The 287981-nt window shown below is 40.4% G+C and overlaps 4 protein-coding genes, 2 long non-coding RNA genes and 1 pseudogene across 26 annotated transcripts in view; 2 read left to right on the plus strand and 5 right to left on the minus strand.

Moving 5' to 3' along the window:
• The window catches only part of NOM1 (nucleolar protein with MIF4G domain 1), a 16500-nt gene extending 13149 nt beyond the window's left edge, over window positions 1-3351 (minus strand). Inside the window, exons 1-2 of one of the 2 annotated variants that reach the window (XM_077849517.1) lie at window positions 2341-3351; window positions 794-918 (exon numbers count right to left, since the gene is read on the minus strand). In XM_077849517.1, coding sequence (XP_077705643.1) covers window positions 794-918; window positions 2341-3333 — 1118 coding nt within the window. In that variant the 5' untranslated portion in view covers window positions 3334-3351. Of the gene's footprint in view, window positions 1-793; window positions 922-2340 lie in introns of both variants that reach the window. The other variant, XM_077849516.1, reaches the window with a different exon arrangement.
• Window positions 3352-10179: 6828 nt separating this feature from the next.
• LOC144285154 (U4 spliceosomal RNA) lies at window positions 10180-10246 on the minus strand (annotated as a pseudogene).
• An 18463-nt stretch (window positions 10247-28709) lies between these two features.
• Window positions 28710-40233, minus strand: LOC144284672 (uncharacterized). Of its 4 annotated transcripts, XR_013353111.1 has the most exons (5): window positions 39372-40233; window positions 33759-33800; window positions 33405-33661; window positions 32406-32472; window positions 28710-31954 (listed from the first exon to the last, which is right to left on the minus strand). XR_013353111.1 is itself a non-coding variant. In XM_077849536.1 (3 exons), the coding sequence occupies exons 1-2, from the start codon at window positions 39688-39690 to the stop codon at window positions 33778-33780; spliced, it is 342 nt and encodes a 113-aa protein (XP_077705662.1). In that variant the 5' UTR covers window positions 39691-40233; the 3' UTR covers window positions 32489-33661; window positions 33759-33777. The 4 variants fall into 4 exon arrangements, 1 of the variants encoding a protein (XP_077705662.1); XR_013353112.1 differs by lacking the exon at window positions 32406-32472 and having other exon boundaries at window positions 28710-29667; XR_013353110.1 differs by lacking the exon at window positions 32406-32472 and having other exon boundaries at window positions 28710-29734; window positions 33401-33661.
• LMBR1 (limb development membrane protein 1) lies at window positions 38659-185081 on the plus strand. Of its 13 annotated transcripts, none has more exons than XR_013353109.1 (19): window positions 38659-38846; window positions 65570-65642; window positions 68364-68403; window positions 73853-73992; window positions 94873-94976; window positions 98088-98132; window positions 124795-124921; window positions 125338-125406; window positions 126596-126660; window positions 130360-130432; window positions 147770-147850; window positions 153378-153454; window positions 154101-154178; window positions 156631-156704; window positions 156933-157023; window positions 158288-158354; window positions 159431-159486; window positions 174007-174168; window positions 184157-185081. XR_013353109.1 is itself a non-coding variant. In XM_077849527.1 (18 exons), the coding sequence occupies exons 1-18, from the start codon at window positions 38781-38783 to the stop codon at window positions 160350-160352; spliced, it is 1401 nt and encodes a 466-aa protein (XP_077705653.1). In that variant the 5' UTR covers window positions 38659-38780; the 3' UTR covers window positions 160353-161645. The 13 variants fall into 13 exon arrangements, 11 of the variants coding, with proteins under 11 accessions (XP_077705653.1, XP_077705655.1, XP_077705652.1 ...); XR_013353108.1 differs by lacking the exon at window positions 184157-185081 and adding an exon at window positions 177493-180797 and having other exon boundaries at window positions 38662-38846; XM_077849527.1 differs by lacking the exons at window positions 174007-174168; window positions 184157-185081 and adding an exon at window positions 160278-161645.
• LOC144284674 (uncharacterized) lies at window positions 40104-54883 on the plus strand. Its single transcript, XR_013353114.1, has 3 exons — window positions 40104-40917; window positions 52715-52931; window positions 54023-54883. It is a non-coding gene; the product is annotated as an uncharacterized LOC144284674 (long non-coding RNA).
• Window positions 137385-146754, minus strand: LOC144284673 (uncharacterized). The gene is made up of 3 exons (XR_013353113.1): window positions 146548-146754; window positions 139918-140067; window positions 137385-137547 (listed from the first exon to the last, which is right to left on the minus strand). It is a non-coding gene; the product is annotated as an uncharacterized LOC144284673 (long non-coding RNA).
• A 13409-nt stretch (window positions 185082-198490) lies between the features above and the next one.
• Window positions 198491-243390, minus strand: RNF32 (ring finger protein 32). Of its 5 annotated transcripts, none has more exons than XM_077849520.1 (9): window positions 243234-243390; window positions 241395-241481; window positions 240448-240712; window positions 236598-236740; window positions 228415-228447; window positions 227751-227875; window positions 227478-227586; window positions 201006-201173; window positions 198491-198658 (listed from the first exon to the last, which is right to left on the minus strand). In XM_077849520.1, the coding sequence occupies exons 2-9, from the start codon at window positions 241407-241409 to the stop codon at window positions 198548-198550; spliced, it is 969 nt and encodes a 322-aa protein (XP_077705646.1). In that variant the 5' UTR covers window positions 241410-241481; window positions 243234-243390; the 3' UTR covers window positions 198491-198547. The 5 variants fall into 5 exon arrangements, with proteins under 5 accessions (XP_077705646.1, XP_077705644.1, XP_077705645.1 ...); XM_077849518.1 differs by lacking the exon at window positions 198491-198658 and adding an exon at window positions 199395-200277; XM_077849519.1 differs by lacking the exons at window positions 198491-198658; window positions 243234-243390 and adding exons at window positions 199395-200277; window positions 242573-243169.
• Between the last annotated feature and the right edge of the window lie 44591 nt (window positions 243391-287981).

Consider the following 287981-nt stretch of genomic DNA (forward strand, 5'->3'; position numbering starts at 1 on the left):
CTCCGTCTCCCTCTGTCCCTCCTCCTGCTTGTGAGCATGAGCAATCTCTCTCTCTCTCAAAAATAAAATAAAATAAAATCTTAAAAAAAATTTTTTTTTAAAGATTTATTTGAAAGACTGCAAGTGCATGCAGGAGTGAGTGTAGGGGCAGGGCAGAGGGCTAGGACGAAAGTATCTCAAGTAGACTCCCTGCTGAGCAGAAGCCTGACATGGGGCTAGATTTCATGATCATGACCTGAGCTAAAATCAAGAGTTGGATGTTTAACTGACTGGGCTGCCCCAGAAACAGCATTTTGTTTTAATTAAAAATTAAGCAATGGGTGTGAGTGGGGAAGAGGGTGGGGGAGGGCTGGGTGGGACCACAAAGGCTAGCAGGAGAGCCATGCGATGCCAGGGGGGTCCTGTGTTCATTGTGGGCAGGTACCCGCCACTTTTTGTGTGAAAACGCTGCAGAGAATGCACACACGTGTAACGAGCAAGGGGGCAGAAGACCGCACTCCTGACACAGTGTCCCTGCAAGAGTCGGTCCTGCCAGGCCTGTTCCTGGGACTTCTCAGAACAACCATGTGGGCAACCTGTATGGCTTTCAAACCCTGAAGCTTCAAAGTACCAAATGGTAAATGTGGGCATCCTGCTCTTCAAGCTGCAACAAGACAGGAACAGAAAGGAGCCAATCGAGTCCTACAATCCTTGCCACGCCTGTCACTTACGGTTTAATTCCTGGGAAAGTTTCTGTATTTTTGGAAAATAGGCTCTTGGCGCTGCATGGGATGACAATGTTGTGAGGTTTTACCTGTTAATGAGACCTTTGACGTGTTTCTTTAGTCTTTCCAGTCCCTCTTTTTTCTGACCACCCGCTGTCTCTTCAGCTTGCCTCACGTGAGGTGGGATGTACTTTCCTTCATTTTCACAAAAACTCTGCTTGGAAGGACAGAATCACAAAAATTTTGCATTGAACAAGTTCCAGTTTTCTCCTTGCTATGCTCACATTTATGTATTAAAGTCCCAAGGACTGGCAGAAGCTGTGACTACTGAGCACTGCTGCTTAATCACCATCAGAAATTTACTGAGTGCCTGGGGGAGTCCTGAGTAACCCTGCTGGGTGTCACCATGGACGTTACCGTCATCTTATCATCGTGTTTTTCCCTCTGTAACTCTTCAGAGCTGGCCGTGCCCTCTTCCACCTGCCCACCACAGCTCTACATCCTACACTTACCCAGGCTTAACTTATGGTGGGCCTGGCAGTACATAAGCACCACCAGATCTGGAGGGAGAGTGTCCTAAGACAACCTCAAACTTGTTCAAAACAAAATTCATATGTACACATATAGGACAAAATCCCAATCAATCCATTGCTGTTTCCTAAATCATCAACTGGGAAGGTCACACATCATTACCACTGACCAACACTCCCTGGGCACTTAAGTGAGGGCCTCAGGAGACAAACATTTTAAGTCCTGATCATGCTGTCAGGACGTTTAAACTTAGGTGGGTTGGAAAAATCACACGTATATAGAAACTGGTACTCTGGAAACACCCATTAGTTCAGACTGTATGTTAATTATACCTCAAGGAGCTGTGGAAGAAAAGTTAGGAATAGCCAAAAAATAAAGTTCTAGGAGAGGAACTGATGGCAGTTAAAGACTGCTCACAGAGCGCCAGTGCTAAGGCACCAGGACAAAAATGAAAGTTAATTTACTTATGATGGGGAAAGACTCCCAGAGATGAGTGACTTGAACAGATAAAGAGAGTGAGAAAATGAGGAAAGATGCTGCAGGTAGAAGGAATACATGTATTTAGGGGCAGAATGTTGTAGTGGTGAGACGCGGGAAGGAGTGCACGCTGATGGGAAACTATTTTCAAGGCCAGGGGCCAGCCCGTGAGGGCCTTGACTGCTCTGTTGTGGATTTTGAACTTGATCTTCAATGTATGAGTTTACTCAAGGCAGTGTTGTAGACTAGCTGTTGTTTCCAAGAATCACTGCAGGAGCAGCCGGACAGGAAAAGGACTAGGTGAGGGCAGAGCCAGTGAGGGGTGCTGCACACACCCCTTACCGCCCAACAGGGCTGAGGGGGAGGGGATTCAAAGTCGAGTTTGGACAGTCAAGAAAGAAGATGCCACCTCAGGACAACTGCTGGGAATGGCCCTGGGAATGGGGATAAAAAGATCTTCAGAGATGTCTTCTCCCTGAACTCCTTATTGAAATTAACACACATAATGGACCAAATAACCCGATTTACCCACACTCGACTCGACAATTAACAATACATCTGTCCCACCCTTGCCACCACTCCTTATTTCGAGAAAAGCCCCGGGGAATTTAGGTTGTTCACACAATACCTGCTCTGCTGTGTCAGAGTCCTCGGAGGAGGATGGTTCGCTCTTTTCTTCTACAAAGCGGACTCTCTTTTTGTCCCTTTGCCGCGTGGCTCCCCCCTCTTCTGCTTTCTTTTGCTTCTCCTCTTTCACATCCTCTTCCTCACTGTGTGTTCCCAGCTTGTTCTCGTCCTCTTCCACATCCTCCTGCGGCCCCTCGTCCTCCGTGTCACTCTCTAAGTCACTTTCGGGGAGAGTCGGTCCCGCATCCTCCTCGGTATCCTCCTCCTCCTCGCTGCTGCTGCTTTCATACAAGCCACTATTTTTTCCAGACTCCAGGGCTCCGAGGATGTAGTCGAGCCCATCGCGGGCAAAGCTCAGCGGCACGGAGCTGCCGTCGCCCTTCCTTTTGCGCTTGTTCAAGCCGAGGCACCGCTCCAGCTTTCGGATCTCCCGGTCCTCCTCCTCGTTGGCCGCCAGAAGAGCCCGTTTCCGAGCGGCGGCAGTGGCTGCGGCTGCGGCTGCGGGGGGCCTGGTCCCCGCGGGGGGGGCCTTGGCCTCGGGGCGCGCCCGGGGGTCCCGGGCCCGGGGCGGTCGCAGCCCCTTCGACGGAGGCGGGGCCTGAGCAGGGGGCGGCCAGGCGCCTTCCTCCGCCGCCTCCTCCACCCGCAGGTCCCCCGCGGCCCCGGCTCCTCCGCCGCCGCCGCCCACTGGGCCCGCAGACCTCTGCAGCCGCCGCGCCTTCTTCAGGTGCCGCTTCTCCTTCCTCAGCTCCCTGCGGCTTTTCCTCTCGCCCGGGCGCACGCGGCCCTCCGTCCGGGGCCCCGCGCGGCCGCCGGGGGTCTCCCCCTCGGAGGCCGCCTGCACAAACTCCTCCACGGCTAGCTTTAGCCGCTTCAGAGCTCCCTCGGTGCCGACCCCCGGCCCGCGGCGTACCCCGCGTCCGCGCTGCCTACAGGGTCCGCGCCCCCAGCGCCCGCGCCGGCGCGTCACTCCCGCGCTCGTGGACGCCGCCATGTTCCTGGATGCTCCGACTCCGACTTCCGGGAGGGGCGGGACTTCCGGGCGGAGCGGGCGCGGCGCGGGATGGGACGGCGCCCCCTGCTGGCGGGAGGGCGGCAGCGCGGGGAACCGCCCAGGAGCAAACAGCACCTGCTCTCGAGACACGTAAACTCCGGGTGACACAAATTCTTTTTTTCTTTTTTTTTATATAAATTTATTTTTTATTGGTGTTCAATTTGCCAACATAGAGCATAACACCCAGTGCTCATCCCGTCAAGCGCCCCCCTCAGGGCCCACCACCCAGTCACCCCACCCCCCGCCCACCTCCCCTTCCACCACCCCTAGTTCGTTTCCCAGAGTTAGGAGTCTCTCATGCTGTGTCTCCCTTTCTGATATTTCCCACTCATTTTTTCTCCTTTCCCTTTTATTCCCTTTCACTATTTTTTATATTCCCCAAATGAATGAGACCATATAATGTTTGTCACAAATTCGTGCACGTTTAAGGAGTGACGGTAAAGAGGCCTTGTGGGGGCCTGCACAGAAGGAAGCGAAGTTGTCTGGACAGCGTGACTCTTCAGGCGCATCATGCATCCAGAGGGAAAATATGAATGCTTTCTGTATTTCCAGGGGAGACTTCATCCAAGCTTAGTATTCTGAAAACTGCTAATTTCACTCAACCTCAGGCCTCAGATCTCTCCATGTACAGTTAGTGGCTCACCTCCGTACTTACTAGGGCTGCCTGGCGGGTCATGGGGTGGTGTCCCAGTCCTTCCATAGGAGTCGTGGTGTCCGGGGTCATGGCAATTATCTACCAGAGCCTGGGAAGGCGACCTTGTTTGGAAGTAGGGCCTTTGCAGCTGTGATCAGGTGAAGAGCAGGTGACATCTGAAAGGAATGTAACATCATGCTAATTATACCTTAATTTTTAAATTAAAGGGTGGGAGAAGGACTTCGTGGATTTCCCCGGAGGTTGGGGCTCATGGGAAGAGGCAGCATGAGGTGAGAGGCCAAGAGGTTTCTACAAGCCCCAGGAACTCCGAGAATTGCTGGCCACCACCAGCTGCCGGCAGAGGCTTGGGACACCACGTTCTCTCCCAGAGCCCCAGGAGGACGACCCTACCCAGCCTCACCATCCAATTCCAGCTCCAGGACCCAGACTATCCATTTCTGATGTGTTAGGCTGCCCGGTGTGTGGTCCTTTGTTATTGGTGATTCATATAGAAACTAGTATCACAGATTGAAGGAGGAAGGTGGAAGGAGACGGTGCTTGTAGCGTCCTGGGAACAGAAAGTCACACCTCGGGAAGGACGACAGTGATGACCAGACAAAAGTGCAGAACTCAGAGTTCAACAGCCAGGGCCCTGGGGCTTAGGTTCAAATCCTGACCTTGCCGCCTCCGGGCTGTGTGACCTTGGTTACCCTTGCTGAGTCTCAGTTTCTCTATCTGCAAAATGGGAGGATGAGCGTGCCTATCCCGGAGGGCTGATGTAACAATCAGTGAGGTTTTAAAAGCTAACTTCCTTGTTCCGTTCCGTAGCAGAGCTCGCACCGCTCCTCTCTTGCAGTCCCTCAGTGCCTCAGCCAGGCCGTCTCTGGGTTCTCGGTGTGTCACACCCTCATCCTGTCCCCTGGTGCTGGTTAGTTGTCTCCTTGATCATCTGTATTTGGGGCTGCACTGTTCTTCAGGTCCACCAAGCTTGTTTGCTTGGGCCACGAACGCTCTGGGGATGACTATTTCAAAGGCTGAAGGTAGGAGCCATGTCCGATAAGCCAACTCCAGTGTGGAGAGATCCAGGTGTTGTCTGCCTGTTTGGATCATGCTAAGTTCCTGGAGAGAAGTGTCAGGGGAGGGAGGGTCTCCCACCAGGGCAGCCCCCGGCCCTGGGGTTCTGGGGCTGAGGAGCAGGTGCCTGAGTGCTGGCCTACCGCCGCTTTCCTGGCCCCAGCTGTGTGCCAGAGCGAAGCCCGAGCAGGGATGAGAAAGCAGGTCTCTGCGTGTCCTCACCTCCAGCCTCTGCAGGGCCCACGCTTCTGCTGTTACGGCCTGGGCTCCATGCTTCCTTCTCCTTGAGTATTTTCTCTGATACTCACCAGGGAGAAGGGGCAGAGCCCCTTGTTTCTAGCCCCTTTTGATAGGAACCATATGAACTCAATGTATTCACTACTGCAAAGTTCTTAGAAGGGGTTTGGCACATAGCAACAGCTCTGCAAACATCTGCAACCCCCCAGGTCCTCTGGCATTTGTGGATCGTTCTGCTCCCTGGGCTGGCAGCACCCAGACCACTTGCACAGGTTCTGTCTTCCGTAGGGCAGAGTTTGCTGTGCTCTGAAGCCGCGACTTCGGTGAGGGGTTGATGTGGATAAATCTTGGGGGTATATTTCAGCCCTGAAATCCTAAAGTGATGGAGGCCTTTGACATGTATTCAGGCTACACCTCATCTGGATGCATCTCCAGCTTGCAAACTGCCAGAGCCGCCCTGGCCAGAGATTCAGGCAGGTGGTGAGGAGGAAGTTCTGTTTCCCTAGTGAGAGCAGCTGGGGCTGGAGAAATAAGAGACTTCATGTCCTGTTGCCAGGACAAGGGAGACAAGCATAAGACAGTCCATTAACAACCCAGGGGCTGATGCCACCAATGGTCCACAGCCTGCAGTAGAGTAAGGGCTGGTCTGTGTGCTCAGGGGTGTGCACATGCAGAATACCAGCTGGGGGGCGGGTGGGGGCCAGGTGTGGCAGGTTTGGCCACCCCGTGTTGCGGTCTAATCCTGGGAGTGAAGGAAACCAGTTTGTTGTGTTAGGTGGAGAAGTGGGTAAGAGCGTCGGGGGTGACCTAAACAGCTGGGGGGTACCTAAACAGATCAGCATTCTGGGAAGCTCACCCCACTGCCTGCGGGACTGGCAAAGGTGCGTCGGAATTGATGGGCAGACACAAGGCCGCTGCATCGCACACGTGTCCCCAGCCTGGAAAAAACTGCAGGTTGGGGCTTTGCCTGACAGCTTTTAAAATATAATAGCGTGAATGATCTATTAAGAGTAATATGATATACAATCTAAAGCGTAGCCTTGAGCTCAGTGTCTTAGTCTGACTGTAACAGCGGCACAGTTGGAGGCTGAACCAGCAGACCTTGATCTCTCACAGACGTAGAGGCTGGAGGGCCGAGGTGAGGGTGCTGCAGGTTCAGCACCTGGTCTGCAGCCGGCATCTTCTCGCCCGTCCTCACTTGGAGGAAGTGCGAGGGAGCTGGGGGTCCCTTCTGTGAAAGCGCTGATCCCACCGTGGGGCTCCACCCTCCTGCCCTACTCACCTCCCTGGGTCCCAGCTCCAGACACCATCACACTGGGAGTGAGGACTCGAACACATGAATTTGGGGGGCACACAAATATTCTGTCTATAACAACAAGGCTCACAAACTTTCTTTTGTTTCAATGCAGCAATTTCTTGATAAAATTTTTTTCCTGATGGAAAGTAATTCATGCTCACTATAAGAAATGTCACCATTATAGTTTCATATGTAATGTAAAAGGGGCAAGTCTGCCATATGCTCTTCTTGCAAGAAATGCATATCCTTCTGGATAGTTAATGTATATACTAACTTTCATTAGGATTATTATTTTATTTGTTTTACCAAAAGGATCTATTGTTTTGCAATAAATGATAGATACAGCTTAGGGTCCCCCCACCCCCCCGCCATGTCGGTGGCCTGGGGCCTGGCAGCAGCATTACCAGAGGCAGGTTGGGAATGTAGTGTCATGGGTTCTCCTCAGACCCACAGAGTCAGAATCTACGTTCAGCGGCCTCCAGGATGACTCCTGGCACATAAACATCCAAGAGTCCTGACTCTGGATCCCCCACTATTTGTAAGGGCTTGATGGGCATAGCTTTGGTAGCCAATCTACAAATGAGGAATATTTGATTGTTTCCTTTTAAAAACACTTTTTTTTTGTATTACTAAAAAATGCTACAGTAAACATCGTGTGTGTCTGCAGGAACAGGCACATGCTTTACAAGATTGTCATTCTAGGGCAGCCCCAGTGGCTTAGCGGTTTAGTGCTGCCTTCAGCCCAGGGTGTGATCCTGGAGACCTGGGATTGAGTCTCATGTCTCTCTCTGCCTGTGTCTCTGCCTCTCTCTCTCTCTCTAATAAATAAATAAAATCTTTAAAAACAAAAAACCCCCACAAGATTGTCATTCTAGAAATTGCTTAGAGAAAGTGTAGAAGTATATATTTTTAGGGACACCTGGGTGGCTCAGTTGGTGAAGCATCTGCCTTCGCCTCAGGTCATGATCCTGGGGTCCTGGGATTGAGCCCCACGTCAGGCTCCCTGCTCTGTGAGAGTCTGCTACTATCTCTCTGCTGCTCCTCTTGCTTGTGCTCTCTCTCTCTGTCACTTAAATAAATAAATAAAAAATATAAATACATATATTTTAAATACGAAGATGCCACGTTTGCAACCTTGCCCGTCTGTGCTGCTGTTGGGTGTGTGAGCATCTGTCCCCACAGCCTCTCCTTCACGGACCCCTGGGTGTTCCACGTTTGCCATCCGGTAGGTGAAGGGTCAGCATCCAGGGAGGCGCTGAGTGACCCCTGGCTGTAAAGTTGCACACACCTCCCTCCTTCTGCCTCCTTCAACCCCGGGCCTGAGGAACCGCAGCCCAGACGTCTTCCCCAGGATCCAAGCCTGTCCCCTGCTGGAGATCATTCAGCCAGCCCCCGAGTCCTCTCCTCTGCACACTGTAGCCCCTGCCTGGTGTGGGCCCCAGCATCTCCCGCCTCTGCCTCTCTCAGGTCCATGGACCGCCGGAGTGCTCACTCTCAACCTCAACCTCCCCTTGCCATCCTCTTGCTGAGGATCATTGATGGCTCCCATAAGAACCAAGTTCAAAGCCTGGCCTTTCAGCCCATTTGGGTCCCCGCCCCTGCCCCCCCCCCCCCCCACCAGGGGCCTCCCTTCCCCACTGGGTTTGGCCGAACAGTAGGTCTTGTACCTCCTTGAGTGCCCTCTGGCTGCAAGTGTCCCATCTGCTTGATCACCCCCTGCTTCCCCCAGGCCCGGCTTCCTGCTTCCCTTGACCACCTGCCTCTGTCTCCCAAACTGGAGAGCTCAGATTTGGTCGTCTTCCCCTTTCTACTGCCATGTGTCTACCCAAGACCTACTTCTATTCCCGGTGGGCAGTATGGGCTCAAATATTTATTGGGCAAGTGTGTGACTGAGTGGACTCCTTGGAATGGCCAAGTGCAACCACACTGGGGCGGAAGGACCTTTGAGAGCCCATGTCTTCAGTCTTTTCCTTGCTGCGGTAATTAGCTCCGCGGAGGGTGGGGGGGGAGGTTAGTCAGGAGCTGCAGGGTCCGGCTCCCCTCCTGATGGCACTCAGGTGGCACTCGACTGCAGTGACCGGGCCAGATTAGATGTGGCCAAGGACATTTCCAGGGGAGAGGTTTCCAGGGTCCCTTGGCTCTTGGCTGAGCATGTCCACGGGCCTTGGGTTCTGTGTTTAGTAGAGCTTAGCTGCAGGGTAGGCACCTTCGGCCACCACCCACCGGATGACTCAGGACTTGTTCCTGACTCATAGACCTGTGCTGACATCTCTCGTGCAGTAAAGAAAAGGAACAAAAGTCACAGTTATATGTTGTGATTTTCTGTATTTTTAGTTTACAAGCCAACTGTTTATCACATTAAGACACTGATCTATAAATAAATTTGAAAGCGGTGATACGTCTGGGCCTTTGCAGTCTTCAAGTTGAGGTGATGATCTGTACATATATTTCTCCGTGTCATTGATCCCTATATTATTAATGCCATGGCTTTCATTACAGTTATCCATCTCATTCCTGATTACCAAAGTCCTTACAAAACCTTTGTCCCCTGGTACGGGCCCTGAGGTCAGCTCTTTTGAGTTTGAGTAACATAAGGCTCTGTGGACTTCTGGCTGTATTTCAGATGTGCCATTAGTTTTCAGGAACTCTTTCTGTTCTTTCTGTGCCCTCCCCCCCCCCAAGTCCTCAGTGGCTCCTTCCCATCTAGAGGGATGCTACCCCGCTTTGCAGCACTTCCATTACTAATACCCTCGAATTAGGGGAGTTATAGTCTCTCCCCGGGGAATTACCCTATTTCACCAGGTGTGTAGGATTTCTCACTGCTTTTCATTACTCTCTTTGCTTTGTGCTTCTGTGCAAGACTTCACAGTCAGGCAGACTTGTGCCCGCATGGGGCAATCATGGGTGTGTGTGTTTCCTGCCAGTGTGCCCACCTGGGACCCTCCCTCCCGATGCGCTGTGTACACCGAGCTCTGGGCCAGTAGTAGTAAACGGAGGATGTCCGCATTTACACGTCCCTATAAAACTCTCAGTTTTCTACACTGCTGTTTGATCTTGCTTATACTGCATCTTGCTTACACGAGAGCAAGCTAATAATATAATTTGAGTTTTGCAATAAAAGTTTTCACTTAGGATAAAATTCTACTTGGGATCATCACTGGCTAAAGTCCCTGGCCCTTTAATGCTGCTCAGATCACAGACTAAATGTGACCATGGTCTCCTCCATCCAGAAACCCTGGCGACATAACAGGCATGCATATTTTGCTTTTCTCTGAATAGAAACAGTTTTTCAGTTTATTTTGGGAAGTTCAATGTAAAGTTTTAGAAAATATTGAAAAGTTTGAAACATAAGGTTGCAGAAGACATTTTTGTCAGTGCTCCCTTGTGTCCTCCACATAACATGTGCCTACGAGGTTGGAGCAAGGTCTTCTCTGGTCTGGCCAGGGGCAGGGTGAGGAGCTGCGGGCGGGGGGCATGTACTTCCGTGAGCCTTACGATCGTTGACTCAAGGTTTGCTTCTGGAAGAATCCAACTTCATGCAGGGGTTTAATTAGCAATAATCGCGCCTCGGATAAACCTCATTGGCTATGATACTGCCACTGCATAAAGCTTCATGCAGCCATTTAAAGAAAAGCAAAGCCTGGTAACAATACTGGAACAATTATTTAGAAGTAACCTGTGTAGAGAACTCTTCTCTTCTTTCTAAACCCAAAGATCTTTTTTGGCTTTCTGTTTTCCTGGCACAGAATGCTGTGAAGGTGATAGCTCACCGTGAGGCTCGCTGGAGAAGCAGAGGCTGGCGTCCCCAGAGCCCAGCTCGGCAGGCAGGTGGCATTGAGGTTTGTTCTCACCCTGCCATCCCCAGAACCAGCGATACTACACCCCAGCTTGCCAGTCACCCTGCCCTGCCCTTTCTCTGGGGAACATATCTTCCCGCAGCTGGCCCCAGCCACATATGACCTCTGTTTTGAGATTGACCTTGGGTTCTCTTGCTGCATTCCCAACAGTGGTTGAAGTGGTGGGTGCATGGTTTTTATGGTTTCATCCAATGGAGGGGACCTGGGTCACATGGTTTCGATTTCTCAGGGCCTGGTGTAAAGGTCTTTGGAAAGCAACAGTCTGTTGGTTGCTTGAGGTGCAGACATTTTAAATGTTTGCAACAGCAGAGCTGGGGCCCCTGGTCTGGTCATTTGGATTTTGAGGTTCGTACAGGAGATGGTGGGCTTGCTTTGGTTACTTTAGTTATTCACACTGCAACATACACAGTTCTGTGGAGAATTTTAACAGGTTCTTCAAAAACTATTTGTCGGTCTTACGTTAATAATAATGAGCTTGGATATAATTTAATATTTCTGTGTTAATAAGAATAGCTAACATTTATTGCATGTTTGCCGTGAGTCAGGTGCTCTTCCAAGATTTTTAGAAATATCAGTGTAGGACACCTGGATGGCTCAGTGGGTGAGCGTCTGCCTTCGGCTCAGGGCGTGATCCTGGGATCCAGGATTGAGTCCTGCATCGGGCTCCCGCAGGAAGCCTGCTTCTCCCTCTGCCTATGTCTCTGCTTCTCTCTCTGTGTCTCTCATGAATAAATAAATAAGATCTTTTAAAAACATATCAGTTCATAGTGTCTCTTAAAATCCCAGAGAGACGACAAGACAAGGGTGCAGAGTGGGTGGGAGGTGGACGGCTGGCCCCCTCACTGTGCTGGACGGGGTGGGCAGGCAGTGTCCTCATCAATAAGAGGAGGCTCTGACTGAAACAAGCCATTTGCAGCTGCTGGTCATGCCAGCAAGTTTTAAAAAACTTGCTGTTTATTCACCCAGAGCACTGCTGCTAGGAAGAATCTTTTTAATGTTGTGTCTGTAACATTTAAACTGTATTTTGGGGGGAAAAAGACAAAGAAATAGTAATTACCCAGAGGAAACCAATATCTATCACCTGACAAGTAATGTTTTTGGAGGTTGGATCTTGGTGTGGGAGAAATGGGAACCATGTAGACAGAATAATTTTCTTATTAGCCCGGAGTAAATCTTTAGCAACAATCAGATGGTGCCTAAACACTAGCTTTTAAATGAGCTGTGTTTTAAATAGCATGGTTTAAAAATACACAACTATAAATCAGAAGCCATTGTAAATCAAGGTCTCACATTACCGAACTTTGTATCTCCTTTGTGAAATGTATGATTAATCTTTCTGTTGCCAGGAAAATGGTCTTTTCTGTTGCAGGGATGGAGTGTGGCTCTAGAAGTCTCCTCACCTTGCTTGGTCATTCTGAGTGCCATTTTTACAGGATTTCAGGTGCGAACATCTACCCCAAGACACATGGGCTTATTTTACCTTCATCAATGGGTACCATCACTTTGCCATGATAAAGCCACTTTTATGATGACAAACTCTGTGCTGCCTCTAGAGTTTTAAGTTGTTTAACCCTAACAACTCTAGACCCAACATCCCCAGTGTCTACTGGGTGTGGAGAGGCTACCTACCCCAGTGTGGTGCAGACCAGTAGATACATCAGAATTTTGTCCTGAAAAATGAGGCAAGTCTGATATTTCATTTCTCAATTAATTTTTCTGAGAAAATAAGTGGAAAACAAATTCTTTTATTTGAGTAAATTGCATCTTTAATACTGGCATTATGGGCATGCTTTAGTGTTCAACCAGTGAGCTCACTGGTTGAGCCTTCTAGAGCAGCTGGCTGGGGATACTGCAGAACTTTTTGCAGCTTTTATTGATCTGTTTCTGGCATATGAATCCCTACACAGGAACTGTCTATGCGTGAGATTTTACGATCTCAGTATAGATCCAAAGCTTTTAATGCACCTTTTGCCTTTATCATAATGTCACTGAGAAAATCAGAGTGGGCTGGAATGGCCTTCCGACATAAAAGTCTATGTTTAATTAGGTTGAGATGGCTCTGTTTTACACAGCCCTCACATGTAAAGATTTTAGAATAGTTCTTAGCCCGTCTGGTCAGGTGGCTTCTGAAATTAAATAAACAGAAGACCCTTCTATGTTGCTAACACAGAACTACTGGCATGTCCCCCACCATCCGTGGGGAACAACTGAATCAATCCACTGGTCAGCTACAATTGAGAGAAACAACAAGATATCATCATGTCAACATCAAAGAGTAGTTCTGATCAGACTAACTCCAGCGTCTGATTTGGTAATACTAAGCCAGCTTATTTAACAGACTAACTTATGTAGTTATTTGGTGGGTCCACTGGTATACATTTCCAGAAGCCTTACTGAGTTCTTTTATGACAGAACGATGTCCTTAAAATATTCTTTAACAAAGCCTTAAATGAGATAAAAAAAAATACAAGGCTGAATGCTGGGCTCTATCCTCCTGCTCAGGGACTGCTGTCCAGGACTCTACCTAATGTGACAGAACAACAGCGTTACTGATACTTGCTGGGTATTTAAATAAACCTCTAGTTGCTTTTTGAAAACTAGTTTGTCTGGTACCTCAGCAGTCCTACTCCACAGGGAGACCTGGCTTTACTTCATGAGGGCAGCCACATAAATCAGGGCGGTTTTTTAATTTAATTTAATTTTTTTATGAGACAGAGAGAACGTGCATGCGCACGTTCAGGGGCAGAGGCAGAGGGAGAAGCAGACTCACTGCTGAGCAGGGATCCCGTTGTAGGGCTCGATCCCAGGACCCTGAGATCATGACCTGAGCTTAATCGACTGAGACACGCAGGCGCCCCCACATCAATCTCTTCTCAAAAAATAACATACAAAAAAACCCCATACAAATAACATATTAAAAATGAACCTATTTTAATACCAACATCACAACAAAGTAAAAACCTTATCTATCACCTCCAAAATTTTCCTCATGCCCCCCACGCCCCGCCCCTTCTCTGTTAAGAACACTTAATATGAGATCTACACTGTTTAATTTTAAGTACACAGTACAGAATTGTTAACTCTAGGCACTATGTTGGATAGAGATCTCTAGACACAATTTAACTTGCATAAGGAAAACTTTATGCTCACTAAACAACTCCACATTTCTCCCTTCCCCTGGCCCCTGAGCAACCATCATTCTACTCTTTGCTTCTGTGAGTTTGACTCTTTAGGGTTCCTCGTATAGGTGGGGTCATGCAGCACCTGTCCTTCTGTGTCTGGCTTATCACTAAGGATAGTGTCCCCCAGGTTCATCCGTGCTGTGGCAGGTGTCAGGATCAGCATATATTCTGTTGTAAGACTGAATAATGTCCGACTGGGATGTAGACTTACAGTCGGACAGTCTACATCCCATTTTCTTTAGTTGTTTATTTGTCATTGGTGGACATTTAGGTTGTTTCCATGTCTTGGCTATTGTGAAAACTGCTGCAGTGAACACAAGGGGCGCTGATATCTCTATGAAATCCTAATTAAACTTATCAATTTTATTTATTTATTTTTCTCTACTTTTAATTTACATGTTGTTAATGAACATAAAATGCTGTGTTGGTTTCTGGAGTAGAATTCAAGGATTCATCACTTCCATACGACACCCAGTGCTCATCACAACAGGTGCCTCCTTAATACCCATCCTCCACCCATCTCTCTCCAGCAGCCCTCACTGTGTTCTCTATTGTTAAGAGTCTCTTAATGATTTGTTTCTCTCTCCTTTATTTTTTCCCCCTTTCCCATATGTTCATCTGTTTTGTTTCTTAAATTCTACATATAGATGAGATCACATGGTATTTGTCTTTCTCAGACTGACATTTCATTTAGCACAATACTCTCTAGATCCATCCATGTTGCTGTGAATGGCAAGATTTCATTCTTTTTTTTTTTTTAAATCTTTATTTATTTATGATAGTCACACAGAGAGAGAGAGAGGCAGAGACACAGGCAGAGGGAGAAGCAGGCTCCATGCACCGGGAGCCCGATGTGGGATTCGATCCCGGGTCTCCAGGATCGCGCCCTGGGCCAAAGGCAGGCGCCAAACCGCTGCGCCACCCAGGGATCCCGATTTCATTCTTTTTTGATGGATGAGTAATATTCTATTTTAAGTACAGACTGCATCTTTATCCATTCATCAGTTGGTGGACATTTGAGCTCTCTCCATCATTTGGCTGTTGTTGATAATGCTGCTGTAAACATTGGGGTGCATGTACCCTCTTGAATCTGTATTTTTTCACCCTTTAGGGGAAATACTTGATAGTGCAATTTCTGGGTTGTAGGGTAGTTCTGTATTTAACTTTTTGTGGCATCTCCACACTGTCTTCCAGCATGGCTCCACCAGTGTGCATTCCCACCAACAGTGTAAGAGGGTCCCCCTTTCTCCATATCCTCACCAACACCTGTTGTTTCTAGTGTTGTTAATTTTAGCCCTTCTGACAGGTGTGAGGAGATATCTCATTGTGGTTTTGTAACCTTATCAATTTTAACTTTGAGTTGTCTATAATATAAATACTGTCAGAAGCTAATTGATTCAAGATGGATTCTAGATGTAAGGGTAAAAAACACAGCACTATGAAACTCCTGGAAGATGTCAGAGGGGACAGCCGAGATGAATCTGGGTGTGGTGATGCCTTTGTAGACCAGCACCAGCGACATGGTTCATGAAAGAAATGGTGGGTACACTGGAATCATGAGAAGTAAACTCCTGCTCTGAAAAAGACCGTATCAGAGAGTGAGAAGACAAACCACAGGCTGGGAGAAAATACTTGGAACAGGCATATCTGATAAAGGACTGCCACCCAAATATACAAAGAACCTTTACAACTCATTTAAGAAAATAACCCAATTAAGAAATGGGCAAAAGATCTGAACAGACACCTTCTTCAGAGAAGATACACAGATGGCAAATAAGCTCGTGAAAAGATGCTCCACATCATATGTCGTGAGGGAAACATAGTTAAAACGATGAAATATTGGGCAGCCCGGGTGGCTCAGGGGTTTAGTGCCTCCTTCAGTCCAGGGTGTGATCCTGGAGACCCGGGATCGAGTCCCACATTGGGCTCCCTGCATGGAGCCTGCTTCTCCCTCTGCCTGTGTCTCTGCCTCTCTCTCTCTCTCTCTGTGTGTGTCTCTCATGGATGAATAAATAAAATCTTTAAACCAAAAAAACAATGAAATACCACAGCACGCCCTTGTACTGCATAAATACACACAAAGATAAACACACATATGTTGATGTGTTTACAAACACACCTTGTATATATATATTTAAGTTTATTTATTTAAGTCACATCAACACCCAACGTGGGGCTCGGGCTCACGACCTAGAGACAGAGAGTCACACACTGTTCCAATGGATCCTGCCAGGCACCCCACACTGTGTGTTTAATCAATTTGGGACCACGGGAACATGTGGTGATTTCATGGTGCCCTTCTCCTGTTTTTCTTTCTCATTCATATTTCTGGCTTCCTGGAAATGTTCGGCTGCTCTCTGTTGACCTTTAAGCCAGGAAACAGGCAGCAGCATGTTAAGAGAGGGCTTCATACCTTTGTTGAGGTTGATCCCTGTCGGACTTTGCATTAGAGTGGTGGGTTGGCAGGCCCAGGGGTGCCAGAGCGCTTCGGTGGTTGCTTTGCAGCCATTCCCATTTCTTTAGAGAAGAGCCCACCAGGGGAGCCTGGTCCCTGTGCTGTGTGTAGAGGGGTGTGGGGGCGACATCATTTTACTCCCAACCCCAGTGCGGGGTTGCTGAGCTCTGAACCTCTCCTGGATCCTGTGCTGGACCGTATACTGCCCTTCCCACTTCTAGTTCCTTGGGATTCTTATTTAAAAAACATTTTTTCAGGATTTCTTTCTGGCACTAAGTCCTGGCCTTTGGCTTCTCTTGGAGATTTACTACTGCCCATAATCTGACATAACATCACAAAAAGAAAAAAATATATAATGGAATGAGGCCCCATAATGACTAAAGTTTCCCCCAAACTTTCTTGTCTTTTCTTGTTTATTTCCTGGAGAGTACAATTCATGCACGGATTCACTGAGTACTCACTATTACAGCTTAAATCGAACACCTCCAAAGAGCTGTGTTGAAGTCCTAAACCCGGGACCTGTGAATGCAACCTTATTTGGAAATAGGATCTTCCCACAAGTCATCAAGTTGAGGTCACGCTCAGGATGGGCCCTTGACGGGTGTCCTCATAAGGCCAGACATGGACACGGACATAGGGAGATGGCCGCGGGGGGTGGAGGCCAAGACTGGAGTGGCGTTTACAAGCAAAGGAACGCCAAGGGGTGTCCAAGATGTGCTGGACAAAGGCCGGGAGGCTGGTGGGGCTGCCACAACGATCTACCACCTGCTTTTGTGCCAGGAGCCAGCAGAGAGATGTGGGACAGTCTTTTCTAGAGTCTTCTGAGGGCCTGCAGCCCTGCTGAAGTGTTTATTTCAGTCCTCTGTCCCCCAGGCCCCTGAGAGAATGTGTTTCTATTGTTTTAATTCCTCAGTGTGCAGTGCTTTGTTCCGGCAGCCCCAGGACACTCACGCTTGCCATGCACCAGTATCGGTGGAAATCCAGCAGCGGACACAGCTGACCTCCCTTCTGTCACCTTACACATGCCCCCTGCCCTTTTTGTGCCCTGGAAGGCTGATTTGGCGGAGCCTCCACCCTCTGGTTTGTGGTTAGGGTGGGCCATGAGGAGCAGCTGTGGAGTTGGGGGAGGGCTTACAGGCCTCAGGCTCCCTGCTGTGGGGCCCTCAGCACTGGCTGACCTCCCCTGAACTGTGGGTCAGGTGGCACTCCCTCCTTCCCTGATCCTTCCCTGGAACATCCCCCTCCAGATGGAGGCCTGCCCTGGGTGGTTGCCTCATCAGCCTTCCCTATCTCTATCCAGATCTTGGGAAATGGCCCTTTTATTTTTTATTTTTTATTTTTTTTTATTTTTTATTTTTTATTTTTTATTTTTATTTATTTATGATAGTCACAGAGAGAGAGAGAGAGAGAGAGGCAGAGACACAGGCAGAGGGAGAAGCAGGCTCCATGCACCGGGAGCCCGACGTGGGATTCGATCCCGGGTCTCCAGGATCGCGCCCTGGGCCAAAGGCAGGCGCCAAACCGCTGCGCCACCCAGGGATCCCCCTTTTATTTTTTAAAAAAGATTTTATTTATTTATTCATGAGAGAGAGAGAGAGAGAGAGAGAGGCAGAGACACAGGCAGAGGTAGAAGCAGGCTCCATGCAGGGAGCCTGATGTGGGACTCGATCCCGGGTCTCCAGGATCATGCCCTGGGATAAAGGCAGCACCAAACTGCTGAGCCACCCGGGCTGCCCAAACGGCCCTTTTAATAAACAGTCCTCAGAGAATTCAATTCAAGGGTCCCCTCTGTTTCCTGCTTGGGCTGCAATGCATCCTCCGGCCCTTATGGAATTCAGCTTTTAGGGGAGAAAGATGAAAATCAGGGTAAGATCCCTTGCATGTAAATGACATACTGTGGCCCAAACCAAAGCCTAGATGGGGCAGTCCTGACTGGCGGGGGCCTCAGTGAGGCGATGTCTGGTCCTGATCTTTCTCCCACCAGGAAGTGCTGCCCGGGGAAGAGCAGGAAGTGGGGTCCAGGCAAAGGCCTGCGTGCTGGACAAAGGCCAGGAGGCTGGCAGGGATGCTGTAGAGCGGGCAGAGGCTGAGGCCAGGGAACCACAGGGATCTACCACCTGCTTTCTGAAGCTGCAAAGTGTGGCATTGTTGGGTTGCATCATATATGCTTTTTAAAAATTTTATTTATTTATTCATGAGAGGCACAGGCAGAGGGAGAGGCAGGCTCCCAGTGGGGAGCCCGATGTGTGACTCGATCCCGGGACCCTGGGGTCACGCCCTGAGCCAAAGGCAGAGGCTCACCTGCCGAGCCACCCAGGCATTCCTCATTGTGTATGTCTTAACTGGCCCTCCATCATGCACTGGGCGGCTTCGTGGGCCCGAGCTCTGCTGGCCTCTGCCTCGCTTGCAGGCTGGGCCTCCTCCCTCCCCAGCTGACATTGGGCTCATCCCCAAGGTCAGCGTTTCAGATGCTCGGTCTCTGCAAGCCCTGTGATATAAACCCGTCACAAGGAGTCCTCAGTTGGTTTACTGCAAGGCCTTTTTTAGCAATAGGTTAATATATTAATGAAGACTGTGGCTGTTGCCCCATGCTAAATAATGACTGTGAATGATTGGAAAAACAACATTTCCGCTCTCCTGCGCACGGCGAGATAGATTACCCTGCCAAGAGAACTCAAAAATATGACAACCTTTTATTCCTCTGCAGCCTGGACGAGTGTGTGTTCATTTCTACGCTATCACAAAAAAACTCATGATGATTCTGGGCTAAAAACATATTAAATCATCACGTTAATTATATCAAAACAGCACACTAAGATTCTGTTGCTAATCCAGTTTAAACTTGGCATCTCCAGCTCATCCAATATTTTATTTCTATTCAGGTCATATTAGTCAGTTGGGCAGAAGCAGCCATACTTATTTATCTTATTAGTTTATTTTGGTCAAGTAGCAAATTATGACGGAATTATAATAATTCCTCTATTTATATACATATATCTCACAGTTACAGGGAAACTTGACATTTGAAATGTGGTCTCAACGTGGTATAAATATTAACACTTTCACAATTGTCCCTTCCACTTTTCTGGAGGAGCTCACAGTATTCTGGATTCTAGTTTTTTCTCTGAATTCTCCCATTTTGTGCTTAATTGTGGCATTATGTCTATGCGCAGATGGGTACGGAGAGAGTCATGTATGCTACGACAATGTGCTTTCAAGCTGAAACACAGGTGCTGGCAGAGGGTGGGCGGGGTGACGGTGCCGGGTCTCTATTTCCAGCCTGTGGTCTTTGCACGGGAAGGTCCAGGCTGGGCAGCAGGGGCCCCGGCACCCTAGCCCCAGGCCATGTTTCCGTGTCCCCAGGATTTTCCAAGGGGAGGCACATGCAACCCAAGCGGAGTGCCTTCCTTTATTTGCTCCTGCTTATTCCTCTTCTAGCTTTCACATGACGGAGGGCCTGCTCCTGCAGGATGCTTGGGGGCTCTATCAAGGCTTGCCTCTCCAGGGAAGGGTCTCCCAGGGTCAGAGTCATAAACTCAGTAAAATTTTCATAGTTCGGGCTTTTGTCCTGAGCTTCCCAGGTTCAGAAAGTCAACTTCAGCAGAGGACCTAGCGCAAATGTTGTGAAAGACACAGGTGGCTCCCAGAGGGCACTGTGCTGTCGCATTGTTACCACAGTTGCCTGAGCCGGGTGGTGGGGGTGGGGTGGGGGCGGGGTGGAGGGTAAGGCCTGTCCCCCACTTAGGGGGCGGAAGGGGACCCCTGATGGCAGCAGAGCCTTCTGATGAGAAGGCCCGATGCCAGAGCTCAGGTGGCAGGGACTCTCCCAGACTCTGCTGAGCCGGGATCCCTAAGGAAGAGTCCGGACCAGAAGCAGGACCTGAGACTGATGCAGGTGAGGGACTGGGCTGATCAGGGGCATGTGGGTCACCCTGGAGTGAAACAGCTGTCGAGTTGGGGGGAACATGGCAGGTATGGGGCAAGTGTCAGCCACCCGCAGGGCCCAGAAACAAGTGGAGACCCATCCAGCCTCACCAGGACTACCCCCAGTCCGAGGCTGCCTCTCGGAGAAAGAGCCCTGAAACGGCCAGTCCATGGTCCGCAGGGGCGAGTGGGGAAGCTGCAGGACCACAGGCCCCCACGGGTGGGGCCGTCCCCTCTGGGGTCTGCCAGTGTCCCCTGTGTGCTCCCCCCATGTCGCATTCACTGTGGTGTCTCTGCTGCTTGGCTACCCGCTTAGCAGGACCCGCTCTCTTGTCTAATTGGGGCTTGCGCACCTATTGTTGGGACACAGAGCCGGTGACAGAGCGATGTTCCCACTCCAGGCCAAAGAGAAGACCACCTTCCACACAGAATAAGACCTTGTGCATGCGTGCCCTACGGGGTGATGGCTTGCCAGGTAATGGTTTTTAAAATCACGACTGTGAACAGAGGCGGTCATCATCTTCCAGGGCACCATCTTCGTTGTCACTTAGGATACATTTACACATTTGCAGGTTTGACTAAATCAAGGGGAAAATAAGCAAGAGGGAGTCCCCTGTGCACACATGGAAGCGCTCATACATTTTAAATACTGTTCACTCTTGTAGCGGGTCTTACTGATAGAGTGCTAACGACGCAAATTTCCATGTCCTTTTCCCAAATTAAGTATTAGCTTGTGGTGTCCTTGTTCATTGGGCCCCTCTGGATCAGGGTTCAGGGAGGTGTAGACTGCACAGCTGCCCACTCTCCCTCTTCAAGTGAAGTGGCCAAATCTGGTTCCATTTGGGCTCCTTTACTTTCCCTGCTCCTATATGTCATGGTCCTGAGTATCAGATGTGCCATAATTTTTGTTTTGGAAATGTGTTTTTTAAAGATTTTATTTATTTATTCATAAGAGACACAGTGAGAGAGGCAGAGACACAGGCAGAGGGAGAAGCAGGCTCCCTATGGGGAGCCCGATGCCAGACTTGATCCCAGGACCTGGGATCATGACCCGAGCCAAAAGCAGATGCTCACCCGCTGAGCCACCCAGGTGCCCATAATTATTGTTTCGCTTGGGCGCCTGTGTGGGTCAGTGGTTGAGCGTCTGCCTTCAGCTTGGGTTGTGATCCTGGGGTCCTGGGATCAGGTCTGGCATCAAGCTCCTCATAGGGAGCCTGGTTCTCCCTCTGTCTCTCTCATGAATAAATAAATTAATTAATTAAAAATTTTTTTGTTTTGCTTATCAAAGATGATTTAGAGAACTCACGAGGATAAGGGCAGCCTGGCTATCTGCCTGCTTCTGTTCTTGTCGTGGCCTTCCCGGTCTGCGTGCACAGGCCCCAGGCCTCACCATCCCCCGGGGTTCTCCGGGCACAGCTGTCCCCTGGCGGGAGGTCTGCAAGCACCTGAGGGTTCAGGTCTTCTTCTCAGAAAGTCTCTGTTCTCCCTTTGCTCCTCAGACACAGATTCACAGAGGATACAGAATTTGTGGCTCACAGTTCTTTAACCTCCAGGAGCTGAAAACATTATTGCTGCTTCCGATGGTTTCAGATGGGAAATCTGCCAGCTTTCCAGCTGCTGTCCTGGATTGGTGCAGTGTGCTTTCTCTCTGGCTGCCTCCAAGGTTTTTCCTTGGTCTTCAGTTTCCAGAAGTTTAATGTTGATGCATCTTTGATGGATTTGGGGTGTTTATCCAGTCTAAGGTGACTTAACTTCTTGAATCTGGGGATTTATGTATTTTACCAAACTCCCCAAGTTTTTAGCCACTGTTTCCTTAACTCTGCTTTCCGCACCACCCTCTTCCCTTTCCTCCCAGGACTCTGAGGGAATGATGTTGGATCTTGTGATTGTCCCACAGTCCCTGAAACTTGTGCATTTTTCCCTGTCATCTTCTCTCAGTTGTTGAGGTGGTGAGAATTCCACTGTCTGTCCTCAAGTGCACAGATTCTTGTCTGTCATTGGGATGGCACTGTCAAGTCTGTCCAGTGAGTTTTCTGTTTCAGTTACTGTATTTTTTCAGATCTATAATTTTCATCCTTTATTTACCATGATTACTTTTTAGGTGAAAACCACTCTGTGGCACTTATTGTCACCTCGTAACAACATAAAGCTAATCTACACAGTAGGAGCAAATGCTTTCAAACTATCTTTCCAACACACGACATCTCAAAAAACAAACTACCTGGCCTTCTCAAGAATTGCTTACTTCACTGGTCGTTTCTAGTTGGAGACACTTCGGAGCACGGTCACATTTTTTCCTGTTAGCATAATCTGACCCTGCTGTTTTCCTGAATTTTCGAGTGATCTGTTCTGCATCATTGGAGGCTCACATACTCATCAAGGATACAGCCCTGTGCCCACCTGTTCGCGGGCTCGTAACGCCACAGCTGAACCCGGAGCTGTTGTGCACGTCTCTGGGATGAGGCTGATGGCCCGCACTGTCCATCCTCTGCACTCTCTGGCTCAGGCCATGGTATGCCGCAGTGGGTGAGGCTCAGGACACTGCACACTGCCTTGGAAAGGAACTCCTGCAATAGAGAACTGGAAGTGGAAATCATGATTTTGATTTTTTTAAAAGATTTTATTTATTCATTCATGAGAGACACAAAGAGAGAGGCAGAGACACAGGCAGAGGAAGAAGCAGGCTCCCTGCAGGGAGCCTGATGTGGGACTCAATCCTGGGTCTTCAGGATCACACTCTGGGCTGAAGGCGGGTGCCAAACTGTAGAGCCATCCAGGTATCCCATGATTTTGATTTTTTTAAAAATTTTTACTTCTTTGCTGAAGTCTCTAACTTTTGTTTTCAGAGAATTTGTGATTACTTGCTGGGGCATTTTTATGGATGTCAACTTCAAAATCCTTGTCTGATAATTCCAACATCTGGCCTGATTTTGTTGTTGGCACCTGTTGTCTTTTCCCATTCGTTGTGACATTCCTAGCACTTGGTGTGACAGGTGATCTTCAACTGTCTCCAGACATTTCGGCTCTTGTACTAGAGACATTGAGTGACGCCCAAAGTTTTTATTTCAGCAGGCAGGTGGTCACCCTGATTACGTTCAGCCTACAGCTCCTGGCCTACTTTTGTGAGCCGTGGTTCTGATAAGAACTTAATGTTCAGAGACTCTGAGGTGCTGTTTTGCTCTGCTTCTTATCTGGTGCTGGTGGGGCTCCCACTGGTTCCTGCTAATGCCACATAAAAGGACCTAGGGACCTTCCTCAGGCCAGGCCACCTGGTTCTGTAGGAGGTCTGGAATGCTCGTGGGTCCAGATGGTGGATTCCTCCCTGCTGGAGCCCTAGGCCACGCCATTTCTCCAGGTGCAGGACGGCACATGTCCCCTGGTCACATCTTGTCCAAGGGTTCCGCCCTTTGTTGGTGCTGCTTGGTCACCTGGCCTTGGTGGTGGGCAGAAGTCCTGTCGGGTGTGGGGCAGGGGTGAGCCTTCCTGGGCCACCTACTTCTCAGGGTAGTGGGTCAGCGGACGTGTGGCTGAGGCCAGGGTTTGGAAGATGTCCTGCAGCTATGATTCCTCTGGTCCACTCCTCTGTTTCCACCTTTCAGAGCCCCGCACAAGATCCTATTTTAATTCTCTATTTAGCACTTATCAATCATTACCAGATATCTTAATTAATTCATTAAAATTATTAATTATATTTGTCTCCTAAAGTGTAAGCACAGGACAGCTGAGACATGGAAGCATCGTCCTGTATTTATGTAAGTGTTTATTTATAAACTCGGTTCTTAGAATGGTGCTGGGCACAGAGCATGTCAATACTGGTGAGCTGAAAGAACAGGAAGAGCATGATGGCAAGAGTCCTCCTCACCCATGCAGGGTATCGCTCACCCCACGTAGCCCATGGATACCGTCATTGTCATCCTAGGTTAGAGACGACTGTTGACATCGCCCATTTGCAAGCGGAATCTCTTTTGCTTACGATTGTTAACAAATGAAGAAAGTCCACTTTGACTCTCGAAATGCAACAAGGAGAGTTAGGGGTGTGCGTGTGTCTGTGAGATGCATGCCTGCCTCTGTCTGGCCCTGCTGAATGTGGGGGGCTTTGAGCAGACTGGGCAGGTAGCCATGTTCACAATGATGATGGCTGTCCTCTTGTTGGACCCCTTGTGCTTCAGGAGAGCAGAAAGAAGCTTTTTTTTTTTTTTTTTTAAAGATTTTATTCATTTATTTGACAGAGACTGAGAGAGAAAGAGAGAGAGAGAGAGAGAGAGAAAGAGAGAACAAGCAGGGGGAGGGGCAGAGGCAGAAGGAGAAGCAGGCTCCCTGCTCAGCAGGGAGCCCCACTCAGGACTGGATCCCAGGACCTGAGATTCATGACCTGAGCTGAAGGCAGATGCTTCACCAATTGAGCCCCCCAGGGGCCCCAAAGCTCTTCACCATGTCTCCGTGGCACCTCAGTGAACACGTTCCTGTCCCTACCCCTTGGCTGATGACCTGGCTGAGCAGAAGCAGAATTGTGAGAGCTGCTAATCTAATGATTTTCTTGCTATGCTTCTGGGAAGAGGAAAAACAGGTTGAATAAATGGTCAGCTAGCAGAGGCACCTCCTTTGGCGTGTCCTTGAACAATACTGAACTCCTGCTTTAGTATGTATGCCTAGCACAAGGCTATTTATTTTTGCCAGGGAGACAGAAGTAGAAGATTGGGATTTTTACAATGTTAGACATTATGCTTTATAAGCCAGCCAGTCTAATTATTTACAGGGATCAAGGATATTCACTGCCTCCTCTAGCCACACGCCAGTCTGCTATTTAATATTATAACATGCCTAAGAGGGATTAGCCGCATTTGAATTTAATTAAAAGAGAACATTCATGATTTCAGAATAAAGCTTATCCCTGCTAATTTTGAAAATTAATCTGATTTATTCCCGCTTGGATTTCTAATGCTTCTGAAACAAATTTTTCAGAAAAAGAATAGCGTATGGTTCCTTTCCAATGATCTAACCACAGGAAGTGATTGAGCGGCTTTCACAAATAATTCTTCATTTAATGCTACATGTTTATTTGCATGCTTTTTCTTATAAATATTATCCAAATAACAGGTTAGATCCCACTCCCAGGCACAGGCCAGGAGCTAAGCGAGGCAGACAGCGCTCTAAGAACTGAGTGTGCAATCTGAGGGTTCTGAGCCTCTTTACTTGTATTAATAAAGGCTGCTGACTCAGGAGCTTGGGCATTAGAACTGGTTATGGAGATAAATTGCAGCATCCCAGTTCCCTGGGATCTTCAACAGAGACACACGCTTGCTCAGAGGCAGCAGGCTGGGTAAGTTTTGAGATCCTAGACTTTAACTTTTATTTTTTTTTTTAAATATTTTATTTTTTTATTTATTCATGAGAGACACAGAGCAAGAGAGAGAGAGAGGCAGAGACACAGGCAGAGGGAGAAGCAGGCCCCATGCAGGGAGCCCGATGTGGAACTCAATCCCGGGTCTCCAGGATCACACCCCGGCCTGCAGGCGGCACTAAACCGCTGTGCCCCCAGGGCTGCCCTAGACTTTAACTTTTTTTTTTGTTTTTTTTTTTTGTTTTTTTTTTTTACACTTTAACTTTTAAAACAACCAAATGAATCAATCAAACCCCATATATATTTTAAAGATTTATTTTTGAGAGAGAGAGAGTCTCAAGCAGACTCTCCACTGAGTGTGGAGCTCAACATGGGACTCGATCCCACTGCCCTGAGATCATGACCTGAGTTGAAATCAAGAGTTGGATGCTTAACCAGGTGAGCCACCTAAGCGCCCCCTCAAGCCCCATATTTTCATGATAAAATGACAGTGAGGAGACTAGCAACTGAATGTAGGCAGTGTGTACAGTGTGTATCATTTAGCCCAAACACTTACTCTATCCTCAATCCACACAAAATTATTTTTTTCTGCATTGCAACCATGGCTGTACAGTCTCTGGACAATAGAACACCATATACCACAGGCAACATAATGCACAGCGCAAGAAGCAATGTAAAGTAACAGGTCATTGAATGCTACAGTGTCTGCAGTGGGACCTCTGCTGCCTGCCCTCTCCATGCTCCACCCGGACAGACCCAGCCCAGCAGACGTGCAGCAGTAGCCGGACATCGAGGCTTCAACAGATGCTGCTGGAAAAATCACCACCACAAAACAACCTGAGGCAGCATAATTGAGCTGTACAATTTTGATAATGTGAGTAATAAACATTAGAGGCAGGCAAACAAATGAGTACCAAAGTGTTTTTCCAGATCAGCAGTTTTCACAGTGCCCACAATAAACATTTATCAAGGCAGCCAAGGAAAATGAAAACACCTACATCTCTGTAGAATACCAAAGCATGTTCTGGGAGCATCTGAATTCATAAATTGCGGGATGAATGTTTTCCACAGGCTGGCCTAATATAATTCACACAGATATTATTTCTTGCCCTAAGAGCACTCTCTTGCACTGTGCATTATAGGAATGTCAGGCTGGATTTATATGAAGGAGGATTTCTGTAGGAGGCATTATTGATGGCAAATGGAAGATTCACCAGACATTGGAAATCGGAAGTATTTCTGAAAAACCCCTTTTTCACTTGAAAGGGCTATAAATCTAAAAATAATTTTGAATTCACAAGCAATCCTTTTATAGAATAAGTTGATAGCAAATATATTACTGAAGAGACACATAATTACCTTAAAATCTAGCACAGTTAGAAATGTATCGAAGCTTCTAAATTATAATTTAATTTTAGAATAGTAAAGCACATAACAAATATTTTTACTGTTATTTTTTTAAATTTCCCTTCTATCCTTGCATATGTAAAGACAAAAGTAGAACTATTTATAAACTGGTCTCCCACACTGTCCCAGGAAGCTCCCAAATTTTCTGACTATGTAGAAGGTTGATTTTGATGAGCAAGAGAAAGGGAAATTTTATCATGCTTCTCAGCGTACAGAACCAGCAATCCTGAACTCCATGCAATCCGTCCCTTCAAGAAGGAGGTCTGTGGACCTAAGGAAGCCAGGAGCCACCTCTCTCGACTTGGGCTTTGTAGTTGCATATTAGAATTTTAATTTGGTCTCAGCTCAAAGGGGCACTTTGTATCTGCCCCATCTCTTCAATGTCTATCTACAACTATTTATCTACCTCTGCTTCCGTCACCAGGGCCAGATTGATAGTCATAGCATATTAATGACCGTAACTAGGTTTATGATCTTGAGATCCATAGCCACAGCACAGTGGCATCTGTCTCTACAACCCTATCTGTATCCACCTACGTCCATGCACCCCCCACCCCCACCTCCCGTTCCCTCCTTTTCTCTTGGATTGGCCTAGGGTGGGGTGCTTCACTGAGGGCTCTGGGCTTGGGAACGAGAGGTCAGGAATTCAGAGCTGCCTCTAGGGCTCATGCCCTGCTCCAGCCTGGGTGTGCTATTCACCTTATACTTCAGATTCCTCATCTGTTGCAAAGGGATGATAACCCTAGTTTATTTTTTATTTTTAAAGATTTTATTTATTTATTTACTCATGAGAGACAGAGAGAGAGAGAGAGAGGCAGAGACACAGGCAGAGGGAGAAGCAGGCTCCATGCAGGAAGCCTGACGTGGGACTTGATCCTGGGTCTCCAGGATCACACCCTGGGCTGAAGGTGGCACTAAACTGCTGAGCCACCTGGGCTGCCCATTACCCTAGTTTATGTTGGGGGGCTACTGTGAATGTAAATAATGAGGAACATGTGCTTCGTGGGCTACGAAATACCACCTAAAGGCAGAGTGGTCTTAGTGCTGGGCAGTTCAGGCCCAGCTGGGAGGCAATCCCACAGCGAGACCTATTCCCCAGGGGCAGTTGGCTGGGCTTGGCTCACAGGCGGAGCCCATGGGGTGACTAGGAGGGCAGAGGGCCAGGCTGCCCAGCCTGTGCTGGGACAAGACCCCGTAGATGGTAGATAGTGTGTGCTGAGCCTTGATCCCTCCCAGCCTCAACTTCCTTCTCTGTAACATCAACTGCTGATTCCAGTATGAGATTTTGCCCTAAGATCTGCCACTAGTAAGGAACAATGAAGTATAAAGGTTAGCAGGATGGATAGCATCACCTTTGGTCCAAAATATGCCAGGACTCTGATTTGTGATAGGTTCCTGTGCTCAAAGCCTTGGGACCCCAGCGATGAAGGAAGACAGGGGGACTCTGGGCTCTGGAGGCCGCAAGTCTCAAGTTCCCAGGCGGCTGCAGGCTGAGGGTGCTGTGTCCAGAGCGGCTTGTGTAGCACGACTGCCCCCTAGCTCCACCCTGTCCCAGTGCCACAGGGCTGCTTCCTCAGAGTCCCAGCTCAGGACTAGTGGCAGGCAGGTGGGAGGTGGGGGAGTGAGGCTGCAGCCCAGGTGCCAGCCTTGGTCCCTGGGCGGATCCCCACCTCCCACCTCCCATTACTGTTTGTGACACTGTGACGCTGCAAGCCTAGAGGCACCCCACTCCCATTACACATCCAGCAGGCTAATAACGGTTTCCCACCAGCAGCATCTTCCAAACGAGGGCTTGGTGTGTGTGTGTGTTTCATGTTTTGAATTTCTCTTTTTACATTTTTTTAAATATTTTATTTTTTTATGACACACACACACACACACACACACACACACACACACACACAGAGGCAGAGGCAGGCTCCATGCAGGGAGCCAGATGTGGGACTGGATCCCAGGACTACAGGATCACACCTTGGGCCAAAGGCAGGTGCTAAGCCACTGAGCCACCCAGGGATCCCCCTTGAATTTCTAAGTGTACACCTTGGAGGGCATTTTGCCTCACTTGAAGATTTCTCTTTTTTATTTATTTAAAAGATTTTCTTTATTGATTCATGAGAGGCACAGAAAGGCAGAGACACAGGCAGAGGGAGAAGCAGGCTCCCTGCAGGGAGCCTGATGTAGGACTGGATCCCAGGACCCTGGAGTCACGCTCTGAGCTGAGGGCAGACACTCACCCACTGAGCACCCCCAAGGCATCTCTCACGAAGATTTCTTGATGAGGTGAGCAAGCCAGGCATTGGGAGGCGTCTGTGCCTCCTGTAACCGGTGAGCCATTGTCTACAACCAACCTCCCGACGCAGCCCAGGGTACCCTCAGCAGCGCCTGGGAGAGAATTACAGGGGCCCCTGCCCTTGGACAGCTGATGCTGCCGGAGACAAGACACACACACAGATACACAAACAACGACAGTGAGGACACTGGCTGCGCCACACATCAGGTTAAAGCAGACAGCAACGTGGGCTCTCAGGCACACGTGTTGTTTGTGCTCTTGTCTTGATGTTTTATGGTCAAAGAAACCTTTCCAGAAGGATGAGCAAGACTTGAGTGATGGAGTAATGCTTCTGTGTCCTGCAGAGTGCAGTTTCTCCCAAAACCTACGGTGTCCCCAACGACGATGGGCGAGTAGTCCCTTGGTTCGGCCGCCCGATGGCGACACTTGGGTCCAGGGCACTTGCTGTCAGCTCCGGGTCGAGCGCATGTGCGAGGATGCAGGGTGCTCCGACCGAAGTCTCTAGCTCGCCGTTGATGGTTATGCCATGGAGATTATCAAACTCACTTCCCCGGTAGAGTGATTATATGATGCTCACTCGAAAATCGGGTTAAAAAGACCGTAAAAGAGGAACATTAGCAGGATGTTTAGGCATGCCACAGCTCTGGAGCGTGAAAGGTAAGGAAGGTATTTTTGTCAGCATTTCAAGCTACCTAGATAAGCCTCTCTAGCTCCCTAAGCGACACTTGGCAGAGGTGCCCGCCTCATGCCTGTGATGTTATAGCTGACAGGGGGGCCTTGGTTCTTGTACCGGGATGAATGGCTGCGACTGTGAACCTGGATTGTACCCCTCCTGCTGCCACTTCTTCCTCCCAGGCCCAGTTCTCAAGCGGGTGGCCTGGGCTCTCAGGGGCTAAGTAGGTGTTTTCCAAAGCCATTGGAGTAGGCAAGAGAGAGAGAGAGAGAGAGAGACCCCACTGACCCCTCCTTCCTGGGCATTGTTGACTTAATTTACCCTCAGTGGGCTTGTCCCACGTGTGGCAGCCCTGAGGGGGCCTGGATGAGGTCTGCGTTCCCCTGGGTGAATTTCCCAAGGTCCCCCCAGTTAATCTCCCTCCCCAGGTCTGGTGGCAAGGGGAGACTCAAAATGTGATCCATTCCCTTCCCCGCCAGCAATGGCTCTGCCCCTCCCAGGTCCCCCTGGGGAGCCCCGGGCCCCTGTGGCCTCTTCTGACAGCACCTGGGCTGCTGTGGCTACATCCAGAGCAAACCGGGGCAATTCTCTCCAGTGGCCCGCTTGCCCCCGAAACTCCTAACAAGTGCGCAAAAATACATGTACAAGGGGTATACCATACAGCATAGTTTAGATAAGACTAGAAAATTAAAAAAAAAAAAACCAATCTGGATGTCTATCCACCTAAGACGAGATTGATCAATGTAAAAAGTACTAGTCAATGGAGTTAATGAAGCGGTGAGAAGTCTAAACAGAGTCTACATGCCAATGTGTTTCGATAGCCAAGATGTGTTGTCGAATAAAAGGACCCAGTGGCAAAATAGGTCTCGGCTGTGTAATGAACAGTTGCATGTGTGTGGGAGGAGCGGCTGGAGACGCTTACCCCCCTGGTGGTGCTCAGAGATCGGATCTGAGGGGCAGGTGAGAAAGGCAGACTTCTTAAGTATACTCTCCTCATCATTTCCTTCTTTTTCTGTAGGCAAAATAATCAAACAGCTATCATGAAATGTGTAAGGTCAGCAACCCTTCTCCTGAGCACTTCTAGAGCTGGCTCTGCAAGCCAACGATGTCTCCTCAGTTTCTGCACCTTGGTTTTGGGCCAGAGGAGGGCTTGCTTTCTCCTCTCCGCCCCCGCTGATGGGTCAGTTTCAGCGGGGCAGGGACGTGTTCATGCCAGCAGGTATTCTCCGCAGAACCCCGTCCAGGGTGAGTCCAAGAACCTGCCCGGTCCTGATTCATCCCCATCGGGCCTTGGTGTGTCCTGTCTCCTCCTTGTTTTCCTCCCATGTCGTCAGCCCAGGCGGTTGTCCCCATTGCTGTTTCGCTCTCTGCCCCTCGATGTACACCTAGCTGAGAATGTGTGCCTCCTCTGAGACAGAGATCAGATTGTGTGTGTGTGTGTGTGTGTGTGTGTGTGTGTGTGTGTGTGTGGGTGTATGGGGGGGATACAGGTGTGTACAGGTGTGTTGTCTTGGGATTTAGTGGGTCCCGCCTTCTTGTGGCATAGGGTAAGGAGCTGGGGACTCACACGACACCGAGCTGACAGTGCACTGGGTGAATAAGGCCCAATTCTTCCTGCACATGAATTCCTCACGTCCCTGTTCCCCTTTCCTGAGCCAGCAGCCTTGATCCTTTATTCACACTTCAGTGAGAGTTAGCGGGTGGATGAAAGCCGTGGGACTCACCTCAGACAGAATCTTGCCCAAATCAGAAGCTGACAGCAAGGGTTGACAGGCAGGTGGAGGAGGGGCTGTTTTTTTCTGTGGGCTTAGATTTCCCTGATTGCCAGTAATCACCGCCCCCACCCCACCGGGCACTCCAGGTCTGCATCCCTTCATCTCCTCTGGATGGTTCTCACCGGTTTCAATCCTTGGATGCTACAGCCATGCAATATCTTGGCAAATTCAAACTCCTCTCTTCCATTCTGAGCATCCTTTTCATCTTTGATCCCCTGAGAAGTTTGCCATGAATGTCCTTGAAATTTGTGACGATTTCATGGATACATAACCTAATATGCCGATGTCAGCACAATCCATGCTCAGTCCTGGTTTTTCAGGTGACGACGACGATGACAGCTAGCTGCCGGGTGCCTTTGCACTTTGTGGATGAGGCATTTCTGTGCAGTAACCATGCCTTTTTAGCCTTGTCGTTCTTTCCAGATTATTTCCAGGTGAGAAGACAGAGGGACAAAGCAGATCCGTAACTTGCCCCAAACCCTGCAACCAGGAGTGCTGAGGCTGGCATTCCAGCCCACTCCTCGGAGGTCTGACACTCTTTGTAAGCATTACCCCAGCTAGGTCTCAAAGGAGCGGTTCATCTACCGATGTTAACAAACACTGGCGAGCATTGAACACAAGAACTGGAAAGCAAGGCCCGGGGGCTCCCAGGCAGAGGGGGCAGGTGGATGCTGGGGTCTGCTGCCGGCACGGGGCTGAGATCCACGCCCAAGCTACAGCTTAGTGCTGCCCCAAATGATGTGGTTTTCCTCGTCCATCCTGCCTGCCCCCAGGGCCTCCATCCATCCCTGGTGACTCTGTCCACTACTCCCCACTCCCTGTGACTCTGTCCACCCCCCACCTGTCCCCTGGTGACTCTGTCATACCTTTTCTCTCTCAGGACCTCAAATACCACATTCTTCCCTCTGGAGGATGACCTTGCTGCTTGTTTCCCTGAGGAAAGCAGGCAGTCAGAAGAGAACTGAAACACACTCCCTTTTTGGGGTGGAATTGTGTCCCTCAAAATTCACATGTGAACATCCTGATCCCAGGACTTCAGAGAGTGACGCTATTTGGGAGGGGTCTTCAAACAGGTAAGTTGGAGCACCTGGGCGGCTCGATGGCTTGTGTCTGACTCTTGATTTCAGTTCAGGTCATGATATTAGGGTTATAAGATCGAGGCCCACATCGGGCTCTGCACTGGATGTGGAGCCTGCTTGGGATTCTCCTCTCTTTCTCCCTCTCTCCATCCCCTGGCTCCTCTCTCTGTCTCTCTCTCTCTCTCAACAAAACAAAACAAAACAAAACAAAACAAAAAAAACACCAAGAGATGATTTAGTTAAATGAGGTCATAGGGAGGGTTCCAAGTCAGTGTGGCCCATGTCCTCATAAGAGGAGATGAGACACAGACACACAGGGGATGGCCATGTGACCACACGGAGGAGATAGCTGTCCACATGTCAAGGAGAGAGCCTGAGGGGTCCACAGCCCTGCTGGCACCTTTGAGGCAGACCCCTAACCTCCAGGGCTATGAGGAATCAAGATTGTTAGTTCGCCCAGGCCGGGTGCTCTGTTATGGCAGCTCCCTGAGACTAAGAAACCTCCACGATGCCTGTCCCCTCTTGCACCTGTGCCTGTGCTTGCTGCCTCTCCTGGGAGAGGAACGATGCATCTATTTTGTGCATCCACACAAACCACTGGTGAACTCTACTCAGTATGAAGTAATGGATGTTTCTAAACCTGGCTGTCCTCTCATGGGTTCAGAATTTTTTTCCTGAGAAAATCCTATTTTCCCTGTAGGAGCCTTCCAGCTCTCCAGACACCTGGTATGATCAGCCACGGGGTGACCATCTCGTTCTCCTCAATTTCCCTTAAAGGATACTAACTTTGATCAGCTGGTTGGTTGACGTTAGCTCCCCAAATGGAAAATCTTCATTTAGGTGCTTTCCAAAACTTTGGCAGCTCTCATGGTTTGCTCCAGCTAATAACTGCTCTACAAGAGGGAGGGAAACCGGCCCTGATTTGTGTTGTTTTCTGATTTCCAAGGTGCAAATTCTTCCACCAGGACTGATGCCAGCTTCCAAAGTGAGGTCATTGAAGGAGTGGCACACTGCCGTACATTTCAGTAACTTTACGAGCACAGCTGATGGTAAAGTGCAATAAAATAATTAGGAAGGATGGATTTTGAATATTTGCTACCTTTCAAAAATATAATTTGAATGTATGTTTATATAACTTACCTTGAAATAACAGTTGTAGTTAACAATCAGCTTGCAAAATACCTAAAAATTAACAAGGGGTGTTTGAGAGCTGGTCTCTAGCACATCACTGCCTGCTTATCACTTAGCAAAACCCTAAAGTCCATTTGTCCCTTTAGAAAGTCTAAATTTTATACTTTGTGCATGCTTGTTCCCCAGAGGACTTTGTATTTGGACCACATAATTCCTTTTGGCTGAATCATATCAGAAACCCCTTTCTGCATCATGACAATTCCCTATACTGTGAGGCAGGGATTTCCTCCCACAAAAGAAGCTGAAAATATCACATTCCTTTGCAGCTCAGGTGTAGCCACATGGTCCAGGCTCCGCCAACTAGAGAGGCCCACTGCAGTGCTGTGATGGGAGTCCTGTGGGATCAGGGTCCAGGTTGTGGCAAGTCTTAGTAGTGAGCACAGTTACCTCTGCAGTCCCCACACACCGCCCACCCCCCACCATTCTGTGCTCTGCTCTTCCTTCCTGGAAGTTCATCCTCCTTTCCCTACAGTTCTACTGCATGTTTGTATCCCTATGTAATGATAGTTCTGTTTTGCATCTGTGTCCTACATAATACCTTGTTTTGTTTTGCATGGAGCTTCAGATGGAATCATACTGTATGCATTGTTCTGTCTTCCTTTTGCTCAACACTGTTTCACTGTTTCAGAGATTTGTCCATATTGTTGTTTGCAGCTGTAGTTCATTGATTTTTTTTTACCCCAGTGTCCATTGCATGAACACATCTCAGTTTATTTACCCATCTCACTGTGGATGGATAGCTGGGCTATCTCTAGACTTTTGCTTGTTCAGATATCTTGCTGTATTTGGCTAAGAGAAAAAGAAAAATTTCACCTCTGAAAGAGGCTGGAAGGATCACAGGTTATATCTGAATATTGCTTGGCTTAGTTTTGCATAGGGTATATAAAGAAGTTAATAAAATTGTCTCTGTCACCTTATATCTTAAAACTTTGATTTCATTGTGACCAAGAAAAGCAAAGCAAGGCCTAATGAAGCGGAGGGAATTTTCTGGAATTTTAGCAGTTTGAAAGACACGATGTGTACGAAACCAGAGAACAGAGTAACAAGCAGTGTCTTCAACCATGGACATCTGAACTGGAATCCTGGAAGCACTAGCAATGCCCACACAATTATTTACATTGGTATAGAAATTTTAAGCCATACTGAAGTGTGAAGAAGTCTGGGAAATTTCTCAGGGCAACCAACCTACTGACCAAGTAATATTTGCTGGGTGTCTACTTTGTGCAAGGCATTCTATGAGGTATTGCAGGAAGTACACGGATGCTTACAAGATGCAAGAAAAGTTGCTCTAGACCTTACGGAGCTTATACATTGACTACGGATAGACACAGATACAAGTATGTGTGTGCTGAGGGCCAAAGGAATGGCTAGGAGCGTAACCTCTGTAAGGTTTCTGTTTTACCCCTGGATTGTAAGCTCTGTGAGAGCAGAAACTGAAATAGTCTGCTTTCCTCCCTCCCTCCCTCCCTCCCTTCCTTCCTTCCTTCCTTCCTTCCTTCCTTCCTTCCTTCCTTCCTTCCGATTTTATTTATTTACTTGAAAGAGAGAGCATGAGCAAGGGGAGCAGCAGAGGGAGCGGGAGAAGCAGACTCCCTGCTGAGCAGGGAATCCTTCCCCCCACCCCGTGTGGGGCTCCATCCCACCACCCCAGGGTCATGACTTGAGCCAAAGGCAGATGCTCCACTGACAGAGCCCCCTCCCCCCAGGTGCCCCCTGAAGTCTTCTTTCCATCATGTCCCCACAGTTGAAGAGATGAACAAATGAAGAGACTGGAATCATCAGGAAAGACTTTGTGGAGAAGAAAGTTCTTTTAATTTAATTATTTAATTTAAATTCAATTAATTAACACATAGTGTATTACTGGTTTCAGAGTTGGAGGTCAGGGATTCATCAGTCTGATATAACACCCAGTGCTCATCCCATCATGTGTCCTCCTGCATACCCATACTCCAGTGACCCCACCTCCCAACCCCACCCCTCCAGTGACCCTGTTCCTAGAATTAAGTCTCTCATGGTTTGTTTCCCTCTCTGATTTCGTCTTGTTTTATTCTTCCCTCCCTTCCCCTATGATCCTGTTTTGTTTCTTTAATTCCACATATGAGTGAGATCATATAATTGTCTTTCTCTGACTTATTTCACTCAGCTCCAATACCCTCTAGCTCCATCCACGTTGATATAAATGGCACGATTTCATTCTTTTAGATGGCTGAATAATATTCCATTGTATATATACCAAATCTTCTTTATCGATTCATCAGTCAATGGAGCTCTGGGCTCCTTCCACAGTTTGGCTATTGTGGACATTGCTGCTGTGAATATTGGGGTACAGGGGCCTCTTTGGATCACTATGTTTGTATCCTTTGGATAAATACTCAGTAGTACAATTGCTGGGTTGTAGGGTAGCTCTGTGTTTAATTTTACGAGGAACCTCCACCCTATTCTCCAGAGTGGCTGCACCAGCCTGCATTCCCACCAGCAGCGCTCGAGGGATCCCCTTTCTGAGAAGGAAGATCCTGGTGTGAACACTGAGAGAGGTAGCACCGACTCTGAAAAGTAGGAATTGGTGAAGGGGCTGGGCCTCGGCATTTCAGGTTGGAGAGAGGAGGAAGCCAGGCTGTAGCAAAGGGCTCGGCAGGGAATGAAGTGGGGAGGACTCTGGAAGGGCGGGGTAGGGCCCCAAAGTCAAGGTCTTGAATGCGAAGTTAAGGAGTTTAATTTTCTTCTACAGTTAGAGAGAAGAACTGCATTGCAGTGTATTGAGCAGGGGAGAGAACCTATGTTTTGGGAAGATTTGTTTTAGAGGGATGCAGAAAAAGGAGTGTGTCAGCTTGGGTGACAGAGAAAACTGGGATCCCTGTCTCTAGACTATTGGGGCTTATTTGCGCAGTAGCAGTTGGAGGACGCCCAGGGTGGCAAGAAGGGACAAGCCCTGATGCACAACTTTTCCAAGCAGCTTCATATTTTCTACTTTTTTTTTTTTTTTTTTTTGGCCAAAGCAAGCTACCTGTTCAGGTCCAGATTCAAGGGGGTGGAAAATAAATACCACTTCTTGATGGAAGGAGAGGCAAAGCCATAAGTCATAGGGGAGAATATATAGGGAGGGGTGAGTTCTGGCCTTTGGGAAGTCTCCTACCCTGGGCTAAGGGCTAAAGGAAACAGAAAGGTCTAGATGCTTGGAGGTTGGGTTAGAAAGAGCAGAAATGCATGCATCCACTTTCTGGAACACATCTAAATGTCATACATCTTCAAATCTGCCTCTGATTTGGAGAGATGAACCCAGAAATTTTGCAGACCATTTTGGGCAAGTATTTAACCCAGCTCTCAGAACACGGGTGTCTAGAAAAACAGACTCAGATACTGTGTCTTTTCCTGGCTCTTTTGGGCTGAGTCATTTTATTATTTTTTAATATTTTATTTATTTATTCATGAGAGACACACAGAGAGAGGCAGAGACACAGGTAGACGGAGAAGCAGGCTCCATGCAGGGAGTCCAACGTGGGACTCGATCCCAGGACTCCAAGATCACGCCTTGGGCCAAAGGCAGGCGCCAAACCACTGAGCCACCCTGGGATCCCCATGGGTTGAGTCATTTTAAAAATAAAAGTGAACATTGAATTTAAGCAGTTGGAAGCATTCCTGGTTTCTTATCAGCTATGGCAGCAGGGGCACTCCCTCAAACCAAACCTCAAGTTCTGAGTCCTCCCACTACCAACAATCTACAGTGTAATGCATTGTAGGCATAGCATATGGGGTTGACGAGCTTTTTGGACACCATCAGAAAAAAGTTTTTTAGTCATGAAAAAATTTTTTAACTCAAAATTGCAAAAGATACCGAAGAATCTAAATTCACATATATTATTAAAATACTTTGAAAGCAATTTCTATTTTTCCTTACTTCTCAGAGATGACAAAGGTCACATAGACAATAGCAATTTAAATGACTTCTTTATAGCCAAATAAATCCAAAAGTAGAATAAATATTCCTTCCAACCCAGTTTCATGGCAAAAATCCAAAATAAGATACTTCATATACAAAGAGGATGAATTACTTTGTGTGTTTGGATGTACCTAATCTAAACGTGCTGTGCAGGGTCTCGGGAAGGTCATAGAACACCCCAAGGACAGGGAGGATGACTTTATGGATTTGGCAAGAGCCTCACCTTCAGGGCTATCTACATTTTCCAGGTAGGGAAACCACTTAGATCCGCAGAGGCCAGCTTTCCAGGGGTTCACTCAACACGTGTCCGAGGCGACTCCTCCTGGCCTTGGACTGGCTTTAGCAGAGCGCAGGTTTCCCTGGGAAACCTCCTGCGTGACTCTGCCCTGTGCTGAGCGCTGGGTGCCATCATCCAGGGACCAGGAGCTGGGCGCTGCGTGTCAGAGACTGGGTGCTGAGTGCTCCAGGCCAGGACCGGGTGCTGGGTGCACCCTGCCCGGAACCGGGTGATGAGTGCTCCGTGCCAGGGACCGGGTGCCGGGCCACGATGATTCCTTTCTGCGGGGAACGACTGCACCGAGACTGTGGCCGGCCGCCCGCCTGTTAGCCCTGAGGGAGGTACAAACCGCCGCCGCGTCCCCACCTGCGCCGCGTCCCCACCCGGATCGGGACTGGTCCTCACAGCCGAGCTCAGGCCTCCACTTCCTGGGGGCGTGGGGCGTGGCCCCGCCTCCCACCCCGGTAGGTCCCGCCCCTCGGCGGCTCCCGTTCGCAGACGCCGCGGCGCGCTCCTCTGACGTGAAGCGCCTTCCTCTGACGTCAGGTCCCGCCCCGGCCCCGCCCCGCGCCCGCCCTCCGCAGCCGGAGCGGCTTTGCCTGAGGCGGCGGCTGAGGCGGCGGCTGAGGCGGCGGCGGGGGTCGCGGTCGCCCACCCTGCGACGGCCCGCTGTCAGTCGGCTCCCGTCCCCGGCCGGCGGGCGATGGTGCGGCGGAGCGCGCGGACGCGGGCGGCGCGGCGGCGGGCATGAGGGAGGATGGAAGGGCAGGACGAGGTGTCGGCGCGGGAGCAGCACTTCCACAGCCAAGTGCGGGAGTCCACGGTGAGCCGGCCCCCGCCCCCGAGGCCCCGGGCCCTCCCCGCCTCCCGCGCCCCTGCCCGAGCGCGCTGGCGGCCCCCCACGCCCCGTGCCCAGGTCTCGCCCTCGCCCTCGCCCTCGCCCTCGGCCACGCCCCCGCCGCGCCCCTCCCCCTTCGTGCGGGCCACACGCCGCCCCCGCGGCCCGGGAGCTCGGGGGGCGCCGCGCCGTCCGGCGAGCTGACCTCCGCGCGGGGAGGAGCGCCCGAGGCGGTCGCCCGCGCCGTCCCCTCGGCGCCCGCGTCGGAGCGGGGGGCGGACGCCGGCCCCGCAGACCCGCGAGCCTGCGGGCCCTCCCGGCGCCCGGGTGCAGAGCCGAGCGTCGGCCGCCCGGCTGGTGGCCCCGGCGGCTCTCAGACCCCCCGCCCCGCGCCGTAGGGGTGGGGGGAGCGGCGGTGTGGGCCCGGGCCGCGGTGCTGCGGGGCGGCTGCTCCGGTTCCCCGTTGGGTCCTGCCGCCGGCCTCGGGGCCCCGCACCTGCCGAGGCTCACCTGCTCGTGCTCGTCGGCCGCAGCCTGGGGGCAGGTAGAGACGGTCGGCCGGACGGTCGCCTCTTGCCGCGGCCCCGGGTGTGGGGAGTGGAGGATCCCGCTGCCGAGCCGTCACCTGGAGGACGGAGCCGTCCTGGGGCGGCGCGTGCGTGGCTGTGGCGGGACGGGCGCCCTCGCTGGTTTGAGGCTCGGGCTGCGGCCGCTGTGGGCGTTTCCGGGGTGTGCGGGACCGCGCCGGGGAGCGGGGCGCTGGGGACGGCTGGGGACGGCTCCTCGGCGGCGGCGTCGCTCGCTTCTCTAACGTACGCACACCTGGCATTTCTGTGCTCTTCTAGACGCAAGCCGTTGTAGTCAGCGTGTCATCCTGTTTGTTGCCTAGGAAGAGCATTTGCGCTTCCCTGATGAATGAATTTGAGTACCTCGTCATAGACTTAGGGTCATTGGAACTCTGTTGTGAAGCGTCTTCAAATCTTTCCCCCATTTTTAAATTCTCCTAATCTCTTTAAATATTGACCTGCGCGATTTCTTTATATATTGAATATGATACCTTGGTCAGGTATATGTATTGAAAATGTTTTTGTGTTTTTTCCATTTTGTGGGTGCTTAAACTACTCGATATCCTCCGATGAGCAGAAATTCCTAATTTTTTTTCTCTTAATTTTTATATGGTTCACTTGATCAAAAAATTTTCTTATATGGTCAGTACTTTCCTATGTCCTGTTTAAGAAATCTGTGCCTACTCCAAGATTATGAAGATATTCTCTGATTTACTCTTCCCATTTAGAGCTGCAGTTCATTTGGAATTTATTTTGTGTGTGTTTTGAGGTAGGAGTCGTTTTTTTCCATCTGGATGTCCTGTCACTTTAGCACATACGACCTTTGTCATGAATTGGGTAACTATAATTGTCAGGTTAATTTTGTAATCCATGCTGTTCTATCGATCTGTTTGCTTTTTGGCTTTACTTTTTAGTTAATTAGATGTTCTGTCATTGGATTGAGAAAGGGACCCATGTTATAGTAGTCAGGTGCTTTGTTACCTCTGCTACTGTGAAAACAACATAGTTTTGGTGCTGATTTTAAAGTTCTTTAGTTCTGTCCCTTGTCATCCGGCTTCCTCTGAGCCAGCACCCCTGGGTGATGAATGTACTTCACCCTCTACAGAGGCTCTACAGACACTGAACAGGCTCATTAGGTTTCTAGTCTTTGGCATTCTGTTTTCAAATTATTCATATTCAGAGTGAATATAAATATTTGAGTTTTCTCTATGACTTGTTGCTGATTCTTTTAATTAACCTTTTTTTTTTTTGGTTTTACCATGTAATGCTAGAAGTTTTACCTTTTTTTTCCTGATAAAATATGCATAGCTTATGATTGACATTGTTAAGTGTATAGTCCAGTGGCTTAAGTACATTCACATCATTGTGCAACCGTCACCACTGCCCATCTCTGGAACTTTGCTGTCATTCCAAACGGAACTCCTTTCCTTTCTCCTTCCAGCTCTTGGTAACCATCATTCTTTCAATCTCTATGAATTTGACTATCCCAGGTATCTCATATAAGTAGGATTGTACAGTATTTGTCCTTTCATGTCTGGCTTATTTCACTCAGCATAATGTTTTCAAGGTTTCATGCATTTTGTAGCATGTGTCAGAATTTTTTTTCCTTTTTGGCATTGGATAATATTCACTTGTATGGACATATGACATTTTGTTTATCCATTCATTCATCAGTGGACATTTGGGTTGTTTCCTGGTCTTTGTAAATAGTGCTGCTGTGAACATGGGTGTAGAAATATCTCTTTGAGACTTTGCATTCAATTTTTTTTTGATATATGCATACTCAGAAGTGGAATTGTGAGATCACTTGGTAATTTTTTGTTTAATTTTTTGAAAAACTGCCATGCTGTTTTCCACAGTGGTTGTGTCATTTCACATTCCCATTAGCAGTGCTCCAGGATTCCAGTTTCTTCACCAACACAGGTTATTTTCTGTTGTTTTACAGAATAATAGTTATCCTAATGGATGTGTAATGGTATCTCATCTTGGCCTTTATGTGCATTTCCCATATGATTAGTGATGTTGAGCATTATTTTATGTGCTTTCTGATCATTTGTGTATCTTCTTTGGAGAAATATTTGTTTGAGTAGTTTGCCCTTTTTTTTGTTTTTTAAGTTTTTAAATTGGAGTTCAAGTTGCCAACATATAGCATAACACCCAGTGCTCATCCCACCAAGTGCCCCCCTCAGTGCCCATCACCCAGTCACCCCAACCCCCCGCCCACCTCCCCTTCCACTACCCCTTGTTCATTTCTCAGAGTTAGGTGTCTCTCATGTTTTGTCACCTTCACTGATATTTTCATTCATTTTCTCTCCTTTCCCTTTATTTCCTTTCACTAATTTTTATATACCCCAAATGAATGAGACCATATAATGTTTGTCCTTCTCCGATTGACTTACTTCACTCAGCATAATATCCTCCAGGTCCATCCACATCGAAGCAAATGGTGGGTATTTGTCGTTTCTAATGGCCGAGTAATATTCCATTGTATACATATACCACATCTTCTTTATCCATTCATCTTTCAATGGACACTGACTTTGCCTGTTTTTGAATTGACTTGTTGTTGACTTTCAGAAGTTCTTTATATATTCTGGATATTAGTCCCTCATTAAATGTCAGATTTTCAAATATTTCTTCCCATTCTGTGGGTTGTCTTTTTACTCTATTGATAGTGTTCTTTGATGCACAGAAATTGTTAATTTTGATGAAGTTCATTTTATGCATTTTTTCTTTTTTGCTTATGCTTTTGGTGTTATATTCAAGAAATCATCATCAAATCCAATGTCATGAAGATACCTACCTATGCTTTCTTCTTAGAGTTTTATAGTTTTAACTCTTAACATTTGGGGTCTTTGATCCATTCTTTTTTTTTTTTTTTTTTTTTTAAGATTTTGTTTATTCATGAGAGAGAGAGGGAGAGAGGTAGAGACAGGCAGAGGGAGAAGCAGGCTGCATGCAGGGAGCCTGATGTGGGACTCGATCCAGGGTCTCCAGGATCAGGCCCTGGGCTGAAGGCGGTGCTAAACCGCTAAGCCATCCGGGCTGCCCATCTCTCTCTTTTTTTAGGTAGGTTCCAGGCCTAGCACAGAGCCCAACATGGGGCTTGAACTCACAACCCTGAGTTCAGACCTGAGCTGAGATCAAGAGCCGGTCGCTTAACCAGCCCTGGTATATGTTTTTAAGGTGCATTTACTTAGTTGGTATCCTCCAAGTGGTTTTCTTACGTTGGTGCCACCGATAGAGCTATTACTTTAAAAGGGTCACAGATTAATATATAACTGTACCAAAAAATCCCTGTAATTCCGTCGCTAAATTAATAAATAACATTTATTGAGTGCTTCCTATGCTTACTAGGTATCTAACTTGAGTCTCCCAATAAGCACAGCATGTGGCCAAGGTGGCACAGTCAGCATGGATGGAACCAGACTTTAAATCCAGGCAGGCTGATTTCACAGCCTGTACTGTATTTACAGTCCTATAAAATTTAAATCTCTACCATAACAGGGTTATGTGGGATCCAACTAGGTTGGGTACATAAAATACTTGTGGTAAGGCTAATGAAAGGACCAAAGAGAACCTATGAAATTAGCTGGCAGGGAATTTTGAGGTCTAGCTGCACAATTTGAATTCTTCCTTTTTCTCGCTATGGTTTAAGCTCCCTAACTTGGCTGTAGTATGTTTGAGAACAGTTCTGGGATTCACTAGGACTTTTACAACAGTAGAGATTTTAGGGCCCTCTAATTTACTTTGCTTCCTTTTGGCCAAATAGAATGGGGAAATAATGGAGATGCCAGGAGTCATCCTCTCTCTACTGCTTCCCTGGGGTGGGGGTGGGGGGTTACCTGCCTTTTTCTACCAGGGTCTTGCCTTCATCTCCATGACTTACTCTTTGTGCTGCAGATAAAAACTTTAGCCCTTGCATCTTGAGAATAGGGGTTGGGCAGAAGATGGGAGCCAATCATTAATCTTGTACTGAAATTTGGAATGCAGTTGTCTGGAGGTCTGTAGACTTCTCTGGGCTTTGTCACTGCCCTCCAGCCAAAGACCACTGGGAATATACCTGTATATGTATGTGGTTGGACAAGTTGGGTTGATTGCATGTTGCAGTAAGAAAAAATGTGTACCATCGGGAACTATAGGGTGTTTCAATAAAAGAGCCTTAAAAGGAACTTCTAAAAATAGGATTTGGGCTTGTGTTGGGTGATTTGGAAAGGTTTAAGGAGATGGGGCTTTGATCTGTATTGGATGCTGTTAAGAAGCAGAGATAATTCTATGATTGAGTATCTTAATCTTATGTAGGAGGAGAGAAGTCAGGGTGGGGTGAAGTTAAAAGTAGTTGGTAAAGAAGCAAGTCATTCATATAAGCCATAGTGGGGAAATATTTGGTCAATTTTATGATTTGGAATTTTTTTTTTTTTTTTTTTTTGCTTTGTTCAGGCTTGATTACGGTGGTGTTGTTTATTGTTTGTCCATTATGGTCACAGAGTGCCCATCTCTGATGTTACTGTGCTCTGCACTTGTTTATTTTCAAGAGAAGAAACATCAAGGCCAGCCGTGAATGCCTCACTCTGAGCTGCTAGCCAGTTTATAGCAACAACAAGGCCCAGCTGATAGTAGCAGGCCAGCTTCCAGGTGTCAGGGCTGCTTTTCTTTTTCTCAGTGTGGTCCATGAAGTCTTAGAGTGGAATGGTGTAGTAGATACAAATCCAATAGCTGACATATATAGATTTTATAACATAAGTGAGTGGAAAGGAATGGGATAGAGGTATAGAGGATTCTTTGTATTTGATTTTGATAAACTGGGTTAAATGAATTTCCCCTGGTAGGTGGTACAGTAGCCCATTAAGATGTTCATGTGGTAATCTCTGGAACCCATTGTTATCATACGTGGCAGAAGGGACTTTGCAGATGTGATTACCTTAAGGGAGAGATTGTCCTAGAGTATCTGGGTGAGTGCAGTATAATCACAAGGATCCATATAAGACGGAGATGGGAGAGTCAGAGTTAGAGAAGATGTGAGAACCAGCAGAGGGTAGAGTGAAGCACTTTTAAGATAAGTCAAGGAAAGTGAATTGGCCTCCAGAAGCTGGAAAGTCAAGGAAATGGATTCTCCCTAGAGTCTCCAGAAGGAACTAGCCTTGCTAACATCTTGATTTTAGCCCAGTGATACCTATGTTGGATTTGTGACCTTTAGAACTATGAGCTAATAAATTTGTGTTAAGTCACTAAGTTTGTGGTAATTAGTTAGAGCAGCCAGCCACTCAGAATCCTTCATCAGGAGGCTTTGACCTTCACAGTTCTCCTTGTGAGTATATCTCACTTCTCTCTAGTTATGTGCTGAAGGCTGAAGGAGACTGAGGGATTTCTAATTGCATGCGAGATGTTTTTTCTTGTTATTTCCGTCTTAAGTGATAACTGGAAGTATATTTCCTAAGACGTATAGGCATCCAAAGAATTGTCATGTCATTTCAGCACGATTTCTAGTGTTAGTTTTCCTTTTATTTCCAAGCTAATGGCATACAGTAGGATAGAATATAAAATCTCTGAGAGCTGTGTACTTTGTTTTATTCTCTACAGTATTTGTAGAATTGTAGATATTCACTCATGATGTTAAGGTTTTGAAGATTATATCCAAATGTAGTAATATAGGTTGATTTTCTGAAAACCGTGGTGGTAATGTAATTCAAGGAACTTAAGGCATTGTAAGAAAAAAAACAGACACAAGGTGATAAAGTTCAGAATTTATCTTTGAAAGCCCTTGTGTTTTAACACTTAAGATGGAATAATTCAGAAAGGGCACGTAATAAAGACAATAAATTTTAATTTTACACTGTTGATATCTGTTATCTGGTGTGTTAGAATCTTTGGAATCTTGTTTCCTAGAATTTCAGTAGGATCCTTGTAATGCATTTTGGATTGTTTTGAATAATATGCATTATTATCTGTTCTTCTGTCCTTTTATCTGTCTGTTCTTCTATCCAGACATCCTTCTGATTTTTGGCTCAGGGTTGTTGACTCCTGGGACCCAGCTTCTCACTATCTTTCTACTGGCACAGAAGAACTTGTGTGCTGGAGGTGAGAGACGCTGTGGGTGTCCTTTCCCAGATGTTGGGGTGTAGAACCTTAGCTCTTTGCGTGATGAATCCATGTCAGAGCACCTGGTATCTTTTCTGTACCCGTTCTCCTACTGCCTCCACAGACAGTAGTGGGGTGCCTTCTGCAGCTTAAATTTGCCTTCCCAAGATGACATCATAAAAACTATTTCCCTGTCATCTCAGTTTGTTTTTTCATTGCTGACCCATCTCCACCAGGAATGACTTGAAATTTGAGGATGCCAGAATTTTTTGTTTTTTATATATTTATTTTTAAGGTTGTATTTATTTATTCATTAGAGACACAGAGAGAGAGGCAGAGATCCAGGGAGAGGGAGAAGCAGGCTCCTCGCAGGAAGCCCGATGTGGGACTCGATCCCAGGACCAGGATCATGCCCTGAGCTGAAGGCAGATGCTCACCCAACTGAGCCACCCAAGCATCCCAATTTTTTGTTTTATTTTTATTTAATTTTTTTTATTTTTTTGTTTTAAAAAAGCTTTGTGGAATTAAATTTGCAGGAACTGCGCAAATTGTGTGAGGGGAAATTGAAGTTGGAGAGGGAATACAATATCATTTTCTTTTCTTTTTTTTTTTTAAATTTTTATTTATTTATGATAGTCACACAGAGAGAGAGAGAGAGAGAGAGAGGCAGAGACACAGGCAGAGGGAGAAGCAGGCTCCATGCACCTGGAGCCCGACGTGGGATTCGATCCCGGGTCTCCAGGATCGCGCCCTGGGCCAAAGGCAGGCGCTAAACCGCTGCGCCACCCAGGGATCCCCATTTTCTTTTCTTTGTGGGTCTTTTGGTGGCAGGACTGATGATAAAACTTGTAGTGTTTTGGGGGCATCCGGGTGGCTCCGTGGGTTAAGTGTCTGCCTTTCAGCTCAGGTTATGGTCCCAGGGTCCTGAGATTGAGCTCTGCATTGGGCTGCCTGCTCAACAGGAAGCTTGCTTCTCCCTCTCCCTCTGCTTGCTGCTCCCCCTGCTTGTGTGCGCGCGCTCTCTCTCTCTCTCTCTCTCAAATAAACAAAATCTTAAAAAAGAAAAAAAGGCAAAAAGCTTGTAGTGTTTCAGTTGTGTAGGTCATAGATTTTCTAGATAGAATTGTTAGTTATTCTGATATTTAATTAATAAATCAATTTTTTGTATATCTTCGTCGGGGCTTAGGATTCAGGAATATTCTGCATACCCTATAATTAATTAATTTTTTAGAGTGAGGGAGAGGGTAAGAGTGAGCAGGGGGTTGGGGGCAGAGGAAGAGAAAAAAATCTTAAGCAGGCTCCCAGTAAAGAGCTTGATGAAGGGCTCGATCTCATGACCTGGAGATCATGCCTGGAGCCAAAACCAAGAGTCAGACACTTACTGAATGAGCTGCCCAGGTGCCTCTCCCATACCCTTTAAAGTACAGTTTTTGGCCTTTAGAAGTCATTCATCTAACATTGTTTTAATTTTCCTCCGATCTATGTCTATATCTTTCAAAGAGCACCATAACTAAATATGGAATTTGACAAAAAGCTGAGCATCTAAGACTGCAAGGAGGGTTGTTTCACTAGCATACTAATTCATGCTTCTATAGTGATTCTATGGGATTGATCTATGAGTTTGTTGATGTTATTTGAGTATCAGATGTATTAGGCCTGTACTGTTTTTATTCGTAGTTAATTCTTTTTTTCAAAACCCCAAATTTTAACCTTTATATTTTATTGACAACCTGAGCTTCTCTTTATTGCACAGCAGTACTGAAAGCTGAACAAGGAGGCAGATTTGTTGGGTTTGGAACAGGGCAGTGTAGGTTCCAGTCATATCTTTCCTATTTAGTAGCTGTGTGATACTGGGCAAGTTGCTTAATCTCTTGGAATCTTAATTTTCTTGTCCATGAAAATGGGAATTATAACATCACCTTAAAGATGTGAGAGTTAAGTGAGATAATGCTGGGAAAGTGCTTGGCATGGTACTAGAGATGTGATCATTACTTAGGACCTTGGGATTTATTATTTCTGTTGACTTTGATGTATTGAATTAAGTTTTTTTAAGAATAGATGATTTTTGAATGAGTTTCAGAGTTCTAGTTACCAAGAGCACTTGATGTAACTTTGTTAACTTGAAGGACATCTAGAAAATGAAAGAGCAAGGTGATGGGAAATTTTTTCTTCATGTTCATATTTTGCTTTTGCTTCTGTACTTACACTCCAGGAAGTTCCATGTAGTAGCTTTTAAATATGTTCCAGGGCTGGCTACATAATTTTGGAAGCCCAATTCAAAATGAAAATACAGATTCTTTATTCAAAAAGCAGGAAAAAAATGCTGTTAAAAGTATTTTAGTACTTGAGCACTTGGGTGGCTCAGTGGTTGAATGTCTGCTTTTGGTTCAGATTGTGATCTTGGGGTCCTGTCCTGGCATCAAGTCTAGCATTAGGCTCCCTGTGGGAAGCCTGCTTCTCTCTCTGCCTGTGTTTCTGCCTCTTTCTGTGTCTCTCATGAATAAAAAAAAACAAAAAACAAAAAACAAAAAAACAACAACAACACAAAAACCAAAACTAAAATATAAAGCTTTTTCTTTTATTATGTGTTTTTCCCCTAAATTGCTGTGGTGCTTTTTGTTTAGTGTTCAATGTTATCCTAAAAAAAAAAAAACAAAAAAAAAACTATTTTAATTCCAGTATAGTTACTGTGTTATATTAGTTTGGGGTATACAATATAATGATTCACCAATTCCATGTATTACCCAGTGCTCATCAAGTTAAGTGTGTTAATCCCCTCATGTATTTCACTCATCTCCTCCCTGGCAACCATCTGTTTGTTCTCTGTAGTTGAGTAGTTTCTTGATTTGTCTCTTTATTTCCTTTGTCCATTTGTTTTGTTTCTTAAATTCCATATGTGAGTGAACTCATGTGATATTTGTTTTCTTTGACTTATTTCCCTTAGCATTATACTCTCTAGATACATGCATGCTCTTGCAAATGGCAGAATTTCATGCTTTTTTATGGCTAAGTAATATTCCATTATGTCTGTCTCACATCTTTTTCCATTCGTCAGTCCATAGACATTTGGGCTGCTTTCATAGTTGACTATTGCAGACAATGCTGCAGTAAACATAGGGGTGCATATATCCCTTCAAATTAGTATTTTTATATTCTCTGGGTAATACCCAGATCGAAGGGTAGTTCTATTTTTATTATTTATTTATTTTATTTATTTATTCGAGAGAGAGAGAGAGGGAGAGAGAGAGAGGCAGAGACAGAGACACAGGCAGAGGGAGAAGCAGGCTCCATGCAGGGAGCCCTACATGGGACTCGATCCAGGGACTCCAGGATCATGCCCTGGGCTGAAGACAGGTGCTAAACTGCTAAGCCACTCAGACGTCCCTTATTTTTTATTTTTAAAGATTAAAAAAAATTATTCATTTGAGACAGAGAGATACAGAGGGAGAGAGAGTGCATGAACAGGGCAGAGACAGAGGCAGAGGGAGGAGTAGGCTCCCCACTGAGCCAGGAGCCTGACATGGGGCTTGATCTCAGGACCGAGAAATCACGATCTGAGCTGAAGGCAGATGCCTAACCATCTGAGCCACCCAGGCGCCCCGTCCCCTATTTTTATTTTTTTAAGGATCCTCCATAACTGTTTTCCACAATGGCTACACCAGTTTGCATTCCCACCACAGTGCCCAAGGGTTTTTTATTTTACTCCATATGCCAACACTTTTTGTTTCTCGTGTTTTTTATTTTAGCCATTCTGACAGGTGTGATGTGACATCTTAATGTGATTTTTGATTTGCATTTCCCTGATGAGCGATGTTGACCATCTTTTCAGGTCTGTTGGCCATCTGGATGTCTTCTTTGGAGAAATGTTTGTTCATGACTTCTGTCCATTTTTTAATTGGATTATTTGTTTTTTGGGTGTTGTATAAGGTTTTAAATAAAGACTTACCTTTATCAGATATATCATTTGCAAATATCTTCTATTACATAGATTGTCTTTTAGTTTTGTTGGTTGTTTCCTTTACTGTACAGAAACTTTTTATTTTGATGTAGTCCCAGTAGTTTATTTTTGCTTTTGCTTCCTTTGCCTCAGGAGACATATCTAGAAAAATGTTGCTATTGCCAATGCCATAGAAATTACTGCCTGTGTCCTCTTCTAGGTCTTTCAAGGTTTTGGGTCTCACATTTAGATCCTTAATCCATTTTGAGTTTATTTTTGTGTGTGGCCTAAGAAAGTGGTCCAGTTTTATTCTTATACATGTAGCTATCCAGTTTCCCAAGAGTACTTGTTGAAGAAACTGTGTTTTTCCCATTGCATATTCTTGCCTCCTTTGTTAAAAATTAATTGGCCATGTAGTTGTGGGTTTATTTCTGGGTTTTCTATTCAGTTCCTTTGATCTTTGTGTCTATTTTTGTGCCAGTACCATACAGTTTTGATTACTACAGCTCTGTAGTAAAACTTGGACGTGAATGTTCTCTTGAAATCTGGAATTGTGATACGTCCAGCTTTCTTTTTCTTTTTCAGGATTACTTTGTTTATTCAGGGTCTTTGGTGGTTTCATACACATTTTTAGGATTGTTCTGTGAAACATTATTTTTATAAGGATTGCATTATATCTGTAGATTGCTTTAATAATATAAAAATTTTAACAATATTTGTTCTTATAATCCATAAGCATAGAATGTCTTTCGATTTTTTGTGTTGTTTCAGTTTCTTTCATCAATGTTTTAGAGTTTTCAGAGTACAGGTCTTTCCCCTCCTTCATTAAGCGTATTCCTAGGTGTTATTTTTGTTGCACTTATAAATTGGATTTTCTTAATTTCTTTCTGCTGCTTCATTATTAGTATATAAAAATAATGCAATACTATTTTTATTTTTATTTATTTATTTAAAGATTTTATTTATTCATGAGAGACACAGAGAGAAAGAGAGAGAGAGACATAGACACAGGCAGAGGGAGAAGCAGGCTCCACGCAGAGAGCCGGATGTGGCACTTGATCCCGGGACCCAGGGACCACGCACCAGGCTGAAGGCAGGCGCCAAACCACTGAGCCACGCAGGGATCCCCTGCAATACTAGTTTTAAATGCAAATGTAAGAGCATTGAACCCATGTGGAATCACTGAAATTATGCAATTTATACTTAACAGTTCATATATGTATATGTATTTTGTGCTCACCAGAGCCATGGAAATGCCTCACAAAACAAACTCAACTGTTTTTTTTTAACTGTTTTTTTTTTTTTTTTTAAAGCTTTACTGAGATATGATTCACATGCTGTATAATTCACCCATTTCAGTGGCTTTTAGTGTATTCAGGAGTTGGGTTGCCATCACCACAATCTAATCCTGGAATATTTTTGTCTCTAGCAGAAACCTTATACCTATTAGTAGTCATTCTCCATTTACCCCTGAATTCTCTTCTCTACAGTCCTAGGGAACCACTAATCTTTGTGTCCGTATGAATTTGCCCATTTTGGATATTTTGTATAAATTGAATCATGCAATATATGTTTTTTGGTGTGTCTAGCTTCTTTCAATTAGCAGGATGTTTTCAGGATTCATCTATATTGTTGCATGCATCAATATTCCATTCTTTTTTGTGATCAAATAATATTTCATTATATGGATGTGCCACATTTTGTTTATTCATTCTTTAGTTGATGGACTTTTAGGTTTTTTCCACTTTTTGGCTCTTATGAAAAATGTTGCTGTGAACATTTATATACAAGTTTTTATGTGGATGTATGTTTTCATTTTTCTTGTGTGGAATTGCTGGGTTGTATGATGATACCTCTATGTTGAATATTTTGAGGAACTGTCAAACTATTTTCCAAAGTTGAGACACCATTTCACATTTTTACCACTAATGTATGAGAGTTTCAGTTTCTCAACATCCTCTTTAATACTTGTTATTAACTGTCATTTTGATTTTTAATTTTAGTCATCCTAGTGAGTATAAAGTGTTATTTCATTGTGTGTGTGTCTATGTTAAAGTTTTATTTATTTAAGTAATCTCTACACGCCAGCAGGGCTTGAACTTATAACCCCAAGATCAAGATTTGTACACTGAGTGAACCAGCCACACACCCTTTATTATGGTTTTGATTTTCATTTCCCTGATGACTAGTGATATTGAACATCTTCCATGTGCTTCTTGTTCATTTGTGTATCTTCTTTGGGGGGAGAGTGTTTATTCAGATTCTTTGTTCTTTTTCAAATTGGGTTTTTCTGTTATTTTCTTATTATTGATTTGTAAGAAATCCTTATATATTTTGGACATAATGCCCTTATCAAACACATGACTTGCATATATTTTCTTCTATGCTGTGGGTCATCTTTTCACTTTATTGATTGTACCACAAAGGTTTTTAATCTTGTTGAAATACAGTTTACCTAAAATATTTTTTTGATCATTTTTTAAAAAAGATTGTATTTATTTATTCATGGGAGACAGAGAGACAGAGACACAGGCAGAGAGAGAAGTGGGCTCCCTGCAGGGAGCCCAGTGTGGGACTCAATCCCAGGACCCTGGGATCATGACCTGAGCCAAAGGCAGATGCTCAACCACTGAGCCACCCAGGAACCCCCTTTTTGGTCACTTTTGTATTTATGTCATATTCTAGAAGGCCTTGCCAACCAAAGTCATAAAGACTCCTGTACTTTTTTCCAAGAATTTTATAATTTTAGGTGTCACATTTATATCTGTGATCTACTTTGAGTTAATTCTTGTGTATAGTAAGGAAAGGGGAATATATCTTTGGTGAGCTAATAACTCTTCTGATTTCTTTCTTTTTTAAAAAAATATTTTATTTATTTATTCATGAGAGACACAGAGAGAGAGCAAGGCAGAAGAGACACAGGCAGAGGGAGAAGCAGGCTCCATGCAGGGAGCCCGAAGTGGGATTCGATCCTGGGTCTCCGGGATCACGCCCTGGGCTGAAGGTGGCGCTAAACTGCTGAGCCACCCAGGCTGCTCAACTCTTCTGATTTCTAGCTCATTTTTAAATTCTTTTTATTTTTTTGAGTTTTAAGAGTTCTTTCTATATTTTAGACTCAACTTCTTTGTTGGTTGGTTGTGTGTTTTGTACAAATTTCCTACCAGCTTGTGGCTTGTCTTCTTCTCTTACTAGTATTTTTCACAGAGCAGAAGTTTTTAATTATAATCCTGTCCAATTTATCATTTTTTAAATTCATGTATTATGTTTTTCAGGTCATATCTAAAAAGTCCTTGGGTGGCTCAGTGGTTGAGCATCTGCCTTTGGCTAAGGGCATGATGATAAAATTAAGCAGCCATTTCTAACAAAAATGCTAAATAAGATGGAAGTTAATGACAATTACTTAAATATTTGTTAAACAAAAAAACAACAGGAAACATTATACTGTGGAAAAATCAAAAGCCATTTCCATTATCATGAGGAAAGAGACAGGTATGTCTGCTATTATTATTATTAGACATTATTTTCAACATCCTGGGAATTTTGGAGGCTAATAAGAAAATTAATATTGATTATAATTATTGGAAAAGAAGGTGATCTCTTTTAACTAGTGATATGATCACATAACTAGAAAACCATGAGATTCTGAAATTATGAGGGAGTTTGATAAATTGACCAGAAACAGTAACTATACCGAAGTCAAAAGCTTTTCTCTGTACTAGCAATCACCAGCCACAAGTCAAAATAAGAAAAATATTCACATTAACACAAAAACTAAAACAGAACTAAACACAGAAGGAATAAAGACTGTATGCAGAAAACCATTAAAATCTTATGAAGGGTATGAAACATGATGTAACAAATGAAAGGATAATCACATTTCTGGAGGGAAAAGACAAAAAAAATGCTAAAGTTAACTCTTCCAAAATTAATTTATATATTTAATGCAGTTGCAATTAGAGCCAGAATGTTTTTATTATTTTATTTTTGGAATTGAGTAAAAATGATCTTAAAATTTATATGGAAGATTGTTTAAATTTTTGCCTCAAAAAAAGAAAAAAAAACAAACCTGCAACGAGCCTAGGAAATTATGAAAAATGAAACTCCTAGAGAGAAATTTGCCCAGAGAGCAAATACACTATATGGTCATTATTATTAAAAAAAAAGTGCATGTTGTTGTTACAGAAATTGGCAGAGAACAAAGAATCATTTAAAAAAATTTTTTTTAATAATAAATTTATTTTCTATTGGTGCTCAATTTGCCAACATACAGAATAACACCCAGTACGCATCCTGTCAAGTGCCCCCCTTAGTGCCCGTCACCCATTCACCCCCACCCCTGCCCTCCTCCCCTTCCACCACCCCTAGTTCGTTTCCCAGAGTTAGGAGTCTTCGTGGAGAACAAAGAATCATAATGGAGAGTCAGAACTGTGTCCTAGCGTACTTGGTAATCAGTCTACAGCAAAAACAGTTACTGTCAGTGGGAAAAGATGGTTTATTTAATAAACTGTGTGGGCCTAATCACTCACCATTCAGAGACACAATGTGAAACTGAACTCCCATATCACATATATGAACATCAGTTTCAGGTGGATGAGGAGAACTAACCTTATACCTCTGATTGCACACGCTGGGAATAACTTGGAGCCAGCAGGGATGGAGAGCTATACACCAGGTGGTTTTTCCTGCAGGCTACCTGAGGAAATGGTAAAGTTGTCAGAGAGAGTGTGTAACAACAGTAGGACTATAAGCCAGAAATAATAGAGAAAAAATGTGAGATATTTCCACATAAAAATAGTAAGTATATAATCTGACTAAAATTATTTAAGATGTGTAGATATACATAGAGGTGTGGAAGAAGGTACTTATTTCAGAGTAGTGGAGTTTCATATTTTTACCCTTTTACCTTCTTCCTGAATATGCTGAATTTTTTAAAAGTTTTTTTTTTTTTTAAAGTAATCTCTATACCCAATGTGAGGCTCTGACTTATAACCCTGAGATCAAGAGTCTCATGCTCTACTGACTGAGCCAGCCAGGTGGCCCTGAATACATTGAATTTTTAATGATAAGGATTTTTATTTATATAATTGGGAAAAGTAACACAATTTTTTGTATGAATAAAATATATTCTAATAACCATGCTGGAAAGCAATATGACAGAGTATTTATATACTATGATTCAATAATCTTACTCCTGGGAATTTAAATTACGTTTGTTTCAAAAAAGTGGCTTGTATGCATTAAAATTTTCATTATCTCATTATCTTAAACCATGACAAACTAAAGAGAATCATTTCTCTATTGTTAAATAGGTTTTCTTTACTACTGATGATGATGTTAATAGTAACAACAATAATAGTAATAGCAACTTCTAGAGAATTTAAGAACAGGAAAGATCTTGTCAGCTCCACTTCTGGTAAAAAGCTGATAAAGCAAAAAGTAAAGATTTATTTATTTATTTTTTTTTTTTTAATTTTTTTTTTAAATTTTATTTATTTATGATAGTCACAGAGAGAGAGAGAGAGAGAGAGAGGCAGAGACACAGGCAGAGGGAGAAGCAGGCTCCATGCACCGGGAGCCCGACGTGGGATTCGACCCCGGGTCTCCAGGATCGCGCCCTGGGCCAAAGGCAGGCGCCAAACCGCTGCGCCACCCAGGGATCCCAAGATTTAAGTTCTTAGAGAGTTACCCAAGAGCGTAACAAGGAGTAGTAATATAATAAATGTCAGAAGTGGAAGTGGTAGTAGTGGTAATAGTCATTGTACTGGTATAAATTCTCAGTATCAGAAAGCTTAGTAGGTAAATTCTGAACTTCTGTATTGGGTAGTCAGTATATATTGTTAATGTTGGTAAATGAAACATTTCCTAGTATGGAAGTCACTTAGAAAAACAACAGATTGCCTATGGAGGAGAGTTGGATGGGAGTCCTTTTTTAAAAAAATTTTATTTATTTATGATAGTCACACAGAGAGAGAGAGGCAGAGACATAGGCAGAGGGAGAAGGAGGCTCCATGCACCGGGAGCCCAACGTGGGACTCAATCCCGGGTCTCCAGGATCACGCCCTGGGCCAAAGGCAGGCGCTAAACTGCTGCGCCACCCAGGGATCCCCCTTTTTTTTTTTTTTAAGATTATTTATTTATTTGAATGAGAGAGCGAGCATGTGAGTAGGAGGAGGGATAGAGGGAGAGAGAGAGATCTCAAGCAGACCCCATGCTGAGTGTGGAGCCAGATGTGGGGCTTGATCTCACGACCCCAAGATCATGACCTGAGCAGAAACCAAGAGGCGGCCACTTAACTGACTTAGCTACCTAGGCACCCCTGGGGTCTTAAGATCTGTATTACATCCATGTATATCTCTGACACAATTTTTAAGTCATCCCTTAGAGATTTAGATACAATACCTTGACTTGAACATTTACCTCATTTGTAAAAATTAACACCAAATAAATTTTTTACATTATTTCCTTTTTCCAAATACAACATTCATTTCTTAGACCGATGGTTCTTAACTGGGTCTCCAAAACATTATTTCCTTTTTCCACATACAACATTCATTTCTTAGACCGATGGTTCTTAACTGGGTCTCCAAAGGAAACATAGCACTATAACTGCTGGGGGGCGGATTATGTGTTGGTATCTAGTGGGTAGAGGACCAAAATGATGCTAAACTCCTACGTTGCAAAGGACTCCTGTGGCAACAAGGAATTATTTGGTCTGAAATGTTAACAGTGCCAGGGTGGAGGAAGTCTTTTTTTTTAAACTAACTGCCAAAAAATACATAAGATAAGCACAGAAATAGTTACATATACGACACAGTTTGAATAGCCTCTTACAAGTAATGCTTATTTTCTATTTTAAGTTGGCATAGTAGGGAATGTTTATATTAATTGGTACACTGTAATAACTGAATTCCTTTCTCTTTTAAAAAAAATTAGGCACTTTAAGAGATTAAAGGACAGATCATTCCAAACTACTTAGTATTAAAAAAGGGAGAGAAAGCACTTTCCATTGTGATCTTACACCTGTGTTTTTTTAAAAAAAGGATTAAAATAATTTTTACTATGTCAACCAAAAATTTATATTTGAAATTAAAAGTAAAACAATACACATTACAAAGAAGCCCTGGGATAACTCATCTGGATTAAATCTATGCAGAGACTGCATATTAGAGGGAGATTCCCAAGCACCTGCCAAATGAGAAATCCAAAGAGAGTTCCCCACAGAGACTAAACTATTTTTAAAACAGTATTTTACATCATATACACATATACACAAAAATAATTCCCAGGTAAATCAAAGACCTAAAAGTAAGAGATAAAATCATAAAACATAGATGACTTTTGGTTTCCAGTTCAACTTGAAAAGAGCTTGGAAATCATCCTTCCCATCCTCTAACAGCAAGAAAAGCTGAAGAATTTGAAAATCCGCACTCTTCTTAGAGTCATCAGAGAATTGAGATTATAGAGCACATTGCTGCCTTGAAATCTGGAAAGAGAGGTAGATACTGAGAACCACAGCTTACCCAGAACAAAAGCCTATATAGCAGAAACCTGCTAAGTAGCTAGTACTCGTAGGAACACTTAGCTATAATCAATTAATTGATGGAGGCTTAGTGTGGATTAGCTAGAGAATTTGAACCTCCAGAGGTCCAGTCTTCTTAAGGGATGCTCCCACACTTTAATGAGTTTTACTTTAGGAGCTCTGCTAGGTTCTCAGGGTAAACAAACAAAACAACCACAAAAAAACCCCTGTGCTTCTGGAGAGACAGGAGTGGGGGGGTGGTGGAGGGGAGGTGGAGGGGGGGAGGGAAAGTAACCATTCTAGAAAATGTCCAGAACATTTTTTTTAATAATAAATTTATTTTTTATTGGAGTTCAATTTGCCAACATACAGAATAACACCCAGTGCTCATCCCGTCAAATGCCCCCCCCTCAGTGCCTGCCACCCATTCACCCCCACCTCCCGCCCTCCTCCCCTTCCACCACCCCTAGTTCGTTTCCCAGAGTTAGGAGTCTTCATGTTCTGTCTGCCCAGAACATTTTGTTCACCTTTGACAAAAGGCTTGCCCTCAAGGGAAATTGTTTTTTTACCAGAACCACCCCTTTCCACTAGTCTGTCAGATTTCTATAGAACAGGGGATTACAGCTAAAACTGCAAGTCCCAGACTCTCTTTAAGAGGAAGTTCCTGGAGGAAACGAAAGGCAAAGGGAAGGACATTCTAGCCTCTGGTTCCTACAGCTACATCAAACAGTAAACAGCCTGACTCACAGCCAGAAATACCTCACTGAAGACCTATTTACCCCAATTCCTTTTATCCTATATATAATGTCTGACTTTTAACAAAAAATGACGACAAACTAAAAGGCAAAAAATACAGTTGGAAGAGACAAAGCAAGTACCAGAAGCAGACTTAGATATGACAGAGATTTGGCGATAACCACAATTTGAAATAACTAATAAATATGCCAAGAGCTGTAATGGAAACAGTGTACAACGTGGAAGAACAGATGGATAATGTAAGCAAAGAGATGGAAACTTTAGGTAAGAATCAAGGAGTGGTAGAAATAAACTGTATTAGAATGAGAGGGATGCTGGGTGACTCAGCCATTGAGCGTCTGCCTTCGACTCAAGGAGTTATCCTGGAGTCCCAGGGTTGAGTCCCACATTGGGCTCCCTGTGTGGAGTCTGCTTCTCCCTCTGCCTGTGTCTCTGCCTCTCTCTCTCTGTGTCTCTCATGAATAAATAAATAAAATCTTTAAAAAAAAAAAAAGAAACAATCTGGGTAGGCCTGTATCTTTTAAAGAAACTGAATCAGCAAATGACCTTTTTTTTTTTTTAAGATTTATTTATTTATTCATAGACACACACACACACACACACACACACACACACACAGAGACACAGGCAGAGGGAGAAGCAGGCACCATGCAGAGAGCCTGACGTGGGACTCGATCCAGGGTCTCCAGGATCACGCCCTTCGGCTGCAGGCGGCGCTAAACCACTGTGCCACCAGGGCTGCCCAGCAAATGACCTTCTAAACACCAGTCCTAGATGGTTTCTTTTTTCTTTTCTTTTTTTTTTTTTTTAAAAGATTTATTTATTTATTCATGAGACAGACACACACACACACACACACACACACACACACACACACACACACAGAGGCAGAGACACAGGCAGAGGGAGAAGCAGGCTCCATGCAGATAGCCTGATGCAGGACTTGATCCCGGGACTCCAGGACTACCACGACCTGGGCCGAAGGCAGGCGCTAAACTGCTGAGCCACCCAGGGATCCCCTCTTAGATGGTTTCATTGGTGAAATCTACCAGTCATTTAAAGAAGAAGTGATAGCAATTCTCTGTAATCTCTTACAGGACATTCTAGGAGGCTGGCATTACTTTAATACTGAAATTGGACGAAAAGTTTGCAATAAAGGAAAGCTATAGATCAGTTTTTGTTGAGTATAAATGCACATTTCTGCAAAAAAAAAATTTAGCAAACTAAATCCAACAGCATATCAAAAGAATTATTATACACCATGACCAAGTGGAATTTATTCCAAGCATTTAGGGCTGGTTCAACATTCAAAGATCACTTAGTATAATCCATCGTATCAACAGACTCAAGAAGGAACAACATATAATACTATCAGTATCGTATCAGAGAAAGCATTTGACAAAATCCAACACCCATTTTATGAAAAAAGCTCTCAATAAACCAAGAATAGAGGGGAACTTCCTCAGCTTGATAACATCCACAAAATATCTACAGCTAACTTCATACCTTAATGATGAGAAACCAGAAGCTTTCCCACTAGGATCAGGAACAAGGCATGGATATCCCCCCTCTTCTCACTGCTTTTCAACACTGCACTGGACGTCCTAGGTAATGCAGTGAGAAAAGGAAAGGAACTGATAAGTGTACAAATTGGGAAGAGAAAAAGCAGACTGTTTTCATTCTCAGATAACATGATAGTCTAGGTAGAAAATCCCAAAAAGTCAGTAACAACAACACAAAACTGGGATTAATAAGAATTTATAGCCGGATATTAAGATACCACATTAATACACAAAAGTCCATTACTGTCCTGTATACCAGGATGAAAAATTGAAATTTGAAATTAAAAATACAAGTCTATTAACATTACCATGAAGATGGGGCACCTGGGTGGCTCAGTGGTTGATCATCTGCCTTTGGTTCAGCGTGTGATCTCCAGGTCCTGACAGGGAGCCTGCTTCTCCCTCTGCCTATGTCTCTGTTTCTCTCTCTCGGTCTCTCATGAATAAATAAATAAAATCTGTAAAACAGCAACAACAAAAAAACCTCCAAAAAACCATTAGCATGAAGAAAAAAAGTGCTTAGATATAAAGCTAACAAAACGTTTACTTGATCTATATGAGGAAAACTATACTCTGATGAAATAAACATCCAAGAAGATCTGAATTAGTGGAGAGCTATTCCTCTCCTGGAAGGAAGACTTAATATCACTTAGATCTCAGTACTTAACTATTTATTGAGTGAGTAAACTTGGTAGGAAATAGTTATAAAGCAGTTTAATTGTCTCTCACTGATGCTTACAAGGATCATGTGTTGGATCTGTGTTCCCTTCCTTTGGTGACAACTTTGGCTTATCAATTGCCTTATGGTTACTCGCACATATTGAAAAATCAAGTCCAGTCTAATTTAAACTTCTACCATTCGTCCTATTCAAAATGTCTTCCCTGTGCCCTGATTGTGCCTGATGAAGGGAAGGAACCAGCACTGGGAAGGAGTCCAATTTACTCAGTTTATTTTAAAATTATTTATCTAGGCACTAAGGAAGATTTAAGAGATATATAAGATAGTTCCTGTTTGTATTAGTACCTTTAATGTGCCTAAACTATATATAATAAAAAGTTTAGGAGACAATTTACATGAAACGTTTAATGGAAATCTGTGGTTGTGCTAAAGTATTGTGAACTAGGAGTATTGTGGGGGTCCAAAAAGAGGCGGGCTTTGTGGGTAGAATAGTTGTGCTTGGGTGTAGAATACGAAGGACAGAATGAGTGACAACTGGTTCTGGTGCCAGCTTCTCAAATAAAGCTGTCTTTCCTTTACATTTTGCTGGAGTCTAGGTCTCAGAAGGGCTTTAGAGAAACTTTGTTGGTGATTTACAGTGTAAGAGTATACAGAATCTGAAGTCTCAGTAAGTAATAGAGTGTAATATTGTAGATGACATTAATGAACTTGATATTACTTCCTGTGATAATCTTGAAATATAGAATGTTTGCTCCTTGTTTATGAGGAAATTCTGTTTTACCCTTATTGAAACACAAGTTGATGGACACAAGGCCATTTATCATGATGGTGCTAATAACATAAAAGTGGATATCAGCTTGTGTTTCAAAGTCATGTTACTTGTTCTGGAGATAGAGCATTGGTATTTTGTTTTCTTACCTCTTTGAAAGGTGGTTTGTTGCAGTTATAAACAAACAATGAACATATGCAAATATATCTGAAAAGAATGCTTTGAGCTGCTGGCAAAGAAATATTTGGTGTATTTTTAATCAAATAGGGTTTTATTTTTCTTGTAAAAGTCTGGAAGAATGATATATGGTACATACTATAGATGGATGAACCTTGTAAATATCATGCTAAGGAAGGAAGCCGGACACAAAACAGCATGTTTTCAGTTGTATGAAATATCTGAAATAGGCAAATCCATAGAAACAGAAAGCAGATTACTAGTTGTGAGGGTCTGGGACATTGGGATGACAGAACATGGATGTATAGGGGTATACAGCATTGAGTATGATAAACCCACTTATTTACTAGAGTAATCTTGATACTTTTAAAGATTCATATTATTATGTATTTGGTTTACATTTATTTATTCTTTCACAGTGAATTGAAGACTCCCAACTAAAGTAGTAGTTACATTTTCCCTTGCATTTTCAAATTGTGGTCTAGGGATTTCTGGGGGTTGATGGTTAAAATCCTGGGAACGGATTAGTTTACCAGTGAAGAGATTGTGGATTGAGAATAGTTTTCTGGCTTGGCCTTGAAATCATAGAGTAATAGTATGTTTTGTTTTGTTTGTATTAGAAGAATATATTTAAAGGCTGGCAGGAAAAGGGAAGCTAGTGGTGGAGACTGGGTGAATAATCAGAGAAGGAGGACCATTGCTGAAATAGAAGGGGCTGCTCAGAGGTCAGGTGGAATTGTGAGAGTGAAATTTGGCTGTTAAGATCTTCACTGACCACTGCCAGAGCGCTTGGAGTTGGGCAGTGGACGTCAAGTCAGATCTGTGATTGGAGGAGTGAGTGAGTAATACCCAGTGCAAGTCTCCCAAGTAGAGGCTGTGGAGGAGGGGAGGAGAAAATAGGGCAGTTCTTAGAATCCTCAAGCCTCTGCTTTTACCTGCAGCTTCCTCAGCATCCGAGAACCAGGCTGTCATGTTGGGCATCAGCAGTGGGCCTCCTGTGTAGCTCTGAGGTTCGGCTTGGGCTTGCCTGGAACTGTGAAGTCCATTTCATCTTACTGTGGCTCTCACTTCTGTTCTCTGTTTATGGAGTCATCCTCCTGTGTGACTTCTGTCTCCACTCTACGTGTAACTCTTATTTAAGGAACTTGCTTCAAGTTCACTGAAAAATGGAAGCCATCAAAAGGGAGCATTTTTGTGCTTTACCACACGTTTGCTTACCTACTTGCTATGGAACATTAATGTTCCGTTCTCTCCTGCTTTTGCTCTTCTTCCTTCTGACTAGGGATACATTTATTTTTAGCTCCTCACCTTAAACACATTGCTTTAGCACTTCTCCTTTTTCTTTCTTGCATCAATAATTTTTCTCTCTACCTGATTATTATTGCAACTATGTGTAACTTTTCTCATCTTAAAAAAAAAAAAGCAAACTCTCTTAGCAGTTCCCATCACATTTCTTTTGCTTCCCTTTATCATAAAATTCCTAGAAAGAGATATATACATTTTGTTTCCAGTTCTTCTGTCTTAATTTACTTCAGTCAGGGTTTTGTATTCATTACTCCAGAAAAACAGCTCTTGTCAAGGTCACTGATAACCACCATGTTGCTAAATCCAGTTGTCAATTCTCAGTGCTCATCTTACTTGGCCTGTCAGCAGCATTTGACACGGCTGGTAATTCCCTTTTCCTACATGAGCTTTTTTCATTTGGCTTTTGGGACATCACAGTCTCTTGTTTGCCTCCTGTCTGCTGACTGCTGCTTCTCAGTTAGCTATTGCTTATTCCTTCCATCAAGTTGACTTGTAAATATTTGAGAGCTTGGGGCTTGGTTCTCCGACTTCTCTGGCAGTACTCACTCCCTAGGATAGAAATCTCATCTGGCCTAGGGCTTTGAATATCTATCTCCTTATGTCCCCTCTGCCCCTCACCTTAAAAAAAAAAAAAAAAATCCTAGTGAGGCTCCTTCCCTGGACCGTACAGATTTTTAAATCCAGCCCTTTCCACCTGAGTGAATAATAAGTATTTCACATTCAGCATTATAAACTGTATTTTTTACTTCCAATGCCAAATAATTTTACTCATAATCTTTCCTGACTCCGGAAATACCCACTATCTCTTTCCAGGTTCATAGGCCAAGCCTTATCCCTGCAAGCCCTGTCAAGTCTGTTTTCAAAACATACCCAGAACTTGATAATTTTTGATATTTCTGCTACACAGGTCCACGTGACATCTCTTCTAGATGATTGCAGTACACTCCTAACTGGTCTGTTTGCTTCAGTCCTTAACCCTTCTAAGTTATTTTCCACATTGTACCTGGAGTGAGTCTTTTGTACTCTGTCAGGTCCTATCACCCGTCTGCTCAGCATGCCAGTGGTTTCTCATATCACTCAGGGTAAAAACCAACACTTACTTCACTGTTTGTGAGAACTGACAGTTAATACGAACTACCTGACCTCATCTCTCACTTCTTTCCTCTCACTGTAGGAACACACCAGAGCTTTCCCGGTCTCAGACCCTTGCTGTGACTGTTTTCTGTGCCTTGAGTACGCTCCTTCCAGATTTCTGCATGTCTTGCTTTCTTTTCTCCCAAAGGCCTTCCTCAGATGTTACCTTATTAGTGAGATGTGTCCCTATTCCCCTAGACCTGCACCAATCGTCATTTGCCCTGCTGACACTCCCTGTTTGAATCCTGCACCCATCATCATGTGCCCCACTGACACTCCCTATTCCTCTAATCCTGCACCAGTTGTCATGTGCTCCGCTGACACTCCCTATTCCCTTAATCCTGCACCAATCATCATGTGCCCTGCTGACACTCACTATTCCCCTAAACCTGCACCAAGCAGCATTTGCCCTGTTGGCTATTGATTGGCTGTTTTCTTAGTTGAATATAAGCTCAGTGAGGGCGAGAACTTTGTTTTCTTTGCTCTTCTGTTCCCAGTTCTAAAAAGAGTGCCTGGTGAACGGTGAGCTCCCAGCAAGTAATTGTGGAATGAATTGAATTTCAGGTAGCTTCTGTCATAAATATTAATTCTGTTGGTCATATGATCCCTCTGACTTTAACCTCGTAAGTCAGTTTCTGCCCAGTAACCCTTCTTTCCAGTGCTCTTGCAGCCCTAATCAGACTTCACCATTCTGTTGTAAATTCCTCCCCCCACCCCAATCCTTAACATCTTCTTAGAAGACCCCTTCTGTTTACATTTCTTCACCAATAACTGGTTTCCATTTTGACCCATTTTCCACACCCTAAAGGATTTTGGGAGAAAGTAGTGATGGTGTTTACATTCTGTTATCCGTTTGGAGTTCTTGATGGGCTCCCAGCAGCAGGCCAATCTGATGCTTTCAATTCTTGGCTCCTTTTTTGGTCACTGTCAGTATTGGCTATCTCTTGTCACTCTCCCGCTTGTATTGGAAGAATTGTGACATGAGGCTCATGGTCATTTCCATTCTGAGTATGTCATTTCCTAGAAGACATTGTATAGTGGCTGTTCATACTTAGATCTAAGGTCATTTTTAGTCATGTGGCCAACAGCCCTTTTTCAGAAATCCACACATGGGGTGCTCCCTAAACTGTCATTACCTGGGATTGTTTCATTTGAGTTTTCAAACTCTTTTCACCCTGATCCATAGCTCTAATAAGACTTTATTTCTTGGTCTTTGACTGTAATGAGATCTCCTGTTCCTTGACCCCATCCTCTTTTTCCTGTCATCCCCATAAAATTAAATGGAATTTAATTGAATTTAAAAAGCTTCTTGTTCAACTGCTGTTTATTTTGATATGTGGTATATTTATTGAATGATTACTCCCCCCCGCATTGATTTGTGATGCCTCCTGTATGTAAAACCAAATTATATAAATTTTTATATAATAGGATGTTTCATTTATCTAAGTTTGAGCCATCCTTAAATGTTTTTGAAGCTTTATAGTACGTTTTGATATTTGGAAGGGATTGTAGTATCTCATTGACTTTAGTTATCAGAATTGTTGGTATTGGTCTAGCTTTTTACACTTCCATATGATTCTGAAGACAATTCAGTCAATGAAAAGAAAATCTTCATTGGACATATTTTCCCTGCAATGATATTAAAAACTGGGTTATTTGAATTAGTTTATATAAATTAGCATTTTATCAAAACTTTATTCTAGTAAAATATCTAAAAAGTTTTAATTTTTAATTTTTAATTTTTTTATTAAAGATTTTTTATTTATTCATGAGAGACACAGAGAGAAAGAGAAGCAGAGACACAGGCAGAGGGAGAAGCAGGCTCCATGCAGGGAGCCTGATGTAGGCCTTGATCCCAGGGCTCCAGGGTCACGCCGTGGGCCAAAGGCACCGCTGAGCCACCCAGAGATCCCATCTAGAAAGTTTTAAATAGATTGAATCTATTTTTTTTTTCAAGATTTTTATTTATTTATTTGACAGAGAGCACAAGCAAAGGGAGTGGCAGGCAGAGGGAGAGGGAGGCTCTCTGCTGAGCAGGGAGCTGGATGTGGGGCTCGATCTAGGACTGTGGGATCATTACCTGAGCCCAAGGCAGACACTTAACTGACTGAGCCACCCAATGCCCCAGATCAATCCTCTTTGCCTATAAGTACCAAAGATGTATCTTCTATAATTAAAAAAAAAGATATGCAACAAATGTAAATGATCTGTTAATTTTTTTTCCAGATATGTTTCCTTCTTTTTGCCATTCTCTACATTGTTTCCTACTTCATCATCACAAGATACAAGAGAAAATCAGGCAAGTAGAAACATTATAATTAAAAATACTTAGATCATCATGCCAGCTGGTCTGTGGTATATGGGCCATATCGTGCCTGTCAGTATGGTAGTATAATACATTCAGTATGGCAATGATTGAAGGATGTAATAGCCTGGTGCTAAGAGTAAACAGGAACCTCCAGGGAATCTGACTGCTTGTGGGGTCATCATTCTGTTTGACCTGAGCCCATGTTTACCACCATTCTTAGGTCTAACCAAGAATAGTGTGGGGCTGTTCAGTATCTGGGAAATTTCTAGAGTTTATGAGGATATATGGGTTTTGTGACTGGCTCTGAGTTTGAACATGCCTACCCCCCCATCCTTTCTCTGACTATTAGACTATCTTTTCTTTCTCTAAAGTGATATGGAATGTAGAGTCTCCATGATATCATTTAATATTCAGTTATATATTATATTGTCTTTTTATTATTTCATTATTATTTAGGGACCACTAAATCTGTATTCTTTTTTTATTTTTTAAATTTATTATTATTATTTATGATTTTATTTATTTATTTGAGGGAAAGAGAGTGCACACATGCACATGAGTGGGGGAGGGGAGCAGAGGGAGCAGGAGGGGGACAAACAGACTCTCCACTGAGCAGGTAGCCTGGCATGGGGCTCCATCCCAAGACCCTAGGATCATGACCTGAGTCAAAGTCAGGTGCATAACTGACTGAGCCATCTGGGTGCCCCTATTCTTTTTTTAAAAATGAACTTTGTGCTAATTAATTCACAGATTCTTGTGCCAAGGTTTTGTAAGGACCTAAACAGTTGCCTTACTGCCTTCTGTTAAACCTCAGCTATTTTCTGTAAATAACAAGAAAACAGAATTTTCTACCTGTATGCTGGGCTAACAGTAGTGCCATATGAATATTTATGGATTCTATATAATAGGAACTCTTTATATTATAATATCAAACTTATTAGACTTTTGAAAGCAATTAGGAAATAGTGCTTGCTCTAGTGTTTTAGTTTGGCTCTATGATTACATTAAAATATTTCTTGGAATCTATAATCTCTCAAAAATTTGAAGACCTACAGATTCAACACAGTATTTTAGCTATTTTTAAAGATGTTTTGGCATCAGGTGTTAATGGTTATTGACATAGAAGGAGGAGGAGGAGAGAGAATTAATATAAAATGCATCATTTTGGGGGATTTAGGGGATGATGAACAGGAAAATTGGAGATTTATTAGATGATTTAGATGATTTTTAAATACTTTATTTATTTATTTTGAGAGAGAGAGTATGAGTGGTGGCAGAGGGGGAGAGAGAGAGAGAGAGACCCAAGCTGACCTCCCTCCCCACACCTTTTGCTGAGCATGGAGCATGATGCAGGGCCTGATTCACAACCTTGAGACCATGACCTCAGTGGAAATCAAGAGCCCGATGCCCGACTGATTTAGCCACCCAGGTGCCTCTATTAGATGATTTTTAGAGTAATAGCAGAGAGGGGTGATGAGTACTCTGGACTTAGTACTGAGCGTTGGCGGGGGGGGGGGGGGGGGGGAGGGGAAGAGTTGAAATGTATATGAAGCTATTAAAATATTCTTCAGTAGTTGATGGTTGATAGAGAGTAGGCACAACAGTATACAAATTAATTGGGACTGTTATTTTATGGTCCTTTTGGTTGTAAAGCTATTTTGGGCAGCCTGTAATTAAGAATGGAGATTAGGGTTAAGAGGATGGCTCAAACGCACCATTGACATGGAAGCAAATGGATAGTCATAATTACAGAGACCTAGAGAGAGAGCCTTTGAGGACAACCTCAGTTAGGTATTGAGGAGAAGGAGGGGTCAGGGGGTGTTGTGCAATATTCTTGTAATTGGATTATATTTTCTTTAGCTGGTAAATTAATTAATTAATTAAGATTTTATTTATTTATTCATGACAGAGAGAGAGAGAGAGAGAGAGAGGGGCAGAGGGAGAAGCAGACTCCATGCAGGGAGCCCGATGCAGGACTCGATCCCAGGTGTCCAGGATCAGGCCCTGGGCTGAAGGTGGCTCTAAACCGCTGAGCCACCTGGGCTGCCCTAGCTGGTATATTTATGTAGGAAGACAAAGAGAAGGCTAGTAGCCACGAGAGAGAGAGAGCTGAGTGAGTATTGGAGCAGAGGCCATCTGCTACTTGTAAAAAATTCAAAACTTGGTATCTTTCTGTTTATAACTTGGACAATAATTGTGAAATAGTATGGAGGCAGTAGTATCTAATGGTTTAGAATGGTCCAAGAGAATCTTTGTTAGTATCATTAATAATGACAAACTTGAATTGTGGAAAAGTACATGAGTTTTAAGATTTTGAATTCTAACTTTATAATAAAGATTTTTGTTGGATAGTATCAACTAAAAGTTTTTGTTCATTAGCAATTACAATTTCACTTATGTTGTATGACAGTAAACTTGATTCTGGTCCTAAGGTTCTACTAAGTTTTATTTTCTGGAGCAATAAATATATGGAAGGTTTCAATTTGCATATGGTAGTTTTGTTAATTAGGATTTTGGTTAATCACAACACTCTACGTTCTGTCCCATGTGAGTTAATAAGATTTAAATTTAGATCGATGCTCAAATAAACAGAGCTTTTTGAAAGTTCTTTTCAGTAATTCATTGAGTTTCTGTTTTTGTTTGTATTTCCTGATAAATTAATGAAACATTTTATTGAAGATAAAAAAATTAATACTTTAACCATTTTTACAGATGAACAAGAAGATGAAGATGCCATAGTCAACAGGATTTCGTATGTATTTAAAAATTCATTTGTTCTGTTTCTAATTTTGAGGTTATAAATTCTTCAAATTTTATTCACACCTTAGGGCATAAATGTGTAAAAAATTCACCTAAAGTAATACACTGGTTTTATTAATATTAACTCTATCTTTGGGAGCACATATAAACAAATATAGGGTTGACTCTTGAACACTGTGGGGGTTAGGGACTTTGGCCCTGAGCAGTTGGAAATTGTGTATAACTTTTTACTTCCCCAAAATTTAACTACTAATAGCCTATTGATTGGAAGTCTTACTGATAACATAAACAGTTGACAAATACATATTTTGTATGTCATGTGTATTATGTATTCTTATAATAAAGCTAGAGAAAAGAAAAAAATTATTAAGAAAATCATAAGGGAGAGAAAATACATTTAAAGTACTGTATTATATTTATTTTAAAAATTCACTTATAAGTGGATCTGTGCATTTCTAAGTCATATTGTTCAAGAATCAACCATACATGGAAAAATGAGGATTGATTGTTTCCTGTTAAAATTTGCTTGTTTGAGGAGCTGACATTTTACCTTCAGACATTTTAACCAGGAAGTGGGCTTATTTATGGTTGGGAAAGTTGCCAGGCCGTAAGAAAGAAAACTCTTAACTGTTTAATGATCTGCTGAGAAGACTATGACAGTCTTGGAATAGGGAGGAGACATCTGTTCTAGTTAATTGAACATCTACCTGCTATGAGCATTGAGATGGACTCAGATGGTTCTTTAGTTTCCTGTAGCTCTCTTTCTGCATTTATTTATTTATTTATTTATTTATTTATTTATTTATTTATTTATTTATTTCTGCTTATATATGCTGGTGATATATGATTGATACACCCTTTAAATTTTTTTGAGGTATTAAACTGGATGGGAAGCAGTAAATTTGTTTCTATAAGATTTTGCTTGACTAAAATTTGAGATCACACAGTTGTAGCTACATTGGAGAGATTTTTATTCCAGGATTCTTTATTTTAATTGATACTTGAAAAGTTTTGTCATAGTCCTGAATTTATAGAAAAGTTAGAAATATAACAAAAAAGAGCTGTTTTGCCCCCAGAACTATTTGAAAATTTGGTGACCTGGTTCTCCATTTCCTCAGGATACTTTTGTATATAATGCCTATAAATGGTACATTCTTCTATTGTCTACCATACAACCATCAAAATAATAAAATTGTTGCTGTATCACTCATGCCCCATTCAGATTTACCAGTTTTTCCAGTAATGTCCTTGTTGCAGATGGACCCCGTTCAGGATCACACACTGCTTGTAGTTGTCATGTCCCTTTAGTTCCCTTTAAACTGAAACCCTTCTTCAATATTTACCTGATCTTGATACTTTTGAAGATTACAGGCTAGTTATTTGGATTGTTTCTTCATGATTAGTATCAGATTATTCATCTTTTGCCTGGGGCAAGAAGGAGGTGAGGGAAAGGTCAAAGAGAGAGAGAGAGAGAGAGAGAGAGAGGCTTCCTGTGCTAATGCACTCTTATGTACACTGGGATATTACTCAGCCATAACAAGGAATAAAGTACTGACACATGCTATAACATGTAGGAACCTCAAAAACATCATGCTAAGTGAAAGAAGTCAGACACAAGGCCACATAGTGTCTAACTCCATTTACTAGCAGTTTCCAGAATAGGTAAATTCATCAGTGTCATATTGATGGTTACTAGAGACGGAGGGGAGAGCAGCATGGGGAGCAACTGTTTAATGAATATGAGGTTTTATTTTGAGGTGATGAAATGTTCTGGAACTAGAAAGTGGTGGTGTTTGCACAACACTATGAATACACTTAAATACCACTAAATTGTTCATTTTAAAATGGTTAATTTTATGTTATGTGAGTTTCACTTCAATAAAAAAGTACTTTCAACTGATAAGTGACTTTAATAGGTCTGATTTAATTCATAACTGAACAGTGAATATAAATGGACCTTGCTTTATTAGATTTGGTAATTTAAATGATTTTAAATGCCCTAGGGAAAACATCTATAACTTTATACTGGGAATTCTTGCTCTGTGGGTTTAAAACTTAGGCCTATTATTTGATTTAAATTTATAGAATTAGGGGTCTTAGTTTTATTCCTAACACCTTGATATTTGAGAAAATCCTTAAGTGATTGATCATTTTTCTGTGTCTAAATTACTGTCTAAATAATTCACTTACCTCAAAAAGCTTCAGTGAATCTCAGACTGAGTAAAGGGCAGATACTAATTCTTTCCCAGTGAAATCCTCTAGGGATGAAGTGAGTACTGTGAGATGTGTGCCACTCTCCTCTCTGGTCTGTACTCCACTCTTGGTGGTAAATCTATATACATACATTTGTAGATTTGTCAACAGACCAGAGGACATCACTTAGGCATTACCCTGCAGTGTATTCTATGAAACAGTGGCTGTGCCTCGTTTCCTTTTTCTTTTTTTTTTTTTTACACATATTACAAATTCCAGATAACCTTTATTTAAATATTTCACAAACAACTTACAAGTTTCCTTGCAACTACATGGTAAATCAAATGTTAATGTATAGCTCAGGAACTGTAAACAATTCAGCAACTAGGGCCCAAAGGAACTGCATCCATAATAGAAATAAATATTTTAAAATGATCAACTTTTTGTGCCTTGTTTCCTTGTGAGGAGTCTCTGGAGCCCTGATCTCCCCTTCTGCTTTCAGCAGTTCTGCTTCCACCTCTGCTGTTGCTACTTGCTACCAAATGTCTGAAGGCTTTGTGTTCTCCTAGCAGGTGGTTCCTGCATCAGGTGACTGGAGGAGACTTCCGCTTCTTGCAGGCAGATGGGCATGCACATACAATAAAGACAGGAGAAGGAGCAGGGAGGAGGGCACCTGAGAGAGAATCAGGGCTCATCTGTTCCCTAGCCCCTCACACCAGTGATGACTTTGGCTTTCACTGCCTTTTTTCCCCTCTTGTGTGATAGAATGAGTGAGAATGGAAGAGTAAGGCAGATCTGGGTTCAAATTCTGAACTCAAGATTAACTTGAGGTCAGAAGAGATTGAGAAAGATTTATTTTCTCTCTGTGTGAAGGAGAACTGCCACTTACTTTGTTGTGCTGTTGTATGGATTAAATCACATCTGCTAAACATTCCTGGGTTGGTGCTTAGTGCATAGTATGTGGAAATTCAGAGTTGCTTCCCTTCTCTGCACCATATTTCCTTGCCTTGCTTCTTCCACTGAAGAGGAGGAAATGGAAGGAGAGGCCTGCTGAATGAGGAGAAAAAAAAGGGAATCCTCAGTCTTCTAGAAGAGCTCAAATTCTTAAGTGAAGTGGTTGGCAGCACTACCTGGCCACTTGAAACAGAGATCTCCAGTGCTGGCTCAACCCCGAGTCAAGATGGAAAGCCTTGTTCCTCGGCTTTTCTCACCTTCCATTAGGCCCATGTTTGCTCTCTCCTTTACTCCTTTGTTCTTTTCTCTGTTTGTATCTACTTGTGCCCCGAAATTAACTTTGCAATCAACAACTACATTTTCTGAGAGCTACTGTTGTCTAGTTAGTTGATTTTGATTAGGATTAAAGTTATTGATATAAAAACAACATGCGTAAGTGCTGAAATTTTTGTGAGCCTGTGCAGGTGAGAGGAGAGTTTCCAGGTAAGAGGTAGGCCTAGCATAAGGCCTAGCATAAGCTCAAGAGTGACCTGGTGTGTGCTTTCAGGTCTGGGAGAAGGGAGGGAGTTTCCCCTGCAGAGGGAAGTCCTGGCATGTAGTATTAGCTTGAGGGAGTGTTGAGGGGCACCCACAGTGTTCAGGGATGCTCTGCCACAGGGAGTCAGAAGTTGGGGAGGGCATCTGTGCAGGATGGCAGAGCCCAAGTAGGCTGAGAAGGGTGTCCCCAGAAGGACGGCTTGGCATGGGTGTCAGAGGTCAGTGGGGAAGGAGGTAGGACAGTCCAGAATGGGGAGTCACTGGAACAGGATGGACACCTCTGCATAGGGTGGGAGTGTCAGATCACATACAGGGGTGTTTAGTCCATTAAAGGTGACAGGAACCATTTGCAGTTAGGGAAAGGGAGAAAAATGAAAATGAACAAGGTTGTTGCATTGCAGTTGAACTGTCAGTGTGGACTCATGGTTTTTAATAAAGTTGGTGAACCAGATCTAGATGTAAAGGTGGATATGTGTTAAGTGTGCGTATGTACATACGCATATGCGTAGTGCATACTTGTATTCCTTGCCTGTCCATTGGGAGCATGACACCCCAGTAGCAATGAATATATTTAGCACCAGATCTTTGCTTCTAAATATAATTTTCCACTAATAGGAACCAGGATTTGGGGGAGAAGCTGTCCGCAGGGGTACAGGAGGGGAAGTTCCTGGCTCATTCTGTACATATGGTACTGCCAGAATGCAAGGAGGTGCTCCAAGAATGATGAGGTACATGTCAGAAAGACCCAGAATGTTCAAGGGCTTTCACATCAATCAGGGACAATTGGAGTGTCAGGAGAATGATTACATTGGATCCTACACAGCATAAAATAGAACAATCTGGAGTCCATACTGATAGGAATCCGTAAATGAATACATTTTTTAGCAAGGAACAGGTTATTTTTCCTGGTTTCCAGCTTAGCTTCCCACAAAATACTTAATTAAAAGGGAAAAGAGTGATGTTAGAGTGGAGACCAGTGGTCAGGCAGAGTGTGACTGGCAACAGGACAGACAGCTCGAGGCCACCTGATAGTGATTGGGAGAACTTCCTCACTTGATTTGCAAGGACAAATCCAAAGAAGCACACTGAAGGTCGCTGGCTGGTAGTTGCCAGAGTTGACAGTAGACCTGGGGTAGACATTTTTCCTAGTGCTTTTCCCAGGAAACATGCCCGCTCAGCAAAACAGTTTGTAAGACTTCTTCTGTCTGATTTGAGTTGTATTTTTGCTATGTATCATATAGTCTACATTTAAACATTATCAATGATTTACGGAACAAGGGTTTCATGGTTGTTTTGGCTTTAAGTAGGAAAACACTTCTGTTGGTTGCCACAAGATGGCATTGGGCTCAAAGTTACTCTAGTAGATGTGTATTTTGAGTGTTTAGAATGTTTTGTTTCTTATGTCTCCTTATATTTATTTTCATGTTCTTCCTATATTGATTTTAATGGTATGGATATTAAGGTTCCATCTCTAATGTTGGTGAGGGTTTTTTTTCCTTTGCCTGTTTAGTCTTTTAAAAAAATCTTAAAAAAATTTAGATATAACATTTAAAACATTTCAAACATGTAAAACAGAAAGTGAAAGCCCCTTTTAGTGTCATATATATATATCATTTGACTCCCAACTACACATATTTAATGAAAGTCTTATATAACTTTTTTGGATTAAAAGATTTACAAGTTTTTATCCTTTTTGAATTCCTACCATATTCCTTGCTTTTTCCAGTTGCTGGTAACAACAATCTCTTCTCTTCCAGGTTGTTTTTGAGCACGTTCACTCTGGCAGTGTCAGCTGGGGCTGTTTTGCTTTTGCCCTTTTCAATAATCAGCAATGAAATCCTGCTTTCTTTTCCTCAGAACTACTATATTCAATGGCTAAATGGCTCCCTAATTCATGGTTAGTATATATTGCTTAATATAATCACAATGAATGTTTTTGTTTTTTACTAAACTGTATCTTTAGATTTACTTTTTCTTAATTTCCTTCATAATTTGCATCTTCCTCCAATAAACCATGAGTCCTTCATAAAATCAGAAAACCAGATTTTACTTACTATTCCTATTAGTTGTGAAGGCTTTCCTATTTTACCTAAGAAACAGTTTTTATACTTAAAATGATTTTTTTTTGAGGGGGAGGGGGGAAAGGGGAGGGGGAGGGGGAGGGAGTATACTTAAAATGATTTTGATAAATTTTCACTTAAATGTTTAGCAAGAGAATTTTGGTTTATCTGGTTATCTTACCTCCATTTAAGACCTAAAAATACGAGTCATAGTTTTCTACTTTATTTGTTGCTAGTTACTTTTTTTATTTAAAAATGTGTAAGTAATAGGGACGCATGGGTGGCTCAGTGGTTGAGGGTTTGCTTTTGACTTGGGGCATGATCCTGGAGTCCCGGGATTGAATCCTGGGATCGAATCCCACATCGGGCTTCCTGCAGGGAGCCTGCTTCTCCAACTCTGCCTGTGTCTCTGCCTCTCTCATGAATAAATAAATAAAACCTTTAAAAAATGTATAATAGGGGAAAATTTCTTTTGTCAAGTACAAACTTTAAAATTAATGTGGTTAAAAAAGTAACTTATTTACTGTGGGCAACACGGTATATTGCTTGGAGGCCAAATAGACCTGCATGCCAATCTTGACTGCTATTTTCTAGAAATTTTTAGTGAGGTAGGACATTTTAATTTTAATTTATAAAATCTAATACATTGATTTTTAAAATGTTTCATTGTTTTTCCCTCTTATTCTTACTGAATTATGATTTCTTTATGTGTGAAATATACCAGTTTTTTGTTAGATTTTTGTAAATATATTCCAGTTATTTTTCTTCTTAACCCTGCTCGCTTTTTTGATTGGCAGATCAAAAAATATTGTCCAGTCTTTTTTCTTCCTTTGATATCTCTAATTGTTTTGTGTTTTTTAAATTAATTAATTGGTTATTCATCAGAGACACAGATTGAGAGAGAGGCAGAGACATAGGCAGAAGGAGAAGCAGGCTCCATGTAGGGAGCCCGATGTGGGACTCCATCCCGGGTCTCTAGGATCACACCCCCAGCCAAAGGTGGCGCTTTAAACCACTGAGCCACCCAGGCTGCCCTGTTTTGTGTTTGGAAGATCTTTTTCCTTCCTGAGATGCAACAAATCCTCTCCCACCCCGCCCCCGCTCATTTTCTAAAAATGATTTTGTTTGTGCATAACTGTTTAATTCATCTGGACTTTATACAGATACCTTTTCTCTCAACCCTTTGTGTTTATTAAAGAAATGCTATGTTTACTGTAGAGTATTTGGGAAACAATATACGGTGAAGAAAATTAATGTTACTTACAATCCCACAACCCACAGAGCTATTGTGGATACCTGGCCTGTAACCTTCGTAGCCTTCTTAGCCTTCCATAATGTGTGTTCATGTGGATACATACATAACCAGATGGGAAACTCTCATGGACTCACTGATAATTTGTATCTTCTCCCATCAAAGTGTAAGGGGAAGGTTTCCATGCCTGTAACTACTTTTGTGTGCAATTTACAGTAGTGCCTGGAGCTGTATTAAGCATGGATTGTTCCTAAATTTTTAACTAAAAAATCTAAAGTATACATCTTCACAAATAAATATTTGCCCTTAGGATAGATTTCTGCAATTCACTTTCCAGGTAAGCACACTTTAAAAGTTTTTGAGAAGATAATTCCTGATTCTGAAAAGCTGTGTGAATTCCACTAGTGGTTTCGCTTTCACTGATGGGATATGGGGGGTGGAGTGGGGAGGTGGGCCTCCTCTTCCTCTTCCCAGAATGCATCTTCACCAACTGTGGGCAGTACTTAAAACCTGGCAATTCAAGGGGCACCTGAGTGGCACAGTTGGTTGAGTGTCTGACTCTTGGTTTTGTCTCAGGTCATGATCTTAGGTTTGTGAGATTGATTCCTGCATCAGGTTCCATGCTTAGCAGAGTCTGCTTGGATTTTCTCCTCTGCCCCCACTCCCCAAAATAAATCTTAAAAGAAAAAACCCTTCCAATTAAAAAACATGAAACATTTCCCCTCTTAAACGTACATTTCTTCAGTTACTCGTAAGGATAGACATTTACAAAACATACTCAGAGGTCATTCATACTTATTTTTTAGTAAACTGCCTACCTGTTTTCTTGGCCCATTTTTAGTGCTTTTCCCCTCTTTTTTCAAAGATTTTATTTATTTATTAGAGAGAAAGCACAAGCAGAGAGAGCAGGAGAGGGAGAAGGAGGCTCCCCACTGAGCAGGGAGTCTGATGTGGGGCTCCATCCCAGAACCCTGAGATCATGATCTGAACTGAAGGCAGAGATTTCACCAGTTGAGCCACCCAGGCACCCCGTCTTTCTTTCTTTCTTTTTTTTTTTTTTAATTAAATTCTCAGTAGCTAACATACAGTGTAATATTAGTTTCAGGTGTACAATGTAGTGATTCATCACTTCCGTACAACACCTGGTGCTCCTCACGACAGGTGCCCTCCTCCATCCTCATCACTTACTTCACTCATCCACCCACCTCCCCTCTGGTGACCACCATTTGTTCTCTATAGTTAATAATCTCTTTCCTGGTTTGCCTCTCTCTCGTGTTTTCTTATTTGTTTTGTTTCTTAAATTCCACATATGAGTGAAATCATATGGTATTTGTCTTTCTCTGACTGACTTATTTCTCTTAACATTATACTCCCACTGCATCCATGTTGTTCCAAATGGCAAGATTTCATTCTTTTTTATGCTTGCAATGTTTTTTTAAGTAATTGATTGTCTATCAGAGGTTAATTGCAAACATTTTCCTCCCATTTGTCCTTTAATACTGCTTAAGCTGTTTTTTTGACATAAAAATTTTAACATTTTTGTTTAATCACATATTTGAATCTGGCCTTTGTGGTTTCTGTTGCGTTTGAAGGTAGAAACAAATGGATTCATGAAGCTCTGAAGACCAAATGAATTCAATAAAATTAGGACTAATTATTAACCAAATAAGCAATTACTCCTTTTTTTACTTAGCAATTGAAAAAAACTCAAATAAGCAAACTGAAATTGATACAAAAAATAAATCTTCTACTGAAAAGTCAGCTGTTATTATGAAAGGCAGGAAACAACCTGGAAAGTAATGGCTGTGCATGTTTTTGTGAGTTATTTTTAGATACGTTATTAGTTATTAAAAATATTTTGATAATATATAATTTAGAAAATGGTTTTTGCATGTGTTGTCTGAGATGTTTAAGGAACACTGTTTGGCGTGGTTTCCCTAGCTCTAGCTTTCTGTAAAGCTGTAGGTACTACGGCACATACATTTTGGGCTCCAGGTGTTTTTACCAGCGGTGCCGGTATTCTCAAGCTGGGCTAACCAGTATGACAGGTGAACTGGCCTTTGTTTCCAGTTTTACTAAATAGAAATTGCATGCTATATTTAATGACCTTTCATACTCTAAACCAAGGCCATTTTTTTTTTTTTTCTGTTTATGGACTGGAAATAAGAACTACTAACACATGACATGCCATACGATTTGGAGGCCTTAACTCTGGAAGTAAACATCTTTGGTTTTTTTAAGAGTCTTTCTCATTTAATGTAAGGTGTGTAAGCTCAAATATATTTTTATAAATTAGGGCTTGGAACAATGATTCCCACATAGTGATTGCCTAATAAACATGTTGAATGAATAAATTATGTAATAATTTTAATAATATAAATATATATAATATAGATAATAAGCCACATAAAATAAAATATAATAATAATAATTAAAAACTACATCAGCTGGAAGTTGGGGAACTAAAGGAAGAACCTTCTAAATGATGTCACTGCTTCTTTTTTTTTTCTTTTTTTTAAAGATTTTTATTTATTTATTCATGAGAACACAGAAAGAGAGGCAGGCTCCATGCAAGGAGCCCGATGCAGGACTTGATTCTGGGAATCCGGGAACCCACCCTGAGCCAAAGGCAGACGTCCAACTGCTGAGCCACCCAGGCGTCTCAGGTGTTACTGCTTCTAACTGTACTCTTAGGAATGGGTTTCAGGAGGCATGGGATGTCAGCCTCGGAAATTTTTCCCTAAGGGTTTTATGACCCCCAGCTTTGTTTCTGCTAAATCTTTGGTAGGTTTATATCCTTTACTGCAGGTAGTAAATTTCATAAATCTTTAAATTCATCTTTTTCTTCTAAATTCATAGCTTTCTTTAACCTTGTTGATGACATTTGAGGGAGTGTTTATTATTAGTCCTTTCAATTGTCTTGGGGTTAAAGATTTGTCAACCTTAGACATGCTTGCTTCTTGGCTTTTAAAAATTTGTTAATGGGGCCAAATTATGGTACTAGTAAGACATGACCTAAGGTATGCCTTGTGTTCTAGACACACTTTTCCTCACCTCCATTGTGCAGTAGTAGTTCAGTTTGTCGTTGGTAGTCAGAACACTCCCTTCCTTGCTGGTTGATTAAGACACATGAGGACCCCAGAGTTCTGGGCAGCAGTCTAAACTTCCAGTTCAGTGGAATAATTGTTATATCTCCTGGTGGAAACGTTCCTCCCTTTGGAGCTGGAGCCTCTAGATTAGCAGCACTAGTTCGCAAGGTTGTAGGAACAGGAGGCAAAAAGTTTGCTAGTGAGTCAGTAGGGATAATAGTGAGTGCCACCACTTCCAATTTCTACCCCTTGATTCCTGGACCTGTGAACCCTGACTGGGAGAAATACTACCATCTATTGAATATAGATTCAGGGCATATACAACCTCCTAGAGTACCTTTCTTCAGCCCTGCGAGGTATTGCCACCTAGCTGACACTGTAATTGAGTCTTTAGAAGGACATTCCACCATTCTGTTGAGCCAGCTGCTTCAGGATGCATGACCAGTGAATTCCAGGGCATGGGCCCATTGTTCTTTTGTTGTGAAGCCCTGCTGTGATGATGGTAGGCAAGACATTCTCAAAGTCCACAGATAGTAGTTTTGGCAGAAGCTTTGCTTTCAAGGCAAATCTGTATCCAGAGTAAGTGTCTATTCCAGTAAGGACAATATGCTGCCCTTTCCATGATGAGAGTGACCCATTTCAATCAACCCCCCACCAGGTAGTTGGCTAATCTTCCCTGGGTGTGGTGCCATATTCAGGTCTCAGTATTGGTTTTTGCTGCTGGCCAATTAGGCACTCTGGGAACCATAGCCCGGTGAGCCTAATGGGTAGAAGTGCACATTGCTGAGGCCATGCATCACCTCCACCCTAACATTTTGTTAATGAACCTATTGGATCATGACAAGGGTGGCTGGAGAAAGAGGCTGACTGGTATCCATGGAACAGGTAATCCTATCCACTTGATTGTTAAACTCCTCTGCCAGGATCCCCCTTTGTTGAGGAGTCACATGGGACACAAATATCTTCACATTTTTTTTTCTCCCATTCAGAGAGTACTATCTGTATACCTCTGCCTCAGATTCCCTTGTTATCAGTTTTCCAATCATGTTTCTTCCTGGCCATCTAGCCAAATCACTGGACACAACCCATGAATGTACAGTTACATGTCTGGCCTCCTCCTAAATAAGCAAGGTGAACAATTAGCTACATTGGGAGGATTTCCATTCACTGCTGTCCTTCGGGGATGTTTACAGCTGTCCACTCTGGGTGGTGTCTGCATATCATGTGGAATGATCTATAAACCAGGCCTGTGTCTTTTCTTCTCTCTGTCAGCTGATGGTAGGGAACTCCCTATGAGGCCATAGGTGCAAGTTGGGGGAGAGAAGTAGTGTGGCAGGGGTGGAGACCATGGGCATTTGGGCCACTTGTTCAGGTAATTTACTTGCACCTTCAGGGCCTGCTTGGGCCTGATCACGTATATACCACTTCCATTTGATGATAGAGTGTCACTATTGCATGTCCAGTGTTATAGCTTGGTGGGCCAGATAACACCCTGTTCATGATGGGCAGCTCCAGTCATGTGGTAACTTGGTGGCCCATGATCAAATGTTCAGTCTCTGCTAAGGTCCAGTAACAGGCCAAGATCTGTTACTTAAAAGAGAGTGCAGGGCTGTCCTTCAGGGATGTCCCAGGGGTGCTGTAGTGCTGCAAGGCTTTGCTCTAAAGCCCTCAGGCTCTGTGTTGTGATCCATCTGTAGTTCTTGCCAAAGGCTCCAAACAGCATCCCTACTTCCATGGACACCTTAGGCACCATTGGATTTATGGGGCAGAGGGCCTAAGTAGCAGAGCATCTTACACAGTAGCCTTTACTTGTGGCAGAACTTTCTTTTGTGGTTAACCCCACTGTAAACTGGCAGCTCTGAGGGTCACTTGGTAAATGGGTTAGAGTGGCACTCAAATGAGGAATATGATGAATATGTTACCTTCAAAATCGAAAGAAACCCATGGACTTTATGCCTCTCTTGGTTGTAGTAGGAGCCCAGATTCAGCAACTAATCCTTCACCCAAGAAGAGGTATGTCCACATGCCCCACACCACTGGACCCCTGGAAATTTCATTGACATAGAAGGTTATTGAATTATTCTTGGATTTATTCTCCACCCTCTGACATGAAAATGTCTTATCAATAAGTCTACAGTACCTGCTATGAGGCTTCTTGCTCACTAGATCTAGTCAGCAGTGTCATCATTAGAATGGTCCACTGTGATATTTTGTGGAAGGGAAAAGAGATCAAGATTCCCGTGAATTAAATTGTGCCATTAGGGCTGAAGAGTTGGAGTGCCCTTGAGGTAAGACAGTGAGGGTGCTCTGCTGGCCTTTCAGCTGAAAGCAAACTTCTTCTGGTGGGCCTTATGGACAGAGATGGCGATAAAAGCATTTGTCAGGAGTCACACACCAGGTACTGGGATATGTGTGAATTTATTCAAGCAGTGGCACCACATCTGGAACAGCAGCTGCAGTTGAAGTCACCACCTAGTTAGGCTTTAATAATCTGTTGTTTTGGGGCTATGGGAATCACCACTTCTGCATCTTTCAGATGATGGTGACACTTATCTCTGTATTTTTTTTTTCCTTCAGAGATGTGGCATGACTTTTGGTTTACTGTTTTCCTCGTTAGAGGCAATTCTGGGGGGCTTCATTTGGCATTGCCTACTGTCATAATCCTTACCACACAGATCAGGAGACCAGAGTAGCGATTCTTTTAGCTGCGAAGTATATCTAATCCCTTATGCATCCCAGCACGAGGGATATTACCATAGACTGGGTTTGGAGGCCCACTGTGACACATGTGATACTTGAGCTCACACTCCATTGACTGACCTCCATAAGCCCTTGCTTTGAATGGTGGGCCACAGCAATGTTTTGGGTCTCCTGGAATTAGTGTCAGTTCAGAGCCGGTGTCTAGTAGTCCCTGAAAAGTCTGATGACTTCCTTCCTCACCCCAGTGCAGTTGTAGCATCCACATTCATTTGTTAGTCATTAACTGTCTGATAACATTTATGAGATTTTCTTGAGTTGTTGTTTGTCTTTTTTTGTTAAGCCTTTGTGAATTTATGCCAAATTCTTTGAGGTCTCAGAATATGTCTGAAATTCTCTCGGTCTCCCATGGATCACTGCTCTAGTACTTTCACACTGGAATTGTTTAATAAAGATTCATTGTTGAGTGAATAAACGTTATTTGTTGTGTCATTAGAAATACTTGATAAGAAAGAGCTTAATTTGAAAAGAAATATAATGGCTTGTCCTATAAAATTGTCAGTGTGGATGGTTTTGATTGCTTGTGCCTTTAGTGTGTAAATTACATGTATTAGGCTAATGTATGTGTTAATAATGCTTTAATATGTATAAACATATTTAGTTTGAATTTAATGCAGTGTCTGGACTTTGGATATGTGGATTTGAGATATTGCATATTAACCAGATTACGTTGGAATGCCACTTGACTTTTCTGGGCCAGAACTTAGTAACATAAATAAATAAAATTATTAACCTTAGTTCTAAATCTCTATCGTGTAGCAGGATATATCTTTGTCTACAATGGGAAAATGATTAAAATAGCTTGAAAACTGTGATGTACAAAAATGGTATTGGAGCTGGACTGAGAAAGAATGGTAATCCTCTGGTCCTTGACAAGTTTTAGCCCAGTGTCCTTGTCACTTGTCAGCCAGATGCTGTGAGGTGTTCCCATTGTTCACTTAGTGTGGGCATGACCTGCTGGCAGCTATAGTTATTGTAGGATGGCACAAAAAGAGGGCAGAGCTGACAAATTAAAAAGGTAGCTAACATTTATATTGTCAATTTTATTGTTAAAATTGGAAAAAAGGGTAAAAAAATGGACAGAAAAAAAGGAGATATCTATTTGTATTCACTTTCTTTGTATCTTGTTAAAAACTTAGCAGAAAACTGTATGTTGGTAAATTGAACACCAATAAAAAATAAATTTATTATTTAAAAAAAAACTTAGCAGAAAAATATGAAACTCTTCAGTTCCATAAATTGAAAAAGTGATATAAATGCTTAATGGGTTTTCCTTTCGGGGTGATGGATATGTTTTGGAATGAGATGGAGGTAGGTAGTGGTAGCACAATATTGTGGATACACTAAATGCATTGAATTTTTACTTTAAGATGGTGATTTTATGTAATGTGAATTTAAAGTTAAAACTAAACAGGAATAAATCTTCGGAAGGCAGGAGATGATGGAGTTAAGTAGTAGCCTTAAATAAAGTCAGGAAATAATTCTTCGGTATTTGAGGTATCCCCCCACTGGGTACCAATTTGCTAAGCTGTCCATCCTCACTTATGAAACAGAGACACCAGTTCATAACATGATTGTCCAATTGACATTTAGCTTGTTAAAAGGTAACTGCAATGAACCTGACTAGTTTTTTCAAGGTATGGGTTTTTTATTTTGATTTTTTTCACAGAAATAGACAATATGCTATTAGTGGATATCATGAAGGGACAATACAAAATCCATCTTTATTTTATCCATTTTCAAGTCCTACAGAAGATTAAAAAAAATCTGACTTCTACATTATAAGCAATAAAACTTAAAGAAAAGAAAAATTAGTATCACATCTCCTTTTGTATAGGTATTAAATCAAAAGTCCTTAAGAAAGTTTAATATACCATTATTAATCATTACTAGTAGTTTCTGATTAATTGGTCTTAATAGTCATTTGTCACAATATGCATCACTATAGTTACTGGATATTAATGGAGGTTTATAGCATTAAAAATAAAACACAATCTAAGTGTTCAAAGTAAGAAATTTGCTTAATTAAATTTTGGTAGATCCTAACAGTGGAGTGCTTTTTTGGCCATTATAGATGATGATCTAGGAGAGTATTTGTTGATATAAAAAGTTTTGGGGTGCTTGTATAATATTTCTACAATGGACATCTATTGCTTTTTATAAGAAAAATGTATTAAGGTAAAAAGCTTCACAACTCATTGCTAAAGTTGTTTGTTTTTTGTTTTTCTTTTAATAGAATCTGTTCTAATTCTGAGGTTCATGTAGTGCTTGGTATTCAAAAACAAACTTGTGGTCTTTCTCTAAGACTTCTTCTTCGTGGAATTTTTTTATTACATAACGCACTTTTTGGCAATTGGATTAATAAGTCTTCAATTCCACCGAAATACTGACTTTAAAAAGATTTCTCATTTTGGAAATTATTGAAAATGGCTAAACTCTGATTAATTTTGTGTTTTAAATTCATGAAGCTTTGGTCTGTGTGATAAAAAGTGATAGATAATTTGCTTTATAGTATTGTATGTCAGATTTTGGAATGTTTTGTGACTCCAGCAGATGGAGCTAGAAGTTAATGCATCTTATGGGGATGTGGCAATATAGTTTGGTTTGGTTTTAAACTAAATATTCTAGAATTAGTAAAAAATCTTTGTTTAAGTTCAGATACATCTTTGGGGGATAGTCATAGGACATCTTTCAAAAAGGTTGTTACTAATTTCGACAAACTAGAAGGTTTTTGAATTTTTTGTGTTATATTGAAGGATGTAATCTTAGTCTTTTGAAGAAGAGAAATTTGATTAATATTTCTTTTAATTTTATAAGTTAGTATATAGTCATATGTCATATATAATACATTATATTATGTATATTATCCCTAATTTAAAATTCAGAAAGTTTCATCAAAATTATAGAATAATTCTTAATGGATATTTGTGTATGTATGTCTGATGTACATTTGTAAAATGCTGGAGACTAAGTCCTACAAAGTTGCCAAGAGTATAATTACTACTTAGGAATTCCTATTCTGGTAAATAAACTTAATTTTTAGATTATTTAGACTTTGAACAAAAACTGGTTATTTATATAGATGATTATCCTGTCAAGATAAGACCATCAACTCTCAAATTTTTTGTGTTAAGTGAATATTTCTTGGAAAAATAAATATAGTAGAGGTTCTGTATCACATTAGGTCCCTTTCTACAATTGTGATTGTCAAAACCATTAACAGTAATGTTGAGTCTCCTGGAAAGGGGCAGTCGGGGTGGGGGGAAACAATTTAAAACTGTATGTGTGTGTGTGTGTGTGTGTGTGTGTATAGGTGTTATATGTACCTACATATATATAACATAAACACACATATATTACATACATATAAAGTTCACTGTGTAAAAGTATAAGTAAGCATCTAATTCCATGTCACACTAAATGAATTGGTATTCAGAATCTTTGTGATCATATTCTTCATTTTCTTGTTCTGAGGACATTGCTTTTTGTTCATATCTGTTGATACAGATTTCTTTATTTAGCTTTTCATAACTATCTTCATTTTAAATGTGTAGGTTACTTAGTAGATACCTTTTCTGATTTGTGGGCTTTTGTCCAAGGCAGATTTTTTTAAAAAAGATTTTATTTATTCATGAGAGGCACAGAGAGAGAGAGAGAGGCAGAGACACAGGCAGAGGAAGAAGCAGGCTCCATGCAGGGAGCCTGATGTGGGACTTGATTCCGGGTCTCCAGGGTCATGCCCTGGGCTGAAGGCGGCGCTAAACCACTGGGCCACCAGGGCTTCCCCAGATTTTTATTTCTTTCGATTTTCAGAGAAAAATTTGTAACTTTCCTTGCATAAAAGGGACATATATGATTAGAAGGATGAATTCTGGAAGTATGTATATTTATGGCACAATAACAAAAAGTCCCCTCTGTGGTATGAATGATACATATTTCAAATTACAAAAACTAATAAAGTTTTCCCCCCATTATAAAAGTATAGTGGATTCTAAGCATTCAGGGGTTTATATTCATGGTTGCAACTACTTGGGAGCAAGCTTTGAGCTCCCTGCTAAGTGGGAATCTGTGATTTGGCTAAAGTTGGGATTTTAACTCTGTAGTCAGTGAGGTTGGTAAATAGAGTAAATGGTGTGGCTGATGGGAAGCCCAGCTAGTATCTGCATATCAGTTTAGCTGGATCACCACTGGAACACCTCTGCCCTTAGGCATTTTGTTAGGCAGTTACCTAACAGGGATTTGGAGAATTTGGAGTTTCACAATGAGATTTAAGTATGTTTTATTAGGGGATCCCTGGGTGGCTCAGTGGTTGTTTAGTGCCTGCCTTCAGCCCAGGGCGTGATCCTGGAGTCCCTGTATTGGGTCTGCATCGGGCTCCCTTCTTGGAGCCTGCTTTTCCCTCTGCCTGTATCTCTACCTCTCTCTCTCTCTCTGTGTCTCTCATGAATAAATAGATAAAATCTTTAAAAAAAAAATGTTTCATTATTTTTAAGGGTCTTTAGTTGCTCCTATAGAAAACTTACCATATGTAGAAAAGTAAGAATAAAATTTTAGTATATTCACATTGTTAGTAATTTGATGTATTTCTTTGTAGGTTACTTTATTTTTTGGTCATTGTAGTTTTCATATATTTTTAATGTGTGTATACAGGTTTTTGTTTTGTAAACTTTTTGGGGTGTAATTAATAAGACTAATTCTTTGGGAAAGGGTTGAGAGCTAATTTTAGCTGTAATTCACATTACTTTCTTGTCTTTATCTGGTCAAATTGTTGGTCCGCATTAGAATTTTTCAGTTGTTTGGAGCATTTGCATTATGTTAGATGGCTGGTGGGAGGCACTAACATTTGTTTAGTATTTGGTATGTTATTTCTCTTCTGTTCTTTATGAGAGCTTGATGAGTTAAGTTATAGCTTATTTTATACACGAGGAAGCAGAATTGAAGTTCCTTTTCTAGCTCACATGTAGTTGATCAATGCAAACTTAGGCTAGTAAGACATAAAATGTCACTCAGACATTTGCCATCAGGACTGGGAAGGCCTTTTAAGTCATGAATAGTGTGAATGCCTCGTTTTGTTAGAGGACATTATAGCACACAAAGTACATACAGTACATTCAGTGTTTTATTGAAGTTGGATTGGTTAAAACCTTTCCATACTTGGTGTTTTTTTTTTTTTTAAGATTTTATTTATTTATTCATGAGAGACACACAGAGAGAGGCAGAGACACAGGCAGAGGGAGAAGCAGGCTCCATGCAGGGAGCCTGACGTGGGACTTGATCCCGGGTCTCCAGGATCATGCCCTGCGCTGAAGGCGGCGCTAAACCGCTGAGCCACCCGGGCTGCCCCATACTTGGTGTTTTAAGAAGGCTTCGGATCTGTCTTAGTTTATATGTCCTTACATATAAACACATGTAGAAGTGCTTAATTCTGTTTATAGTGTCCTACAAACTGATCAGAAACTCAACTAATTTTGTTTTACACAGATGGATAGAATTAATAAGCTGTCATATTCTCAGTTTAAACATTTCCTTTAGTAAAATCTTATTAAACTGATTGCTTTTTTTCAGCAGATAATATTGACAAAATTCAAAATATACCTTTTTCATCTAGAATGTTAAGTGTAAGTAAGATCCATACAGTAATACACAAATAGCACAAGATCTTGGATCTAATCCCTTGTCTATCATTTGTAAGTTATGGAATTTGTGTGCATTTATTTAACTTCTTTTTTTAAAAAAGTTTGGTTTCTGAGTGAATTGAACAAGGGATCTCAAAGTTCTTTTCTGCTCCAAAATTCTGTTTTTATTCTTGGTGCATTAAAATAGTAAACTTTTGCTTATTTTGAACAAATCTTAATTTCAGAATCCTACAAATGTATGTCTGCCCTGCTTTAAGTATTTTGTTAAAATAAAGAGATCTTTATTTAGACCATTAGAAACAGGAAGAAAGGTCCTTTTAATTTAGAGCAATTCTTTGGGGGGCAGCCCCAGCGGCTCAGCGGTTTAGCGCCACCTTCAGTCCAGGGTGTGATCCTGGAGACCCAGGATGGAGTCCCACGTTGGGCTCCCTACAAGGAGCCTGCTCCTCCCTTTGCCTGTATCTCTGCCTCTCTCTCTCTGTGTCTCTCATGAATAAATAAAATAAAATCTTAAAAATAAATAAAGCAATTCTTTGGGAAGATTTAAAACTCGTACATTTTTTTCTAGATGGTTTTCTTTTTTTCTTTCAGAGTGTAAATTGAAAGTAGCAGGTATTGAATAGTGTAATAGGAGCTTAACAAAGTGAGGCTTTGCAAGGATTTCATAATTATGTTTAATATATTTTTAGGACACTTTTTAAAAAGATTTTATTTATCTGAAAGAGAGAGAGCACACCAAGCAGGGAAGAAGGGCAGAAGGAGAGGGAGAAGCAGAAGAGACTCCCTGCTGAGCAGGGAGCTGGACAGGGGGCTTGATGCTAGGACCCTGGGATCATGACCTGAGCTGAAGGTAGAAGCTTAACTAACTGAACCACCTACATGCCCCTAGGACACTATCATTTGATTAGAATGCACTTTCTAAATGTATCAAAGAATATAATGGGAGGGTATAGAAACGGGAGAAAAAAGAATAAGCTTGATGGTTTTGTAAAGTATCCTAGAGGCCCACTGTAGAATGTGTACTGGAGCAGTTATATTTTAGGAATTTAGGGCAAGAGAGTAAAGAGAATGGATATTTTACAATAGGGAACAATTTCTTCTAGTAAGAGAAAACAAAGACGTAGGAGTTGAGGTTTAGGCTTTATTTTGTTGTTGAGTTGTGTGTTGAAACAATTTAAGAAAGGGGCAAGGACACCAATAAGGATTTGGGGGACACCTGGGTGGCTCAGTGGTTGAGCGTCTGCCTTCAGCTCAGAGTGTGATCCCAGGGTCCTGGGATTGAGTCCCGCATCAGGCTCCCTCCAGGGAGCCTGCTTCTTCCTCTGCCTGTGTCTCTGCCTCTCTCTCTGTGTGTCTCATGAATAAATAAATAAAATCTTTAAAAAAATATTTGGGAAGTCAACTTCAAACAGTGGGTAACTACAGGTTGAAAACAGTTTTAAAGATTAACAAATCCATGAGTACAGGGAGGAAAGAATGAGTGCTCTGCCAATGGTGTTTTATGCCAAGAGCAGTCCCCGTATTGTTTCATCAAAAACAAAGGCTCAGATATGAAGTAAGAAAAATTAAGAAAATCAGTATTCAAGTGTTGGTAGAGGAACACTTTATTTATTTATTTAATTTATTTTTAAAGATTTTATTTATTCATGAGAGACACACACGGAGAGGCAGAGACACAGGCAGAGAGAGAGAAGCAGGCTCCATGCAGGGAGCCCAATGTGGGACTTGATCCCAGGACTCCAGGACCACTCCCTGGGCTGAAGGCAGGCGCTAAACTGCTGAGCCACCCAGGTGTCCCAGTAGAGGAACACTTTAAAAGCTACATGTAGTCTGGCCAAGATGAAGTAAGAGAGACTGTATATTATCCTCTCACCTAAAACAACTATGTTTTCATGAAAACATAGGCACTGAAGAATAGCAGTTCAGGTTATATGAGTCCTGCAACAGCTTGAGGGTGCTGCCGGGAGGATGGGGGTACAGGCTATAGTTGAGGGGGCCAGGTGGCTGGAGGTTCTGGGCAGAATGCTAGACAGAGAGTTGCACAGAGAAACATCTTGTTTTACAGCTGGATAGAATTAATGGGCTATCATAATCTCACTTTAAACATTTCTCTTAGTAGGATCCTATTGAACTGATGTTCTTTTTTGGGGGGAAAAAAAGCTGAAATGAAGGGTTTCATGAGGTTGCGTTCTTATTGGAGGCTCTGGGGAAGAATTTGCTTCCAGGCTTATTTTATTGGTTGAATTTGGTTCTTTGTGGTTGTAAGACTGAAGCCCTCCGTTGCCTTGCAGGTGCTGGTCTATGCCCTAGAGGCTGCCCACCTCTTATGTTTTTCAAGTGAGCCCCCTACCCCCAGCAAGAGTGGGTTGAGTTCCTCCCTGATTTATCCTTCCAGTGCTTCTCTCTGACTTCAACTGGAGAAAGTTCTCTGCTTTTAAAGGTTCATTGGGTAGGTTGTACCCACCTGGTTAATCTTAGATATCTGTCTTCCTATATTAAGGTCCATAACCTTATTAGTTATATCTGGGGTCTTTTTGGCATTAATACTGGGTTGAACAGTGGTCCTCTTTTTCGCCCAACCCTCTCCGTTCGGGTCCATCTAGAACCTCAGAATGTGGCTTTAATTTGGGAATAATATTTTTGTGGATGTAATTAGTTAAGATAAGGTCACACTGGATTAGGATGGGCCCTAATTTATACTAGTGTCCTTATAAGAGGATAAAACAGAGTCACAGACACACCTGAAGTAGGCTATGTGAAGACAAAGGTATAGATTGGAGAGATGCATCTATAAGACCAGAAATGCAGCTATTAGAAGAGACAAGGAAGGATTCTTCCCTAGAGCCTTCAGAAGGGATATGGCTCTACTAATACCTTGATTTTGGATTTATAGCCTCCAGAACTGTGAAGGAACAAATTTTTGTTGTTGGAAGACATCTAGTTTGTGGTATGTTGTTAGAGCAGCCCTAGAACACTAATAGACCATGTAACACTTTCACAGATTCCAGGGATTAAGATATGGACATCTTTAGGGGTACACTCTGCCTACCTTGAGTCTGCAGCTGAGTACAAAGGAAAGAAAAACCCATAATGAGAAGAAAAATAAGTTAAAACTGGCTTTGAATTGACACAAATTCAGAATTGATAGACAAGAATATTTTCATGAAGTTGCATTCCTTATTGGAGGCCCTGAGGAAGAATGTGCTTCCAGACTCATTCAGGTTATTGGCTGAATTTTGTGGTAAAATATAAAAGGTTTTATTATATAAGTCTTTTAAAAAGATATTGGCTGCTTAAAAAAATAGTAACAATGTACTGTGATTTTATAACATACACAGGTAAAATGCATGACAACAATGCTCAGAGGCAGAAGGAAAGATAGAAATACACTATTGGAAGGTTTTTATGCTGTACATGAAGTATTTCAAGTGATAACTTGAAAGCAGATTGTGATGAATTAAGGTGTATGTGATAAACCTGCAAATAACACTAAAGTAGCTCAACAAGGAGATATAATCAGTAAGCAACTATAAGAAAAATTTTTAAATGGAATCATAAAAAATAGTTAATCCAGAGGAGCACAGAAAAAAGAAGAAAAAGGGCAGATAAATGGGACAAATAGAAAACAAAGAGCAAATCAATAGACTTACACCTGACCATACCAGTAAACATTGGTGATCTAAACATTCCAAGTAAAAGACAGGGATTAGGGGCTCCTGCCTGGCTCAGTCAGAAGAGCATGTAACTCTTGATCTTAGGGTTGTGAGTTGGAGCCCCACATTGGGTTTAGAGATGACTTAAAAGTAAACTTCTAAAAAAGGACAGAGATTATCAGATTGAATGAAAAGACTCAAGTATATGCTGCCTATAGTAAATCCATTTTAAATATAAAGACACAAATAGGTTTAGAGCAATAGAAGAAAAAAGGCATAACATGCTGATTCTAATGAAAAGAAAACTGGAAAAGGTATATATTATTATTAGGAAAGGGTGTGGATTTTGCCAGGCATAAATAATGAAGGACTTAATTCATCAAAATATATAAGATATGTTCTTTAATGACCGTGAAATTAAATGGGAAATCACTAACAGAAACATAGTTAGAAAATTCCTCAGTTAGGGGCTCAGTGGTTGAGCATCTGCCTTTGGCTCAGGTTGTGGGGTCCCAGGATCGGGGCCTGCATCAGGCTCCCCCCGGGGAGCCTACTTCTTCCTCTGCCTGTGTCTCTGCCTCTCTCTGTGTCTCTCATGAATAAATAAGTAAAATCTAAAAAAAAGAAAATTCCTTAATTATTTGGTAACTAAATAGTAGGTCAAAGAAGAAATGAAAAGAGAAATTTGAAAATACTTTTAATTAAATGAAAACAAAAATAAAAGATTTGAAAATTTATAGCACTAAAATGCATGTTTTAGAAAATAAAAAAGGTCTCAAATCAGTGCCCACAGTTATATAACATACACAGGTAAAATGCATGACAACCAGGGAGAAGATAGCAAATGAATACCAAATTAAGAAGATTGGAAATAAAAAAAGATAGGAGAATCAGTGGAATAGAAAACAGAAAAAATACAGAGAAAGTGAGATGAATAAAACTGATAAAGGTGCAGCCAGGTTGATTAGCAAAAAAGAGAAGAGACAGCAATTACTAATATCAGGAATGAAAGAGATGACATCATTATGGATTTTACAGGTATTAAAAGGATAATTAGTGCACATTGTGAACATCTTTAGGCCAATATCACACTTTAGAGAAATGGAAAAAATTGAAAGGCAAAAACTACTAAAGTCTCTCAGATATTGTAGAAATGCTACAAACAAAACTGTAGGCCAAGAAGACTTGACTGTCAGTTCTACTAAATATTTAAGGAAGAAGCAATACCAATTCTATACAGGCTCTTTCAGAAAATTGGAAATGAAGGAATAATTCCTAATTCATGGTGCCCAGCATTACCCTGATTCCAGAACTAGACAGACATTACATGAAAAGAAAATTACAGACCAATATCTCTTATGAACATATTTTCATAAATTCTAAACAGAATTTAGAAAATCAAATATAACTATACAAAAAAGAATAATACAGTATGACTTTTGAAAAATCAGTGAATGTAATTTCAATATTCAAACACTAAAAAAGAAGTCACCAGAATACATGCAGAAAAAGCAGAAGAAAAACTGAATATTCATTCTTGATAAAATCTCTTCGCACAATATGCATGAAAGGGAATTTCTTCATCCTAATAAAAAGCATATATAAAAGCCCTACAGGTAACATTGTGCCTAACAGTGACAGACTGAATGCTTTTTATCTATGAATAGAAACAGGGCAAGGATGTCCCCTCTCATCACTTCTATTCAACTTTATTGTGGTGAATTTTAGAAAGTACAGGACATTGAGGTTGGAAAGGAAAAAGAGAAACTGTCTCTATTAACAGATGATATGGTTGTCTATATAGATATTGTGATGGGACCTATTATTAAAATGCTATTAGAAACAATAAATGAATTTGTAGGGTTGCAGGATACATGATAAATATACAAAAATCAATTGCCTTTCTCTAAACTAGCAACAAATAATTGGACATTGATTAAAAAAATGCCAATTGTATACAGTAGCATTAGAAATATGCTTAGGATGCTTAGGGATGTGTGAGACTATACACTATAAACATAAAACAGTGCTGACAGAAATAAAAGAATGCCACAATAAATGGAGAGATACACTGTGTTGATGGATTAGAAGACAATGTTAAGATGTCAATTCTCCCCAGATTGGTCTATTGATTCAGTGCAATCTCATTCAAAATCCTAGCAGGCCTCTTTTCTTTTCTTTTTTTTTTTTGATAGAAATTGAAAAGCTGACCTGAAATTCAGATTGGAATTCAAAGGACTTAGAATAGCCAAAACAACTTTGAAAGAGAACAAAATTGGAAAACTTACTACCCAACTTGAGGATTGTTTTAAGGCATAGTAGTCAAGATGGTGTGGTATCTGCCTAAAGATAAATAGATCAGGGATCCCTGGGTGGCGCAGCGATTTGGCGCCTGCCTTTGGCCCAGGGCGCAATCCTGGAGACCCGGGATCGAATCCCACGTCGGGCTCCCGGTGCATGGAGCCTGCTTCTCCCTCTGCCTGTGTCTCTGCCTCATTCTCTCTCTCTCTCTGTGACTATCACAAATAAAAAAAAAAAAAAAAAAGATAAATAGATCAACTTGATAGATTAGAGATCCCGGAATATATCTACACATATATTGTCAATTTACTTTAAGTGAAGGTGCAAAGGCAGTTTGGTGGAAAAAGGGTGTTCTCTTCTACAAATGGTGTTGGAGCAATTGGATAATCAAAGGGAGAATATGAACTTCAGTCCATACCTGGCACCATATTCAAAAGGTGACCCAGAGAGGTCATAGATGTAAATATAAAGCTTAAAATGTAATCCTTATAGAAGGAAACATAGGAGAAAGTCTTAGTGTTACTGGGCTAGACCATAATTTCTTGGGTAAGATGTCTAAAGCATGATCTATAAAAGAAAAAATTGATAAATCGGACTTTGTCAAAATTAAGAAATTTTGTTCTTTGAAAGATACTTATTAAAAGGATGAAAAGACAACCTACAGATGGAGAGAAAACATCTGCAAATTATATATTTAATAGAGGACTTGTATTCAGAGTATATAAAGAACTTGCCAAACTCAACAATAAGTAAACAATCTAATGACACTGGGCAACAGACTTGAAGAGACTCTTCACCAAAGAAAATATAAATGGGTGGCAGATAAGTTCATGAAAATGTTCATGTCATTCTTTATTGATCAGGGAAATGTAAATTAAGACAGTAAGGAAATGCCACTGTACACCTGTTAGAATGGCTGAAACTGATAAGACTGTTCATCCCATATTTATGGTGAACACAGAGGGTTTTGTATTTTGTTTCTCTAACTCCTGTCCTTGGAACAGCATCTTCTAAATAAGGGCAATGAAAGCACATCAGTTGCCTGTTTTCCAAAGCACTGAATGATAATTGCATATGATAGATTGAATTTATGCTTAACATGATTTTATCGTTAACTCTTGATTTTATAAATATTATAAGCATTAATTTAAAAATTGTCTTTAAATTTGCATGTTTTACCTCTAAAACTTGTAAGATGTTTGGCCAAATATAATCCCAAAGACAAACTTAAAGTCTTCTTTATCTAAATCTATTTTTATTATCATCCTAGTAGCTTTTTATTGTGATTTTATAAGAGTACGGAATGTGCCAGAAAGGGAAAAGGTGATATGAACTTGCCTGCCTCTCTTACATTTTCTTTCCAACTTAGAATCGCTTACTGAAACTTCTATGATATAGTGGCTTTTAAAAATCCTAGGAATTAACTCTGCCCCTGGCAGGTTCTGCAACCTTACCTAAGTTATATAACCAACCTCAGCCTCTGTCTTGTGGTGGGATTACTATGAGGCATTTGTATAACATTGGTAAGTCACTCAGAATAGTACTTGGCACAGAAGGACTCGATAAATGCTAATTGTTATCTTTAGTGTTTTTATTAGGCTTAAATGATATTATGCATGTAAAATGTCTAGTAGAATATCTGGCATTAAGTGCTCAATAAATGCTAGTGACTGATTTAAATATTCAGGTGCCATATGTCTAAAGAGACTGTGTTTTTGGATCTCTGCATTTGTCATATCTTTGGTGAATTTGTTTTAGAACATGAGGAAAAATATTTCTAGTTTCTATATTGGCATTTCCTAATAGGTACAACTTACAAAGTTACAGAAATTTGGATGTGTAATTATTTTCTCATTTCTAAGTTTAGGTGATTTGTTAGGTCACTCTCTTGAAGTTTATGTTTTTATTATGAAAAAGTCTAGATCTTTAAAAAAAAAAGTATAGATCTTTGACTAATAATTTAGTATAGTAATTTCTTTTGACATGGCCTGTCTCTGATCTTTCTTCTGTTTTTGTTACCTCTTTATAGGTTTGTGGAATCTTGCTTCTCTCTTTTCCAACCTTTGTTTATTTGTGTTGATGCCCTTTGCCTTTTTCTTTCTGGAATCTGAAGGTTTTGCTGGCCTGAAAAAGGTAAGTGAATCATATTTTGGAATTAAATTTGTTGAATTAAGAAGTCCATGTCAAAAAAAAAAAGTCCATGTCATTCATGTTGAGCTACTAAAAGCAGGCTTGAACAACCACTTGACTGGAGTATAAAAAGTTTAATTAGTAATAACAACATCTTATTAATACTAATCGTGTTAATAATATTAATAAAATTGCATATTGAATGATTTTGTGTGTCCACAGTGCAGAAATCATCTTCTGGCTTTTGAATGTTTTTATAGTACATACAAACTTGGTGGAGTATTTGTAGAGAATAAAGCTGATAAAATAGCTGTTTTTCCTTTCTTAGGGTCTCTCATTTAGTTTAAAGCAGGACATGAACTTCTCAAAATCTTAAAACATATCTTGATGTAAAAGTTATTTTACATCCAGTATTTTGGAGAGTGGCATTTATAAAATCAGATGTCCTCCTTTAGATAGTCATGTTCTCAAGATACTGTGAGTTACTGATCTTAGTAAATATGGGACGTTAGAAGTGAGCAAAATAGGAGACTTTGCAAGAGCATCTTAAACAATCAGTCCATATTGTATCAGTGGCAGTAGCTTCATCTGTCTTTGAATATAACATTTTAAAGTGAAATGAATGATGTTTAATGATGTTTTTGTTTTTAGCTTGTGGAGGTCTTTGCTGTAAACATTTGGAAAATAATACAAAGATTTAAGTAGTTAATACTTTTTGGCAAAATGAGTTCTTGGTGTTACAGTTTATTTATAGATACATTACATCTTTTTATTTTTATTTTTAAAAAATATTTATTTATTCATAAAAGACACACACACACACAGAGGCAGAGACACACAGGCAGAGTGAGAAGCAGGCTCCAAGCAGGGAGCCCAATGCAGGACTCAATGATCCCGGGACTTGATCCTGGGACTCCAGGATCACACCCTGGGCCGAAGGGAGGCGCTAAACCACTGAGCCATCCAGGGATCCCCTCATTACACCTTTTTAGTTGTTAGTTCTATTTGTATTGTGATATATGAAGTGAAAGGATGCCTTTGTATCTTATTCTTAAATAATACTGTAATGCCAATTCAATAAGTTTGGCAAGGGAAACTGTAAACTGTGAATTTTTATTACTTTTTATTTCATATAACTTTTTATAGGTACTTAGGAATGAAATTTTTCAGTCTCACATTTTGACAGGTCTTCTAATTTTAAACCTTAAGTACAGCATTTTTTAGATCTGTGCATTGAAGGATGCCAGGAAAGAGTCACTGAGAGGTGATAAAGTGTTGTTTTAGTTGATGCACCCTTTTACTTTCTAGATACTATTCCATACTTGAATAGTTTGAACTTGAAAATTCAGAGTTGATTTCACATATAGTAAATGTACTGAGATCAGAATGGATCATTGTGTTTGGCAGACAAATCTGACATTGAGAAAACTGGCTTTGATGTATTGGAATTGTTTTTTTTTTATCATGATGTATTTAAATTATTTAGGTCATCTGTATAGTGTGAAAGAATTATGTAGTTTCAGTTTAGAAACCTCTTTTGAGTGTTTATGAGTTCTTGAAAAAATTATAGGAGCTTTGCTGAAAGGGATTCAGTGCAAACCTTCCTTTTATAAGGAGAAAACTGAGGTCCAGATATATTAAATGTTATTAAGTTGTCTACGGACCACATATGTACAATTCCAGAACTGGTACTAAAACCCAGGGTCACTTTTAGCCTTCCCAAAGTGGTTGTGTTCTTCACATGTCAGCACTGTGGAGAGTTTATTGAGGCTGACCAAGTGGATGAAGTGGCCAAGGACAAATGGGGCTGGAGCAGGAAGGAGGACTCTATGGCCTCCTGGCAGAGGAAAGAAGCAAAGGAGACTGCTGAGCAGGCCCTGTCAGAAGGCAAGGGAACAAAAGGAGTGTGATCTTCTGGAAGACAGTTTCTAGAACAATGGAACTTAAAATATTATGTTAAAGAGGGCTAGAAAGAATGAACATCAAGAAGTGAGAGCATTGGAGACACTTGAGAAAGCGATTTTTTTGTATAATTTTAGAGCCAAAGCTTTTGATGGATATTCATTTAACAGAGTTTTACTAAGTACCTACTAGGAACTAAGTATTCTACTATAGGGCCTTGCTGGGGACAAAATTGAAAAGTCAGGACTCCTGCCTTCAAGGGATAGACAGAGGAAGAAAGAAGAGGTGCAGTCGAATAGGACACAGTATGATGAACTTTTATACAGCCAGCTGTGATGGGAGACACTGAAAGGAGTGGAGGTCTTGATTCGCCCAGGAGATTGGAGAGGGCTTTGTAGGAGGAGTCTGCCTGCACTTGAGCTGAGACTTGAAGGATGAGCAGGCTTTTTCTGGAGTGTGGAATTCCAAGCTTGAGCAAAGGTATAGATTCTGACTGGATTGAGGGAATGGCTGACACATAGCTATAGAATAGAGAATTAGTTGAGGGATCAGGGTACATGAAAGCTTGTTGGGGTCACATCCTGGAGGCCTCAAATGCTCTGCAAGTCAGTTTGGATTTTGTGTAATATATAACAGGGAGTTGACAAAGGATTTTTGAAAAAGATTTTTACGTATACTGATTTATTTAAGTATAGAGATAAATATACATGTCAGAGTTTAAACATATGTGAAACACTGTGTTTTGTAGAGATATCAGCATACTGAATCAATGATACACGTGGTCCTGTTAAACAGTGTGGCAACATATGTCACTAACATTGCTGTGTTGATGTTTGCTTTAAATATGCATATTGTTCTTTCATCCTATCTCAATCTCATGTGTAATCTTACCAAGTACAAAAACAATTGATAAAGCTCAGGGTTAAGTGTATTTTCATATTTGGTAGTATACATGTAGCTATCTAATTTATACTTTTTATAATTTATAAAATTCTAGTTATTAGTTATTATTAATTAAACAGGTTATTTTAAAAAACAGTGTGTGTTGTAGACTTGTCTCCAACTTGTTTTCTTCCATTGTTATGAACTAACCAACTAGAAGAGGGAATTGGCTACACTTAACTGGAGCAGAATTACCAACTATCTCTAGAATAAAAACAAACAGACAGAAACCCCAGTGACCTGTCACTGTTCTCTTGTTCCCCCTTGTAGACTAAAGTCCAAGGGGAGAAGCAGCTTGAGGAAGGACACAAGAAGGTAACTGAAGACATGTCACACCTACACCTGTATAGTAGTCTTTCTTAGTTTTTTACTTCTAGTCTCTTTATACACATTTATTATTATTTTTTAATAAATTTATTTTTATTGGTGTTCAATTTGTTAACATACAGAATAACACCCAGTGCTCGTCCCATCAAGTGCCCACCTCAGTGCCTGCCACCCAGTCACCCCCACCCCCTACCCACCTCCCTTTCCACCACCCCTAGTTCGTTTCTCAGAGTTAAGAGTCTTTCATGTTCTGTCTCCCTTTCTGATATTTCCCACTCATTTTTTCTCCTTTCCCCTTTATTCCCTTTCACTATTTTTTATATTCCCCAAATGAATGAGACCATACAATGTTTGTCCTCCGATTGACTTCTTTATACACATTTAAAAGAATATTCTTTTCTAAGCACATCTTTGACTATGTTAGTCTCCTCAGAATCCCTCAAGATCACCAGCTCCATTCCATGATCTCCGAGGGACTGATGTGTTGGAGGACTATAGGGTACAATGGATATAGCCAATCCAGGTGATTTCCAAACTCAGTAAAGGATGGAAATTTCTAGGAGGGCAAGGAGACAGAGCTCAGGATGGTTGATTGCCATTTATCTGACTTGTGTGGTTGGACAATGATTGGGAGTTGTAGGAACCAAATGAAAGAACTTGGTCTTTAAAGCTATTTAGAGGAGGCAAGGGAGATGGGGCTGTAGCCTGGAGGCAGAAGAGGCAGAATGATTCTGCTCTTTGTGCACTGAGGAGAAGGGGCCTGTGGCAGAGAGATGGTCAATGAGGGTGCTAGGGTGAGAAAATTTGCCTTAGAGTCTCATGGGCTAGGCTAGTTTTTTCATCTGGACCTCAGGTTCTTTTTCTGTAAAATGGTATAGTAATGATCGTTACCTTACTGTATTATTTAAAGGATTAAATGAGAGATTATTTTTGTAAAACACATGGCCCAGGAGATGTTAACTATTAGTACCATAATTCTAGAGCTTAATGCATTTCACTAATAAATGTTCTATGGGATTGTCAGAAAGCAACTGAACACGGCACAGTCAGTTCTTAATTATTCACATATTATCTTCAGCAATTTTTTTTTATCTTCAGCAATTTTAAGGTTACAAATTACTTTTCCCATTTTGAAATGGTATGGATTAAAGCAAAATCAAACCTGCTTGAAGATAAGGTACATTCTAGACCCTATTAGAATTGTCTAATTTTTTATTTTTTAAAAATTTTATTTATTTATTCATGAGAGACACAGAGGCAGTGACATAGGCTGAGGGAGAAGCAAGCTCCCTGTGGGGAGCCTGATGCGGGACTTGATCCCAGGACCCCGGGATCATGACCTGAGCCGAAGGCTGATGCTCAACCCCTGAGCCACCCAAGTGCCCCATAGAATTGTTTAGAAAGCTTTAAAATTAAGGTAATTGTGATGTATTTTAAATACTCAATTTTTCAGTTTTAAAATCAATTACATGAAAGTTCTAAGGGTTATTAGTATTGCATGGTTAAGTCTTAAATGGGTAAAGTATACGCTTAAGCCTTTCATTGTTATGCCTTTCTCTAATATAAGATCTTAGGAGATCTTATATTGGGCAGGTTTTACATAACATTTGTTAAGATCTACAGTACTGTACACAGTGTTGTAGACTGTATCCCAGACTTTAACTGCTGCCTCATTGAGGCAAATGTATCACAGACAGTCATTGACATGTTTAAAACTGACATGCTTAAAACAACTGGCTAGCACGGATTTCCTTTGTGTATATCCTTTAAAGCTCTTTGCTCATTGGTTACATTAGACACATCTAGTTCTGAAGGGATATTGAAGAGGGCTTAGAAAACCCTTCTAATTGGTAGATTCAGCACAATGATTTGAGTAATGACAAACTTGAAATATGGTTAAGTTAAATTTCTTTTTTATTCCTTTGGCCACCCTCCTGGTGCTGTTTTACTATGTCTAAGTCTGGTGGAGTCCCTAAGTGGCATATGGCTCCACCATACTCCCATTGATTCCCCTGGGCAATCGATTTTAAAACAGCCCCTTGCATATTGTGCCGAGACGCGGAAATTGGCCACTAGCCATGGGCGGATGCAGAGCTTGAATTGAAAATCAAATTAAGCAGAATTCTCTACTTAGTTTTTAATTAAACCACTATGTTAATTCAAACAGGACATTTTAGGCCTGGGGGGTTGACCATGCCCTTTTAAGGGCCTTAAATAAGCCTTTCTTCTCTCTCCTTACCATGGTGCATGTTTCTATTTTATTAGGACCATCTCCTCACTATTCCCATTCTTTATATACTCAAGGGTAGGAGAATGTAAATGGTTTTGATAAAACAAAAAGTTTTTTTTAGTAAGAAGGTGACTTTTATCTTGGAACTCTTACTTATTATTAGCACTTAAATGTTTATCAAATTTATCTTATTTCTCAATCACCTGTATGTATTGTGTCAAGCATTGTGTATATTCATGTGTGTTTGAACCAGATCCCATGCTTGCAGCTTAATGTTTGCTTCAATTCTGATAAAAAAGGTTGCATCTGCTGGGTTTTGTATTTTGTGATGGAGATGATTTCTCCAGTTTTTATCATGGTCACTCAATCAATACCAGAGTATGAGGATATTGGGGCCAGTGGCACTGTTGTTCCTGTCACACCTCAGATCAGTTGAGTGGTTTTCTCTTCCCATTCTGCCTCAAGAGAGACCTCTAGATTATGTGGGATGATGTCAGAAGATGTTAGCAGATTGCATCGTGAACTCTGAAGGTCTAACTGCTGGCCAGGGTTTAGATAGGAGTTAGGAATATATTTGTTTCATATTATATTTTAACATCTTACTTTGAGTTTAGATGTTATAAGGCAAAAATTCAACAATTTAATGAAAGTGAAAAAATATAATCAGTGACAGATTAATTTACAAACCAAAGATGTTTCTGGGAGTAATTTTATATTGTGACTCACCTTAATGCCTATCTTTTGATTTGAAGTCTTGGCATAAAATTTAATATAAACGACAGCAACATCCTGACCAATTATCCAAGCTATCCAGACATCCCCAAATGTCCAGAACATAGCACACAGTCTGTAGGATTAAGAGGTTAACTCCTATAACTTCAAACGAAGTGCTTGATAATAAAAGCAAAAAGTACAGAATTTGAGGTAACTTCCTTTCTTAATTAATTAGACTGACCAGGTGGAAGCGAAGAGCCCGGTGCTGGTGCTGGGAAGGCCTATAAAGCTGAGCACTGTGACAGCACAATGGAGGAGGAACAGAGATTGCTTTAATATGTTTCTATCCTGTGTCACAGTGTGAAATTGTCCTGGTTTATGTCCCTTTTGGCAAACTTACATAAAAGTGACCTTGTACTGTATTTTATGACCAGATGACTTTTTCCCCCCAGTGGCTAATTTGTATCAGGCCTCCATCTGAGAGAGACACAGAAATGAGTAGGAAGTCCAGCTTGGTCTCAGGGAGCTTTCATTGCATTCTTTCATTATTTTTGCTCGTTTTTGCCACTGATCATCCATAAATTGTTGGACATGAGTGAATAAGGAAGTGCTGCTTAGTGTTAGCGGCACATGCGCGTATTTGGCCTGGTTTTTGTGGGTGAGAGGAAATCACATACAAAAAGGAAGACTCCTGCTGGGAACCTTGCAAGGAAATTTACCTTGGGTGCGTTTTGATCTTGGGGTTTATTACAGAAATGGAGTCATATCTCACTAACTATTGTTATGTGTTAATTTGATTTTCCCAACACCTTCAAGAAAAAAAATCATTCAGTAATTTATTAATAGAATTCCTCTGCCCTCCCCCACTTGAGAGCACTCATTGTTTTACAGAGAAACAACATGGATAAGAATGGTTATTTTTAAAACATTTGATTCTGGTAGCTTTGTTATGCTCAGGGTTCCTTTTGGAATTGTTAATCTACTGTAAAAGGCGTGGTTGTAGTGATTTATTGAAGTTTGGCATATGAGATCTCAAAGATGTATTAATGCATTTGAGGAAAAAATACATTTATTTTATGTCAAATTATTTGAGTTTATAAAGATTTTGAATTAAAAATTATTTAGTTTTTGAAGTGGTCCTAATTTGGTCACTGTTCTTAGTACAGTTTGCGTATTGGAGGGGGAACTAAATTATAATTTCAGTAGCAGTAGCTGTTATTGTTTAATAACCGTGTTTAAAAGGTATCACTTGTTCATGTATACTTCATGATGATGTGATATGTTGAATTGGACTGTTATATAGCACTTCCGTCTTTCTGTCCATCTATCAAAAAATGAGAAATTTCTGCTCTAACGCTAGATTTTCTCTTTATTTGCATAATAATATAATGTACAAATTGTGAGCTTTGATATTTAGAATACCTGACTTAAGTCCTGACTCTTCCCCTTCCTGACATGGGACTCCAGGCGTGTTTCTGGCTATGTCTGTAAAACGGGCTGCGGTACTTCCTCTGGGGTTGCTTTGGGCCTTGTTTGCCTCACCTACTGTATGAGACACAGTAGGAGCAGCCATTCTAGTAGGTGCTTAAATGTATTGGCTGTGTGGAAGTTGAAATGAAACATCAGGAAAATTTGTGTAGGATTATTTTTTATGTATGATAGCAAAGCTACATATAAGAAATTATAATGGTATTGGGATAGCTTTATTTACTCTTTGAAACAGAAACGGCTCTATCTTGTAACAGTAGAAGTTGTAAAAAAAATAGTATGTTTAATAGGTAACTAAACTTCAAACTTTATTTTATATGATGATTAAATTATTAACTAAAGTCATATAATTCAGGGTTCTTTGTTAAAAGAGGAAAAGTTTTTGTATGGAGGAAATAAAAAATAATCAGGTTCAGATTTTAAAGTAATTATATTCTTAATTAAACTGGCCTCTACTACTTCAATATTCATGAAACGATTTTATGGAAATAATCATTGTCAATTAGAGTCTCTTTTCCAAAACTCTTTTTTGGGGGGAGACTTGAAAACTCTCTACCCTTGGTTGGAATGAACTTTATTTGAAAGTTAATTTAATGTCTGATTTCATGTGACTAGGGAGCTGCTTATAGTTATGGCTCATATGGCACATACACACAGGTCCACAGGATGGCTGGAGTTGGGACTATTAAAATCTTCTGTTTGTCATTTAAAATTATATTTATTTGTCTATAAAATAATTTATTCAGAATGTCACAATGTTAATCTTCTGATCTTTATTAAATATTTGCCAGTATATAGCTGAAACTTGGTATATTACTTTAGCAACCCATTTATTTGGCCTGTTTGTACCAGAAATAAAAGTTGCACAGTCAGATAAATCAAAGGCAATTAGATTGTTTGATAGTTTTGACATTAGGGAATATTTTAGTTTGTGATCTATCTACTTTTCTTTAAAAGCGGTTACATTACTTAAAACTTTATTGGTTTGCACTTTCTGGTAAGCAAAGTAAGTTCTCATCTAGAAAGACAAGTTCTTACTGTTCTAGAATGATTGAATTTTAAAGCACTGAATTGTCAGAAGTATATATATAAATGTATGCTCTTTTAGAGATTGAGAATAAGATTGGGCAAAAACTGAAAAAAAGAAGGCTCTATCAACAGAAGAAAAAGTTAGAATTAAATGTCCTGAAACGACCAGTTTATAGAAAACATTTCCTGTTATCTTTTTTAGAATACAAAGATGAAATTTGAAGTTGTTTAGGATGCTAGATTGAAATACTTGTATACTTTTGTATTTTGGTTGGGATTACTTGATATTTAATGTTTCTCTTTACACATTAATTAATGAGTATTTTTATTATAAGCAGTTGATTTTTAAAAGACTTGGAAGGGGCTTAATACTTTTAAAGCTTTTTGAGTTATCAGAAAGATTTATCTGACCTCTTGATGATTTTTGTTTCCTTCTTAAATGCCCAGAATCAAATTACATTCTGATTTTTTTTAGAAGAGGTGTAATGAAGTACCTTATCTTGTAATAAGAACTTAGTGTGTTAGATAACTTAAAGATACCTGATTTACTATTATGAATAACTTCTAAGTGTTTTTGAATGTTCCTCTTCTTTTTTTCCATTAACTTGAGGCTTCATCATTTTTTACTTGGATTACTTAAACCATTGTCCTACTATTTTTTCTGCTTCCAGTTTCCTTCCTATACAAAGTAATCTTCACATTGCCTTCCAGCATTGTTTTCATAGTGATATTTTGTAATTCACTTCCATGAAATCTTTTGATAGCTTTTAACTGTCAACAAAATGAAGTCTAAAATCTGTAATACTAAATCTACAACTCTGGAAATTTGGCTTCTTTGTCTTTTAGGCCTCGCTTTTCAGGAGGCTCCCCCATTCCCCAAGCTATTTCCCACTGAGCTCCTCACCTTGCCCAGCACATTCCAGGTGCTTTCACCACCTCCTGTCTTCATGTGGTATTCTGCTTGGGAATACCACTTCTCACTTCCAGGTGGGATCTTTCTACCTCCTGGTGCTCCTTAAGTCTTTCCGGTGGGCCTCCTAGTGACTTGCTTCCTCCCCCTGCGATAGGGATTATAATTATATTGTGATTATTTGTAGGTGTGTCTTTTTCTCTTATTTACCATGATATTCCCCAATGTGTATACTTAGCCTACTGCAGACAGAGCTTTTGTACAGGAAAAATGAAGTATAAAAGCCGAGTAGGTCTTAGGTCTCATTGATTTGTTAGAGGAAGGATCTAAAAATGCATCAGTGCTTCCCTTTCTGAAGGGGACTGATTATGAGTTCTTGCATGGTTATCTTTCAGGGTATGTTATTTTTAGAACCATTTTAGAACCTCAACACAAAAGAAGAAATTAGAATTTGCATTATTTTGGTATAGCTTAGGCTTTTAGTCCAGAGCCCCCAAGTTAAATTATAATGAGGGTCTTCACAAATGAAGTGAGTCTTTACAGAATCCTTACCATCCTTAGCTTGGTTTAGAAAATCATACCTCCCCCACCCTTGTCCTGGTTCTTTAGCCAGCTTCAGGAATGAGCCCCATAGCCACCACCGTGTTTGCCTGTTGGGTGAGACTGGTAGTGCCAGGTCTTTTGCTATGTTGGAGCTTAGCCTGACTGCAGCCTGCCTGGTAGGATGTTGACCACCTGCCAGGGTGTGAGCATCTTCCTTTTCCTGGCTACACCCTTCAAGGGCCACATGTTCAGCAGTCCAGCTTTCCTTGCTGGTAGTGCTCCGTTCCCAGCTTCCTTCTTTTCCGCTGGGCCTGTCAGAGAAAGACTAGTATACCTCCTGGGTTGGAGCACCTCAGAGGTGGGAAGAGAGCTGCTAGTGTTTAAATGTGATAGAAATTGATGAACAGTTAAACTTTGAGAATAGTGTTAATATTGTTAACCTAATATCTTATATGCCAAATTTAATTCTTACATAGGATACTAGCATCCTTTTTCCCTGCAGCCAGATATTATTGAAGATTCGTGCTTGTGTATTTTATTGTTTTTAAATTGCTTTCATATATTTCATTTGATCTGTTAAATATCTGAGAACCAAGGCAAGTTTTATTGCACATATCTTATAGATAATGTCTTGAAACCCAAGTTTTCTTGGGAAACTTCCAGGACATAGTCCTGGAAGAGCTAGTACTAGATTCTGAAGAGTGTTTTTTTCCCCCCATGTTAATATTTAATAATCAAATATTTCTCAAATATTTCTCAAAACCTTCTAGAGATTAGAGAAGGGTTACTACAGTGTAATTCTAAAAAGAGATCTCATACTGTTTATTTTTTCATTTAAGAAATATTTTTTGTTTCTATTTTTTAAAAAAAATCACTAAACATATATTTTTTTTCCTTAAAAGAAAGCATCTTGAGAGCTTGTGAGTGTGTATTTGGTGAGTTTGCCAGGTTTTAGTGGAGATCAAGGGAGAATGCTTATGGTTCTAGTACTCGATTGATTGATCACTCAGGTGCACCCTACAAGCCACAGTAGTAGTTTTGAGCATTATGTGTTTTCTTTTAAAAAAATTCTTAGTCATATGTTATTTAATGCTATAATGAGTGTCTAAATACCATGAATCTAAGGGGCACTGGGGTTTGAGTGCAATGTAGATACAGAACATACAACTAATAATGAGACAAATTATGATTCTGTAGACCCACCCAGTAAATCTTCACTGGGTTGTGCTGAAGGTATTTGCCTCATTAAAAATTCTATACTGCACATTAAGATGGCCCTGGAACTTCAAAATTAATGCTAACCAGAGAAAATTGAGTAATAATTGTATCTAATTTAGCTTGTTATATATCAAAAATACACAACTTGTGCCTAGAATGTTATTTATTGATAAACATTTGCAAATAACTTCTTGAAATCTTTTCTTACTTTAATATGTAGAAATAAAATATGAAGGTTATAAAAAATAATTTTTTTTTGAAGTTTGAAATGTTAGAGTTTAAAAAATACTATAAGTTATAATGCATGCAGAAATTTTGGTTTATATATTTTATACATAAAGCTTTGTTTGGGTCTGATTATATGATATTTGATGTCAACTCATGAATTTTCTTACGTAGTTACGTTAAAGGAAATTAAATAGAATTAAATAGCATCTATCATTGATAAATAGAGCCAAGTCAAAAATTTAACCGTATAACCAAATCCCTGTATTATTAAATGCATAGATAAGTTCCAGGAAAGCAAAAAAATATCCAAAGACCAAACCTGAGCAGGCACCATAAAACCCAAATAGTGAGTAAGTGATGCCTTGGCTGTGTTGGTCAGGATGTGAGTTGGTTACAAGGTGACATAGGATATAGGCACATGGAGATGAGGAGATGGAACTAAAGCCCCCACAGAGATCATTCAGCAAAAGGGCCTCCTCATCTAAAACACTCACACCTGCCTTGCCCACCAATAGGGGAAGACTGTACTGTCAACCTTAGTTTTGGGCGGAAAACTCCCCTGAGAGTTCATCCATAGACCTTTGTCTCCTAGGAGTTGGAGTTCATTATTTCATACTTGTTGGGAAACCCCAAGCCAAGAAATTAGCATAAAAGTTATTTTAAAGCATTATGTATCATTTTGTCATTTTAACCTAATGTATAATACTTTTAAGTAAATTTGAGTTAAAAATGGTTAATATAAATATATAATTAAAGTAGGTTTTAGAAAGTTGATTTAATATAATTTAAGATCCATAATCCATATACATTTTTGACCTGGTCTTATTTAACTATGACACGTGCTATTTAATTGCCTTTAAATTAATTGTGTGAGAAAACTCAGGACTTAACAATAAATATTACATAAGCAAGCCTAAATAAAACATGGTTTAATTTTATCCTAGCTTTTGTACATTTTATTTTATTTTATTTTTTAAAAGATTTTATTTGAGGGAGAAAGAGCATGAATGGGGGGGTGTAGGCAGAGGAAGAGGGAGAATCAGGCTCCCCACTGAGCAGGAGCCCTGACTTGGGGCTCCATTCCAGGACCCTGGGATCATGAGCTGATCTGAAAGCAAATGCTTAACTGCCTGAGCCACCCAGGCCCTTCACTTTTGTACATTTTAAACTTACACTCTTAGTAATTTGATACTGGTTTAGTTCTTTAAGTGTTATCATCCCTCAAAGCCAAGAATGAATAATGTAGTCTTTTTTATTTTAACGACTCTTTTCTGTGAGTTTTTACAAAGATCTAGTATTTTAATCTATATAGTTAATTTTGTGAGGTGATTAAAATGAATCTAAATTATTCTCTGTATTATTCAGTTCTAAGGCAATTTATATAAGAATATTACTCTTATCTATTATTTTTAAATATTTTATTATATTCTGATGTTTTCTATATTTCTTATCTATAATTTTTGGACTTTTTGACTAGAAGCTTATAGCTCTTAGAATCTTTTTCTATCCCCCCCCCCTTTTTTTAGTCTGTAATTTCTCCATAGATTTGATCTCATCTACTTTCTATCATTAGGGATTTTTTAGCATTGTTAGACTACTGCTGACACTCTGTCTTCTAGCATAATTCATTCAGTTAATTCCTCTTGGACATTTGTTATATGCTTGGTACTGTTGCAGCTCGATGGATGGTACAGATTAAATGATTGATTGATGATTATATATTTTTCCTGTCTTCTGTGATATTCCACCATGTTGAACCAATATCCCTGATTCCTCTTTTCTCTCTACTTGTTAGTTTTGCTGGTCCTTTATCTGGAATACAGTATTAATTTACTAATTGTTAATTTGGAGACATTCTTTGGCCTTTTTCCAAATTGGGGGGTTTTATGGTCTCTGCTTGAATTGGCTCTGATTTTGTCAGCAAATATCGGGGCCCAGTCTTTTCTTTTGGCCTCTCCTCTTTACCTTTGTAAGCTGTTTTGGCCTCTTATGGCCTTCCTGTTGAGAGAAGATCTTTTCCAATCTAATGTTCAGAAATCCTTGAGATTCCAAGATGATTTCTACAAATGTACAATTTGCTTGTACATTTGCTTGCTGAATGTGTCTGTATTGTACGATCCTTAATGTTTACTTTTCCTTTGTCATAATTAGGCTTGCCTGAAGCATACTTATGAGGCTGATGATTTTGCTTGGTTGTCCTGTGTATCTTGACTTCTGTTGTTTTTTCTTAATATTTTAATTTAAATGTAAACAATTTGATAGAAAGCCAATTAACCTGATATTATATTTTTTATATTTTTTTATATATTTTTTATTTTTTTATATTTTTAAAGATTTTATTTATTTATTCATAGAGACACAGCTAGAGAGAGAGGCAGAGGGAGAATCAGGCACCACGCAGGGAGCCCGATGCGGGACTCGATCCTGGGTCTCCAGGATCATGCTCTGGGCTGCAGGCGGCGCTAAACCGCTGCGCCACCAGGGCTGCCCTGATATTATATTTTATATGATTCCAAGTTACTTCAATATTTGTATTTGGATTATTGTGTAATTATAATTAGTGTGTACATATATTTATATCTTTTTTACTTTAATAATTTATTTTGTGTATATAATTTTCTGGTACCAGGGAGAGTTGTTTTAAGACTTGGAAATGGGCAGAGGAGATCCTGGGTGTTCTGTCAGTGGAGTCCTAGGCATTGTGTAGTGGACATTGGTGGTCATCTGATTTTGTAGGGGTGTGTACTGTACCTTTGGCCAATTTTCTGTTGACTTGGCTATTTTACATCTCTTTAGGGTTAGAGTTAACTTGTAGGAAAGTAAGAGCAATGAAGATGATTTTGTCTAATAGAATTGATTTCTTCTCTATACAAAAGAGAGCCCAAACATTTTATTTTGTTGTCTCATAGGATACTATCCAGTTTGCATCTATTAGCAAATTGATTTTAGCATTTCCAGTTATCTAAGTATATCTGTGTTTTTCACATTCTTCTTTGACCTGGTTTTAACAAAAATTAAAACCATCTGACTGTGCTGGTAAAGGATGTGAGGAACAAAAAGGATTAGAGTACTCAGAGGGGAGCTGCAGTTAGTAAGCAAGAGTAATACTTACTGTGGGCTGACCTAGAAAATGGAGGTTCTGGTGGTAGAGAGTCCAGTAAATACAAGTGTCCACCAAGCTACAAACTACTGAGACATGTCATTCATAAGTAGATCCTCCCTATCCAGATCTACTTTCCAGATCCAGTTACTAGTTTTCCAGTCACCAGAGTCAGGAGGTGATAAAGAGAACAGGCAAGACAGAAACTCTTAAATATAAAGATGAGTAGGGATGCAGAAAATGACCTGACACTGGGGAAAGCCAACACTATGAGAGGTACCAAACTCAATGTATTGTTCAGGATAAATAGACAAAGAGAAGATTTCAGAGAGAATTAAAAATATTTGATCAAGCATTTTAGCATTTTTTGGCAGAGGGAGTTAAGGGTGTCTTATTCTCAATATTACCAGCAATAAGAAAGTTCTGTAGTCATTCGGATGTAAAAAAAATCAAGTCCAGACAATGTGCAGGATACTTTTGCCAGACTTCAAAGAATAGGAAACTTCAGTTTCATTCAAATTTGTTTGGAGATTTGAAGATGAAACACTCACAGTTTTATGGGACTAGTATAATCTCAACACTGAAAGTAGACAAGGATAGTATGAGAAAATAGCATTCATAGGCCATTCTTATTTGTGAATACTTGTGGATCAGAAAATATTAATCCAGCCATATATACAAAAAAATCATCATCAAAGAAAATTTTGTTTTAGGTATGCAAGATTGGTGTCACATTAGGAAATCTATGGCTATAATTCGTGTTAGGGAAGTACAAAAAAAAAAATTAAGTGGGCACCTCTAAATAGACACAAAGCACATTCATGATTAAAAAGCAAACTAAGAACTTGAGGGAACTTTCTTAACCTAATAATGGATATCTACTCTCAGTCTGTGATGACATTGTACTTAATGGTAAAATGTTAAAAGTATTTACTTTAGACTTGGGATACCATTTTAAATCCTTTATTTCTAATAATAACACTGTAATAGAATTACTAGTAGTACAGTTAGACAAAAGGAAAAATTGAAAGGAACAAAATAATCATTATTAACAGATGATACTGTCTATTGAAAAATCCCATAGAGGGATGCCTGGGTGGCTCAGTTGTTGAGTGTCTGCCTTTGGCTCAGGGTGTGATCCCGGGGTTCCGGGATCAAGGTCCACAACAGGCTCCCTGCATGGAGCTTGCTTCTCCCTCTGCTTTTGTTTCTGTCTCTCTCTCTGTGTCTCTGATGAATAAATAAATAAAATCTTAAAAAAAAAAAAGAAAAATCCCTTAGAATTTAAAGACAAATTATTAATTCAAATCAGAAAATTTAGCAAGAAACCTGGATGTAGGATTAATATAGAAAAAATTAATATAGATTAAAATAGAAAATTAATATAGAAAATCAATAAATAACACCAACAAAGAGAAAATCTAATTAAAAATATTTTTATAATAGCAAGATATCCCAAGGTATGTTGAAGTAAATCAGACAAATCTTTATGGAAGTAATACATGAAAATATATGGAAATAAAAAATTTCATTGAAAGATACTAAAGGAGACTTAAATAAATGGATAGGTTATTTTGTGTTTGTGACTTTCAAAATAACTGTTTTAAAAATAACAGTTTTCAAATGATTTTTTAGAATTGTTGCAATTCTAAGAAAAATTCCTATAGATTGTCATAAGCAGATAGTAAAATTACTTATTGGAAGTATAGAGAACCAAGAATGGCCAAAGCAATTTTGGCAGTTTTGAAGAACATAGTGATGGGACTGGAATAATAATAAAGGAGCAGACGACTGGAATAGACATGTCTCCAAAGAAAACCTATACATGGCCAATAAGCACATGAAAGACCTCAACAGCGCTACTAGTCTTTGGGGAAATGCAAATTGAAACCACAGTAAGATACTTCTTCACATCCATTAGGATGGCTGCTAACAACAACTGCAAAAAACCCCAAAACAATAACAAGTATTGGTGTGGATGTAGAGAAATTGAGACTCTTGGGACGCCTGGGTAGCTCAGTGGTTGAGGTTGAGGATCAGGGTGTGATCCTGGAGTCCCAGGATCGAGTCCCATATTGGGCTCCTTGTATGGAGCCTGCTTCTCCTGTCTCTGCCTCTCTCTCTGCTCTCTCTGTGTCTCTCATGAATAAGTAAATTTTAAAAAATCTTTAAAAAAAATAAATAAGTGGGACTCTTGTACACTATTGGTGGGAATGTAAGATTGTGCAGATGGTAGGGAAAACAATATGGTGGTTGCTCAAAAGAATAGAATTACTATATATGATCCAGCAATTCCACTTCTGGATACATATACAAAAGAATTGAAAGCATGAACTCCACAGATATATACTTATTCATTTATAAAAGTTTTATTCAAATTCCTACTAGTTAACATACAGTGTAATGTTAGTTTCAGGTATACAATATAGTGAAACACTTTGATATACCACCTGGCACTCATCACAACAATTGTACTCCTAATCCCCATCACCTATTTCATCCGTCCACCCACCTACCTCTCCTCTGGTAACCAATAAGCCTAGGATCCTCCTCCTCCACTGCCATCTTCCTGTCTTTCCATCACAGATATTTATATGCTCATTTTCCTGGAAGCATTAGTTATGATGCCAGAAGTGGAAACAACCCAAGTATCCACCAATGGGGAATAGATAAATGTAGTATGCATCTACAATGGAATAATATTTCACCTTAAAAAGCGAAGTTCTTTTTTAAAAAATTTTTATTGGAGTTCAATTTGGCAACATATAGCATAACACCCAGCACTCATCCCACCAAGTGCCCCCCTCAGTGCCCATCACCCAGTCACCCCAATCCCCCGCCCACCTCCTTTCCACTACCCCTTGTTCATTTCCCAGAGTTAGGTGTCTCTTATGTTTTGTCACCCTCACTGATATTTTCACTCCTTTCCCTTTATTCCCTTTCATTAATTTTTATATTCCCCAAATGAATGAGACCACATAGTGTTTGTTCTTCTCCAATTGACTTATTTCGCTCAGCATAATACCCTCCACTTCCATCCACATCGAAACAAATGGTGGGTATTTGTCTTTTCTAATGGCTGAGTAATATTCCATTGTATACATATACCGCATCTTCTTTATCCATTCATCTTTCGATGGACACCGAGGCTCCTTCCACAGTTTGGCTGTTGTGGACATTGCTGCTATAAACATCAAAGTGCAGGTGTTCCGGCATTTCACTGCATCTGTATCTTTGGGGTAAATCCCTAGCAGTGCAATTGCTGGGTCATAGGACAGTTCTATTTTTAATTCTTTGAGGAACCTCCACACAGTTTTCCAGAGTGGCTGCACCAGTTCACATTCCCACCAACAGTGCAAGAGGGTTCCCCTTTCTCCACATCCTCTCCACCATTTGTTGTTTCCTGCCTTGTTAATTTTCCCCATTCTCACTGGGGTGAGGTGGTATCTCATTGTGGTTTTGATTTGTATTTCCCTGATGGCTAGTGATGCGGAGCATTTTCTCATGTGCTTGTTGGCCATGTCTATGTCTTCCTCTGTGAGATTTCTCTTCATGTCTTTTGCCCATTTCATGATTGGATTGTTTGTTTCTTGGGTGTTGAGTTTAATAAGTTCTTTGTAGATCTTGGATCCTAGCCCTTTATCTGATAGGTCATTTGCAAATATCTTCTCCCATTCTGTAGGTTGTCTTTTAGTTTTGTTGACTGTTTCTTTTGCTGTGCAGAAGCTTTTTATCTTGACGAAATCCCAATAGTTCATTTTTGCTTTTATTTCCCTTGCCTTCATGGATGTATCTTGCAAGAAGTTGGTGTGGCCAAGTTCAAAAAGGGTGTTGCCTGTGTTCTCCTCTAGGATTTTGATGGAATCTTGTCTCACATTGACATCTTTCATCCATTTTGAGTTTTATCTTTGAGTCTGGTGTAAGAGAATGGTCTAGTTTCATTCTTCTGCATGTGGATGTCCAATTTTCCCAGCAACATTTATTGAAGAGACTGTCTTTCTTCCAGTGGATAGTCTTTCCTGAAAAAGTGAAATTCTGACATGTGCTGCAACATGAATGAACTTTGAAAGCATTATGCTGAATGAAATAAGGCTGACATGATAAGATAAATACTGTGATGCCACTTATATGAGGTACCTAAAATGGCCAATTCATAAAGACAGAAAATAGGATGGTAGGTGGTAGGGGATGGGGCCAGGAGGAAGAAGGAATGGGAACTCATTATTAATGGGTGCAGAACTTCAGTTGGAGAATGTGACAACGTTCTGCGGGTGGATGGTGATGGTAATAGCAGAACAATGTGAATGAATATACTTAATGCTATACAACTGTACACTTTAAAATGGTCAAAATGATAAACTTTATATGTTTTTTACCACAATGAAAAATAAATCAATGACAAACATGGACAGGTCAAATTAGTGGTTACATTTGGCCAGGTTGATGTGGAAGTTTGGTGCAGTTGGGAGGGCCACATGGGTGCCACATTGGTTGTGATGATGTCTTTAAGTTGGGTGGTATATCCACAATATTTAATAGACATACACAGCTGAACAGTATACCGTCATTATTTAACAATACAAAGGAACAAAAGGCTATTATTTATTTCTTGCTAATGGGCTCACATTACCCAAATCGAAGCTGATATGTAAAACTAAAATGGCAATTTACTGGTTTTCAGTGGGAAACTGTAAAATACACATGTATGGACACCTACCCACCCAACGTAGCTGTTATTGGGAGCTGGAGGGAATGTAGAAATCATGGAGAGATGGCCCAACTCAGCTAATGGTGTGGGAGGACATAGCCCTAAGCTTTATGTGATATTTTGGAATTCCTAGTGCTTTTTGTGTGAATGTACCCTTTACCACATAAATGATGTGATGCTATCATCTAAATCATGTGGCAGTGCTTTCTGTTCTAGTCTACACTTTAAGATTTTGTACATTTTGCTGTAGTAATGTGATAAATAATAACACTAATCTTTATTTTGTGGTGTCTTTTTTTTTAAGATTTTATTTATTCATGAGAAACACAGAGAGGAGAGAGAGAGGCAGAGACACAGGCAGAGGGAGAAGCAGGCTGCAGGGAGCAGGGAGCCGGACGTGGGACTTGATCTTAGGTCTCCAGGATCACGCCCTGGGCTGAAGGCGGTGCTAAACCACTGAGCCACCCGGGCTGCCCTGCTGTGTCTTTATTGGAGTTTATGTGTGGGTGTTTTGTGAAACAAATAGTAAGGTATTGACTTCTATTGTATTAAAAGCTTCTTATAGGACTATTTGACCTCAGCATAAATTTGCTATTATGGAATTGAAAATTAATGTTCTAGTAAAAGAAACTTTTAGGTATTTTGCTTTATTTCCTTTACTTAATTAGAGGTTTGCTTAAGCATATTTTAAGCATTTTCCCCCTCCTCCCTATTTCCATGTCAGTTTACCTTTGGTGTCTTATTTCTATCGTGTGAGGAGGTGGAAAGCACAGGCTCTGAAAGCTGACAGACCTGAATTTAAAGTGAGCACTAGCAAGCCTTGAACAGGGTGATTGTAGGGAGATGATTTAACTTTTTGGGATATGAGCTTCCTCATTTATAATACAATTTACCTTCTAATATATTGTGAAGGTTAAGTGAACACGTATAAAGCAACTGATAGGAGCTTGGCAAATGTCAGTTTGCATCTCTTCTTTTCTGTGAAATTGATAATTAAAGATTATTGGAAAAGAAGGAAAGGTCCTTACTGGCTGACCATTAAGTTATTTTCATCTGATGTAGTATACTGAGAAATCTTTTTTCCCCCAAAATTGGATTTATATTTTAAAATTTCAATACAAAGTCCTTGAAGTCTTTTTTATGGTTCAGTCTTTTATTTACTTACTTCATTTACTTGCTGTATTTATTTACTTGCCATCTGAGGATTTTTATTTGTCTAACATCATGAGAAGTTTCTCATAAGTTTGGATATAGTGAACATCTTAGTTAAATGAACTGACGATAGTGTTTTTATTTTAACTTATCCTAAAATACATTCTTTTTGTCAAATTTTAATACCTTGGACATCTTATAGTTTTGATTTTTCCATCTTATATAGGCTACATTAAATGCAGAAAATGTTAATATTAAAAAATATTTCACTATTGCTTAACAAAGCTTTCTGTAAAGCTTTTTTGACTGGGGACCAATTTTTTTTTTTTTTGTCCAAACTCTTAATGATTACTTTGGGAGTAAAGCGGGGAACTGTTTGACACTCTACTGATGCTTATTTGTAGCTTTTTCATGATTTAAAATAATTAATACCTGCCCTTATTTTCTATTCTTTATTAGTGTTTCTATCGATCTTCCCCAGATGACTGTGTGTATGTTTGGCGCAGTCTTGATGGCTTGCTGAGCAAACCTTAGCTCAGTGTTACTAAGAGACTCTTTTTGTTAAATGAACAGTGGCTTGATATTTATTTTAAATGTTCTGTAAATGTAGAAATTTTTCCCAGGCTTTCCTGATGGGTGGAGCCATACTATATAACATGGTGTTTACATACCTTCTGAGAGGTCAGGATGTCCAGGCAAAATCTTGTTTAAATGTTCATCACCACAGAAACATGTTAGCTTATTGTTAGAGCTTTTGTATATACATTGTAATTGTCACTTTATTGATCTTTAGCACAAAGCAATTTAGTGTGTAATTGACCAGCAGGAAAAGTTCAAAAAACAATAACTATTTTAATGTTTTAGACTTTTAGCCATTCAGTGCTCATTTAAATCTAAAAAGAAATCTGTCTACATGTATTTAGTCTTTACTAGCTTACTTAATTTATAATGTTACAATATGATGGTTATAATTTCCAAAATAATATTGATATGATACTAATGTAATTATATAGCTTGCTTTTCTTAAAAATAATATAGTGTTTCATTAGCAGAAAGAAAGTACTTAGTTTCGATGCTGTTTTTAACTAGTACATTGAGTGTACATTGATGCTGCTTTTTTTTTCATTGATGATGCTTTTAACTAGTATATTGAACTATGATTTTAATAAAAAGGGTGGAATTTCATTAAAGTAACTTAGATTTATGGTTTTTAGGAAGCATTAAGATAAGTATTCATACTGGGGGTAAAAATATTACAAAGTTCCTGAAATCTTAGTAATATATGACATAGTATAAGCATTCAAAAGTACTTGAAAGAAGTACAACTGTTGATAAGTTCAAGTTCTCATAGTTTGTGATCTTATATTCAGGAGACCTTCCTTCTGAGATGAACAATGGAAACCTTTTTCCTCTCTGACAATATTTTGCCACTTTGTTATTTGCAGGGTATTTCAGTAAGTTATTCCGACATCTGGCACATCTTTTAGCTCAGCATATGCAAGAATAGAGTTGATAGGAACCTTTCCCCTTGGGGCTTCCAAGCTCCCGATTCTGACTCTTAATGGAAAAATGAGCAGTAGGCATATTTTTTGCTTATATGCTGTCCTGCTGGTGATTAATGGTAGTGATAAAAGCTCTCTCAATGCTTTCATTACTTTGCAGACAGAATCACACGCAAAAGTTTAAAAATCTCACATGTTACATGCAACAAACCTTGTGCTTTTTAGGCTTTGTGATACTTTTATGATCTCAAGAAAGGTAGTGACCATAGTTTATGTATTTTGGCACTTGTAGGAGCCAGTCAATTCTGCATTAACAGATGAAGTCTCTGATTATTTATAGCCCCGTTACCCCCTCTTCTTTCTGTCCTAAAGTTGTTAAGGATAAAAAAAGCTGCTACATTGCACTTAATGAAAACATTTGTTTCTCAATTGGTGTTGCTAAAGCTCATAAATGTGACACTTCACTGATTTCAAGTTGGGCTGATTTTTGTCTTGTTTAATCAGGAAAAGAGAATGAATACAATTAAAAGGAAAACGTGAAGTGTCCTGGCCTCCTAGTGGACTGAGTCAGAATAACGGTTATTTCTTCCTACAGTAGTTATCCTCAGTGTTTCGTAAACAAGCATAATCCTATCCAATGATTTCTATGACTTGCTCTGTGGCAGCCTTTTCTGTAAGTGTAATGTTGTAAACTCAGTCTTTTGTACTTGATTGATGAAAAAATGGGCAGCTTTCTTTTTTTGAGTTATTTCAAAAGAAATACTGATAGTAAATTTTGAACTGTTGATATGATTTGACTACAGAGGTCCTTTTTGTTAAATGATTCTTATTTGATTGCTTAAGTATATGAGTATCTTTTCTAGACATTTATTCATGATATTATTCACTATAATATAAAAGCATCTTAGAATTACATACCTTCTTCCTTCTTTTTTCTGTTTTCTTTATAGAAAAGCTGTTTCACATAATTTTTTTTAAAACACAGATTTATTTGAGGACTTAGTTTGTCAGTATATGGGAATGAGTGTGTGGGTCTTGAACCTTAGTATTATTGTCAGGTCATACGTAGGCTTCATTAAAAAAAAAAATTTTTTTAATAAGAGGATATAATTTTTCTTAATGTAAACAAAAGGGCAGTTTTTGAGTTTAGTAGTAGATTTCCTCTTTTTGACATGAATGCTAATGAAAACATTAAGTAGAGCAATAGCATGTTAAATGAGGTTACTTTATTATTATTATTTTTAAAATTTTTATTTATTTAATCATGAGAGACACAGAGAGAGAGACAGAGGCACAGGCAGAAAGTATGACGTGGGACTCGATCCTGGGCCTCCAGGATCATGCTCTGGGCTAAAGGCGGTGCTAAACCGCTTAGCCACCCGGGCTGCCCAAATGAGGTTACTATAACCAAGCTGTTTTCAAATAATTTTATATCAAAGTTAAATTTTAAAAAATAACCATAAAGTACTTGAGATTACAGAGAGTACTTATAGATTTTGTTAGCAACAGGCTGTTAATACTCTGCTCTGACCAGTATGGTAACCACTAGTCATGTGTGGTTATATAAATTTAAAAGAACTAAAATTACATAAAATTACAGTTCTTCATTCATAGTAATAACATTCTAAGTGCTACATAAACACATGTGTCTTGTTGCTATCTTATTGGATAACAAAAATAGAACATTTCCATCATCACAGAAGAGTCTATTGGGCTGCAACTTCTGTAGGTTATTAAATCATAAATATCTTGTTTCATCTATATTTATTTCATCTGTAATTATTTGGTACACTATCTGAATAGCAGAAGAAAGAGTAAGACTCAACTTTAAGGATATACATGTGTAGTACCTCATTTACCTAGAAGTGGTGCTAATGAGATTTGATACTTATTTGTTGTTGCACTAATGCACCTGTTACCTTGTTGCTGGCTTAGCAAGTTCTGACCAAGAGTGACATGATCAGAGTTGTTTTGTGAAGATTGCATTCCCACTGCAATGCAACAGGCTGGGCAGAGAGAGACAAGATTTGAATATTGGACTACTAGCTAGGAAAATAGAGAGCTGTCCAGGTGAGATGGATGTGGTGGCAGAAGGAGAAGTGGGATGGATTTAGTTATAATGACACAGAAGAATCAGAAGGGCTTGGTGTTTGAATCAGTCAGGGTCCAAGGCGTGTTGTGTGTGTGTGTGTGTGTGTGTGTGTGTGTGTGTGTGTTGAAGGGAGATGATAAGGATGTTTGCAGCATCTGGAAAAAACAACACAGTGGGTAATGGTGTCATGTTTTGGGGTATGTAGCACTGAAGGAGTAGGTTTAGGGGATAAAGTGATGAGTTTGGCTTTAGAATTAACTTTAAGTACTTGAGGGGAGGTGGCAGCTAAGATGTATGGATCTTGGTCCCAGTGGTGAGATTTGTACTAAAAATATAAACTTCAGAGTCATTGGTTGCATGAGGAGGCAAGATCACCTAGGGGAAGAACAGAGCAGTCTGTCTGGTGTCTTCAGCAGTTGAACTGCCTTCATCAGAATTGACTGAGGTGTCTTTGGGCTGGTTCTCAGGGATTGGCAAGCCCCTTGGTAATGCTGACATATGCCAAAGTTTGAGAAGCACCGATCTGGCATGTGAAAGGATGAACATCTATGCCTGAGCCCTGGGAGAAAAAGGATCTGAGGCATTTTCCTTTGTATAAAGAATGAAAGAAATAAGAACAGAGACCGAAAAACCAGAGGTAGAGGAAGGAAGCTGACAGGCTTCCCAGTTATGTCCTACTAAGGAAGAGGTAAGGGCAGCTGCAATTTGTAAGAAAGTAGGAGATGAAATTAGGTTCAAGGAGACATTTAAAAGATCATTGAGGAAATTGTTAGTCAACCAGAGATCAGCATGAGTATTGCCTGATAACAGCAAAGGCCCGGTTTGGAATATAGAGCACATGTTTCTTGAGATTTTGTAAGTTTCTTTCATAGGACTGAGAATTTAAGGAATGAGCCATCAATGGAATTAAGCTAGTCTGGTGGAAATCAAAGGGACCAGGAATAGTAGAATCTTACTGGTATTGAATTGTCTTTAAAATACCCAGTTCAAGGATCCCTGGGTGGTGCAGCGGTTTGGCGCCTGCCTTTGGCCCAGGGCGTGATCCTGGAGACCCGGGATCGAATCCCACATCGGGCTCCCAGTGCATGGAGCCTGCTTCTCCCTCTGCCTGTGTCTCTGCCTCTCTCTCTCTCTCTCTCTCTGTGTGACTATCATAAATAAATAAAAATTAAAAAAAAATAAAATACCCAGTTCAACATCGGGTTTAGGCAAGTGAAAATGAGACTGACTGGAGGAGTTGGGTGGTTTGAGGAAGTTCTAATGATGAAGACAGTGCTAGGTTAGAGGGCTGGAGGTATTGGAGAGATATTCAGGGCAGTCTCACTGTCTGAGATGAGGGCATCAGGCTGGTACATAAGTGGGGCTGTGGTGGAATGGAGGTTAAGTTCGTTCAGAGTGTACATGGTAATCATCATGGCAGGGAATGTCATAAGAGATGCTGGTGAACCTGGTATTCACATCATCAAGAAACACAGGATTATTTCTTATAGGTTTATGGCTGGTGAGTGACAGAGATGGGAGACAAGAAGGAGAGAAGCTGGCATTAGAAGGTGATATAAATTTAATTCGGAAACACAAATGATAAGTGAACTCCAAAGTCTTGGAGATTTTAAAGACAAAGGCAGTAGTAATTTGGGCCATTACCATTAATGCTTATATTGTGCTTACTAAGCACCCAGTTTAATGCTAAGCATGTTACTTACATTAATTCATTTGATCCTTATAATGACTCCATATGGTAGGGATGTTATTAATAAACCCATTTTACAAAGAAATAAACTGACAGAGAAATTTAGAAATTTGCCCAATGTTCCATAGTTGGTCAGTGATGGGACCAGACTTTGAACCCAAGCAGTCTGCTCCTGGAGTTGGGGTCCTGAATTAGCTCCCTATACTGTCTCATAAACTGAACTTGGATATTTTAAGTTATTTTTCTGGGTGCCAATCTCTTGAAAGTTAATTCTTTTAACAAAATTAAAAATTAAAACAAGGGGGCAACCCCGATGGCGCAGTGGTATAGCACCGCCTGCAGCCCAGGGCGTGATCCTGGAGACCCTGGATCAAGTCCCACGTCAGGCTCTCTGCATGGAGCCTGCTTCTCCCTTTGCCTGTGTCTCTGCCTCTCGTTCTCTCTCTGTGTCTCTATGAATAAATAAATAAAATCTTTAAAAAGAAATTAAAACATTAATTCTCGTATTACTTACATTTCAGATTTCACTATGAAATTTGGAAAATACACAAAAGCACAAAGTATACAAGAAAAATAGCTCCTTGTAACCATAGTCTTTTTACCTGGCCTTGTAGGGCTTGCTGTTACACGAACACAGTAACACCCCTCCTCTCTGGGAGAAAGGGCTATGACCAAGCTCCCCTGCAGCTTAGCCTCTGACAAGCATCCTTGGGGGACCCTCACTTCTCTCACCTGCCTACTGCTTGGCTAGGAGCATAAACTGCTGGATCTTGGGAGTCTTCTCATTGCCCTTAACCCAGCCTTGTGGGCCCTTACTGTTCTTCTCTAGAAAGTCATGTTAGCTGCCCACTCTTGTCACTCACAGCTGCCAGAACTGTGGAGGGTCTGAGAGTTTACTATACTTGTGAGCTGACAGTCTGCTAGATTTCTGTGTGGTGCTTGTAGACATGAGACTCCTGGATTAGACTCAAGGGACTTCATTACTCAGAACAAGGCAAGCCATGAGCTTCCTGTTTTCCAGCACAATCCCTCCCCACCCCCCACAGCCTCCTGGGGGCAGTGTGGCTCAGGTGGAGGTTGCTTCTATAGTGAGCTCAGGTCATAGCTGAGGAATCTCAAACTTAGGGGAAACCCATAAATGTGCTGCAAGCAAACCTGCTTGCCCTTTGTTCTGCAGACCTACTTCTGCTTCAGAAAGACACCTGCCTCTGTTTTCCAAGGCTGTTTGCTATCCAGACATCCTTAAAAAGATAGTCCAGGGGCACTTGGGTGTCTCAGTTGGTTAAACATCTAACTCTTGATTTTGGCTTAGGTTTTGATCACAGAATCATGGGATTGACCCCCATGTTGGGCTCCATACTCAGTGGTTAGTCTGCTTGGGATTCTCTCTCTCCCTTTCCCTCTTCCCTTCCCCACTGCATGTGCATGTGCTCTTTCTCTCCCCAAAATAAATAAATAAATCTTAAAAAAAATAGACTGTCCAGAACAAGGGCTGTCCCTGCCTCTCTTTGTGAGATGCACAAAAATGGGAAAGACCCATGGAGCATTGGCTTCCACTGCAGAATAACATATTTGAAGAAAAATACATTTAACTACCAAGAAATAGTTTTATTAGAGTATTGGAGGTAGTGTGTAAATCTTATTGTGGATTGATTCCCTAACATTTACTACCATAGTAATGGTTATATATTGCACTTCCTATTACATTGTTACAATTGTTTAATAATTATCACACATATTATTAAAACATTTTCTTGGACAGTGGGCCTCAGATGGTTCCAAGGATCACTACTGGTTAGCTCATATATTAGAACACTTTATTATTTTTTTTTAAATTTATTTATTCATGATAGTCACACGGAGAGAGAGAGAGAGGCAGAGACACAGGCAGAGGGAGAAGCAGGCTCCAAGCACCGGGAGCCCGATGTGGGATTCGATCCCGGGTCTCCAGGATCGCGTCCTGGGCCAAAGGCAGGCGCCAAACCGCTGCGCCACCCAGGGATCCCTATATTAGAACACTTTAAACAGTGTTTAGTGCATATGTCATAACACTTAAGGCATAGGTGTTAGGTGTTTTGGGAACCCTAATACTCCTAAGTATTTGGAGGCAGGCAGGATTTTGGCTTCGGTCAGAGACAGAAGGAGACAAGCTGAAAGGGTATAGTACGTACAAATCAGAGCAGCTATTCTTTTTATCCTTTATAAACTTTCCATATAATATTTCATGTGTAGTACTTAGAAAAAAAGACCATTGCTCAAAAAGAGAGAAGGAAGGAAAAAGAAATACCATTTAAAGGTGACAGCCCCGGGTGTCTGGCTGGCTCACTTGGTAGAGTATAAGATTCTTCATCTCAGGGTTGTAAGTTCAAGCCCCATACTGGGCGTGGAGCCTACTTAAAAGAAAAGAAAGGTGGTGGTCATGTTTTGATATCCTAAGTGGTTTGAAAGTTGTGAAGTGCAGGTTTGGAGAGTTCTTCAGGAAAGTTGGAGGGTGTTTTTTAGTAGTATGTTTGGGGACTATTCATATTTCATCTCATTCGAGTCATAATTACTGTTAGCTCTGATGTGTTAAAATTCAAGCGTCATTCACTCTGGTCCACCAGCCTCCCTTGCTGTGCAAACACTTAAGCTGTGCTGACTGCACGTTTGAGGACATCTTTGGACCTGCCCTGTTGTAACACTGGACAAGTAAGAAGAGCAGGCCTCTCCAACTTGGTGTCATGGCAGGGGGGTGGTGGTGCTGGGGTGTTCCCTGTCCTCTCCATCTGAGGACTGCATTCTGTGATTGAATCAGGAATTAACAAATAATTTAGGGCAAAATTGAAATAAGCATATGGTTTAGGTCTTTATCACTATTTTTAATGGGGAAGGAAAGATTACATGAGACATTTCTTGAGAGGCATGGATTTGCTTCTAATTTTCTTTGTTGTATTAGATGTACATTAGTGCATTACAGTATAAAACATCAATGTGAGTCTTTGAATTTAGGTACAGATTCAATCATTTGGTGGTTTTTTAAGAACATGAGAAAGTTGTTTTTTGTTCGTTTGCCTTGTCCATTAGATTTCAAGTTTAGAAGTCTGGCCTCTGGTTTGGCCCTGAGGTCTGAATTTGTTTTATATTTAAAACAAAATTGTGCATAAAGATGGTTTATTATATTCTAGGCACATGAAGCAATCATGGTTTTATCTAGTGTGAAGAAAGAAGTGGTACATAATTGATAGCCGGCACTGCGCCTGTCCTTGGTTTCTGCTGCGGGCATCGCAGGGAGGTGGCCCCTGTCATGATTTGTGCAGCAGGGGGCGCTGGTGGCTGCAGGAGCAGTGGGACACAGTGGGACGCTGGTGGCCACGGTGGGGGGAGGGGCAGTATGCTGGCAGCTGTGGGAGCTGGGGGTGCTGTTGAGAGCCGGAGAGGGAGCACTGGCAGCTGTGGGGGTGGGAGGGTGGGGGTTCTGCTGGCAGCGGCAGGGCCAGGGGACACTGACTGCTGTGGGAGCAGTGGAGGAGCAGTGGAGGAGCAGTGGAGGGCTGCTGAGAGCAAAGGAGGGAGCGCTGGCTGCTGCACTGACAGCTGCAGGGGGGTTCCACTGGTGGCTGCAGGGGTGGGGGGCATAAGGGGCGCTGGCAACTGTGCTGGTGGCTGCAGGAGTGACACTGGCGGCTGGCACTCTGGGAGCCTGGCTGTGTGCATTCCCGGGATCTGGCTCTCATGACTGCTTGGCCTAGGGCCTTAGTCAGCCTCGACCCCCTTGCTTAGAACCAGAGACAAAAATTCATCACCTTGTGTTTTAAAACACAGTCCTGAAATAGGTTTTTATGACACATTTTTTTGGTTATTTCTTCAAAGCTTAATGGTATTCTACATGATTTTGTAAAACAAAGTCAGTCTAAACATGACACTGTAAAGCTAGTGTTTTTTGTCTTGCTAATACATATAAATTTCCTCTCTTTTCAAATAATTTTTATGCTTTCATCTGGATAGAAACCTAATTATCCATGAGGTGAAATAAAAGACTACAGTTCTGTTTCCATTATCTTTTTCAGGGAATCCGAGCTCGAATTTTAGAAACTGTGGTCATGCTTGTCCTTCTCGCACTCCTTATTCTCGGGATAGTGTGGGTAGCCTCTGCACTCATTGACAATGACGCTGCAAGCATGGAATCTTTGTATGGTAAGCTGGTGTCTCGGGGACACTGAACTGGGGGTGTAATTACACATTCACTTTCCTGAATGTTTGAATAATTCTTTGTGTCCTTTAGTCCTTGTTGTTAATTTACAGAGCTAACAAATCTTCAGACATGTATAAGAAGAAAAATGAGTGTTCATGTGTTTGCTATATTCAGAACAAGCAAGCAGCTTTTAAGATTTTTGTTAATTGGTTTCTGTTCTTAAAAATTCCATGGAGACTTTTTTTCTCTCTCTCCAAACAGGTTTTGCAAAAGGGTTATATTTCCTTTTCTTCTATTTTAGATCTTTTTGTACAATTTAGAAATTATATGGTTTAGTAGACCCAGACAATTAAGATACTTATATCTTAATGTACAATATTTTGGATTTACTAACCTATATTTATAAATTTCTTTATAGATCTCTGGGAGTTCTACCTACCCTATTTATATTCCTGTATATCTCTGATGGGATGTTTGTTACTTCTCTGTAAGTATTTTTCTGGCTCAACATTGATGGGAAAGTGGAGTTCTTTGTTCTAGAAAGTAATAGTGTGATTTCCTGATGAGATTACTTAATAGCTTGGAGACGTTTCTGAAGTCCCTTAACTTTTTTTATGTTAAGATAAATTTTTTGATAAGCTGGAACCATGAAATAAAACACGTGTGTTTTTCTTTAAGGAAAGCCTCTCTTGTAAAGAGAGACACACATGTGCATGCACATGCACACGCACACACAGGCCCACAACCACTGCAGCATTAAATTCTACTTTTGAGGATTCTTAACAGTTGGTTAAACATTACCTTCAGCTTCGATGATGATCTCAGGGTCCTGAGATGGAGCCCCGCATTGGGCTCCCTGCTCAGTAGGGAATGTGCTTCTCCCCCCTCTCTCTCTGCCCGTCTCCCCATTCATGGGCACACACTATCTCCAAATAAATAAATAAAATCTTTAAAAAAAAATTTTTTTAAAAAAGATTCTACTTTTGAATGGTAACATAGAATTCTGGTGGTGAATTTGTGGCCTTTATTTAAAATTTGTTCAGTTTTACTTGAGGCATTACAACATATCTCAGGGATATCTATCTATCTATCTATCTATCTATCTATCTATCTATCTATCTTTAAGGATTTTATTTATTTATTCATGAGAGACAGAGAGAGAGAAAGAGAGGGAGAGGCAGAGACACAGGCAGAGAGAGAAGCAGGCTCCATGCAGGGAGCCCGATGTGGGACTTGATCCTGGGACTCCAGGACCATGCCCTGGGCCAAAGGCAGGCACTAAACTGCTGAGCCATCCAGGGATCTCCTTCTCAGGGATATTTATAAGTAGATAAATGTAGTTAAAAGGAATTAAGATAATAGTTGCCTGGTTCTTAATTCCATTAGCACTTGAAATTTAATCTGCTCTTTAGTTGGTTTTAATTTAAGTGAAAATATTTATTATTCAGCTGCTAGAGTATTGCATGTCCTAAGCCTTCTTCAATCTTGAGGTATCTTTTATCCTCCACATGCTACTCCCTCTAGCTTCTTTATTGATGAGTTGAAGAGTCCTTTGACAAAAAACTGAGAGAATCTAAATTTGAGACAAAAGTTTTCTTAAAATGATAATCTTTGAGTCTGTTCTATATTTTTGGACTAGCAATTTATCAGCCTCCTCTCTGTGATCTCTCCTGTAGTATGTACCCCTGTGGGCCTTTCCCGCATGTTCACAGTGATGGGTCAGTTGCTGGTGAAGCCAACAGTAAGTGTGTCATCTTGTTAAATAAATGTGTTTACATTTGAAGATCTTTTAAGTTGTGAATTAGCAATCAAAAACATGAGAATATTTCTGTGGGCTTGTGACTTTGTTGTTGCTTTTATCTTAATCTTTTTCATCTTTGGAAACCAAATGTTTTTCTTTTAGAATATTAATTATAGACACTCAGGTAGAAATTCCTCTAGCATATTTTAAGACAAAATTTACAAATACTTAGATATTTTAGGTGTTTGTTATCTTGTATCAGTAGTGACTCTGTTATGTTTCAGAATTTACCAAATTTATGACTTATGAAGCAGTTATGTCTTACGTTATATTTTGATTATACTTTTCACTTTAATCTCAGAATTACTATATATTCACTTTTTTTTTTAAAGACTTTATTCATGAGAGACACACAGAGATAGAGAGATAGAGAGACAGAGACCAGGCAGAGGGAGAAGTAGGCTCCATGTAGGGAGCCCAACATGGGACTCGATCCTGGGTTTCCAGGATCACATCCTGGGCTGAAGGCGGCGCTAAACCGCTGAGCCACCCAGCCTGCCCTATATTCACTTTTAAATGATTTTCTTTCTTTCTTTTTTTTTTTTTTTAAGATTTTATTCATTTATTCCTGAGAGATACAGAGGGAGAGAGAGAGAGAGAGAGAGGCAGGCACAGACACAGGCAGAGGGAGAAGCAGCCTCCACGCAGGGAGCCTGATATGGGACCGATCCCGGGTCGCCAGGATCATGCCCTGGGCCAAAGGTGGTGCTAGACCACTGAGCCACCGAGGCTGCCCTTTAAATGATTTTCAATTGGTAGTAATTCTAATGATTTGTCCCTAATTTGTTTGGTTTCTAGCTATTTTGCCAAATATTATCACATGAGAATAACTCTTAGCTGCATTAAAGGAACTTGCCATTTAAATTATTTTCATGGATCCTCATTGCCTGCAAACTCAGTTCTGCATGACTCACAACCTTTCCCTAGTCCACTGACCTCTGGCCTCTGCATCTGCGTCCTTGACTCTCATTCCACACTCAGCAGCTAATGGGCTGTCTGCTTTCACTTTCTAGATGTGTCTGGGGCTTTCTCCCCTCAATGCCCCCAGCCTGCTCCAGTCCCCCTGACAGCCTCCTCATGGCTTGGTTCTCATGTCAGCTGTGCTCACTGCCTATCTTTGAATTTTGCCTCACCTTTTCTTTAAGTTGTAATAATCAAGCTCCTTTCTCACATTCTCCTTTGCTTGAATTTCACTAGTAGTACCTATTAAATTGTTTTTAGTTATATGTTTGTCTTTCCTATCGGGGTAATTAGTCAAGGAACAATTTGGGGAAATATTGTAGTAGATATTCTTTTAGTAATGCTTGCTTAATTTTGAAACATTTAAAAAATAAAGGACAAATCTCATCATATCTTTTAAAAAATAAAATTGGATTATTTAACTTGCTACCTAATGTATATACACTGAAATAAAACATGCTATCAAATCTTGAAATTCACTTCCATCTTGGAGAAGTTTTATAACACTGCATTCTTAATTTCTTCCTGATTCTCTGGGGGAGCTTTTTTGGGAGACTCTTTTCTCTGTTTCCATTTCCTGGCCCCCCAAAATAGGCAAATGTTCAAAGTTCTGTCCTTGGTCTACAGTTACTCTGGTCTAGTCTCCTGACCACCTCTGCCACTTTCACGGCACTTCGAAATGTGTAACTCGAGGGAGCAGAAGACACTGGAAACAAACTATACTCTGTTGTCAGTGCTGTACCTGCAGACCCCGTGGAGCTGAAAGCTCAGCCTATAGAAAACAAAACCACTGACTTAGTGACCTTCCCAAGGCTGAGCTTTTTCCCAAACTTGTCTCTTATTAACATTATTCTCAAAACTTTAATTATCTTCACCTCTTTTCTTGTTCCTAACACCCAGTATTTTTTTTTTAAAAGATTTTATTTATTTATTCATGATAGAGAGAGAGGCAGAGACACAGGCAGAGGGAGAAGCAGGCTCCATGCAAGGAGCCTGACTTGGGACTTGATCCTGGGTCTCCAGGATCATACCCTGGGCTGAAGGCAGTGCCAAACCGCTGGACCATCGGGGCTGCCCCCCCAACACCTAGTATTAATGGTATTTAGTCAGTCTAGGCTCTATGCTTGTGATAAGTACTATATTTTACACACGTTTAATTTAATCCTGTTAACAAACCTATGAGTTAGGCGGTAGTCTTATTTTATGGCTGAATTATCTGCATTTCGGGGAGATTAAGTTGCTCATACAAGATTACAGGTCAGTGAAGATGGGCCGAATTTGAACCCAGAAGCTGATTTCAAACCCTGGGCTCTGGCCCATTGTTCTGCTCTGCCATAAGCTCCAGGGTACTCAAACCACCTTATTGCTGAATGTACTTTGTACCTTTTCACCTGTGTTTTGCTTATAGTTTCTTCTGATCCAAATGCCTTTCCCCTTTTCACTAAATTAAGCTATAAGCTAACAGGCTACTATTAACAAAAACACTTGCCAAAACTTTTTCTTCCTACCTAGAAGTTGGGAATCTTTCTTCCTCTGAACTTTCGTAAAATTTTATTTTTGCTTCAGTCATGAGTTATTTTAATCTTAAAATTATTTTTTTGGGTTCATTCTGTCTCCTGGACACTAGAATATGAGCTGAGTCCAAGGACTGTGTTTGACTCATATTTAGGTCCCCATCAGCTCAGAGTGGCTAAGAATGTAGGCTTCACAAGGCAGATAACTTTTCTTTGCCAAACCCTTGTAAGAAGCATGTTATAAGATGGGGATGATAGCAGTCTGTTTTTCATTGGATTGTTGTAGAATCAAAGGGATGAGGCACATAGCATTTAACACAAAATCTGTGTGCCACTCAATGTCACTTACATGGAGACAGACCCATGGTAGTGAATGGACAGTTTGCATTGTAAGGGGAAATCTTTTTGTATGGGCTAGATCTTAAAAAAGTAAAAACTGAATTGTGATCCAAACAGTAGAAAGTGGTGAGAACATTGATGGGAAGGAAAGTTGGTATCATGGCCCCTGTGTGCCTTAGGCTCAGAGCCTGGTGATTGATTAGTGGTTCTTGTTTGTTACTAGTGTTGTATGGCATGGTAGTGAGTGGGTATACACAAGTATATTTCTCTAGGGTTTTGTCTACAAAATGAATTTATAACACCAGTATTCATAATTTGCAGAAAATTTTTAGTATGTATGGATGATGTAAGTGGAAAGTATTGCATTGTAGTTATTGAGTTTATTGTTCTCTTGTGTTAAGTATTATATAGGTAAATACAAATGAGAAGCCAATGTTGAACAGAGTGATCTATTCCTTCTTGCTCTAAAATATTGGCTTGGAAAAAATAAAAATAAAATATTGGCTTGGGTGTAAGAGATATTATTATATTTAGCCTTTTGGATGTTGAGAATTCAGACATTTATTTGTCATTGAGAGAGCTGCAGTGTTCTTTAATCCTTAAATTTAAATATATGTGGATTTTCTAATAGGCAACTTTTGATGTGTTTAGTTATATGCTAAAATAATTTTCCTTAACTTACAAATAGAATAGTTTGAGTATTTTTATTTTAAATTTGTAATAATTTTGAGTGATTATCTAAATCATAGGCCAAATAGCCTAAGTATTCTCGTAAGCACTAGTTTTGTAATGTTGCATTAGTCAATGGTTTGATCTTTGAATTTAGATTCTTGAAGACCTGGATGAGCAAATTTATATTATTACCCTAGAGGAGGAAGCCCTCCAGAGACGACTAAATGGTACGTATGTATTCCATAGTTAAAGCTCAATAAAAATTATTCAATTACAAAAAAGACAGCTAATTGAGGGGGAAAATTACAAGCCTCTTAGGACATTGTGCCAAGGCGCCAGGTCAAGACTTAAGAGCAACATGTGAATGTCTTAGGTGAGGACAGTTTTGCTGAAGACTAGCGGCACTGCAGTCCAGTTCCCGTCTTTCCCTAGCTGAGATTAGCTGTAATCTAGCAAGGCCAGTTGACTTCTGAGGCACTGGCCATTAAGGTACACCTCTACTACCAAGACCTAATGTATTTTAAGCACGATGACTTAGTCACTGAGGTTTTGCAGATTTGCATGTTTTCTTAGTCACTTTAATATCCCTACTTCATTTCTTTCCTTTTGAAATCTTTAAGGCCAAAAGTAGTATGTCTCTTTGCTACTAGGTGCCAAAATTGACAGTCTTAGTTATGCTTAGGAGCTCTGTTGTTATTTAGGAATGCTATTCATTATCAGCTGTTGATAACCAAGGAAGTATGTCAAAGATTTTAAAGTTTAATTTTTATTTACTCATCCTTTTTGGCTTCAAATGAAGAACCAGTGAAAAAAGTAATAATGATGTAGTTTAACAGGGAAATAATAGTTTGGGTGAATTTTCTTTTTATTTTACTTAAATGCTTTTCATTCTGTACTCTTTTCCTGCAAAAAAATTTTTTTTCCTTTAATGTTGAAAACCAACCCAAGATCAGACTATTAATTGCTAACTGTATTTCAGGGTTGTAATTAAAGAGTAGGTATAAAATGGAAGGTTACTTTAAATATGAAATAGGAAGAAATATACCTACTTTCTTCAGTTACAATTAGCGAATTTAAATCATCAACTCAAAAGTGTTGCTAACATTTAGACCTTTATTCTTAGATCAAAGAATTTCAGATTTTATCTAATATAGAGAATTCTTGGCAATAATACTGTATACTTTGATACCACTAACATTTAGAACTAAATGTATCTTTTATTCTTTAATGCTATTAAAGCTATTTTTATATTTTATTTCAGAGTTACAACTTTACGTGATACTGTCCGTTTTATAAAATTTCATTAAAGTAGTGAATATTAAAAAAAAATAAATAAAGTAGTGAATATTATAATAAATCTGTCTTACTTAGGTAATCATGCTAATATGTGATAAATATGCCTGAACTGTCACACTACTGCCTACAGTATACAGTTATGTTTCAGCCTGAGGTCTTTCTGTCTTACAGATCAGGGAGACTGAGATCTAGGAAGGGTAAAAGATAGTGCCTGATGGTGGCACCTGGGTGGCTTAGTCGGTTAAGCATCCAACTTTTGATGCTTAGGTCTTGATCTCAGGGTTGTGGGTTTGGGACCCACATTGGGCTTTGTGCTGAATGTGGAGCCTACTTTAAAAAAAAAAAAAGATAGTGTTCCATGAATTAAAGAATTTGAATTAAGTCAAAATAACACCAAGCCCAAAATACAGTCTTTTTTAAAAATTTTTATTTATTTATGATGGTCACAGAGAGAGAGAGAGAGAGAGAGGCAGAGACACAGGCAGAGGGAGAAGCAGGCTCCATGCACCGGGAGCCTGACGTGGGATTCGATCCCGGGTCTCCAGGATCGCGCCCTGGGCCAAAGGCAGGCGCTAAACTGCTGCGCCACCCAGGGATCCCCCAAAATACAGTCTTTTTCACTTTTCACTTCAAGAAAAAGTCCCTCCAGAATCTTTCAAGATCCTCTGGCTCCTCAAATTCAAAAGTGGATTAGTATGTCTAAAGAAATTCAAAAAGAAGTAGTTGCCAGAAGGCTAGATGTATTACAAAGTGAAGCCAAATCCAAATAAACAAAATACTTTGACTAGCACAGAAATATAATTTGGAGAGGACTAAGTATGATATGATAGCTAATGCTGAGTATCATTTGTTTTCTACCATTTTGGTAAGCTATGCACTGCTTCTGATTATTCTGTTGGTAGGTAGTTAGTCTTTCTGTTGATGGCTCTTTAATGATATGTTGGGATAGTTGCTGTAGTTTTGTTATTTACTGCTTGTTAGCACTGTAGACTGCTTCAGGTGGAAAACAGCAGACTTGCAACATAAAAGGTTCTATATCAAAATGGGCACATAGAGTAATATGGATTAAAATCATAAGCTTGAGTAGAGTATATCAATATGTGCAGGGGAAAGAAAACAAGGTTAACAAACCCAGTATTTTATGATTTGCTATTTTTAAAGAAAGTATACCCCATATGTGGGGTATCTGGGTGGCTCAGTTGGTTAAGTGTCCCACTCTTGATCTCAGGGTCATGAGTTCAAGCCCCATGTTGGGCTCCACACTGGGCATGGGAGCCTACTTAAAAAAAAAAAGGTATAGATCATAGAAGGTAGGTAGTGGAAATCATCCCTACTTTTTAAATTTAATCTAGTATCATATGAAATGTATTTTGTTGTAGCAGTTATTTTGTATTTTAAGTTATTTTTAAAAAGTAAATTAAAATATTTTTTATTGTGTGCTACTTTTTAAAAAATATTTTATTTGAGAGAGAGAGAGAGCTAGAGAAAGTGAGTGCATGAGTGGGAGGCAGGGGCAGAGGGAGAAGCAGAATTTCCCTTGAGCAGGTAGCTGGATGTGGGGCTCAATCCCAGGACCGTGGGATCATGACCTGAGTCAGAGACACTTAACTGACTGAGCCACCAAGGTGCCCTATATGCTGGGCTATTGAATTGCAGAATAATAATAAAAGATTAAAAAAATGTTACAGCAGTGATTTACCCCAGAATTCATGATAGTGTTTTGCTAGTGGCCATTGAGCCTGCTTTCTTGGTCTGTGTGGGAATGTGTGATGCACATCACAGGAATTTTGGGGACATCTGTATAGTTTGCTTTGAGCTCAGCTTCATGGTCATCTGAAAAAACATAACATTTTTTTCCTGGAAGATCTATAACTTGTTGTGGTAGATATTATTGGAGTTGAATTTTCATGCATGGTTTTTAAAGTATCAGTATAGTTTTTTGATGGAATACTTGCCTGTGACTTCTTCATTGTTCCTATTTATCATTTGCTGGTGCTAGTTTTGTTCTTAATATTATTATTCAGAAAATATGTTAATAAAATAAACATATTTTATTTTATGCCATGTCCTATTATAATGTAAATCAGTGTTCTAAAGAAGCCATCCTGTTAGTGGTCTGCTCTGCTTTTTTTCTTCCTTTTCTGTTTACTACTCATCTTCTTCTAAGTACCAGACCTTGAGCAAATGAATTTAGATTCTGAATCTTAAGATCGTAGTTGACTGAAGAAGACAAAAAGAAGGGTAAGAATCTATAAGATTTTATCCAGAACTGAAATACTTGAAAAACAAAGAAATAGGTGGTAGGGGTTGTATGTATTCCTGGAGCAGGAGGAAGTCCCAGATCTCTAGCCATCTGGTTCATACAGCCTTCCCCAGTGTCCACATCACCATGGCAGGAATGAGGAGCTACCCCAGGACTCAGGACTGTCCTTGAAAGGCTTCTTCTCCTTGAGTCTCCAGGACACAGCCTTACTTTGCTGTCTGCCTTGAGGCCAGGAGGAATGGTGCATGCATTCTGGCCTTCCTCCTTTCTGATAGTCAACATAAGGAGCCTCTATTGTCCAGGACCCTGGCGTCTCAGACTATCTCCTACTTCTACTTGCATTTCTGACCTTATTTCCCACTGTCCCTGAGCTCCTGAAACTGCTTATACCATGTGGAACCATGTAGATCGAAGAGCTACTGGGTCACAGCAGCAGAGCCACTTGGATCCTCAGTCTCCTCCCTCTTGCTAGAAGAAACTTGGCCCTCCCAGCACGAGCTGCTTCTTAGTCCCTCTCAGGTGGTAGCTCTGTTCTTTCCCACATCCTTCACTTCACTCATCCAGGAATTTGGGCAGGTGTCCTCTCGTTCTCTTCTGCTGCTTTCACACACTTTGAATCTCATGTCATTAGATTGTGACCTGATTACTTCTCCCTTTTCCCTTCACTCCTCTCCTTTCAGACAGTTCCTTTTCCATCCTTAAGGTTTTAGTTCCTTGTTCATGATTGTGCTTTTTGCCATTATGCTGGTCACGACTAGTGATTTCAGTGTCCACGTGGATGACCTTTCCAGCCTGCTTGGCCATCCATAGACCTCTCTTAATGGTCTCCCTCAGCTACTTACTGCCTCGGGCTGCAGCACAGACCTGACATGAGCAGTGACAAGTTCTTGTGCAATCTCACCACTAGTCACCCTGTTCACTGCCTGTGGAGTACCATGTCCTACAGTGTTTCATGCCACCTATCCATCTTAATAGCTTCTTACTTTTTTCCTTCACTTCTTTCAGACCCTTGCTGCCTCACACAGTTTAAATTCCTGGGCCATGGTTTGTCTCAGTGCCCTGCTCTCCCAATTCCCTTTCCCTCTCTCTGCTTAGCCAAACTCTAGCCTTAGTCGTAGCCAGCTTTTCATGTTCTCAGCATGCACGCCTGTTCAGCTGACTAACTGGTAACGCCTGCCTGGCCTTTCTTTAAATATATGACCACTAGCTTAAACATACTTTACATTCTCCTGGATGACTGTTTTATGTCTTCTCTCAAGACTTCTTCACCATCAGTCTCAGCTGAAGACCTTGCTTCCTCTTTTCTTGAGAAAATAGAAGCAAGCATGCCAAAATGTTGACACAAATCATTTTGATTCATCTACCTGCAACTCCCCCTGCACATGCTGCCTTTCTCCTGATCCTATGGCTAGGCTGTCCATGCTTCTGGCAAAGCTCAGCCCTCCCCTCATGCACTGGATTCAGTCCCTTCTCCCTGATTCAAGGATATACCTATGGCCATTCTACTATTTCTCTGACATAACCAGTCTTTCCCCAACTGGATCATTTCCTTCAGCATAGAGATATGCTATAATTTTTCTAGTAGAATGAACAAATGGAAGGAAGGAAGGCAAGAAAGAAGGAAAGAAGGAAGGAAGGAAATGAAATCAAACTATCTTGACCTATGCCTTCTGGCTCACCATTTCATTGCTTTGCTGGTCTTTGTAGCAGAACTTGTAGGGTTGTACACTCATTGTTTTCATTTCTGTGCTCCACAGTTGTTTTTGTAGCCACTCTTGCCTCCACTGCTATACTGACATGCTGTTATCAAGTTGCCCAGTGACTTCGGAGTACTCATCCACACTCCTCATTCCACTTGGTTATCCATTCACCATACTTTCCTTGTTCTTTTTTACTTAATGAGCTACTGCTTCTCAAAAAACTGCTGGTTTTTCTCTGTGTCCATAGCTTCTTCACAGTGGCATGCCTCATGCATTAGTCCTTAAACAGTTCTCATGTTTGTTTACCTGTATTCTTTTGGTTATCTTAATCTGGTCTTATGGCTTTAAATACCATCTATATGCTGCTGACCTTTCCTCTGACCTCTCCATCCATCTAATAGACATTCCTACTTGGATGCCTAATAGGCATCTGAAACATGTCTTCTCCAAAATCAGCTAAAGAAAAAATAAAAAAATAAAAAAATAAAAAAATAAACAAAATCAGCTAAAGATTTTATTCCCCATTTCTGCTTCTGTTATAGCTGACCTGTCTTTATAGATGGCAAATCCATTTTTTTAGATGCTCAGGCCAATTCCTCAGAGTCTTGTTCTCTTAACTCCCATATGGAATCCTTTAACAAAGCTGTTGGCTCTAGCTTCAAAGTATCTGCTTGCATGTCACCACCTTGGTTTGAGTAACAATCACCTCTTGGTTAGAATTTTACAGTAGTTTCCTAATTAGCCTCCATGGGTCTATCTTTGGCCTTATGAGTCAGATCTTCTCACTTATTTGCGCACAGAACTTTAGTGGTGTCCTTTTTCAATCTGAATAAAGGTAGTTTTTGCAGTGGTTCCCTTTCAGCCCCCCATGTACCCTCTGACTTCCTTTATTGCAAACTTCTTGCTTTTCAACCATGGCCAGTTGCCTCTTATCTCGGGCATTGTAATGTGTTTCCCTTCTGCCTCCTGTCTTCCAGGTCTTATCTAAAGATCCCCTTCTCAGTGGGCTTTTCCACATTGAGGCCTTGTGGATATGATTAATATTGCTAAGCTCCACCTCTGCCCTGGCACTTCTTTCCCTCTTTCCTGCCTTATGTTTTCCTGTAACACTTTCACCTTCTGACCCACTGTTTTTACTTTTTATATATTGCCAGTTTCTTCATAGTAGAACAGGAACTGTATAGGCAAGGATTTTTGTTTATTTTCTTCCTTTCTGTATTCCTGATCCCACTATCCCCAGCCATATAGTGGGTTGGTAGTAAATACTTGTTGCATGAGTGAATGAATAGATGAAAAACATTGCATGATGGAGAGTTGTCATTTTACCAAAAGAAGTGAAGAAGGAAGAAGAAATAAAATTTGGTGATAGGATAAAAGAATTACATGGAGACAACATTTAGGAAGGCCCACAGTAGAGACCTCTGAAGACAAACCAAGATTGTGGGGCTGGAGGACCTTATGCCCTGGAGTGTTAGTAAAGAAGCAGAGATAAGGTGATTTCCCTTAGTGTGAAGCCATGAAATACGAGCAATCAAAATCCATTTCTACTTCAAGACCCTAGAAGAGTAGCCCAACAGAAAGTCCCATTACATTAATTGTGGTAGAAAATCTTTTGTAATTCCTACCCAGGATTAAGAGGATGCATATATCATTAGCATGTTTAAATGTTTAAGTAATGCAACAGCATTAATTGAAATAATTAGCTTTCGTGTGTATATAGCCTTTGGGTGTACTGGGTAACTTTAGAAGTACCATAATGAATAGGAATTATTTTTTATTGTTTAAGTTCAAAACCTTGACAGTTCTTTTAATGTAATTTATTTAAAAATATTGTAGACTTTGAACTTAATGATTCAATTCAATTTTGTTAGGTACTATTTTCATCTTCATGATAAAAAGTTAGTGTATCACTTTTGGTAGTAATTACTTTCCTGCTTGATTTTGATCTTCCTTTAAAAGCCTTTTTCATTGAAGCTTGTATTCTTTATTCTTTTTTTTTTTTTTTGTATTCTTTATTCTTAAGAGCACAGAAAATATACTTGTTTCATTTTTGTGGTGTGTCAAGTTGCAGTACCTTTGTATTCTGAAAAATAGGAGATTGAAAAAAATAACTCATTCGATCTTTTTATGGAACTTAGTTACCTGTCAGAAGCAATTGGTCACCATCAGTCTTGGAACCTTGCTTATTGTCACTGAGTTGAGTTTGCCAGGCAGTTTTATGATGATGCCAAGGTTTACGGTGGTATTTACACTTGGTTTAGAGTAGTTGCATCCTGTTAGAGGCATTTTTTATCATCACTGTCAGAACAGTTTGCTGATTTGGTCATTACTTATCTGACGCCTTTCAGGTAACACCCTTAATATTGTAAGGAAGCTTCTATCCCAATCTTATCTTATGTTCTCTACATACTTTCATCTTGACCTTCTCTAGCTATTCTTCTATAGCCTACAGTGGTTATTCCATGAATACGATCTCTGTTGGTTATATCACTGAAGTTGAGAATATTGCAAATATATCAGTCCCTGGGCCACTTTGAGCATGTTGAGCTTAGGCTGGCTGAAGGTGATCAAGTGTCAGCTCTCATCAACAACATATATAGCAAAAATTGTTGACACTCAGTGACCCCCTTTTGGACAATACTATGCTAGAAGAAAGTGTTTAATAATATCTTGACTTCCTGAGCTAACAAGAAAGAATATTAACTACTGGTGAAACTAATTAAATTTTTTTTTTCCCAGTAAGATCACCAGCATTTGGATCCTAACATCTCAAACAGTGAGAGATGCCTTGTTAACTATTTATTCAGCTTCTTGGGCCATATAATCACTTTCTTGACTATAAATTGTGGCCAAATGATATGTTGCAAGATGAAATGAGGTGACTGAAGAGATGTAAGATTATATATATCAGTGATGAGGAATAGTTTGGAGTAACTGTAGAATTACTTAAGAGTCAAGTATCATATATTTTCTATAAATGATATGATATAAATGATCTAAATTTTTTAGCAGAAGATAAAATTTAATATACATGAGCTGCTTATTCAACCATAACCTATTTGGATGATAGTATTCCTGATAGTACCATATATAAATAAGTTTAAAAAATAATCTTAATATCAAGTTTAAGATTTACCAATAGCTTATATCTAAGGTGGAAAAAAAAGCCAAACAATTAATTATATATAGCTTTTTCTAAAAAATACTGTATCTTATTTATTTGAGAGAGAGAAAGAGAGAGAGAGAGAGAATGAGCTCGAGGAGGGGCAGAAGGACAAGCAGACTCCCTGCGGAGCCTGATTTGGGGCTCAATCCCAGGACCCCCAGATCGTGACCTGAGGTGAGGCCAGAGGCTTAACCAACTGAGCTCCAGGCTCCCTGGTACATAGCTTTTTATAATGTTTTTAAAGCTGATTGTTTAGTATTTTCTGTCTTGCTTGTGGTTATTTATAATGAAAATGTATTTGAATTTTGATTTTCAAATTGTGTTCAATATCAAGAATCTTATATTACTTGATTTTTGTACTTAGCTATATTTTATGGATATGTCACTAGTAAATAGAAACTAATACTTTAACAAATATTAGCATTACAAATGGAATAGAAATAGTGTGTTTGAATGTATAGATTGTCCATCTCTTCTGTAGAAAATAACAAGAGTTTGTGTTGATGTTGAGATAGATGCTTTAGAGATTTGAATGTCTAGGCTTCAGTTTTCAAAAACTTTCTGGGGGGTCTGCCTCATCTGCAGTGGCTGTGTGCTGAACAGTAATTGGTGTTTGCTTAGAGGATGGAGACACTCTACGAAATTTTAGGAGTCTTGGGCTTTAAACAAATTATCTAAGTGATTAGAAATAATTAAAAGTACTTGAGGGACCTTATAGTGTATTGATAGAGATCACATTGGTCAATTTAATATACTAAGCATAATCAAAGTTTTAAAGTGTTACTTAAGCAACAGATTTTCTAATCAACTTTTTTTGGCTATATGCTAAATTAAAAAGTTAAATGAAAAACTAGTCTGTTTATACCAGAGGTGTCTACTTCTAAATAGTATTTATTATGAGACTTAGTTTAGGACACTAAATTGTTTAGGGAGATTTATTGCTTCATGTTATTTGAATTGTTTACATACCAACATAGAGATTTATATTTATTTTTAAAAATGTATTACATATTTTAAATTAAATAATTAGTATCTGCCCTTTAACATATGAATGTCCATTAAAGTTGTCATATATTAAGGCTTAGTTATTGAAGAAATGCTGGGCTTTGGGAAATTTTGTTATCTTGGAAGCAAAATATTTTCAATACCACACTAGTTTTTCAGCTTAAGAATAAAGCCGGGAAAAGTTGCCTTCAGCTATTAGTTTTCCTGAATCCAAAGAGACGGGTGGGGCAGGATCAAAAATACTTACTTGATCAAAGTTATTGGCTCTGAAGGTATTCTTACCTGTGTAAGGAAGATGAAAGGTGTTGTTTTTATTGCACGCTAGTAACAGTGTAATTTTGAACTAATTGGTGTTGAACTGCCAATCACCTAGGGGAATGCAAATAGATACTCTTCTAATTTCCTTTGAGGTAGTGAAATCTTGTGTCGAGGCTGGAAGAAAAACAGAATAATACCGTTAAATTGACCTTAAATGAGCTGCTTTGTGGTTTTCTTGGAGAATCCCTTTTTATTTTTCATGACTAGTCCAGACAGGTTTTGTCTACCAATTTGACTTATTGACTAGACAATGCTGACATGGAACATGTTAGATTCATTTTGAAATAAAGTAAGGATAATACAATTGTTCAGGATATTTTGATGATTTTTTTCTAGTGCAACTTAAATTCACATCACATTCCAATGTGTGTTTCAATGTGTCTTGATTCCTTACAATAGCCATTGTTCCTTCTGGTCATATATAATGGAAAATTCTGCCTAAACAAGCTTGTTCTTCTCACTTAAGTAATGATACATATGTATAATAAAGGATGATAATGTCTTTGAAAATTGTTATTCTGGGTAAATCTAGTCATTTAATGAAAGCATACTTGTTTGGAGATAATGAGAATGTATTTTTAGTTTTTGTATGCAAGTAAATCAGCATTAACTCTCTATTGTGTACCTAGCATTGTGTCACCTGAAGAAAAAAAAAAAAAACACAGCATTTCAGAAATACTACTGAATTCCCCTATTGCATTAGCACCCCTGCCATCTTGCACTTCCGGCCTGAATCCTTTGTTTTCTTTCTACCTTTGAGGAAGGAGTGCTGTCCCAGAGCACTGATGCTTCTTCCTGAATCATTGTTTCTGGCCAGTTCATCCCCAGGCCCCCAAAACAGAAATTACTGGGACCTCATAATGGTTTGTCATTGTTTGAAGGACTCTCTGACCTGATTCAGTGTGAAGAGAACAGAACAGTGAGTAAAGAAAAATGATCACTCACTTAAGGCTGAGTGATGAAGATTAAGATGTGAATCTAGAACGATGATTCCCACTGAGGTTAAAATTTAATGGAGAGACAAATAAGAATTTGTACTTAGACCCAAAAAGTAACATGGACTTTTAAGGAAACATAATGAGAGAAGAAAAAGACCACCTACAATGTGAAAAAAAAATTAAAAATTCGGTAGATAAAAGATGAAATAGTCCTTGTGGTAGGCAGAATAGTGACCCTGCAAAAGTATCCATGTCTTAATCACCCTGATCCTAAAAACATGTCCCCTACATGGCAAAAGGGACTTTGTAAGGTAATTAGGTGAAAGGTCTCAAGATCATCCTAGATGATCTGGTGGGCCCAGTGTCCTCATGGCATTGTTAAAACTGAGGATCAGAGAAGGAGATGATAGTGGAAGTGAAGGTAGAGAGACTTGAAGGAGGGGCCATGAGTCAATGTGTGCAGGTGCCTCTAGAAGCTGGAAAAGACAAGGAAACAGATTCTCTCTTAGAGTGTCCAGAAGGAACACAATCCTGCTGACACCTAGATTTCAGACCTCTGGCCTCTAGAACTGTAAGATAATAAATTTGTAGTGTTTAAGCCACTAAGTTTATGGTACTTTGTTATAGTAGTGATAGGGAAGGAGTGTAGTCTTTCTAAAAATTGAATTATCTGGTAGAATCAATGGGAAAACTATTTAATGTCAGAGACCATAAGTACGAAGAGAGGGAAACATCAATGAAATGGCTGACATAGACTGTAGAGATGAGCTACTTAATCTAAATAATAAACATCTAGAAGGAGGAAAAAGAAGAAGTAGAAAAAAGTTAAGTAAATAGATAATAGAAGAAAATGTCAATGAACTGAAGAAAGATTTTAGTGCAGGTTAAAAGACCATAGAGTCCTAGACAAGATTATTAAGCAGGACATTTAAAGATCTAGATTTATTGTGTAACATTGTTGAATTCCAAGAGTAGTGATAATAAAACACCTTACAAGCTTTCACATAGAAAAATTACTTATAAAGAAGAGAGAAATCAACATCAAACCTCCCGTTTGTAACCTGCTAAGGATTATTGAATAGTATTGTTAGTTTTAAGGGTGTGGGGGGGAAGATTGCAATGAAAAACTCATATTTATAAATATGTTGTATGTATGTTAGGGCCAAAAAAGGCATTCATTTATTGCTTCATTTCATATCTGTATATTGAGTATCTAATTTGTGCTAGAAACTATTCTAAGCATTAAGGATATGGCAACTTTTATACTGAAAGAAAAATCTAGTAATAATCTTATACTAAATACTTGATTGATTGATTGTATTTGAGGAGGTTAGGGGAGAGGCAGAGGGAGAGAGTCTTAAGCAGCTTCCATGCCCAGTGTGGAGCCTCATGTCAGGCTTGATCTCACAATCCTGAGATCATGACTTGCGCTGAAATCAAGAGTTGGATGCTTAACTAACTGGGCCACCCAGGTGCCCAGTATACTAAATACTTTAAAGTAATCCCAGCAAAATCCAGGATTTAGGATGATTGGGAAGCAATGAAAAAATAGATAAAAGTACTGTGAAAGTTTCACCTTGGTGCAGAAAAGTTACTCAGTAAAACATCACTATTGGGTTATAACTGTTATATTGAAAAAAAAATACAAGTCTACCTGTGTTAACAAGAGAAAGTAACCACTGAAATGCCAGATTAACATGGGGAAAAAGAATAAACAGAAATTCTTCAAGCTGGGAAAAGAAGAAATAAAGAGCAAAATAAATGGAAATTATGAAATTACATAAAGGAGAGAGAGCCACCAGTCTTCATAAGCCGACTTGTAGATGGCAGAGCTTGGTCCCTGTATGTCATTGTTGAGCTGTGGGAAAATCAACTTTGAAGCCCACTCTGTGTCTAAACTTGTAATTTCATGAAATTGTTTTCTTAATTTTTAAGTTACTTTGAATTGATGTTTTTGATTCAGTGGAAAACATCCTAAATATATCTCATTTTGCATATGAGAATACTAATGTTCAGAGAATGAGAACTTGAGAGAAAATCCCAATAAAATTTTGGAATTTAGCAGACCTGAGAAAATCTTAGAAGTAATCAGTTTAGCAGACCCAAGGAATCTAAATCCTAAGCCATGTGTTTGATTTATATCCCAGAATTGCCCAAAGTCTCAGGAAGTGGCACCATCAGATATGGAAATGTGGAGATAGAGTGGAGGAAGTTTAAGGTAAAGAGGGTTGGTTGAAAATCCTGTTGATGAAGCAATTTGATCCCCAGATCTTTTCCCTCTATCCAAGGTGTCAGGCACTGCCTCTTTCCTATCCCAAGAGAAGAGGGAGAGTTGTTCTCCAGAAAGTGAAACAGAGGCTGTGGCCTAGACACAGTGTTAAGTAGAGGATGGGGTGAGTGCTCACAGGCTCCTATCTCCCTTCACTTGGACAGTCAAGCTTTAATATGCCAAGGAAGAGATCCAAAGAGTCTTATCTGTGGAGGCTGTCTAGCCTAGGAGGAAAGCCCCACAGATGCCAGCAGTGGGGTGTCCTCTGTGAAAGACCTGGCTGGATTACCCAGCATGAAGTCTCATAGTTGTCAGCCACCACCCACACACTCTTGAGTTTCAACTTAGCATGTTTTGTAGGTCATTTTTTTTTTTTTCAAAGATTTTATTTGAGGGCAGCCCCGGTGGCACAGCGGTTTAGTGCCGCCTGCAGCCCAGGGTGTGATCCTGGAGACCCAGGATCGAGTCCCACGTCGGGCTCCCTGCATGGAGCCTGCTTCTCCCTCTGCCTGTGTCTCTCTCTGCCTCTCTGTCTCTCTCTCTCTGAATAAATAAATAAATAAATCTTTAAAAAAAAAGATTTTATTTGAGAAAGAGAGCACATTGGAGTGGTGGGGAGAAGAACAGGGGGAGGGAGAGGGACAAACAAACTCCATGCTGAACGTGGAGCCTGACGTAGGGCTTGATCTCATGACCCTGAGATCATGATCTGAACTGAAACCAAGAGTCAAATTCTTAACTGACTGAGCTACCCCAGCACCCCAGTGCTTTATTCTTAAATATGAGCAGCCCTCTAAGGCTCATCAGGCTTCTGAGCAACATGAAATAAGAGGCCAAAACAAGAAAGACCTCGAAGAAGACAATATATACTAGAGAAAAATACATAAAAATATACCTGTTGTTAATACCCTGAAGGAGACCAAGATTGCAGTCATGAGGAAGGTCGGGAGTCCATAAAAATGGAATATCTAGTGAACAGAAAGGGACACTTGATAATTAGAAATAATGACCTATCCAAAAGGCTAGAAGATAAGGAAATTTTTTTAGAAGATAGGTCAAAATGACAAAAATAGGAGAAAAGAGTTAATAATATTAGAGAACCAGTTCAGGATATCTAACATCCAACTACTAGGAATTCCAAGTGGGAGGAGGAGAGAAAATTTCTCAGATCTGAAGGATGTAAATTTGGAGATTGGAAGGGCTCACTAGTGCCCTGTATCATCCATTGAAGGGGACTCGATGCAAGAACACTGCAAAGATTCCGTACATTTCACAGGACGGGAAGCAGTTCATACGGAGACAGGAAGGACTTTTTCTGACTTCTCAGGAGCAACACTAGAAGCTGCAAGACAGTGGAACGGTGACTTACTCTGAAGGAAAATTAGTTATGATGTAGATTTCCATATTTAACCAAACCATAAGAGCAAAGGTAAAATATCCAGACTCGTGTAGTCTCAAAAATACTATCTCCCGTTCACCCTATCTTTGCAAGCTGCTGGGGAGGCCATGTGCCACCTAGATGAGAGATTGAAGCAGTGGGAAAGACTGAGTTGTAAATCAGAGATGTGCCACAGGGCCCAGGATGCCAGGGTGCATCAGGCCTAGAGAGCAGCTGGTCCAGACCAAAGCAGGTCTCATGACTCCAGGAGAAATTGCTCCCAGATAATGAAATGAATGGGATAAAAGGAATTTAAACACTGATTGAAAAATACATTTGGGAGGAGAGGGTGGCTTCAAGATAGTGTTAAGTACATAGAGGACTAAGCAAATGAGAAAAATGACTAATTATAGGGATAGAAAAGAATACTATTATGGAAGAAAGGAAAGCTAGTCATAGTTTATTATATAGGTAAGCAGTGGGTGGCATTTCTTTTGTAATAATGAAGACATCAAATATTGATGTAACCAAGATGTCCAATAATCCACATTGGGAGAGGGAGGAAATGGCCAAGGGTGTGGTTTGGTAGGAAGGCCATAGTTAATACTTAGAGCTGGAAAATCAAGACCCAGCAGCAAAGGAAGCTGTTGATTTAGTGCTAAGAAGATAGATACTGAAAGAATCAGCTAAATGACCTGAAGTGACAGTCTTTTGGAGGAAGGTGGCATGTGTGTAGGTGCCTTGTGCCGGGATGTGGCACTTGGAATTCTGTGCCCATTTCATTTTGATAAAAATAAAATAAAAAAAAAATTAAAGTTCAGACAAGTAGTGTGCAGGGTATAAAATCAAATTTATCAGCTGTTATACAAAGTTATACTGAATGCAAATACTCTATTTGACTAAATGTAAATGGGCTGAATTCCACTGTTAAGGAATAGAGCCTGTCAGATTGGGTTATTCAACCATTTTGCTATAAGCACCCGTAGCTCTTTTTTCTTTACTAGAAAAAGCATCTGATTTGGCTTTACTGTTTCTCCTATTTGATCATATCTATGGAACTGCTTGTCAAAGTTCTCTGCCTCCCCTACTCAAGGAATTCGAGCTAGGTCATTAGGACACTGAAAGTTTATTCTTGAACCTAGCCACATAAAGACTGAAAAGTTCATTCTTGATCATAGCAACATGATGATTGAAAATGGTTGGGACTGATGCATCCCAGGTGTAATACTATGAGGAGACAGTCCATCTGTTCCTGCCACCTGGAGCCCCCAGCTGCGTGGTTCCTCTCCTTTCCAGGAAAACTGGAAGTTTTCCTACTGGTTCTGTCTCGTGAATTCCTTTTCTGTTTTAACCAGTCAACTTCAGTTGCTCATAACCAACAAACTCTGATAAGGTTAAACCTCAAATAAGATTCAGCTGATATACACACATATCTATACCTTTAATTTTAATCTTTCTTTGTCTCTTATATGCAAGTTTGTAATAAATCAGTAAGTAACTAAGACAGGTAAAAACAAAAAGATCGTAGAACTGAAGGTCCACAAAACAGATTTTAAGCAGAAAAACCTTAAAGACAAAGTGGATCATTATCTAAAGTTAAAAGGTATGATTCATAAGGTGAGTATAACAGTCTTATAGGAACCCAAAAAATTTAGCAGACAAATACAAATACATAATGGAAAAATTCTTAAAAGTTGAGACCTCAATAAAGGTACATTTGTAGTGGGGAATTTTAATTTATCCATTTCAGAATTTAACAAATAGAGTATGGAGATATACAAGTCATTATAGAAATAAGTAGAAACCATGAATAGGAAAATCCATGTGTTAAACATCTGGAAAGATGCTCAACCCCATTTAGGGAAGTGCATGTTAAAGTAACAATAAGAAAACATTTTTTTTCCCCATCATACTGGCCAAAATTCAAGAATTACAACATCCAGTGCAGGGAAGATATAGGAAGAAAATGGGTACTTTCAAAAGCTATGAATGGAAATGTAAATTATTACAATAATTTCTTTTTTCTTTTCTTTTCTTTTCTTTTCTTTTCTTTTCTTTTCTTTCTTTCTTTCTTTCTTTCTTTCTTTCTTTCTTTCTTTCTTTCTTTCTTTCTCTCTCTCTCTCTCTCTCTCTTTCTTTCTTTCTTTCTTTCTTTCTTTCTTTCTTTCTTTCTTTCTTTCTTTCTTTCTTTTTTGAGAGAGAGAGTGAGAGAGAGCATGTATGGAGGTAACAGCAGAGAGAGGGGAAGGGAGAGAATTCCATGCCCAATGCAGAACCTGTCACACATGATCTCATAATCCTGAGATCATGACCTGAGCTGAAATCAAGTGCCCAATGCTTAACTTACTGACCCACCCAGGTGCCCCATTTAAAAAAAATATTATGATATTTAAATCATTATAATAAATTACAATATTTGGAATGAAGTAACCTTTAAATATCTCTTCAGTCTGACGCTCTCCCAACTGAGCTATCTCGGCCGGGCTAAATATCTCTTAACTGTAAATGGTTATAACCTTTGGCTCAGCAATCAGAATTTTGGGAATTTGTCTTACAGAAACAATAGAATTAGAATGTACTGGATATGCATCCAGAAATTTTTGTTGCTTAGTTGTAAGTGGAATAACTCTGAAATAAATTGAAGTGCATCCATACTGTGGAATGTTGGATAATTGAATGTTTCATAACTGAATGTTATTCAGTTGTTAAGGGAGTTGGCACTATCTGTAAACATAGATGTCTGATTATGAAAGCAGGCTAAATGTGTCCAATTTAACTCATTCTTATAAAATATGTAGCAGAAATCATGTGTGGTATATATGTATATGTGGATATTTACATGATCATGAAGAAAGATTTGGAATCATCAACTAGGCTGTTGGCCAATTGTGACTCTAGGAGGATGGGATGGAGAAGAAGATCATGAATTTCTTTCACTTTCTATAATAAGCATATGATACTTTTATCATTAATGAAAAATTAACAGATCAAGTAAAAATTTTATCAAAGTAGGGCATTTTCTAGGAAACATGAAGTATTTAATCAGCAAGAACTTGGAAGTCTTAAGTAATGAAGAAATGGATTTTTCTATGAATCACAGCAGCATTTGTTTTTATTGTCAGTGATCAGAATTTGTCATGTGTTATCTTGTATTTTAATTAAATGTGAGGGCTACAAATTCTGTGCTGTTAAGGTTCTGTTCTACTCCTAAAATATTTTTGCTTTTGATAGGACTGTCTTCATCAGTGGATTACAACATAATGGATTTGGAACAAGAACTTGAAAATGTGAAGACTCTTAAGACAAAATTAGGTACTGTACGTTTTTGTTCTTGACTTGTGCACTGGTCTTGGATTCTTTCCAAAGACTTTCCTATAGTCTGAAATAGTCAAAAAGTTATGAAATCTTTAGTTTATGGTACAATCTTCCAGTGTATCCAATAGCTATTGGTACAGACTGCCTTTTAGTTTGGGGAGGGGATAAGCATATATGTACTCCCTTTTTTGTTTGTTTTGTACATGCATAAAGTGACTTTTCAGATGCTGATGTTTGGAGATGTCACTCCACTGTCTCTTGACTTGCATTATTTCTGACAAGTAATCTTCTGTCATCCTCATCATTTGAATTGTCCTTTTTCTCTCTCTGCTTTTAATATGTCCTCTTTGTCATTGACTTTGAACAATTTGATTCAAATGTCCTTTAAAGTGGCTTTCTTTATGCTTCTTATTCTTTGGGTTCACTGAGTCTCTTGGATCTGGGAATTTATAGTTTTCATCTAATTTGAAACATTTTTGGCCATTGTTTTTCTAAATGTTTTTCTTTTTCCTCTCTGTGTGCTCCTTTCAGAGGCTCCAATTACATGTACACTGGCCCAAAACTCATGGATTTTCCTTTATTTTTTGGATGTTTTTCTCAGGATGTTTCATTTTGGATAGTAATTACTATATCTTCATGTATACTAATCTTTCCTTTTGAGGGTCTAAACAGCATTTAATTCCATCTATTGTATTCTCAAACACTGCAGTTTTTTTTGTTTTGTTTTTAAATAGGCTCCAGGCTGCACTTGGAGCCCAATGTGGGGCCTGAACTCAGGACCCTGAGATCAAGACCCTGAGCTCAACTGACTTAACCCAGATGCCCCTCAGACACTGCAGTTTTTATATTTAGAAGTTCTTTTTAGACTGTTTAGTCTGTGTCCTCCACTTTTTAAAAAATACGGAATATAATTATAATAGTTTTAATGTTTTTATCTGCTAATTCTAATTTCTGTGTTTAGTTCTTGATAGATTTTGATTGATTTTTCTTATACTTTTATGCATACCTGGCAATTTTATTTTATTTTTTATTATTATTATTTTTTTTAATACCTGGCAATTTTAGATTGGAAGGTGGATGGTGAGAATCTTATTGCTGGGCACTGATATTTTTGTATTCCTATAAGTGTGGAACTTTTTTTCTGGGATGCAGTTAAGTTACTTGGAAACAGTTTGATATTCTTGGGCTTTGCTCTGAAGGCTTGTCAGGCTGGGCTAGAGTAGCATTTCCTCTAGGGCCAGTTGTTCTAAGGCAACAATGCTCATGATTTATGAGGTCTCATTCTTGTCTTATGGGAGCAGGCCCTATTCTTGGCACTTTATGATGGTTGGATGCTGCTCCATCTAACTTTTTTGGGTGGTCCTTTCTTCAGCTGTGGGTTGTTTGCTCACATATCTGAGCTGATCTTCACTGAAGACTCAACTATGACCCTTTGAAGATCTGTGGAGTTCTTTCTCTGAGGACTTTTGCCAGTGGTACTTTGCTCTATACAGTCCAGCTAACTTGGTCTCTCCACACTCTCATTTTATATCAACTCAAGGAGTGAGCAGGGCTGTGTGGGTTCCTGTGCCTTGTACTCTGGCCAGGAAACTGTCTCAAGACAGTAAGCAGGGGCAAACCCAGGGGTTGCTTTGTTTGCTTCCCATCTCTCAGAGATCATTGTCTTTCTGTGATTCACACATGCGGTGTCCTGTAATTGTTTCATATGCGTGTATTTTTTTGTTTCCTAATTATTTCAACTTGCATGGAATATTGGTCCCTGTAGTTATTCCATCTTCAGAAATGAAGTCCAGTGTTTTGTTATTGAAAATTTATTTATTTTCATTTTTCTTTTTTATTGAAGTGTAATTACCATGCAGTGTTATATTAGTTTCAGGTGTACAGTATAGTGATTCAACAATTCCTTCTATTAGTGCTTGTCCTGATAAGTGTACTCTTAATTCCTTTCACATGTTTCACTCATCCTCTACCCACTTCCCTTCTGCCAATCACCAGTTTTTTCCTCTGTATTTAAGAGTCTGTTTTTTTTTATTTGTCTTTTATTTGTTTTGTTTCTTAGATTCTACATGTGAGTGAAATCCTATGGTATTTGTTTTTCTCTAACTTCACTTAGCATAGTACACTCTTGCTCTATCCATGTTGTTGCAGATGGCAAGATTTCATTCTTTTTCGTGGCTGAGTAATATCCGTGTGTGTATGTGTGTACAAATGTATATATATCACATCTTCTTTATCCATTCATCTATGGATGAACACTTGAGTTTTTTCCATGTCTTAGCTATTTTAAATTAATGCTGCAATAAACATTGGGGTGCATATTTCTTTTTGGATTAGTGTTTTGTTTTATTTGGGTAAATACTCAGTATGGGAATTACTGGAGCATTTGGTAATTCTATTTTTAATTTTTGAGGAACCTCCATAGTGTTTTCCAAGGTGGCTGCACCAGTTTGTATTCCCACCAACAGTATATATGAGGGCTCCTTTTTCTCTATATCTTTGCCAACACTTGTTATTTCTTGTGTTATTGATTTTAGTTATTCTGACAGGTACCAGGTTATATCTTATTGTGTTTTTTTTTAAAGATTTATTTATTTATTCATGATAGACAGAGAGAGAGAGAGAGAGAGAGAGAGAGAGGGGCAGAGACACAGGCAGAGGGGGAAGCAGGCTCCATGCCTGGAGCCCAATGTGAGACTCGGTCCCGGGACTCCAGGAGCGTGCCCTGGGCCAAAGGCAGGCGCCAAACCACTGAGCCACCCAGGGATCCCCTCTTATTGTGGTTTTGATTGCATTTCCATAATGATGAATGATGTTGAACATCTTTTCATGTGTCTGTGTTGGCCATCTGTTGTTTCTGGAAAAATGTCTATTCAAGTCTCTGTTCATTTTTTAATTCATGTAGGGGTGTAGAAGTTTTTTTTTTTTTTTAAGATTTTATTTATTTATTCATGAGAGACACAGAAAGAGAGAGAGAGGCAGAGACACAGGCAGAGGGAGAAGCAGGCTCCTTGCAGGGAGCTTGACGTGGGACTCGATACTGGGTCTCTGGGATCACACCCTGGGCTGAAGTCGGCACTAAACAGCTCAGCCACCCGGGCTGCCCTAGAAGTTCTTTATATATTTTGGATATTAACCCTTTGGTGGATATATCCTTTGCACATACCTTCTCCCATTCTATATGGTGCTCTCCTGTTTATTTTTGTGAACGTCATATTGTCTAAAATTACTTTGTTCATTCTGCTGTTGATGGGTACTGGATATGTTTATCTTTTGTTATGAATGTATTGGTATAAACATTCTTCTGCATATCTCTTGGTATGTATGTTTTTTCAATGTACATACCTGGAGGTGGAATTATTGAGTCTATGGATATACAACTTTTTAATATAATGCCAAATTGTTTTATCAGGTAGTTGTATTATTTTGCATTTGTTTTAGGCTTTAGTGAGACTTCATGTTTCTCCCCATCTTTCTCAACAATTGACGGTGCTGGACTCCATTTTTACCAATTTAGTGGACATGAAGTGGTTTTCACTGGTGTTTTAATTTGTATATCTCTGATTTGTGTTGCCAGTGTTCATTCAGCTTCTGCTTGAAAAACATCTGCTAGCATTTCATTTAGTGCTGGTTTGTTGGCAATGAATTCTCTTTTTGTTACCTGAAAACATTTTTACTTAACTTCTCATTGGTAGGGCATTTTTACATAATTTAGAATCCTGATTTGATAGTTTTCAGCATTAAAAAGATGTCTTTCTAGTGTCTTCTCGTTTCTGGTTAAAGTCGTATTGTTGTGCTTTTTTAATGCTTTTAAGATTTTCTTTATGTCTTTGTTTACTAGTTCTACCCTGATGTGCTTAGGTTTGATTTTCTTTGTGTTTATTCTTCTGAGATATGTGGCACTTCATCAATGTGTGACCTAATGTATTTTATCCATTTGGGGACTTTTTGGCCATCGTCTCATCAATTACTGCCTCTACTCATTCTCTTTTAGTTCTTTATACCCCAACTGTGCATGTGCTAGACCTTTTCACTCTGTATTGTTTTGAGTTTACCCTCCTTTATTATATTCTTTGATCTGTGATATTTTTTGTTGATGTGTCTTCCATATTGCTGTCTTTTCAGCTGTGTCATAACTATTGCCCAACTGTCTCTTGAACTCTTTAACTTTAGTTACAGTGATTTTTCAGTTCTAGAATTTCCTATTCAGTTATTTTCTAGATTCAAGTTACAACATTTGCCAGCTTGTCACTTATGTTATCAAATATATTAATCAGTTATTTTAAGGCCTCCTTCTGATAAGTTCAATATCTGGATAAACCGAAAGTCTGTTTCTATCATCTTTTTCCTTTGTGCCTATCTCTAGGGAGCATTCGATGGAGTGTCAGGCATTTCTTACACAGAACTGTAAAAACTCTGGATAATATTTTCTTCTTCTTGAGAGGCTTTACTTTTTCTTCTGGTAGGCAGTTAGAGCAGTTAGACCAATCTTTCCGTCTGGGCTGGTGATCATTCCAGAGTCAGTTTTGGTCTTCTCAAGGGATGGTCGATTTGTGGTTTGGCCTTGCTCCTAGTGTATAGCTTTCCTAAGTGCAAGCCTTCTCCGTGAACCTTGAACTTTAGTTTTCATCTCAAAACATGAACCTCACAGAAGCTTTGCTTCTCTCTTTGCTGTACCTTCTGGTCACTGTGGTCCCTGGTTCCTTGAAGGACAAGAGGCTGAATGTTAGACTCCCTTCTTTCTTCTTTCCTTTTCTCTGGGATCCTAGCCTTTCAGATTTTGGCTGTGTTGGCAGCCCCACACTCCCAATTTTTGTTTTCCTGATGCTGTTGAGTTTGCTGAAAGCATTGGTTTAGCATCATTTTCTTTTATCTACTGATGGTTGCTTGATTTCTCAGCCTCATAGGGCCATGTCAGTCATATGTTGGAAAACTGTTCAGGGAAAGATAGTACAAATATGAGGGATCACATCAATCCATTTCAGAGTATTGACCTCACAATTTTGTTGTGGAGGCTCTGCAATTCTTTCATGCAGATTTTTTTTCTTAGTTAAGTTTGATTTGTTTTTTACTAGTCGTTCATGACGTAAGGATTGTTATGATATCAGGTAGATCACTGTAGCCAGAGGTTTGCTTCCAATCTTTAGAAAACTGCAGATATTTATCTTTGGATTAGAGGGGATTTTTACTCATGTTACTTTACTCACTCAAATCTCTATCAATATGTAAATCTATATCAAATACAAATATTTCTATATTTTCATAGTAAGCTGGGTATTAACAGTACATTTGGTTAGCAACTGAAATGTCTTTATAGAGCTAAAATGTAAGCATCCTAGGATTGAGCAAAGTGATTTTAAAACTGATCTTTATAGTTTGTGGAAGAAAATTAAAAATAATTTATGTTTTGTGAAAAAGAAGTTTTATAAAAATAATACATACTGGTTGTAGCAGTAAGGAATGAAAATGTGGATCTAGAGATATTTTTGGAAATCTTTTGTTATATTTTGTTTTTTTCCCCTAATAGAAAGGCGAAAAAAAGCTTCAGCATGGGAAAGAAATTTGGTGTATCCTGCTGTTATGGTTCTCCTCCTTATTGAGACAGTAAGAATTTATTTGCCAAGTTAAATAAAACAAATTATTTTTTATTTACTTTGGTATTTGAGTATGACAACTCCCTCAGCTAAATGGTTTCTTATAAACTAGTTTTCTATCTACAGGATTAAAATCCATCTATACTTTTATTTGGAAAAACTCAGTAGAAAAAAATGGAAATTAATGGCAAGTTTTAGAAAGTCCTCAAGATTAACTATTTCCTCATGAAAGCAGGACATCATTCTTTTGTGCCATTTAGAATTAAGAGATGAGGTATTGCAGGTATCTTGCTTCACTCTATGATGGGATATGAAAATTATATTATTAATTAGTTCTGATAACATTTTAACCATTTTTTAAATCTGTAGAGTTGTGGGCTTCCATTTGATGGAATCTGTCAGTAACTGGATCTATATTATTAGCTTTAGTTACAAGCTTTGAAATTGTAATAATTTGCAGAAGCTTTTAGAGTTTATTCTGGAGTTTTTGCATATAGTTTGATTGCTTTTGTTTTTTGTGTGTAGAATTTTGGTCTTGTCTTCTCTTCTTCTCTGTTCTGAAGCATATATTTGGTTAGTAACTTAGATTTTAATACACGTGTACTCACAAAATATCTGTGAAATTCAGAACTGATACTAATTTTTTTATGTTGTAGTCCATCTCGGTCCTCTTGGTGGCTTGTAATATTCTTTGCCTGTTGGTTGATGAAACAGCCATGCCAAAGGGAACAAGGGTAAAGTGCTTTAAATGTCTTTTGCAAAAGTGTTCTCTATATATACCCTGAGTATTTCAAATACATGATTTAAAACATCACCTTTCTGCATGTATATTTCAGGTTGTATGAATTTCTTTATATAAAGAGCCTTTGTAAACAGTGTTTATAAAACTATGACTTTTGTTTCTAATTTCTTACTTTTGGTTGGGCAGCCCTTTTATCAAATAGCAAAGTTTCCTTTTAGACTTTGTATCATAGTTTATTTTTGTTTTACCAAAGTTCATATTTGTAATTCTGTAAGAAAATGTATACTCTGTGAAGTAGTGATGTGGAAGGAGTTTATTAGATTGATTCATAGTGTTTGCAAAAGATCCAAGTATATGGTTAGTAGGGACTGTTTCAAAAGAGTCACATTTTATGAAACGGAATCAAATGTTTAGGTACTGGAGGAGTCAGATGTACACCTTTTCATGAATTAACTTTTGTTTTCTCTCTTGTAAAAGTTGATGATTCTATTAAATCCTATCTTTTAGCCAACTTAAATGTGTTCACCGTACAGGAGGTAGTTATCACTGAAGATTCATATTTGGCATACTTCTGGGAGTGTCTGTAAACTTTTGATTATGAAAGTAGCATTTACATTTTAACATTTTCTTTTTTTTAAATTTTTATTTATTTATGATAGTCACACAGAGAGAGAGAGAGAGAGAGAGAGAGAGAGAGAGAGGCAGAGACACAGGCAGAGGGAGAAGCAGGCTCCAAGCACCGGGAGCCCGATGTGGGACTCGATCCCCGGTCTCCAGGATCGTGCCCTGGGCCAAAGGCAGGTGCCAAACCGCTGCGCCACCCAGGGATCCCCATTTTAACATTTTCTTATATTTTTCTAAGTCAGTAGCTTTCTTACTCCCCATAGAAAAGACTTCCGAATTCTTCCAGACTTTTGGTGCCACTTCTCTCTCTGAACCAGATAATATATAACTTTCTTCTCCTAGGAAAAAGCCAGCATCAACCTAAATTTCTTCCTTTCAGTCCGAGGCGGAGGAGATACTGTATCTCTCACAGCTAATTTTTTTTTTTCCAGCCATATTCTCTAGTTAGATTCTGCCCTCTTCTAACTTTTGCTGGACCTTGTGCCCTCTGTTACTGCCCAGTATCTAGCCTACCAACGTGTTCCAGGTACCTAATTCCTCAAGCAAACAACACTCAACAGTACTCCATCTGCAACCTGGTCTTTATCTTCTGTTTAGACCCAAATTCATTGATAGAGCCAGGAAGTCATCTATTGTGTTGGTTTCTATACTTTTTGTAACCCTCTTTTATACATTGCACACACTGGGTAAGTCCCTATTGGTACATTTTTGTACCATCCTCTTAGTGTATCATAGAGAAGGACTTTTACCTGGTAGAGTCCATGCGTGATTGTGTAAATAAATCAAATCATCTTAATCCTGCCTGGAGGACTTCTCTTGAGACAGGGAATACTTCCAAAATGTTTTTCCCCCAGCCAATAAGCTTTCTATTAGCATTATTCATTTCTATGTCAAAAGATTGATGAAAAGTTGATAATTCTTTGCCTTTGTTTATATATATATATTATATATATATATATAATATATATATATATATATGAAATTTCCATGGGTATTCTTACTTTTTTATGTCAAAATTAGAATGTATATATGATATGTATGATATTAATTATAGGCTTATTTTTTTTATTGCCCTGACTATAGATTCTTAATTTTCCTGGTATTTTTGTTTGATATAATTAAAGCTGATAGTAGATTAGTAGTTGATATTTGAATAGTTCTTTAATTGGCAGGCTTTGAAAATATTCTTCCTACTAGAAATTATTTTTTTGCTTGTCTTGTCTCATTAATAAATATTAGATTTTTTTGTTTTTTTAAAGTCTAGATAAAATAGGTTTTGAGAATACATACAATGTTTAGGGAAAATGTGTAGTGTTACATTAAAAAAAAATCTGTCTTAATTAAGTTATATCTTTTAAAAACCTCTGAATTCCCAAGGAAGATTTGGGGAAAGAAAACTTTTAACTGTAGAAATGGGATATGCACATTCACTTTCTTTCTATGCTTAGCCTACTCTGATATAGTTCAATTATATAATTTTTGTATATGTTATTGGGAGGGTTCATTAAAATAATTATATACTTATTCAAGTGGTACTGTTTTAAAAAAATTTCTTCCAATAATATTAAAGACTTTTAACAATAAGCATAATATCATTTTGATAAGTAAATTACATTTGAGATAGATCAGAGATGTTTTGAGCTTGTTAAAATTGTTAACACATGCTTGCATTAGTTGGTGAACTAGGTCTAATGTCATTTGAAAATCTAGATGTTATTCCGGGGTATTAAACATTTCCAATTCCTATATTTATGAAACAGAATGGGAAAGCAAATATTATAGTGTCATTGAATTCTGAAAAGTGATTTTTTTCCCCCCAGGGTCCTGGAATAGGAAATGCTTCTCTTTCTGCTTTTGGTTTTGTGGGAGCTGCACTTGAAATCATTTTGATTTTGTATCCTTTCTTTAACTGAACATTGTCAACAAATTTTCTGTTTAGTTTTCTGGGACAGTGGTAATTTACTAGGACACTTGCCTAGAAGAGAAAAACAAGTCAGTCTTTCTCAATCACGCCAAGTGGCTTTTTGTTTTGTTTTTCCTTTGGATCTTAAGAGTTTCTGGAGACTAGTGAGGACTTAAGGAAACTCACATTCTTTGGAGAGTTTTTCCTTGATTCTCACAGCTATCTTATGGTGTCCTCTGTTGTTGGTTTCTATAGCCTCCGATTTTTTGGAAACTTTATTCCCAAGAAGGATGACACAACTATGACAAAGGTAAGGTAAAGAGTTAGGTGGCTATGCTTCTCTTTTGCATTCCAAGGCAAATGAACTGTTTTATTTTGTAATCGCCCTGAATGGTTCATTTGTGCTGATAGGTATTTGTTTGTAAATTGCATAAACACAAACTGAAAGATTTTCAAAATGCTGAATGAGTGGGAAAAGGATGTGCTGCTCTGTTTAATTTGGATGACATCCATTCACTTGTAAATGCATAGAACTGCAGAGCTTGTTAACTAGCTACAGAAGGCTACTGAAAGGACTCTTTCTCCTCTAAAGAAAACGTATTGCTAATGAGTAACTTTGATTGTGCAAACTGTACTTCAGGAAGCTTGTTTGAAATCTGAAGAACTTAGCTGTTACAAGTAGTAGGGACAAAGTATTTCAAATTTGAATAATTAAAGCAAGAAGGAAGAGTTCTATTCAGAAACATTTTGTAGTTTGAGGCTAATTTGACTTCCTACAATGTGTCATTGGCTTTGGAATAACAAAGACTGTTACCTTATATAGTGACTGCATCTTTTTAAAATATTCCCACAGGCTGACCATGAAGAATAATAAGAGCTGCTTTCTTTTCTTTTTTTAAATTATATATCACATATTTTCAGCCTATCTTAAAAGGAAAAAGTCATTTTATATATTTTATTTACCTATCTTTAAAATGCTATGACTTCTTAAGATACTTAGCATTTAGTTTAAGTGATCATCAGCATTAAACAGTATTTTCAACTTATTTTGTTTAATATAAAAGATTAAGCATAGGACACATTGGAAATAAATTATTAGAATTTAGGGGTTTTAGATTTCTACCTTTTTGGTATTATATTCTAATAGTTGAGTGTATTAGAAGTAGTATTATATATCTTGAGCAGTAGTGTGGCTTTAAAAATATAGTCAGAAGTATTAAATGTATTCATTCTATTTTACTTGACAGGCAAACCTTTTTAAAGTTGGCACCCTCAATTAATAAAGTAAAATGTATTGTTTGTGGTGTAACTTAAGTGTTCTGTAACTTTATGTTTATGCCAGCTACTGTAAATATCTTCAAGAACTTTATAGATGTAACTTCAAATATTTATAAAAAAAATTTCTTGTTCTCTTTAAATTCTATATTGAGTAATATCATTAAGAAGCTAGCAAAGTACAGGACAATAGTACCAGGTAAGTAGAATGTACAGTAAGTTCCCAGAATGTGTGTAGATTGATTGCATTTATCATCCTTTTCTCTGACTGCCCAATATTCTTTCTGATCTCTACACAGATCATTGGGAATTGTGTGTCCATCTTGGTCTTGAGCTCTGCACTGCCTGTGATGTCAAGAACACTGGGTAAGTTTACCAGAGAAATGTCCATTTTAAAAGCCCATACCTTGTTAACATTTCTTTCCTAAACTTCTGCCTTAACTTTTAGTTTCTGAACTTTTAAAAAAAAAAATCCTTTGAAATATAATATTTCCTTGCATATTGTTTTATAACTTCTGTATGTCTTTTATATAGAGAGCCATACCAAAACAAGTACTTTTATTAAATTAAGGCTATTTATTTTTAAATACTTAAAAATGTTCTTTCTCCAAACAATGGACAGTTTTTCCCACTGATTGGTTAAGCTTTTGAGTTCTCTGGTGAGACAACTGTGGTATTAAAAAAATGTTTAAGGTCTAGAAAGTATTAAACTAATTTTTCTTATATGAAAGTTTAAAAAATATATATAATTTAGTATGTAGTTTAAAAACTGAATATGTGTAAAACATTTTAAGCTGCTTTGTGTCCATGAAATAGACTTGAAACAGTGAGGTCTTTGCGAGCATGTGCTGATTTCAAGGACAATCCTTTAGTTGTTTAATTTTTACTTGCCTGTCATTTATGTAGTTCTCTTAATTTTTCAATTTACAGGAACTTTGATCATCTTTAAAAGTAATACATTTCTACTTTGTCACTGAAATAGTTGAACAAATCTTCATTTGGACTTTTATCTTTTATAAAGCATGTTGCAGGCTGTGATCTTGCTTCTTGGCTAAATATTATTTCAGACAAAAGTTTCCGTTAGGCAGTTGGTTCTGTTTGGTTTTCTGGATGTAGGTTTCCACTTAAGAGTGTTCACAAATGATTAGAAGAATCTATCATTCAACCTCAGCAACTTGCTCATAACAAAAATTACTAGTCGCTTTGAGTTGCTTTTGTTTATCTCTTCTTTTGCCTCCGTTGTTGATTCAAGACTCCTGGCCAGCAGGGAGGCCGGCTGCAAGAGGGAAATAGAGGATTTACGGTTATCTGCGCAATGCTTACCGAGAATTTCATGTTTTAGTAAGAAGTGAAATCTAAGTATAAATGTAAGGGGACCATTATTCCACAGACTAATACAAAGCTTATTTACTTAGTGGTCTTCTTTTGTGTTTGCTTTATAGGACTTGTTATTGTTTTGACATCTGCTTATGGTGTGCTAATCTCGAAAATGCCAAAAGTATGCACGTTAGTAACTTCATTTATATCTAAAGTGGTATCGTTTGTATTATGACAGTCCAACAATAATTTCTGTGATATTATAGCCACGCTACCATTTAGTCATTTATAAAACTCATGTACTGTGATCTGTTATTTAAGATTAATTGTTAATAGTGATATGTACTGATTTTATGGAAGAAAATTGCATGCTGGGAATACTTTTCATACAAAGAAAGCAAATTAATGGCAAAATTTGCTTTTTGAAGATCAACAAATTAAATTCCTGAGTAGTTTGCCATAGAGATAACTAAAAAGAAGAAAAAGAAAGATGGGACAATTAGAATGCAGCTAACAAACGCCTGGACCCAGCTGTCCAAACAGGATTAATGGAGCGCATTAGGGTACAGTGAGTCATGTGGCGCTTTGCAAAATATCAACACGCACTGCATTACAGGTTATGCCCAGTGGCACTGAATAGATGAAAAGAAGTAAATACGTTAAACAGATTCATGGAGGCTTTTCACAGTATTAAAAAAGCAAATTTCTGGACTAAAAGAAGCAGCTTTATTTTAGTATTATGGGAAATGCAAACTAGAGAGTTACTTTGTAATTCCTCTATTAACCCTTTAGGACTGAGCCTTTGATTTTTAAGAAGATAAAATGTGGAGAATTGTCATGAATGTTATCCTGGTGTATAACAGGGTTTTGATTTACCAGCTGAAAAGCTCATAAGCCTAGAATAGAGGATGCGTTTCACAACCAGATTCCAAGCTGTGAAAGTTTTCACTCTTTCTCGTTGTCTCTCCCAAGGAAAGCCTGACCCTTCATCTGCTCCTGGGAATTGCACCAGCAGCACCCCATCACTTACAGTGCAATAAGAAATGAAATAGCAAGGAAAACCCAACATTACCTGTATATGAGCAGCTTTTCTTGTATTTCAACAATTTATCAGTGATAGTTTTTACTTTGATTGTAAATTGAAAATACATTGAATCCTGTATAAAATAATTAATTTGGTGATATTTTTGCTTCAAAAATGAAAGTGTTCTATGAGTTTTTTGGTTTTTGGTTTTTTAATTTGCTAGCTGGTGGTGCTGGTGGACCAGATGATGCATCATTAAACTCTAGCTTTAGACTTCAGTGCTTAGTGTGAGAGGACAGTCATTAAAGAATTCCTTTGATCAGCTTCTTATATTTGAATACAGAAAGCTTTATACTAATTGGAAAATTGCCACAGAGTAAATTTTATAAGCATATCACTTGACAACTGGGAATTAAGTTGTGAGGAAGATTTTGAGCATGTTTTCAGTTAAATGTAATTAATATAAATGATGTTTTTGTTGTCGGTAGGAAACACAAAGAATCTGAGTATAACATTTCTTATTCGAACTCATTAAGGCCTTATAAGAGTAATGTCAGTGTCCACGCATGTGATTTCCAAAAGACTGTTTTGCTGCCTATTTATACTTGAGGTTTGAAGAATCATTTTGGGGGACCTGATGTCCATATGTGCAGTAAGCAGTTTACTGTTTGGTTTGACCCTGACTAGAGGAGGTGGCTGGCGAACAAGGTGAACATGAAACCAGACCAAGCCTGAGGAACTCTCTGCAGATGGCCAAACTTTTCTGCAATAAAATATTTTAAAGGCAGAAATGAATTCTGTAAGAACAGATTTTGTAGGATTGCTGACATGCTCTTGACTATGCTTAATCAAGAAACTACTGAGAGATCAACATTTTTTCAAATTGTTACTTTCAATCTCCTTTAACCAGGAAATTTTTTCCCAAATGCAACCAACAGACGTTGTAGTACTGTTACTAATTTCTTTTTTAAAATTATTTTTATAATAATTTGGAAGGAATAAGCCTGGGTGGCTGAGCCTGGGTGGCTCAATCGATTTAGTGTCTGCTTTCAGCTCAGGTCATGATCCCAGGGTCCTGGGATTGAGCTCCTCCTTACTCTGTTATCTGTGCAATGCCAAATGCTTATCTGTGCAACTCCCCTTGCAACAGCAGGGAGTCTGCTTCTCCCTCTCCCTCTGCTGCTCCCCCTGTTTGTGCTCCCACTTGCTCCCTCTCTCTGTCAAATAAATAAGTAAAGTCTTAAATAAATAATTTCTATAGTTATTCTGTTATCCTGAAGCTCTTTCTGTAACTTGTAAAATTATACAAAACCCAAATGCAGACTTTTAAAAGAAAATGTGCTTGTAATATTAAAACAAGAATATTTACCCCTTTGAATCACCTTGAATTTATTTTTTAGTATTTCTCATCTGGGTCCCATCTAGTCCCTAATCTTGCAGGAGATGAAGGGAATCTGTTTAAAAATTGGTCCACCTTGGAGAGGTCTTTTTTGGGGGTTTCATACATACACTGTTAATTTTTACCCTGGGCCGTTTCTTTCCAATTCTCAGTGTAAAACAAAAGTAAGTGATAGTTAGAAATGAGAAGTGCAAAATAGGATTATGCATCATAATATGTATTCCTAACTATGACTTTGATGTAAAAATAATCTTAAATTCCCTCTTGAAAAATTGTCAGCAAAAATTTGTATATAACTTACTTATATCCAGTTATGTTGCAGAGAGAGTGGCACTAATTGATTTTTGGTTGATTAGTATTATTCTTATATCTGAAGAGTAAATTTTATATATCTAGTTTGTGATAATAAAGAGAATGTATTCTGTGTCAGATACGTAAAAGAGTTAAAAGACTAATGCCCAGTCCCTAAATGCTCATTCCCAGTATCTTATATTCTTCTGATGCCACTCTTGTTTCAGGGAACATAGTCATGTTGGCCATACTTACCTAAATAATTTAACTGTCTGTTGACATACATTCAAATATTTTAAATTTTAGTTTGTTATAAAATATTTTTATATGAAAATAATTATAGTTAGGATAATTTAGTTAGAAAGAGGATTAAGATGTAATCTTTAAAATGTTACCATTAAAACCAGTTAGTAAGCTATAATAAGGGTCTACTTTGTACTAAGAAGAAAGGCCTCTAGCCTGGCTGAGAATACTTCATAGCACACCTGCACAGTCAGTTCTGAGACCAGTGAATATATTATCTCCTTATTTGTAAGAGATTATATTTTAAAATTAATTTTAATTAATTATATAAGTATAGACATGAATAGATTCTTAATTATAAAGAATACTAAAATTAGAGATCAGGCTACAGTTCTTTGTGACCACCAGTTTTACTCCCAGGTCCCTCTGCATAGTGTCCAGGTCTTCAGGTCTTCTTCTGTGCATATGTAGACATATGTAGTGCCTCTGCAGGAAATGTGAAATCCTCACTGGGGGTTACCTGGATGCTGACTCTGGTCATCGCTCTTATTCCTTCCATTGACTCCTGACCTCAGTGTGTCGTCCAGTAGGAGTTGAAATCATTTCCTCTATTGGAACTCAGTTATCTGAAAATGAATTTCAGACCCTAAACAATTATCTCATTTTGTTCGGGTCACCAGTGACCTCTTAAATATTCGATCTTGTGGATTCTGTTGTCTTATCTCCATAACATTTGCTGTTTATAATCCCACTTCCCATATTACTTCTTTCTTTATTTCTGGTCCTCATTTCCCTATTTCTTTCTTCTTTTTTTGACCATTCCTCAGCTATCTCTTTTACTGCTCTCAGCCATACCCATACACTTGTCCCCAAACCCAAACCTCCCACCCAGAACTTACCCTTGAGCAAATAACAAATAATCCTAACTCTGTACTCCATTTGGGTGCCAGCCCACACTGGCCATTTCTACAGCAGGACCCACACCTGAGTGTGTCTCTCTGTTTCTTCCTCCCTTTCTCCTATTTCCCCTCAGTCTTTGGCCACTTTCTAATAGGCCAAAGCAGAAACCTGAGAGTTATATTAGATGCTTCTAGTTCTTCATGCTGACACCTAATGGTGATACTCAGTTTCATCTTATTAACATTTTTCACATTTGCTGCTGCTTCTTATTTCCCTTAGAAAAAAAATGAAAAGAGCCAGACTCCTGTAAACATCCAAGCAGAGAGCTGAATATATGATTTTATTTTAATACTTCATTGTTAGGGAATGTTCATGAAGTAGATTCTTAACCATGTGTTCTTTTCTTTGAGGAGAATAAAGAAGTGAAACCAAAGCAAGTGAACTGAAGAAATACTTTCTAAATGAGGAAGTATTATAGAGGGACACCATGGAGGCTCCATCTCTGGATGTTTTCTTCTGGAAGAGAGCAGACAGTCCCTGTCCAATTTAGAAGGCTTAAATGATCACCTGTTTGAAAGTGAGCACTTAGATGCTTCTTGGATAGTGCATTCTCTTTCACTGGCTTTAGTTTATTAAAATTCACATACTCTAGTTCATCTGGACTACTAATTAAGTTGCCTTCGTATTAGGACAAAATGAATTTGTAGCATGTAAATAGTTGTGACTAAAATTGGTTTGATATTTGCAAATACACTTCTCTCTGAGTTTTCGTTCCCATTGCTCCCACAGTCCTGTCCTTGTATCTGTCTGCCTGTCCCGTTCCTCCTCGTCCTCTAAGGCCAGGTCACAGGCTAGTCACACAAGAAGCTCTCAGATTTTTATGCATTCCACCTTGTGTTACACTTATCTGCATCTATTGGCTTTCTCAAGAAACTATACATCCCTTAAAGGACAAGACTATATTTTATGCATCTTTTTATTCCTTTCAGCATCTAGTTAATAAATATTTGTGGTGTCACTGGGTGCCCCATGTTGAGTGTGGACTGTAGTTTTGGAATAGGAAATCAAGTGTCTTGCTTCCATCCTGGTTGTTTTTCTATGTTTTAAGCTTGTTTGATCCTAGTATTTTTTTTTTTTTTAAAAGACCCTTATAACAACCCAAAGGTAGAAACAACCCAAGAATTCATTGACAGATAAAAATGCGTAGGCAGATTGTGGTCCAGTACATGCAGTGGAATATTATTCAACCATTAAAAGAAATGATGTCTGAGTAAAAATATCCAGTCATGAAAAAACAAATACTGTGTGATTCCACTTACATGAGGCCCCTAGAGTCATCTAAATCATAGAGACAGGAGGGGGTAATGGTGGTCACCAGGGTCTGGGGCGGGGAGAGGGAAATGGGTACAGTTTCAGTTTTGTAAGATGAAAGTTCTAGAAGTTAGTTGTATAAGAGCATGAATGTACTTAACATCATTAAAATGGTTCAGATGGTAAATTCTATGTTGTGTTTTACTACAATTAAATAAAAAAAGGAAAAAAAAACCAAAAAGAGTGGTATTCTGGCGCAATATAGATAAACCTTGAAAACATGATCCTAAGTAAAATTAGGCACAAAAAGCCACAAGTTGTAATATTCCATTTATATGAAATGTCCTGAATAGAAAACTTGACAGAGAAAGAAAGTTAGTGGTTGCGGTTGCCAGGGACTGGGAGGAGGGGTGATGGAGAGAAACTGCTTAATGGGTCTGGGGTTTCACTTTGTGGTGATGAAAGTGTTTTGGAACTAGATAGATTTACACAACATTGTGAATGTACTCAGTGCACTGGATTGTTTACTTTAAAATCATTAATTTTATGATATGTGAATTTCATCTTAATAAACTATTATTTTTTTAAAGACCCTTACACAGTAGAACAGTAGACAGTAAATATTTGCTCTCTCTTATGTTTCCTTGATGTGGTAATCTAACTAATCCTGAGGTCTACCTATTTTTAATGATCATGAGTCAGCCTTTGAATGTTCTCTGTTTATTATAAAGGAAGGGGGAGCAGAGAGCAGGGGCCTTTATAGTATAGATAGAATCCTAACCAGGAGCACACTCCAGCCTCCTCTCCATGCAAAGTCTACTCATGATTTAATGGCTAGTTTAGCACTCCCCCGCTTCTCTTACAACGAAAGTATGATCCTGTCTCTCCCCAGCTCTCTATGTTTCAAAGACTTTTGCCATTAGAATAAGATTCTGTCTCCCTAAGGTGGCATAGGAGGTCCTTTAAACCTAACCCCTCCTTGTATGTCCAGCTTCGTTTCTTGCCAATCCAAGCCTTACTCATTCTGAACCTGTCAATAATAGTGGTGGTCTTTGGGTGTGCTGAGCGAGAACAAAGTACTGCTCTACTTTACATGCCTTAGAACATGGGACTTCATCTGACAAGAATGATTTTCTTCACCATCCACTCCCTGGCACACCTGACATGTCACTGGAGACTTGGCTCAGCCATTAACTCCACAGAGAAAGCTCCCCCTGAGTCTCCACCCTTCAGCCATCCCTCCTGTATGCTCTCAAATCACCCTTCCTAATGCTCCACATATCTGCCTCGTCACTGGGCATATTGTGTTCTAAATGCTTACTTCTCTCTTCCCTCCATAAAACTGTGAGTTCCTTGAGGAAAGAGGTGGTCTGCACAGGGCAGACACACAGGGAATTCATGCTTCATTTCCCATTTTACTTAACTGTACAAAGACATTTAGTTGTGCTGGAAATATATATGAAATATATTTTGAAAGTCTCTTAGGAGACTGTCAGTTCCATGAAGGGAATAAATATCTTACATACTTACTCTGTAGCTCCTATGCTACGTGTATAGTGTTAGGAATATGATAGGAACTGAAAAATACTGTAAAAATTTAACTTATAACACAAGAACAAATATAGAAATACAGAATTTCTAATTAAATCTAATTGCCACAGCCATAAACTAATAATATAGGCATGCATGCTATGGGGTGTTTTTAGCCTGAAGCCTAATAAATGTATTTTAACAGCTTTACTGAGGTATAATTGACATACCATAAGCTGTACATATTTAAAGTGTATAGTTGACAAGTTTGGTTTTTTTTTTTTTTTACAAGTTTTGACATATTTGTACACCTGTGATACCATCACCATAATCAAGATAGTGAACATATATGTCACCTCAAAATGTTTCTTTTCAGCCGTGTGTAATTCCTCCTTCACACCTCTCCCACTGTATCACACCCCCACCCTGTATCCCCAGGCAACAACTGACCTGCTTTTTATAACTATAGATTAGTTCACATTCCTGGAATTTTACATAAATGAAATCATGCAATATGTACTGTTTTTTGTCTGGCTTTTTTTCACCGGCATATTTTAAGATTCACCCAGGTTGTTGCACGTGTCAATAGTTCATTTTTTATTGAGTAGTGTTTCATTTTATGTATGGACCACAATTTGTTTATCCTATCACCCACTGAAGGACTTTTGAATTGTTCATGATTTTTGGCTATTTTAAGTAAAGTTACTGTGAACATTCACATCCAGGTCTCTGTATGGGCATATGCTTTTGTTTCTCTTGGGTAATAACTAGAAATGGAAAGCTTGGTGCGTGCTTCATTTTTAAGAAACTGCCAAACTGTCCCAAAGTACTTATCCATTTTGCATTCTCAGCACAAGTCATGGCAATCCTGGTTCCTCTCCATTCTTCACTAACACTGGTAGAGTCCATCAGTGAATGTTTGGCATTTTAATAGGTGTGTAGTGGTATGTTTTTATGGACTTACCTTGCATTTCCCAGATGACTAAAGTGTCACTTGTTGTCTGTATATCTTTGGTGAAGTATCTATTCAGATCTTTGGCTTATTTTAAAAATTGGGATTATTTTCTCATTCTTGAGTGCTGGGTGCTGTTTACATATTCTAAATAAAAGTTCCTCTTTTTTTTTTGGTAAAAGTTCCTTGTCAAGATATGTGATTTGCAAATATTTTTCCCATTTGATGGCTTGTCTTTTTATTCTTTTAACAATATCTTTCAAAGGACAGACATCCTTAATTTTGATGAAGTCAGATTTACCAAGTTTCTTTTTGGATTATGCTTTGGTATATTTTTCCCTAACCCCAAGTCACTAAGATTATCTCCTATATTTTCTTCTAGAAGTTTTATACTTTTAGGTCCTGTCCTTAGATCTTAGGTCTGTCCTTAGACCCATTTTGAGTTAATTTATATTTATAGTATGAGTTAATTTTCTGTTAAGTATGAGGTATGAATTGAGATTTGTTTTTGCATATGGGTAACCAGTTATTCTAGCACCACTGCATGAAAAGTCTATACTGAATGGCCTTGAAAACTTCATGGAAAATCAGCTGTCCATGTATGTATGGGTGTGAGTTTATTTCTGGACTCTATTTTTTTCCATTGCTATTTGTCTTTACATCAATACCATACTGTCTGGATTGCTATAGATTGTAAGACTTGAGATCAGGCAGTGAAATCTATTCTTTTTGAGAGTGGTTTTAGTTATTCTGAGTTCTTTGCATTCCCTGTGGCTTTTTAAATTAGCTTGTCATTTTCTACACAAATGTCTATGAGGGTTTTGGATTGTGTTGAATCTGTAGAACAAACTGGAGAGGATTAACATCTTTACAATATTGAGTCTTTTAGTCCCTGAACACTATACTTATTTAGTTCTTTAATTTGTCTCTGCATCATATGCATTTTTTGTTTCGGTCTTGCACATTTGATGCTATTGTAATGATATTTCTTTAAAAATTTAATTTCTTTTTTTTTAAAGATTTTATCTGTTTATTCGTGAGAGAGACACAGAGAGAGGCAGAGACATAGGCAGAGGGAAAATCAGGCTCCATGCAGGGAGCCCAATGCAGGACTCGATCCCAGGACTCCAGAACCATGCCCTGAGCCAAAGGCAGATGCTTAACTGCTGAGCCACCCAGGCATCCCTAAAAATTTAATTTCTTATTTAAGAATGTTAATGGCTGGTACATAGAGATATAGAGATACAAGTGATTTGTATATATTGATCTTTTATTCTGCAACCTTGCTAAACTCACTTATTAGTGATAGTATGTGTTTTGTAGATTTTGTTGAATTTTTGTTGATGATGATAATGTCTGTGAATAAAGTTAGTTTTATTTCATCCTTTCCAATATGGATGCTTTATTTTTCTTGTCTGTTGTCTGTTGCAGTACCTGGAGCTTTGAGCACAATGTTGAATAGAAGTAGTGGGAGCAGACAATCTTGACTTCTCACCATAGCAATAAAGCATTCTGTTCTTTACTGTTACCTGATAAAAGCGGTAGTATTTTTTTGCTTGTTTATTTTGGTAGATGCCTCTCACCAGGTTGAGGAGGTTTCCTTTTTTTCTCTTTTGCTGGAGTTTTTATTGGATGTAGGATTTTGTTAAATGCTTTTTCTGCATCTGGTGACATAATCACATGGCTTTCTTTTTTAAACCGTTAATGTGCTGAATTACACTGAGTGATTCTTGAATGTTAAACCAACCTTGGCATTCCTGGGATATATCCCACTTGGTCATGACATAGTAACCCCCCCCCCTTTTTTTTTGTTGGGTTTAATTTGATAAAATTTTACTTAGGATTTTTGTATTGGTATTTATGAGTGCATAGATCTGTAGTTCTCTTTTCTTGTTAATAATTTTTTTCTGGTTTTGATTATGTAAGTAATGTTATCTTGATTGAAAGTATCAGAAGTATTTCCTTCTCTTCAATTTGCTGGGTAAATACTATCCACTAAATGTTTGTGTCCCTCCAAAATTCGTATGTAGAAACTTAATCCCTAGTGTGATGCATATTAGGATGGGGCCTGTGGGAGGTGATAGGTCATGAAGCTCCACCTTCATGAGTGGGATCAGTGCCCTTATGAAAGAGGCCCCAGAGAGTTCTTTTGCCCTTTCTGTCCTGTGAGGTTACAGTGAAAAAGATAGCTGTCTGTGAACCAGGAAGTGGACCCAGACACCAAGTCTTTTGGAGCCTTGATCTTGGATTTGTAGCCTGCAGAACTAACTGTGAGAGATAAATGTCTGTTGTTTGTAAGCCACTCAGTCTAGGACATTTTGTTATAGCAACCCTAAAGGACTAAGACAATGAGTTTTGTTTTTTTTTTTAAGACAATGAGTTTTTATAGAATTGGGGTCTTTTCTCTGTCAATGTTTGATATAGTTCACCAGTGAAGAAGCCATTTGGGCCTGGAATTTACTTTGTGGAAAGGTTTTAACAGCAAATTCTATTTCTTTTATAGATAGAGGACTACTCAGCTTTTTAATTTCTTCTTGAGTGAGTTTGTTAATGTATTTTAAGGAATTTGTTTATTTTATCTATGTTATCAAGTATTTTGGCATAAAGTTCCTTTATTATCCCTCTAGTATAGATAGATATATCAGTGTACTGCAGTGTTATTTACCTACTCCTAGCTAATATTGGTAATTTGTGTCTTTTTTTTTTCTTTAATAGTGTTGCTAGAGTGATTTAAAAAAAATTATTAGAGAGTGCACAGATGCTCGAGTTAGGGGAAGGGTAGAGGGAAAGAGAGAGAGCACATCTCAAGCAGACTTCCTGCTGAGCTTGGAACCCCTTGTAGGTCTCGATCCCACGACCCTGAGATCATGACCTGAGCTGAAATCAAGAATCAGGAGCCCCAAGAGGTTTATTGATTTTTACTGATCTTCTCAAAGGACTAGTTTTTAGTTTCATTTATTTTTCTCTATTTTCCTTTCATTGATTCTCTCTTATTTACTTTCTTCTGCTTATTTTGGGGTTTATTTTTTTCTTATTTTTCTGTTTTCTTAAAATTGAAGCTGAGTTCTCTGATTTGAGATCTTCTTTATTTTTTAACACTGGCACTTAGCACTATGAGTTTCTAAGTACTGCTTTGGCTGCACTCCTCTGAATTTTGATCTGTAGTGTTTCCATTTTCATTCAGCTCAATATCCTTTCTGACTTTCCTTTTTTTTTTTTCATCTCTTGACCATGGATTATTTAGAAGCCTATTACTTAGTTTCCACATATTTGAGGATTTTCCAGAGAGATCTGTTAATGATTTCTAATTTAATTCCATGTAGTGAGGAAATATATTTTATATGACTTGAATCATTTTGAATTTATTGAGACTTGCTTTATGGCCTAGAACATGGTCTGTCCTCATGGATCTTCTCTATGTGCTTGAAAAGGTGTATTGTATTGGTGGGTAGAACGTTCTATGAATGTCAGATCAAATTAGCTGATAATATTACTGAAGTTCTTTGTATCCTTACTGATTTTATAACTGTTTTATAATTTATTGAAAGAAGGGTTTTGAAATCTACTAAAAATATGGATTGGTTTATTTCTTCTTACATTTCTGTTTTTGCTTCATGTATTTTGAAGTTCTGTTATTAGATGCATAAATATTTAGGGCTATTATGTTCTCTTGATGAATTGACCCCTTTATAATTATGATGATGATGGTGACATTCTTTATCCCTGGTAGTCTTCTTTGCTATAAAATCTACTTTGTGTGACATTGAAGAGCCATGTCAGCAATTTTTTGATTATGGTTACATAGTATATTTTTTTCTATTCTTATACTTTCAATATATTTGTATCTTTATATTTAAATAGTTGTTTTTTTTACAGATAATGTAGAGTTGGGTCTTGCTTTTTTATTCAATCTATTAATCTTCATTCTTGAATTTGGATGTTTAGACCATTTACTTCAAATGTAATTATTGATATTATGTTTGAATCTACAGTCTTGCTCTTTATGATTTATTTCTTTCCATCTCTTCTTTGTTCCCTTTTTCCTCGTTATCTTCATTTTTCTGGATAAAAATGCATTAAAAAGATTCCATTTTATCTCCTTTGTTGGCCTATTAGCCATTACTGTAAAATCATAGCACTTAGTAGAAGAGCCTTCCCACAGCATACTTCCATTTCTTCCCTCCCAGTCTTCCTGCTTTTGTTATCATACATTTTATTTGCACCCATGTTATAAACCCTATAATACATTGTTTTTATTTTTGCTTTAAGCAATGACCCTGAGATTATGACCAGAGACAAAATCAAGAGTCAGACACTTAACCAACTGAGCCACCCAGATCCCCCAATCTCAGTGTTTTGTCAGAGGACATTTAACTTATACATTTATCTTTTATGACAAGATATGTGTGTTCTTTTTGGCAATCTTACATTAAAGCCATATCATATCATGTCAGCCATTTGTGTGAGATGCCAGTATATATGATTTTTTGATAAAGTTACTTTAATGATCCTTAAGTGTGTCCACCTTTATAAACTCTCTTTCGCTTCTTTTTGCTAGTAAAGAACAGGAGTATGCTTGCTAGAAATCAGAGTCTGCTCAGGTGAGCTAATGAAGGAAAATTCTCGTGATTTATATTGGAGGTGGAGTAACCAGCTCTTTCCTGAAATGAGGTTTTGTACTTTGGTTCTTGTATAGGTATGACTAGAAAAAGATCTTTATTCAAGGAATTATGCATAAAACATTTTCAACTGCATCTTAATGTATTTTATTCCCAGATAATCCAGATAATATGGCTTATGCTTAGCCACTGCTTGACTAACTAGGCTTTTTACCTGGTGTGTATTTTACTCATCTTTTAAGGAAATGACTTCTGAATAGGAGTGAGCATTTCAGTATTTGACTAGAAGAGTTAAATAGCAATATTTGATAATTGAGGTTTTTTTAGTTAGTAATATTTTAAAATATGCTGCTTTAATACCGTTTTATATCTTTCTCCAGAAATAGAGATGTTGAAGAATAATAAATTTGTACAATAAGTGTTAAATTAAAATTTTAAGTATTGTTATGTTTTAAGTGTTGGTGCTTCTAACAAAGTACATTTAAAGTTTAATAATTGCTGTCACATAAACCTCTCAGACAGAAGTTGAAGGAAGTGATTGTTTCCAAGTTCTTGCTGTTCAGTCTTACAGGTTTTAAGAATTGAAGAGCTGCATGTGTTGTCCAGAGTGATCTTTTAGTCAGACAATATCAGTTAGATATTTAAAAGATTAAATTAAATTAGAAACACCAGCATCTTTGTAACTAGTCCCTGTAATCTAGTATTTTGTCTGGTACTCTTTGGTGCACGATAGCAACATCCTCCTGGATTTCTGTCTGTGAGGTCAACCTGAGATGTCTTTAGGGCCACACATATACTGAAAAGATTGCTCTCTGTCTGGGGTTTCATATTAGGTCTTGGCCCTGACTCTCAGGATATCAAGTTGAATCCACCAAGATAGTCCTAGTGAAAGCACTTCCCGTTGTTCATAACTTACCTTCCATTGTCACTGTGCTCAGTGCATGGCACCATTGTCCCAGTGTGGTACCTCAGCCAGGTTCAGGGTGTAGTCTATGTGGCATATTCTATGTGGAGTCTGGGTCCCTTTATTTTCTTTAAAAAGATATTTTATTGTATGTTTTTATTAATCTTCTCTTTAAAATATTATGGTAGATAGATTATTGTTTCTCAAGTTCAAATACGTTGGCCCTGTGTAAATGTGGCCATAGAAGAACTACTTCTTGAAACCTATTTTTGTGATACTTTTGGATATGAAGGTTTTTCTGTTGTCTCTATGCACTGCTTTTGTGGTCTCTATAACAGGTTATGGATTGCTTTGGGTGGGGATGAGAGCTAAGTTTAAAAGTCAGCTGATATGAAGTGGAGTTTGGTTACTCTTGAAATCCTTAGACCACTCCTAAAATAAAGATACTGGATTTTGTTTATACAGTCCTTTGTGGTTAAAATTTTGTATGGCCCCAAGTACCTCTTCCAGCAGTCCCATCATCTGTCGCTGGACTGACTACCTAAATGTTGTTTACTTAATTATTTACAGTGGTCAGAGAAATCCTAGCATTCACGTATTCTTTTCAATAAGTATTTGGTCTAGGGCACATAATTACTGAATAGGATGACTGTTTGAATTATTTTTTTGAATAAAAAGACTTGTTTTTTAAAATGTATGTAGGTGAATTTATGTAACTTCAATATATATATAAAATAACTGCCTCTCTAGGTTTGCCATTTTACTCCACAAGCCTGTAGTATCCGGTTCAGATTAATAATGTTTTCATTCCCACTCCCCAGCTTGCCAACCCAGAAAGGAATCACCCTAGTTGTTTATTTGTTTATGTGGTAACTATTATGTATATATAAGCATTGCCCTGGGCACTGGGATTATAGAAGTGAAACAAACAAAGTCCTTTTTCTCATAGAACTTAGTAGTAGTACTAGTAGGGAAGGTAGGCAATAAATAAACCAGAAAGGAAAAGAAATATTTCAAGTAGTATGTGTTACAAAGAAATGTAATTAGGATAGATGGCCATGGAGGGTCCAGCTCTTTCATGTAGAGGAAACAGTTGCCCTCTCCAAGAAAGTGATGTTTGACCTGGGACCTGCATGGAGGGAGGAGCCAAGCAGTGGGGAGTGGGAGGTCTGAAGGTTTGTCCACTGTCTTCTCCGTCAGACTCCATCTGACTCTTCATATTTGAGTTGAGCATACTGTGCCCTTTCTCCCCATGAGCAGCACAGTGGATTTCTTGTCAGGGTAAGTATAGTGAGTGACAAGGGACATTCACTCCAACCTCATCACTTCCAAGAGACTGTGACACACGGAGAAAGTAGGTTAGGGCTGGCTGAGGTTCCTTAAGATAACAATTACATATTCTAACTAGGATTCCCACGAACAGAAATGAGAAAGTCCATGGAATTTGATCTGATTTGTACTTTATTTTGTAACATTTAAATATATTGTACCTGATTTTATTAAGGGTTATTTTATTTATTTTTAACAGGAATCACTAGATTTGATCTACTTGGAGACTTTGGAAGGTTTAATTGGCTGGGAAATTTCTATATTGTATTATCCTACAATTTGCTTTTTGCTATTGTGACCACATTGTGTCTGGTCAGAAAATTCACCTCTGCTGTACGAGAAGAACTTTTCAAGGCCCTAGGTAATCCTGAGGTTTATGGGTATTTTTTCTCTCTTTCTGCTAATTTCTAATTTTGTCATTTGAATTAATTTTAAATCTTCATCTGTTCATTTTTCCTACTGTGTGAAACCATAGAGGTGCCATTTCTGACCCATTACCACTGGTTATGCTCTTGTTTGAAATCACCTCATTAAGCCTCAGCTTCCTTATCTGTAAAATGATGACAATATCTTCTTCTCTCGAAGACTGTTGTGAATATTAACTGGAATATTTCTTGTAAGGGCCTGAGCAGAGAGTCCTGGCACATCAGAAGAGCTCAATAAAATGAGCTCTTTTATTGTTAGGATGATGGTGTGGAGTGAGGTGAGGCTAATGGCCTAGAGACTTATTTTTTGGTAATGATACCTCTTACAATTTCTTAGTTACAGATTACTTTTGAGGCTTAGATTTTACAAGTATTGGGCTGACCTATAATGCTCTTCAGTAAGCCAGATAACTCAGGATAAAAATATTAGTATTCTTGTCATTAATAGGAGATGGCATTCATTATTATGTATTCCATAAGTCACATACATTATGACCATATTAAAAAACTCTTAGGTTTGACTAAGCTAGAAAGTGTATAAATGTTACTTATGAATGAGTTTTTCCATTCTTACTTCAACATTAGCACTAAACATTTTATATGTTTTTATTTTACTTCATATTTGTATAAGTTTTATTTTATATTGTAGGAATACCAGGGCAGTATAAACTATCTTGCTATATAAACCCTCTTGGGTTTGGAGTGTGTAATTTTCTAATAACAGAAGGGAAAGGTAATGATTTATTGTAGAAAATCCTAACATTAGGTCGTTTACCTGACTTGACATTGAATGCTTATACTCTGTATTCCATTGTGGCTTTTAGCTGTTGCAAAAGGCTACATAGTGATTGGTTCATTAAGATCCACATAACTTCAAACTTCTGAGCAACAATAAAGCTTCTCACCCTACCAAGTTCTTCCAACCCCTGTGATTGAAGGGATGACCTTCGGAAAGGGAAAAATAATTCAAATTATTTATTCATACATATTTTATTACATTCACCCTGTGAAGGGATGGCTGGTACAGTAGTGCCTTGAAGTGAAAATGACATCTCATTTCATCTGAAGCACCGGATAATGTATGGATTTTCGTGCTTATGTTTCCTAATGTTGGCCAGGTTAAAATTTGTAAGGTGAAGTGGGAATCAACAGTTCTCTCAGCAAAATGTCTAAAGTTAGAACTTCATTTTTTTAAAATTTTATTTATTTGTTCATGAGAGAAACACACAGAGAGGCAAAGACAAGGCAGAGAGAGAAGCAGGCTCCTCACAGGAGCCCAATGTGGGACTTGATCCTGGGACCCCAGGGTCATGACCTGAGCCAAAGGCAGACAGACACTCAACCACTGAGCCACCCAGGTGTCCCTAGAGGTTCATTTTTAAGCCCATAGTAGCATCAGTGAGACTAGTTAGCCAGAATGTCAGATCAATTCCCACTTAGCTGTCACTAACATGAGATGCTTGTAGACAAATTGCAGTAAATTTAGTTTTGAGTTAAGTATTCTAGATATCATCTTTCTGAGGAAGTCTTCATTAATACAGTGAGATATCATTAAAGTGAAGTCATGTATGTTTTGTTGGCTCTTTGACCATAACAGGCAGTAGAATTATCAAGAGTTGTGTAAAACTAATAGATGGATTTGTTTTTTTTGTCCAAAATGTTTTCTGTTACTCTTGGGAATGCTTTAAGAAAGAAATGCATTGTAAGTACAGAAAGATCCTCATTAAGTATATGTAATAATGTGTGAATAGTCTGAGATCTTAAATCTGATTTCACTGGGAATCATAATTTGATTATAAAATTTTATTATCCCCCCCTTTTTTTGTAGGCTTTTTTCTTCTGCTGCTATGTCCATTGATAATTACAGTACCTATCTTATAGAGTATCTGGTATATAGATGGTGGTGGAAGTGACTGTTTCTGCAGAGAGACATATTATAGTTTTTCTTAAAGATGTGTAGCCTGTGCTGTACCCAAGTTTTTTTTTTTTTTTTTTTTGTACCCAAGTTTTAGAAGTAATAATGGAAAGTCTCTCCTCAAAGGGGATTCCTTTTCACTTGGGGCACTGATTACTCAGCTGGTTTCTCTCTCCACCTACCTCCTTCTCCAGCAGGCCCGGTTTAAATATGCTTTCCCACACCCACCAGCTGTGGGTTCCTGTTGTCATGCAGTGGTTTGGCCATTCCTGGGACTTGAACTGTTTATTGTGTTGGATTGATTTCTTTTTTCCTTCCCATTCGTCCATCATAGACAGACTTAATTTTACCTTTTCTTTCATTAAGATATGCAGGTGATAGAAATTTTAAAATTCGGAGTGCTGTGTTGACTTAAGAGCGATATAAAATTGCTTAACTGCCAGGTAGATAGCTTTCTGGAGTCTTAGGGGAATAGAATCTTATCCAAGTATGTTTTTGAGGTGTCACAAAAGTCTGAACCTCGTAAAAATGTTTCCTCAAAATCTTTTCCATAGATGTGCTGGTATTCTTGAACATCTTTGTGCTTCATTTTGTTAATAAGTGCTGACAGTTTTGGTGCCACATGAACTCTTAAATTTTCTTCTACCTATTATTCCTGAGTTGCACAGTATTGTTGTATATATCAGGTACATTATGTAAGAGACTAGTGGATGATCCAGAGGGAAACTAATATAACTTTAAAAGATAGTGTAGTGTAAATTTTTATTCTGTGATATATCTTTGGATAACAAAATCTTTATGTTCAATTTATTCTTTTGCCATTTCTTCTTTTTTTTATTTTTTTGATCATGTTTTCAAAAGCTTTTCCTTTTAATTATGTGCTTACTATTTTGGTGTGTCTCTCTGTATGTCTTCCTGTGTGTGTACTTGCATGTGTGTTTTTAAAGCAAAAATAGGATCATATTTGTCTCAGGTTAGTTCCCCTGGGAATCACACTTTGGGGCTGGGATGAAGGAGGAGGTGTATGAGAGGGTGCTCTTGGGATTGTGTGGAGGGCAGAAGGTGGAAAAGGAACTAACTGTGCAGAGATAAGAAACCAGAAGCTCTCATAGACCCCAGAGCTTGCATGGAGCTGAAGAGAAGGCATGGTTTCCTGGGGGTCAGCTGTCTTCTGCTTAAGCCTCCCAAGGAGCCTCCAGTGGGGACAGGAGATCTTTCATCCTAAAGGGGATCCAGCCAGCACATCAGAGCTTTCTCAGTAACACTTGACACTCTGCCTTATTAGCCCTCTGCCTACCCAAGTAACAATACATCATTTCTTACCATTTTCTTAATTTTTCTGCAGGGCTTCATAAGCTTCACTTATCAAATACTACAAGGGATTCAGAAACATCCAAGGCATCTGCAAACGGGCATCACAAAGCACTGTGAGACATGCAGCAGCACTCTGCAATCAAGAGATCTGGGACCCCCACACTCCTGACATGCCTGTCAGTCAGAAATGACTCGCACTGACCATGCTTCACATTTAGGGCCTGAACTTGGCAGTGCCATTTCTTTCATAAGCTCCTAAGAACTTGGTTGCCACAGGCCCTCTTCTCATTTAACTTTGTGACGAATCCCGCAGTTGCCAGCCAAACGCAGGCTCCTTAGGGCAGCACATTCTTCTGTGGATACATTTGCTTGCACCAATTGATACAATCACCCGTATGAGAATGCTAGAAAAGGCAAACTTTGGGGGCCTTCTAAGAATTCAGTTAAATACCATTATATATTTTATTCAAAATGGAGAAGCTGACGTGAAAGACATTCTTGGTACTTGGATGTGAAGTGAAGGCCCTGCAAAAATGCAGGTTTATAGGTGCCGTTATTTCAGTGGGTGCATTGGAGCAGTAGTTTGCAAATGATATTTTTCACTTCCTTAAAGAAAAAGACAAAAGCATAGTTCTGGTTTATATTTCAGAATGATATTGATTGGACTTTGAGTCAAGGGAAAAATAGAAAATTCTTTCAAAACCCGGTTCATGCTAGGACACCACGGGAATACCTTCCTCTGTACAGTGTAGTAGACTACATAGGATGTAGTCTTGTAGTTCTGTACAAGATTATGCACTTGTAGTTCTCTGACATCTTTTGTGTATGTAATTTAGTATTACCTCTCATAACATAGTTGCCAGTGTCGAATACACTTGTAACTTGGATTTTGCCTTATAGGCTATATGTACACTTTATTTTTTTAAGCATTTTTTCAAAATCTCTCAGCTCCTTGTGCTCCTGTGTCTGTTATTAAACTACAAATGCTCTGTGGTAGAACCACCCCCCCCCCCCGCCCCGTCACCACATTCTTCAGGCCTTGGTTACTTTTATATATGCCAGTTTACACCTCAGATTTATAAACGTTTCCACTTTAACACCCAGATGCACATTGTCAGTGTTCATGATGTGAGAATAGTTTTGTAGTGTATCATGATCTGATAATCATTCAGTTATTAAATTATAAGTACTTCTGGGGATGGTTTCTTGACTTTAAGTCCACTGAATAAAAACTATGAAATTGTACTCTGTATTACCATCCACTCAGAGTACTGAAAACTGCATGCAGAAATGAGAGATGAACCCCTTTGTACATACTTTGTAGTTATGCAGTCTCTATAAACACATAGTTTCACATGCACTATGTGTATGGCAACAAATTGTCTGTGTTCAGACAAAAGTAAAAGAACATTTTTCCCAAATTGTTGAGTTTAAAGGGTGTTTTGGAAGAAATTTATGAAAATCAGACTGTATATATTTGACAAAAAAATTTCCACATAGAGCCAAAAAAATAAGAAAAATTAATCTCTGTATTCCTAAATTCCATTGAGTATACTTCTTTATTTATACCTCTATATTTCATTCTGAGCTTCTATTGTTAAAATCAGCCCAGTTTTAAAATAAAAGAACATTTTGTGATTCTAAACAACACTCCATAAATACTGCCAGTCTAGTATTGGTGACTCTCTCCACATAAGATATGCATATTGAGGAAATTAACAGAAGTTGGCTGTTTCCTAATTTCACTGGTAATTACACTTCTTTAAACATTAATTGCAAGCTTTGATTTTTACTGAAACTTGCTTGCAATCCATATTTTGAGCAGACTGTCAAGGGGAAAAGAGAAAGAAAATTTTTTAAATAAAAAAAGTCACTTGTAACTTACACTGGTTTCAGGGCACATCCATAGGAAGTTCTTGGGTATTTGTAAGATGTCTGAAAATTTCTGAGTAAAATATTAAACTTTTCAGTGTCTATATCAATTTTTTGTTCATTTGAAAGTTTCTTTCCATCAGAAAATTTAGGCCAGGTTTGGATTAGTAAGCAGTGAAATGTATTATAAATTCTTAGAGCTGTTACTGGGTGCATCTTTGTTGCTTTTGAGACAGAGGATACTATTGCCGCACATGAAGGGCAGTTTTGAACCTTGGGTCTCAGATGCCTTTTATGGGAGCAAGTACAGGTCGTAATATACTCTGTTTGCCACATGATTACAGCCACTGGGGGTTCTATAAAGAGTATATTCCTGGTCATGTACACAAGAGTCTTCCTTTTGAGTAAGAGACTTAGTCTAAATGCAGGTGTTTCTATTGGACATACACTGGCGGCTGGCTGCATGAGGGCATGGCAGAAATGGGTGGCAGGCAGCACACCGAGGCCAAACGTTGAAGTCTGGTAAGAACAGCCCCCCCCCCCCAAGCCCAGTCTTTCATTTGTTGCAGTTGTTGTGCTGGTGAAGGAGAAGGCGGCTGGCCTGACACCAGAACACCCTGTTCCCACAGTCAAGAGTGGCCCTTGGGATGGCCATTTTATTCTTGTTGGGTAGGGGGCTAGGTGGCTGTGTGAAGTCAGATGCTCCGTTGACTTTTTCTCACCTTAGGATCAACTTTAAAAGGGCATTAGACACTGAAGTTACAAAGTTTTTTTGTGGAGACTTAGCCTATTCTTAATTGGTTCTGTAATACTTATTTTAAACTTACAAATTTTATAGATAACATTTGTAATTTTTACTGATTTTTTTCCAAGATATTTCTTAGATTTAGTATTTACTTAAGCTTTATATATATTCTATATAAAAATAGACCTGCTCTAAAAGAAGAGACTATGTGAAAATCGCATGCACATAGATGTTAGCTCCTTTAGTGCCACACTGAGAGGTTGATTGATTTGTGGATGAGAATGAAGTCTTCTGCATGGTTTGACTCTTGGAATATTCAGGTAGTGTTCTGTGTGCACCTGATAGTAGGGGCATCAGTGTCTGCTTGCTTTGCTGGAGCGCAGTAGACCCGTCTGTGCCCCCGTAACCGCTTAACCTGCCTACAGCACAGGCTTACGTCATTTGAAAACCCTATGTGGCTTTCTTTGTTGTTAGCACAGTATTAAATGTATAAAGGCAGAATTCTTAAAATAATTTTTAAAAATAGCATTTATGTAGTACTGACTTTTAAAAAACTGGTATGATGTTACTTTTAAAATAATGTTTAGATGCACTGGTATATTACTTTTGTTTACAGAGTGTTTTGTTTACAAATTATCTGTTGGCCATGTTTGTTTCTATGAGATACTTTTAGTGTGACTTTTTAAATGTCTTAGAAATTAAAGTTTTACAAAAAGTGATTTCATGTTTTGGTTTATAAGCATTCAAATGTATTTTTGTTTTACTTTTAAGTCTTAAGTACCATCGTGGCTAAAACTTAAGGTATATGTAGGTTACTTCCATTTCTTTTTTATAAAGGGCAGTATGGTTCTGGTGAGATGTTGGACTGAGGAAGAAGTGAATGTTCTCTCTCTTTTTGGAGTTATTGGTAGATGAATTTCTTCTAAACATTTGCAGCTAAAATGTAACATCAACAATTGAAATCATTTATGTCATCTAATTGTTTGAGTTATGTAGATATATTTGATTCCTCTAATCTTTTCCGTAGAAGAATTGAACCACACCCACTTGTGGTCGGGCAGCTTAATCCAGAGCTCATGGAAGAGTAAATGGCATTAGCATCTGGTGAATTCACTGCCAGACAGAAGCCTTTATAGCAGTGGCTTGCTTTCCAACTCTCTGACCACAAGAAGAAATACTTTTTACATTGTAGTATGCACAGGCACACACAAACACATGCACAGACTTCTATACATGTGAACAAAAATTTAACAAAACAGTACATATTTTTACTGTATGTGATGCCTGCTGGCATTTTTCATTCTATTTTTTTAGAATACTAGACACAAACCACTAATACTAATGGATGGTGAACTTCAGTTGGAAAAACGTGACTTCAGGGATCTAGTTAAAAGATGAACGAACACAAAAACTTTTTTTTGACTTTTGACTATTAGGTAAAATTCATTATTGCAAATACCACTGAAGCAAAAGTATTATATATGCAGATTACTTGTTGCACTGCAAAAATTGGAATTAAAATCAGTTGAAATTGCTGGAACTCTAAAAAATGGATTATAAAATTTCAAAACTAGATGGTTGATCCATATTTCTTAGAGAAATAGAGCTGGGACCTAGTATTAAAGAGAAGTTACTTCCTATTCTGTGTAATTCAGTTAAGTAAGTGTTTTCAAGTTCACGTGATCAAATAGGAAATTCAGACAAAATCCAGTTATTTTTTTTTTAAGATTTTATATATTTATTCATGAGACAGAGAGAGAGAGAGAGGCAGAGAAAGAGGCAGGCTCCATGTGGGGAGCCCGATGTGGGACTCGATCCTGGGACTCCAGGATCATGCCCTGGGCTGAAGGCAGGCACTCAACAGCTGAGCCACCCAGGCATCCCAGAATCCAGTTATTCTTGAATGTGGTTTTGGTCTTATGTTCTTCCTAAACATACTGGAAAAGTCAAATTCACAAGCATGGGTTATGAAAAGTAGAGCAGCAGCACCTGATGTGTATGATTCCTGACGACTAGTGTCAACAGAAAGATCTTCAGTGTCTGAATGAGAGGACGTAGAGATTTAAATGTGAATCTGAGGAAGAAAGTTTGATCAGTTACTAAAAATCCTATGTGAATGTATGAATGTCTTCTCTCTTGCAAAGCTCTTAGTAAAAGATGTACTGCTTACCAGCAGTGGCCCCTCAGAACCCAGGACATGCTATAGAATTGAGCGGCTGTAGCTGTCATACTGTGTAGCTGTAGCTATTGTATCATATTGAATGGCTGTAAGTACTAACAAAATAGCCTTTTACATATATCTTAGCACATTGTTTTGTTATTGCTTTAGAAACCTGTGGTGAAAAACTTCTCTTTTTCTGTATTCTCAAATACTTCACTTGTGTATGTGTGTGTGTGTGTGTGGGGGGTTTCTACACCGAGCTATCTTCCCAGTTCTCTGTGGATACCACATCAGTGTGCTGGTTTGATTTACTTCTGACACTATATGGAGTTAGTGTAGATGCTACAGGTTAAGGACTCAGTCCCACAAGACTGACTCCCCACCCCTTGCTTCAGATGCCGGTCCCATGTCTGGGCTGTCCCATGTGCTTTGCCCACCCAGCTATAAATCAGTGGTTCCCAGCACCCCCTGGTTCAGTGATGTGCTAGAGCTGCACACAGAACTCTGCCAAACAATTGATTTACTAGATCGCCTATTTATTACAGAGCATAGACTCCGGAGCACCAGATGGAGCTGATGCCTGGGGCCAGGTATGGAGGTGGTCGCAGAGCTTCATGCCCTCTTTCCAGGGGTGCCAGCTGGGAAGCTCTCTGAATTCCTTCAGTTTGGGTTTTGGGGTTTTTTTTATGGAAACTTCACTATATAGACATGATTGATTAAAGGATTGGCCATTAGTGATTAGCTCAGCCTCCAGACCTTCCCCACTCCCCAGAGGCCAGAAGGGTGGGACGGAAAGTTGTTGCTTCCACTGGCCATCATTAGGGGCTTTCCAAAAGACAACATTAACATCAGCTCAGGTGTGGTTGAAAGGGGCTTCTCAGGAATATCAAAAGACACCTTGATCTTATCATTTAGGAAATTCCACAGGTTTTTGCTCTGTGCCAGGAGTGGGGAGGAAGACCAAATATATGTTTCTTATTATAAATTACTTGGACAGGCTTGGTTTGGAGCAGTAGCTTGTATCAGGCTACCCAGTACCACTGTTTACTGAAGTCTTGGATCAAAGAAGTGCACATTTTCAGACTACTTCCAAAAAGACTCTATCAGTATATACTCTCATCAACAGCATATAAAGATGTTTTTCTAGCTAACACTGCATTTTGCCAGTCTTTTACATTAGCGCCAGCCTGAGAAGCAAATATTTATTTTTCTTTGCATTTTTAATAACTATTGGGGGGGACTTAAAAAATTTTATCAGCGGGATCCCTGGGTGGCGCAGCGGTTTGGCGCCTGCCTTTGGCCCAGGGCGCGATCCTGGAGACCCGGGATCGAGTCCCACATCCGGCTCCTGGTACATGGAGCCTGCTTCTCCCTCTGCCTGTGTCTCTGCCTCGCTCTCTCTCTCTGTGACTATCATGAATAAATAAAAATAAAATCTTTAAAAAAGAAAAAAAAAATTTTATCAGCTATTTTTCTACTTTTGTGAATTATCATTAAATATACTTAGCCTATTTTTCTTCTGGTATTTTATAATTTTGTTGTTTTATAAAAACTGTATATTATAGATATTAAATGTCTTTCTGATGTGTGTATTTTTCCTGATTATTCTTTTAACTTTCCGCATTGTTTTTGTGGGGGTTTTTTTGTGTGTGTGTCATACTTAGGCTTTCCCTATCCTAAGACTTTCAAAAATATTCCCCAATATTTACCCCTACCTACTTGAGATATAATTCACATATTATAAAATTCACTCTGAAAGCATATGATTTATTGATGTTTAGTGTATTCCCAGGGTGGTGCGCCCATCACCACCATGTAGTCCTAGATCATTTTCATTACCCCAAACCTAACTACTTTTATGTCTTTTTTTTTTTTCATAATTCATCAACACTTTATCTGGATTTATCTTGTTGAAAGGAATGAGATAATGGTTGTGCAGACATGTCACTGGCCACACAGCAACCATTAATGCCAGGCAACACAGCTCCAGTTTTATTCAGAGTGGCAGTGTGCCCAGCTTCCCTTGCAGGTAGGTGTGGCCATGTGACTTGGATCTGACCTGGGACTTGATTCAGACTATCCTGTGGGACCTCCAGAAAGATAACTTGGAAGAAGCCAGTCAGCCAGAAGAAGCACTACCACCGCCCCCCGCCCCCCAATCCTCTCTTGCTGATGATGCTGTGAATGGGACAGGATGTGACAACTGGGACTCCAAGAGCCACTTCACATTGTAAATTGCCTGTGAAGACAGCTGAAAGAATTTGGATGCCCACTGAGTGCACAGCTGCCCTACAATCCCTCCTTGGCTTCTGTGAAGATGGAAGCTCCTTGAGTATCCAGATTGCTGCCTTCAGGTCTGATAGGAGTGACTGAATGCAATATTAACCTCTCCTTGACTAGTTTTATTGTTTTCCCAAATGACAGGCCAGTGTAACAGAACTATATATGAAACAGTATGTGTGATTTCAGTGCTGTTTGTATGAATCAAATGTCCATAAAAATTGAACTTTTTTCTAAATTTTATATTCTAAATCCTCTAATTAATGTATCTCATAAACTGATTTTGAAGAATAACCTCTCTGTTATTGTACCAAACACTAATCTTGTGTTTTGAATTAATACTTAAATTTACTTTTGCCTTCTGAGGTTCTTGTCAGTGACTCATTCTACTGTCTTTAAACCTCCAGTTAATGTGGTAATTTTACCATATACACTTGAATTATAATTTGGAAGATGTATTCTTTCAGACAGATTAGCATTCACGTTGGCAAAGAAAGTTCTTATTCACAAAACATCTCAGAGACAGTTGAAAAAATTTGAATAAAATCTGTAGATTAGTTAACACGTATCATTGTCAATTTCTGGTTTGGATAATTTTACTATGGCATGATGACAGGGGAAGCTGGTGAAGGCTATATGGATATTCTATTTATGCAACTGTTTAATCGTTTGCAACAATTTAAGTGTTTAAAAATCCCAGAGACATTGTATAACAAAGAATTACGCTGTAAAATAATTATGCTTGGTTCTGAAACTCTTACCTAAAAATTTTGACTCTGCAAAGTGCCCTCAAGGATGGAAGCCATGTGCTTGCAGAGGGTGGAACAGAAAGAAGTGTGTGGTCTAGGGGCACAGGTGTCTGTGGTCCCTGACTTGCTCACCTCAGCCCTTAAGTGGTCTAGCTAGGCTGCATCCAGAGATGATCTGTATATTGACAAAAGACAGTGTGCTCCTCACCCACCCCCAGTAAAGGCTTCTACAGGTATTCTTTTGATACTGTATACCAGCTGTTTCCTTGACAAAACTGTAGTGTGTGTGTTTCCATATGTAGGCCTGAGAATCTTGCAGTTTTTCAGCAAAACCCATGGAATATATGTCAAGGACAGTGTAATCTTTGATCTTAGGTCTTTCCCTCTCTAGACAGAAATAGGTCATACCATAGGCTTATACATTTAATATTACTCCTGATTATTGGGACTTAGAGAGAACTTTATCCCATAATGCTATTGTGAGAACCAGAGATAAAACTGAAATATTCTCACACCATTTTAGGTAAGTTAGATATATATCTACACCCCTGCAGAAAGCAGTAAGCAAGCATGTGATAGGGTTCAGGACACACTACTCTCACATGTGGCACATTGGCATATTGAATATTTTAAGCTGAACGAGTTTGAGGTTTACCCTTCTTCGCTAAAACAGGCCCTAAGACCCTCTTGTGAGAGACATTCTCCTTATACCCAGAGGAGAGGAGCATCCTTATTTCAGAGAATCCTAACAGGCCTTGCTGAGTTCCCCAACTTACACACTTACCTCATACTCCTTAACCTATCCTGTTTCCCACAACTGCCTACTCTTCATCAGATGTAGTAGAAAATAGGTCCATTTCTTTGGGTCTTCATTTCTTTATGAAGGCTCCCATGTCATGTAATACTTGTACTAAATGTATTTGTGTGCATTTCTCCTGTTAAGCAGTCTTTGTCAGTTTAATTTTTAGACCCAGCCAGGGATCCAAGAGGGTCAAAGAAGACTTTTTCTTCCCCTTTGCTGCCTTTTAACGCAGTTAATATTTTTATCTTGATCCAAGATGGATCCAAACAGCTGTTCTTGCTACCTAATTGTTGGCTACTGTTCAGCTATGTTAAAATTAAATTGTTTGGGGGTGGGGGGTATTTCCCAACTTTTAATAATCACATCCACCAAGTTACTTCAAATTATCTTAGTTAAATGGTTTTAGAAAATTACATTAAGAAGTAGTGTTATTAAAAGCCAGTTATGGGGGGATCCCTGGGTGGCTCAGCGGTTTAGCACCTGCCTTTAGCCCAAGGCGCGATCCTGGAGTCCTGGGATCGAGTCCCATGTCGGGCTCCCAGCATGGAGCCTGCTTCTCCCTCTGCCTGTGTCTCTGCCTCTCTCTCTCTCTCTCTCTCTCTCTATCATAAATAAATAAACAAATCTTAAAAAAATAAAAGACAGTTATGTTATGGATGTTTACTGGGATATCATCGTGATAATCCATCTAAAAGAAAACTTTTCAAGCCCTGAATATATTGGTTTCATTGTAGGGAGTTGATCTTCGTGGTCTTCCCCCCGCCCACCCCAGTGTGTCTGTGTAATATACAGATGGCAAACAAGTGGCCTGGGGGCTGTGCTCACCTCAAAGCATGATTTTACCAGTTCAACATTTTAAAAATTTAGTCAATATTAACAAATCACAAAAATATCATAATACCATAGCTGTTTTAGTTTATAGCTGTAACCTCAGTGTCTTTTTAAAATTGAAATATCATTGTCATACAACATTATATTAACTTCAGGTGCATAACATGATGATCTAACAACATATAATGAAATGATCACCACCGTAAGTTAGTGAACATCCACCACCACACGGCTACACATCTTTTTTTCCTTGTGATGAGAGCTTTGAAGATTTACTCTTGGCAGCCTTCAAATACACAATACAATATTGTTAACTATCATAGCCATGCTGTATATTGCATCAGCAGGACTTATTTTATAACTGGAAGTTTGTACCTTTGATCACTTTCACCCATTTTACCCACTCCCTACTTTAGGCAACCGCCAATCTATGTTCTCTGTTACTATGTATTTTTTTAGATTCTACATATAAGAGAGATCACATGGTATTTGTCTTTCTCTGATTTTATTTCATTTAGCATGATGCCTTTGAGGTCCATCTGTGTCCCAAACAACAGGATTTGCCCCTTTAATATAGCTGCATAATATTCCAGTGTGTGTTTTATGTATATAGATAGAGATATCACATTTTAAAAATCTATTTATCTATTGATAGACATTTGGGTTATTTCCATATCTTGGCCATTGTGAATAATTCAGTAAACACAGGCATGCTAATATCTTTTTGAATGTTTGTTTTCATTTCCTTTGGATAAATACACAGAAGTGGAATTGCTGAATCATATAGTAGTTCTATTTTTAATTATTTGAGGACCCTCCATACTGCTTTCCACAGTGGCTGCACCAGTTTGCATTCCCACCAACAGCATGTTTTCATGTGCCTGTTGACCATCTGTATGTCTTTGGGAAAGTGTCCATTCAGATTTGCCCTTTTTAAAATTGGATTATGTGTTTTGCTCTTAGGTTGTATGAGTTCCTTACATAGTTTGGATATTAACCCTGTAGCAGGTATATGATTTGCAAATATTTTTCTCCCATTCCGTTTTGTTGATTGTGGGTTTTATTTATTTATTTATTTTCTCTACAGAAGCTTTTTTGTTTGATGCAGTCCCACTTATTTTTGCTTTTGCTGCCTTTGCTGTTGGTGTCAAATCCAAAAAATCGCCAAGACTAACATCAAAGAGCGTACCACCTATGTATTCTTCTAGGAAGTTTATGGTTTCAGGTCTTAGGTTCAAGTCTTTAATCCATTGAGTTGATTTGTGTGTCTGGTATAAGATAGTGGCCCAGTTTCATTCCTCTGCACATGTCTGTCCAGTTTCCCAGCACCATTTGTTGAAGAGAATGTTCTTTCCCCGTGGCATATTCTTGGCTTCTTTGTCATAAATTAATTGACTGTGTGTGTGTGTGTGTGTGTGTGTGTGTGTGTGTATCTGTTTCTGGGCTATTTCACTGATATATTTTTATGCCAATACCATATTGCTGTCAGTGTCAAAAGATTAAATATCTTTTGATTGAGAGATATTCTTTTGAAGTATTAGAAAATCTGACAACATTAAGTTCTACAGTTTGGAATCAACCCAATAATAACTGCTTTTTTCACTAATCTGTTACCTGGTTGACTGCAGAGGCATTTGAGTTTGCCTAGTTTGCTAGAATAAGAGATCAGATCCACACATTATTTATTTGTATTTTTGTTAACATTTTTTTAAGTATAGTTGACACACAATGTTACATTAGTATCAGGTACACAGCTTTAGCTACCATCAGTCCCCATCATGCCATTGACTGTATTCTCTATGCTGTGTTATTTCTTTTAAATGGAAATTCTGGTGCTGCTAGTGGCTCACCTCAGGGAAGAGTAAGGACAGCTCTGTCTGCAGGTGCCCTTTATAAGCTTTCAGCTTTTCCAGGAAGTAGTTAACTATATTTAACATGCTGTTGTTGTCTATTAAGGTATATCAATTTATATGCAGATTGTCTTATATGAAAGAAGCAAACAGTCCTGGTACTTATTAGGGAGTAAATTAGAAACTTACTGTTCACCAGTATTTATCAAAACAGCACTAGAAATGACTTTCCATCAGAATTACTTGAAGTATACACAGTCAGTACACCCTTACAGATATTCTGGTCAAGCAAGCCATATACACCACAGAGAGCATCTCCACTAGACTACATCAGAGCGAACTTCACAGAAATTGCTGTCATTGACCATGGTGTGGCCATTATACTGAGGAACATTTTACAGATTTGTCCCATGAAACTCACCACTGTATATCTGAAGGGACACCAGAGTGAACACCATTTTATTTATTGTGTCATATAATTTTGTCCTTATGGTAAAATTCATGTCTGAGTATGAGCAATGGTTGTCCGTGAGATGGGAATACATATCAATGTGAATGGTGTGCTCCCCCATAGCAGGGTCTGGACCCCTGTAGTGCTAAGGGGCTGCCTGTAAGCATATGGCCTTGGCATAGGCACTCAGGCAGATCTGAAGCGACAGTGGCTGGAAGATGTCCGCTCTCTAATTCCTCACAGTCGATTCTCTTGAAACGAGATCCGTGGGGTGCTCCTCCACGGCCACCCCAGTGAACAGTTTGAGAAACAGAAGGGAGGAGACACTTTTCTAAAAAAAAATAATTGTCATTCTTCTCCTAACATTTGTCTTGTTTTTAACTCGTGGACATGATGAACTGTGTAACAGATATGAGTGTCCCTTTCAAGTTCCCTACCAAGAGGCTCAGAACCCAATGTGGAGTGCTCCCAGAGCAGACAGCTCAGCCTCCTTCCTGCCTGTCTTTGTTCCCATTCTTGTTTCTTTCTCTTCTTTGGGTCCACCTTAGTTTGTGCTTTCTTGTATTCATCACAACTCTTTGGTTTCAGGTACCAGAAACCAAATTCACAAAGCTCAGGGAACATATCTGGATCTAATGCACAGTTTGGAGCTGAACCCACTGCAGACCTGCCAAGCCCCATCCAACAAACAGGAAATAAGAGCTTGTTGTTTTAACAGGACTGATAAATCCTATTCCCTGATACCCTGAAACAAAACTGGAATGTACTGATCAGAATGGTAATAAACTAAGTGCCCAACCGCTGGGAAATATAAACATGATTATGATGATGGATTTAAATAGCATCACAGGAGTTTCCTTTCCCACATCCTTCACTGATGCCCTGCTTCTTGGGGGCCCCAACTCTTTCTTGGTCAGTGACCCAGTTTTTACATAAGAGAATTGAGGCTGAGCTGTAATTGTATGGAAGTCTGCATGGTTTTTGTGACTTAACCTGAAAATGTGTCATCATCATCATCAAACTTCCAGAGAAGCAGCTACTGCACTGAAGACCGTGTTTATTCTGTGGTTGAGATTTGGGTCTCCCAAGCCTTTGATGGGAATCATTCCAGAGGGTTTTCAATAAGAAAATGACCTGATTTGAGGCGGGGCAAGATGGCGGAGGAGTAGGGGTTCTCAACTCACCTGGCCCCACCAACTTACCTAGATAAGTTTTTGTATATTTTTTTATTGGAGTTCGATTTGCCAACATATAGTATAACACCCAGTGCTCATCCCGTCAAGTGCCCCCCTCAGTGCCCGTCACCCAGTCACCCCAACCCCCCGCTCACCTCCCCTTCCACTACCCCTTGTTCATTTCCCAGAGTTAGGAGTCTCTCATGTTCTGTCTCCCTCCCTGATATTTCCCACTCATTTTCTCTCCTTTCCCCTTTAATCCCTTTCACTATTTTTTATATTTCCTGTATGAGTGAAACCATGTAATGTTTGTCCTTCTCTGGTTGACTTACTTTACTCCGCATAATACCCTCCAGGTCCCTCCACGTCGAAGCAAATGGTGGGTATCTGTCGTTTCTAATGGCTGAGTAATACTCCATTGTATACATAGACCACATCTTCTTTATCCATCATCTTTCGAAGGACACCAAGGCTCCTTCCACAGTTTGGCTATTGTGGACATGGCTGCTGGAAACATCGGGGTGCAGGTGTCCCAGCGTTTCACTGCAACCTAGATAACTTTCAAATCATCCTGAAAACCTACGAATTCGACCTGAGATTTAGAACAGCTGGAATGCTACAGAGAAAGGTGTTCGCTTCTAACAAGGTAGGAAGGTTGGGGGTGGGGAAAGAATAAATTGGGGGAGCCCCCTGCCCCTCCAGGAGCAGGGCTAAGGCCTGTGGGAAAGCCTCTGGGACAGGAAAGCCCAGCCCCGGAGAAGCAGAAACTTTAAAAGTCCGCACCGGATTCTTCCCGGATAAAGGTGCTCAGCAGGTAAATCAAGCAGAATCGCTGGAGGGGCAGTGGAGCCTCGAGGTTCCCGGAGTCACTAATAAAGGGAGTGCACCCGGGGGACAGTGCGCCACACACTGCGGGCCGAGCTGGTAAAGGGCTGGAGCGCTCGCTCAGCGGGGCGTCCGGGAGAAGCCGGTCTGTCAGGGGGCTGCGCCCTGCTGCCTTCGGGAGCCATGCACCCAGGAGCATGATTCCAGCGGCACAGGCCCCGGATCCCAAGGTGTCAGGGGACACAGCCCACAATCCTGCATTGCCCCGGGACAGGCGAAGGCGGGGAGGGCAGAGGACCGTGAGGACTCTCCTGCCGCTGGGCGCCCCCAAGCTGTGCAGATCAGCGCCCCCCGCTGCCCCGGGAGCATCTAGGCCAGTGTGGACTGGGAGCTGCAGGTGGTTACTGGGGGAGCTGACTGCAGAGCTGGAAATCTGGCCGCCACCAGTGTTGTTGCTCCTCCTTGTTTCACCGTGTGTCTGGGAGAGGTGAGGCCACCGGGAACAGAGGCCTCACGGGGTAAACAGCTCCCACTGAGCCCGGCACCCGGCAGGGTGTGGGGCATCTCCCCGGGGTACACACACCTGAGAGTCAGCACAGCAGACCTTCCCCCAGAAGAACAACTGGAAGAACAGGGGAAGAGCAACTTCTTGACCAGGCAGCTCTGGAAAGCCCCAGGGCAGTTTGAGGGATTTACAGATATAGAACTAGAAGATACCCCTCCTATTTTTTTTCTTTTTTCCAGTGCAACTCGTTTTTATATCAGACTGTAAATTTCCATTTTTTTCTCTTTTCCCACCTTAACTACAATATTTTACCACCTCTTCATATTTAAATTTCTTCCTTTTTGACTTTAATATTTCTACAATTACAGGTCCTAGATATATTTTCCACTTCTAGATTTCCTTCAACATACTCAACTTAATTTGGAGAGATATACACGATATGGTTTTTATGTTTTGTGTTTTTTGTTTTCTCTGCCTCATTTTGTTCTACAATGGCAGAAGTTAATACCTTCTAAAACATGACCAGCATGCACCCAGAACCAAGTGGTATACCGTGCTGGTTCATTCTGTGAGATTCCTCATTCCCATTCTGCCCCCCTCTTTTATCTCATTTATGTTTTGGTGGTCAATGGTGGGGCCTTCTACAAGTATTTCTGGTTTATATAAATTTGAGACTGAGCATCTTCTAACATACAGAACTTAAGTATACTCAGAACCAAGAGGATCACCCCCTAGGAGCCCTGAGGTAGATTACATTCTCCCTCCACTACAGCTTCTTCACCACCACCATTTCCCAGTCTCCCCTGCCCTTTTTTTTCTTTTTTTTCCCCCTCTTTACTTTTGCTTTTTTTCCCCTTTTCTTTTTTTCCCCTCTTCTTTGGGATTCTTGGCCTTTTATTTTTTACCACTTCATTTTAAAATTTGTTTTTCACTTAGTGGTCCTTTTGTTTTATTTCATTCTGATCTTTTTTTCAATTTCTGGTCTCTGAACTCGGCAGAATCATCTAGGGTGAAATTTCTTAGGTTGTGGTTGATATTCTTGACTCAGCCAGCTCATACAGCCACTCTGCACTGGGCAAAATGACTAGACGGAAGAACTCACCACAAAAGAAAGAATCAGAAACAATACTCTCTGCCATAGAGTTACAGAATTTGGATCACAATTCGATGTCAGAAAGCCAATTCAGAAAAACAATTAGACAGCTACTAGTGGCTCTGGAAAAAAAGCATAAAGGAATCAAGAGACTTCATGACTGCAGAATTTAGATCTAATCAGGCCAAAATTAAAAACCAATTAAATGAGATGCAATCCAAACTGGAGGTCCTAATGATGAGGGTTAATGAGATAGAAGAAAGAGTGAGTGACATAGAAGACAAGTTGATAAAAAGGAAGAAAGCAGAGGAAAAAAGAAAATTAAAAGACCACGAGGAAAGATTAAGGGAAATAAATGATGCCTCAGAAGGAAAAATCTGTGTATAACTGGGGTTCCAGAGAACGCCAAGAGGGCCAGAGGGCAGAAAGTATATTTGAACAAATCATAGCTGAGAACCTTCCTAATTTGGGAAGGGAAACAGGCATTCAGATCCAGGAGATAGGTGCCCCCCCAAATACAATAAAAACCGTTCAACACCTCAACATTTAATGGTGAAACTTGCAAATTCCAAAAATAAAGAGAAAATCCTGAAAGCATGAGAGACAAGAGATCCCTAAATTATATGGGGAGAAATATTAGATTAACAGCAGACCTCTCCACAGAGACCTGGCAGGCCAGAAAGGGCTGGCAGGATATATTCAGGGTCCTAAATGAGAAGAACCTGCAGCCAAGAATACTTTATCCAGGAAGGCTCTCATTCAGAATAGAAGGAGAGATAAAGAGCTTCCAAGATAGGCAGAAACTGAAAGAATATGTGACCACCAAACCAGCTCTGCAAGAAATATTAAGGGGGACCCTGTAAAAGAAAGAGGAAGCCCAAAGAAATAATCCACAAGAACAGGGACTGAATAGGTATTACGATGACACTAAATTCATATATTTAAATAGTAACTCTGAATGTGAATGGGCTAAATGATCCCATCAAAAGACACAGGGTTTAAGACTAGATAAAAAAGCAAGACCCATCTATTTGCTGTCTACAAGAGACTCATTTTAGACCTAAGGACACCTCCAGCCTGAAAATGAAAGGTTGGAGAACCATTTACCATTCAAATGGCCCTCAAAAGAAATTTGGGGTAGTAATTCTCATATCAGATAAAGTTTATCCCAAAGTCTATAGTAAGAGATGAAGAAGGACACTATATCATGCTTAAAGGGTCTATCCAACAAGAAGACCTAACAATCATGAATATTTATGCCCCGAATGTGGGAGCTGCAAGGATATCAATCAATTAATAACCAAAGTTAAGACATACTTAGATAATAATACACTAATATAGGAGACTTCAACACGGCGCTTTCTGCAAATGACAGGTCTTCTAAGCACAACATCTCCAAAGAAACAAGAGCTTTAAATGATACACTGGACCAGATGGAATTCACAGATATATACAGAACTTTGCATATGAATGCAACTGAATACAGATTCTTCTCAAGTGCACATGGAACTTTCTCCAGAATAGACCACATACTGGGTCACAAATCAGGTCTCAACTGATACCAAAAGATTGGGATTGTCCCTTGCATATATTCAGACTGCAATGCTTTGAAAATGGAACTCAATCACAAGAAGACATTTGGAAGAAACTCACACGTGGAGTTAAAGAGCATCCTGTTAAAAGATGAGTGGGTCAACCAACCAGTAAATTAGAGAAGAATTAAAAAGATTCATGGAAACTAATGAAAATGCAAGACGCAAACATTCTCAACAAGATACTAGCCAATAGGATCCAACAGTACATTAAGATTAGTCACCATGACCAAGTGGGATTTATCCCTGGGATGCAAGTTGGGTTCAACACTTGTAAAACAATCAACGTGATAGATCATATCAACAAGAGAAAAAACAAGGACCATATGATCAGGAACATGACAGGGATGTCCACTCTCACCACTGGTATTCAACACAGTACTAGAAGTCCTAGCCTCAGCAATCAGACAACAACAAAAAAATAAAAGGCATTCAAATTGGCAAAGAAGTCAAACTCTCCCTCTTCACAGATGACATGATACTGTACATAGAAAACCCAAAAGACTCCACCCCAAGACTGCTAAAGCTCATACAGCCATTTGGCAGTGTGGCAGGATACAAAATCAATGCCCAGAAGTCAGTGGCATTTCTATACACTAACAATGAGACTGAAGAAAGAGAAATTAAGGAGTCAATCCCATTTACAATTGCACCCAAAACATAAGATATCTAGGAATGAACCTAACCAAAGAGGTAAAGGATCTATACCCTAAACTACAGAACACTTCTGAAAGACATTGAGGAAGACACAAAGAGATGGAAAAATATTCCATGCTCATGGATTGGAAGAATTAATATTGTGAAAATGTCAATGCTACCCAGGGCAATTTACACATTTAATGCAATCCCTATCAAAATACTACCATAGACTTTCTTCAGAGAGTTGGAACAAATAATCTTATGATTTGTGTGGAATCAGAAAAGACCCCGAATAGCCAGGGAAATTTTGAAAAAGAAAACCATAGCTGGGGGCATCACAATGCCAGATTTCAGGTTGTACTACAAAGCTGTGGTCATCAAGACAGTGTGGTACTGGCACAAAAACAGACACATAGATCAATGGAACAGAATAGAGAATCCAGAAGTGGACCCTCAACTTTATGGTCAACTAATATTCGACAAAGCAGGAAAGACTATCCACTGGAAAAAAGACAGTCTCTTCAATAAATGGTGCTGGGAAAATTGGACATCCACATGCAGAAGAATGAAACTAGACCACTCTCTTGCACCATACACAAAGATAAACTCAAAATGGATGAAAGATCTAAATGTGAGACAAGATTCCATCAAAATCCTAGAGGAGAACACAGGCAACACCCTTTTTGAACTTGGCCACACCAACTTCTTGCAAGATACATCCATGAAGGCAAGGGAAATAAAATAAAAAATGAACTATTGGGATTTCGTCAAGATAAAAAGCTTCTGCACAGCAAAAGAAACAGTCAACAAAACTAAAAGACAACCTACAGCATGGGAGAAGATATTTGCAAATGACGTATCAGATAAGGGGCTAGTTTCCAAGATCTATAAAGAACTTATTAAACTCAACACCAAAGAAACAAATAACCCAATCATGAAATGGGCAAAAGACATGAACAGAAATCTCACAGAGGAAGACATAGACATGGCCAACATGCACATGAGAAAACGCTCTGCATCACTTGCCATCAGGGAAATACAAATCAAAACCACAATGAGATACCACCTCACGCCAGTGAGAATGGGGAAAATTAACAAGGCAGGAAACCACAAATGTTGGAGAGGATGTGGAGAAAAGGGTACCCTCTTACACTGTTGATGGGAATGTGAACTGGTGCAGCCACTCTGGAAAACTGTGTGGAGGTTCCTCAAAGAGTTAAAAATAGACCTGCCCTACGACCCAGCAATTGCACTGTTGGGGATTTACCCCAAAGATACAGATGCAATGACATGCTGGGACACCTGCACCCCGATGTTTCTAGCAGCAATGTCCACAATAGCCAAACTGTGGAAGGAGCCTCGGTGTCCATCGAAAGATGAATGGATAAAGAAGATGTGGTCTATGTATACAATGGAATATTACTCAGCCATTAGGAATGACAAATACCCACCATTTGCTTCAATGTGGATGGAACTGGAGGGTATTATGCTGAGTGAAATAAGTCAATCGGAGAAGGACAAACATTATATGTTCTCATTCATTTGGGGAATATAAATAATAGTAAAAGGGAATATAAGGGAAGGGAGAAGAAGTGTGTGGGAAATATCAGAAAGGGAGACAGAACATAAAGACTTCTAACTCTGGGAAACGAACTAGGGGTGGTGGAAGGGGAGGAGGATGGGGCGTGGGGGTGAATGGGTGATGGGCACTGAGGGGGGCACTTGATGAGATGAACACTCGGTGTTATTCTCTAAGTTGGCAAATTGAACACCAATAAAAAATAAATTTATTATAAAAAAATTAACAAAAAAAAAAAAAGAAAATGCTCCGCATCACTGGCCATCAGGGAAATACAAATCAAAACCACAATGAGATACCACCTCACGCCAGTGAGAATGGGGAAAATTAACAAGATAGGAAACCACAAATGTCGGAGCGGATGTGGAGAAAGGGGAACCCTCTTGCCCTGTTGGTGGGAATGTGAACTGGTGCAGCCACTCTGGAAAACTGTGTGGAGGTTCCTCAAAGAGTTAAAAATAGATCTGCCCTACGACCCAGCAATTGCACTGCTGGGGATTTACCCCAAAGATACAGATGCAGTGAAACGCCGGGACACCTGCACCCCGATGTTTCTAGCAGCAATGTCCACAATAGCCAAACTGTGGAAGGAGCCTCGGTGTCCATCGGAAGATGAATGGATAAAGAAGATGTGGTCTATGTATACAATGGAATATTACTCAGCCATTAGAAACGACAAATACCCACCATTTGCTTCGACGTGGATGGAACTGGAAATTATTATGCTGAGTGAAGTAAGTCAATTGGAGAAGGACAAACATTATATGGTTTCACTCATACGGGGAGTATAAGAAATAGTGAAAGGGATTAAAGGGGAAAGGAGAGAAAATGAGTGGGAAATATCAGAAAGGGTGACAGCACATGAGAGACTCCTACTCTGGGAAATGAACAGCGGTGGTGGAAAGGGAGGTGGGTGGGAGGATGGGGTGACTTGGTGACGGACACTGAGGGGGGCACTTGACGAGATGAGCCCTGGGTGTTATACTATATGTTGGTAAATCGAACTCCAATAAAAAAAATACAAAAAAAAAAAGATAAAATGACCTGATTTGACACAGATTGTCATAGCTACCTGAGACTCATCTCTGAGCTCTCATGAGATTTTCACTGCCCTCATCCCCAGGGAGGACCAATTCCAGATGCCATCCCCACTGATTTTCCTGAGAGTCTATTCACTAATTCCTATGTCAAGTAAAGTACTTGGTTGCACAGAGCAGAAGTGGACTCTGCCCCTAACCAGGAAAAAAAGTTTACTGGAAGGATATATAGCAGCACAGATATCAGTGGGAAAGCTGAATAAATGGGTTCAGAAGGAAGGCAGGAATGCAGTGGGTCTGGGCAGCAAGACCCAGATCATTATGCCCAGGAACAAGCATTGGGATGTGGCCACACACAGTCCTCAGTGGACTCTGTCACTCAGTTACCTGTGCAACCTTGGACTCTCTATCCAGGTTCCAAGATTGGGGCAGTGGAATTAGACTGCACAGGCCTTGGTCACATGGCTCTTCTCTCCTATCAGCCATGGAGGGAGAGACATCTGCCTCATTGGCCTTCTGAGTGGACACCTGAGGTCTGTGAGCAGCTTCTCTCTGCTGTCTCAGGACAGAAGTGCTTACTCCTTGTTTAGAGCACTCTAAGCTTTCTGAGTTACTCTGCCCCCCATCCCCTTCCATAGTCCCACTTTCCATAGTCCTGGAACAGATGATCATCCTGACAGGTCATCAGAAGAACAGCAATAGTTTGACGCTGTATCAGAGGGCTGACATCATTCACCTCACTTCCATCTTGTCATGTAGGCATTTTATCTACAGCTTCATCATCACCAGAAGGTGAGTACAGCACAGTAAGATATTTTGAGAGCCTATGTCCACATGACTTTTATTACAGTACATTGTTCTATTTATTATTAGCTATTGTTAATGTCTTACAAAGCTAATTTATAAATTATACTTTATCATAGGTGTGTGTAGGAGAAAGTGTGGCAGAAAATTAGGGTTTGGTTCCATGTGCGGTTTCCTGCATCCACTGCGGGTCTTGGAACACAGTTCCTATGGATGAGGGGGGACGACTATAACATATTTTGGACAAATTTTTACTTATCCAAACTTTGCAATGGGATACTCCATCATTTAAAAACATGTTTGAGCAAACCCCAATATAAGTGTCATTTATTCATAAGTGATATGTATGTACATACATAGCTATTTGTAAATAAAACATACCAGACTAATATTTTAAAAGGATGAGATCAAAACATAGGAATATACATTTTCTTTCTTTCTGTAAGATATTGGGATTGTCCTATACTCTTGACATATGTGCATCTGGGCTTGGTGACCTGCACCTTTTTCCTGCTGGGCTCTCACTCACTGTCTCTACCCCGTAGTTAGCTATGGCTGTGGTGATGTGCACCCCTATGCCCAAGGCATGGGCCATAAAATGTCTCTGCCTGCCCTTCCCCAGCAATGAGAACATCCACAGACTCAGGGCAGAGGAGCTAGGGAGCCAGAGGACACTTAGCCAGAGGACACTCACCCTACTGCTGATGGGCTGTGGGGTTCAGAAAGAACAGGCTTCTTTGTAGACCACTGAAATGCGGGGCCTTATGTGTTACCTGACCTGTACAACTGTACTTTGCTATTGTCAACAACCAAGTGCCCAGGAAGAGTAAACCAGAGTCAAATGTTTCTGATCAAAGTAGTTTCATAGATTTCTTCTTCATGGACAAGCTAAAATAGTATTATGGCTCTAAGTCATTAAAATGTGATTTACCATCTTCTGGTGTTGAATATCACTGAATATTTTATTTTTATACTTTGGGTTTACATATTTGAAGTGCAATAGTTATTTATCACATGGAAATAAAGCAATTACTACAAAACAAATATTAGGAATGGCAGGAGGTCTAAGACAATTGAAGAATGTTTTTAGGTTACCAGCTTATTGGTCAGACAGTCACTATATATAAGTAGCTGTATACACAGGCTGAGCCTGGAAACAGTGTGCTGTGACCATCCTGGCAGGTCCACCTGGTGCTAGTCAGAACTTCATGGAAATAGGCCAGTTAGTCAGATGACCATGAAAATAAGGGAGCATCTGATCAACTTGAAGTATAGCAAATCACTAAATTATAGAACTTCTGAAACTCAAGTTTTTATCCATTCCTCACTTATTTCAACTGATTAAATCCATCAATTTGAAATTTTTATAAACTAAAGACTAAAACTGGCTAGGTTGCCAGCTTTTAAAATATATTTAGGGTTCCTCTAATATATTTAGACACCTACTAAGAGTATATTTCATTGGAGAAGAGATGACACTATAGCACTTAACCCCAAACTCCTACAATCTGTACAAAATTGAGGTAAATCACCCCCCACCCCAGGAATTATATAATTTTTTCCTGACTGTGAATTCAATATCCAAGAATTTTCTTTTGATAGCAAGAGCGACAGAGAGGACAGGCATGGAAAGGAGAGCAGTCCCCCAAGGAGAACTCCTCCAGAGCAAGGAGACACGTGTGGTGGAACACATGTGAGCAGGACAGGAGGACTGTCTCCCGGGAAGTCTGGCTGCAGCGCATCCCTGATGCATCCTGGTGAGAGTCGCTGCTGGCTGGGAGTGGGGTGAGGCAGATGGGGCACTCATAGGTTTCCCGATGTAGGGCCTGCACCACGAGACGGCAAGTGAGTAGTCATGCAGGTATTAGCTCTGTCATAATGTGAAACTTCCTACATTTAAGTGAGAACTGTATATACCAAGAGACACACATCTTCTAGAAATGAAGTTTCATCCTGTGTTACAGTAACACTAATTATACATATACTGTTACTCTTTTTTTTTTTCATATAATGTTACTCTTTTGGAAAAAGGAAAGGGATAGTAACCACCTGTGATAAGCAATTTTAAAACAAACAAAAATACTTTATAAAATGCTGAACATTAGCGATTAAGATTTCCTTTTAGTTGAGCAATAGAGTGGTCTTTTTCAAAATTCTTGACCCCATGTAGCTGCTAAGCTTCTTTATAAATTTTCCTATTTTTAATGATTTTCTAAGTAAGTTTTTCCTCTGTTGAATTCTCAGTCTCCCTTTCTTCCAGGGCTACTACAGGTGCCAGAGGATGGCAGGCTAGGGCTTGAAGGAAAACCAGGAAGCTACCACAGAGGGCAGTCTTTCCCCTTGGATGTTTTCGTTATTCACAAAAGGGCATCATCAAACCAGTTTCCAACTGAAGGGCCTTGACCTCACCCCAGACTGGATGACAAAGGTTCAGGGTCGAGGCACAGCCAGGGCTGAGAGAATGGGCCTGGCACTGCAGGGTCCCCAAGTCTCCCCCTGACGTCACCCAGACTCCTGGGGGCTCCACTGCTTCCGGTGAGTGACCCACGCCTACCTGTATCTGGATCTTCTCCCAGTCTTCTTCTGTGAGTTCATGACTACACCTGTCTTCCAGTTGCTGAAGAATACTTCGGTTTATGGCCAGGCAGTGGTCAATTTCCGAGAAGAGCTCCTCTATGTCAGTGTTGTAGGAGCACAGGATGCGGTGACTGATTTCTGTGAACTGGAAAGGACACAGAGGCAGCACACTAACGCGCCCAGGGGGAGCTTCTACCTGTAGGTGCCAGGGAAGCTCCTTGAGTCCTGACCACCTTTTAACTAACTTTCCTCAGGTCTCTCCTTTGAATAAGACTTTCTGGAACAAGAGACATATGGGTGTTTACCTAATAAAGCCATGTCCAGATAGCTTATGCAGAGATAATCAACAGAGTCCACCTGGTTGTAAGTCTTGGTTGACAAGAAATACATTGTAATTGAAAGTTGAGAGGGGGCAGCCCCCGTGGCTTAGTGGTTTAGTGCCGCCTTCAGCCCTCGGCGTGATCCTGAAGACCTGGGATCGAGTCCCACGTCTGACTCCCTGCACAGAGCCTGCTTCTCCCTCTGCCTGTGTCTCTGTCTCTGTCTCTCATGAATAAATAGATAAAATCTTTAAAAGAAAAAGTTGAGAGCTAATAAAAGGGAAAAGGAAGTAGGAGAAAGGAATTAGAGCTGCACAGAATTAGTCCCATTTGCCCTGCTCTGGCTGCCTGTACTCTCATCTGTAAATAGGGCTCCATGGTGTATGGCCAGTGCCCCGTGCTCTTACCATCCCTTTCCTTGCCGGCTGTCTTCCCACCATGGTTGCAGATTATGAATGATCATCTTAGCATGACCATAAAAAGAGGGTATTATGCTCAGTGAAATAAATAAGACTGAAAAAGACAGTTACTATATGATTTCATTCATGTGTGGAATCTAAAAACTAATTAATAGGGGGGCACTGGTGGCTCAGGGGCTGAGTGTCTGCCTTCGACTCAGGGCATGACCCAGGGTCCTTGGATTGAGTCCCACATTGGGCTTTCCACAGGGAGCCTGCTTCTCCCTCTGCCTGTGTCTCTGCTTCTCTGTTTTCTTGTGAATAAATAAAATCTTCAAAAAATTAATAAAAAATTAATAAACAAAAAGCAGAACAGACCCATAAATACAGAAGACAAAGTGATGGCTGCCCGAGGGAAAGAGGTTGAAGCAATGGGCAAAATAGGTGAAGGGTTGTGGGAGAGACAAGCTTCTAATCATGGATGAATGGGTCACGGGGATGAAAGGCACAGCATAGGGAATAGTCAATGGTGTTGAAACAGTGTTGTGTGGTGACAGATGGGAGCTACCTTGGGGTGAGCACAGCATAAAGTATAAACTTGAATCAGTAAGTTGTACACCTTAAAATAATGTAACATTCTGTGTCAACTATATTCAAATTAAAAAAAAAACTTTTGGGGATGATCTAGATTTTATTATTTTTCTTTATCTTCTCAAAATAGTGTATAATACACTTAGAAAAAAACCCTTTAAGTAGAATTGTTTTTAGAACTTTCTAAAATGGAAGAGCTAGCTACTCTACATCATTCCTGTCCAAAAGAAATGTAACATGAGCCACATCTGTAATCCTAAAACTTGTAGGAGCCACATTTTTAAAAGTTTGTAAAAGGTGAAATTAATTTTAATATTTTACTTAGCCCAATATATCCAAAATATTATTTCAAAGTATATCAATTGAATAAACTATTGAGATTTTTTTTTTCCTGCTAAGTCTTCAAGCTCCTGTGTGTCCCTAGCATATTTTGATTTGGACTGGCCTTACTTCAGGGACTTGACAACCACACGTGGCAGGTGGTGGCCTGTACTGGACAGTGCAGTCTGATGGCTTGTGCAGACATGTGCTACAAAGAAGCCAGATCACTGAAGAGTGACCACCGTGCTGGAGGCACGAGAGTTAGCTCACCCAGGGCTGTACAGTGGCTCCTCTGTTGAACATCTGAAGACTGATATAAAACAGCAGTGGAGTCATCTGTTCCAAAGGGCCGTGTTGACATCACCTTCTTGCTCTCTGGCTGTCCTTCCCCAGCACAGAGCTATCTGTAGAAGTTGGCATCTCATCTAGAAACCACAGTTCCCATTCATTTTCTCCTGCTAGGTTGGGTGATGTGACATAGCTCTTCCAGTTGGAAATGGGGTCTCTGGGCCGGACACACAGGGGCCCAGGGACAGCAGAGCAAGAGGCTGGAGGGGACAGTGCCTGCATCCTACAGGGTGGCACGTTGCACTTGTGGGTGGGACCAAAGCTCCTACTCTGAGTCACTAAAACTTGGGAGTTACTTGCCCCAGCAGTTAGAAGCCCTCTGATTTAATGGTTATACCTGTCTTGTGTTGTTAGGCTTGGTGAAGTGAACTAAGCCTGTCAGATTCTCAAAAACAAGAAGTTAGGTGAGTGAGTCAGAGGGACGTGTGTTCTAGTCTCCTGGACATCTCGTGTGTGTGTTCTTTGTTTTTATGTGGACCCACCTTGCAGAATATGTGTAAGTCACCTCCAGAGCTACTTCTCCAAGGTCAGACCTCAGTGCCTCGAGGGATGAGGTTACCCTTCCACTTCTTTTCCTCCCCTAAGCAGCCTTGGAGACACACAGGAAGGTCTTTGTCCCTGGCTGTTACAAGAATGAGTGCTGGGCTTCAGGGAAAGGAGATGCTGGGACACAACAGGTGCCCCCATCGCTGATGGCTTGTGGGGGGGTAATTGTGTGTGTGTGAATCTTTCAGGCACCTTTGTTTTGGGGGTTTGCTTGCAATTCTTTTTTAGCCATACAGATGCCCCCTCCCCAGATTAAAATAGTTTGACTTGCAATTTTTCGACTTTACAAAGGTGTAAAAGTGGATGTCTGAATGTGGATCTCTTCTGGGGCTAGTGACACGTGGTCTGATCTCCCCCCATGATGCTGGGTGGTGGCCGCAGCTCCCAGCAGCCAAGCAATCACAAGAGTCAGCATCCGATACACCGACCGCCGTCTGTACCCACACAGCCGTTCTGTCTGTCGCTTTGGGTACAGTGTTCCATGCATTACAGGAGCTACTCGACACTGTCAAATAGGCTTCATGTTACACAGTTTTGTCCAACTGCGGGCTAACGTGAGAGCTCTGAGCACACTTAAAGTGGGCCAGGCTACGGTGTGATGTTTGGTAGGTTTGGTGTGTAAAATGCATTTTTGATTTAATGATAGTTTTGATTTATGATGGGTTTATCAGGATCTAGTGCCATTGTAAGCCAAGGAGCGTCTGCACTTAGAGGCCTGGAGGAAGATGCTCTTCTTTTAGGAATCAAATTCTATTTCACTGACCCTAATTGTAATTGCCAGGCAACTGTGGCTTAACTTAATTTCTTTAACTGACAGTGTATCCTAGGGCTTTGATTTTAATTTTCTTTGTTCTTTGGCCCTTCAGCTATTTGATAATCTCTACATAAAAGATTGAGAGAAGAGTTCCTTACTGCGTAAAAGGGGGGGATTCCTTGGAACTCTGTATGTTGGCCTTCTGACTCATGTTAAATGATCCATATGCTCTGTGAGTTGGGAGTGAAAGTGATTTCCCATATATTCTTGGAATGGAGTATAAGATCTTCTCTTCCTTCAAAATTATGCCTCAGAAAAAAAGAGGTCACATTCTATTCTAGACCTTAGAAAGGATTTCGGGTTATGTGGCATATTCTGAAATTATTTCTGAATACAGAAGTGCCGTCTGGAGAAGATGCATGAGTGTGAATGATTGATTTGGATGCTCATTCTCAAGTGTAGTGCTGGGACCAGTGGCATCCCCAGGAGCTTGTTGGAAATGCTGATTCTCAGCTACACCCCAAAGCTGCTGGGTCAGAACCTCGGCAGTAGCAGCCAGCTGTGTTAGAAATGTCTCCCCAGGGTACTCTGATGCTCGCTCAAGTTTGAGAACTGCTGTTGCAGAAGTTACCTGATTGATTTTAAGAGTCAAAGTTATTTACAAACAGCACTCATCGCCATTCCTGGGGGTGTGCCCTCCCAACTGCGGGTGTTAGGTATCACTATGAGCTTTCAGAGGTCCCTTAGAGAGCAACAGAGTAAATATGGAGATGGAGGGCACACACACACACACACACACACACACGTTATATTAATGCATATGTTGTGTGTGATGATAGATGTATGTATGCCCGGTATCGCTGAAGGCATCCCAGTTGTTCTAACATGTGGGTAAGTTCTTGCAGCTTGAGATAAAGCACTTCCCAGGTGGCCCTGATGAGGACAACCCTAAGTGTCACCTTACCAGGTGCTCCTCCTCCTGCCTTCAACAGTGCTAATGGCACATGCCTTGCTGCTTTCATTACTATAAATCTGGGGGCTGGGATGCTGGACCTTGACACCATACGGTATTTTTCAAGGGTTCCCACTCCATCTTTACATTTCTCAAGGGCCGAGGATGTGCACTGACCATGGCAGGCACTTCAGTGCTTGTTGAAAACATGGCTTTGCCAGTTTTGCAGATGCAGCAAGAAAATCTGGGGAGGATAGATCCTAAGGCTCAGTATGCTAATCTTAATGCTGATAGCAAAACAGTCAATACATGCTTGGGATATGTTACGATATGTGAGAATTATAAACTAATTCTATACTCAAATGTTTGATTTTTCAAAAGATACCTATATAGAAGAAACAGATTTATTGCTTTAGTCATATTCCACAAGTTTTGCTATGTATTTTGCTGCTAATTCTGTTCAAAATACTTTCTAGTTTCCATTTTAATGTTTTCTTTACCAACCAGTTATTTAGAACTGTTTCTGAATTTATGTGTGAGATATTTCTAAGATACTTAAAAATTATTTTAAATTTCTAGCCATGCTCTACACATTTTAATTCTTTACACTGTGACGGGAATGTTCATGGTCACTTTTTATAAGTGATATGTCTGATATATTTGTGGTTTGAAAGAGCATGTATGATGCAGTCACTGTTCTGTGTGTCCTCATCCCTAGTGCCTTTGCTTCATACTTGTTTTGTGTGATGTCAGTACCCGTCTTTTTCTGTGTCGAGTTTTCCGCATGTGTATGTGTGCGTGTGGTATGTCTGTGCGTATATCATACACATTTCATTCTTCTTTTCATACATAAGAGTTACCTGCAACTGGGCTTGTTGCCACTGGCATGTTCAGTCCAGTCTGCGAGATTGCTCTGCGTGCATCCCGTTCTGTTTTCTACTTGTCCTGCCATCCGTTTGTTTTTATCTCTGCTCTTTTCTACGGTGGAAATTTCTATCTCTATTATTCTTTCTCCTGATTTGAAATTCCATTTTACTTCTTTTAGTGGTTACCCTAGAAATGCATATTGGAATTATTAAAGTCGAAAGTCAATCAGAATTTCCCTCCTCTCACATAAGCAAGGATCTTGGAGCCCTTGAAGTGGATATTCTCCTGAGGGATGGCACTGTCATGTGTTCAGGAGCTCTCATCCTCTCTTGAGTCCTATATGACATTAGTAGTCTTGCTTTACAGAGTCAGTGCCTATTCCCTGTAGCCACATTTTGCCAGTTCTTTGCACTTCACCCATTCTTGCATCTTGGAATATGGGATCATTTTCTTTCTTCATGAAAAGCATCTTTCAGAATTTCTTTTAGCAAAGGCATTTTAGTGACACTGTCCTCATTTTTCTCTGAAATTGTCTTTCTTTTGCCTTTTTTTTTTTAAAGTAGTGTTTATGCCCAGCATGGTCCTTGAACTCACAACCCTAAGATCAGGAGTCACACGCTCCTCTGACTGAGCCAGCTATGCACCCCTTGCCTCTGTTCCCAACTGGAATTTTCATTTGGTACACGTACAATTCCAGGTTGGCTGTTACTGCCTCATCCGTGACACTGAGATGTGAGGTCTTCTGGCTTCTGCTGTTACTTCCTTTTTTCAAAATTTAAATTCAGTTAGCCAACATACAGTTCATCATTAGTTTCAGACATAGAATTTAGTAATTCATCAGTTGTGTATAACACCAGTGCTCATCACATTTCTGCTGTTATTTCCAAGAAGTCCGCAGCTTCACTAAACATGCATTCTTCTTCTTTTTAATTCATATTAGGGCCTTTTATCCTTGGGGTGTGTAAGTCTGTGTATACACCCTTTCCCATATGAAAAATCTGTAGTCTTCTTGCCTTAAGCTGCCCTCTCTGTGCCCATGCTCCCTCTCTCTCCTGAATTCTAGTTCCTGGATAGATCCCTTCGTGTACTTTCCTCAGCGTGCCACTTCCCTGCAGCCACTTCCATCGCAGATGGTGGCTCAGAAGGAAAGGGGAGCACGAGGAAACCCAGAGTCCCTTCCCTGCTGTGAGCCGAGGGCTCAGACTTAAGTTTTGTTTAGGCTTTTATCTCTTCGTGTAAGAGTTAAATATGCATGCATGAGGCAGGAGATGCAAACTGTGTAATTTTGGAGATTCTACATATGAACTAAATGCTTTTAAGTGACACTTAAAATAGGCATTGTACAGCATAAAATTTATGCTAATAATTTAAAATTTTTTCTTTGCTTGGAACAACGTTAAAGAGCAGATAAAAACCACCAGGGCAGGGAGAGAGAGGCAGGCAGACTAAGAATGGCCAGAGAAGAAAGTTTTGGTTTTGAACAAGGGTCCCAGTGTACACTGGGCAGTGTTCCCGGATTCTTTCTCAGCTCAGCCCTTTGCTGAGTGTCCAGGTAGAGCTCCTGCTACTCTCACCTCAACAAGGGTGCACGCAGCTACTTGCCACCCCTGCACCTGTGCTCTCTCGATTGGCCCCTGGTACAGGCCACTGGAGCCCCTCACCCTGTCTGTGAAGCCCCTCCAGTTTGGTTTCTATACCTCTCCACCCGTCGCCCCCCCCCACCTCTTGCTCCCTACTTTGCTCCCCATCCCTTTTATGACTCTCACTACTTTTTGAAATTTACATTCTTATCAACAGGTGTTATTTGTTGTCTCCCCCACAGGAAGGCAGGTGCAACAGACAGGACCCCCGACCCCAAGGAGGTGGTCCTAGGGATTAGGAGGCTAGACAAGTTTTGCAAAGCACAGGACTGTAGGCTTTGCAGGCGTCAGTCACCGGAAGCCTTTGGAATAGTTTAATGTATATTTTTGTATCTACTCAGCCTGCCTAGCAAACATAATGTCATTTTCACACTTGTTAACAAATCCTCCTTTCTTCCTTAGTTGCAATTAGAAGCATTTCATAAATGAGAAAAATAACAATTCCTTTTATATGTAATGATGGTTAAGGACTTTTTAAAAATTATTTATTTATTTATTTGTTTGTTTGTTTATTTATTTATTTATTCATGAGAGACACAGAGAGAGAGGCTGAGACATAGGCAGAGGAGAAGCAGGCTCCATGCAGGGAGCCCGATGCGGGATTTGATACCAGGACTCCAGGATCACACCCTGGGCCAAAGGCAGGTAGGTGCTAAACTGCTGAGCCTCCCAGAGATCCCGGTTAAGAACTTTTAAAGCATAGTTTATCCAATCTCAGCTAAATAACTTTGCCATTCAGTGTTTGCCTGGTGAATGATTAATGGGGTCAGTACAATAGTGTGGGAATGGCTGAGCAACAACAGGGCCCCTAGCTCACAGGAAGGCCAGGTGGGAACAAGGAGGGCTGAGTGGAGGGCTCAGAGTCACAGGGGGAGCAGGGAGGGGTGGGGTGGTGCTCTCCTCTGATGCCCGAGTTGCCTTTTTGGAGCACTGCCTTCACCACCTCTTATTTGATCCCGAAATCCCCATCCTGGGTCTGTCTGGAGGCTGTGATCCCTTGGGGCTTGGCGCCAACCTTTCCTCCCACTCCTTTCCTATAGGAATTTCCCAGCCGGCCAGTCATTTACGGAATCCCGTGAATAACTGTCCTATTTTCCTGTTTGCATTGTTCTTGCCTGCATGTGTGCCCCGTGTGCGTGGGCTCCTATCAGATGAGCTTGCACTTTCAGCTCTCACAGCATACTTTGGCCCCTTCACTCCGCACTTAGCATTGGCTGGATGCTGTTATCTTTTTCCTGTGTGTATTTCTTATCTCCTCGAATGAGTTCCTTAGATTCAGAGAAGCACCTGATTCATGCTAAGGTCCTTAGCATTCGTTTAAAAAAAATCTTGATTTTAAGTTTGCAGTAGATGAGAAATGAGGACACATATATGCCCCAAAGTATATATTCTAAAGGAGTGCAGTACAATAATCTTTTTGGGATTAAAAAAAGGAACAATGAGTATGAGGAATGATTTTGAAGTTTTTTCCAGCTATCAAGATTCAACAAGGCATTGGCGTTTAGCTTTTAATCATAACACTCACATTAGCTTGTTACTACTTACACAAAAATCCTTCAGTATATATTCATAGCAGATTTCTAACAGTGACCTGGTGTGACCTTATTCTTGTTGCTTCCCATATTCAAAAGTTAGCAAGGGTGATGTTTATAAAGTTAAATCAACATATACTTATCGATCACCTATAGTGGCCCATTCAAAGCCATGTCCTAAATATAGCTATTATTAACTATTTCTGAAATCTCAAGTTCTTATGTGTTCAGTATCCTTCTTGCTTTATTTCCCTACTGTTATTTGGGTCTGATACCCTTAGTAATTGACAGGGCAAGAACTGCCCCCCCCCCCCAAAAAAAAAGACAGTTCTAGTTTTTAAACCAATAGTTAATATTAATTCTACAGAAACAAAATGTGTAAAATATTCAATTTTAAGAAGAATGAATATCTTCATATGTTTTTCCTTTTAAGTCTTGAATTTCAGATATTTGATAAGAGTTTAGGTTATTGATATGTAAAGCAATTACTGGTCATTTACAAGTAACATACTGGCTAAACATTAAAAAAAATATATACTAACAAAAGTACCCAGGTGAACTTTGTCTGCCTGGGAGGCCTCACTAAGTGATCCGTCTGGATGTCAGCAAATTGCTTACTAATGTGTTGACTTATGACCACCCTCAAAAGCAAAATGAAAAGCCTGGAATTTACAGCATATCAATGAATCAGTTGATAAGCTTTTACTGGTTTAATATCCTCCCAGTCTTGCTGCTTGGAGCCACTTCAAGTTAGCAACAGAATGTTTGCCATCTCTATGTGATAAAGGAAGTCAAAGGACTAAACAAACTTTAAGACCATTATGCTGTTTGGTGAGATGTAAATGAAAAAAGTAAGAGAAATCTCACGAGGAGGGTGTGGGAGCGGGCAGCCCCTAAAGTCAACCACGGCATCTGACAAATCACTAACCTTACTTTTTAAACAATGGTCAGGACTTTTAGCGTGGGTGGAGATAATATAATGCATTTGAAAAGTTTTAATTGCGGCAATAAAAGACCATACCTCAATTATATGACATATGCTAGCAGACTTTCTAGATAAGGATCAAAGACAGTCAAGGACCAACCACTGCATTCTGGGCAACACTTGGGTTTTCTGTACACACTGGTGACAGGTATGAGCACAGCAGCTTTCCTGACCTTTGCAGGCAGCTCTGATCCGAGTGCCCCAGGACCACTGTGCCATCCCCGACAGCTCCAGTGCCTGCTCAAACAAACACGCTGCTGACACTCTGAGGGACAAAATCCAACATTTGATCTGTTCGCTTCTTTACACACGACTGCAATCTATTTGAAAGAACCCACATGATGACACCGCATCACTTTGTTCTGGTTCAGTTTGTTAGGAATGTGCCAATGATATTTTAAAGCAAAAAGAAATTCTCAGTGTATTGAAGCATTACTGTTTGCAGAAAGATGACCTCTGTATTTTATTAATTAGTTAACATCCAACAGATGCATGGAGACTACAAAGAGACTTCATTAATCCCCCGTAACGGAGGAAGGACAAGACAGGCCGGAGTTCTGTTACAAGTAAGAGAGGTCAATTTATAAAAACACAACGACTTGAGCTAATCTCATCTACAGTATTAAAAACATGTCCATCTTGGGGAGATCTTGAAGCTCTAAACAAAACAAGCATCTCCTAATTTATTGTGCCTAAGAATGTCATACTATTATCCTTCTTTTGCCTTTCTTTCCTATTAATTACAGACTTTTCCCCTGAAGGTAACATATTGTTACTGCACATTTTGCTTTGTAAACTTTCTAATTTCCAAAATGCAAATGCTAGATCTCTAACAGCTGACTGATCTACAGTTCATGCACATTTAGGTGGTGGGGAAGGTGGTGGGTGAACAGGCACATGAAAAGGCATAGGCGTCAAAAGGCAGAGCCGAAAGACAAACTTGAGTAGGAAAACCCGGCATTTCTGGAATGCCAATGACTATGTTACAAAGCTAGACTCCCACCCAGAGGAGCCTTGATAAAGTCATTGTTCATTCTGGCTTTGGAATTTGTTTTTTTTAAATGGTGGATTACTAGGAAAGCTACACACACTGCTGCTCCCGAAGCTGGACTTGAGTGCACACGTTCAGTTCTGAAACACCAGCAGGATGTAATGAGAAACCCAGACCAAGAGTTGTATTTTTATTTCAAATATTTAGTTTGTGCTTTCTTGATTTTCAAGCTTCATGTTACTGACAAGCTTATGTTAAACAAAATATTTTTATAGGTATTTAAAGGAAAACAATTAGTTCAAACTTTTAAAACCTAAAACAAGTTTGTTTCTTGATGAGAATAATTGTTTCTATCATTGAAAAATGCTATTTAAATATATGTTTAAAAAAGATTTATTTATTTATTCTATAGAGAGCAAGCGAGTGAGTGTGTGCGAGAGAGTAGGGTGGGGGAGGAGCAGAGGGTAAGAACCCCAAGCAGCCTCCACACTTAGCGCAGAGCCTAGTGTGGGGCTCAGTCCAGTGACCCCAAGATCATGACCTGAGCTGAAACCAAATGTCAGACACCAAATGACTGAGCCACCCAGGTGCCCTGAAAAATGCTATTTAAATATTTTTATAAAATATTGTTTACCATTAAACTAAGACAAAAGGTAGCCTTCTGTGAGGGCAGTTCTAGGTGATGACTGCTCTCTCCACCTATGCAGGGCACGCAGTTGCTTTGTGTGTCAACATTTATTTGTTATTAGGCTGCTCTGCTTCCAAACTGCAGAATACTTATTCTACTCATGTGATTATATCCTTTAAAAAAAGCACAATAGCCAGAACCCCTAAACTGTAATATATGTATAAGCAAATACTCTATGGTTACTAAAAGTTCAAATAAAGACGATTATTTTGCTTGCCACCAATGACACCTGGTGTATTCCTACAGTGTTTCTTCTGCGGACCAGGCTTTAGAGAGTGGGAGTGCCACTAGAGCAACCATGCAAACCACTGCGTCTAAGCAGCTGCACAGAGCTGGGTGCCCACAGTCGGAGCTCTCTGACCCCACAGACATCTGCTAGGTTGTGACATCTATTGTGCTCACTGTGCCCCCCTCCCTAACAGACCGGGCTATATTGTGTTCTATTAAGCCTGTTTATTCAATTAAAACGTATTTAAATGGAGGATCCCTGGGTGGCTTAGTGGTTTAGTGCCTGCCTTTGGCCCAGGGCGTGATCCTGGAGACCCGGGATCTAGTCCTGCATGGGGCTCCCTGGAAGGAGCCTGCTTCTCCCTCTGCCTGTGTCTCTTCCTCTCTCAATCTCATGAATAAATAAATAAAATCTTTTTTTTTAAAGTATTTAAATGGCTAACCCACTGTGGAACATTTTTTGGGATAAGTATGAAGTAATGTACCCCCTCCTTGACATGAATGCCTCAATTTCCCATTTAGTGGATTTTCCCAGTTACTATTTTTTTTTCACTGATCTGAAATGTCTCCTTACTGCAGACTGAGAGGAAAAAAATTAAGATTATAATTATTTTTTCCAACTTTGTTGAGATAGAATTGGCATATAACATTGTGTGAGTTAAAGGCATACAACCTGATGATTTGATACATTTATATCTTGCAAAATGATTACCATGATAGGGTTAGTTAATACTTGCATCATCTCACATAATTACCATTTCTTTTTTTGGTGAGATCATTTAAGATTTATCCTCTTAGCCACTTTTGAGTATGTAATATTGTATTTTTTTTTTTTTTTATTCAAGGTCTGTCCACGTTGTTGCAAATGGGAAGATTTCCTTCTTTTTCATGGCTGAGTAATATTCCACTATATGGATACACATTACATTTTCTTTGTCCATTTATCCATCCCTGGACACTAAGGTTGTTCTATGTCTTGGCTTGTTGAGAATAATGCTGCAGTGAACACCGGGGTGCAGGTATCTCTTCCAGATACTGATTTCAGTTCCTTCAGAAGTGTGAGATTGCTGGATGACATCGTATTTCTATTTTTAACTATTTAAGGACCCTCCATCCTATTTTATATAGGGGTCATACCAATTTACATTCCTGCCATCAGTGCCCAAGGGCTCCCTTTTCTCCACATCTTCACTGACACTTGTTATTTCTTGTCTTTTTGATGGCAGCCATTCTTTTTAAAATTTCTTTAAAGTCTTTTATTTATTTATCATGAGGGACACAGAGAGAGGCAGAGACACAAGGTAGAGGGAGAAGCAGGATGTGGGACTTATCCCAAGACCCCAGGATCATGACCTGAGGATGGCAGCCATTCTTACAGGGGTAAGGTGCTCACTGTGGTTTTGATTTGCATTTCCCTGATGATCAGTGATGTCAAGCACCTTTTCATGTGTCTGTTGGCCATCTGGATGTCTTCTTTGGAAACATGTCTGTTCAGCTCCTTTGCCCATTTATTATTATTTTTTATTTTTTAAATAAATTTATTTTTTATTGGTGTTCAATTTGTCAACATACAGAATAACACCCAGTGCTCATCCTGTCAAGTGCCCACCTCAGTGCCCACCACCCAGTCACCCCCACCCCCCGCCCTCCTCCTCTTCCACCACACCTAGTTCGTTTCCCAGAGTTAGGAGTCTTCATGTTCTGTCCCCCTTTCTGATATTTCCCACTTATTTTTTCTCCTTTCCCCTCTATTCCCTTTCACTATTTTTTATATTCCCCAAATGAATGAGACCATATAATTTTTGTCCTCCGATTGACTTATTTCACTCAGCATAATACCCTCCAGTTCCATCCACGTTGAACCAAATGGTGGGTATTTGTCATTTCTAATGGCTGAGTAATATTCCATTGTATACATAGACCACATCTTCTTTATCCATTCATCCTTCGATGGACACCAAGCTCCTTCCACAGTTTGGCTATTGTGGACATGGCTGCTATAAACATCGGGGTGCAGGTGTCCCGGCGTGTCATTGCATCTGTATCTTTGGGGTAAATCCCCAACAGTACAATTGCTGGGTCGTAGGGCAGGTCTATTTTTAACTCTTTGAGGAACCTCCACACAGTTTTCCAGAGTGGCTGCACCAGTTCACATTCTCACCAACAGTGCAAGAGGGTTCCCCTTTCTCCACATCCTCTCCGACATTTGTGGTTTCCTGCCTTGTTAATTTTCCCCATTCTCACTGGTGTGAGGTGGTATCTCATTGTGGTTTTGATTTGTATTTCCCTGATGGCAAGTGATGCAGAGCATTTTCTCATGTGCATGTTGGCCATGTCTATGTCTTCCTCTGTGAGATTTCTGATCATGTCTTTTGCCCATTTCATGATTGGATTATTTGTTTCTTTGCTGTTGAGTTTAATAAGTTCTTTACAGATCTTGGAAACTAGCCCTTTACCTGATACGTCATTTGCAAATATCTTCTCCCATGCTGTAGGTTGTTTTTTAGTTTTGTTGACTGTATCCTTTGCTGTGCAAAAGCTTCTTATCTTGATGAAGTCCCAATAGTTCATTTTTGCTTTTGTTTCTTTTGCCTTCGTGGATGTATCTTGCAAGAAGTTACTGTGGCCGAGTTCAAAAAGGGTGTTGCCTGTGTTCTCCTCTAGGATTTTGATGGACTCTTGTCTCACATTTAGATCTTTCATCCATTTTGAGTTTATCTTTGTGTATGGTGTAAGAGAGTGGTCTAGTTTCATTCTTCTGCATGTGGATGTCCAATTTTCCCAGCACCATTTATTTAAGAGAGGCTTTCTTCCAGTGGATAGTCTTTCCTCCTTTGTCGAATATTAGTTGACCCTAAAGTTGAGGGTCCACTTCTGGATTCTCTATCCTGTTCCATTAATCTATGTGTCTGTTTTTGTGCCAGTACCACACTGTCTTGATGACCACAGCTTTGTAGTACAACCTGAAATCTGGCATTGTGATGCCCCCAGCTATGGTTTTCTTTTTTAAAATTCCCCTGGCTATTCAGGGTCTTTTCTGATTCCACACAAATCTTAAAATAATTTGTTCCAACTCTCTGATTGCATTAAACGTGTAAATTGCCCTGGGTAACATTGACATTTTCACAATATTAATTCTTCCAATCCATGAGCTTGGAATATTTTTCCATATCTTTGTGTCTTCCTCAATTTCTTTCAGAAGTGTTCTATAGTTTTTAGGGTATAGATCCTTTACCTCTTTAGTTAGGTTTATTTCTACGTATCTTATGCTTTTGGGTTTTGCCCATTTTTAAAATCATATATTTTTTGTAAGTTATATGAGTTCCTTATATGTTTTGGAAATTAATTAACCCCTTATCAGATACATGATGCAACTATTTTCTCCCATTTGGTACATTGCCTTTTCACTTTGTTGATTTTTTTTCTTGCTGTGTGCAGAGGGTTTTTAGTTTTACATAGTCCCATTTATTTATTTTTATAATATTTTAAACTTAAAATATTTTAAAAATATTTTAAGTCATCTCTACATCCAATGTGGGGCTTGAACTCACAACCCTAAGATCAAGAGTCACATGCTCCACTGACCAAGCCAGCCAGGTGCCCCTAGTTTTGCTTTTGCTTTTGCTTTTGTTGCCTTTTGTTGCTTGTGCTTTGGGTGTTATATCCAAAGAATCATTGCCAAAACCATGTCAAGGAGACTTTTTCCCTGTTTTCTTTTTTTTTTTTTTAATTTTTTTATTTATTTACTTATGATAGTCACAGAGAGAGAGAGAGAGAGGCAGAGACACAGGCAGAGGGAGAAGCAGGCTCCATGCACCAGGAGCCCGACGTGGGATTCGATCCCGGGTCTCCAGGATCGCGCCCTGGGCCAAAGGCAGGCGCTAAACCGCTGCGCCACCCAGGGATCCCTTTTTCCCTGTTTTCTTCTAGATGTTTTGTGGTTTCAGATCTTAAATATTTCTTTAATTCATTTTGAGTTAATTTTTGTTATATCCTCTTTAACTGACCCCTTTATCATTATATAAAGAACTTTTTTTGTTTCTTGTTACAACTTTTGAGTTAAAGTCTATTTTGTCAGATTAGAAGTATAGGCATCTCTGTTCTCTTTTGGTTCCCAATTTCATGGAATATCTTTTTGCCCCTTCATCTGAGCTTGTGTGTGTCCTGAAGCTGAAAGGAGTCTTGCAGGCTGCATATAGTTGGGTCTTGTTTTCTTAATCCATCTAGCCATTTTACACCTTTTGATTGGAGAAGTGAATTCATTCTTTTATGGCTCTTTTTGTGGTTCCCGTGTTCTTTTCTTCCTCTCTTGCTGCTTTTCCTTGTGATTGATGACCTTCCACAGAGATGTGCTCTGATCCCCTTCTCTTTCTATTTTGTGTAGGCTTCCTTTGGGGTTACCGCAGGCTTATGTAAAACTCTGTATAGATATAACAATCTATTTTATACTGAACTACTTAACTTCAGTCACATACAAAAACTACCCTTTACTGCCTGTTTTATGTTATTGATGTCATGGTTTATCATTTTTTTTTAAGATTTATTACAGAGAGAGGGAGAGAGAGAAAGAGATGCAAGAGCTCAAGTGTGAGCATGAGAGGGAGGGGAAGAGGGAGAGCATCTCAAGCAGACTCCCCACTGATTGCAGAGCCTGACTTGGGGCTGGATTCCAAGACCCTGAGGATCAAGACTTGAGCTGAAATCAAGAGCTGGACACCCAACTGACTGAGCCACCCAGGCACCCCACAGTTTATCTTTTTATACTGTACATTAATTAACAAATTGTAGCTCTAGGTATTTTTAATATTTTTGTCCTTTAAGCTACACACAGAGTTAAGAATTTACCACTTCAACACATTACAGTAGTAGAGGAATCTGAATTTGCCTATATTCTTACTTTTACTAGTGTGTTGTATACAGTCACGTATTTCCATGTTACTAACTAGCATCCTTTCATCTCAGCTTGAGGAAGACCATTTTGCACTTCTTGTAAGGCAGGCCTAGAGGTGGTGACATCCCTCGGTTTTGTTTGTCTGGGAGCATCTTTATTTGTCCTTCGTTTCTGAAGCACACGTTTGCCAGAGAGAGTGTTGTTGGTTGGAAGTTTTTCCTTTCAGCACTCTGAATATTTTGTCCCACTCTCCATTGGCCTGTAGGCTTAGGAGTGGTCCCCTGTGAGTGTGGAATTTTTTTTTCTCTTGCTGCTTTTAAGATTCTTTGGTTACTGAATTTTATTGTAACGTATTTTGGGGAAGATTTCATTTTTTTTGTATGTGTGATTTTTTTAATTGAGTTTGTTTGTTGACTCTGAGCTTCCTAAACTTAGCTATCCAAATCTCTCACTGATTTGGGAAGTTCTCAGCCATTATTTATTTTGATAAGCTCTCTGCCCTCTTGTTCCCTTGGATGGTATCTCATAGGTCACATATGTTTTTTCATTCTTTTTTGTTTTCCTCCAACTGGATAATTTCAAAATTCCTTTCTTCTAATTCACAGATTCTTCCTTCTCCTTGATCCATTTTGATGGTGATGCTTTCTTCTCTGTTCTTCAGTTCCAGGACTTACTTGGTTCTCTGTCATTATTTCTCTCTGCTGAGCTTGTCCTTTTGTTCATGTATTGTTTTCCTCATTCTATCAAATGCTCCTTTTTGTGTTTTCTTGCACCTCACGGAGCTTCCTTCAAACACCTGTTGTGAGTTCTTTACCAGGTAAGTTGTAGCTCTCCACATCTTTGGGGTTGGTTACTAGAAGGTTGCTGAGAATCTCCCTGATTTTCATGTTTCTTCCAGTCCTGCGTTGCTGTTGTCAAACCAATAGCAGTCGCCTTCTGTGTTTTGATTAACTGGTGTCAGGAGAGAAGTACCTCTGTCAGCCCTGCTATGGATTCTGAGGCTTTGTCAGATCTTCTGGGGATACACCTGCTCCATGTCTTGCTCCCTCTTATGCTCGTATGCCATCTCTGGATTCTGCATCACTCCACGCCAGGGACTGTTGGCCTCCCTTTAGCTTTCCCAAGGGTAGATGCTAAAACTCAAGTCTGTGGTCTCTCCCTGGCCCATGGAGTCAGGCTAGCTTTCTGTATGTGCTTACTAGCTGTCTGCCAGCGCTTGCTCTTACCCTCAGGAGTGTGCATGGAGAGCCAGCCACAGGGTGTGGGTGGGGCATATGTAGCACTCGGGGCTGTGTGGGGGATCTTCAGGTGAGGTACCCCAGTGGGGCTTCTTGATGGAGGCTGCAACACAGCTAGTAGGATCCTTGTGTCTTTCATGCCCTCTGGGAGTCCTATCTGCTACTCTTCCAGCCTCTTCCCACCCACAGTCATGCAGCTCACAACTCAGTACTTTGGACGAATATCTCTGGCAGTGTCAGAAAAAGCTGAAAAATCTGGGTGCTCACTCACATGCTTTATGTTCCCCTGCAGGAGAAATCACAGGTAAGAAGATCTCTCTTGGTCCTGAGCTGTGCTGCCTTGGGGGAGGGGTGACATGGGTAAAGTGTAACTCCTCCTCTAACCCTATCCAAAGCATACCCATGGGTGTTATGGATCTTTTCATTTGGAAACCTGGATTCATAAAGGCTCTCTTGTATGTGGGTAATTGTCTGAGGCAGCGCTCTCCAGGGGCTCACAGACTGTGGCTAAGATGCGCTAGAGCAGGTTCGTAGGCCCCTTCAGGGTCCACAGGAACCAAGGTGTGTATCCCTATTACTGGACACGTGGGTGGGTGAGACTCCTTCTGGGTCCCTTGCCATATGGTGCTGGATTCCACAGTTCCCACCGAAGCACTCTGATCTGTGGTTGGATGGCAGACTGTTGTAGCCAAAGGGGTGGTGGTGGGTATGAATGAGGAACATTTCATTTGGCCATGTTGCTAATGTCACCCCAGAAAATATTTTTTTTCCTGATCAGTACTTGTACATTCCTCATTAAGCTTATTTTTAGGTGTTAACTATTATGAAAGGGATCCTTTCCATTGCACTTTGTATCTCACTCTTGTTGCTCTATAGGAAACAATCATTGCATATTTATCTGCAGTTTGAACATCTTCTAATAGTTCTAATAATTTTTCAAATGATTTTATTGATTTTAAATCATGTGTATAGAGAATATATGTAATACATACAAACACACACACATTGTATTTTGTTTTCTTGTATTACTGCAGTGGCAAGGATTGGCCAAAGTGTGTTGATAGTGGGCAACCTATTTTGCATTTTTAGGGTTTCACTATCTAAAAGTTTTTAGTTTCTGATGTATGGTCTTTACTGTGATAAGGAAATGTTACTTAGCTCAAGATTGCTGTCATTAAAAATGGCTGTTTAGTATCTTTTCAGTAAAGATTTAAGTGATTTTTAAAAAAAAAGATTTTATTTATTTATTCATGAGAGACATAAAGGCAGAGACATAGGCAGAGGGAGAAGCAGGCTCCTCGAGGGGAGCCCAGTGCGGGACTCGATCATAAGATTCTGGGACCACTCCCTAAGCCAAAGGCAGACACTTAACCACTGAGCAACCCAGGTGTCCTGAGATGATTTTTTTTTTTTTAAGATTGAGATGATTTAATTTTTCTCAGTCATCTTTATATATTTCTGTGTTTCTTATGTTGATAGGAGTTAATTTTAATTATAATTTCAGATTTAAGAGCATGAAGTTGTATGTCTTTTATCATTTTAAAATGATTTCCACATATATGATTATGCCTCCCATTCTGTGTGTCTGCATTCTGTTTTAACTGTTTTAACTCTGGTAGGACGTTACCTTGTACCTGTTAGTTTTTTTAAATACTGATGAGATATCTTCTAGTTTCTCTTTCCCAAAATACCAGCTATTGACTTCATTTACCAGTTTTACTTTTATCGTAATAAATTACTTTTATCTTTATACTTTTTACTTCCTACATTTAAAAATTCATTAATATTTAATAGCTTTTTGACTCAAATGGTTAGTTCATCATTTTTTAATCTTTCTTATTTAATAATAAATACGCTTGACACTATTTGCTACATGTGTTACAGTGCCACATGTACCACGGTGTTAGCTGTATGCCACAGAACACTAGTGTGCTCAGTGTCATGAGCACCAGGACAATGTATAATTTAGACTCTGAATTTCCAGATGCACTTTAATATTCATTTGTTTTATTGTGATTTTCTATTTTTTATGCCTTTTACTTTTTTTTTTTTTTAAGATTGTATTTATTTAATTGAGAGAGGGAGAGTACAAGCAAGGGAGAAGGTCAGGGAGCTGAGCAGGGAGCCTAATGTGGGCCTCGATCCCAGGATCCTGGGATCATGATCTGAGCCAAAGGCAAACATTTAACTGACTAAACCACCCATGCACCCTGTGATTTTCTTTTTTCTTTTTCTTTTTTTTTGCATCCTGTGATTTTCAATTTTATTTCTTCTTTTTGCATTTGCCTCATTTATTTTTGAGCATGCCTTTATATAGGACATTTTTTTTTTTTGATCCAAATGTGTCTCTCCTAAGCAGCTAGTAGTGGTTTTTTTTTTCCAATATGTTTGTTATTTGATAGGAAATTAATCTCAATGTTTGCTGTAATTACTGTTATATTTTAACCCTATCATCCTACCTTTTCTACATGTTACTCTTTCTTGTTGCCTTTTCTTGGAAATCCTTTACTATCCCCACATACATATCTACCTTGGTCTTTACAATTGCTGTGTAGTCATCACTATATGGATGCTTCTTGGTGGCAGGCTCTTTGTTCTTTCTCTTTTATAATCATTGCTATAGTGAACATAGTCATGGATACATCTCAGCAAACATGTATATCTGTAGCGTGACTTCTAGAGAGGGGCTCGGAGAACCCCCAGCCACTGGCTTTCTCAGCCAGAAAGATGTGCATTCTTTGTTCTACCAATGGCCTATAAGAATATCCATTTCCCCTTCAGTCTCATCAGTACTAGATAATTATCATCACATTTTTCAATTCTTGCCAATCTAATAGATGAAACAGGTTCTTATTTTTGTTTAGTTTTCTTTAATTATGAGTCAGGTTGAACATCTTTTTATATAGTAACCATGCATGTTGTCCTCCTTCTGTAAACTGCTGTCACATACTAAGGAGATTTGCCCCTGGTCCTTTGAATTGCAAATATATTTGCCTGATTTGTCATTGGTCTTAATTTTTTCTCCCTCTACGTAAGTGTATATAGTTATCAGTCAGTTCCTATATGGTGTGTGTGTCTATGTTTGTGTGTGTGGTTTTAAAATCCTAGATCATAAATTTATAATGCTTTCTTCTAAAGGCGTTATGTTTTCATTTTCCTGTTTAACTCTTTGTTAAACAGAGCATATTTTGTTATAAGTTGTGAAACCTATTTTTGTTTATATCCTCTCTCCTTCTCCCATCCTCCCATTCCCAGTCCACTGCCTTGGATTTAGAAACTGTGCATCCCAGTCTAACACTGCTGGAGTTTATCCTTACATTTTAATTGTTAGTATTTCACTACAGTGTATTCGGTCTTCTATATGTATGTATATATGTCTGAGTTGTGACCTCTTTAAGGTTTAGCTGCAAACACAACCACACACCACCTCTGACTAAATCATCCTGCATGTGCCTTCTAAGACCCAGGACACTATACCCAACAGCAACAATACAGTTAACACACTACAGAGATTTATCATTGATATACCACGGTCATAATAATGATCTATATTCACATTCCCAATATCCCAATTATCACACTTGTTTTAGTTTTAGTTTTGATCCAGAATCTGATCAAAGACCTGTCATTTCCTCTAAATTTTATAGTTCTCAGACTTCTTTATTCTAGAACATTCCTTAGTCATTTCTTTTGTCTTTATGACATTGACATTTTATAGTCCAAGCCAGCTGTTTTACAGGATATTCCTCACTTTGAATTTACCTGATCACATACTTTCTTGATTGGGTTTCAGGTTAAGCATTTTGTTTTTTTTTTTTTTTTTTTTTTTTTATTTTTTTTTCAGGTTAAGCATTTTGGCATGAAAGTGCAAACGTGATGTTTTGTCCTAGTACACTCTGTGCACAATAAGAGCACATGGTGTCAACTTGTCCAGTTATTGCTAATTTCATTCATTGGGCTGAGATGTCTGTCAGACCTTTCCAATAGGTCTTTCTCATACTCTTTGTTAATTATACATAATCTGTGGGTTGATACTTTGAGACTGTGTGAATATCCTATTCCTCAACAATCTTTTACCCAGTAGTTTATAGTATTTTAATTTGTTGATAAAAGTTCTTCACAAACTATCACTTGTGTATACATCCACATGGTCTGGATGCATCTATACAATCCTGTGTAATGTGAAATTCTTTCAGATTTTATTAAAATGTTAAAACAAATTGGCATTTAAAATTATAAATAAAATTGTAGATGAACAGTTCCTAGACCATAACTCAGGCTATAACTCAGCAGGAGAGTTTTTAAAAGGTAGGGAAAAATCATTAAATTGCAAGGACCATTCAGGAAATGACTAAGAAGTGGTCTATATAGGAAAGAACACCCTCTGGGCTCTGACCACATAGACATTCAAACAAGAAGCTGGCTCCTTCTCTGCAGTTTCACTTTTCACAGTTTCAGTTACCTGCTGCCAACATGGTCCCAGAGCAGATGATCCTCCCCTGATGTAGTGTCAGAAGGTCAATATAGTCTAATGCTATGCCACATGCCTGGGTCATTCACCCCCCCTTCATCTCGTCATGTGGGCATTTTATCATCTCATGATCTCACGTCATCACAAGGAGGATGAATGCAGTAAGATATATTGAGAGAGAGAGAAAGAGAGAGAGAGAGAGAGAGAGAGACCAGAGTCACAGGACTTGTTACAGCATATCATTATAATTTTTGTATTTTATTATTTGTTGTTGTTCATTTCTTACTGTGCCTAATTTATAAATTGAAATTTATCACAGGTATGTATAGGAAAAAAATGTAGTATATATAGGGTTCTGTACTATCTGCAATCTCAGGCATCTGCTGGGGTCTTGGAACACATTCCCCAGGGCTAAGGGCAGACAATTGTGTAAGGCATGTATCCATACAAGCAACTAGGAACAACGACAAGAGTGTGTACCTACTACAAATATAATATCTGACAGTAAATGCTTTATTTATTTATTTATTTATTTATTTATTTATTTATTTATTTGAAGAATGGGAGTAGAGGGGGCAGCAGGAGAGGGAAAGAGAACTGTAAGCAGGCCCCACACCCAGCACAGAGCTCAACATGAGGTTCAAACTTACTACCCTGGAATCATGACCTGAGCTGAAGTCAAGAGTCAGATGCTTAACCAGCTGAGCCACCCCCTGTCTTCATTTATTTTAAATTAGTTGTGGCAATCCTAAAATTTGTATGGAACCACAAAAGACCCTGAATAACCAAAGCAATTTTTAAAAAGAAAAATAAAGCTGGAGGCACCATGATTCCAGACTTCAACCTCTAGTACAGAGCTGTAGTGATCAAAATTGTATCATACTGGTACAGAAACAGACACATAGATCGATGGAACAGAATAGAAACCCAGAAATAAACCTACAATTATATGGCCAATTAATCTTCAACAAAGCAGAAAAGAATATCCAATGGGATAAAGACAGTCTGTTCAACAAATGGTGCTGCAAAAAAGTGGACAGCCACATGCAAAACAGTCAAACTGGACCACTTTCTTACCCTATGCACAAAAATAAATTCAAAATGGATTAAAGACCCAAAGCCTAAAAATCCTTGAAGAGAACTTAGGTAGTAATTTTTCTGACATTAACCATAGCAACTTTTTCTAGATATGTCTCCTCAGGAAACAAAAGCAAAGATAAACTATTAGGATTACATCAAAATAAAAGGCTTCTGCACAGTGAAGGAAACAATCAACAAACTAAAAGGCAACCTATGAAATGGGAGAAGATATTTGCCAATGATACGTCTGATTATAGGTTAGTATCCAAAATATATAAAGAACTGATACAGCTCAACACCCAAGAATCAAATAATCCAGTTAAGAAATGAGAAGAAAGGAACAGACATTTGTCCATAGAAGACATTCAGATGGCCAACACACCCATGAAAAGATGCTCAATATCTCTCATCATCAGGGAAATGCAGATCAAAACCACAATAATATCACCTCATACCAGTCAGAATGGCTAAAATCAACAACACAGAAAACAAGTGTAGGGTAGGATGTGGAGAAAAAGGAACCCTCATGAAGTTAGTGGGAATGCAACCTAGTATGGCTTCTGTGGAAAACAGTATGGGGGTTCCTCAAAAAGTTAAAAATAGAACTACTCCATGGTCCAGTAATTGCACTACTGTGTATTTACCCCCCAATACAAAACTACTAACTCAAAGGGATACATGCACCCCTATGTTTGTTGCAGCATCTACAATAGCCAAGGTATGGAAGCAGCCCAAGTGTCCACTGATTGATGGAGAAAGAAGATGTGGTATATACACAATGAAATATTACTCAGCCATCAAAAAGAACAAAAACTTACCATTTGCAATATCATGGATGGCTCTAGAGAGTATTGTGCTAAGTGAAATAAGTCAGAGAAAGACAAATACCATATGAGTTCACTCATATGTGGAATGTAAGAAACAAAACAAATGGACAGGGTCGGGGGACAGGAGAGAGAGGCAAGAAACAGACTTTTTTTTTTTTTGAGAGAGAGAGAAAGTGAGCACACTGAGAGAGAGTGAAAGGGAAAAGCAGACTCCATGTTGAGTAAAAGATCCGACGTGGGGCTCAATTACAGGACCCCAAGATCACGACCTGAGCTGAAGGCAGATACTTAACCGTCTGAGCCACCCAGGCACCTCAAGAAGCAGACTCTTAACTATAAAGAACAAATTGATGGTTACCAGAGGGGATGGGATAAGTGGGTGATGGTGTTAAAGATGGCACTGTTTGTGATGACCAATGGGTATTGTATGGAAGTGGTGAGTCACTGAATTCTACACCTGATACTAATACTACACTGTATGTTAACTGGATTAAAAAAATAAGATGAGATTTGGGCTTATAGATTTCTATGTTTATAGCCAATAGGGTAAGTGAGTAGAGTGAGGAATGAAGAAATTGCAGATAACATTTAGGAAACTAGCAGAAAGAGCTGAGGATTATTGAGTTAATTAAAAAATAGACAGTGATGCAATTATAAAATGCCTATTTGTGCAACAAATTGAGTTTAGCGCTAAATCAGTACTTTTGGGGAAGAATGATCTGAATTACAGTGTGTGATTTTGTAAGCGTGTGTGTGCATGTGTGTTTGTGTGCATGTGTGTGCATCTTTGTGTATAGATATATAATTAATCAAGTGTCATGACTGCTTTATGTGAAAGTAGAGTAGCCTGTATTTTCAAAAATTATTATAAGATGACATATGCAAATGAAAAAATATTTATACACATGGGTAAAACGACTATCATCTGTAATTAAAATTTTGTAAGGGAAAAAAAGCAATAATTTCTAATTAACTGCTAAACAAAGCAAAGCTTTTCTCATGTCTACCCCACAAGCAGAGATGGGAAGGGGAGCTTTAACTAGGACTATGTCCCCTTTTCCTAAATATCCTTTGCTCCCTAATTCATGCCATAAGGTGCATGAATGACTCAGAGAACAGTTTTCTTATACACATGTAGAATGTCAGATTCTGTCTCCATAGTCTCTGCCCAACCCCTGGCTGCCTCTACTTCTGTGACCAGCCGGAGCTGCCCATCACTAGAGCCACCCCACACCTGTGTCAGCTGGAGTGGACCCCTCGTGGCATCTCCACCCAGTGCTCAGGCTGGCCTTGCCATACAAAGGAATCTGCCATACAAAGGAATCTGTGGTTCAGTCTTCTTGTCTTCCAGATATATAGGATTTTAGGGTCATTTATTCATATGTTGCATTTAATGTTGTCCTACTCCTGAGGGCAGATAAATGTATTTTCTTAATTAAATCTAATATTTAATGACGTCACAATTAGCCAAAATCCAGATTTCTTTTGCACACACTATTAACTACATTGCTTGGACTAACTGCCTGAGCAATGAGGAAAGGCACTGGGAAAATCTGGCTTCATTCTGTTTGAGAGTGGAGCCTAAATGCACTTAGTTTCTGGATCCCTACGCAGCTCTGGCACTTTCAAGTAGCCCCTCATCTAGGGCACAGACAAGGATGGCGGGGTTCAAGATGCACGGAGAGACAGCTCCTCGGCCTGTGAAGCTCAGATTGGGAGTCTGATAAAACCATAAATCAGCCTATTCCTCCAGCACAGGACTGAGGTCACTTAGCTTCCCATGCTGAGGGACGTAATAATTAGGGGGAGAAAAGGGATCTCTTTATACAGTTAAGGGTAATTTTCTATCACTCATTATTCCAGATGAGAGTGCAGGCTAAAACAACAAATAAATGTAGGGAAGATCTAAATAAATGTGTAAGGGATACTTCCATAAATAATGATTACAGGAACATGCAACTGTTGAGTTTTAGCGATTTAAAGCTAACATGATGTGAGAACACCAGACTTTCCAATTACTAAATCTGAAGCCGTTACCATAAAGATGACCTCGAGCAACACACTAACATTTGTAATGATTGAACATTCTCAGTGCCTGCTGTGCACTAGGCCTTTGTCAGGACAACTCTAATTCTTCGGGCAGCTCTGCAGGGCAGAGATTATTACTGTCATATCACAGAGGAGGACACGGAGGCTTTGCCTGAGCCGCCAAGCTGCTGAGGGCAGGACTGGGGTGAGCGTGGGCGCAGCTGGCTCCCCTGACTCCACCACACCATGCCTGTCCTTTCCATATGGGGTATAGTGTGGAAAACTGTTAAGCCAAAGAAGTACACATAAAAGCTAAAAAATGGTTTAAAGAAATGGTAGAAACTGAGGTTATTTATTTCTGAAACTCTCACATTTTGGTTACCTCATGGGGCCCAAGGAGACACTTTTTTATAACTTGCAGTTCAAGGGTTATGAAAATCTTAAGCTTTATCCATTCCATTATCTGAAGAGATTATTTAAGGAAGTATCACGAAATGGCAAAACAAAAGTTTTGAACTTAACCTTCTAATTTTATGAAATTTATGATTTAACTAGAAAAAATCTCGCAGTACTCTGCCGCCCGGTTGGAAAGCCAGTTTATGTTGAATGGGGTTTTTAGTAGCATCTCAAGCATTTGTAAAAAGCCTACAAATGAAGTGAGTCTCCAGGCTTCACTGCCTCTGCCAGCCTCCCTGACCCCAGTGAATCACTGGTGGGCACAGACTATCTGGAGAATCAAGGATCTTGACCTACCTTTTCTTCAAAGAATTTTCTCCTCAACTTGGCATCTGTGGGAGGTACTGTTCTCCTCAGGTCTTGGTACCACTTTCTGACCACATGTCCCCTCCAGTAGGCTTGGATCCTAGAACACGGATGTTTGAAATGACTAACTCAGGATGGCCTTAGCAGGTACTTCACAAGAGAGCAAGGACCCGGGGGAGGCAGTGGCCAAGTAGGGAGGCAAAATCCCTCCTTCCTTTAAAATGAGTCATCACGGCTGGCAGGCGAGGGGGACCCCTGTCCTACCTTGTCGCACACTTTGTTTTGAATAGCCGGGCTCCATCATGAATCACTCTGGTTTGATACTGGTTCCTTCTACAGAGAGGGCAGGTTTTTTTATTTGTGAACTTTTCAAAAGCCTGGAGGCATGCCTGAAGAAAAACATTTCACTTAGAATTGTATAAGTAATTACTTATAAATAACACTTTCACTTCTAATGTAATTATAGTGTTTTCTCTCATAATTATGAGACAGTCCAATTTAGATTTTAAAGGGAAGAAGTTTCATCAGATGTTAACACCTTCCTCATGAAACTTGTTCCAAAAATGAAAATTTACAAGAATATACATGCAGATACATCAAAAACTTCTGAAAACCACTCGTGTCGAGGTAGATGATCCCAGCGTAGAAGGCTACCATGCAGTCAGTCATAGGAAGCAAGCTGTCACTCACTTTGATGCACATTACTCACAGCACTGTGTTATATAAACATTTGTGGTTCTTTTGTCACATAAAATTCATAATTTTCATAACAGGATGAATTGTACTATAGCCTAAAGTCATATTTCTAACTCTAAGTGATGATTATGGATAAAATAAGTGGTTCTTTTTAGGAGACTTTAAATGAGTAAGAGCTATGAGGGTGACACACTGCAACACTTTATGAGGGAGGGAGGCAGGATTCACTCACTCTGTGAAACACATGGGAACATGAAAGCAGCACCTGTGCATGAGAAGACAAAAAAATGTTTGAAGTTTAAATGAGTTTTGAAAAAGCAGCAGCATAAATGCATTTAATTAAAAAGAAAAATTCTGAGTGCTTAAAAGGTAGGCTTGTTTCTTTGAAAAATGAAAAAATGCAGATTAATAACCTTGATATTTCTAATATTTAGTATTTAAGTTGAGCACAGCACAGGTATATAATTCAACAAGAAAAGCTAAGTTAACAACAATCTGAACATCAAACACACCGTGTTTGCTAGGAAGCCATTAATATTAGTGTATACTTACAACTTCTGATGTGGCTGCATCTCCTGGGTGGATCTAAGGAAGGATACAGGCTGGAGTGGGGGTGTGTGGGGACGGGGCAGGGCTTTGTTCAGCTGAGGGGCACTCCTGACTTGTTTAGCATCCAGCGTGTTAACTGTGACACACTTAAATTTAAAATGTCTCAGAAATAAGGAATCACCTTTTCCTCTTAAATGTAGGGGAAGTACACTCACAAGAAAATGTCACCTCTCTGGGACCCCGATTCCCCACCACATAGTGGGGATATTCTAAGGAGGAAGGGAGGTGCTTCTTCTGGAAGGAGAACCAGGGGATGACAGCAAGACACCAGCAGGAATGAGCTGCGCACGCACGGAGGGAGGTCAACGAGGGCTCCAAGCTCTCAGCCACTGGCTTATCTTCTCTGAAGTGTGGGGGACCAAGAGAAGAGAGGGCGGGAGAGACTCTGGGGATCACCCAAGTCTCGGACACGAGGGCCACCTGGTCTTGGTCATGCTCTCCCATTTTTAAAGTGACCGCCCCCCTCCCTGCCTTCACTCTACTCTTTTTAAATAGGAAGAATGGAAGAAATATCGCAATAAATAGAACTTACAAAGTTGTAAAACCTTGACTTGAAACTTACTGCCCACAAGCCTAAACTGGAAAACTTCAGTAATATGGTCCTTTTTAATTTCACCATTTAATCTCATAGCAGCCTTTTGTATGCTCAGGTCCCCATTCTCTTTTTTTTTTTTTTTTTTAGAAATTTTTATTTAAATTCTAGTTATGAATATACAGTGTAATGTTAGTTTCAGGTGTACAGTACAGCGAGTCATCACTTCCATATGTCACCCGGTGCTCAGCATGACAGGTGCCTCCTTCATCCCCATCCCCCTCACCTCCCTTCAGCAGCCCTCACTGGGTTCTCTGTCGTTAAGAGTCTCTTCATGGTTTGTTTCCCACTGTTTCTGCTCTGTGAACGGTGCTGGTGCTATTTGGTAGGGATCACATTAAATGTGCAGGTTGCTTTGGGTAGTGCGGACATTCTAACAGTGTTGGTTCTTCCAGTCCATGAGTATGCAATACTTTCCCATTTCTTTGTGCCCTCTTCAGTTCCATTCATAAGTGTTCTGTAGTTTTCAGAGTACAGATCTTTTACTTTTTTTGGTTAGGTTTATTCCTAGGTATCTCATGGCTTTTAGTGTAATTGTAAATGGGATCAATTTCTTGATTTCTTTTTCTGCTGCCTGTTATTGGTGTATAGGAATGCAACAGATTTCTGTGCGTTGATTTCATATCCCGTGACTTTGCTGATTCATGTTTTATTAATTCTAGCAATTTTTTGGTGGAGTCTTTAGGGTTTTCTACATAGAGTATCATGTCATCTGTAAATTATGAAAGTACGGCATCTTCCTTGCTGATTTGGATGCCTTGTTCTTGTGGCCTGATTGCTGAGGCTAGGACTCTAGTACTATGTTAGCAGTGGTGAGAGTGGACATCCTGTCTTGTTCCTGACCGTAGGGGAAAGCTCTCAGTTTTTTTCCCACTGAGCATGATATTAGCTGTGGGTTTTTTGTATACAGCCTTTGTGATGTTGGGGTATGTTCCTTCTGTCCCAACTTTGTTGAGGGTTTTTATCAAGAATTGATGGTGTAGTTTGTCAAAGGCTTTTTCTGCATCTATTGACAAGATCATATGGTTCTTTCTTATCCTTTCTTATATTAATGTGGTCACACTGAATTATTTGTGTATATAGAACCAGCTCTGCAGCCCGGGAATAATTTTCCAGTTGATTGTAGTGAAGAATCCTCTTAATGTACCGTTGGATCTGATTTGCTAGTATCTTGTTGAGAATTTTTGCATCCATGTTCATCAGAGATATTGGCCTGTAATTCTTTTTTAGGAGAATAGTCTTTGATTGTGGAATCAAGGTAATGCTGGTGTCATAGAATGAGTTTGGAAGTTTTTCTCCCATTTCTATTTTTTTTGGAACAGTTTGAAAAGAATAGGTATTAATTCTTTAAATATCTAATAGAGAATCCCTGGGAAGCCATCTGGCCCTGGACTTTGGTTTGTTGAGAGATTTTTTTTAAATTTTTTTTAATTTTTATTTATTTATGATAGTCACAGAGAGAGAGAGAGAGAGAGGGGCAGAGACACAGGCAGAGGGAGAAGCAGGCTCCATGCACCGGGAGCCTGACGTGGGATTCGATCCCGGGTCTCCAGGATCGCGCCCTGGGCCAAAGACAGGCGCTAAACCACTGTGCCACCCAGGGATCCCTGTTGAGAGATTTTTGATTATTGCTTCAATTTCTTTGCTGGTTATGGATCTGTTCAAATTTTCTATTTCTTCCTATTTCAGTTTTGGTAGTTTGTAGGTTTCTAGGGCTTTATTAATTTCTTTCAGATCCCCCAGTTTGTTGGCATATAATTTTTCATAATATTCTGTTATGATTATTTATAATTTCTCTGTTGTTGTGATCTCTCCTCTTTATTATTTTGTTTATTTGGGACCTTTCTCTTTTTTATAAGTTTGGCAGGGGGATTTACCAATTTTATTAATTCTTTTGAAAACCAACTCTTAGTTTTGTTGATCTACTATTTTTGTTTCTAAATCATTTATTTCTGCTCTAATCTTTATTTAATTTTCCTTCTTCTGCTGATTATAGGCTTTATTTGCTATTTCTTTTTCTAGCTCCTTTAGGTGTAGAGTTAGATTGTGTATTTGAGATTTTTCTTCTTTTTTAACTTAAATTTTATTTAATTAACATACAGTGCAATATTGGTTTCTGGAGTAGAATTCAGTGATTCATCACTTACATACAACACCCAGTGCTCATCACAAGTGCCTCCTTAATGCCCATCACCCATCTATCTCATCCCCACCCCCCACCTCCCTCCATCAACCCTCAATTTGTTCTTTGTTAAGAGTCTCTTATGGTTTATTTCCCTCTCTCCCTTACCTAACCCTTCCCATATGTTCATCTGTTTTCTTTCTTAAATTCCACATATGAATGAGATCATAAGCTATTTGTCTTCCTCTGATTTATGTCACTTAGCATAATATACTCTAGCTCCATCTGCATTTTCCCGAATGGCAAGATCTCATTCTTTTTTGATAACTGAGTAATATTCTATTATGTGTGTGTGTACACAACATTTTTAAAAAAAGATTTTATTTATTCATAAGATACACACAGAGAGAGGCAGAGACATAGGCAGAGGGAGAAACAGGCTCCCTGCAGGGAGCCTGATGCAGGATTTGATCCCAGGACCCTGGGATCATGCCCTGAGCCGAAGGCAGACACAACCACTGAGCCACCCAGGTGCTCCCACAACATTTACTTTATCCATTCATTAGTTGATGGACATTTGGTCTCTCTCCATAGTCTGGCTTTTGTTGATAATGCTGCTATAAACATTGGGGTGTACCCCTTCATATCTGTATTTTTGGGTAAATACCTAATAGTGCAATTGCTGGGTCATAGGGTAGTTCTATTTTTAACTTTTTTGAGGAACCTCTATTTCCCAGAATTGCCGCACCATTTGGATTGCAGTCTGCATTCCCACCAACAGTGTAGGAGAGTTCCCCTTTAGTTTTTGTTTGAGAAACTCTTTGTCTCTCCTATACTGAATGAGAGCCTTGCTGGATAAAGTATTCTTGGCTGCATATTGTTCCCATTCAGCATGCTGAGTATTTCTTTCCACTTCTTTCTGGCCTGTCAAGTTTCTGTGGACAGATCTGCTGCAAACCTGATCTGTCTTCCCTTACAGGTTAAGGACTTTTCCCCCTTGTTGCTTTCAGGATTCTTTCCTTGTCTGTGTATTTTGTGAATTTGATTTTGATATGTGTTGGCAATGGCCGGCTTTTGTTGAACTTAATGGAAGTTCTCTGTGCTTCTTGGATTTTGATGTCTTTGTCCTTCCCCAGATTAGGGAAGCTTTCAGCTGTAATTTGCTCAAAGAAACTGTCTACTCATTTATCTCTCCATCTTTTGGGATTCCTATGATACAAATGTTATTATGTTTTAATAAGCCACTGAGTTCCTTAAGTCTACCTTGGTGATTCATTACCTTTCTTTTCTTTTTTTCAGCTTCATTATTTTCTATAATTTTATCTTCTATATCACTGATTTGTTTCTCTGCTTCATCCATCCTCTTTTTATGGCATCCATTTGGGTTTGCATCTCAGTTATAGCATTTTAAATTTCAGCCTGACTAGATTTTAGTTGTGTGTGTGTGTTTTTTTTTTTTTTTATCTCTGCAGTAAGGGATTCTCTAGGGTCTTGTATGTTTTTTTTCAAGCCCATTTAGTTCCTTATAAATGTTTTAAATTCTAGTTCAGACATCTTGCTTATATCTGTATTGATTAAATCCCTGGCTGTATTATCAACAATAGCCAAACAATTAAAGAGACCAAATGTCCATCAACTGATGAATGGATAAAGATGTGGTATATATATACAAAGGAATATTATTCAGCCATCAAAAAGAATGAAGTCTTGCATTTGCATGGTGTGGATGGAGTTAGAGTGTATTATGTTAAGTGAAAGAAGTCAGTCAGAGAAAGACAAATATCATATGCTTTCACTGATAGGTGGAATTTAAGAAACAATACAGATGAACATAGGGGAGGAAGGAGAAAAAAAGAGAGAAAGAAACCATAAGAAACTCTTAAAGGGACCACAGGGTGGCTCAGTGGTTGAGTGTCTCCCTTCAGCTTAGGGTGTGATTCTGGGGTCCCAGGATTGAGTCCCTCCCTGCAGGGAGCCTGCTTCTCTCTCTGCCTCTCTCTCTATGTCTCTCATGAATAAATAAAATATTTTTTAAAAAAGAAACTTAGAGAACTGAGGGTTGATGGAGGGATATGAGTGGCGGATGGGCTAAATTGGTGATAGGCATTAAGGAGGGCACTTGTCATGTTAAGCACTGGGTGTTGTATGTAAGTGATGAATCATTGAATTCTACTCCTGAAATCAGTATTTCACTGTATGTTCACTAACTAGAATTTAAATAAAAATTTGAAGAAAAAAAATCACTGGCCATTAGTTCTACTTCTAGTTCTTTCTTTTGCAGTGGACTCCTCTGTCTTATCATTTTGTGCAGTAAAAAAAGAAAAAAAAAAAAACCACAACTAGATCCTGGGTGTGTTTTGGTCTACTTGTTAAATGAAGCTAGATCTAAAAACAAAACAAAAACTATATATAAAATGCATATATGTAAATAAAAATTTAAAATAAAAGAAGGAATTAAATAAGAAAAATAAAAAGGAAGCTAGATCTTATTTCCTTCAGAGCTTAATTAAGCTTTGCAGCATCCTATGAGTGTAGACTCATGCTGGCCTTCAGCGGGAGGGGCCTGTTGGGCTCCTTACAGGTGGACAAGCTGGGCAGACACAGACACGACGGACCTGGACCCGAAGGGGGCCAGACGGGCCAGGGGGCGGGGCTTGGTGTCCGCAGCGCTGGCCTCCACTAGGTGGCCCCATCTTGCTCCCTGAAGACTCCGCACTGAGGGGCGGGATGAACATCGGGGCGCCCTGCTCTCTGGCCCTGGAGCTGCAAGGTCATGCACCCCACTCTTCAGTGAGCAGTCACCCCTCTTGTGTTCCCAGCTTCAATCAGACCCCTGCCTTCACGCTGCCTGTGTCTGAGCTGTTTTATCCCGGGGGGGGGTCCCTGGGTTTAAGAACTCCACGAATTTCAGGGGCACCTCTGGTGTGGACCCTCGCTGTACCTCGCGGGGAGCATCTCACTGTGCCCTTGCTGTGTGGCTGGCCAGTGCCAGGAAGCATGGCACGCTGCACGGCGGTCCAGGTTATGGCAAGGTGCAGCAGAGAGCTGGCACCCAGGCCGGCCGCGGCAGACGGAGTCCCGGCTCCTATGCCCGGAAGCTGACGCACGTGGATGCCCCCCGTTTTCCTTGCAGCCCGGGGGGCCTCCGCGCACCCTGGCCACTCCTGCGTCCATCGGCTCCTGCCCGCGGAGCGCGTAAGCCAGGCATGACCCTGGGGTGGCGGACTGCTACACCTTCGGATCTTGCACTTCGGGCTGTGCACCACCTTGTAGTCTCCGTCAGCAGGGCTCCTTCCTCCCGCAGTACCCACAGTTGCATTGACCGCAGATCTACTCTCTGCACCTCCTACCTGTGTCCTCGCAGTCCTCAGATTGGTTTCTTGGGTGTTTAGGAAGGATTGGGAACTATCTGTCTGTGCCCGAGGAACAAGTACCCCTACTCTCCCACCATCTTAACTCCTCTCTCATGCTTGATAGAATAATCTTTAAGTGTTTTGTCAACAGATATTTGATGATCTGTACTGAATAACACCGCACTTCTAGATATTTAAAATATTATACTTTTAAATGTCCATAAAAGTTTGTTATCAGCAAACATTCTCTGAGATAAAAATAAATGATTAGGCGGTGGTAAATACACTAAAAATGTCCTAGAAGTTGGGATTAGACTCCAGCCGACCTTGAGCACATGTCCTGCGTGGCCCTGCTGTGGACCACTTATTTCCTCATCTGTTATATGGGTACAATGCCTCCCTCAGTGATGCACAAGAATTACTGAAGTCCTCTGAAATCATTAAACGCTGAGGAAATGCCAAATTTGTTTATAGTGAAGGAAAAACCTAAATATGAGAACAATTGACTAAAAATGCAAAATAAAAATAAGTGTTTGGATCTATAACCAAAGATAAGAATTTAGTGAGAAATTTATAAAAAACAGAATGGAAGAAATGGTGAAATTCCGATCTTCCTGCTGCCCTGCTTAGGATAGTCAATGTAAGTTTTCATTCTTCATACAACAGTCACACTAAATATTTATAGCATAATAAAAAAGAGGTTGCTGGGGTCAGAAAGACTCCTTGTGGTTCTATTAACTCTTGCTACACTAAAATACTACATTATCCTACATGATAATTCTATGGTTCAATGGCTAAAATTTTCCCAAAATACCCAGCTTTAAGATTAGGTCTTGATAGAGATCTGGAATACAGTAAGTATGCTTAAAATAACTTGTGAATTCAAATTAGTGAAGAACAAACGTTCTATGACTATGAACTAACTTGTTAATGATGAAACTCATTAAAACAAATTAACTTTGAGAGTTAAGTGCCAAGGTAGTGAGTAAAGCTTGAGGTTCCCAGGCTATGAATTTAGGCCTGCTTTGACTCTTTTTGCTGGATTTTTCCAGCAAACCTTCAAGTGCCTGCTCTGAAGGAAGCACAATGTTGCACACATGGGGAACCGTTGTAGTGTGGCTGCTAGCTTAAAACACAATGCAAAGTTCTAGCAGTGGAAGCATCCCTGACTGCCAGGAGATTCCAAAAGATTAGGCAGACATAGTATGTACAGAAAACCTATGATGCAGATTGATTGCATATTATCTATAACATCATCAACCTTACTGTGGTCAAATTTCATGAATAAAGATTATTAATAAAACATTTTACTTAAAGATTCTTACACAAATTCTTTGGAGATATTCAAGCCTAGTCTTTTTTTTTTTTATGATTTCAATTCATAAATCAGCTTAAAATTCCAATTTGCTCTCATTCTTCCTGCATTGGGCTCCTCCTAGCCCAATGTGTCCAGTCATTCCTCAGCACTTTCCAGCCAGTAGAATGGGAGCATTCCTTTTGTATGAGTTTTGTACTTGAGACTATCATTCAGTAAATAAAACTGTTTAATGAGGGTGTTTAGCTTTCTCTCTCTCTCTCTCTCACACACACACTCTCTCTCTCTTTAATTAATGGAAAAGAAAATGTAAAAGTGTTTGAGGTCATGTAGGCAGAAGAAACTAGAAACATGAAGCCTAGGATCTTAGGCTCCAGCTCAGCCTAGTATGGGGGTTTGCTTATCTGATCTTTGGGCTGCAAACCTGGGGGCGGAGTTCAAATTCCTCTTTGCATATGGGGCATGGCTGCATAGAGTCCCCCTGCAGGATGGATCTCTGTTTCACTTTTTCCCATTCATCTGAGGATAGTAGCGGTGGTGGAGGTTCAAACAGGCCCAGCTTCTGTGCTAAAGTTAAAACAATATGAAATAGAAGTTGCAATATATTCAGAATGTAGCACTCACCTATTGTTTAAACATTATTCTGTAAAAAAATTTGAAAGCAAAACATACTGCACACTTCTGCCATCTATGGAAAACTTCTTCCATGGTGCATAGAAATCAATGGTAATGATATCTTCCATTCGTGTTTTATGCTCTTATTTAGGAAGAATTCCCTACCCCTATTTCATGTTCATAGTATCCTCTACAGTAGGTAGGACTGCTATCCAATTTTCAGGAAGAGAATTTGAAGAATACTAGGTTTTCACACATATTGGCCAAAGCGTCTCACTTGTCACCCAATTTATCTTTCAGCCTTCAGTGTTGTCTTCTTCCAGCCTTTTTTTTTTTTTTTTTTGGGCCACCAGTGACCTTCACAGAATGAGTATCAATCAAGTTCTTCCCTTGCTAAAAATTCTTACGACATAATTATTGTCAGGATCGATTCCTCACCTCAGTAATATTTGAGAGCCCACCACGTGTCCCCTCTGGATCAAGAAAGGAGCGCACATTCCAGTGGGAGCTGCTGCAGCTGGAGAGCAGTGCTGGCGGGGGAGCCCTGGTGTCATGTCCCCCCCACCCAACAAATGAAGGAATGGGTAAAGCACCACCCTTGGGCTCTCTTCAGATAGAAAGTGAAGTGTTACATTTACAAAACAAGAACAGGAAGCTGTACCAGGAATAATCAGAGTACAAAAAAGAACTCTTAAAAATAAAAAATCTTTTGTAGAAATGTGAAAGTCAACCCAAAGACTGGAAGAGGAAGGTTGAGGTAATCTCAAAGGAAGTAGAGGAGATAAAGCAGGAGACAGAAGATAAGAAGATTAAAGGACCAGTCTAGGAGGTTAGACATCTGAAAGACAGACATCCCATAGAGAAAACAAAATGGAGAGTAAAGATCTTCAAATAGTCTAAATTATTTTCCAGAAGAGGACACAAGATTCTAGTTTGAGAGGCCCCAGGAAAGCCCAGAACGAAGGATTCACACCAAATCCTGCCCTATGATACTTCACAGCTGTAGGCACAAAAAGCAGATCTCAGAGTCTGTGGGAGGGAGGGAGGGAGGGAGAGAGAGAGAGAGAGAGAGAGAGAGAGAAGAAGAAAGAACAAGTGTCAAAAAGGATCAGGAACATAACTCTGGGAAATGAACAAGGGATAATGGAAGGAGACGTGGGTGGGGGGTTAGGGTGACTGTGATGGGCACTGAGGGGGGCACTTGGCGGGATGAGCACTGGGTGTTATGCTATATGTTGGCAAATTGAACTCCAATAAAAAAATTAAAAAAGCAAAAACAAAAAAAGGGTCAGGAGTCAGAATTACATCAGACTTACCTCCAGCAACACAGACATGAGAAGACAAGTCTTTTAAAATTCTGAGAAAGACTCCCATATTGAAATTCTTTATTAGCTATCAATGGACTGTGAGAGAATAAAGGGATCCTTGTGTTTATAAGCTTGTACACTAGTCTCTTAGGTGCTCTTTCCCAGGAAGCTGCTGGAGGAGCAGCTTCACCCCAATGAGGGTATAAACTGAGAAGGAGAAGCCATGCGATCAGGGAGAGAGGATCTGATGCAAGAGAACCAAAGGGAATCAGCCTGCAGGGTGATGTTGAGAAGACATCCCAGGCTGACGGCTCTGTACCAGCCCCACAGAGCAACTGGTCCAGATGAAGCAGAGTGATGGAAGGTTCTAGAAGGAATGTCTCCACAAAGATAAAATCAAAAGATCACCCACTGTATTTTAATGTAAGGAAAGACTATACTTTTGGGGAATGAATTTTGAGTCTTTTCCTGCCAGTTTTAAGACATATTACAAAACTTGGCAAAAGCAAAAGGTAGTGTTGCTGGTCAACAAAGAAGGGCTAGATAATGGTTTGAGGGAAGAATCTAATGTAAATTTTTATATCAATTGATTTTGCCAGTACTGTACGCAAAGTAAACTGTGACGAGGTTGAAATGTGAAAGGTAAAACACCTAAAGATAAAGAAAATGTGGGAAAATCTTTGTGATCTCAGAATGGGTAAGGATTTCTTAAATCACCCAAGCATAAACAATAAAGAGAAACTGATGGATTTAACAGTAATCAAAATGAAGATTTCATTCAATATAAAATAACAGAAAATTAAAAGACGGTGCCAGAGTGAGATCTTCTCATCAACAAGGGGTTAATATATGGAGTACATAAGGAACTCTAGAAAATCAGCAAGAAAAGACCAGAGTGCAATTTGAATAGTATGGAAAATAATGAAGAGCATATGGTTCAACACTTATTGGTGACCAATATACAGAATAGTCAAAAAATTTTTTTTCATAAAGAACTCCTGGAAGATAGCTCATTTATTCTCCTTTTTAACCTGACTTATTTTCCAAATTGGGAAGCCCTTCCTGATGTCTAATGTAAACCTTCCCTCCTAAAATGACTTGATCATCTCCCACAAATTATACACATACATACACACACACACAAGATATTCACTACATGGCTGTATAACAACACTCCATGCCTCTGCCTGTTCTTGAGCTATTGCCATTTCCTAGAACACCACCATCTCTGTCTGCGGGTCCTTGGGAAGTAATGAGTGTCCACTGGCCTTGCGGTACCAGCAGGTTCCCTGCAGGCTTCCAGCACCGCCTCCATCCATCACACTTGCTTGAGGGCACATCACCCCCAGACAAACCTATTTTCCATACCCAGCATCATTTAAAAATCTTTCCTATTTCTAAATTTACAGTTTAAAATAATTTGAGACTTGCAAAAGGTTGTGAAACCCAGGATAAAAAATCTTCATGTGCCTTTTACCCAGTTTCCCCAGATGTTAATATTTTACATAGCCTCAGTGATCAAAATGAGGAAATTAATGTTGATCCAACACTGCCAATTAATCTGTATTCCTTACTCGATTTCATTCTCATCTCAAGTTCTTTTTCTGGATCCAGATTACACACTGCACTCAGTGGTCATGTCCCCTTCGCCTCTCATATCTAGGACGGTTTCTCAGTCTTAATTTGTTTTTCTTGACTTGACACTTTTTGAAGAGTACTGGTCAGGAACCATGTAGAACATAGGTGGGTCTGGTGTTTCCTCTTAAATTCAGATGTGCATTTTGGCAAGATTTACACAGAGGGGATGCTGCATGGGATCGGGGGCATGTTGGTGTGTATCCCTTTGGTGATGGCATCACTTGGTCAGGGTGCTGCCAGCACAATGTCACCAAGATGAGGCTGCAGCATGTTCCTCTGTGGTGGATGGGCACACCGTGAAGCTGTGTCCACATTCTGTGTCTCAGCACCGTTCCCCAGGGTCTCAGCATCCAGTGATGCCTATTCTTACTGTGCTGTTGGCCGCATGGTGTTTTTTCTATTTCTGGCCCCTGTCTATATATTTATGAGTTGTCATTCTACTGCAAGAAAGAGCTTTTTCTTTTCCATTATTGACTGATTTCTACCAGTGTGGATTAGTAAATATTGATTGTATTCTACTACTTTTATTTATTCTATATAGTACTGTCTTTTTTTCTTGCTCATAATGTCTCCATCAGCATTTTAAAACTGTAGTACAAACATTCCATCTGAAAGATTATAAATTAGAAGTTTCTGTTCCAGAAAAATTCGTATTATCTCAATTAGACTCCTCAGTTCTAATAAGCCAAAATATAAATGACAAGACTAACTTACCTAAAGTTAATGGTGGTGGTTTTGGATCAAGAACATATTCTTTTTCTGGATCTTCCACTTTAGGGTCTTGTAGAGTTGTTTTAAGTCCAGTATCTATTATTGCTTTTGTATTTCCTTTTAGAGATTTGGATCTGCTCTCTCTCTTTTGTGCCTTTGTCTTAGAATGATCTGCTGTTGAAAGATTTCGAAGTTGAAGATCATGTAAAATGTGATCTTGTAAAGCAACTGCAGTGACTGCTAAGTTACCTCGTTTAGATGAATGACCCTAAAAAGTAGGGGGGGGGAAAGCCTTATATTTAGAACATTACATAATATCATCTGGAAGAAAACAGGCTTTAATACTTAATTTGGGGGGGCATACTAGACCAAATCTAATGGTGAAGAATGCTTGGCCCACGTTACCTAACTGCAGGAAAGCCCAGTCTCATCATTTATGTTGGTGACAGAGTAATATCTTTTCATTTAATTACTAAGGTCTTAAATATAATATGAATTAATTCATTATGACCTATAAAAGCCGTGCATGCCTGACTACATTCTGTTTCACTATAATTAGACTCTAGGCAAATCTTCCTTCTGTAATATGAACGGAATCTTGCATTTAAGTACATGCTTTTTTGATGGAAACTTACACAGAATAAAACTGCTGGCACCTATGACATGCTTGCGGTTGGTACTATGGCAGATAGTTCCTCATGGGAGCGAGGTTTGTAACTATATTCTTATATTTTCAAACATCTGAATTAAAATATATTCATGAGTAAAACTTTTTTTTAAAGATTTTATTTATTCATGAGAGACACACAGAGAGAGGCAGAGACACGCACAGAGGGAGAAGCAGGCTCCCTGTGGGGAGCTCAGGATCACGCCCTGAGCAGAAGGCAGATGCTTGATCACTGAGCCACCCAGGTGTCCCTAAAACAGTGCTTTAAAACAGGATTCTGTACCTTATTTTTTGACATGCCGAGTCAGAAAAACTTGCTGCTTGGCGATATCAAGTTATATCATCATATCACATTCCTTTAATTCTTCCACTGTAAAAACATGATCAACAGAAAGCCAAAGTTGGTGTGGATGTAAACATCTCTTACAAAGTCTATGGGAAGATAGGTTTGAGCGTCTGGTTGATATGGGAGTGCCTATGCGAGCACAGCATTAGGCTATGCACTGTGATTCTGCTGGGATTCCAGCCAGTCATGACTGAGCCCTGGTCTCCAATCTCCAGCTGGAGGGAGCATATGAATATGAATGAGAACAGTCCACTGCCCAGTACAATACTGTACATAAGTACAACAAAATTTCAGACTGAAAAGATCAGAGAATAGTAAGTGAAATACCTCTTTTTTTTTTCTTCTAAGATTTTATTTGAATGAGCGAGAACATGCAGAGAGAGAGAGAGAGAGAGAGAGAGGAAGCAGCAGATGCCCCACCGAGCAAGAAGTTCCATCCCAGGACCCTGGGATCATGACTGAGCTGAAGGCAGACACTTCACCTACTGAGCCACCCAGGTGCCCCAGTAAGTGAAATGCCTCCTAAAGAGAGAACATTTAAACTGAGATTTTCAGGACAGACAAGAAGGAAGTGAACACACTACACTACCGTACAAGGGGAGCAAAGGCACTCAGGGACTGGGCAGGTGGTTATAATTTAGGAGCGAAAGGGAACAATGAATATACTGGATGCAAGGGGAGCAAGACTGCCTTCAGCCTGTCCCCATCGCAGAGCTGCGGAGTATGGGGAGCACACTTGCCCTCCCATCTGGGTCTAGTTGTTTGCTGTTCCAGGTACCTCACCTTAAACAGGTATAGTAACACACAGCTTACAAGGTTACCTTTAGGATTATGTGAGCCCCACCCCCCCTTTGTAAAGTATCTGAATTGGACCTTTCATGCAGAAGGTACTCTGTAAATGGATATTTTGCTCCAATTCCCTGTGAAACTGGTGGGAGAATCTGAATTGGTCTATTTAGTTTTTTAGGCAAGGGTGTAGTTTCTGAAGACAAGGGCCCAAAATATACAGAATGGGGAGAAACAGTAAGTGATTAAGGTAATGTAGGAATGGGCCTAATTTTAAGGCTTGAAAGGAATGAATCCAAACTATGCATCTAAGGACCAACACTTGCTACACCTCAGTTCGCAGCGTAGCAGTGAGGACCGTGGAAACAGCTGTGAGGTCTCCAGGGCTGGACAGCTGCTAAGACGTCCGGGAACCAGGTGGTGGTGCGGCCTGCACGCTCGGGCTCCCCTTCGGTGCTGGTCTCAGGACACACGACAGAGCTTCTGTGCAGTGCTTCCTCAGGTCAGGTCATCAGGCAGTGTGGACCACAGCAGCGGGTGGTTGGGGTGGTGTGGACCGCAACAGCGGGTCGTGGGTCGGTGTGGACCACAGCAGCGGGAGAAGGCATGCAGTGCTGTGGATGCCTCCCAGAACCTTGTCGGCGCGGAGCCTACACCGCACTGATCCCTGCAGCTGCAGGTGTGGATAGGTGCCCGTGCTGGGAGCCCCCTCCGTGTCCGGGTTAGAACTGCAGGGAGGTCTGCCCGTCTCCGTCCCGCGGTCCCTGCATCTCAGGACCGGGAGCCCCTCGGGTCAGGGGAGGCCCACACCCGGAGGGCAGGAAGAGCCAGAGTGGGCGGGAGCACTCATCCTCCGTTGCGTCCACCCGACAGGCCCTGCCCGGCGGCCGCCTGCTAACGCAGAGCCGTGCGGACCCCGGACAGCGGGACACGCCGCGCGAGCGGGCACTGCGGCCCCGGCCCCGGCCCCCGGTCGCTGGGACCCCCTACCTGCGGGCTCCGCTCCCCCTCGGTGACGGGCGGCGTCGCCCTCCCCGCAGCGGTCACGAGGGCGCTGAGTGCGGGGGACCGGGACCTGGGCTGCCCCGCAGGCTCCCCGCCGCGCCTCCCGCCGGCCACGACCTCCAGCGCCGCGCCGCTCGCCGTTGCCCAGCAACCCGGCGCGCATGCCCAACGGCCCCGCCCGCGCCCCGCGCCCCGCGCCCCCCGCCGAGCTCGAGGGCCGGCGGCGACCCAGCCGCACTGCGCATGCTCGCCGGCTCTGTCCTGCGCACACGGCCGGCCGGTCCGCGGCCCGCTCGGCTTCCGGCCCCGCCCCGCGCAGGCCGCAGTGCGCAGGCTCGCGGCGGGCGCTGCGGGGCTCGGCGGGCTTCCCGCGGCCTGGCGGGGTCTCAGCCGCCTTTGCCTTAAGTCTCTACGCTGCGTCCGGTGACATGGGTGTCGGTTCTTGATACGCCGACGACCTGTGCGTTCTTGCCGTCTCCCCGTGGCTTGGGAAGCTGTCGGGGCGCCGCCGTGCGGGTGCGGTGTCTTACCGGGCGGACAGAACTCGGGGGTGACCCGGGGTCCCCACCTGGCCTCCCCCCGACCCGCTGCGCCAGCCCCCAGCACGCCTGCAGCCCCGGAACTCGGGGGTGACCGGGGTCCCCACCTGGCCTCCCCGCGACCCGCTGCGCCAGTCCCCAGCACGGCTGCAGCCCCGGAACTCGGGGGAGACCGGGGTCCCCACCTGGCCTCCCCCCGACCCGCTGGGCCAGCCTCCTGCACCTCTCAATTATCTGTCCACAGATCATTTAGACTCTTGGCCCTGGGCTGGAAACTCGCCCAGCTCACTTGATTCCCCTTTCCTCGAGGATACCATTCAGGTGCCCAGAACCATTGTGTCATATGTTGTGTCTGATCTTTTACTTGTTGGAGGTAAGAGCTTAAATCTGGTCCTTAAACCCCCATCATGACCAGAAGCAGAAATGAGTAGAAGTTCATCTTTTTTTTTTTTTTTTTAATGACAGTGACTCAGTTGTGTTATTTAAACTCATGATTGGACTTTTATTGAAATAAAGTTCAGCTGAAAGTATGAAAAAAATACACAATGTGAATAGTATCTTGCCCCCCCCCTTTTTTTTACTTCTCTGAAAACGGATCTAAAGAGGTTACCAAGTTGATTAGAAATTGGTCATTGATCATGAAAAGACCTAAAAGAAAATGTTTGTCATGACTTTGGAATAAATAGTATTCTGTGAAACAAGATGATCTGAAGTTCCACTTCAGATAATTGTGGTTTTTTTTTTTTTTTTTTTTTTTTTAGTGGAATTAAGTTTTCTAAGCTGGCCACTCCTGTTTGGAAGTTTTTAAAATAGACTAAAGCTAACATTTTTTGATAAGCCAAATTAAATTCATAATTAAGTTAATTTTTTTTTTTTTTAATGATAGTCACTGAGAGAGAGAGAGAGGCAGAGACACAGGCAGAGGAAGAAGCAGGCTCCATGCACCGGAAGCCCGATGTGGGATTCGATCCCGGGTCTCCAGGATCGCGCCCTGGGCCAAAGGCAGGCGCCAAACCGCTGCGCCACCCAGGGATCCCCCATAATTAAGTTAATTTTAAGTGATTTAATCTTCCACGTAGTTTAAACTTTTACAACAGATACTGTAATTTTGATAAATGTTTTGGTGGTGTTGGATCTAGAACATTAGGTAGGGGTCTCTCTGCAGTCCTGAGAGTTTTTCATTCATGACTGTTAGGACTGGGAGGGAAAGCTTTAGGTTTAGGTAGGTAGACCTGAGTTCAAATCTAGACTGACTTTATAGGTGTCTGAATTTGGCAAGTTCATTTTCTGAAACTCAGGGTCTCTTATACATACAGGGGGCATTTGCTACCACTCCTCTCAGTATCTGCCAGCACTTCAGCACTAGCCCTGGGGATTCATTGGTCCTGGGGTGGAACATATGCCTGAGCTAGTCGGAAAATCGGTGTCCTGGCCACAGTGACGTAGCTGGGATGGGCATATGACTGAGCTAGGCCAGTCGGGTTGACTCAGTATTTTTGTGGGAGCTACTGGAAAACTTTTTTTAAGTTTTATTTATTCATGAGTGACACACACATGCAGAGGGAGAGAGAGGCAGAGACACAGGCAGAGGGAGAAGCAGGCTCCATGCAGGAAACCCGATGTGGGACTTGATCCCAGGACTCCAGGATCATGCCCTGGGCCTAAGGCAGGCGGTCAACCGCTGAGCCACCCAGGAATCCCTGGAAAATTCTTTTAATTCTTCCTACTGATGTAGAAATAAGAGAAGACGTGAAACTGCAGCTGTGCCAGCTCTCCAGTCATCATAAGGTGGGAGCTGGTGCTGTGGGGCCCTCCCGTGAGCCTTACAAGAGGGTCACACAGGAAACCAAGCAGAGTGGGCCAGAGTCCAAGCCTGAGCGACATAGCTGGAGCCTGGAGCCAGCCCTACTCAGTGTTGTTACTTACCTGAGTGAACAGATTTCCTTTATGCTTCAGCCAGTTTGGGTCTGGTTTTCTCTGTTCCTTATAACAGGAATGAGGTGAATGATATAAATGGGTGTAGTTATCCGTCTATGCCTGTGGTTAGATTGAAAAACGTCCTACATGTACAAAGGCCTTAGGACAGTGCCTACCACTCTTCATTACCATTTTAAGGAATCCTTCTTGAACTCTGTTAAGTTCTAGGATAAATCCCCATTCAACATTTTCCCTCTCCCTCCCTGTGTTCAAAATCTCACAACAGTTTTACTACCTGCATGGTTTCTACCAAAAAAAATTGATCTTTCTTGTTCTCTACACATAATTATTTGTCTTCAGGCTTTCATTTGGAAATTTAACCTTATAATTATTGCTTTGTAATTCTTGACAAAAGCATAGCTGACATGGCTGGTATTTGAAGAGGATGTGGTGGGGAGCACTTTCCTTGTCCTCCTCCAGGCAAGCATGTTCTGTTCTTGGTCACACTCCCAAAAGGTTCTCTCAGTGGTTTATATTTTCATGTTATGGCATTAGCTTTTTTGTTGGTCTAAAGATGGGCCCAAGATCCTGTACATAGGGCAAGTGTGCTTGCATCTTCTAGAAATCTTGTGGAGTATCTTCTCAGTAGTGTTGTTCAGCACGCTTTGCAAGAGCGTTCATGTGACTCATTTATTTTGGAGTTTCAGCACATGAATTGAATCTCCTGGGAATGGTCTGAAGAGAAAGGGCTGACAGGATGAGAGACAGGTAGGGGTGTATGTGGATGACCAGAAGTGTTTGGTTGCTCTGCTCGGCCACACAAGGTAGGGTGTGAGTGTGCCGGGAGTAAACAAGCCGTGCGCCTGGGCCCTGCCGGGCCTACACAGGAAGCCGTCGTGTGTGGTACCACATTAAAGAGATGCATGAATCAACATTTTGGTGAGAAAGATGAGGATGCTGTGTGTCTCCAGGAGGGGGTTCAAGGCTGGGAGGGCCTGGCTATTTGAGTGGGAAACATTGATATGGAGGGGAATCTTACACTGTATCTTGTCTGTGCAGGAGGCAATGCAGAGAAAGCGTCCACATTCTAGAAAGGCAGCTGGTTTGCTGGTTGGGGATGAGGTTTTCGCAGCACGACCCTAGAGACAAGTCACGGATAGCGATGTTGGGAATGTCTGGATCTTTAGTACATCCTACCCACAGGGTCTATGTTTGCCCATCTGCAGAGTCTCCACTAGACACCTAAGTGGGTCAGAATGGTTCTATTGGTTCAGTGTCTTCCTCCTCTCCTATTTAATATCTCAGGGCTCTCCCACTTCTCTTTTGTAATCCATAAAATAACTGTTAATCCTGTCAGTTCATATTCCCTTCCTGCCTCTCCTAACACAGTCCTTGATGCTGGAAATAAATATAAGGAGCAGATGTCAGTGGCACAGAGTCCTTCTCCTTCCTTAATATAGCTTTCAAGCTTAATCCTCACTGAAATCACATTTCCTTCGACTTATTCCTCTTAATCTTTTGTATTGCCTTTAATTTTCTGCTAACACTTCTAGATTTATTACTGATATCTATTCTTAAACATCCTTCCACCCTAGTACTTCGTTTTTTTTTCCCTCAAATAACTCAAAGTTCTTTTCTGTATTTTGTGACACGTGAGGTCCAGCAGTTTTGGGGGGAGTCTGCTGTCTCTTCTCGTCCCACAGCAGTGGTCACTGTAGAGACTTAGGTACACTGGTAGGAGTTGCTAAAATATTTTCTTTCCTAGAGATCATACTAGATTTTGTTTCATTTTAAATAAAGAAATGAAAAAGAGCTTAGGACAAATTGTTTTAACTCCTCTGGCAAAATGCAGACAAATGTGGGTTTTTGTTTCTGTTTTTGTTTTTGATCTGTGACAAGAGGTAAGATGATTACATCATTCTTGTTCACATTATAATAGTGGTAAAGTAACTGATGAAAATATCGTGCAGTGGAGAAATGGGGAGGAATCATCTTATTTCAGTTCTTTGTCTATAAAGTCATGGGTATAACAAAAGAGCTCTGTTAAAAACTTGTTTTCTGTATAGAAAATGGACCAAATTAATTCTTTGTTTTTGAATCCAATATATTTAGAAGCAGTTTATCAGTTTGGTAAAGAACAGTGTCCTATTAATGATCTAAAAACTGACATGATAAAGATATTCACGCTAAAAATGCTGTGATCACCATGTACCAGACATTTAAAAAAATCTTGTCAAAAGCAATTAGTACATATTCATTGTATCAAAGGAGTTTGATTGGGTAATGTGAACCCATCTCAGGCATTTGTGATTTTTCTGCCCTAACTGAAAGTTTTGAGAAATGTGTAAAAGCATTGCAAATACCAGCTTACTAGTACAGCCTCTACAGTAACCTGAGAAATCAGAGCATGCTGGTACTATAGCACGGTTTCTGTAAACTTGAATTGGTTTACGCTGTGATATGTTTAATACAGAGGAGGCTGTTTTCTGATTAAATCAAGGTAATATTTTTTAATAAACAGTTTTTATTTCAAAACATTTACTGAAAAATTAAGCAGAGTTCCCATTCCCATACCAAGACCAGATAAATCTACAAGAATATTTCAAACCAATATCCTCATGAACATAGGTCCAAATTCCTTAGTAAAATATTGCAAATAGAATTCAACAATGTATAAAATGAATTATGTACTATGACCAATTGGGACTTACCCCAGATGGACAAGACCTATTCAACATTCAGAAATTAATTAATGTAACTCATAATACCTACAGGCTAAAGAAGAAAGTTCACATGATCATATCAATAGATGAAGTATTAGATGAATAGAAAAAGTACTTGAGAAAATTTGGTACTCATTCTCAATTGAAAAAAACCCAAACCTCTCAGGATATAAGAAATAGAGTGAAACTCCTTCAACTTATAAAGAACACTACAAAACACTACAGCTCACATCATGTTTTTTTTTTTTTTCAGTATAATTTCTGCCAACTACTTTATTTTTTTAAATAATAAATTTATTTTTTATTGGTGTTCAATATGCCAACATACAGAATAACACCCAGTGCTCATCCCGTCAAGTGTCCCCCTCAGTGCCCGTCACCCATTCACCCCCACCCCCTGCCCTCCTCCCCTTCCACCACCCTTAGTTCTTTTCCCAGAGTTAGGAGTCTTTCATGTTCTGTCTCCCTTTCTGATATTTCCCACACACTTCTTCTCCCTTCCCTTCTATTCCCTTTCACTATTATTTATATTCCCCAAATGAATGAGAACATATAATGTTTGTCCTTCTCCGATTGACTTACTTCACTCAGCATAATACCCTCCAGTTCCATCCACGTTGAAGCAAATGGTGGGTATTTGTCGTTTCTAATGGCTGAGGAATATTCCATTGTATACATAGACCACATCTTCTTTATCCATTCATTTTTCGATGGACACCGAGGCTCCTTCCACAGTGTGGCTATTGTGGACATTGCTGCTAGAAACATCGGGGTGCAGGTGTCCCGGCGTTTCATTGCATCTGTATCTTTGGGGTAAATCCCCAACAGTGCAATTGCTGGGTCGTAGGGCAGGTCTATTTTTAACTCTTTGAGGAACCTCCACACAGTTTTCCAGAGTGGCTGCACCAGTTCACATTTCCACCAACAGTGCAAGAGGGTTCCCTTTTCTCCACATCCTCTCCAACATTTGTGGTTTCCTGCCTTGTTAATGTTCCCCATTCTGACTTGTGTGAGGTGGTATCTCATTATGGTTTTGATTTGTATTTCCCTGATGGCAAGTGATGCAGAGCATTTTCTCATGTGCGTGTTGGCCCTGTCTATGTCTTCCTCTGTGAGATTTCTGTTCAGCTCACATCATGTTTAATGGAAACCCTACATGCATTAGTCCTTGGGCAAGGCAAGAATGTCCGTTCTCACCACCTATTCACCCTCCTATCGAAAGTCCTAGCTAATGCATATAACAAGAAAAGGAAATAAAGTATACAGATTGGGAAGGAAGAAATAAAACTGTATTTGTTTACAGATGACAGGAGACTATGTAGAAAATCCCAAAGAATTGAAAAAAAAAAAAAAAAACCAAACCAACTTGGAACTAATAAACAGTCATAGCAAGGTTCCAGTATACAACAGCCAGCCACTGTCCTATAGATGAGCAATGAACAGGTGGGATTTGAAATTAAAAGCAGAATGCCATTTATATTTGCACCAAAAAATGAAATACTTAGGTATAAATCTAATGAAATATGTACAAGATCTACATGGAAAACCACAAAGCTGATGGAAGAAACAAAGCACATCTAAGTAAATGAAGAGATGTTCCATGTCCCTGGAGAGGAAGACTCATTGTGTAGGATGTTGGTTCTTCCCAACTTTTCTATGAGTTCATCACAATCAGCAAGTTATTTTCCAGAGGTTGACAAAATCTGCAGTTTTATTTGTCCTTTGTTTCTTAAAAAAAACAACTTCCCCTCTTTTTCTACCTTTTGTGATTTTAACTGAGCAGTTTTGATTTCATTTTCTTTTCTTAGTATATCAGTTATATATATATATCAGTTATATAAATATTTATTTAATATATAATATTTAATATATATATTTAAAAAGAAAAGGTTTTATTTTTAAGCAATCTCTACACCCAACATCAACATGGAGCTTGTACACAACAACCCCAAGTTCAAGAGTTGCATACTTTACCAACTGAGCCAGCCAGGCACCCCAACTATACTTCTTTTAAAAGTTATTTTAGTGGTTGCTTGAGAGTATACCATATATGTTTGCAACTAGCCTAAATTCAATTTCAAGTAACATAGTACTGCTTCATGGGTAGCGCAGGGACCTCATAAGGATATTCCCTATCTCTGCCTACCATCCCTTATAATATTGCTGTCATTCATTTCACTTATCCATAACTTTAATCCTTCAATGTATTGCTCCTTTTTATTATATTGAACAATACTTTCCTTTACTTAGCATAATGTTCCAAGGTCCATCCATGTTGTAGTGTGCATCAGTACCTCATCCTTTTTACAGCTGAATAATCTGTTGTATGCATATACGATTGTGTGTTCATGCATTCCTCTGTTGACAGACGTTTGGGTGGTTTCCTGATTTTTGACTAGTGTCATTAGCACTAATGTGTGCATGTGTATATATCTGGAGTGAAAGTGCTGGGTCATATGGTAATTCTAAGTGAACTGCCAAACTTTTTTTTTTTTTTTTTTTTTTTACAGAGGTTATATCGTTTTATCATATTATGTTCCCTTCAGCAATGTATGAGGGTTCCAGTTTCTTCACATCCTCTCTAATATTGGTGATTTCCAGGGTTTTTTTTTTTTTCCATTATAGTTGTCCTACTAGTGTGGTTTTGATTTGCATTTCCCTGATAATTGGTGATGTTGAGCATCTTTCCATGTGCTCATTTATACCTTCTTTGGAGAGATGTGTATTCATGTCCTTTGTTTACTTTTTATTTTATATATATATATACATATATGTGTATATATATATATTTAAATATTTATTTATTCATGAGAGACACACAGAGAGAGGCAGAGACATAGGCAGAGGGGGAAGCAGGCTCCATGCAGGGAGCCCAACGTGGGACTCAATCCTGGACTCCGGGATCATGCCCTGAGCCAAAGGCAGATGCTCAACCGCTGAGCCACCCAGGCGTCCCACTTTGTTCAGTTTTTAATTGGCTTGTGTGTCTTTTTGTTGAGTTTTAGGAGTTTTTTGTATATTCAGGATATAAAACCTTTATCATATATGTGATTTGCAAATATTTTCTCTCATTCTGTGGGATGTCTTTTCACTCTCTGATAGTCTTCTTTGACTCACAAAAGGTTTAAATATCAATGGGGTGCAATTTATCTGTTATCTTTTTTTGCCTATGTTCTTGATGTCATATCTGAGAAATCATTGCCAAATCCAATGTCGTGAAGATTTTTTCCTATGTTTTCTTCTACAGGTCTTATAGTTTTAGCTCTTACATTCAGGTTTTTGATCCATTTAAAGTAAATTTTTGTATATGGTGTAAAGTAAGGGTCCAACTTCATTCATTTGTGATATTTAGTTTTCCCAGCACCATTTTTTTTTCCCAGCACCATTTTTTGAAGACTGCTCTCCCCATTAAATGGTCCTGGCACTTCTGTCAAAAATCAGGTAAACATAGATGTGAAAGTTTAGTCTGGGCTCTCAAGTCTATCCTTTGATATGTGTGTCTATCCTTATGCTGGTACCATACTGTTTCGTCACTATAGCTTTATAATAAATTTTGAAATTGGAAAGTGTGAGATCTCCAGGTTTGTTCTTCTTTTTCAAGATTATTTTAGCTCTTCTGGATTCCTTTTAAATTCCATATGCATTTTAAAATGTATTTTTCCATTTCTTCAAAAACGTTATTGGGATTTTGATAGAGGATTCATTACACTGGTATCACTTGAGGTAATACTTAATAGTACTAAATCTTCCAATCCTTGAACACAAGCTATCTTTCCATTTGTTTAGGTCTTTTAAAATTTCCTTCAGCAACATTTTGTAGTTTGGGGGCAAGTCTTGCACTTCCTTGGTTCAATTTATTCCTTAAATATTTTATTCTTTTTGATGTTGTTGTAAATGGAATTATTTTCTTATTTTCCTTTCCAGATTGTTCATTGCTAGTGTCTCCTTCGCTTTTTTAAAAAAGATGTAGGGCAGCCCAGGTGGCTCAGTGGTTTAGCGCTGCCTTCAGCCAGGGACCTGACCCTGAGGACCTCGGATTGAGTCCCACATCGGGCTCCCTGCATGGAGCCTGCTTCTCCCTCTGCCTGTGTCTCTGCCTCTCTCTCTGTCTGTGTCTCTCACGAATAAATAAAAATAAAAATCTTAAAAAAATAAAAAAAAGATGTATTTATTTTAGAGATAGAGAGTGAGTGGGGGAAGGGGAGGAGGGAGAAAATATCCAGGGAGACTCCTGCTGAGTGCAGTCTCACATCAGGACATGAGGTGAAACCAAGAATCAGTGGTTTAACTGATTGAGCCACCCAGACACCCTTCTCCTTCATTTTTGAAGTGTAGTTTCGCAAGGTACAGAATTCTAGATTACTGTGGCTTTTTGCTTTCAACATTAAACATTTATTCCATTTTCTTCTTGCTTGCATGATTTCTGAAGGGCAGTCTGGTGTCATTCTTATTCTTCTACACGTAAAGTGATGTTGTTTTCTACAGTTTGTATATGATATGTCCTGGGTTTTTTTTTGGAATTTATCAGGTTGTCCTCTGAGATTCCTGGATCAGTGGTTTTATGTCTTTCATTAATTTTGGAAAATTCTTAGCTATTATTATTCCAAATATATGTTTTAAAGATTTTGTTTATTTATTCATGAGAGAGAGAGAGAGAGAGAGGCAGAGACACAGGCAGAGGGAGAAGCAGGCTTCATGCAAGAAGCCTGATGTGGGACTCGATCCCAGGACCCCAGGATTAAGCCCAGGGCTGAAGGCAGCGCTAAACCGCTGAGCCACCCAGACTGCCCTTATTATTCCAAATATTTCTTAGGCACTTCTCGTTACTTCTGGTAGTCTCATTACTAGTATGTTAAATCTTTTGTAAGTAAGATTTCTTGCATATTCTCTTCCATTGTTTTCATTACTTTTTCTCTTTGAGCTTAAGGTTGGGAAGCTTTTATTGATATGTTTTCAGGATGGGTGTTTTCCTTAACCATCAAGACATTCTTTATTTATGCCACAGTGTTGTTGATTTATTGCATTTCCTTGTGAATCTTTCTGAGAGTTTCTATCTCTCTGGTTACATTGCCCATCTGTTCTTGAATGGTGTATACTTTTTCTATTGCAACCCTTAACATCTTGACCATATATATTTTTTAAGATTTTATTTATTTATTCATGAGAGACACACACAGAGAGGCAGAGACATAGGCAGAGGGAGAAGCAGGCTCCCTTAGGGGAGCCTGATGCGGAACTTGATCCCAGGACCCTGATATCACACCCTGAGCTGGAGGCAGATGCTCAACTACTGAGCCACTAATAAGTCCCTTAACCATAGTTTAAAAAAATTCTTCATTTGATAATTCTTAAAATCTCTGCCATATTTGAGCCTGATTCTGATGCCTGCTTTGTCTCTCCAGACAATGTTCTCACTTTTGTTTTTGCGTCTTTTGTTGCTTTTTGCATATCTCTTTTGTTGTTGAATGCCAGACATATATATTGGATAATAGGAAATGAGGTGAACAGGCCTTTAATGAGAGCTGTATTTTTATCTGGCAAGTAGTTGTGCTGTGTTTAATCTTCTCTGTACTTGTAGGTGTCAAAGCTTGCATTTCTTCCAGTGTTCTTGTTTTTTTTTTTTTTTTTTTTAAGATTTATTTATTTATTTATTCATGAGAGGCACAGAGACATAGGCAGAGGGAGAGGGAGAAGCAGGCTCCATGCAGGGAGCCTGACGTGGGACTCGATCCTGAGACTCCAGGATCACACCTTGGGCTGAAGGCAGGCACTAAACCACTGAGCCATCCAGGGATCCCCTTCTTCCAGTGTTCTTACTGAGTGCACCTCCTTTGTCCTTGAGTTTCCCTTGAGGCTCCTTCTTAAATAGATGCTGTGCCTCCATTACCAGCTCACTGAGTTGTGACCCACTCTGATTATCCTGGAGCTCTATTGATGGGGGCAAGTGTTATATAATCTTACCATTGAATCCTCATTTTCTTAATGGACCAATGTCCCTGGGCTGTGACCTTTACAAGAGTCCCTCAGCCCTTTTCCCCCTCTGTTATATAAGACAGGAAAACCAGCAGAGTCTAATCCATCCAATTGTCTTTTTCCCAGGTCACACAGGCTCCAACAAGAATGCTTCCCCTGAGGGCAAGTCCCTAAAGCAAAGTGGAAGCTCTGGCTGTATTTCAAAATGCCTACTTACTCCTCCCACTGCCACAAACACTAGGGGATTTCTGCGCAGTATTCACTGTGAGAACCTGGTCAGGCTCCTGCAGGTGAAACTCATGAATGTATGGGCACCCCATAAAATGACATTTGCTGTGGTTTTTAACCCTAGGGCTCATCCATACTCAGCACTCAGTGGTTATCAGTTATGGTGTAGTGTACCTGCCAACTGCAGCCCCACTCTACTGTGGTGCCCTGTGCTCATGTCTCTCTCTGGTTTTTGGGTGGCTAGCTTGCCCTCTGACCCCAGTCCTCTGGTTGCTCCCAGAAGAGTTGTTGATTTTCAGTTTATTCAGCTGTTTTCTTGGTATGAGGGTGGGAGTGGGGGGCACAAACTCGTGTTGGAATAAAATCTGGAATTGATGAGTCTGGATAAGCTTTTGTTTGGCTGTTTTGTTTTTCATTTAACTATTGTGTTCCTTTCATTCCCTTTCTTTGGATATTTTTTCTTTCTCCCTCATTAACTGTCTTTTTGGTCTTTCTACCTTTATTTTCTATAACCCCAGGATGTTTTTCCATGTTCCCTTTGTCCTCTAGGGCCTACTGTTCACTTGGTGTGTGCCTGTTTCTAAATTCTTCTCTGGTTTTTTCACTTTCATAAATTGTCAGGAAACTATGGAATAAATAGATTTAGATCTTTGTATATTTTCAAATTTGGGGTTTTCTAAAAGAGTAACCTTACATTTTTGTCAAATGATAGAACCTTGTTATAAAATTCTAACAATATATAACTGTGCAAAGAAGAAAGTCAACATTTATACACATATATACATGTGTGCACACACACTTAAAGCCTCCCAGAAGTGATCATGGTGAACATCATTTAGCTGTATTTCCAATGCAATATACAGATAGATTGTGAAAATTAGTTTGAGATAAAGGGGATCACACTGCATTTACTATATTAAAATAAAAATTGAGTTTTATTGTTTGTTTCTAAAATAGGGAAAATTATGAAAACATTGAGGCACTGATATTCTACTTTTATTATGAAATTTTTTTCCTGTGCCACTTACAAAATAAGTGAATGTCCCTTCCCCTGTCCCACTGTCATCTGTGCCAAAGGATCATTGGGGTGTCTTGCAGAAGGGACACTGCAAACTTGTAAAAGTATGAGGCATAGATTGCAAAGGTCAAATTACAAATCTTGTGAAAGAAATTCAAGATTCAGTGTACTTGATAAAAATGATGTAGAGCCATTACTGATTGAAAATCTGGCATAATTAAACCAGGTAATGATTACTTATTTTTAAGTAAACTCCACCCCTAATGTGGGGCTTGAAATCACATCCCTGAGATCAAGAGTCACATGCTCTACCTACTGAGCCACCAGGCACTCCAGATCAAGTGATGATTTTAGAAGAGAGAATGACAAGGATGATGGCAAGAAGGGGCTTCAAGAGAGAAAGGTTTATAGGACTGGGGTTGAGAGAGGCTCCTGGGAACACAATGCATCATTTGTGACAAAAGACTATGCTTTTGTTGAAGTCAAAGTTGAAGTGAAAAAATGTCACAATGTAGTTTTTTAAATCTGGCATTATTTATTCATACTACTGTAATCATGTTTTATGATGCATCCATGTGGCTCCTGGTTATGCATCTGTTATGGCTTGTAATAACATTCTCAATTCTCTGTGCCCTTTCATGTCATGGAAGTAAAGAGAAACTGGTCCGATGAGGGACACATAGGTATTTATTCAGAGCTTGCTGTGCAGCGGGACTTGTAGCATCACTGTGTTCAGCAGATACTCGGTGGCAGGCAGGGATGTTGGGAAGGTTCTAGTGGGCCCTGATATTGCTGTTGGCACAGGGAAGCTGGATTGGGCTGAATACAAGTAGGACATCTTGCAAGGCTGATGTGGGGCATGTGTGGCTTTCTCTAGCTTGTTGCAAGCTGGGAGGGGGTGCCACAGTCACTAGCCAGGTCCTGAGGATTCAGGGCCAGTTGCTGCAGAGACTGTGGTCAGCGTTTTATTTATTTATTTATTTATTTATTTATTTATTTATTTATTTATTTATCATTCATTCATTCATTCATTCATTCATTCATTCATTATTGGTGTTCAATTTGCCAACATATAGAACGTATAGAACACATAGAATGCCAGTGCTCATCCCATCAAGTGCCCCCCTCAGTGCCCACCACCCAATCACCCCCACCCCCCACCCATCTCCCTTTCTACCACCCCTTGTTCATTTCCCAGAGTTAGGAGTCTCTCATGTTCTGTCTCCCTTTCTGATATCTCCCACTCAGTTTTTCTCCTTTCCCTTTTATTCCCTTTCACTTTTTTTTATATTCCCCAAATGAATGAGACCATATAATGTTTGTCCTTCTCCGATTGACTTATTTTACTCAGCATAATACCCTCCAGTTCCATCCACGTCAAAGCAAATGGTGGGTATTTGTCATTTCTAATGGCTGAGTAATATTCTATTGTATACATATATGTGGTCAGCGTTCTTTGTATATACCGTTTGGCGACGGTCCCTTTGTACAGTCAGTGCCTCCATGCCTGTCACTGTCCTGTCCTTCCGCTGATGCTGTATCGCAGCCCCTCTCCTACCCAAAGTCAGGGGTTTCTAACATTAGGATTCACCTGACTTACAAGGAAGCCTGCGGGTTGGCACTTTTCGTCTGGGCTCAGCTTGGGGGTTATTTTGGTCTCACCTGGGATCACTTGCTGTCTGAACCGGCAATTTACTGAAGAAGAAACCAAAAAGAACTATCATTCGAATGGAATTGGCAGTCGGCTGGCTCATCTAGGTTGGCTGGGGCAACTGGAGAAACTCAGCCCCACGCCACAAGCTTTCCATCCTCCGGCTGGCGAGCCCAGGCAAAGTTTTCATGGTCGTGGTGAAGGGCGAGGGGCCAAGCCCCAGTGTGCAAGCCTGTTCCAAGCCTTTGCTTGTGTGTCTGCTAATGTGCTACTAGGAGAAGCAAGTCATGTGGTGGGGCCCAGAATCAGAATGGGAGGGGCGGCAGGGCTGCCTGGCAAAATGTGCGAATATGGGGGAGACATGGTGAACTGGTGCCGGTTCTGCAATCTCTTTGCGTTGTGTCTCTGTAGTTTGTACTCCTGACCCTGTGCATGGCTGCTCGATTTGCTTTGTCCAGGCAAGTGGAATTGTTGGATATAAGAAAACAACTTCTCTAATGGTTGTTCATTGAAATGTATCACTACTACTTTTAAAAGGAGATCTTACTAATCCATGAGTCTACAATTTGTTAATTCATAGATCAAATGTTTAAAATGAGGCCATTAAGCCACTTTTCTGCTCACAGATCTGTATGTTTTTCACAGACAAAGGTAATTTGGAAGTAAATGTTTTTGTGAACGTTTGAGTATCTGTGAGTCTATTTTCCCCATGGCTGCAACCCTCTGGGAGCTTCCACAGTGAAGTGTCCATTCATTTCTTTTTGATTGCACTCGGTTTCTTAGTTATGAGCCTTTAGGTAGCAATAGTCTTGCGGACTGGTTTTACTTTTTATTCAGCTTAAATCCTATTATAATGACTGTCACTATCCCTTTATTACCCTTAAATGGATCCTAAGGAAAGTGTTTGGAGTATATTTAAGTACAGCAGGTGTGTGATTTTATAAGATATCATCACGCTTTGTGTGCACAGCAACACATGCAGTTGAGTCTTGAAAGGGTCCAGCTGCCTAAGCTGTGAGTGTCCTATTGTGAGCGCCTTGAGGTGCTTTATTACTCTTAAAATACCTGTTCCTGGAGGCAGTAAACACTGCACTAGAACAAGTATCGTGTTCAGAACTGCTACCAAGTTTGAACTTTAACAGAAATAGATATAGTTTTATGTTAGTATAAATACAAGAAGAAACTTTTGAATAAAGGAATAATACAGAAAGTATTTTCTCTTTCTCTAAAATTGTATTTCTCTAAAATACAATATTAGGTGTATTTTCATGTTTATTTTAATTATAGTGTCCATTTCTGTGTTATTCTCAGCATAACCGATTTAGGAAAGCTGGTGGCCATGTCTTCAAATTCATGTTTGACTTGTTTGCTCATTAAACCAATGTTGATTATTAGATACCTATTTTATGAAAGAATGACATTGAGAACTGGAGAGAGAAGCAGTGAGACCAGGTGAGAGCCCTGCCCTCAGGAGGTGTGAGTTTGAAAGGAGGAGAAAGATGTGCATATGAAGAACTGGATCCAGGTGGAAAGAGCTGGGGGCAGAACCACAGGTGCGTTTGGTGCAGCTTCTGAGCAGAGACAGTGCTCATGGCTTTGGAGGTGTGGGTGTGGGGTCAGAGTGGCCTTGGAGGGCGGAATGGGACTGTGAGGACAGAGAGGATGTGGCCTGCCGAGTGTGTGAGAAAGTGCCCGGAAGGATGACAAATGTGCAGGTGGAGAAGCCCATCCTGGACCTGGGAGGGGCATTGGAGGGAATTGGGCGGGGATGGCTTGTCAAGAGTCCATCAAGGCCCTTGAGGACTAGACCTGCTCTCCTGCAGGTTGTGTGCTGACGGCTGGGAGCAAGCCAGAGGTCAGCTGGTGCAGGGAACACTGGTCAGGTCTGTGTGGGGATGGTGGGGTTCCTGAGGAGGGGGAGTGGGGAGCCTAGGCAAGCTTTCAGGGGCCATGGAGCAGGGTTAGGGAAGGGGCAGCAGGAGGCGTGCAGCCCAGTCCAGGGCGGGGAGTGGGGGAAGGTGCTCTGCTGAATGGAAGCTCATTGTGCAGTGTTTCATGGTGGAAAGAAGAAAGCTTTAGATTCTGAATTGAAAATATTTTTTTCTATAGGACTTTCTATCATAACCCTTGAAAAAGTCTGTAACCCTGAAACATAAGGCATCACTAAGCAAATCCAGTGAGAACATTCCGGTTTTCGCTCAAGAGTTAAGATGGTCCGTTTGCTCTAAGGATCCCCTGCACATCGTGTTCACATGTTTTCTTGCCTCGTACCTGCTGTCCTGGCAGACAGAGGGAGCGCCAGTAGCTTTCATTCAGCAGTTTGCAATTGCCTTGTTTTTGTTCTATGATAATCAGTTGCTGCCCAAATGGCACAAAATCATGTTTCCTAATTATTCTGGGTCATTGTCGGGGATAGAAGGATTGGGGCAGTTTGGAACATTGAATGTTCTGCTCAGTTTTGAATTTAATGATTTCTAGTTTCTGCCAGGACATCTGAATCCCAAAAGTATGTTTTTTAAAGACATTGAAAACACGATTCTTACAGAATCGAGAATAATTTTGCTTGTTTTCTTATTTATAGTGCCTCCACCACACAGCTCAGTGCCCTGTCATAATATTTGTGGAATTTGTAATTTTCCCTGTTGGAATACCAGGGAAATACCAGGTATAATTAAAGTGCTCAGTAAGGATAAACTGGGAGGACTTTGTCTCTTTGATTCCAGAAGGATTTGAAATCAGAGACCAGTGCAGCCACTCTTAGGCCTTTACCATAATTCGGATGTTTGTTGGAATACAGTGTCCTCAGCCAGCAGGTGCAGTGAAGCTTGGGTTTTATAAAGAAGCCAAAAGCCCAGGTCCGATCCAGGCTCTTGTCACTTTCTAGACGTTTGTGACCTTGGGCAAGTGATCTAATGTCTTTGTGCCTCAGTCTCCCTATCTGGAAGCTGAGGGAAGAAATTTCTGCCCCACAGGACTTTGCAGGGAGTGAATTAAGTCGTATGTGTCAAGCACTTCCCCAGCGCCTAGGACATAGCTCACACTCACTGAGTCTGCAGGGTCTCTGTGGACAGTGGCAGTTGCAGGTGACCAGATGCACAATCCAGCAAAGTGGGCATTTTGTGTCCAGTGTTCTTTGTCACTCCGAATTAAAGGGTAAAGTTTTACACAGGAAAGGAATAGTTGGCCATACTGTTGTTGACTAATATCAGAGGTGTTTTCATATAGCCTGGTTGGGCACAGATGCACTACAGATTGGTCCTCATCTAAGAAAATAGAGTCAAAATAACATATTTTATTTGAACTTATGCTACTTAGGTCAAACTTTATGATAGTTTTCAGACAAGGGCAAATGGAAACCACAGTCCTTTGAATAATGAAAATTTCAGTGCTCCTATTCTGTGAGTTTCACTTATGTCCTTTCCTTATTATTTAAAGCTCCCCGTTCTTTGAGAATGTGGTAAAGTTCTATCATTTCAGACCTCAGAATTAGAATTGAAAACACGGGATTCTTTACCTGGGTTGATGAAAGTAATTTATTGTTTGCTGGGTCAAACACAGCATGCTATTTGTCACACTGTGGTTTGTGTATCTTTCTAGAAGCTTTCAACTTTGATCTGAGTCAAAGTACACTCAGTAGCATAGATGACAGAGGTAAAAAAAAAAGCCAGTGATGTGCATTGTCACTCATAGAAGCTCTAAATCAACAAGCATAGAGATGCAGAGTGAAAAACCCTGTTCCTTTAGAGAGGCTTGTACGTTCTTGTGAGAGCAGACCTCTGCCTTTCTTGGGCGAGACAAAGGTGTGGGACAATTTATTAGTTAAAGATTGAGTTCACTGTGTGCAATCAAAAGGCGCCTCTTCAAGGCCAGATTCTGGCCCTTGCCTGTATTTTTAGGTAAACACTCGCATTTAAAAGACCTTGCAGAGCAGGGCTCTGCGCACATAAAAGCGGCTTTCTTAAACTGTCATCAGAGTGGATTTTAGAATGTGCTTTTACTACTTACAAGGTTGATGTTTGCCTTTTAAAAAATGCTATTTGAGATAGCTTTTTATTTAACTTTCCCCTCGGCATGCCTTTTACCTGATTTGCAGCAGCATTAAGGAAACTCACCTTGTTGAGAGAGCAGACGAAGTTTTAGGGAAATGTTGCACATGTGACCTTCTGAAAGTCAAGGCTTTAAAAAAATCCTTGTTTAAACAGCATAAAAACTGTAGTGGAAAACAAAGGTATATCTCTTCATTTGAACATTTGGTTTCAGATTCTTTTTATTGAGGTCAAATTGATTATACTGTGAGATAAATTAATTGTTTTCCAGGATTGCTCTGTACTTCCATTTCCTCTCTGGTTTTCATGAACAGTGGTTCAGATCAATAGAAAGGTAAAAGCGAGAGATTTGGGATGTAGAACATATTTTATATTCAACTCTTATTGTTCTAGATTATGATTCTCTTAAAAGGTATTTAGCTATGTTGTTCAATCTCAATTTGTAGATTTAATTATTAGAAGGAGCTTCAAGCTTATAAAAATATTACTAATAGCTACAGAATACTGCATAGTATGGATGTGGCACAGTCTATTCAGGCACACCTTTATCACCATTGCCCTGGCTTCCTTTTTTGAAGTAGTCAATTTCTCATGAGTTTTTATTTCTATGCCTGATATGTGTTTAAAGTCAAGTATATAGAGGTAAATGATGTGCATACCTTTCAAATTGCACAGTTTCATGCATTTTAACAAATGCAAAAAACAGTAATGAAACCACCAACATCAAGATTTCCAACATGACCATCATTACAAAAAAGTTTCCTTAGGCCCATTGGTAACCAGTCTCTTCTCTTTACCCACAGCCCCTGGTGAGCACTCGTCTGTCTTCAGTCCCTATAGCGTTGCTTGTTCCAGAATGTTCACACACACAAAATCATATGATATGTGACCTTTTGAATCTGGCTTATCCCCCTGAGTGTAATGCACTTGAGATTTGTTCATGTTGTGACATGCATCCACAGTTCCTTTTCATGGCGGAGATGTATTCCATCTGCCTCACTTTGATGATCCATTCATGGGTTGGTGGACATTTGGATTATTTCCAAGTTTTTGGCAACTATAAAAAAAGCCACTGTAAACAGTCATTTGCTGGTGGTGTTGTAGGTTATGTTTTCATTTTTCTTGGCTGAGTATTTAAGAGTGGGATTGTTGGGCCCTGTGTTGGGGGTGTCTTGCTGCTTCCCTGCATGCACTGTGGGCATGTCCTGGTTGCCCTGCATCCCTCCCAGCACCAGCTGAGCTTGGCCTTTCTTCCTCTGGCCTCTGCTGTCTTCCCCCTTGTCACCGCCCTAATGTGGTTCTATCTCAGTGTGGCTTACATTTCCTCAAATGGAGAATGATATGCAGAATCTTTTCAGGTGCTTATTTTCTACCAATATATCTTGGTGAAATGTGTGTTCAGGTCTTTTGCCCATTTAAAAAAATTGGGTTGTTTGAATTTACTATATTTTCTGGCTACAAGTCCTTTGTTGGATGTGATTTGCAAATATTTTTTCTCCAGTCTGTACCCTATTTTTTTTAAACAGTATCTTTGCAGAGCAAACATTTCTAATTTTGATGAAACTGTTTATCAATTTTTATTTCCAAGGATTCCACTTTTGGTATCTTATGTAAGAAACTACCTAATTCCAGGTCACAAAAGTCACTCCCATGAGTTCTCCCAAGAGTTTCATAGATCAACAGTTTGCATTTAGATCTATGGCACATTGTTCCTTATTATATAAGGTGTGAGGTTTGTTTGTTTGTTTGTTTATTTATTTATTTATTTATTTATTTATTTTATTATTATTTTTTAGAGTGAGAAGGAGCCTGAGCAGAGGTGAGGGGAATACAGAGGCAGAGGGAGAGAGAGAATCTTAAGCAGGTTCCTTGCCCAGTGTAGAGCCCAAGATGTGGGGCTTGATCTCATGAGCCTGAGATCATGATGTGAGCTGAAATCAAGAGTCTGGTGCTCCCGATGTTTCTAGCAGCAATGTCCACAATAGCCAAACTGTGGAAGGAGCCTCGGTGTCCATCGAAAGATGATGGATAAAGAAGATGTGGTTTATGTATACAATGGAATATTCCTCAGCCATTAGAAACAACAAATACCCACCATTTGCTTCAGCGTGGATGGAACTGGAAGGTATTATGCTGAGTGAAGTAAGTCAATTGGAGAAGGACAAACATTGTATGTTCTCATTCATTTGGGGAATATAAATAATAGTGAAAGGGAATAGAAGGGAAGGGAGAAGAAATGTGTGGGAAATATCAGAAACGGAGACAGAACATAGAGACTCCTAACTCTGGGAAACGAACTAGGGGTGGTGGAAGGGGAGGAGGACAGGGGGTGGGGGTGAATGAGTGACGGGCACTGAGGGGGGCACTTGAGGGGATGAGCACTGGGTGTTATGCTGTATGTTGGCAAAGTGAACACCAATAAAAATAAATTTATTATAAAAAAAAAGAGTCTGGTGCTTAACCAACTGAGCCACCAAGGTGCCCCAAGGTGTGCGGTTTAGACCAAGGTTAATTTTTTTTGAGTATGGATGTCCAATTATTTCAGCAGCATTTGTTGAAAACAAATGTTACCATTATTCTTCTAATTGCCTTTTTATCTTTGTCAAAGATCAAATGGCCATTTGTGTGGGTCCATTTCTGAACTACTCTGTTCCATTGTTAGGTACTTTTTCTCTTCCTTTGACAAAACTATACTGTCTTGATTGCTGTAGCTTTATAATAGTTCTTAAAATTGGACAGTGAGAGTCTTCCAACTTTGTTCTTCTTTTTCATAATTGTTTGGCTCTTTTAGATTCTTTGCCTTTACATATCAATTTTGGAATTGGCTTGAAAGCATACACAAACATCCTGCTGGGGTTTTGATTGGAATTGCACTAAGTCGGTTGGTTGGAGAGTATTCCAATCCATGAACATTGTAGGCCTCCCCATCTATTAAGGTCTTTCTTCCTTTCTTTTCATTGGGGTTTTATAGCTTTCAAAAAGTGTTTTGTGTTTATACCTAGATATATAATTTTTGGAGCTGTTGTAAATGGTATTGTCTAAAATATTTTTCTCATTATTTATTGCTGGTATATAGAACTATAATTTCTATAGATCTTGTATCCTACAAACTTGATAAACTCATTAGTTTTAGAAGCTTATTTTATAGGTTCTTTGGGATTTTCTATAATCATGACATCTGAGAATACAGAAACTTTTCTGTATGCTTTTTCCTTTTTTAAAAAAAGGTTTATTTGGGAGAGAGAGAGAGAGAGAGAGCGCGCATGAGAGCAGGGGGAAGGGAAGAAGGAGAGGGAGAGAATCCAAGCAGGCTCCCTGCTGAGTGTAGAGCCTGATGCAGGGCTCAATCTCAAGACCCCATGATCAATACCTGAGTTTAACCCTAGTCTGATGCTCAACCAACAGAGCCAACTGGGTGCCCCTCTTCTTCTTTTTTTGCCATACTGAACTGGCTAGGACCTATAGTGTGATGCTGAATAGTAGTAGTGATTGGTTTTCTTGTTTTAAACAGAAAATAGGGATCCCTGGGTGGCGCAGCGGTTTGGCGCCTGTCTTTGGCCCAGGGCACGATCCTGGAGACCCGGGATCGAATCCCACGTGGGCTCCCGGTGCATGGAGCCTGCTTCTCCCTCTGCCTGTGTCTCTGCCTCTCTCTCTCTCTCTCTCTCTCTTTGTGACTATCATAAATAAATAAAAATTAAAAAAAAATAAACAGAAAATAGTTTTCTACCATTAAATATAATGTTAGCTCTAGATTTTTCTGTAGATGCCCCTTATCAGATTAAGGTATTTCTTTCTTATCAGTTTGCTGAGTATCATGAATTAATGTTCAATTTTGTTAAGTGCTTTTCTGCAACAATTCATGTGGTCATGTGGTTTTTCTTCTTTTGTCTGTTATATAATGGATTCAATTGATTTTTGAATGGTGAGCCAGCTTTGTATTCCTGGGATAAGCCCCACCTGATAATGGAATATTACTCTTTTTAAAAATTTAATTGCTAGATCCATTCTGCTCGTGTTTGTTGCTAGAATTTTGTGTTTATGTTCATGAGGATTATTGGTATTTGGCTTTCTGATAGTGGGTTTGCCTGGTTTTGGTGTTAGGATAAGGTGGAGTAGGGTTCCTTCTTCTTATATGTTATGTATAAATATATATGTGAAAGTTTAATACAGTAATGTTTGAACCCACCACCCCAGTATAGGGACTGGAGGATTACTACTGCCTTGCATGTACCTCTGTTCCTTTCTTATTCCAGGACTCTCCTGCAGAGGTAACTACCATGCCATGCTAAATTTGGTGTTTATCATCTTCTTGCTTTTGTTTATGTATTTAGTCTGTATGTTTCTAATCCTTACAATGTGTATACATCCTCCTCTCTATTTTTCAGCTTTCTACAAATGGCATCATACTGATTATCATCTTCTAGGACTTTGTTCATTTCATGTTTTTAAGATTCATCCATGCTATTGCCTATAGATCATTTGTCTTTTTACTGCTCCATAGTTTTCTATGTGATGCTTATACCTTAATTTGTTTATCCATTCTCTAGCCAATGGCCATTCAGATTTTTCTTAGTTTATTTGTTTATTTATTTTATTAGACTCAGGGCTGCTGATTTTACATGAAATGTAGAAGTGCAAGAACTTTACTAGGGTTTATATCTAATAATAAAATTGCTAGGGGAGGTATGTGAATGTTCAACTTTAGAAAACAATGTCAAGGTGTTTTTTAGAAAAAGGTTTATTTATTTATTTGGGGGGAGGAGAGGCAGAGGGAGAGGGAGAGAGAGAATCTCAAGTAGATTCCCTGCTGAGCATGAAGCCTGACATGGGATCCCATGACCTTGAGGTCATGACCTGAGCTGAAATTAAGAGCTGGACACTCAACTGACTGAGCCACCCAGGCTCCCTTTAAGATGCTTTTTATAGTGGTTTCATAGTAGTTATAACAACATGTATTACCAAGAGGGTAGGTAAAGTTCTCAGTAACCTGTAGTGTCTCCAACATTTGGCATTGTTAAGCTTCTTTTTTTTAAAAAATATTTTATTTATTTGAGAGCAAGAGTGAGAGAGAGAGAGTGAGTGAGCACAAGCAGGGGAAGGGGCAGAGAGAGACAGAGGGAGAAGCAGACTCTTTGCTGAACAGGGATCCTGATATGGGATTCGATCTTGGGATCATGACCTGAGCCCAAGGCAGATGTTCAACCAACTGAGCCATCCAGGTACCCTCTCATTCCCCCTCATTGTAGTTTTAATTAGAATTTTTCTGATTACTAAGGTAGAAACATTTTTCATATGATAATTCTCTGTTCATATTTCCTCTTCCATGAAATCCCTGTTTGCATCTTTTTTTTTTTTTAAAAGATTCTATTTATTTGTTCATGAGAGATACACAGGGAGAGAGGCAGAGACACAGGCAGAGGGAGAAGCAGGCTCCCTGTGGGGAGCCCGATGTGGGACTTGATGCCAGGACCCTGGGATCACGACCTGAACCAAAGGCAGATGTTCAACCACTGAGCCATCTAGGTGCCCCCGCATCTTTTTTTCTATTTTTCTAATATCATTTACCTTTTCCTAGCATCATCATATGTGGAAGTTTATATATTTTGAATATAGGTCCTATGTCAGTTAGATGTGTTGCTAATATCCCTGTTTGTGACTTATTTTTTCTTTTTATTTATATTATTATTTGGTAAAGAGAAGTTCTTAATTTTAATGTAGTCCAATTTATCAAACTTTCTCTTTATGGTTAGTGCTTTTTGTTTCATAAGAGCTGTTTCTCTACCCTGAGATCATGAAGATACTCGCCTAAAGTGCCTTTGAATTTCCTAGAGTGGAGTTTTATTTATGATAGAATGTAGGGATCCAGTCTGATTTTTTTCCAGAGTAAATACGTAATTTTCCCCAGGGCTGTTTAGTAAGTAGCTATCCTTTCCTCAATGAAATACAGACTGTCCCTGTTTTTTATATCCATTTTCCAACTTTCTGGGTCTAAGTCTGGGTCTAAGTGTGGAATTCCTGTTCTTTTCCAGTGGTTGGTTGTCTACGCTGGGTCCTTATCTTACATACTCTGGAGTGATGATGTTTCTTGCTCTCTAGTGGGCTATAGCCCCCACTGTCAAGTTGTCTTGGCTGTTTCTGGCCTTTTACTGCTTCATGTGAATTTTAAAATCAGCCTGTCGTGTTCCATAGAAAGCCTTATCAAAACTGGGATTGTGATTCTGTTGTGTCTCCATCAGCCATGGCAGAACTCCCTCAAGATACTAAGTCTCTCTGTGTGTAAACATGGTCTTTCCACTTGTTCTGCAGTTCTTCTTTACTGCCTTTCTTTTTTTTAAATTTTATTTATTTATTCATAAGAGACAGATGGAGAGAGAGAGAGGCAGAGACACAGGCAGAGGGAGAAGCAGGCTTCATGCAGGGAGCCCGACGTGGGACTCGATCCCGGGTCTCCAGGATCTCGCCCTGGGCTGAAGGCGGCACTAAACCACTGAGTCACCCAGGGATCCCCCTTTACTGCCTTGCAAGAAAGCTTCATAAAATCTCACCGTGTAGGTTATGTTGTATTTATACCTCATTGCTGTTTGAGTGGTATTATTTTGCTTCTCTGGTTAAGAAATGGTACTGATAGTTGCATGTGGATTGTCTGGTAAGCTATTTTTGATAAACTCTGATCATTTCTAATGATTTGTCTGAATATTTGGGTTTTCTGGAAGCCACATCATCTGTTAGTAATGAAATTCCTTCTCCAATTGTCAGGTCTTTAATCCTGTGGTCTTCTCTTGCTGCTGGACATCTTGGTTGGGTAGAAGACACGGTGGCATCCAATGCTTCATCACTAAAGTGACATTTGCTCCAGATTTTTGTAGATATTCCTTATCTGGTTAAGGACTTCCCTTCTATTCCTGCACTTTTGTTAAGGGATTAGTGATCTGTTCCTTGGAAGTTTGATGAAGTTGCTTATAAAACCATCTGAGTATTTTCTTAGTGGGAAAACTATTGATTCAATTTCATTAATCGTAATAGTTTTATTAAATTTTGTTAAAATTTTTATTAAATAGTTTTATTTTATTAAATAGTTTTATTAAATTTTGTTTTATTTCTTGAGTCAGTTTGATGAATTGTATTTTTCCAGGAATTTTTCAATTTGCTCTAAATGTTTACATTTGTAGTTATAAAGTTGTTTATAACATTATCTTTATAATTCCTGAGGTGTCTGTAGTGATGTCCCTCTTTTCATTCCTGATATTGGTGGTTTGTTCCTTTTCTGTAAATTCTTGTTCGGGATCAGAAACTTGTCAACTTCACCAATCACTTCAAGGAGCAAGCTTTTGGCTTTTGGTTCTCTTTATTGAATGTTTTTATTTCATTAATTTCAGCTCCTTATTATTTCATCCTTCTATTTTCTTTAGTTTATTTTACATTTTTTCTATTTCTTCATTTCTCTCTCTTTCTTTCTTAGAAGGATGGTAGGCTCATTTATTTTTGACTTTATTTTTTTCTACCATAGACATTTAAGACCACAAATTTTCTATTAATTATTGCTTTAGTTAAAGTCTACAAATTTGTTAGGTAATATTTTCTTTATGATTCTTTTACTAGTCCCTTTACTTCTAATCTACTAAACCTCTATAAATAACTATTTTATATCTCACATGTGACCAGCATGGGATACAGGGGAAAGAGCAGAACATATAGTCTGTATGCACATGAATACTTTGAAGGGAGTAAGAGGCACGGGTGCAGAGAAATGTGGTCAGAAAGAAAGCTAATTAAATATCCTGATTTGGGTTGAACGAAATAACAAAGTGAGGTGTGGAAGCAATGTGTTTGCTTGGTGTTTATCAATTTTGTGTGACTGCTACAGAATTGCCTCTATGTGAGTTTGTCAGCACAGATGCATTATAAAGTTCAATGGGATCAACTTAACAAATATTTATCAACTGTTGTATATGGGCAGGCCCCATGTCAGCTTCTTGGAATACAGAAATAAGTAAGACATGTTTCCTGCCCCTGAACATTTTATACTTAGGGCAGAGGGAAGATAATATGTAGGCAGATAATTTTAGTTAAATGCAGTAATGACTATGATAAAGGGATATATGTGATCTAGGAGAACTCAGCTCAGTCTGAGAGTGCATGCATTGGGAAGTGTGGCTCATGAAGGATTTCCTGGGATATACACCCAGGCTGAACTCTGAACCTCATGTTGGTCACTGATTCAAAGCATGTACCACATCCTGTAGGCCATTATACAGGCTCTGCAAGGTGTTCCTGTACCCCTAGAACCATAACTGAGTGGTGAACAGGCCATTATACCATTAGGCCAGCTGCTTCAGGGTAACAGAGAACATGGTCACACTAGTAAGTTTCATGAGCATGAGTGGGTTGCCACACATCATTTGCTATAGGATAAGTTCCCTGGTCAGAAGCATTATTATGTGAAGCATGTGTTTTGTAATTCCATGGGTGGTGATTTTGGCAAAAGCATTGTGGGCAGGGAAAACAAGCCTCTACTCAGAGCACTCAGAGTACCTGTCTGTTCCAGAGAGAGGACATGATGGAGGTGCAGGCAGTGTGCTGACGTGGGACAGCTGCTCTCTCTGGGGGGCAATGTTGAGGACACAGTTGGTCTCTGCTGTTGGCACTCTCGGTGGTGGCTGTAGCCACATCAGCCTTAGTGAGTGGGAGTCCTTGTTGCTAAGCCCACACTACCCCTGCTCTGGCTGCCATAGCTGTGCTGCTCACGAGCCCCATAGATAAGGCCACGGGTGGCTGGGGACAGAGGCAGGCCCATCACATGCCTGGTTCTCCAATCCTTCTCTGATGAAGTTGCTCTTGCTAAGCTTCTCAGGTAATATATGCACGCTCTGTGTCTGTTGGAGAGATGTGTCCACATGCTCCCAGTACTTCTTAGTTACCATTTCCCAAATATTCCTTCCAAATCTTTGAGTGTCCTTCAAACTGATAGCTACTGTACACGATATCTCTGGCCATGTTTCCTTCTGGGCAAAATGAACAGCTGGTTGCTTTGCTTGAACTTCTGACTACTGGGAGGCTTTCCCTCCACCGCAGTCTTTTAGAGCCATCTTGTGTGGGGCTGTGGTGCCCCATCTGCCCACTTTTGGGTGGTACCAGCATATAGTACACAGCCATCTGTATATCAGGCCTGAGCTCTCCATTTCTAAGTCAGCTGGTCATAGGATGCTCTTCCTGAGGCCACAGCTATGGATTAAGAGACGATGTCATGTAGCAGACTATGGGGGCTAAGCCACTTGCTCATGATTTCAGAATCTATTTGGGTCTAATCCAGTATTTGCCACTTCACGTTGATGATGGAGAGCTGCCCTGCCTGCTGCGTCATGTATCAGTAAATGAGACTGCTGAGTTCCCTGCTCTTGTGGAGCTTATAAATTAGTACGAGTATAGAGATGTGGACATATCACAATGCCCAGGGCCCGTGCCAGACCTATGAAACTGCTCGTGTAAGTGGGGAGAAGAAAGTCTCTAGAGCTGGGCTTCCTGAATCCACCTTGTTCACCGTCCGGTCAGTGGCTTCGTTGGTGAGTTAAAACCCAGGTCTCTGGGATAGAAAGTAGTTCGTGCCCTGGCCTGGGGTACTCATGTGTAACTTGGGTGCATGTTATAATTACCTGGGGAGCTTTAAAGGTGCCCTAAACAAGCTCACCAGTGTCTTTGGCGGAGGGGCCCTGACACCAGGACCCCAATGGCCCCTTTGCATCCTGTATGCTCTCTGCCTTTGCTCGTCCCATCCTTTCTGCACAGTGGCCCTCAGGTTTTTCCTGGGTCAGCAGGATCAGCCTCCTGTGGGAACTTGTCAGATGTGTAGATTCGTGGGTGTTCCCCCTAATACTCCCTGAATCAGAAACATCTGCCCTTTAATGAGCTCCCCAGGTGACTCCAGTGGAGCTAAAGTGCAAGACCTGCTGCCCCAGAAGCTGTGTCTCCCCCAGGGTCATCCTCTGAGCCCCTGCTTGATACCGCCTCTCCTAGCTGCTCAGACCCTGATCCCCTGGCTAGTGTCTTTGTAGCTTTTTCCATATACTAAGCTTGTCAGAGGTACATGAAATTATCTTAATTTTTCAGTTTTGGTGTATTATCACCGAGAAGGCTTTCTGAAACAACTTTAATAAATTGTTTTCAGTAATTTCTGGAATAAAAGCAATGTGACATGTGTATTTAAGGCCAGCTTTGTTTTATATCTAGCTGGAAGAGGTCCTTGGGTTCTAAACAAAACATTTATGCCAAGAAAAATTACTTAATGTTCAGTTCATTTAGGACTTAAATGAAACCAGAATTTGCCAGATACACTTTTTTTTTTTCTTTAAGTAGTAGGAAAAAAATTATTAACCAAAATCACATTCTCAGAGAGTCTGGCTATGATAAAAGGTTCACAGACGTTGGGCTTGACCCTGAGCAGAGGTTGGTATCAGACCATGTGCAGCACCTGAGTGGGTTTTAGGAACACTTTACTTCCATGTCTGCCCACTGGTGAGGGCACCTCTGGGATCCTATGGCTGTTCTTTGTCAGACTGCAGACCTGGGGAGTCCGCCCGGTGGGGACCAGCAGCATCCCGGCCTCCCAGCTCGCCTGCCCTGTCAGCTGGGGGAGAGGAGAGATCAGAGGCTGGTATTTGGTGGATGCTTTCTCAGGCGTCACACTCATGAGGTGAGGAATACCGCAGAAGAGCCGAGAGCTGGGGCGTAGGGCACATCGTTGCCCATTGGCCCTGGTATGTAGAGGAGTAAACGGAGACAAAATTAGGTAAATCGTACAAGGTTATAGGATGATTTACTGTCAGAACTAAGCAGTGTCATCTTCCGGTCTCGTGTCATTCCTCAACACCCTCAACGGGGCTTTTAGTTTAAACTAGGAGACTCTGTTCACATACACAGAATGAGTGAAACACATTCACATTCACACAGTGTGTGTGTCCTGGCGCACTTGGCCGGGAGTCGGACAGGAGTCGGCTGGAGCTCTGGGGTCTCTCCGCTGGGTGTGGGGGCATGGGGGGTGAGCACGGTGGAGCAGAGGGGCGGCCAGACCGCCGTCCGCCCGAGGCAGGGGCACCAGGCCTCGGGGCTCCCCAGCCTGAGCGTCTTTGCACCGACCCCGGGCACTGCCCCGCCACCACCCTGGCTCCAGTCACTTCTCTAGCCCAGCTCTCCTGGCCCCTCAGAGCTGCGGGCCGTGCACACAGGCACCTGCTCCCCACCCCCACCCCCTGCCGTGCCTCTACTGCCCACACCCTAGCTCCTCAGTCTAAGGTTTGTCACAATCTAAGGTACACACATCACATTGATGGCTCTGGGCTGCGCCCCAAGCTCCTCCATCCCTCCTCCCCTTGTTACACTCAGGAAAAACTCAACATCCGTTAAACTCACAGAAGTAACACGTGTTACCTTGAAAATTTAAATGAATAGGAGCCTTTCCAGAAATAAAATACATTTGTAAAGTAGCACTTTCTTACTGGCTTCCTTCATGATACTTGAAAACAATGGAGATCATACTTATAAATCCTATAACCCATGTATTAGCAAATCATGGTGTATAATACCGGGAAAACATTTCTGCTGTGCAGTGACAACAATGACAAAAAATTCATGTTCACCTCTAGATGAGCGCGTGTAGACTTGGACAGGGTTTGTCTTGTTTGCAACCCTCTGGGTCTGGTGTGGCCCTTTCACATTGTGCCGGTCCTTCACCACCTCCTGGTCGGGTGGGGTGGAAATCCAGTCAAGGTGCCATTGAGTCTGGAGCCAGTCATCTTTTCGTTTCAGAAATGTTGAAGAAATAGCTACTCAGAAGGCAAAGACTGGCTCTCCAGCTGCTACTTTGTGGGGCTGTTGACTCAGAGACCATTACTTCAATGCGATTTTTATTGTTTCAATTAAATACTGATTTGATTTTATGAGATCATGCATTTTACTTTTATGAAAACTTTATAGCTAAATCCAATTTAGGAGATTACTGTATGTTAAAGTAAAATATAAGCAAGCAGAGTATTAGAATTAGTTTGTACTTCTCGGGAAAATCCAATGTTAAAGCTTCCGTGTAGTGGATTCCTTGGGTAGAAACAAACGTCTCCTGATATAACTATGTAACTCCTAAAGAGTTAAATAGCAAACTTGGTCCATTCCACTGTGAACTTACAGGCAGTTGTCTGCTTGTTAAATATATCAAGTCTAAGGAAGCCTATGGTCAGCTTTCTGCTGAACATAAAAGTTGTTCTTCCTTTAGCTGGTTCTTGGAGGAAGGGATATTTTTTGGATCAAAGTGAGCTTTCATTGGTATTGTCTGTGCGGTGTGAGCGGAGCGAAGTGGTGACAATGGAGGCCAGCCACTCAAAATGCCAGCTTCTGGCCCCCACATTTCACAAAGGGAGGACATTGAAGAGCTGACCGCGGATTGTTTGTGCAGCTAATGTGCACAAAGCCATCACGTGGCTGTGAAGGCCAGCTTATGACTTTGGAAGTTTCCATGCGAGTTTTGAAGCCTTTATTGTTTTGTTTTGATGGAGGAAAAGAATGCCAAGGAGTATTTGCACTAAATAGATTAAGCTGTTTGTAAACATGTCCCCTTTCAATTAACTGATGTGGGGACAAAGGACGTGCTTTGCTGCGGTCAGCTGGATTTGTCTTAAGTCACAGAGACAAACAAGCGAAGCAGTGGACCCTCTTTAAAACGCAACTCGGAAGGGGTCTGTGAGATGAGTAGAAATTGAATTAGTTCTTCTTCCCATTTATTTTGGCTAAAAGCCTGCTCTTGTCTTCCTTGCCTTTTCTTGGGAGGGAAACCTGGTTTTTCCAAAATCAAATTAGCATAGGAACAAATATTACTCAGGAATGTGAGTCCCTTTCAAGGTCTCAGCACTTGTGATGAATAGACCCTGCCTGGTGAGTGGCTGGTGGCACAAACCCGGGGCGATAATGAGCCTCGCTATCAGCGCAGAGACAGAGGGAGCTTGTTTCCCCGCCGGGCGCTGGCAGTGGTGGTGGCTTTGGTGGCGGGGCTGGTGGCAGGAGCCCCTGAAAGCCCTGCCATCTACCAGGCACTCACTTCCTGCAGACTCGCTGTTTCAGTCGCTCGGGCCTCACTCACTGACACAAAGAAAAGGCAAGAAAAGGAAGACGCCAGGGCCATGGGCGCAGTGTTGGGAGTCTTGGAGCTGGGAGGGGGAGTGGAGGCCAGAGTGGTGCTACAGGAGGAGACAGGACCCAGGGGACCAAGAGACGACCTGTCTCGGTGGCAGTCGGTCCAGCCGCCTCTCCAGTGCTGTTAGTTTTCAGGCTATGGTTGTCGGCTCACGCCAGCACGTGTCCGTCAGACAGGCAAGGGAGCAGCGGCAAATGCACGATGCGGGTGCTGAGTTTCTCTTCCAGTTGATCGTGTAAAGGAATAGTTGCTTCCAGAAGTTCAGGTTGTATGAACGCCCAAAGTTGGGGGGCAAAGGAAAGCTAGAAGTAGTGGCCGGAGGGTGTCTCCTTAATGGTGCTTGCAGAGTGCTCCGAGGGGTCGCCCCACCAGGTGACAGGGCCTGCCTCCACGCCAGGTGGCTGCAGGGACCTTTCCAGGTCACAGCTCCTGCCGAGCCCTCAGGCTGTGTGTCCCGGGTGGAAAGGCACAGCTCTGAGGCCTTGAACTCTGGAGGCTGACCGCGCTCATCCCCACTTGTCTGCAGGGGCCCCTGCGTGTGAGGTCCCGGGGTGCAGGGGCTGTGGCCTTTCGTGCTTTTGTGGACTCTTTGGCTCTAACATGGGCCTGTCAGGCCTGCGTTCTCAGGGCAAGTGTGAGAAGTCAGGCAGGGAAGGCGGTGGCACACAGGTAGACACCTCTTGTGTCAAGGTGCGATGCTCGTGAATGCACACCTGGCGGCTGGTGATGAGGGTGGCCGCGCCCAGTGGCCTCTCCCTCCCACGCGCCCAGAGGCTGGGGCCCACATGATTGAGCGTGGCTGCTGGGCTTGAAGTGCTAGAGATGCATCCTGCTTCTGGCCTGGCTGTGAGCATCCTCAGGGGCAGGCCTTTGCCTCCCCCCCACCCCCCAGCCTGCCTCTGCCTGCAGAACCCTGGGGACCTTGGCAGCATGAGTCCAAGATGGGAGACGCCCACTGGACTGGGCTGGAGGGAGAAAGACCGTTTCATTGACTTAAGCCATGGGAAGTTTGGGGATTGCTGGTTACAGATCCGCTGTTTTCTAAGTGGAGCGTTCCTTATCCACAATGGTGGGATCACCAACCCTCATTTCCTGAACCAGAAAACAAGCACCAGCTTTAATGTTTTCTTCACTTTAGTTTCCAGGCCAACAGCAAAGGCAGATTTATTTAAAAACTTATTATTTTAAGGTGATTTCAAACTTAACCATCGCAAAATGATCATAACTAAGAAAAACACCTAGGAAATTACCATTGGCACGATACTATGTTTTTATTTTTAAATTTTAATTCCAGTTAGTTAACACTATGTTATATTAGTTCCAGGTGTACAGCTGAGTGAGTCAACAGGTCCGTACCTCACCTGGTGCTCATCACCTGTGTCACTCACCCCCTGCCCCTCTGGTGACCAGCAGTGTGTTCTCTAGAGTTAAGAGTCTGTTCCTGGGTTTGCCTCCCTCTCTTCTTTTTCCCCCCTTTGCTCATTTGTTTTGTTTATTAAATTCCACATATGAGTAAAATCCTATGGTAATTGTCTTTCTCTGACTTACTTCACCGAGCATAATACCCTCTAGCTCCATCCACGTCGTTGCAAATGGCAAGATTTCATTCTTTCTGAAGGCTGCATAATATTCTGCAGTATATGCACCCCATCTTCTTTATCCATTCATCCATCAGTGGACACTTGGGCTGCTTCCATATCTTGGTTATTGTTGATAATGGTGCTTAAACCTAGAGGTGCAGGTATCTTTTTGAATTAGTGTGTTTGTAGCCTTTGGGTAAATACCCAGTAGTGGCACCATACTATTAATTAAATTACAGACATTATGGGATTTCACTAGTTCAGGGACCTGCTGGGACATAACAGGAACAAAATGGGAGGCTCTTGCATGGTTGGGCTTATAGAAGCAGAATATAGTTCACACATCATTGGAAGGCCAGTCATCAAAGAAAGATGCACAGGCAGCACAGAGCCATAAACACGTCCTTGTGTTGTATTGATATACTAACAGAAGTAACTAAAGTGGGAGCCTCATTTGATCCCAGCAATGTGGCACCATGTGACTGTTCCAGCAGAAGTATTAGGCAGAACTTTGGTGAATCAGGAGAAGAAGCAAAGGAGTAACAATTTTTTTTTTTTTTGTAAGAATGTAAGTATTTATAAAAACTTAGAGTTTGACAGAAATGTATACTTGCAAGGTTGGTGCATGCAAACTTGTTTGTCCAGCAGATCGGTTTCTTCTCCAGTGACCGGTCATGGAACATATGGGTAATACATTTACTGTTTTGCCCTGGTTATTTTGTGGCCCTCACCACATTGAATAGCCCGGGAAGTGGGAAAGGAGTCAGCTCAGCATCAGAACAAGCAGAGAACCCTATTGCTTGGCTGTGGTTCCCTCCTCTGACCTTTGTTCGGGGTTTGGTGCCCCCAGCAGACAGGGTTGCTGATGTGGACGGCTGTGTTCTCCATATGCAGGTGCCATGTTCTGCCGACGGGGTCTCCCCTGTTCATGTGGCAGCACAATGACTTTCCCTCCACTCCTTTGGTTCCTCTCGTGTCCACACCTAAAGTTGTACACACAGCATCAGAATGTTTTGGGAACGAAGGTAGGAAGGGTCCAAGGCTGGGTGCTGCTGGGGAAGAAAATTTTGAGTGGAAGAGCCATTGTTTTGAGTTTCCTGGGTACCTGGAAGTGAGGGGGTTTGTACTGGGAGGAGGAGGGAGATGAAGCAAGGGAGATGCAGACCCACAACAGGGATCTGTGTCTGATTGCTTTGCTCAGTGCCCGTGTCTTAGCTCAGGCAGCTGTAAGGAAATCCTACAGAGTGGTGGCTTAAACACAGACATTCAAGGCCTCAAGTCTGTAGGCTGGAAGACCAAGATCAAGATATCAGCAGGTGGGGTTTCTCAGGACACATTTCCTTGGCTTGCAGGTGGCTGCCTTCTCCTGTGTCCTCATAGGTGGCTTTTCTCCGTCCCCATCCCTGGTGCCTCTTCCTCCCATGGGGATGCCAGTTGTATAGGATCAGGGCCCCACTCTATGACCTCCTGGAACCTTGACTGCTTCTTTAAAGGCCCTTCCTCCAAACACAGTCACATTTGGGGTTAGGGCTTTAACACAGGGATTTTCGTGAGTCATAGTTCCGTTGATAATAGCCTATCCTGACTGTGATGATCAGTAGATTTGAACCATGTAGCCTAGTTATGATCAGTTTTAAAGAAGAGCAGGAGGCTGTCTTGCTTTCCTCAGTAGCTCACAGTGGACCACATGGCCCTTTGATTCCTGAAGACTCAGATGTTAAGAATAGATGCATTTGTCAATAATGAGCCAACACAATTCTTTCCACGTGCATACCACACCAAAGTCTGACCCACAGTCACATTCTCAGCATTTCCATTTCTGTATGCAAACAGTACACTAAGAGGGAAAGTGCATGTGTCCCTGGCCCTGGGTCTGCTCAGGCCAGGCTTGTGATTGTCAACATCCCTACTTAATTACTCTTTGACCTATAGTTTCCTGTAACCTGGTTATTTATTATATGTGCTCTTCCCACCTCACAGGTTTTTATGAAGATTGGGAAGATTACATAAGATCATGTAGTGAAATCCTTGGCCACCATTGGGGTTAGGTAACTTAGTTTGGCTCTTGGGTTCCATAGATATTTATTGAGAATTTATGTTGTTTTCTTTTTTCTTTTTCTTTTTTCTTTTTTACTCACTGCAGTATGAGGACTTTAATATTTATGTTGTTTTCTTTTTTTCTTTTTTCTTTTTTACTCACTGCAGTATGAGGACTTTAATATTTATGTTGTTTTCTTTTTTTTTCTTTTTTCTTTTTTACTTATTGAGAATTTATTGTCTTCCAGCAGGTGTTGGGGATATCAGATCGAAGAAGACAAAGTAAAGATGATCTCATAAACAGATCCTTTCAGAAAGACAGATACAGCACAATGTGCCATCCATGCGTGCAGCCTGGGCTGGAGGTGGGTGGGCAAAGACGACCCCTGGTTCTTCTCATGTACTGTAATCTGATGGAAATAAACTGGAAGTATAATTCCTAAATATTGCTTTAAAAAACAGGGTCAGTAATTCAGCTGAGGAAATCACTCAGCAAATAGAAAATTGTTCAGATACTGGATTCAGTGTGTTCAGATATTGCACTGAGTGGTGTACACAGAAAATCCAAAGGAATCTACAGGTGAACTATTAGAATTGATAAAGTTTTTAAGGTTGCAAAGTAAAAGGTTAATGATAATTGCATTTCTATACAAGGTCATCGAGCAATTAGAAATAAAATTTTAATCACTTATCTCTGGCATCCCAAACATGAAACACCTAGTAATAAATCTAGTGAAAGATATATAAGATCTCTGTGCTGAAAAGTATAAAGACCCTCCTCATATATGGAGAGACTTGCTATATCCTGAGATGGAGGACGTATTTTTGTAAAAATGTCATTATTTCCAAGTACATCATAGATGCAGTACAGTTCCAATAAAAATCCTGTAATACTTTATGGAAATGGACAGGTTGACTCTAAAAGTGATGTGAGAATAAAAAGGGCCAAGAATAGCAAAGGCAGGTTTGAAGAAGAAAAAATAGTTGGAAGATGATCTATGTTATGAACGTCCAAAGTTACCATAGGTTAAAATGGCCCGAGTCAATGAAGGAGAGCCTGTCTCTGATCCCTTCTGTTCTGTCCATTCTGCTCCTACCTCTATTTCCTTCTGTCTTCGTCAGCTCTGGCTCCCAAAACAAAATACCTTAGGGGGCAGCTGAAGCAACAGACTTTTATTTCTCACGGCTCTGGAGGCATTCATTTCATCTGACTCTAGATGTGTAACCTCCCTTCAAGGGACATCTGTTGGCAGGCCACGGATTTTCCTCCTGTACATGCAGCTGTGTGAGTGTAGCAGTGTCGAGGTTCAGTGTCGGAGTCAACATGGGGTTTTAAAAACTAGTCTAACCAGACTGCCTCAGTGCAGATATCAACTGTATCACTCATCGGCGCTTCGCCAGTGGGAAACATGACATAATTCTTGTGTGCTTCAGTTTCCTCAACCACAAAACAGGAAAAATGAGCGTATTGTGTGGTGTGTGTGTTCACATGCATCCGTGTCTGTGCGTGTGGGGCTCCCACCCGTCCTGGTTTGGAGCTCCCCACACAGAATGCATTTGGCTCTCTCGTGGTTCCAGATTGAGCCCAAGGTGGTTCTGTGTGTGGAGCTCCTGCTCTCTGGGTCCCCTTCCTGGACTTGGCCAGCCTGTATCTTATGGAGAGATGGCCAGCATCCTGCCACGCCCCATGCGCTGACAGGTGGCCTTTAGGGGTTCTGGCTGACCCTGGGCTGGGCTGGAGGTTGCTGCAGCAGGCTCCTGGGTCACCACAATCAGAAGCTGAGGTCCCGCAGTGTGGTTGCCAGTCCCTGAAGTCTTGGGTTTGCCTCCTCTGGGTTCTCTTTTCACTTCTGGCCTCTGGGGTTTTCTGTTCCTTCTGTTAGGCTCAGCTGTGTATTTTTTTTTAAAGATTTTATTTATTTATTCATGAGAGACATAGAGAGAGATTGAGAGAGAGAGGCAGAGACACAGGCAGAGGGAGAAGCAGGCTCCATGCAGGGAGCGTGACGTGGGACTTGATCCTGGGTCTTCAGGATCAGGCCCTGGGCCGGAGACGGCACTAAATCACTGAGCCACCTGGACTGCCCATTTTTTTTTATCATCGTATTTTGAACTAGTTCTGACATGATAGTGTGGGAGAAACCTCATTTGCCTGAGTCCTGGCCCCAAATTCCTAGAAGTAGGCCACAATATTCAAGCTCATCAGGATGCTATGTCTGAGCACAATTTTTGTTTTATGAAGGAAATAGCACCCTTTTCACTGACCTGGAGCAAGTGAGTCTGGATTAAAAAAAATGAGTTTATATAGTTCATTTCATCTATACTTTTCCACATGAGAAGTTGAACTATAGCAAAATCATTTGTCATGAGTGTCTTTCCTACTCACTCAAGCTTAGGTTGCTGCTTAGGGACAACCTAAGCTTTTTCAGCACAGCACATGGTGTAAAGAGGACAAGGCTAGACATCAGAGCTTCTGGAGATTTACCTTCTCACTGGGTGAGCCAGGAGTGTGCTGGTTATGGGCTTTGTCCACTGTGGTTTAATAATCCCAGTGCCCATGTCCAGGGGTCCTTTACCATCTGTGGATGTTTCATGCAATCCCCCTCTGCTTTCTTCCATATGTTGATTAAGCTGAAGATCCGTTGAAGACCAGCTATTTTTTGGTGCCGTAATGAAATTCTGATGACATCTCAGGAATTCTTTGGGAAGAAATGGGTAACTCTATAAAAATGCATCTATGAGTGTATTGAACCATCTCAAGAAATGTGTTATTCAGGCACCTAAAATTTTTCAAATTCTCCTCTTCTGTTTTGTTGAATTTCATAAATTATGAAAACGAAGCGAGTATCTTTGCACTTTTTTTTTTTTTTTTGGCTGATGGCCTGGAACTGTTTTAAATTGGATCTTATAAATATTCCATAGTCTTGCTTTTCTCCTTGGCAGTTAGCTTGTGTGGATGGCATCTTAAAGATTTATGCCATTTTTGCAAAACTTGACCAAAACATTTCAGGTACTAATAGTTTTGTTAATGAATTACCAGCACCAAAACTATATATTATTTAAGAGAACCCTTGAAGCCAGTCACTCTGCTGTTTTACTTTTCGACACTTGGTAAGCTATCGCTAGCCTACAAAATATCGATTTAGTGCTGTATCTCAAAATGGAGCATTTAAAAAATACCCAGGGCAGTATTTCTGTGATAGTTTCTCCTTAAGGAGAGGCAACTGAGAAAACAAGGTTATTGGCCTTGTTTGAAAAACTGTGAAGTAGGGATTATCCATATTTAATACATAAAGAAACTGAGTCTTTTGAGAGGTTAAGTCACTCGGCCCATGTTTTAAATCTAGTAGGTTTCAGAGTCAGAATTCACACTTGGGTCTGAGTCCACACCTTGCTCTTGCCACTCTATCATAGTTTTCAAATCTCTTTAGTGCCAGAACCCCTTTCTGGAAAAAAGTGAGCTTGGAGCCTCAACAGACAAAATAAACGATAATGATAGTATGTTGGATGTATATAATACTTAATAAATATGACTGTCTTATTAGGAAGTTAATCAATGAAAACAATAGTGAAATCTGATGAACATCTGAAATCAGGAATTATGGGTTACATTAGCAGTTTTCCAGGCTCTGCATCCTGTTTACTTTTGTCTTTTGGTTGCACGGTGCCCTACAGACCTGAACATAGGAACACATTTTTGACATTTTACCTTGCAGCCTCGGGTGACTCTTCAGTCACACTGATCCAGAAGTTGAAGGAAGATGAATAGGAAACTGGGAAAATAAGGAGTAATGTGTACACCATTGAGTATAGTGAAGTATTGTGACATGAATGCTATTTATTACCATTGGCAATATTGTGATGTGATAGGATTCTGGGCATTAAAACAGCAAAATCAAGGGTCAGGAATTCAGGACAAATGAATAGAGAGGTTTGAAAGTTGGCTTGTTGTAAATAAACATGATGCTAATTAAAACTTTACTAAGTTCCAGGGCACCTGGATGACTCAGTTAAGTGTCTGACTCTTGATTTCAGCTCAGGTCTCAGGGTTGTGAAATTGAGCCCTGTGTTGGGTCCATGCTCGGTGTGGAGCCTCCTTGAGATTCTCTCTCTCCCACTGCCCCTCACCTTCCATTCACACATGCATGCTCTCTCTCAATAACAATAAAATACTTAAGTATAAGAGCTAAGAAAGGTAAGAAATGTGTGGAATGGGGCTATTTTTATGTACATTGTGTTTATATTTGATACAAAATAATATTTGGCTTTCAAATTATAAATCAATATTAAAGAAGGCAACAGGAACTTCTCTTACCATAATTTGTAGTGTCTCTGTATACACACAGGTAGTTTAGAATTGTACCATAGAGTTGTGCATGTTTAACTGTATTATTTTCATCAATTTAGAATTACGGGATCATGAATTTGGAAAGAATATCAAAGATTATTTAGGATACGTCAGTTCACTGCATTGATGTTGAAATTGAGGCCAGAGAAGTGAAGAAACTTGCATAGACTAATTACTAGCAAATTAGTGAGAAATCAGACCTGGAACCTGCATCTCCTGGTGTTCAGGCCAATGCTCATGCCTCCATCTTTGTCTGGTGGTTGTTCCATGCTGGGTTTCCAGGGTCGTCTGCTTTGGGACATTCGGCCTTGTATCCAGCCTGGGCACCAAATGACATGCCAGACTGACTGTCATAATGTTTGGAAGGGAAGATAGGATCTCTGTGGGCAGGATTACTTTGAAGACACTTATTCCCAGGGCATATCGCTGTCTGTTAGATAATGACAGCCCAATTGGTGAAGCTACCAGGCTGTGTCCTTTATTCATTTCCTGTTCTCCACCTGAAAAGTGTACAAAGCCAGAAAAAGCAGGGAGACAGTCTGGAGCAGTGTCAGTGAGTGGCAAGGCAGGGAAAGATGAAAAGCTCACTGATTAGATTGAGATAATTGTTTTACGGGGAACTTCATGTTGGGTTGGAATCTATGCCCTCCCTCCCATTGCAGTTCTCATGAACCAAGGTCTGAGAAGATCTCCAGAAGAGAAAGCTGGGCATCGATACAGATGACGAGAAAGCTCAGCTTGCTTGGAGCTTTCATTAATTAACTGGTTTATTAATTTATCCATCTATTCACCAAACGGGCATTAAGGATTTCTCATGTCTTGAGGTCACAGTGCTTGACACATAGGAGATGCACAATCAGTGGTAGGTATTAGGATCATATTTAGTGTCCATCCCTCTGCTGAGTCATGCTGAACATTAGGCTCCATCCTCGCAGAGCCTCAGGCTTGGGTGGAGTTCTGTGTTTGGTCAGGGAATCAGAAAGTGCAGGAGGTATTTGGAGACCATGTTTATTTGGGTCTTGGCTTTTTATCCACTCTGATAAGACTAATCTCTGTCTTTTAATTCATGTATTTAGGCCACTCACATTTAATGTGGTTGCTGTCTATCACGTTTGTAACTGTTTTCTGTTTGCTATACTTAGTATTTGTCCCCCTCCCCTTCTTCTTCTGCCTTCTCTGGTTTCAATGGATGTTATACGATCATAATATTATATGATCCCATTTTCTCTCTTCTCTGTAGCTCATCAGTTATACTTATGTCTAGATTTTCTTTCAGTGGTTGTCTGACAGTGTGGAACATATGTTTACAACTAATCTGAATTCTCTTTCAAGTAATCCTTTCAGGCACCTCACAGGAAAGGCAGGCACCTTGTAGCAAAGTGTCGCAATCTCCGTGCTCATCCCTTATACCACTGCAGTCATTCATTACACTTGTCTATATGCTGTAATCACCCAGTGCATCATTACTATGATTCCTAATGGAACAAAAAGTAGTTATCTTGCAGAATAGGTAAAAATATGAAAAAAATTGCATTTTCTTTCATTTATTCCTACATCCAAGCTCCTGACCTCTATCACCTGCAGGGAGAAAGGAAGGCTGGAGTGGGTAACTGTCTTTGCTCAGGTGGGACGAGTCTCCCTGCACAGTAGGCCTTTGTAATGATGGACATTCCAGATGTCTTTCAAACTAGTTCCTTTCCCCCTCCTTGCTAGAGACAGAGGAGGATTTTTCTTGGCTCTTCACCTGAGAATCTCATGGGACTCCTAGAGGTAAGACCCATAGAAGTGTGGGGTGTCCCTAGAGCTGTGGCCCCAGGAATTTCTCACTCTCAAGCTAGTCCACATGTAGCCATTAGCAAGTCACCAATATCACCATATAACTGTTTCCTCCAGGTAAGTTGGTTGCACAGTGATTCTTTTTATTCTCTGTTTCCAATTTTCAGGACAATGGATTGCCCTGTGACCTCAGTTCTTTCATGGATCCAAGAACGTTCATTGATTATCCATTTGTTTAGCTTTTTCTTGTTGAAAAGCAGGAGGGGCAAATTCTAAGCTCTCCACGTACTAGAGTGATAACAGTTACTAGGTGGTAGAGAATGTTTTTTTAAAGTTCCTTATCTTTTACATTTTAATCATATTTCTATTAAAATATCTTATAAACATTTTAAGAAATATTTTATTTTATTATTTTATTTTTTTTAAGAAATATTTTAAACCAGGAAGTTTGCTTAGGGTATCCCAAATATTAACATTGCTCAACTAAATTATTTTTTTCCAAAAAGGGTGTTAGTGTTATTTTCCTATAGTCAATGACCAAATCATGCCAATTCTAGGAGTAGTGCTTAGTTCTACAAAGATGTATATTGTAGTACCATGTATAGAAAGTCTATGTAAATCATTATCTGAACACTTTGTTTGCTGTTTACCCCACACTAAATCTATTCTGTAAATTTTTTTTTGGTCTTTTGTGATGTCTTCTTCCACTGAGGTCTATAAGCTCTTTGAGGACAGGGATGCTGTGATATGTTCCTTTAAAAGTCCTCCCCAGCTTCTACCCCATGAAGCTTGGCACAGTTGTGTTTTGTAGTCAACAAGATTTGTGTGCTAGGCAATGGCACTAAAACAAACAAGAAAGAAATGGCTTCTACCCAAATGGGATTTCTAAATTATAGTCTAAGACGTGGGCATACTCAGCAAATAGGACAAGTTATTGACTCTGTTGAGATAAGCCCTCTGAGGGAAAGCACATTTGCAATACATAGAGTGACTTACATGTAGTAGATCCATGGAATCATTTGGCTTATCCTAAATAAACTATGTCTGGGGATGCATTTGCTTATGGGGAAAGCATGATTTTCAAGTTTAACTTAGCTTGTTGCCACATGAGACAGGTGGCATTTTTCATAAACTGTTTCTGTCTCCTTACCAGTGAGTGTTTCAGTGTGCTGACCCTGATATCACTGAGGTTTCTACAAAATTTGATTTTCACTTTGTAAGCTCTATCAGAAATATGTTGGTGCCATGTGGTTTCTGTTAGTGTTATTTGCACATGTGGTTGAAATACATTTCACCCTTGCAAAAATATATCCTCCTGGGAAATCATCCTCAGGACAGCCTTGGTCTTGGTGAGTGTAGTCACAATGCTGCAGTTCACTCCTATGGAGCTACTAAACAGTGTAGTTTACTATTGTGTGGATGGATACTAAATTTGTAGTTTACTATTATGAAGTTACTAAATACTGTAGTTCCCTACTGTGCAGCTACTAAATATTGTAGTTCACTACTGTGAAACCTAAAGATTGATTTCTATCCATTTTAACTTGTAATTGTATTAGTACTTCCCATTTCAGAAAGCATGATCCTGAGACTCCTTTTTTTTTTTTTTTAAAAAGCAGAAACTGAGTAGATTTGGTTATAATAAACAGGTAGTAATACATTTTTAGGATTCAGGAGTGGAGGGGGTTCCCTGGGTTGCTCAGCAGTTTAGCGCCTGCCTTCGGCCCAGGGCGTGATCCTGGAGTCCCGGGATTGAGTCCTGTATCAGCTCCCTGCATGGAGCCTGCTTCTCCCTCTGCCTATGTCTCTGCCTCTCTCTCTCTTTGTGTCTCTCATAAATAAATAAATAAAATCTTTAAAAAAAAGGAATCAGGAGTGCAGTATATGGGAAAAGGTGTATGTTATTTTGAGTGTTACCTGTGGATCTTTTAGAGATCTTCTCAAGCAAAGATCATAGAGGAAGTTAACTATGCCATTGAAGGCTAAAATATATATATTATTGAAGTTCTTTCTCTTTAGATTATCTAGGGGATTAATATTATTAGAGCATATAAGGAAAGATAATATAACATGCTCTGCCCAGAAAAAGATCAGAGCATGTGGAGACAATGATGTTATGTGGACAGGTGTAAAATGAACTGAAGCTGAAGGAATTGCTCATGGTGATCACATTTTATGGATGATTAGTTGTCTAAAGTTTAGCTCCCTTGCAGAGGTAACATAATATATAATGACAATTTTGTTTAGGAAAAAAAGGGAATACATGCAAAGAAGGCTCTGATAGTTTCCACTTGCTATGGCATGTGCATTATGAAACTTCAGAATTCGTTTTAACATACAGTGATGGTTCATGGAGGATAAGGTCATACAGAAGGAAGAGCATGAATGTGTTAGGATTAAAAGCATGTGTGTGTGTGAGATTTAGATGAGGGAGACAGACCACTTTCTGAGGCAGAGATAGTAATGAAAGGGTCATTTAGCTTGTAGGATATTTAAATATGTCCACATTTCATGGTCCCCAAGTCCAGGGTTTTCCTCCTTGGGGCTTCCATGGTACATGATCATGTCTGTCTTGCACACCAGCATACCTTAGTGCCCAGCACAATCACAGTGACTTAGGAATGCTCTATAAATCATTGTTGGGTAAACAAAATAGTGTTTGACAGCTATTAAATACCTACTATATGTTCAGTAATAATAACAAACTTCAGGTTAACAGTTTAATTGGTGGGGACAAAAAATGAAAATAAAACAGTTATGTCATAATGCAGACCTATATGTAACTAAATACCAAATATGTGACAATGACAATAAGTTCAACAAGGTTTCAGGGAGGAAAGTGTGTGTCATGCATCATCAAATTCAAAGAAAGTTTCATGGGAAAGGCAAGGATGGATGAGGAAGGTTGAAGGCTGGGTCGCCTCCCAAGTAAACGTGATAAGATTCTGTGTAGCTGGAAAGGCCTTGGACTTTAAATGAAGAGGACTTTGGGGGGACTTCTTTTGAGATGGAGTTACATAAGCAGAATAGCACCTTTAGGAAGACAGGTCTGTATTTGTACCTACATGGGAAGGCTTGCTGGGATCACATGTTGGAGTGGTGGGATTATGGTGGTGTGAGCGCGAGGGCTAGAATCCTGAGCTGGTGGGGGCACTGCTGAAATACCGGGCAGGGAGGGATGGAGCAGCTTGGTCCAGGAACAAAGCAGGAGTCTCAGAGTGATCATGAAGCTTCTAGAAGAGCTCCCAAGGGTCCATGGGAAAGGGGAACTGGGCTGAAGTGCTGGTGGAGGCTATGATTTGGCCATGGTTGACCTGGGCCAAGGAGCAGCCATGGGAAGGAACAAAAGCAGGAAAGGTCAGTGTCCCTTAATGGAGGGGAAGATTTCAGGGGGACGGCATGAGAGAATGAGGTGTAGATTGGGTTAAATGCCACAAAGAACCAAGGAGGAAGGAAGACTAAAAGGGTAGAGTAGGAAGGGCTTCAGGGAGACCGAGTGTCTGGGTGGGAGGCAGGGGCACAAGGATGTGTGTGCCACCATTGAAGCCCAGGGGAAGTGAGGTGATGATGCCCTTCATGGCCGCATGGTTGAGAGACAGCTGGTAAACCAGATCTTGAACTTCAGGAAATACAGGATAAAACAGAAAAGCACTAAACATGAAGGGTCATGCAGCTTGTCTGTGATGGCGAGGTCAGCGAGGGCGCTGGGCTGCTTGTCCC

Source organism: Canis aureus, chromosome 15, assembly GCF_053574225.1.
Source record: "Canis aureus isolate CA01 chromosome 15, VMU_Caureus_v.1.0, whole genome shotgun sequence".
Taxonomy (NCBI): domain Eukaryota; kingdom Metazoa; phylum Chordata; class Mammalia; order Carnivora; family Canidae; genus Canis; species Canis aureus.

What these genes read in the sequence shown, in the direction of transcription:
- LMBR1 (XM_077849524.1), top strand. Translation starts at nt 38,781, where the DNA reads ATGGAAGGGCAGGACGAGGTGTCGGCGCGGGAGCAGCACTTCCACAGC. An exon ending in GACTCTTAAGACAAAATTAG is followed by an intron (nt 147,851 to 153,377) that starts GTACTGTACGTT and finishes TTCCCCTAATAG; the next exon opens with AAAGGCGAAAAAAAGCTTCA. An exon ending in AGAACTTTTCAAGGCCCTAG is followed by an intron (nt 174,169 to 177,492) that starts GTAATCCTGAGG and finishes ATTTTTCTGCAG; the next exon opens with GGCTTCATAAGCTTCACTTA.
- LOC144284672 (XM_077849536.1), bottom strand. Translation starts at nt 39,690, where the DNA reads ATGCCAGGTGTGCGTACGTTAGAGAAGCGAGCGACGCCGCCGCCGAGG. An exon ending in CGGCCGACGAGCACGAGCAG is followed by an intron (nt 33,801 to 39,371) that starts GTGAGCCTCGGC and finishes GTTAATTTTTAG; the next exon opens with GTATTTTGCAAGCTGATTGT.
- RNF32 (XM_077849518.1), bottom strand. An exon ending in AAAACAAAGTGTGCGACAAG is followed by an intron (nt 227,587 to 227,750) that starts GTAGGACAGGGG and finishes TCCGTGTTCTAG; the next exon opens with GATCCAAGCCTACTGGAGGG. An exon ending in GGGAGAAGATCCAGATACAG is followed by an intron (nt 200,278 to 201,005) that starts GTAGGCGTGGGT and finishes CTCGTGGTGCAG; the next exon opens with GCCCTACATCGGGAAACCTA.